Raw genomic sequence first — 288358 nt, forward strand, 5'->3', positions numbered from 1 at the left:
TTTTACTAAAATCAGCTTCTACTAAATACCCTGTTTCCCATCTCGTATCTTGCTCATGTGTATCATCTCAGAGCTAATGGGTACATTGTGAGTCAATACAGTAACTGGCCTTGTGAACAAAGTGCAGAGAAAACTAAAGGCAAATATTTAGTTGCACATCTCAGGTTTTATCACACAGGGTGCCCTTGAATTCAAGCACATTTTGCAGTGACAGAATATTAAGCTCTGTGTGAGCTAGACTGAGAACAATGTAAAAGTAGTCCTTTGCACTCAAGACTGCAGCATCTCTATTAATCTATCTTTCTGGAAAAGGTTTGCTAAAGCTAACCTTCTGCTAAATTCCATATTGTGCACCATCATTTTTTCCATCCTTTTTCCTTGGCAATGATTAGTGCACACCTGCTGTTGATCACAAGTTTCTACCCAGGTATTTTGGCTCAGGCTGGGTAAGGAGCAACAGGGGTGACCTGACAAGCTGGAAAGACCCTGGACCACGTGCAGGGGAATGAAAGTGTACTGAAACATGTTTCGAAAGGTGGTTTTGAAATCCCAAAGTGCAAGATAACCAAAGTATGGAACAAAATACCAGAGCTAACTTGAGAACAACTATCTTGTCTCAACTCTGGGCCCAGTTTGAGCTTTCCCTGAGTTGCAGCTGGACTCACATCAGGTGACTCATCCTTTGAGCAAGGATATCTCTCAAGGATAAGATTCCTTACCTGAGACTAAAATACCTTCACTCAAGGTGGAGACATCCTCAGTAAGTGACTGATAGCATGCTGAATTAATACTAAAATATTACTAATTCAACAAACCATTCTAACTCGATTCTAACTCAGGTTTTTTTATGTTTCTGCTATACAGTAACTAGGAAGATGAACCTTGCCATCAAGCTTATTAAATCTTCTCAAATCAATGTTAAAATTTCATAAATTCCATTAAATTTATTGAATTCTATCAAATTATTATTTTACCTTTATAAAACATATTTTTTCTCTCTCTTTTGAGTGAGGTGTATTTCACACATCTGCAAAACCAGGAAACATGATGTGCCTTGCTTTGAACAAATTATGGTTGAGGCAAAAAATCAGTAATGGTTTACATGTTTGCCCAGCTGAAGTAATTCTGACTTTCGCTCCGTTTTTGACATTACTGAAAATTTTAGTGGCTGCATTGGTTTTGCAACTCATCAAATTGCAGAATTAGTCGCAATTTTTTTCTCTAGAGACATATACCTGCACTGTCTTCCATTGCACTGCTCCTCAGACTCAAGATAATATGCAGATTTCCTTCCCTTGGCTACATCTTTATGACATGCATTCTTCAGCATCACATACCAAGTGCAACCAATGTATCTGACAAACATGTGCACTCATTTCACAGAATCATACATTTAGCTGAAGGCAAACGCTTCCCAAGCTGCTTTTGAAGACAGAGGCCTTGAGGCATTGTCTTCTTTTTTTGGAAATGTATGAAAGATGGAAATAGTTATCAGCAAACTTATATTTTTTTAAATAATGGAATATTTTTATATCATAGGATCATGATTATATCATGTGATCTATATATTCTACCAATACTATGTGATATAAAGGTCATGGGACAATTACTTCATAATTTAAATTGGCTGATTGTGCATTCTTAAAATAATTTCCACTGTCTGCAGTAAAATTTATTCTGATCTTTTCTATCTATAAATACTCTTGGTACACAAAAAAGCTGAAAAATACTACAAGGACTACAAGGACAGTGAAACACTCTAGAATTAATTATGCAAATATGAAAAAAATCATTATTCTAGCTACAGTTTGACTCAGTGTGCATTTCTAAAACCCTAAAACTTCAAGAGATCATATCAAGTACAAAGAGAGAGTTGTGATTCTGTTTGAACTCTACCTTTCCCATTGTAGTGTTCATTTTTCTGGTTTGAAATTTCAAGTCCTAATTTTCAAAAATGCTGTTCCCAAGTACTAATGACATATTTCACCTGAGTAGTGAACTGCAAAATCCTTCCAAACACACACATAAATGAAGCAAAATGAAACTACAATGGAATCACAGAAGTGAGGCTTTAACTCTTTTTCTAAATCATTAATTAAATTTTGATAGTTATCATATTTTCTTGTGTTCTGTTCATTTTAAGATCCAGGGTTTTTTTAACACATTACTTCATGTGCATTAGTGTGCATGTGTCATACAACTAAACTGCCATGGAAAGATGCCGTCTTATATAATTTTCTCAGGTTTTAGAAGCCTTACTTAAGGTACTTACAAAAAGAGTACAAGACTATATTAATTCCATTGTCACACCACTGTAACCCTTAGTCTGAGATTCAGCTACTTTGACCACTGTGGCACAGCTGTTCATCCTTGGCTTAGCTTTATCTAAAAAACAATTATTGAGCTGTGACAGAATATAATAAAGCTAATGCCAGGCAATATATGAAACATTAAAAAAACCTAAAAGAGATAGAACTTAAGACGGTCTCTCATGGAGCAAGTAGCAAAATGTAACATAAACAGTATAAAAGAAATAATATGAAAGAAAAAACAAAGCTAATGTGGCAGTTAAGCACAGCTGAGCATCACCACGTTTCAGGGTCAATAAATACTGACACATCCTCACTGACAATTGTCCAGAACAGCAAAGACCCACTAGCTGACTGTGGGTGGAAGCATTTTTCTGTCTTGGGTCCCAGCTGGAACCAGTGCTATCCACTTATTACTTTAAATACTGGCATAAGGTCTTTGGCAGCAATGGTGATTGTAGTTGTTTTTTCTTCCCAGATGAGGATTCTCACATCCTTTTCTTTTGTTCAGCTATAATTATAATGCCCTGGGAAAGATCGGGCTTGGTGAGCAGCTGGTGAAGCTGCTGGTTGTGGAAGACCTAGTCGATGTATTGGCCCTACATTTGCTGATGGCAGGTACCCTACACATCAGCATTGTGCAAAACCCTGAAAACCTGCTGGATTTCTCCAAATATTGGGAGCAGTAGTATCAGTGTCCAAATATTTGGGGCTTACTTTGTTTTCATGATTTCCGTGGTTTTGTTCTCCCGCTTTTAGATGGAGTCTGTGCATTTCCATCTCCACCATGGGGTGCTTTGACCCTCCACACACCTGAGGCTGAACATGAGGATGATGAAGTTGTAACATCTGGAACTGAATGCAGCTGCCTGACTTCTCCATGTTCAAACATCCTGCAGGTCCAGCATGCTTGCGGTCTTGTTGCTCCCCAGAGACATTCTGATGACATTACAAGTTTTTAACCCTCATTTCCACCGATATTAATTGATGAAATCCAAGCAACATCAAAAAGTCCATTTTTACTCTGTGAAACACTGCAGCATCTGCACTCTGACAGGACAATAATGATAAAGTCATAGATGAATGTCATTACATTTGAAATAAGCAAAAGTACCTTCATTTCAGCTGATGGAGATTACAAAGAACCTACCAAAGGTTGCAGTGAAATCTGTCAACAACAAAATCTTTCATTATGTTTCCTGAAGATATTACTCTAGATTAAATAGGAACTTTTGCAAAAATCTATATACTGTCAATATGGGAAATCAAACCACACACACATAAGTACAATCTTTTCTAGATTTCTATTTTATGACAAATGAGCAAAAAAATATTCTCATAAGGAGATTAAGATATGGATTAAGAAATGGATTATCATTGAAGTTAATTTAAAAGTCCAGGCATCTTCAGATAATATTGTAAGGAAAGTTTTCCACCAGTCATAACATTCCAGCTCCTGTATTCACCCCTTCATTCAAAGAGTGTGCTAAGTTCTCCAGTGCAAGGAAAAGGGCAAGTGCAATCCAAATCTATTTGAGATTCCTTCACCCCTGTTAATTTTAAGCAGAAGATACTCTATAGTTACTTACCTTCTGTAAGATAAAGCCCACTTTAAAATTTTTAATGGAGGTATGTTCCACATAACTGTAGTCTACCTAGTCCTATTTTGAGGTCAGAAGACTTGTCCATACATCCCAAATGTGCCTGCCTGTCTGTTCACCACAGAGTAGAGCATGGTCCCAGGATCCACACAACACAGACAGTACATAACCCCAAGAATGCCATTCCCCAGCATTTCCCTCCTTGCTGCGCACTGCCAGACCCACTGAGATGGCAGTCCTGAAACATGCTGTCTCTGCAGAAGGAGACACAGGCTGCTTTGTCCACCTGTTCTGCTGCTGCTGCTGGGCTGGACAGCAGTGATTCTTTCCTGAAAGACTCACGTGTATACTATGATACACATATGAAATTTGTATATAATCATGAACAACAGAAGCTCAAGATATTTCAATTTTAAGGCTTTTCAACTGGGAAAAATATATAATGTACAGAATTTAAAGAAATTTCCAGAAGATATGACACACTGTAGCACTAGTATTCCTATAATTGTGCTAAAACATGACATGAAAGGATTAACTAGCACATCTGAGAGCTCAGCTTTTTCATCATGACCTCTTCTGAAACACTTTTGTACAACCTTTGGATGGGGATGATGAAACCAGATGGTTTTGGCATTTGTTTCTTCTACCTTGTTTGTGAGAAGCCAGGTCCAATGTAGTTGTCTGCTGTTGAATATGCAGAGTTTCCTTTTGTCTATATTTCAGTCTTTTCTTCATTTGCTTGAACTAAAGCCTAAAACATTAAGTCGGGCAAAACTCTCACAGGTGTCAGTAGGAGCTTTGTTACTCTATGTAAATACTTCAGCACAGACTTGAGAATTCTTTGCTGTCATCAAAACAAAGTTCTAAGGACAGCTTAAGTCTTGAAAACCATCCTACTATAATAAACAAAAGAGAATATCTACAGTGCTGGGAAAAAAATTGTGGAGGATGGTATGGTATTCTACAAAACACTTCACCTAAAGTTTTATTATAATATGTTGACATTAATTTTCTTTTTTCCCTTTACCCGTATACTGATCTGGAAAATCATCATTAAATCCAGTAATATCTACAGCAGACTGTTAAGATATCTGCATCTGAACTATGAAACTCCTACAGTGATAAACACAGCTCTATGTAGGCATTGTCACAAATGAAGAAATTCAAGAGGCAGCTTTCCACTCAGACACAACTGTATGTGTCTATGGTCTCACTTGAAAAACCTGCACATTTTATTTCCTATCTTTCCCTCCTTCATAACATCTGTGATTACCACATCATTAGTACAAAATTATGCAACTATTTCATTCTGTGGTTCAACAAAGATTCAGAATAAACTTTCCATTTATTTGCATTGTTTTTTAAAATATACATCACTATTTTATAGCAAGTGGTTCCCATATTATTTGAATAACATCAGTCCTGGAAAGATTGTGTGCTGCTCATATGAGGTCACTTTTAACAGTGGATTAATCAGCTTTCAATTTGCCACATGTCACTCCTCCTCTTTTAGTTCCTATATTTGTTTAATTGTGAAAAGTTTTATGTGTGTAGATATTAAAAATCTATTAGTAATATTTTCCTTTGCCATTTTCCCCCAGTAAAAAGACAAATTCCAAGGCTTATAAAACAAGAACAAAAGCCCTTAGTTAAACATTTAGAAATATTTATAATATTGTAACTGAATTCAGGAATTGTTTATAGCTATTTCTTGCTTTGGTAATCAAGGACTCTAATTACAAATTTAATATCAAAAGAGTAACTGAAAGAGAGGTTTAGGTGGTTGTGGTGCATTTTTACCATCAGGAAGGCTGTCATAGTTTTTTGGGCTTCAGGTTTTATTAGCAAAAGGAGTCCCTAGTGCTCTGATTTCATTGATTAGACATTTTTACAAGATAATATTTTTATTTGAAAATGATTGATCATTTCATTATCTTACTTTCACTGGTGTTTATAAATGAAACACAAAAGTTCACTTAAATTAATGACTGTTGCTTTCATTAGGACTCCTATTTTAACTTATTTCCTTATGATCAGCACAAAGCAAATACCAGCCATGTTTTGGAGTGAAACAAAATTAATGAGACATTAGGATCTGATCAAGAAAGATTCCACACATACATCTCTTTTCCTAATCTGGAAAGCCAAGCATGTAAAATGTTTTCTATTAATAGAATTGCCCCTTTCCCAGGAGATCACAGCTGCCAGCATGGGAAGGCAAACAGCACCAGAGTGCCCAGGGATCACAGTGAGAGACAGACTGGGTTTCAGCTGAAGGCAATACAAAGAGGAGGAGCAGGAAGAGCCCAGGATTCCTGACCATCAGAACAGTGTCCTTCAGGCTCTCTCCATGATTTCCCATTGCTCTGGGATAAGAAGTAAAGACATAGCAGTAATGAGATTCAAGTGTGCCCAGAGCCTTCCCTTCACTGTGATTACATTTTCCTAGCCACCTCATTTTACCTGCCTCAGGTCTGCACAGAGGGATACAGCAGAAGTATCAAAGCATTTTTTCCCAGCAGGATACTTTTCTGGCAACAGTACAAAAAAGCCCAAACACTTCAAATCAGTAAAAATGTTGCTATATATATGTACAGGAAGAGATTTGTGAAGAAAACAGGACAATATATTGAGAAGTGCTCTAAGGTGGCACCATTTAATTAATCTACCGCTGATTTTTTTTTAAATGTCTTATAATTTCCCCCACTAAAAGGAGAACACAGATGAAATAGTGATATTAATTCCTAGCAGCACCCTAAAGCTTGCTCTCAAATCTTTATTCTCATTTTAAAATCCTAAGTTGTTTTCTCTGGTGTACATCAGCTGAGCACTAGCTGGATCAAGTCTAGATATCTCAATTTAGCAGGAATTTATGTAGTAGAATAACTTATAGGACGTGATAATTAATAATAACATTATTTTTAAATTCCACTTGGAAGACAAGGAGACCAGAATAGTGATGACCTACAGTGTTCTGATAGCTTTTACCTTTCTTTCCATCTAAAAAAACAGAGGTAGAACAGACATCACAAGATAGTTTGACTATCAAATAAAACCTTGAAAACCCCTGAAAAACTACCGGTCCACAAATATCTACAACTTCAACTATCCCTTATCCCCAGCTTTTTTGCAAAAAAAACCCAGGCTTTGTGATGTACCCTTAAAAGTTACTATTTTAATGCTCTGAAAATAAATGAGCCATAGGACTGGATGGTGAAGTAGAGATTGCACCTCCTTCTTCTATGCTGTGCTGTGTTTACAAATATATACCATATACTCACTGCTCATGCTGTACCAGATAAAATGAATAATGATCATGTACCAAGACAACAGTTTAGAGGACATCAGAACCTCCAGCATGACTTGTCACAAGATCAGGAGTGTTTTTTAGAGTGAGATTGTTACTCTTCACACAGTGCCCTTTAAAGGGATTAGCCATCATTCCAGGTGCTCTTTTTGGTTAGCCAGGACTGTTGCTAACAACTGAGAGATTTAGTATCAACTATTTCAGGATTGTAATGCCTGAGCATGGGGGATTTAAGGCAATCTTGGCATCAATATAAGTATGGCAACACCCGCACTAATAACTAATGCTCCTAATAATTCCCCATTAGCCTTTCCATGAATTTGAAGGAGGTCAGCTATGAGAATTTTAAGTGAAATTTGACACAAAATTTAGAAGAAACACTTTGTACAAACTGTAACCCTGAGAAATTGGTCTTACCTAATTTCAGAAGTTACAGTCTATAGGCATGTATACCTCTAGTAGGTATGGACAACTACCTGCCTTTATAGGCTGTTCCTGGTCGATCAGAACGGAAACCATAGTGCAAATGGAAGCATGTGAGGCATACATGAAACATTTGCACATGTTGATGCACAGTGATTCTTAATTCTTGAAAACAAAGCCAAGTTTATTACATATTTGTACTGCTGAAATCGTGTGAAAAATATTCAGCTCCCCATGAAGGTATGTGGGCTTAACTCCTAGTGTGTTAAACACCATGCACATGTACAATGGCACATAGTGTCCAAAACAAGGTTCATAATCTAGAAGCCTGGTCCATGATGAGCTGCAATGAAGTCCTAGAGGAATGAAGAAAAGATAAAAAGTTAGAAAAATAAGAGAACAGCTAAGCACTTCTGAATAGACAGTGCAGTGTCTGTACTAAGTGATGGCATCACTGTGAAATGTCATTTGATTGCACACAAACAGAGATTTTCCTAGTCATTAAATGCAGCTTTTTTCTGTCCACTCACTTTTTGACCATGTTCTTTCAGGGAAAACTTGCATTCTGAGACTCTTACAGAGCTTTCTGCCTATTTCTCCACTAAAGACATGTTTCCTATTCCTTGAAGAATTCATTGAGTGTCATGATGGTAGGAGCAAATTTATACATGAACTTTGATCAAAATTTTGGAATGTAATTGCTTTTCTCCTGAAGATGTTCACTGAAAGGTACAGTATAATTTATTTTAAAAGCAAAAACAGAGATCCATGGAAAAGTAGAGGGGTTTTTTACAATTCTATGTATTTTCATCACTTAAGATATTGTAATAAGGCTCCTTCTTCAGAAAAATTAAGAAAGTCCAATTATTTTCTGTAGTGCAAATCATCTTCTGGAGTGCTGACCACTTCAACTCTCTACTGATCTCAGCATCCTTTTAGCTACCAGTGCCTGGTCTTCACCATGGAAACAACTCCCTTGTTTGCTCAGCACAGTGTTCATCCCCTCTCCTTATCCAGATTTCTCAGGTATCTAAGTGCAAAATGGAGTTGAAGAAATTCTATCCTTGAAAAATGGACTCAGAAAATCTCCTTTGGAAGATAAATCCTTTCAAATAAATAATAATGTTTTTAAAAATCCCCAAAAATCAATGACTGAGTTTTGCACACCCCAAGCTGGAAGCCAGAGGTGAACTCCACTGATCAGCATCTCATCCTAGCACACTGCTCAGTGTCTCAGGTTTAATATTACAGACTGTGTGTGCAGCTACTGCATGAAATGAAACATGTGCCCTCTCAGTTTACCTTTCACAAAGGCTGGACAGACAAGTTACTGCTCTGCTCCATCCACCCTACAAAACAGACACGATTCTTTGGTTTGTTACCATATTCTGTTCTGCAGAAAGTGTCTGATTTAGCAATCAATTTCAAATTAAAATAAGTTGATTAAATCAAGTATAAATAAAATTGCAAAACTGGAACAAAAATTACAAAGCCTTTTCTTAAAATTTTCTCTCTTATCTCAAGGGGGCTGTACATGTTACTGGCTCAATAGTCAGGTGAGATTTAGTATTCTTTACTGGTAAACCCTGGAGTGATACAATTACACCTAATTTGTACTAAATTACAGAAAAGACAGCATTAATTTAATCCTGTGTCATGATTTTTATTCTTTAATAACTGCTTTACAGGAAAATGGTTTTACAGACCTTGGAAAGCAAAGTTGCTCATTTAGCAACCACAAAACTAGATTTTGAAAATTTTCTTGCAGGATGAAAACAGCTGGGGGAAGGAAGCTTAAACCTCTTCCTCCAAGCATGGCTCCATCAGAGTCCTGGCAATCCATCAATTGCACAGCACTGCTGGGCCACAAGGGCAGCCAGAAAGCAGGAAAAGTATTAATTTACCCTACAATCTGATGAAAAAAGAATTATTGGCAAGCTGATGAACATGAAAAACCAGCTGTAAGAATATTTCCACTTGTAAACAGGAAATATTTCCTTTCCCCTCAAATAAAATGGGGATTTGACAAAAAGTAATTTTCCCTCTATAAATCTGGTCACATGTCACATGGCAGTCATGGTATTCAGAAAGGTGGAGAACTAAACTCTGTGTCACTCGGAGCCAATACAAAGTTCTGGAAAAGTACCCAGCTAGGATGTTATTATACCAGGGTGTGGGGGGGTTTTTGTGGGGTTTTTTGGTGGCTTTTTTTTGTTTGTGTTGGATTTTGAAGGTTTTTTGGTTGGGGGTTGTTGCTTGTCTGTTGGGTTTTTTTAAGTGGGGATAATACTACTTCAGTAGCTGATGTCTTTTAGAAAACAGTAAACCTCTATGCTCCTGGCCCTACCAGACCACTACCAAGACAAATTAGGGTTTAGTGACATAGGCATAAATACCCCCAGGCTTCAATTTTTTTACTTTACCCAGCGCAGAGGAACTCGCTTAAGGAAAAGAGAACTGACTAAATTTGCACTAAAAGAGTGAGGTTGTGGAGGGTCAGGTCTTTGAGGACTTAATCACAGATTTCCAGGATGAAGAAATACTGAAGCTTTACTCCTTTTACTTTCCTTTAGTATATTGCAGCAGTGGCAGATCACTTACCTAACAGTGGTTTTTCCACCAAGAGGCCATGTTCCAATTCAGGTTTTAAAAAGTTCTTGTTCCTTTTTCATGCCCCATTATTACACTAATCTTCTTTAATGTATTCAGCGACCATATATTTAGGACCATCATTAAGAGTACTAGTCCATGAAGAGATTTCTATTCAGTGCATAGATCATAAGAAAATGAAACGTCAGAGGTAATTTTTCAAGCAAGCCAAGGTCTTTGATAATACAGCCAAACAACGCTCTATATACACTGGAATAATCTTTTCATTATCTTTGTATGAAGGACACTGACATCTTCTCATTTTTCTCAATGGCATGAATACTGACACCAAAAAATTCTGAAAGCTGTCTTTCATATATTCTTCCTTTGATGAAGCATGTCCTTTGAAGCTCTGTTCTGTGAGTGCTTTTGGCTTGTGCTCAATTTGGCATAATTTAAAAACGTGTTATATTTATATATGCAAACAATCCCACTCAAAGTCAATGAGCCAACTGAAATGTCCTCTGCACTTGGGATCAAACCCCTGATTTGGAAGAATGGAGGTCATTTTCCCTTTCTTGAGAGGTGCATTTGTGAATGTGAGGTCAGAAGCAGTGCCCAAAACATTTAAAATTATTACACGTCATTTTCTGAAGATTCTGTACCACAGATAATAACTGTATATTAATAAATTAATTTTTATTTTCTTGTTTTTACTTCTGGAAATAACTTGTTATGTAGCTCTTTTTTTCACAACTAAACATTTAGATGTTCAGGTGATCTGAAAGGAATTTTCGATTTGTGCCCACATCTCCTGTCTTGCATTTGCATCTGGCCGCGCTGATTTCAAAAAACCTCTCTAAATCTTAGAAGACTTCCCAGAATGTCATTTCCTTTAGCTTTTGAGGAAGGTTTTATAAAATAATGAAATGTCTCTCTTTTTTTTTTCTTTTAATTGAATTTTTCTTACATCCTGACATTTTTAGCAGGGAGAACAGAATAGTTTAATTTGGCCTTTACCCTAGAAATGGTTCAGGTTTTGTTTCATTATTGTCATAATTTCAAGCATTCCTCAAGATGTGCATCTTCCAGCCAGGGAGAATCTGAATATCAGTCCAAACAGGTAATAGTCCAAAAGCTATATTTTTAAGAACATTTGTTTTACTATAAAAATTTTAAAATGGAGCTGAAAATTATGTCACATCAATTATCTTTTTCCTTGCAGGTCATTTTTGAAATAAAGAAGAACAGAGCATGATTCAAGTAAAGCAAGCAAAAAAAAAAAACTATAAATAAATTTCACTTTATAAGTTTGTTACAATATTGTCTTTAAAAGCAGTAAGAATTCTTCTCAGCTGATCCATTTCCATAACCATCTGCTTCCTCCTAACAGCTTTTGTAGTGCAACAGTAATGAAGGAAAAACATTGATGCTCATAGATGAATTGGATATGGAGGATTCTTTTTATGCAAAAAGGTATTCAATAACAAAGAAATACACTCACTGTTAGACAGTTTGGAGATTTAATGCATGTATTATCTATATTGCCTATACATGTCTATATGTATTAACTGTAATTTTCAGAGTCACTGCATCTTTCAGATTTATTTTTAATATGCAGTGTTGTGTACTTTTTTTGGTACAGTACTGTATATTCTGTACACTTAATTATCAGACACTCTTACTGCAAAGGCTCATCTTGATTATTTTAATTACCATAGGACCAATTTGGCAATAATTGAACCATTTGGGATTTGACCACAGGTCCCAAGGGGCACCTTAGTTCCTTAGGATCCAAACTTGCTCCCTATCTTAGAGGTGGTTAGTTTGCAAAAGGAGATACACGACATAAGTAGTCATTCCCAACTGAAAATCACCTGAGGTTTCCCAACCTCTGGTGTACTATTACATTGGCAATTTTGCACTAACTAACCACAAAACTTGAGATTTGTGCACTATTTAAAATATTCTCCTATAGTGTGATACACAGATGAAGAGCAAGTCATATCAAGAGGCTGCACGGAAAAAAGGAAAACATTTTTCCAGGAACATGAAAAAAGCACCAGACACAGAAGATCTATTTTTTCATAAGAGTTTTATGATAAGAGTTCATTTCTTTTTTGTGTGATCAAAGACAGAAACCCAGAGAGACCAGTGCAGAGCTTTTACTCTCTCATGGAAACTGAAGGAATGACTCAACCATACTGCTTTCTGGGAAAGAAGCCTCTCTGGCCTCAATTTGTGTGGATTCTACTGAGGAGTAGATTGCATCCTTGTAGGAGTTTCTTCTGAAAATCCCTGGAGGGGGAATTAATGTTAACCACTCCATTCTCTTTCTGTAAGATAGGGTAGCAAGTTTCTTGGGAACTAATATTTTAAATCTCCTATACAAATGAAAGCCAAAGTATACAATTTTATGGGTTTTTAAAAATATTACTGGGCACATCTACAGAGTAGACACAGCTTGGTTTCTTTACACCTCCATCAAAAACACTCACATGAAAGATATTTGGAATTCCATACCTGCTGTACAAAAGCAATTGTTTTAAAACAGCTTGAAGGAGATTATTTGCTGTATGGATTTTTGTCATTCTTCAAAGCATGATAGAGCCCAGAACTGTGGTCATGATGCATTTAATAGAAATCTGTTAATAATAAATATGGACGGATTATTCATTTGGTCATAGTATAATTCATACTTAGCTTTTTAAACAAACCCTTCATGCAAGTTAATTATTTTCATTCCCATTAAGCAATAGTGTAAAGATTTTCATATCCCAGCATGGGGAGCATATGAACAAAAAAAAAAAAGTGTTCTACTGAATGCACGTTGCCTACATCAATTTAGACCAGGCATGTGTTGGGGATTGTGGCAGGAATATTTTGCATTTTATTCAAAAGGATGTCAGAGGATCATGCAACTGAAAAGCTGCTGAAGAGGAGCTATGGAGAAGAAAATTATTTCAAACTTGTGATATGTTTCTTAGTGGGGTTTTTTTTCAGTAGCCATTTCTTGTACATAAAAGGATAATCAGAAAGACATGGGCACTGCCTAGCACAGCACGCATCAGCATGGCAGTACCACTCACTATAAAATATTTCAAAGCCTGATGTGGACCTTTGCCTGAGCAGACTTTATGCACAAAATAATATGATCCACATTGGAAGGCTTGGTGCTCAAACTAAATATTAACATTTTCTTTGTTTCCCTTTGGGATAAATAGCTTTCATCTCTTAAACACACCAACTCTTTACACAATTTACATAAATGGGAGAAGAGCAGTCTGGATTATAGCCTCTGCAGTAGTTTTGCCACCTGGCTCAGTTCCAGGCAGGCTTAGATATCACTATTCAATGTAATTATGCACTCAGATAAAGTCAATTTTTTTTACCCTGATAAAAAATCTGGCAGCAAGAAAATTAAGAGTATCATTCCACATAATACTGCTTCTAATACATCCATTCTGCAAGACTGAAATGGGATTTAGACAACATCCAAGCACTGGCTTGTTCCTCTGGACATGGGTAAATGTCTTATGGTGCTGGTGGAAGGAAGAACCTCACTTACCACAACCAGCCTCAGTGATGTTTTCAAGGACCAAGAACTGCAGTCAGATGCTGTGGCAAGTTGCAGTGTTAGAGATCCCTCTCACACAACTCAAGCAATGATACAAACCCCAGCCTTTTGCTAACATTTTTAGTAAAGAACTGCCAAGGTACATAGATACTTGAGAATATAGCATGAGTTTGTGCTTATATTGACAGACCTACTTACTCAAAGTCATCTTGCAGTGTTCCCCTGAAAGCATATATACACCTGATATTTGCCAAATGCTCCAGTCACAGGACATCACAATGAGCTTTGTTACCCATTATCAATCACTGATTCCTTATTAAAACATGCTGTTTGGTAATTTAAGTAAGACACATTCATTGTCAGAGAACTCAGTGGCCATTATTGGAGAGCCAAACATCTCAGAAGATTTCATCATTTTCTCAATGATAATCCATTGGTTTAGCCATCCAGCTAAACATCAGCAGCCTGTTCCTACCAATGAGGTTCCTTAACTGAAATGGAAATGTAAGTTCCTGAACAAAACAATATTCCCACAGACAAAAAAAAGGGAAACACTTATTTCTTTTTCACCCACATTTTTTTTTCTTTCAAGTAACTAATGATTTGTTAAACTTTTTGTTGTTGTTGTTATAAAGAAATTAATTCAAAAGTGGAATAAAAGAGCTATTCTAAATTACTAAAAAAGATCTTTGAAAATGGCGTGGCATCACAAACAAGTATTGTACATTTCATAATTTGATGCAGTTGAAGTGAATATGATGGAACAACCTTTTATTTTTTCCAATAAAAAAGGCCAGAGTGGGAAATAAAATGATGACCTGACTGACCAGAAAGAATTGGAAGAACAAGAATCAAGATGGGGCCTACTTTGGTGTGAACTCCCATTTGCTAATTTAAAGCATTTACAACTTGGTATTTAAGCAATGATGAAAGCAGTTGAGCTTTAACTGAGTACCATAACATTAACATTAATTTACTAAAGCTGAAATCTTACATTACTTAATGTTCTTTTCTAATTTCAAGTGTGTATTTCAGTTCTTCAGGACTGTAAGATTTCTTACTTTATTTTTTTCTTTCAATTCAAAGAGGTCAAGTATCTAGAGAAATATCTCTGTGAAAAGACATCTCTATTTCTGGCAAAACACAAAACCAGAAGCAATAAAGCTTTTTCTTTGTTCACAATCTCAACAGCCATCAATTTCTGATTACTATTTAAACATCTCTGTAGGTCTATACTTCTTCTGAACAGCCTCTGCTGAGACCAAACTTTTAGGAGCCTTTATAAATAGTGTAGCTGTGCAATTATATTTCATTTCCAATAAAAATCCAACCACCTTCAACTGACTCCCTGGACATATGGTATAGATATCAGTTATAAAAATAATATGCCCCACTACAATGTCTGGAATGGATAGTATGATGCTGGAATGAATGGCTAAGTGGGAATAAATTATTTAGTAGCCAGTGTAAAAAAATCAAAAGGCTGTGATTCATTCCTGTCATGGGAATGTGAAGAATATTTTCGAACAAAGAACTCATTGGGGCAACAGCAAATGGAAATTACATGTCAAATCTGCATGCCTCTTTCTGATGGTAGCCTTTGAGTCCAGGGACTTTGTCTTTGCATTAGCATTAAAGAAAAAGATATATTTAGCCTTAAGAATAAGCAACCATAATCCCTCTGTATTATCCAGTGTTGTAGACTAAAGTACTGCATCAAACATGCAGTTAACAGCTTATTTCCCCTATAACTTTCCAGGTTCCAACAAGACTATAAATTCCTTATAATCCCTTGCTTGTCATAGATAAGTTTTACATAAGGAAATTATAATGGTCTATAATAGGCAAGTCTTTAGGACTGAGGAAACTGGGAATAAGAAAGTAAACTTCCACAACATAGAAACCAAAACAGAATTGGAGCAAGCAGCAGGTGTGATCATCCAGGGTGCCAGTAACGCTAAAGCAAAGAGCAGTCAGGAAAGGACCCTTGGAAAATAACACTCTTGTATTTAAAATTACACAGGTGGGATTTTTTCTAATTAAATAGCAACTTTCCCACTGAGAACACACCTCCTTTGTGCTGTTCAGTTTTTAATAGCTGCACATTTAAAATCTCCAAAGTCAAAAATATCTCTGTTTAAATTAAGAAAGTAATCCATTTGTGTAAGATTATTTATCCTAGGTCATGGCTCTACCTCTTGTTTTCTTTTTTTTTTTTTTTTTTTTTTTGTAGTTTTGGGGCATTTTGTTGTTGGTGTTGGTTTGGGTTGCGATTTTTATTTGTTTTGGAGGGGTTGGGTTGGTTGGTTGGTTGGTTGGTTGGTTGAGTTTTGTTATGTGATGGAGATTTTTTTGGTATTATTAGTGGTTGTTGGGAAAATCCCAACAACCATTGATATGGTTTTCTTTCGTTTTGGATTTTTAAAATAATCTTACTCTGTGAAATTTGTAGCAACAATTTGAATAAGAATTCTCTACCTGTCAGTTTTCCCTTGAATCTTTCCCCTTTGTAAAACACTTCATCTCAGTATTTCAGTGAGGCAGGTCAAATTCAGAGCTCCTTCTTCTGAAAGTTACCTTTGTTGTGCCTCAGCCAGTTACACTTTGCAGCTGTCTTTCCAGCTGCCTGCCTTTCACTCATTGGGTGCTGGAATAACTAGGTGCAAAGGGAGCCCAGAGCACTCACCTCCAGAAACAACATTTCAATAGAATCTAGGAGAAATTGCAAAGCTGTTAGGTGTACAAAAAGAAAATTTGAAAATGTTTCTTAAAAGGAATTGTCAGAGGATTTCTGAAAAACCATTAGTGACTTCTGACATCTCAAATGCAAACTTCCTTACAAAAGGCAGCATATTTTGAAAATACAAGCCTCTGGGGATTAGTCCTCTTAATACCACTGCTGTGCAGAAGCTAGAGGGTTGTAAGGTCTAAAACATTACTGAATACAGTAACACATGAAGAAGAATTATTTTATATAAATTTATTATCATAACAACTTCCAGGAAGAAAGGTCTTAAACATGGAACAAAACACCAAGATTGAGATTTCCCTACACAGATATATTTTTCAAAACTAAAAAGTGAGTCTCTTGTATACTGTAGAAGAGGTCCAGCTCTTATAAACAAACCAAATATCAAGCTGGAACAGTTTAAAATTACAAACAGCTAATCCACAAGTAGACAAGCTAAAAAAGACTTGCAAACATTTGCTCTTCCTCAGGAAAGACTGAGGAATAAGTACAGCAATACATACCTGTGCTACAAGAAAATTTCCCATTTTAAAGATGACTTCTGATGTACTAATCCCTTAAACACCTGACTTTAAAACAGCATGAGAATCTTTTCAGAGAAGCTGATGTTCCCTGAGCTGGTCCCCCTCCCATATAGGTCTAGAAATTTCACTTTTTGAGAATTTTATAGCGCCTGTAGTTTCTAATTCTTAAAGGTTAATTAGAAAATACTAGCACTTTGGTAGCATTTTCCATTCTGATTTTTAATCTTCAACTGGTGCACATAAACACTAGAAAATAGCTCTCTCCTTTGAACTGCTTTGAAGCATGTTAAGAGAAAATTCTTCACCCAGGGAGTGGTTGAGCACTGGAATAGGCTCCCCAGGACAGTGGTGCAAGCACCAGCCTGGCAGAGCTCAAGGAGCATTTGGACAACACTCCTAGGCACATGGTGTGATTTTTATGGCATCGTGAGCAGATCCAGGAGTTGGACTCAGTGAGTCAGGTGGGTCCCTTCCAACCCAGAATATTCTGTGAAGCGATCAAGACCATCAAATTTGCTGCTTCCTGAATTACTTGTAGCACTAATTCTTCTTCAAAGTAGGTGTTCTACTTGTAATTACTACACCGAACTTTTCAAAAATGGTTCTACAACATTTTGTTGATACATTCAGTGAACTTAGGCATGTAACTGGGATTTGTTATGTCATAAATCTACGTGTGGGTCCATGCTCTTTAAAACCTACTTTTAAAGGAAAAAATGGCAATAGTTGAAAGATACACCCAAAATGAAACCAAAATGAATTTGAGAAATCCCTTTTCTTTTTAATTCTTTAGAACTCCAGCCTTTGAACCACTATTCAGAAGGGCCAAGCTGGCCAACAAGTAGACAAAGCAAGCACACAGCCAGTGAATTATTTCTAAGGACAGGTTGAACATTGCCCCTTCTTCTCAACTAATCATTGCCTAACTGCATGTGAACATCACCTCTATCCACAACTGACACCCTATTCAGCATCAAACAAAATTTATAGTACATATTGGCAGAGTTGGATCAGTTCACCAAGCCTGATTTCCTAACAAGGAAAAGCATTTAGTTGAAGATATTCACAAATAGACAGATGGTCTTGCAACCTCTGCCAAGTCAATGGGTCTTACTATTAATAAATCAAGTACAGAAGTGATGAAAATTAATTTACCTACTGATAATTTCTATCTCTTTTAAAGGTGAAATCTCAGCCAGTGCTAATAAACCTACTTAAACCAGAGATTGTGTGTTTGATGGGAGGTTCCAAAAAGTGAAGACAAGTGCTGCATTTCAAAAATTCCCTGTGTAATGAAGGCCCAGTGTAATTCAAAAGGACATCAAATTAAATACATGAAGCAGTGGCATTTTTAACCAATGTCCATATGGCACAGTTTTGAAGTGTGGTCTGTATTAGAAGAACTTGCAATGAAGATACCTGTGCAGAGTAGATCAAGAAAAATGGATGTACAAAACTCTCCAGTGTTTATGCTAAGCACAGTTGCTGTAAGCACAATCCGTTTGACCCCCCAGGCAGGTTTCCCACGGCAAGGACAGATTTCAGCTGCTGTTCCTCACAAAATCTGCTGTGCAGATGGCCGCTCATGGCTCTGGCAGCTGCTGGATAGAGCAGAGGAAGAACTGTGCTGGTTGTACATAGGGAGATGTCAAGCTCAGTCTTGACCAGCCCTTCTCAGCACCATCTTTATGATCTAAAATTTCAAGGGGTCAATAACAGAGGAACATAATATGTAGATGTTGCACAACAAAAAGGTGTATGAGCAAGTCAGTTTATAGGAGCAACAGTAGATCTGCAGTTCCCTCAGTGGCTGTAGAAGAAAACTGGAAGATGAAATCTGGCAGCTTGAAAATCAGAAGACTAGGCCAAATTTCCTTTGGGTACTTCAGTATTTTACCACCAGAATCCCTGTCAAACTACCAGGGCAGCATGTGATTCCATGGTGATAGTATAGTTTTCACTTCTCTTTTCTGCAGAAATAATTTTGTCCTGTTCTGAATTTCATTTTTTAAAATAAATTTTAAAGGCCAGAGAAATGGTTATGCACCATAGTATTGACTGAGGAGTTGAAAAACTTATGATCTTCCCATCTATTTTAAGTGAGATAATTTTCTGCTGTAGATGTTGAAACACCGGTATTTCCAAGCACTACTTCTACATCTTTAAGTTTAAAAATGCTATAAATAGGAAGAAAGGCTTTGGTAGGTTTGATATCAGCTGAAGAAGAAAAGATGGCTGACTTTCTTTAACAATAGTCACAGCAGATGAAAAAAATATTTGCAAAAGATTAAAAAATAAGGGTTTCAAAATGTAAAAAGCTAATACTATTTTCCAGTTTATATACCTCCAGAGCTTGTTCTATGTGCGTCTAAAGAATGGTGTCAGAAACGGGGTTAGTGATTGGACTTGTTGATCTCAGAAATCTTTTCCAAATGATTCTATTCTATGATTCAAGAATAGCAGCAGCCAGAGTGGAGGTAACACTATCCTCTCTGGCTACAGGCTCTCTTTCCTTCCATCTCTCCCAACTTCTCTGTCAGACAGTGGCTTAGTTCCCAGTGCCACCTTTTCCCGCTTAATATCTCCTCCCTTTCTTCATTCCTCTTTCCCAACAGAGCAAAGTCTAAGCTGGGTCCTGCCTTAACGGAGGAAACTAACAGTGTTGGATCAATCCTTAGACAAAACTGGATCATACTGAAGTTTCCCCTGAAATCCCAGAATTAGGACAGTAATATCCAGCAACAGTTTTAGTAAATGAGGAGAGAACTTTTAAATAACTTTGTCTGTACCATAGCTGAAGAACTGCGGATGGTTGTCAAAACAGATTTATTTCCTTATATATACAATATGGACTACCTCTCAGGTACCTTTTTTTTCTCTTAAGTTACAAGCTTTTCCCGTCTGACCAAAATTGATTGTATAGTTACAAATTAAAAAAAAAAAAAAACCTACAAAAAAAGGACAAAAAATCCTCAAACAGACAAACAACAAAAACAAATTAAAAGAAAAAAAAAAAAAAAATGAACAAAAAAAGAACAAAGACAAAAACAAAACAACTAACTAACCAATCAACCAACAAACACCCCAAACAAAAAATTTCTAAATTATGTTTACCTAATATTCTACCATAACATCCTCTCAGCCTAATTAATTACTTTCATTCACTTGCATAAACTCTTATTTGTATTTGTGTTTTGCAGTGTTAAACATTCAGTTAATCCTGCTGATGCAAATGAAATTATGCCAGTAAGGGCTGCCTAGTGACGCATATCTCAGTATCTATGCCCGCAACACACAGAAAAATGGCCTGGGAAAATGTGTACCTTATCATAAGGCAAGGTCCCCAGTACAGCTGCTCAGCAATGTGCAGAATGAAATCCGAATTTAAGAACACTATTAAAAGCAGAGACTAAGAAGTCAGCCTTTTATACTTCAAGTTCATTAATGGAGAGAAAGGCATCATGTCAAGGAAGTAGAGTTGTGACACTTTTATAGAGAGTAATATGAAACAAAACCTCATCACAAACTTGTGAACAATTCTTTCTCTCTAAACTAAGCCCAAGGGACCCTTTGAAAACCACGCAGTCATTCCCTGCAGCCATGATGAATCACAGAATATTTGGGGTTAAAAGGGATCTCTGGAGATAATCTCTTCCAAACCACTGCCAAGGGAGGGTCTCCTACAGCAGCTGACACAGGAACATGTCTGGCTGGGTTTTGAATGTTTCAAGAGAGGGAGACTCCATGACCTCCCCAGGCAGCCTGCCCCAGTGCTTGGCCACTTTCAATGTAGAGAGGTTCTTCTCTGTGCTGAGGAGGAACTTCTTGTTGTTTTGCTTATGACCATTTCTTCTCGTCCAGTATCTGGGCACTACTGAGAAGTCTGGCACCATCCTCTTGGCACTCACCTTTGAGATATTTATATGCATTGATAAGATCCCCTCTCAGTCTTCTCTTCTCTAGACTAAACAGGTCCAGCTCTCTCAGTCTCTCCTCGTTAAGAGAGATGCTCCAGACCCCTCATCATCTTTGTGCCCCTTTGCTGGACACTCTCCAGGAGCTCCTTGTCTCTCTGGCACTGAGGAGCCCAGAGCTGGACACAGCACTCCAGATGTGGCCTCACCAGGGCCCAGGAGAGGGGGAGGATCAGCTGCCTTGACCTGCTGGCCACACTCTTCCCAGTGCAGCCCAGGATCCCGCTGGGCCTCCTGGCCACAAGGGCACGCTGCTGGCTCATTGTCACCTTGTGATCCACCAAGACTCCCAGGTCCTTCTCTGCAGAGCTGCTCCTCAGTGGGGCAGCCCCAGCCTGTGCTGGTACTTGGGGTTATTCCTCCCCAGCTGCAGGACCCTGCACTTGCCCTTGCTGAGCCTCATCAGGGTTCTCTCTGTCCAACTCTCCAGCCCACCAAGGCCCAGCCCAAAGGCAGCAAAGACTTCAGGTGTATCAGCCACTCCCCAGTTTGGATCATCAGTATGAAATCAACCTTGGCTAAAAGTGAAAAAAATCAGAGAAATCTGAGAAACCTGTATGTGCATACATGGACACAAACAACATTGTAAATATATAGATCTTGCCAGTAAAAGATGGTCAAGTGATACATTGTTTCCAGTTAGCATTTGCAAGAAGGTAGATATTGATGTGATTAAATCATGTTTAAATATAGAATTCATTTAACCTAGTTCTCACAACTGAAAACTGATAATCACAAAGCAAAATGCATACTCATGAGCATATCTAAAAAATGGGTATGCAAATTAAGATCTGATGCTCATAGCTGGATAAACCAAATATTACCTTTCAATCATACTGGTTTTTCAAGCACAGCCCAGAGTTATCACTAATAGGTAATCTAACAACAGCGCTTGTAGTTGGTAATTTAATACACACTTACTCATCCTGCTGAGACAGATGAGTGAAGAACATGTTTGTGAGCAGAGAAGGCTCAAGAAATATCAGACCTCTGAACCAAATATCTCATTCAGAGTCTGGTAGCAAAGCAAAAGTCCACGATCACAGAGATTAGAGCTATAATGCCCTATTCGCTCATTCCAGCTAATTCCTCTGAAAACTCAGTATCCTTGCTAGCACCTTGCACCATTACCTCTCACTACTTTTATTGTTCAGGTTTTCTCTTCACCTTTGAGGTCAGAAGCACACTGAAGAGAAATTACTTGGAACAGTGGAAACTATTTGTACTTTATCTGTAAAAAGCTATCTGCTTTCCCTTATAATCATAATCTCAGTTTATCAGAAAATTTGTAAGGAAAGCACAGGTGATTGACTCAGAATATTTTCATTTTTTAAAATGATTACTATTGTTTACTTTTTGAGCTGAACAAAAAAAAAAATCAAAGTTCTTTTGAGTGAACTCGACTTGTTCCTTGCTGATGCTTTCTCACCTTTAAACTAGTAATTTGAAGAAAAAAGATAAGGAGTATCTCCAGACACTCCTTTCTGTAAGTTGTTCAGATCTGTGGTTTATCTATTTAATTTTATTTTCATTTATAAATAACTTACCCTGCATATAAATAATAGGAAAAGAAGATGGTCAGTTACATCAGACAAAATGTACTTCAAAATTAAGGAGCCTAGCAACCTAAAATACTAAAATAACATATCTGTTATTCAGCCAATGCAGATACATTAAAATTATAGAAAACTAAACTGAATGTACAGGCCGTTATGGCAGGTATCACAATATTAATAATTCCCCGGTGGGAAATTTCTAGCTTTGTTCTGAGCCAATCCCCATAGGAACAAAATTCAATTCTCAGACAAAACAGAAGACTAAATTCTAAGCCTAATTTTGCTTTTCAAAGAGTCTTCTGCAAAGTCAACATAATTCTTGAAATGCTTTAAGAATGCAGATGCTTCACTTTTGAGAGAGAGTTAGAACTGGTACCTGGGAGTACAATGAAGAAACACCACTCCGTGAGCTGAAAGAGAGGCTCAATGAGCTCACAAACAAACAGCTGAATACATGTTACTCATTGCATCTGAAACACATTAAATTTTCACATTAATAACCACAAGTATTTGTCTCCAACAAGAGTTGCTTGTTACCTCTCTCCAATGAAAGCAATGATTCGAAGGAATGAAAGCTGGTATTCTCTAGGGGGCTCTTTTGTGGAACAGAAGTCAAGTTTTGTTGCACCTAAATTCTTCAAGTACAACACGAATTTCAGATGTGTCAATAGTCAGATGTGTGGAAGATGAACCAATCTTTGCAACAGACAACTTTTCTGACTGTATTTGGAAGCAAAAGCAGGGACAGGAGAGCAAACGATTATTCCTGGATATAGGAACAGAGACAATTCCACCCTAAAAAAGGAACTGCCTTTGAGAAGTGAACAGGAATACTAGCTGCAAGCAGTACTTTTTTCTCTCTATGTACCCAGCATAGTGGTCTCCCTACTAACTCACAGTGATTGCAGAACTGTGCATGCTAATAGTAAGGCAGGAAAAGTCCTGCTCATTCTATTTTTCACAGAATTTCTAGGTTGGAAGAGACCTTTAAGATCATTGAGTCCAACCCATCTTCTAACACCTCAACTAGATCATGGCACCAAGTGCCAGATCCAGTCTTTTTTTAAACGCATCGAGGGATGGTGACTCCACCACCTCCCTGGGTAGATGATTCCAGTATTTGATCACTCTTTCTGTGGAAAACTTCCTCCTTAATTCTAGCCTGCATCTCCCTTGGCGCAGTTTGAGACTGTGTCCTCTTGTTCTGTCTGTTGCTGCCCGGAGAAAGAGACCGACGCCCAGCTCACCACAGCCACCCTTCAGGAAGCTGAAGAGAATGATAAGGTCACCTCTGAGTCTCCTTTTCTCCAGGCTGAACAACCCCAGCTCCCTCAGTTGTTCTTCATACGGCTTGTGTTCCAAGCCCCTCACCAGCCTCGTTGCTCTTCTTTGGACACGCTCAAGCATCTCAACATCCTTCCTAAACTGAAGGGCCCAGAATTGGACACAATACTCAAGGTGTGGCCTCACCAGTGCCGAGTACAGGGGAAGAATGACCTCCCTGCTCCTGCTGGCCACACTATTCCTGACACTGTCCAGGATGCCACTGGCCTGTATGGCCACCTGGGCACACTACTGGCTTGTGTTCAGCTGCCTGTCAACCAGCACCCCCAGGTCCCTTTCCACCTGAGCACTGTCCAGCCACACCATCCCCAGCCTGTAACATTACAGGGGGTTATTGTGGCCAAAGTGCAGGACTCGGCACTTGGACTTATTGAGCTTCATCCCATTGGTTTCTGCCCATCCATCCAACCGTTCCAAATCCCTCTGCAAAGCCTCTGTCCCCCTAATAGATCGACACATGCTCCCAGCTTAGTGTCATCTGCAAATTTGCTAATGAAAGACTCTAAACGCTCATCCATGTCATCGGTAAAAATATTAAACAGAACTGGCCCCAGCACAGACCCCTGAGGGACACCACTGGTGACTGGTCGCCAGCTGGATCAGCACCATTCACCAGCACTCTCTGGGCCCAGCCATGCAGCCAGTTCCTAACCCAGCACAGAGTGCTCCTGTCCAAGCCACGGGCTGCCAGCTTGTCTAGGAGTGTGCTGTGGGAGACAGTGTCAAAGGCCTTGCTGAAATCCAAATAAACAACATCTACAGCCTGTCCTGCACCCACTAGGCGGGTTACCTGGTCATAAAAGGTCACCAGGTTGGTTAAACATGACCTACCCCTCCTAAACCCATGCTGACTGGGTCTGATACCCTGGCCATCCTGTAAATTCTTTGTGATGGCACTTTATATAAACTGTTCCATTATTTTGCCAGGTACTGAGGTCAGGCTGACTGGTCTATAATTACCAGGATCTTCCTTTGCACCCTTTTTGTGAATGGGTATCACATTGGCCACCTTCCAGTCATCTGGAACCTCCAGTCATCCTTCCAGTCATCCTTACCTCACCAGGACTGTTGGTAGATGATGGAGAGTGGCTTTGCAAGCTCATTTGCCAGCTCTGTCATTACCCTGGGGTGGATCTCGTCTGGTCCCATAGATTTATGAACATCCAAGCATTTCAGTAGTTCTTTGACTGCCTCCTCTTGGATAATGGGGGGACCATTCTGCTCCCTGACACCATCTACCAGCCCAGGCGGGCAGGTGTCTTGAGGACACGTCATCTTCTCACTAAAAACTGAGGCAAAGTAGGCATTAAGCACTTCTGCCTTCTCCTTGTCTCCAGACACTAAGTTCCCTCCCTTGTCCAATAAAGAAAAAAGGCTGGTCTTACCCTTCCTTTTAGCATTAATGTATTTGTAAAAACATTTTTTATTATCCTTTATAGAAGTCGCCATTCTAAATTCAAACTGAGCTTTGGCCTCCCTAATTTTTTTTCTGCATACTCTAGCAACCTTCTTGAATACTTCCTTAGAGACCTGACCCTCCTTCCAATGCCGATACATCCTCTTTTTATTCCTAAGTTCCTCCAAAACCTCCCTGCTCAGCCAGGCTGGACGTTGGCTGATCAGCCCCGTTGGCTGATCTTTTGGCACACAGAGACAGTCTGTTCCTGTGCCCTCAAGATCTCTGTTTTGAGGCATGCCCAGCTTTCCTGAACTCCTTTGTTTTTAAGGGCTGCTTCCCAAGGGACTCTCTGAATAAGTCTCCTAAACAGGCCAAAGTCTGCCCTCTGGAAGTCTAATGCAAGGGTCTTACTGGTGCTCCTCCTGACTTCATCAAATATTGAGAACTCTATTATTTCATGATCACTCTCCCCCAAGCGACCTCTAACCACCACATCTCCCACCAGCCCATCTCTATTTGCAAACAGCAGATCTAACATAGTCCCTTCCATGGTGGGTTCACCCACCAGCTGCGACAAAAAGTTGTCCTCCATACATTCTAGGAATTTCCTGGACTGACTCTTTACTGCTGTATTAAGTTCCCAGCAGAGTCTGGTAGGTTGAAGTCACCCACAAGAACAAGGGCTGATGATCTTGAAACATTATCTAGCTGCTTATAGAATAAGTCATCTACCTCTTCTTCCTGGTTGGGTGGATGATAACAGACTCCCAGTAGGGTGTCAGCCTTGTTGGCCTTCCCCTTAATTCTTACCCATAGACATTCAACTCCATCTTCCTTAGTTTCAATTTCTACAGCATTGAAAGTCTGCTTAATATAAAGGGCCACCCCTCCACCTCTTCTTCCTTTCCTGTCTCTTCTGAAGAGCTTGTATCCATCCAGTGCAGTACTCCAGCTATGTGAGTCATCCCACCATGTTTCCGTGATGGCAACTACATCATAGCACTGCAGTTGCACCATGACCTCCAGTTCTTCTTGTTTGTTGCCCAAGCTGTGCACATTGGTATACATGCACCTCAGCTGGGCTACTGACTTCACCCCTAACTTAGCCTTGCAACCCTTGGGTCTGCTTACAGATAGCTCAGCTGCTTCCCCTTCCCCCTTCAAACCTAGTTTAAAGCCCTCTCAGTGAGGTCTGCCAGTTCATGAGCTAAAAACCTTTTGCCCTTAACTGAGAGATGTACCCCATCTGGTTCCAGCAGAGCAGATGCTGTAAAAATTTCCCCATGATCAAAGAATCCAAAATTATGCCGATGACACCAACCCTTAAGCCACTTGTTGATGATGCAGATTTTTGGACAAGTACTGCCTCACAGATATGGTTTCAGTGCCAGAGGAAGCTCCTGTTCTGCTCCCAGCCACCCATCCAAAAGCCAAAGTTGCCCTCACTCACTTCTGAGCCAGCTGCTCTGGGAGCTCCCCTTGGCACCAAAGCCATCACTTCTCACTGCTCCATGGACAGCAATACAGCACCTGGGAGAAGGGAAGTCAGTCTGGGATATCAGCTATCTCAGCAAGAGCAGGAGGCCCTCCACATCTTGGGAGTGTTCCTTAAGCCATGCTAAAGGACAGAGGAAAATTTAGAGGGGGCATTAAAAGCACAGGGACAACAAACTCACAGATGAGTTCTGTCCTACGCCAGGCCCTCCTGCTCCCTCCCTTGTACCAGCAGCATGGTAGGAGCAAAGTCGTTTGCAAAAAAAAAAACAACAAAACAAAACAAAACAAAAGCAAACCAGCAAAACACAGACCAAATAAATGAGCTTTCACTGAACCAGAGTGGCAGTATGGAGGCTCAGATAGTATAACAAGACCAGCCTGACACTTTTTCCCTGCTTTCCAGTTTACACTCTGTTTCCTAGACAACTGCACTGTGGCCTTCACACTTTCTACCTCCATGCACAACCCCCTCTTCAACATAAAGAAGCCAAAATGTTCATAAGGAGGTGTGCCATCTGCAGTGCTGGTTTCTGCAACATCTATGTTTAGTTTGGCAGTCTCACACCTATCCATTCCTTGCTAGCTGCAAACCAAGTGGATTTGACAAAATACAACTAGATCTCAGCAGCACAAATGAATACAGAGGAAAACAGAGGACTCACTACTGGCTTGTACAATTTTTGTTCCTAACATTCCTCCCATATCATGTTGTGTCGTCAAATAAAGTAGATAATAGAAAAGCTTTTGATCGCTGTAATTACTTTTTTATATACCTTTGACTCATAGAACATTGTTTTTAAAATCAAGACAATTTGAGAGAGAAATGTTTATAAATTTCTCTATGTATAACTCAACCAACTAAAATGCTTCTTGCACTGGCTCTAGGGGGCATGAAAACAATTTCTTCAGCTTTAACCTTCAAGGCATTGTTTAGTATGTGAAGGCATTTTAAGAAAATAAAAATTTTTCCAGGCAAAAGCATTACAGACTGAAGTTGCCATGAATGAAAGTTACTCCACATCATAAGAGGCTGTGAGACTAATCTTTGTTTTAGAAAAAAATGAGGAGAAACCACACTTGTGCATACTTTGTGGCTTCCTTGGAAAGTTTTGGTGCTAAATCCTGAGTCCTGCTGACCTAAACTGGTCTGTCACAGAGATAAATGTTCATGACTCAGCTTCCATATTTCAAAAAAGAACAAGGTTTTACTCAGTGACTTTTAAGTAGTTTAGGAAATGAACCTAGACACAGAACAAAAAGTTTGGATGATTACTTAAAATTTGACACAACCATACTGTCTGGAAAAACAGGACCCAAATCCCAGTGCAGATTGCTATAACAAAAATTCTTTTTTTCCCTATCTTTTCTCAGATGCAACTTAAAAATTTCTACTTTCTCCTATTCCACCTTACCTAGACCAGTAGGATTTATGTAATTTTTATCTCCATTTTAATATCCTCTTTCTCCCTTCAGAAACCCTGTCCTCCAGATAGAATACAGAAGTGCATCATAACTTCTTTTACCTGTATTTATCTTTTACTGTTTTATCAGCCCAGCTCAATTTTTGCTCAATGTGAACATAAAGTTCAACAACAACAAAGAAAATTCTGGTTTCTTCAGACCTTGTATTACCTTTTGAAATTTAGTGATCCCTGAAATCCTTTAGTCAAAAGGAGGCTATTTTAAAACAGCACCATCAGCAGTAACTAAATTAATCTCAGAACATGATTTAAACTGTGCAGTCATTAATGCCATTTCCTAGACACTACAGATGATGAATAGGACTTTTCTGAGGTTTGATGACCAAAATAGGACCAAGACCCAATTTATTAAGGCTCTATGCCTCCTGTTCTTACCTGTATAACATAAAAACATTCAGAACAATACAAAGGCACAGAAAACGGTTTAGAAACTTTCAGAACTACCTTCAGTAAATAAATGTAATACCATAAAAACAGGAGTATTCATAATAGGTAATTGAGGAACAGCTATGAACCTCCCACTCAACATATGCACAAGCAGACACTAATTATTATAGAAAAGCTGCAAGTGGTAAGAAGACCAAAGTGTTTACAAATTTTTTTTCAAGGACTGACCCTTGCAAAGAATCATCCTATGAACAGGTATTAGAGCACCACAAGAGCTGATCTTCCAAATCTCAAAAAACTGTCATTTTCATAATTTTTTATGATTTATGATTTATTTATGATATTAGTGGCTTATTTATATTACTGGCTCAAATAAATAACTGCTGGAAAATCTACCATCTCAAGTGCAATTTTCCATTGATATCTAATTATTTTGCTTTTTAAAAGCACATTTTATTTCTGCCTTGTCTTTGTTCATAAGCACATTTAAACTCCAGCATTCCCAACAAAACACCGCATCATTTTTGTATCTTCATGAATACTTTGTATTCAGCTTTGTCATCATTACAGTCTTCTGTAATGCTTCTGTAACACTAATATTTTCACCAAAAGCCTACAAAAAAAACCTCCCAGTTACTACACATGAAGATCAGCTTTTGTTCACTGAAGAAGATTAAAGCCCTTTTTGAAACCCCTGAAAACCTTCATGCCATTAGATCTGTCATCAGCATACAAATTATTTTTCTCATTTTTACAGTACAATGCCTTGCAAAGAAGAGCATTCAAGGCAAAGGAAAGAGAAGAGAAAAAGAAAATAATGTGAAGCAGCCAAAGTATAGTAAAGTTGCACCAGAAATCTCTCTATGCTAGCAGGTATTAGGGGCAGGGGGGGCAGGTTTAAGCCTCATGTTTGGCTCAGCAATCAAATACATTTCATCAGTGTGAGGTGAATGCCTTAAGGTTTTCACACGTTTCAGGGCTGCTGGCCCCAGGAAATTTCAGTTTCTGCATGAAAAACCTTTGGTCAGCTCAAAACACATTTGTGCTAATGAAGAGAAACTATCAGCTTTGCATTAGATTTATTTGAATTATTTCAAACTGTCCCTTTCTAGGGACCTAAAATGATCAATTCTGATGTATGCAAATCTACTCTACAGGCTCACAAGGCTCACCTCACTCTTTGTGCCTCTAACAAGAATTTTGTGACTTCACAGGTAATTGCATACATGGAAAGTTTTCACACATTTGAAAACACTGGCCAGGTAAGTCATAGCCAAAAATCAAGGAAAATAAGACAATTCTTGTTTTAATGATGTGAAACTTATGATGGAAAAAATACTATGCAAAGTAGAACTCTCTTCTGACATGCCATGTTTCGGCGCTAAAGCTGCACAAATACACACAGGTAGTTCCAGGGTTCTGAGTCATGAGTGTCTAAAAATGAAAGTCAATTCACTGTCCTTTGCAACAACCTTTTGTTCTCCCCAGTTGTCATGAACTCCTGTGTGTATCGAGTGACAGGGGAATAAAACACCTGACATCTTGATCAAAAGTGCTTTGTCTAATAAACACCATCTCTTTGATCTGTGACAGCTGTAGACTTAATAGGTATCCAGCCTTCATCCAGGGTTTATCAACAAGGTTGCACAAAATAGATTCCTCCTGAGTAGTGCAAAGACTCCTGAATGTTCCCTGTATTCTGTGGGATGCTACCTCCTACTTTCAGGTTATTGTTTTTAAGCACATTTTTCAAAAGCACATGCAGGTGCTAAAAAGCTTAGTTCACACTGCCTAATGTTTTCTCTGACACAAATATTTTCCCCAGAGAAACGTATCTCCTACTTCCACCCAAGACAGCCCCTTATATTTACCTCAAATGTATCATCAGAATTACCAGAAGCTTTGTTCTCAACGTAGTTATTGCCTCATTAATGCTCAGAGGACTGACATTTGCAAGCAGCCTGAGAAAAGTGCTGAAATTTTCTTTTGGAAAACTCAGAGACGCATTCTCATTGTGTGTAGAAATGTCTTCTACCATTACAGAAAACAGTTCAGTCTCTTTAACATGGTTTTCATGGTTTGTTTTTACAAGCTGTGTGCAAATACGCTGTTCAACTCAGTGAGATGGGAAATCCTTTTATGACAGGAATTAAAGATTGAAAATTAGATTTGTAAATATACCAAGGATTTTAAAAGTTACTATCAAGAACAACTGTATGTTCTTCGTATATTCTGTCCAAAATTCTGGAATAAACAATGACCCTGCTGTAACTCAGACTCTGGAGGATACCTGGAGCGAGGGCAATGTTAAACTTAGAAATCTAAGCTGCGTTTCATAGAATCATAGAATGTTCTGGGTTGGAATAGGCTTTAAAGATCATCTATTTCCAACCCCCTTTCCATGGGCAGGGACATCTCCCTCTAGACCAGGTTGCTCAGAGCCCCATTCAGCCCGGCCTTGAACACTGCCAGGGATGGGGCATCCACAGGTTCTCTGGGAAAGCTGTGCCAGTGTCTCACTACCCTCACAGTAAAGAATTTCTTCCTAATATGTAATATAGGCCTACCTTTTTTAGTTGAAAGCCATTGTGCCTAGGCCTGTCACTGCCTGCCCGTATTAAAAGCCTCTTTCCGGCTTTTTTTATAGGCCACCTTAGGTACAGAAAGACTGCTAGCAGTCTCCCCAGAGTCTTTGTTTTTTCTCTGATTACATGACTCATGCTTCCTCAGGTAATACAGTGGTGTTGCAAACATATATATGCTACAGCATGTATGTATAGCTATATCTCTGCAATCCCTGTCTCATTGCTCACAGCAGATACTTGTTGCATATAACTCCGGTCCAAGAATATATGTAGAACTCACACAATTCAGTCTTGGAAGAGAAACAAATTTAAAATTAAATGTCGTGCTATTTGTTAGAAATTAAAACCCCAAATTATGATACTTCATGTGAAACACAGAGCTTGCTTTTTGTCCCAAAGTATCAATTCCTAAGGTCATTACATCACTACAGAAAGAAAAGGAACAACAAAAAACCCAGCTGAAACACTTGAACAGTTGAAGTTATATCAGCTAATATATCTGACCTTCTTAAAAAAACCCTAAACTAAGTACAAATATTATGCAATATAATTTGCATAATACTCGCCTTTTTCAGATAGCAATTCCAGAAAAAGCAGTTGTTTTGATACTTACAGAGCCAAACCAAACCCCTACCTGTGAAATCTTCATGAGACAATTTTTCATCATGTGCTTTTCCCATATATGAAAAATTACTGATTTATGACACAAAATATTAAATAGAAGAAAGCAAGTATACGTATCTGATATTGATGATTTTCAGGGGCAGGTAGTGTTTTTGTTTAATTAGCAGAACTTCAGCTCTGCCAACAGCTTCTATATTACTGCAGAAGCACCAGAGCAGTAGTGCAGCGGAACACATGATATGATGGATTAGTGATACTTGAGGTTAATGGAATTGACCATGTTCAGCTGCAGAGTTGAATAACAAGGCCTGGTAAAGTCTGCTAAGGTAAGCAAATCCATAAGATTTATCCGCTTTCCTCCTTCCTGACCACCAAAGCAATAACCTCTCAGATAAAATTGTTATTTTGTATTTGGAAAGATTCCACCTGAAAAAAAGAGCCTTTATCAGTTACATAGACAGAAAGCCATATTGTGCTGTTAGGGTGTGCCTTCATCTGTTATGATAATTATATTTAATACAGGATTATACTTTCTCCTTCTGTGTACTACCATTAAAAACTAATATTGTCCCATTTATACTGCTTTTTTTCTTTTCTTCTTCAGGTCCCTTAGTAGAAAGCTTTGCTCAGGTGAGGCTCTCCTGCCAAAAGAGAGGTTGCTCTCTGCTTATGCACAGTGTCAGTAGGCAAACACATGCTTTCAGCAAATTGTACAGCATTTGGATAAATCCAGGAAAATTCATTTGTCACCCCCTAAATCAAACATTCTTTCTATAATTTACAGTTTACTCCAAATTACAGCAATTCAACCAAAAGAGGAATTTGCCTTAGTACTTCTGAGTTTTTTGGTAGACATAATTAGTGCCACATCATTTAATAGCTTGAGTTAACGCACTCCAGGTCGTTTTTGCTTGTCCGTTTAATGTGATAATAAGCAAATATCTGGTAAGAAGCAACTGAATAATCTGGTGTTTCCTACCCTGTAGAAGAGAAGGCTCAGGAAGGACCTTGTTGCCCTCTACAACTGCCTGAAAGGAGGGTGTAGCCAGGTGGGGGCTCTTCTCCTGAGGCAAGACAAAAGGAAATAGTCTCAAGTTGCACCACCGGAAGTTTAGATTAGATATTTGGAAAAATATCTTCACAGGAAGTGCTGTCAAGCATAGCACAGAGAAGTGGTGGTGTCACTCTCCCTGGAAGTGTTTAAAAAACATGTGGATGTGCCACATGGGGACATGGTTTGGTGGTGACACAAGGGTGATATAGTTGGACTTGACGATCTTAGAGGCATTTTCCAACCTTAAGGATTCTATGATTCAATGAAAACAAGAAGCATCATGAAATAAGAGTCTAATAGTTAGTCAGACTATTTTTCTTGAGCAGTAGTGACCCTTACTATGAAGTACGACACACAGAAGAACACAGCAGACTATTCCCAGGAACAGTTATGAGGTCCAAGAAAAATCTGAAGCCAAATTTAAAGATGAGGAGAGCAGCATTTTTGTCTGCTGTGCCTTGACCACCGCCACAGTGAGGATGAGCCACATAGTGCACTACATCAAGGTCCTGCAGCTGCCTAGCCTCAGTCAGCAGAGGTACATGCCTTTCCTGAGAGCAGCAGCAATGAGTAAAATACTCAGGAAAAAAAAAATCTCCACACAGCATCAGAATGAGTCAGCATGAAGCAGTGTTCTAATTTTCTGCCCTGTCCATCCAATCCATACTGCTGGTGTTTCTCTGGGAAGGGTGTTCCACCCTAGGAGCTGAGTCATGGTTGCTCTTCACAAACTTCCCACTCAGCTCAACATCTTCAAGCAACCTCAGTACAAAACTGGTCTTCTAAATTTCAGTGCGCTTTCTGGGGAAAAAAAAAATATCCCAAAGAGAATTGGGCAGACTACAGATGAAAGGACTACACTACATACATCTGGATCCCTGTGCCCTACAAATGCAGGTCAATTGTGGACAAATTAGACCCCTCAAAGTGCTTTTAACTGGGCTTTAGTTTTGTTGAGACACCACTGAGACATTCAGGCTGCAGGTTAAGAAGGCAACAGGTATAGAAACCCCTAATTGCCATGCTGTTGACTGAACTTGTCTTGACAAAGGTTTATTAGCTCAAATATAGACTAATTTGAGAATAATTTTTAAATTACTGGCCAATTTAGACAGATAAGTGTGGCTGCTGCATCAGTGCTATGAGGAGCCAGAACTAAAAGCACCTGTCTCAGCCTGTGCAGGCAGATCCAAACATGGTATTTCTGGTCACCTTTCTTCACTTGAGAACAGTGCATGCATTAACAGCACAAGGGCATTTGTGGCAAAGTCAGCTCTGGTTCAACAAATGAGTTTTGGCTCATCTAAAGCTAATTCTTGCAGAGCCTCTTCATATGAGCCAGGTTGTGGGAAAGCAGAAAGCAGTGGAGACCGTGTCCAACACGGACATGGAGGTAGCAGAACTCCAGAAATCCAGCCCTAGGACAGCATGCTAAGCAGTTCCACAGGAGAAAGAACAGCCAGCTTTGACTTGGAGCCTTAACACCCTGCTAAAGCCCCACGTGGTATAAACAACATTTCTGCGCCGTTTCTCACTATCTTCTCTAATAATAACATTATCCAAGCAGTAAACTACAATTATTCTGCAGTATGGGGCCCCTAAACAACTCAACGGGGAAAAAAACAAATCTCCCCATCCCTTACACAAGAACACACAGTTTTTTCTGTTCCTGACCTCTGCTTTGTAATTTCACATCATGAAAGACTGGAGAGGAATGGATGCCCTGGGTTAGGTATGATTTGCCTCTAATACAGTACTTAAAAATCTCTTATAGGAAGAGTGTATGTTAGCTTATTAATATCACAGCCTTTTCACTTTAAATTGTGTCTCTAGTGCCTCTGCTGAAATGTATCGTATTTATGGGCACTAAAGCTTATATTAGTTACTTTATCCAAATTTACTGCAAAATGAAGTTGAGTTAGAACTTCAATTTAACCTGAAGCTGCACACAAAATCCCTTGTACTTGCCTGAACTTAAGATTGCTTAGAATTTTATTGCTGTAAGATTTTATTGACTTTGAAGTGCAAACATAACTGTGGGCAAAGGGAAATAATATAGATTTTAATATAATTTCTACTGAAAGAAGTGTTAAAGTAATAACTCTGAGCAAATTTAGTATTTGGTAGACTGACAACTCCAGAGATAAGATTACACAAAAAATTCCACTCTCTGGAGGGGAGGCAAATGTACTTCTGGGGTTTGTTTGTTTGTCTTCTCTTAATCATAACATCAAAGTCATATTTTTCATTGGTGGTGCCTACAGTAAGACTTTACATCCATATTTGGGGTGTGCAAAAATGATCAGGAACAAATGTGTTGCTGCCACTTGGTGACTTCTCACTGATCTGCTGCTGTTAATGTCCAAATCTTCAGTCCTACACATCTTCAGTAGGAGTTCATGCTGTTTTAAGCAAATGTGTTTGTGTTTCTTACTCAAAACAGGAGGACCAACACCTTACACCTTACACCAACAGCGTACCAACTCTGCCATGATTTCTATTACTGCTCTAAAATATGGCTGCAAGAAACAAATAGCTTCCTCCTCCAAAACAGAGGAAGTTCTGGTAAACTTGAATGCCCCAGGTGCAAGTTTCAAGGGCCTATTTCACCAGGCAAGCTCCGAGAAATAAAATAAATCCTGGTGACAGAAACACAGGTCAGTGCATGCACACTGAATATAACATTATTAGCCAGACACTGTTACCTGTGTTTTACCTGTTTTCCATCCTTTTGTGTTTATCATTTTCATAATATAGTATCATTCACTTCTTATGTCTGTTCCCATGTCAATTCTCACCACCTTCCTCTTTCATTTTCTTTTCCACTACATTTTTTCTCCTAAATACACTTTTTATATCCTCCTCCTCCCTAAGGCAGTCCATTTCTCTTCAGCTCCTACTGAGGAAATCTTGTACTCACCTTTTTTCTGTAAGCAGGCAGTTAAAATTGTCCTACCCCAAAGTTATGAAGAGAAATCCCACAGCAGACAATACAAGCTGGTTGTGGTCAAACTCTGCTGAGTCACTGGCAGGAATGTGCAATTCAGACAAAATTAATCTAAATCTGTGAGGACCATGCTATCCTCCCAATCTCCAGGCCAGGGAGAATTAGCTTAAAAATTCAGTAAATACAAAGGTACACCTGTAGTCTTAGAACCATAGAATTATAAAATAGTTGGGTTAGAAGGGAATTAAAAATTACTTAGTTCCAACCCCCTTCCAAGGACATAGACACCTTCCACTAGACCTGGTTACTCAAAGCTCCATCCAGACAGGCCTTGAACACTTCCATGGATGGGGTATCCACCACTCCTCTGAGCAACCTGTTTCACCACCCTCAAAGCAAAGAATTTCTTCCTAATATCTAATCTGAACCTACCCTATTTTAGTTTAAACATATTTTCCCTTGTCCTTTGACTACATGCCCATGTCTCTCTTTGTCTCTCCTACAGGCTTCCTTTAGGTACTGGAAATCTCTGGTTAGGTCATCCTGAAGACTTATCTTTTCCTGGTTGAACAAACCCAATCCTTTCCTCATAGGAGAGGTTCTCTATTCCTCTAATCAACTTTGTGGCCTCCTCTGGATGTGTTCCAGCAGGTCCATGTGTCCTTCCTTTGCTGTGACCCCAGAGCTGAAGCAGCACTGCAGGTGGGGTCTCAGCAGAGCAGAGCAGAGGGGCAGAATCCCCTCCCTGCCCTGCTGCCCACACCGCTCTGGATGCAGCCCAGGACACGTGTGGCTCTCTGGGCTGGGAGTGCCCATGGCTGGGTCATGTCCAGCCTCTCACCCACCAGCACCCCCAAGCCCTTCTGGGCAGGGCCACTCTTGATCTGCCCATCCCCAGCCTGGATTGATACCAGGGTTTGCCCTGACCCAGATGCAGCACCAGCACTTGGTCTTGAGGTTCTCATGAGCCACTTCTCCAGCTTGTCCAGGTCCTTCTGGATGGCACCCCATCCTTCAGGTGTGTCAACAGCACCACTCGGCTTGGGGTCATCTGCAAATCTGCTGAGGGTGTACTTGACTCCTCTATGCCATTTAAGAAGATATTAAATAACACTTCCCCCAGTACAAACCTCTGATGGTCACCATTTTTCACTGATGTCCATTGGGACTGAGCAGCTGACCACTACCCACTCGATCCAACTAATTCCTTATCCACCAAACACCCCTCCCATTGAATTCTTCTCTCCAGCTTAGAAGGGTGTTGTGAGGGACTGTGTCAAAAGCGTTACAGAAGTCCAGATAAATTACATCCACAGCCCTCCCCTTTTCCACTGATGTGGAAAAGTCACTCGATCACAGAAGGGCATTGGGTTGGTCAGAGAGGACTTGCCCTTGGTGAAGCTAAGCTGGATGTCCTGAATCACCTCTCTGTCCTCCATGTGCCTTAGTGCGGCTTCCAGGATAATCTGTTCCATCATCTTCCCAGGCACAAAAGTGAGGCTGACAGGTTGGCAGGTCCCAGAGTCTTCCTTTCTACCCTTTCCTAAGACTGGTACCATGTTTTCCTTTTTCTAGTCACCTGGGACTTTGCCTGACTGCCATCACTATCTTCCTCAAGTGCCAGTTGAAGCTAACACAGAATATTTCTGAAAGCCTGAGAAAACCTTCTGAATTTCTACCTACCGGTTCAGTCTTCCAAGATTTAGTGCCAGCAGAATTCTCTAATGCCACTGAGTTTTATTTAGTTGCAGCCTATGACTAATTTGCATGTTCTATATGTTTGTAAAGGTAATGCAGTATATTAACAATGGCCTAAGAAATACACATTGAAGATAACTCTGTTTAAGGAAAAAAAAAAAAAGCTTTTGAATCTGGTAAATAGAATAGGAAAATGCCTAACGTGGTGGTCAATTAGGAGCAGCATCCTGGAATCCTTGACAATAAAAAGATTTTAAAAATAAAGTATACAAATAGAACAACCTCTGATATGGTCTGCTAGGTCTAAGTGTTTTGTACTACTCTAATGTTATTTCAAAATAGTGAAGAAGTGACTCATCACACTAAAACAAATAAGTTTCTAAAGCAAAGCTAGTTTCTGTCATTATTTTTCTATTTACAAACTGATTTTGCATAAAGTGCAAATAAAAATAATGCCACTCATTGGCTGTGAGCAATAAGACATTAAAGACTTCATTATGTCTTTGGTGCTTAACTCCCACTTATATGCTCATATATTAAAACAAGAGCCTTGAACTCCAGAGATCATGATGTCATGAAAAACAGTCGACATCCCCATCTCAAATTAAGGTAAATATCTTCCTTGCTGTTTTACAAATGGGCCAAGCCAGCTTTCCTGGTTTTTGTTGAGATGCTCATGGCTGGGCATATGTGATGTCTCCAAACTTATTCAGGGTTCATCTGTCTCCAGCTGTGCAAATTTATGTTAAAAATGTGACAAAATTATTCTGTTCTTCATTTTTCAATCTCAGGGCAGATTTCGTGACGAAATTCAAACATTACAAGATTGGATTACTCCTTCCACAACTAATTTGCCAGCTGTAGGTGTCAAGGCAGAAAGTCTTTTCAAATTCTGCCTTTCCCCAGATTAGTCTTCCCTTTACAAGAAATCAAAAAAAACCATGACCTCATCTCTCCTAAGAGGTCCTCACCTCCTTCTGGTTTTGCTCCTGACATAACCTCATTGTGAAGGTTCAGATATTTCTCCTTCCTCATGACAGAGTACCTGCAAGACTCTTCCAGTCTGTGGAAATACATATCCTCTTCTTATTATGGGTCCATCCAATCTCTAACCCAAACACTGGCCAGTACTCTGCTCTAGACCATGAACAATCCTGTTTCTTCTCCACGCCCAGTAACATTGTGATCCACTGAGTTTCACCATTTTATCTTGCTTGAGAGAATTTGTCCCCCAAACACACTCCACAGAAAGAGACTGTCACATTTTGAGATCTTAGCAGTGTGTATAGATATCCAACAAGAGAGATGAAGAAAAGGGAGCTGAATTCCTCTCAGGCATGTTCACTGACAGCACAAGAGGCAGCGGACAAAAAAGGAAACATGAAATTTTGTTTGAGCACAAGATGTGAGCATGGTCAAAGAGGCTGCCCAGCAGTCTGTGGAGCCCTCATCTGTGGATGTACTCAAGAACCAACTGGACATGAGTCTAGGCAATCTGCTGCAGCTGATTGTCTTTAGCAGGAGGGTAAGCTATGTGACCTCAAGAGAATATTCTAACCTGGACAGTTCTGTGAAATCTCATTTTCAGCTGTGTGAGCTTGTTCAAATGCTCTCCCTTAATAATGAGACCCTCTAGATTTCCATTTCACAAGCCCCAAGCAAAACATGACACACAAGGGCTGACTGAACCACCTGTCACAAGGCAGATCAGCATTTTCCAGCTCTAGAGCTTCATCCATCTTTGTGCTGGTTCTTGTGTTGGTTCTGCACAGCCTGATTTTGGTACCCGGTGTGGAGGGGGGGCAGAGAGGCAGCTTCTCTGAGAAACTGCCAGAAGCTTCCACCATGTCCAGCAGAGTCAATCCCAGATGGCTCTGAGGATGGACATGCTGCTGGTCAAGGCTGGGCCAGAGATGATGGCAACATTTCTATGATAACATATTTAAGAAAGCAAAACAAAAGTAGTGGTGCAGTTGTAATTTCAGTCAGAGAAGAGGAGGAGATGAGAACATGTAATGGAAACTTGAAGACACCAAGGCCAGTGGAGAAGGAGGGGCAAGGGGTGCTCCAGGCACTGGAGCTGAGATTCCCCTGCAGGCTCTGGTGAGACCATGGTGAAGCAGCTGTGCCCCTGCAGCCCTTGGGGATCCACGGGGATGCAGAGATCCACCTGCAGCCTGTGGGGGAGGTGCCCACACCAGAGCAGGTGGATGCCTGGAGGAGGCTGTGGTCCAGTGGGAGACTCTATGGAGAGAGGGGGCCCTGCTTCCAGGCTGGAGCAGCCTGTCCTTGGAGGAGTGTAGCCCGTGGAAGTGACCCTTGCCACAGCAGTTTTGGGAGGACTTCTGCCCATAGGAGGGACTCGGGTTGCAGCAGTTTTGACAGGACTGCTGCTTGTGAGGTTGGAACCCGCTGGAGAAGTTCACAGAGAGCTGTGTCCTGTGGGAGGAACCCCACGGTGCAGCAGGGGAAGGACTCCTCTCCCTGAGCAGTGGAAGAAAACCTCAGGTGAGGAACTGACCAAACTTCCATGTCCTGTCTCTCTGCACTGCTGGTGGGAAGGAGGGAGGGTTTGGGGGAAGAAAAACTGGTTTTAAGGGCTTTTTTTTATTTCTCATTATCTTCTGATTTAGTTAGTAATAAACTCACTTTGTATCTCTTAACTTGAGCCTGTTTTGCCCTTGGAGTGTTTTCTCCAGTCCTTATCTCAACTCATGAAGCCTTTGTTAAATTTTCCTCTCCCTCTGTCCAGCTGCGGCAATCTGGCCAGTGACAAACTGCAACACTACTCCACCCTGCTCAGTTACATTCTTGCCATTTCTATTTCACGGCAGTTTTTTTCATCAGTACTCCTAAACCATCCATAAAGTTTGATAAAACTCAGTCCTGATACAGAAACTGTGTGGAATCTCTCTTCAGCCAGGCCGAAAAGGGCTTGTTCACTCTCTTCATTACTGCCTGTTACTTGGATGCTAGCATTTCACATCTGACCACACCACCACCCAGCCTCCCCAGGAGCCTCTGTGCTGCAGCCTTCCAAAAGACCAGCTCCTCTCATTCAGCCGTGTGTTTGACACTGTGCTTGCAGAATCTCAAGAAAGAGCCTGAGATAAATGTGTTGATTTCTTCACAAGTACTTCTGGAGGGGGAGGATGAAAAGGAACTTCTATGGAGCAGAACAATTCTGCTTGCAGAGCTCCCGGATCGATTCTCAGGAGAGAGACAATAATGCATCAAAATGCTTCAACAAATGAGTACAGCTAGCAGCAAAAACCTAGATGAGGACTCTTGGGATCCAGGGCCTACCCACACATGAGGCATTACAGTATCATGAAATAAAATGATTAAATAGCTTTAAAGCCAGATAGGAGAATATGGAACTCACCACTTCCTTCACCCACAGCTGTTGGACAAAACAATCTGCATCTTTTATTGCTCACCAGAGTGCTTGATAGCCAGCATACAAGGATTTCATTTATATATTTAAGAACTGAAAACCACAAGTGCTTGTGAAACAGCAGGCACTTTTTACAGATGTAGTAAACCAAAAAGCTACACCTGGTAGTGTAAAGTGTGGGAAAATACAGGGCAGAGCATTTCAACAGCTGAATTAGGTGAAAAGCTGTTTGTGCATGTAGTTTATGTCTGTAAGCTTCCTTGCATACCTGCCCAATGTTTAAAGTTGGGTTGGTGAAGTATCAGGGTGAAGGTACAGTTTTTAAGTCTCTATTCCCTTGAAAGCTCTGTTAGTTAGTCAGCAGTCATTCCTGCAATCCAGATGTATGAGAATTATGAGTTTTTCTCAGTATCCTATAAAAAAATCTGTAAGATATCTTTGTTATTTTAGTTTTAAAAAATCAAATTGTAACAATTAATAAATAGATTATTTGCCATTAAAATAAAGACTACTTGGTTTAAAATATTTTTGAAATTACTCATGGTGTATTTTTGAAATGCCGCCATGCAACAAAATAACAAGGTGTACACTTTCTCTGCTCAGAATTTACCTATCAGCAATTTCCATTTTTTCAAGGCAGTAAGTTATTGGGCATTTGTCTATATTGTATGACTGATTCAACTGTTTCCTGAATAACTAAGGAAATATTCTAAGTTTAAACCACAACCACCGTCTATTGGACAGGGCCCACAATGTTCTGCTACTTTCCCTGACTAAGACTAAATATTGTGCTGGTGTAAATATTAGAAAAACCAATGTATCTCCTGGGTCAAATTTTCGCGTCACCAAAACATTTTCTGTCTGTTTTTAAATGCTGCTTTAATAATCACTTTTGCTGGTTAAAATTCCAGTGGGAGGGGTTGACAACCTGCAGTCACAGTAAACATGACTAATTTTTTGTCATCATTTTAAGCAGTATCTCTTTATTAGCACTACACTCCATTATAGAATTGGATGTTTTTGAGAGATTAATCTAACAACTGAAAACTTTCATACTACCTGAACCAATATGCACATTCAGCGAATTGTTTTGTCAATGAGTATTTATTGTGAACTTTTTGGGCTTTTCACAGGTTTAGAAGTGACAGCCTGACTTCAGAATTGGCTTGTATTTTATAAAATGCAGGTTAAGAAGTCTTAAAAAAGAGAGAAATACAGCATTAAACCTTAGGTCAAGTAATACGCTTCTTTTAAGCATTTTCCCTTCTTCAAAAAGGGAATGAAAAGTCAACTGCTTGCACAACTCCAGCCCAGGTAAACTTTTTTGCCACCTACCAAGATCTGCTGCTTACTTCAGAAATGACACACACCTTGATCTGGGTTGTGATTTTATTCCCTATAATCAGATTCTAAGAGGCATGTTCTAGTTACATTTATGTTTTGCTGGTGGAATTTTCTGGTTTGCAGCAAATCCTTCTAATCCTTTTCACTTCATTTTAGACTAGAACTGATCACCCATTCTGTGTAAATTTGAAAATTAACTCCTTCATAATCAGTATTTTCAAGCATGCCATATATACCAGTTGATGCAGTAGTACACGCAGCCTAACAAACAGCCCGGCCTGGCCACTATGAGGAGCAGAGGATGGAACATTTGTAAGCACTCCTTATGAATATCCAATTATATTCTTAAGGGGGTTGTCGCCATTCAATTTGACTTCATTTTCCCAAGCATCAGCAAAATATGTTATGAACAAGCTATTGAACCTTATGAAATGTTTTTACAGAAGTAGTCAAATCTGACTACCTGGTGATTAGTCAGATTGTTAATCATAGTTAGCAGTAAGATGGAAATTGTGTTAGTAATTATTTATTTTTTGAAGTGGCAGCATTGAAGCAAGACAAGTAAATGAGTCTGAAGAGCCTTCAAAATGTGTATCTTAGTTACTAAGGTGCTGCTTCTGCTAAATGAAGATGTGGCATGTTCAGTGTTCTAACACCGTGAGCTGCAATTTGGGAGTATTACTAGAGTTTGAAATGGTATAAAAACTAAGGAAAAAAAGTAAAGCATACTAAACAGTATTGAGTATTAATTTCAAACTGGTATCTGTGTTAATATAATGTAAAGAAGTAATTTTATCATTGCTGAATCATCAGAGGAAAGACCATATCTGTTACAATTTGCAGCTATGAGCTGTGATTCAGCTTAGGACTTCGGCCTTTATTCCAGATTCCCTGGCAGAACATGTCTGAACACCTGACTTTCCCTCCTCCAAATCCTCTAAGGCTTAGAATCATCAAATCATAGAATGGTTTGGGTTGGAAGGGACCTTAAAACCATCTAGACCCAATCCCTCTGCCAAGGGTTGACACCTTCCACTACATCAGGGTGCTCAGAGTCCCATCTGAAATAGTCTCAGTAATTTAGGAAAAATACACTGGAAAAAGCCGATGAGTTATTTGTGTATGCAAAGATCCTGAGGAGAAAGTAGACAGGAATGACCTGCTGTCCTAGAGTGACGTTATGATGCTTGTATCCCCAGTCATCTATTCTGTTTATGAGGCGGGGAGAAGAAGGAGCAAGAGTTTATTATCTGCTGCACTCTCCCCCACAGTCTGCTGGAACACAGAACTCTGCTGTTGTTGTCTGGGCATGGAAAAGGCAGAACATAGCGCTGCTTTTGCTTTTTAGTTAGTTAGTTTAGCTAGCTGAGGCAGTCCAAGCTTTCCCTGGACTGCTTTTCTTTCCCTTTTCTTGGAACCATTTGAACCTGCTCTCTCGGGACCGGGAGAGACACCGAGAGCTCACACTTCGTGCCCTACTGGGGCCTACTCTGGGCAGCAGCCTTTCCCAGTGCTGGAAGGATTAATAATAGAGCGAGGACCCACAGGAGAGACTTTCTGAATTTGTCATCTCTTCAGAGTGGCAAATGAGTTTTGTCATCTGGTATTGTTCATTTTGTGTGCTGGGGAATGCCTTTCCTGTTAAATAAACAGGTTCTTTTCCACTTCTCTCCGAGGAAATTTTTCCGAACTGGTTGGGGGGGGTGTGGGTTGGCTTTCTGGGGGGCCCATTTTGGAGGTTTTCTCCCAAATTTGCCCTAAACCAGGACAGCTGCATGGCATGTTCTTCTCCGGAATGGTGGAACACCTTCTCAGTGAAGGCAGAGTGGGCAGAACACGCCCTGCCCATCTGCCAGCTGTGCTGCAAGCAGTCGCTTCCCTGGCAAGGAGTGGAGCTCTCTCTGGCAGCCCTGCCCACGAGGGCTGCTGGGACAGGCACCCCACGCTCCCTCTGCACCTCCTGGGACACAACCATGGCTGAGGTCTCAAGCACACAGCCTGATCCCAGCACTTGCTCACAAATGAGGCAAAATTTTCCACCACTTCACTGCAGGGAGGGTGGGAGGCCACGGCCTCACTGCTGGCAAGGCAAAGAGCACTGCGAGAACACAAGACCATGCCTACAGGTTATCTAACCTGAAAACATCCCTGCAAGCTATTCCAGTTGTATTTTTCATGAGACAAACAACTCAACTATTAAATAGAAGTAAGTTACAGCTTGGATAAACTTAGTTCCTAGAGCTGAAAAAGATTTAAGAGATTGCAAAGACAGCATATGAGTTATTAACACTTCATTTAGGCCAGGGGCCTAAAAATGGTCATCATTGATACACCAAAGCTAATGTTTTGAAGATGGAAGCAGCAGAATTAGTCGTCTCATTTAATTCTTATCGGAAGCAGGAAGTTTTTCTTCACCTTAATCATTGTCTTTTCTGAAAAGTAAATTGATGCCTAGAATATGAGAGAATCCAAGATCCCTCCTCAGGAGAATTTCAGAAACTGTACTTTACTGCTTTGGCGTCAGGCTAATTGCTATATTTGGTTTCTGTTCTTTCCCTAGAGACTGAAGTTAAAAATTTCACCGTCAAATTGAAAAAGGGCTATAGCTTGCTGCAGTCCTAATCCATATTCTTCCAGTGAAAATTTAATCCTATGTCTAAGGGTTTAATATATAATGATCATATGTAATCGTTTTTCTGCTGTTTCAAGCTGAAATTTCTCCACTTTGAGTACTAGATTGTTGCTGGCTGCAGATGGGCACTTTTTTGGCATTGTGCTCACTGACAATGGTTGTCATATAAACAGTTATGATAATGATGATTGTTTTCAATTATAGTCCAAGCCTCAGAGAAATATATTCCAAGATCACAAGCCAAACACCTAGAAACAAATCTAACTTGTTTCCTAATTCATATGAAAATGAAGACATGCACTATACAGAGACATTACTCAGAAAGTTAATCACAACTTCTTGCGCTGTTATTAGCTGAAAGCACGTTCATCATTCTTGACAGGGTCTCAGCCACCATCACGCATTAACATAAACTGCAGTTAGCACTCCACCACATGAGGTAACGGGGGTGGAGGTGCTCTGACAATGATGCAGGCAGGCCTGCCTCAGCCAGGATGACAGACCTGACCTGTGAGACACTGCACGAGGAGCTGGGTGGCTTGGCCACAGAGCAGAGTAGCCTTTAGGCCAGGGCTGGACTACAGCAGTAGGACCCGCCTCCCTCTGAAACTCCAGGGATTGCCATTTGGCACTGCACAAGGGATTCTGCAGAAGGGTGGAAGGGCAGTACTGCTTGCTGCCAGGACGTGTTTCTGTACACCAGGCCATCATGGCAGGTGGGGTCAAAGCTAGCAAAGGTGACCAGATCTGCACAGATTTTATACTGAGCTAGAAGCTTGGGGTGTCTGCAGGTTAACTAGGCAACAAATCCAAATTCAGTCAAAAGCTGCCAGGTTCCGGTAATTGTGGTTCACAACTGAATGGCACCATCAGCACACTGAGTCTCCTCCCTTGCAAGTACCAAATGTAACCAGATAAACCTCTTAATTATGAGATGATGATGGTGGATGATTGAGGAAATGACATACACATAACATACAAAGAGTAGCAATTATTCTGGTAAACCTCCCTATGCCAAGGTAAAATGCAGGAAACAATGAACTAAGTTCTCCCACAACTTCTCCTGACAGATGCTGGCAGCAGGGGACAGGGGAAGTTTTGCATTTAGAACTGTAAGAGCCCAAACAGTCTCTGATACTAATGCCAAAGGAGGAGAGAAAGATGAGCCTTCCTTTACAAACAGAGAGAAGGTTTCAAGAGAGATTACTCCAAAGAGATCAGTAAAAAATGCTCATATTTTTAAAAGCATCTGGTAATCTAGTAAGATTGTCAAAAGCTTGTAGGCGTCGTTGAACAGCTAATCCCCTCTGAAAAACAAAAATCTGATTTAATAGTTGAATCATCCCTTAGTGAGTAAAGTTAGTTTCAACTTTAAAGGTGGAAGATCAGTACTTAAAAGGAAAAATCTGAAAATAGAAATCAGCATTTTCCTCCCACTTTGACCTGCAAGGTACAAAAGACAAAGGCACATAGAAAGGAGGAGCTTTACCCTGCAAGTAACTACACAAATAATTGAAAGTGAGCCTCTTGTTTGTAAATAGTTGTTGTAACTATGACCATTTTGGCTTAAAAATTTTAGCAACAATTGTGTAGTATCCTCATGACATGTCTTTGATGAAAAAACAGAAAAAATTGAGATACTGTACATGGTAATCTTAAATCATCCAGGTACGGCCACAAATTAACTAGAATTAATTGCTCATCTACCTCTGGTGAGTTTCTTTGTGTTATGACAGCTAAAACTGTAACAGAAGGAACTCAAGAAATTAATTTCTTGGTAACAGAAATAAAGAAAACTTGGTGATAAAAACGAAAACTCACATCTTCAGACAGAAATATATCCTGATTTCTCTAACAATTCAAATACAATTTAAGTGTTACAATCAAAGTTTTTTTTTCTCTGAGACAATCAATTCAAATGGGAATTATTTTTCTCTCATGAAGGAATATTTCTGTTTACAGTCTTACAGCTTTCTAAATCCTTCTGTTCATAAGGTTGAACATACAGTCTAAAAAGAGCAATAGAAAGGGATAAAGTTACAGATTTGCAGTATTAAAGGAAGCAGTTCCTGATACTGAATTATGGTGCTGAATTAACAGATGCTTCCCTTTAATATACATTAGTAAGTTCCTTCAGACTGCTGACTTTATGACATGTCTTTGTGAACCAACAGCAAGGTAAAGGGTACCAAAAAATGGTACTACCTAGGGCAGCATATACCATGTTAGGAATCATAGAAATGTTAGCTTAATGATAGAAGCCTTAATTAACTTTTTATAATTAAAAAAAATCAAAAAAGCATAGTTTAGGAGCAACAGGAGAAACTTTTTTTATTATTTTGTCTCAAGTTATTTTCACCTTTCATTAGACTCATCCATACAAGACCAAAGGCTAGAGTTCTTTCATAATTTTGAAATATAAATTTGACATAGAAAATATTTTTTCTGCTTATTCAGAAGCCTTGTAAAAATTCTTGTAGCTGGGCAACTATTTCTGTATCCACGGTTTCCATAAGGGCGTGAAAACCTTGTTCTCCCAGTAATTCCTGCTGTGCCTTTAACTTCTCATAGATGAACTGCTGCAGTGACACAGTGTGTACTGGGTCCTTCAGTGCAAGCTGTGGAAAACATGTAAAATAAAAATATATAACAATACAAAAAAATACTTTATGACTTACACATTTTGATTATAACCTTAGCTCAAGAAAAAAATCTACTTTTATTTTCTTTGTACTTACTTGAGAAACAAGAGGAAACACTTGTGCAGTCATTGCAAGATCAAATTAATTATTACCAAGGCAGATATCAGTTTTAAACTATTTGAAACAGTGTCAAATCACGAGTCTTACACTTTGCTCTAAGGTTTAATGCTTTTACAAGATAAAATAATTTCAAAGCTACTTTATCAGTTACTGCTGAACGGGGTTCCTGTAACTCCTAAAAATCAGTTCTTACCAAGGACTTTATAGTGTCGGAATGCACTTTGGTCAGTTTTATTTTATTAGTAAGAAAACAAAACACCGAAAAAGTCAAACTTGTTTAGATAATATAACAAACAAAATAAACTGTCCATGTGTGGCATAAATAATAACCATAAAGAATAGCCACACTTCAGTACTGATACCTGTAGACCTCAAAAATCTAGCTGGATTATACAATTTTCTTTTGGGCAGGGAAAGACAGGATATTTGTTACTATTTGCCCACATTAGCTGCCTTTTAATAGCAAAAATAGGTAAAAGAAGAAGCTAGATTGACAGAGGATGTATTGCTAATTTTAGTGTCAGCAGACACGTGGGCAGGCTCAGGGCATTGACAGTCATGCCACATTTGTCCCTCAGTCCACCCGACTGGACAGAAGGGGATGGGGCATGGGGACACCTGGTGCTTGCTGTGTCATAAAGAAGTAGGATATTGAAATCAATGGCAATTAATGCAGACCTGTGATCTGTTCATCTTAGTGTCAAATCCAAACAACACTGCTGTTTATGCTGGAAGGTAAACTACATAAACTATTTTGCTGTTTCAAGGTAAGACTTGATAATTTTATTACCTATTATTACCATAACACTCTTTAGAAAGGGGAAGTAAGTGCAGTAACAGTTTGGTACTCTGTAGGAGGATTTTTTTTTCAGTAAATGTAATTTGAACCTGTAGATTATAACAGACTTTTCTAACGAAATTTCTAAATCACAACGAATCTAATCAATATTTGCTGAAGTTAGTAGCATTTTCTTCCTGCCTTGCCAGGCAAAGAATCTACCAGTTTCTGAATGATTTGCATTTGTTCACCTAAAACTGTAATTTGGGACATATAATGCATTTATAGTTAGTTTTTCTAAGTTCATAGCTCTGAACAGTCATGTATAAAATTACTCCAGGAAAGTTTGCACAGAAAAACAGGTATTTAAATACAAGTGTTCTCAATCTTGTGACCCTGACCAAAACCACTCAATCATATTCTCCACAACTGGGACAGGAGAGAAAATATAATGAAAAGCTTATGGGCTGAGGTAAGATCAGGTAAGATCACTCATCAGTTTCTCTCACATGAGCAAAACAGATCTGACTCCGAGAAATTATTTTACCACCAACCAGATCAGGGTAGAGTAATGAGAAATGAAACAATCTTAAAACAACTTTCTTCTTCCTGGGCTCAACTTTAACCCTAAATTCTCTACCTCCTCTGGAGCAGCTTGAGGGACAAGGGAATGGGGATTGCAGTCATTTTATCACATGCTGTCTGTGGTGATCCTTCCTCCTCACACTCTCACCCCGCTCCATCATGGGGTCCCACCCACAGGAAGACAGTACTCCATGAACTTCTCCCATGAGTACATCCATGGGCTGCAGTCCTTCACTAGCTCTTCCATGCAGATCCCTTTTTTTCCATACGGTGCAGTCCTTCAGTAACAGGCTGTTCCAGTTTGGGTTCCTCTCTCTATATGGCCACAGGTGACAGGAGCCAACTCCAGTGTGGGCTTCCCATGGAGTCAGACTCCTTCAGGCATCCACCTGCTACAACATGGGCTGCAGGTGGATCTCTGCATCCCCAGGGACCTCCATGGGCTGCCAGGGCATAGTTGCCTCACCATGTCTGCACCAGGGGTTGCAGGGGAACCTCAGCTCTGGCATCTGAAGCACCTTCTCCCCTTCCTTTCTCTATGACCTCAGTGTCTGCAGATTTGTTGCTCTCACATATCTCACTGCTCCCTGGCTCACCACTCAAAGCAGTACCACTTGAAGCCAGTAGAGACTTCTGTAGTATGAGTAATGCTTGCTGCTACCATCTGTAAGTCAAATGCGACTTAAGAGCCTTCAGACTTAATTAAGGAGTTAATACACTAACTTGTTTTCATTCAGATAGTCACATCAAAAGTATTTCAAGTACATAAAAGAGTCTCCTGCAACAAGAAGTTGGTTTTCTTTTGCTATACTTTTTTGTTACTGGTATTCAGAACTAACAAAACAAATGAAATAGTTTGATATAATGAGTTTGTCAACAATATTCGACAGACAGCTGCAGTCTTCACTGACTAAGCAAACAAAATCCTAAGTTTGGAAGAATGGTAAGCATAGTTGGAGAAGGACTATACACTAAGTATGTATGCTGAGTTCCTAGGTGTGTGGCCATAGCTGTTTTATTGAAATGTGACTGATTCTGATAAGACAAAACAAATCTATTTTCCAGTTAAAAAAAAACACTAATAAATTCCAACAGCTTAATCAAAACAGCTACAGAGAGGAAAGAAAAATTTGGCAAGTAATTGATTACTGAAATGTGCTTTATGATGCTAGGTGAAAACATGGTTTTGACTACTTTTTTAATCTTGTTACTTTACAAATTGATCTTGACACTGCCTGGACTGAAGAAACCAATCTCCCACCTCACTGGCTGTAAACATGGGCTTGAAGCAGATAAACAATTCAGAGGTTTTGCTGATTCCCTTTAGGTTGTTCTTGCTTTTCTTATCAAATTATGTATTTATTCTCTCTTTTACTTTACCAGTGATACCAGCTACTATAGTTTTCCAAGTTTCATGTGAGTGTGCGCACTGGTGCTCCTACAGAGAGGAAGAAACTTCCACCACACAGAGGTAGGAATGGGCCCAGGTAATGTTTTGTTTTTAATCCAGTTTCTAAAATCAAATGCTACCTGTGCTTTCAAAGCCATGATTAACAATTCTGATTATTATCTGACACTTCTGCTTCTAGTGACCTGCCCAAAGGACCTGTACAATTTTGAAGTAAATAGCCAAGTGTTGTGTCTCAATTTCTGCACCATCTGCAATGCTATATATCACACTATTTCAGTTGGGATTCAGAATGAATTTATAGCAAACATTCATAACAACTGCAGTTCACTTGCTTTCACAGCTGCAAGAAATTACATTAAAAAGAGTAAGAATACAGTGTATACTAAAATTAGCTGAAAAAATGACAATGTGGAAGGCTTAAGTCAGAAATATATCAGGAAAAATGAACTAAATATAAGAATGAGAAGACTAAAATAGGCAGCTATTCTTACAAAGAAGGCTTGAAAGGAGAAAAACAAAGAATAATGCTTAGTAATCTAGAAAACAGCAACCATGGAAATAGTTAAATTTAGACTATGAGATTCAAAACAAAAATGAAGCTTTGACGTTCATGTATGTTAATTTATTCTCTGTAAACTTTACAAGAAAACAAAGGCTGAAAATGTGTTTAAGCTTAACATTAAAGAGAAGATGAGGAACAAAGCTCAAGCAATTCCTTAGGGAAAAAAGGAAAGTGATACGCAAAGGGAGATATATGTAAGGGAAGATAGATGCAAGGGAAGTAAATCAAGACCTTTGATGTGGTGCTTTTAGTTTGGTGAAGCTCCTCCTTATCCAAGCACATTTGTCATTATTCAAATGACAAATTATGTCATATTGCACGTGACCCCAGAACAGTTTCCTCACTGTAACTGTGTACATCAGCAGCATATTGTTATGTTGTGTAATCTAATGATACAGCATAATTTAATGTGCCCTGCTTTTCATTTTGACATATCCACACTGAAGGTAGTCCTTCACAAATCTAACAAGTCTAAATTCCTCAACACATATCCAAACTATTGAAGTTAACCTGCAACAGAAAACTTGAGGTCTGACACAATGTTATTAAAACTTTAGCCAGACAGCAATATAGTCTAAGTATACTCAAAATTAAGAACATAAAAGCATTGTAGATGAAAATTAACTTTTGCTTTTTAAATCTGATTAACAAACAAAATGTGTCTCTCTCCTCCCTGTTGATCTATAGATATATCGATCACTATTGATAACAATAATGATATACATATATATATCTATATTGAGAGATTATATAAAACCACAAAGAATAAATATCACTGTGCAACAAACAGCTAGAATTTAAGCTCACAAGCAAGAAGGAAATTTAACAAAGTCTAGAGATGCTTTTAAGAGTAATAATTATAGAACTGTGTAGTGCATTTTTAAGGACCACAGAAAATGATATTTCTGCATTTTGTTTAAATCTGAAATTGCAAGACACTAGGAATTTCTCTTAAGGCATTTCTAATAGAAGAAGAATATGGAAAGGTTCACATTTTTTTAAAAAAGACATATATTGTACTGCTTTTACATGTAAAAGAAAAGTTACAGAAGTATACACTGGCTTCTTTGTAAGAGTTCTTCACACTAGAAAAAATTCTATGCAGGCACATTAATTCTTTTAAATATGAGAGATTTGGCCTGACATGAGTTTTCAATAAAGTTTAGCTCTCTTCTTTTTTCAGTAAATTCCTTCTATATTGTGTTAGTATTGTAATATCCAGATTTTGTGGACAGATGATGTTTATTTGGATAACAGTTACCAAGATGCAAAAGGCAAGCAGAAACCTAAGTGTGGTGGCTGCAAGGTTTGGCAGTAAATTTCCTTTTTTTTATTCAAAACATGAATTTTCCAAGAACAACAGATCAATCAAACCTAAGAAGAATTTAGTGTGACAGAAGTGAAGCACATAATCAGGTCTATGACTGAATAACAGATCTAAAATTTACCATTTTTTTCCTTTTGTCTTGTTCTGTAGGAGGTTCCTCATCTTCTGTAGCTTTGGGCTCTTCAAAATGAGACATTAACATGCAGCTAAAAATGGGAACAAGAACAGTTTTAACATACATTATCATTAAAAATTATTTTAAAGCACTTTTGAAAACACAGAACAGATAGAGGAGTTTGCTGAAAGTCAGGCAATCTAATCACAAGTAATTTTTTCCCCAAGAACAGTGAATCTAATGTAGCCTGGAATGCATGTTGTCTGTCACCTCCATCCATGTAACAATCTCAGCTATCCTTCATGGTTTTGCTTAAGTTGTGGGTTAAAATGCATTTGTGCACATAGAAAACAAACCACACGGCTTTAAAAAATACAGAAAACCTACTGTTCCTTACAAAAAAATTCCGCTCCTTTTCAAGAAAATGCCATACAAGCCATTTATACAAAGTCAAAGTGGCTAAACATATACAGATTGCAAAGATGTCTCGTGGCATTCATGTTTTTCTGTGAGATCTTTGACAAAAGGACCCAAAAACTAGTAAGGACAGTGCTATTCTACAATAAAATCTGCAAGACATTGAACAAAGGTTTTTAACTCGTTTTTTACCTGCCTCAACTGGCAGGTACCCATATGTAAAAATAACAGCCATATTTTAACTTTTATTTTTGAAGTATAAAACCAGAAAATATGAAAAAAAAATATCCAGTTTAAAAGTCAGAGATTTTCCTGCCTGCTGAAATGGTTTGAATGGACTTTATAAAGACATTAATGAAAGCTATTCTATAGAAAACATGCCTTTCATTAACTTTACATGCTCTATGCTGAAACAATAGACAAATAGTCCACCACCTTATCAAATCTTTTCCTGGAATTTCTGCCTTAAAAATCAAAACTACTTAAAAAACACTCAGGTAATGACAACATGTCACCATGTATCAGGTATGATTTAAGACACAAAGGACACATAATTCACATATTACAAAGCACCATGACAAATGCAGATTATTGTTCATTTTCAGTCCTGCATTATTGTGCATTTTTAATTGCTGCATCCCACTAGCATGTGAAATACTCCATCAACTTAGATGAAGAACCCTTTTTAATGTTACCAACATGAAAAAAAAGGCTGTGATTTTATGTGTTTTCTATGACTTTTTATGAAAATGTTAAGACTTTTCTGTTTACATATTTAGTTCTAGTAACGTGTTTAGAGCTGTATGAAACACTTGCTAAACAGCATGGCAAGCAGGGTCAAATACTAACACAGAAGCCATTTTTAATAAAGGGATTAGTTATTTCAAAATAATACATCAAATTGCATATCTCCTCTGCTCACAAATGGCTGCTTGCATCCCAGTTTATTAAAGGAAAAGGAGACAAAACTGTCAATGTCAACATACAAGACTGAATTAACTTTTTCAGACCATCATAAGTTTTAGGTACCACAGAATTCCAAAAAAAGGAGAGGAGAGAATAAAAGAAGAGATAGTGATAAAATTAGGAAAAATCTGAGTATTGGTGAAACAAGTCTAGAGTAGGGGAATGCTCCCCTTTCCAGAAAATTTGAGGTTTGTAAAGTTCTCTCATAATTATCCCTACAATGTGAAATATGAACTCTAGGAAACCCAGCTAAGTGCAATCCCTTTGAATTGTAAGACAGTGTAAACATTTCCATAACCTGATTAAAATCCAATATAAATCTAAAAAATGACAAGGCTTTTACCACTTCCAAAGTCCCACTGCTCTAACTACAACAGTTTCTTTATAATTCCAGTTTAAATGTATTCATTTAAAGTGGTTAAGTCACTTAAGCCATTGCCATTGTTTAACCTTTATAACCTTCCCTGTACATGTTTACCCCACTCTTCAGCCTTCAGTGGCTAAAGTTCTATAGCATTTCAGCTCTGATCTTCCCGTGTTAAACATACACATAATTTTATTTCCTGCACTACAATAATTAGCTAATATGATAATCAGTGGACATCACATTATCTTTTTTCTGAACCAGTTCGGGCTTAAGCCATTCTTCTTTAGTCTGGAGAGCCACAATAGTGCACATGATTTCAGATGACTGCTCTCGCTTTACTTCCAAATGATGTCAAAATGTATTATGCAAAAGTCAAAATCTTTCAAACAGCTCTTTCAGAACCTGCCAACATAAATATGTCCTTGGTTCAGTGTGACTATATTTTATGAAGTAAAAACAATGCCCAGACTTCAGAAAAGTAGTGACAAGTTCTAAAAGCCTTCAGGCTTAAAATATGAAATGAACTAGGATAAAGTTGAGAACTATTTTCAACAAGTACTGGCAAAGCAACATGTTTAGAAATAGAAGGGCTCTGAAATGTTTTCTCTAACAGTAAACAAAACAGTGCCAGACATTGTGCATATTCCCAGACTTTGGACTTACATCTTCTTTACTAAGAGTTTGGTGGAAGTACTTTGGCAAGAAATTCTTAGGCATAGTTCAGGCTCAGTGTGAGTGTGGACTGCTCTGAACACATAATTGTGTGCATACCACCTGTTTTAAGTGGAGAAGAACTTAATAGATGGCGTTCTGGCTGTTCTGTGCCACCTAGTTTCAGTGGCAGTAAACACCCTCTCAAGCAGTAAATTAATTAGTTCAGATAGAATCTGTTCAATCACCATGTAATGATCAGAAAGAAAATGCTTGATTCTTAGCATCAGAGCATCAGTAAATTCTGTTATTACAACTCTCCATTCTAAAAGTAAGTAATTATTACAGAGATAGGGAACCATCAGAAGATGAATGAGTGTGGTGCTGAGGGGCAGAAGACTCTGGACACCTCCAACATCCACGTTCCTGCCACGAGCAAGCTCCAACTCCTAGCTCAGGAAACTTTTGAGATATATTCTGTAGCACATGTTACATGGAACATCTGAAGAACTCTTCTTGTGGGATATGCTTTTAAATTCTCTAGGCTGTGAAATACTGTACACTAGGTGAACTCACATGAGGTTCATGTCACATTCAAAGAAACTCTGAACTACCTCTGAGGAAAGGTGGTCCCTCCCTATCAATACACATGATTGTTGTATTGAAATTTTAGATGTAACATTCAAGTAAGCAAAAAGCAAATCTAAGCATATGAATGTTTTAAGACATCATTTAGTGATAATTTAATGAACAATGTAAAATTATACTCTCATTTTAAGACCTCTTTCCCCATTGCAAATATTTTAAGACCAAAAGCTTTGTGTCTTCCTGAAACACTCACTCTTGAGGAAAATAGATCTCTAACAAGCATGTCTTAACTGCCTACAGATTTTTCAAATGAAAATCCTTCATATAAAACAATACTGCTACTATTAAACCCTGTTTAAATTAGATTTTCCGCTTACTCTTTGTATGTTCCTGTTTCAGAATCTTCAGTCATAACATCGTTCAGTCCTTCCACTGAAATGTTGATGATACCACAAAATTTATCTTGGATAACACTGTAAAAGAACAAAATTTATTTTGGATAACATTGGAAAAGAACAGGAAAGTGACTTAGCTAAAGGAACTGCACAGGAAATTTGCTCAGTTGTAGAGTACATTTACAGAGAGGTATTTTCCTTGCTTACTGCTTAGCTGAGCATGCTATCAAGCAGCTAATTCAGTGTATTTTTTTATTACAAAAAGGCTTCAAAATATAAAAGAAACATTATTTTTAAATATAACAGAACTTAGTGTGCCACTGAAAACCTAAAAGTAATTGCAAACGAACAGAAGAAACACATTAGCAATATCCTTGACATTAGGAGTTAAGAAACTGAGTGGGAAGGGCATGCTCCTGCCCTTCCCACTCAGTGAAGAGAGTAGTGGCTTCTATGCCCAGCACATTTACAACTTTTCTAGCATCACTATTCAATACATAAACCTACACAACCCCTTGAGCAATGGCTGCTTGTAAAGAAGGTACACTTCCCTACTTACCTGTATTTTTTCACCCTCCTAGGTAGCCAGCTCCCCAGAGTGGGTGGAAAAACCCTGCAACCAATTCTGCAAGAATGTGACCTTCCTGACTGTACAGAGAGAGGGTGACAGGATTTAGCTGTTCAAACACAGACACCTTCTGCCATAAAGCTATTTAAGACTAATGCAAAAGGCTGGTAGATATCACTTGGGAATTAAAAGGCACGAGTACCTTTACTCAGCATCACCTGAGGGCTTGACTAGATAGGCCCACAATGCCCAAAATTACACTGAACACATTTACATTTGCCCCTGCCTTGACAAAGGATCTGCTGGTAGGATAAGGGCGTAGGAACACCATCTCCCCATGACAGATAAAGTAGGGGACACCAGCTCCTAGTTAATGGAGAGCAGCCAGCTGCTGCTTCTGCTCCATTTCCTGCTACTGTGGATCTAATGCCAGAGACATGCTATTGCAGAACACGGGTTCTCAGACTCCTACTCCATGAACTGCGACAGCGTGACGACAAACTACAAGTGAAAAAATGTTCATCTCAGGAATACATGCAGCAAAGAAAGAGAAAGGATCTAACTGTGATCATAAACTACAACCCTTTTCCTGGGACTGCTGCTGACTGATGCACCTTTGCTCCCAGTTTGGAACTTCAGGCTTAATTCTCCCAAAAAGATGCTGCTGATGCTGCTCTCTAAGAGGCAGAGGCAGAAGCAGACACATTCCATTTATTTACAGGCACTGAACATGAACATATATTGTACTTCAATTGTTTTAACACAGACAAATCTATTTCCTAATATTCTTTCATTTCCTTTTCTTATTTGGGGTGAAGACTGAAGACATGGATGAACTGTAGCCCCTTACACAATAGCAACTGCTTTTGAAAAATTTCTTATCAGACACACAACAAAATTTTACACATATGACAAATAGTTAAATAGCAACAGATACCTTGGAAAAAATGCTTATCAAGTTAGAATACTAAGCATAGAAAGTATTTCTTTTATGCTTGTTTTGATAAAACTGTAATCTCATTCATGATCCTTTCTTTCAAAGGGATTAGTTTTTGTTCCCTTTTTAAAATTCAGCTACTGTTGTATGCCAGAATCTGAAGGGTATTTTGTATCATCAGTCTTGAAACTCTTGAATTCCACAAAATGAAAACTGACATGATTTCTACTGCCTGATTGCCAGCTATGTATTTTAAAAGACATTTATTCCTTTGCCAAAAGTCTTCCCCATCACATTCAGAACAGCAAAACATTACATGTTGTGAGGCTGAATCTCTGTTAGGTTCTGCAGACAGCAAGCAAACAACCTACTGACCTCACAGCACAGCTGAGAAAGTCAACAGTGCCTCAGTCACTTGCACAATGAGCCCTCCGAGACAGAGCAGGTTTCTTCACCAAGTCAAAGGTCCTGCCTAGCACACCTCCATTAAGACTCTGTTGCCTCATCCTTGTTTTTGAAACACATCTCTAAGAAAATGCCCAAAACAGTTAAGATTTTCCAACATGAGTAAGGTTGGTATTTCCCAACAAGCTGCCCTCAGATTCATGTCAATAGTAGATAAGGAGTATTCAATGGAGAAAAATGTGAGCACTTTGAGCCCTGGAGAAGTAAACTATGCTCTGTTCATACACACTATTTAATTAATAATACAGGATGCTTTCCAATAGCTGTATTATTTCTTCCTTCCAAGTTGCATGAATCCCAGAATGGATTGGGTTGAAAGTGAGGTCACCTAGCTCTGACTCTGCTGCCATAGGCAGGTCACCTTCCAATGGACCAGGCTGGTCAAAGCCCCATCCAGCCTGGCCTTAAACACTTTCAGGGAGGGAGCATCCACAGCTTCTCTGGGCAACTCAGTGCCACATCACCCTCACAGTAAAGAATTTCTTCCTAAAATCTAATCAAAACCTACTCACTTTTAAGCCATTCCCCCTTGTCCTACCACTACAGTTTCTGATGAACAGTCCCTCTCTGGCTTCCCTGCAGGCCCTTTCAGAGACTGGAAGGTTGATGTCAGGTCTTCACACAACATGCTCTTCTCCAGGCTGAACCACCACAACTTTCTCAGCCTGTCTTCATAGGAGAAGTGTTCCACTCCTCTCATCAACCTTGTGGTCCCTGGACTTGCTCCTGGAGTATCATGTCCTTCTTACATTAAGGGTCCCAGAGCAGGATGCAGCACTCCAGTTGGGGTCTCATCAGCACAAAGCAGCAAAAATATTGCTCTTGATAGTTACCACAAAAGCTCATAAGGAAATCACTAATTTCTTGGAAAGAATATTCCTATTTTATGACATAATGAGAAATTGTATTTCACTTCTTTAGTGGAGGATTCATAAGAGTGTTTTTTGGTTTTTTAAGGAAAAAAAAGAATGTAGAGCACCTTTCAAAATGTAATTTGCCCGCAGCTTTCAGTAAATATAATACCTTTTGTTTTCTCTGCTTTCTTCTCCCCTTTAAATGGGACATACAGTTTCTTACTACCAAAGACCCACTGAAATATTTACCAAGTATGGAGTCATTAAACAGTGTGACTATTTCTAGAACACAAGACACATGCTGGTGAAAAATAAAGATACCACAGACTCACACTTTAAAAAAAGAAACCTCAAAGTTCAGTGGCCATATAAAATGCATCAGGCCTTATTTTCATGCCATGCCATTCAAAGTAATACCTTTTCAAAGAGACTAAAATTAGCCTGCTTATTTAAAGAAATAATTAGAAAATTCATGAGTGGATTCAAAGAAGACAAATACTGCATTCAGATGAATTATCAGAACAGAACAGTTACTATGTTTCATACTAAAATCTTAAACCTGGAGGAAGGCACCATTTAAGCAGTTCCCCCATTGAATTGCAAACAATCCAGATTAGCAATGAAACAAACAAAACCATCAGGCTATAAGTGGTTTTATATCTACCCAGTCTTCCTAAATTATTTGCACAAAAAGTGTTTTGGTATGCAGCAAAAGCAAAAGGCCCACAATTGGCATTGAAAACACTTCATAATCCAGTTTCAAAGATATAAGCACTACTTTTTTTTTTTTTTAATTACAGAACGGATATTTTATGCTGCCTGTTAATAAAATTCACCTTACCAATAGAAAAGAAAATTTAGCATTCAGGGCAGCTTCCATAAGAACAATCTCAAAACTTCTATTTTGAAGTTTGCATAAGTTTTTAAATAAAAGAATAAAAGCTTTGCAAAGGACAGAACAGACCCCATCTGTTCTGAAAATAAGACATAGTTTGTTTGGTTTTTTCATTCTGTTTGTAATTTCTAATGCACATAGCTATCTATACAACTTATTATCCTGAGGTTTTATGTGAAAATTCCTAATTTTTACTTCACTTACATAGCCAACTACTGGAGACAAAACTATCATCATGTTAAAATATGTCCTGACACATTTTTAGTGGTGCTTAAATAAAATGGACCCCATATCTACTTTGCATATCCCTCGGAGAAGGAGAAAAAAATCTGTATGAGAAAAAATACTTTTTCAGAGATAAAAGAAGATAAAACATTTTCTGCTGTTCTACATTCACCAGAATGATGCAAACACCAAGAAGAGTTTGATTTCATATCTTTACTAGTTTACATATTGAGTAAGCTTAATTAATTCTTTTTTCTTATCTCATTAGCCAACGAAAGAGGTGGAGTGGGACAAGCAGAGATTACTCTGCACATACTGTAAGTGACATAAATAATTGTTACACACACCCTCCCCACCCCCTTAGGAGCTGCACAGTTCTAGGGAGCTCCTAAAGCAGTGAAGTAGCAGCTAAGACAGTATTTTCAGGGGAGTCCTATGACTGACCATAAACTTCATCTTCATGAAGCACCACTTTGCTTCATGAGGGCAGATTTCACTAAGGCTTCTACTTATTCCCTAGTGATTTTAATTGACATATGAACCACATGTGTACATTAAAGGGTTGGCTTCCTCAAGTGAAGATTTAAATACAAAAGATACTGGCTGCTAAAGAAAGGCATTTCCCTCACAACTGCATAATAAATCTCTCAGTGCCTTGTTAGTTTAATCCCTGTGTCGGCAAGCTGGTAATTCGAGGATGTCTCCACTCCAAAGGATGGCTTTCAATGGCTCCAACTCTCTGCTGCACAAACAGCTGTGACATCAGTTTCCTTTCATGTTCCCCCACTACAGATGGTGAGAGGCATACCTGGCAAACAACTCCCACAGCAGCTTGTCAGCGAAAAAGATGCACCTACAGAAAGAAGCTCTCATGCCTTTCTGTAAAGAGCAGCTGTGGAAATCAGAGCCTAAAATAACAGAGCTGCTCCCTGCCAGATTTGAGAATTGAGAATTAGGTTTATTCAGTTTTTAACCTTTGTGCACTACCAAAACTTCTCCGTAAAAAAGGCACAGCAGCATTTCTAGCAAGAGAAACTTAACCAGTTTCTACTGCATTTGAAGTCCACTATTTCTGAAGGTGTCCACATAAAATTAAAAATTTAAAAATAGAGCACATAAAATTGCAGAACCTACTACATGCAATCATTGAATATGCAGTTGTTACTAAATGAAAACAAAATTAATATTTATCAGAACAAATTATGTAGGAGAGACAGAAGGTAACAAAAATGAGTTGAAGAGAGAGACTGCAGTGGATTAGCCTCTGGAGAAAGGTGCATAAATTACAGCCAGTGTTTTTCCCTTCTTAAAAGCATTTGCCCATTATGTTTAACATCTGATCTTAAGTTAGAAAATTATTTTAAAAAATAGTTTCTACTCAAGCAATACTAAAGAGTTTAAACTTCTGTCCAAGAAGCTGAATTGCATCTTCCCTAGAAGTATTTGATCTATGATACAATAAATTACAGACAAATACAGTATTATTTCATTACACTAATAACAAACAATAATGAAGTCATACTTGCACTTTCACACCCACTCAGTGCAGTCAAGATTTATATATGTCTTGGTAGCAGAAAATATATTTTTTTTCCCTGCTGGAAAAGAACTGCAGATGGACAAACAAGATGACCAGGACCTGCACAGTCCAGAGTTACACCAGCAGGAAAGAGAGGGGAGAGAACAAGAACGCTGAGGGCAGCCCTGGCTCAGCTGGAGAATGCAACAGGCTCTGTGCTGGAGCCTGGAACAGCTCTATGCTTCTATGCACAATTTAAATCAACACCATGGAGGAAAGTCTATCAAAGCATTGTTCCCCACTTTTCCTTGAGGAAAATGGTCTAGCTGTAAACTGTGCAACTTATAAACATGGTTGAAATCTCTAGGGCACAGGCCTGTACAAGAAAAACAGCATCTACAAAACTAAGTAGGTTTTACAACATTGGACTATTTGGCATATAGTTTTATGACATTTAATTCTAGAATAAAGTTTAAATTATTGAAGTAACAGAAAAAAAAAATCGCAGAAATTCAGGTTGAAAATAAAGCTACAGCATACTAGACATGCCCTGACAACAACAGAACACCAACATTTGAAATAGAAATAAAAAGTTATATGCAAACTATAAAAGAAAATACCCCTATTTTGAAGATGAAGCTTTAACTAAGAACACATGTCTTGACCTAACACCTCCAAATACAAACCAAATATGTAAATATTTTCAGCCATTAATTTAGCATTATGTACTCACAGTATAGTGTACTTCTTCAATTTGTACCTCTTATCTAGCTAAAAAGTCCCTAAAAATATTACTACATAGATGACATAGATGATGATCTTTTATTGACGATAATTAACCAACTCTATTACTTTAGACATAATAAATTTACATTTTGGTAAATTTCAAGAGCATTTTGTTTTTCTTAACTCCAATTTGGGGTATTTCATAACATGATACAGATACACACTAATAAAAATCACTTTAATATATACATTATACAGACTGAACACACAAATCTCTATATTACAATATGCTATAGGTATAAATAGAATCTGTGTAGTTTGAAAGTTTTCTCTTACTCAAGAGTTTGAACATGCTAACTGTAAATGTGCTTTTTTCCCCCTGTGCTTTATTTAATAGAGGAAGAGTAGAAATTCTATTACAATAAACACATGAAACACTCTTTTCTGATCCCCAAGATTTCTTGGCTTCGTGATCCTACTAAGAACTGATGTTTTGCTTGGTGCACAATAGCTATGGAATTTCTATAGGAACTTACATCATTAAGTACGGCAAAATAAATTAAAGTGTACTTTATACTATATGTATACTTGAGCATAGGTGAACAATTTCTACAAACAGGGACTGAGGTTAATAAATTTTATCCATGTTAGATTGAAATGACATATAATGAAATAATCAATAAATTTCAAAACATTCAGTAAGCAAATGCTGATGCAGAAACCAAATTGTGCCATTTTCCACAGTTCTATTAAGCATGGTGGAGGTATTTTTACAGAATCAAGTTCTTGATTTCTTGACCTTTCATATCACAGTTAACTCCAAATCAAATGAGATAAATTACAATGATGAATGTTCGAACAAGATGACCTGTGCCTGACTTTCTGATACTGTTCGCTTGAGCAGCCTTATTTGGTCCAGTTCTGAATGTTCCACTGATTTCCGAGTTAGAGACTGCACTGAGTCAGTTATGTTGTATCTCCCAGGCTGATAAAAGCCATAATATTCTATACTCTTTTCCCCTGAGTTTTCCAGCACCTTTAGTTTTTGCCTAAACTGAATAATTTTACAGGTTAAGAACAGGATAACAGCACAAGCCAGAATGAAAAAGGCTAGTAAAATATCAAAAGCTTGATTCAGCTTTTCAACCTGTTGTGTACAAATCAGGGTTGTTTTTAATGATACGGGAGCAGGATCTGTTGTAAACAACAATTCTTCTTCTACATTTCCATTAGTAGGTATCATTTTTGCTGGAATTTGCACTGGTAATGTTGATAACACTGTAGCTGCCTGTGATGGCACTTCAACAGCATATTCCTGATAAGGCAATGGGGTAGAAGATGTAGCTGCAGTTCCCTCCCAGAAACCAATATACTTAGTTTCTGCAGTGACAAACTGCTCCAATGTGTTGTGCCTGTTCCCTTTATGCCAGGCCATCAGCAGAGTGGTAGCGCTGTGATGCACCCTGACAGATCCCAGACTTGGGGCAGAGCCCGGGCTGTCAGTGGGGCCAATGCAGTCTGAAAACCAAGCCCATTTAATATAATGCAAAGGTCTACCACGCATACTCTGAGGATGCTGACAGTGGATTTTTGCAGAAACAGAAGATGATGCTAGCCAATTAAGTAATGCAAGCATTTTGCAGCTGCAGTTCCAAGGATTAGAATGTACCTGCAGATGAGTTAAAGATACTAAGGGCTTGAGCACTTCAGGTTGTAACTCTGTGATATTATTAAATGCTAAATTGAGTACTCTAAGTGACCGCCCCATTTCTTCAAAGGTACCATTGCCAATACTGCCTATTCTATTTCTGTCTAGCTGTAGATACATTAAATTGGTCAATAAGGTAAAAGTGCTGGAATTTATAGTTTCTAAATCATTATAACTTAAGATTAGCTGGCTAAGGTTGTTTAATCCAAAAAATCCATTTACAGCAACACATTTTAGCTTGACATTTTTCAAAAACAGATATTTAAGCTTATTAAGTCCCTTAAATGCAAAAGGCTGAATTGATCCAATGGGATTGTGAGACAAAGAAAGTCTTTCAAGATTTTTGAGCCTTCCAATGGCATTTGATGGCACAAGTGGTAAGTTGTTACCTTCAAGAAACAAATATGTAAGATTTTCAAGATGATGAAATGCTGCATCTGATATCCGTGAAATCTTATTATTTGCTAGGTTTAGTGTTTGGAGACTTATCATTCCCCAGAAAGTCCCACTTCCAAGGACACTGAGACGATTTCTTTGAAGTGTTAAATATCTAACAGAAAGAAGATCACTAAATAATCCTCTGGGAAGAAAAGCTATTTGATTATTCTGAAGGTATAAACAATGAAGATTGGAAAGGCCTTCAAAGATTCCTGGATCCAAGCGTTTAATATGATTGCTATTTAGATGCAAGTAGCACAGTTTGGGGAGTTCCACAAAAGCTTTTGGGTGCACATACAAAATACTGGAATTATCCATGTAGAGTGCAGCAAGCTTCAGAAAGCCTCTTAGATCATTTGGAGTGACATGTGATATATTATTCCCACTGAGGTAAACAAGAATTGTTGTTTTAGGAAGGTTCCAAGGGATGCTCGAAAGCCCTGCATTACGACAGCTAACTTGTCTCCCTGTGCAGAGCTGACAAGCAGATGGACAGCCAAAAGCCTCCTTCTGGAGCAGCAACCAAAGAAAACAATTAAATATATACAGGAATGCTCCTGGGCAGGGTGAAGAACTTTGTAGAACACACATATCCCTGTCTTTGGCCTTCTTAGTCCTCTCTGACTTCACTAGTAGAGATAAAAAGAAGTATATAAATATTATTAATTCAAATATATTTATTATATATATTAATCATTAATAATTATTTGAATCTATGTGTACAGTCTTAAAAATATTAGCATTACTCTCAAAATTGGTATTTTACATATTATTCTTTCATGCCAAAGAAGGAGTTTAGAACTCCAACTTACTAACTGGACTTCACTGCAAAAGATTTTTCAAAGTAAATGCACAGTTTCATAAATATACTGCTAATGTAGCCAGAAAATATTCAATTGGCTGTAGCATAAAAGTATCTAAGCTGCCAAAATAACAGCTTCTCTTAATTTAAAAATACTATATATTCTCTACTTCTTATAGTTAACCATCACTAAGAAATGTTTCAAAAGCATTCAAGTAGAAATGCCAACTGTAAACAAGTTACATTTTACTGGCAGATCACTTACAATTTGAATTTTACTTTTATAAAGCTGAGTTACATTTAAAAGAAATAGAACCATTTCCTTACCCCAAATCTGAAGCTCATTATTTCCGTTATTTTGCCGTTTGCAATCTGCTAGATTATGTTATAAACTGGCCAACTACACTCATCTGGGAAACCTTGGTAAAGGCAGTATTGCTGCGTACTACAGCACTCACATTTTTGCCCCAGGGTTTGCAACAGTTTGCTCAGGAAACTAAAAAAGAAGTGCCTGAAGTCAGGTTGCCATGGATACAGGAAACCCTGGGACAGGAAGCCATTTTATCTGTGCTTCAGAAGTATTGTTAGAAAGGAAATCTCAATGATTTGTTTCTAGAAAAGAAAGAACTATCTTAGTCTGTAACTGCTGGGTTTTGTTGTTTTGGGATTTTTTTTTGTTCTTTTTCTGTCTTGCCTTTTTTTTTTTTAATCCGCTGATTTAACTAGGAGAGCTTAAAAGAGTATTATCTTAGACCTAACTTTCAGAATAAAACACAATTTGTAAGAGCACTATTGCACAACCTGTAACTCCCTTATCTTTCACCCAGAACCTGAAATGCTTTATTAAATTGGTAGCAACACTTACACTGTTCCCTGTCTACAGAGCCAAACTGCTGCCACATGCACACATATTCCAGTGGTCTGGACAAGAGGGAAAAGAAACACACTGTGGAGGGAAGAGCCCAGTGTCTCCTGCCCTCTGACACAGCACAATCTGCCAGCAATACCAGAGAAACCTATGAAATCCTAGGATATGAGACCCACATGATGCGGCACTATTTCCAACCTGACCCAAACACTTTGTTAAGTCTCACTTTAGGCCACCCTTTTAAAACCAAATTTATCCACAGAGGACTATGAGATGGTTTCCGGTTCTGAGAGCCACACCTTTCATGCACAGCTTTCATTTCCTGCAGTGTCCCCTGTGCAGAAAAAGACTACATGTGCTACAAATATCCCTCTGCTTAAGGACTGGAGATTACACCCTCAGTTTATCCATCACAGGCAAGAAGTACTTGCAAAGTTCAGGCACATCATCAAAGGGGGAAAGGGAGATTAAGCCTACAAATAGCAACATAACTAAAACTCCATGACTTTACTGCAACGAGACCTTATGCTCAGCAAAAGAATAATGACAAAGCCCATCAGTAGCCACAGCCAAAAAAGACGCACAATAGCAGGAGAATCAAGTCCCTTCAGCTACAATGATCTCACACAGGAAGCGTGACTTCACATAAGGGGTGAAATGTAACCCAAATGTCTTTGTCTATATAATCCAATCTGAAATGCAGGACACACATGAGAAAGGGAAGCAGAATAGACAAGGACATGCTTTTGAAGAAGCCTTCTTCCAAATACAGAGTCTAAAATAAGAAATAAAATAAGTAAAATTGGTCCATGGGCCATTTTAGACAAAGCCTGTATCAGTTACAACCCAGAATTAGAATTGCATTTGTTTCTTTTTTTCTGAGACCAATAGAGCAATAGCAAAGCTAATTCTTCTTTAGATTTGAATATTTATTTTCACACTTACATTTTTTTACAGTATTTAACATAATTGTTGACATTATGAGAAAAGTAAAATAAAATGTCATGTCATTTACTTAAACGGAAAACACCATATAGTCCACAGGAACTATGGTGAAGCATCCTGGATGTGGGGGACAGAACAGTAAGAGTAAAGGAAAAAGATTATCAATAGAGTCAGATGAGGGGAAAATCAGAGACACGCAAAAAGTGGAAAGTGACTTCAAACAGGAAATTATGTTCTACCTAGACTTCACTGCCTGTAGTCCCTTTATATGGAAACCTATATGTGTAAAAAAAGCCCAGACAAAAAAAATTATTCTTCCAAGGTGTGATGTATGAAACAACCCTTTATAGCTACAAAAAGTAAGTAAAATTAAAAAAAAATTTAAAAGGCAAATATTCATAGAGCTCTCTTTTAGAAAATGTCAGAAGCAACACGTTTTGAAACACTAATGCAATTAATGAAGCTCTGTGGTATATCAGACAGCATGAAAATTTAGAGGAACCACTAGAGCAGTGACCAGATAAAAGAAAACTGATGACCAGTAACTAATTGGCCAAATGTCTCTGTGGTCTTGCACTGAAAGTACCTTATTAGTATTCACAACATTTTTGCTTGAACCCTAGCTCTGCTGTGGTTCTCACCACCCTAACAACTCTGATAGTTGAATCCCATGCCCAAAACAGGAAAAAAAAAAATTAATCCAGTTCATGGCTTCTTCCATTCTGCACTAGGAAATCTAGAGAAGTCCTGCTTTACACTTTGTCAATACTGCACCCGAAGGCCTGCAGATCTGATTGCAATCTATTTTAGAGCTATTATTTCATTAATACTACATATTGTTAAAGTATCTGAAAGCAGTATCTGTTAAGAACGAGATGCAAAATTATGTGCCACATAACTGATACCATTTTGGGGGAAACCATAAAAAAGGCTAGGTGGGATACATACATAACTTGGATCAGCATTTGTCAAAGTGGCTCATACTTAGAAATAAAATCCATTACTTTTTGAAAACTGTACGAAAAAACCCAGGAAACACTAACAAGCTTAGGCTGCTCTCATATTTCATTCACTGCAAATTTTCTTCTGCAGAGAGAGTGCTACTAGGTTGTACCTGAATAGAGCTTCACATGGTAACAGAGGAAATTATTTTTGAACCCACAAGCGAATTCCATCTTTTTATACTAATATTGATGAAGTTACTAATGCTATTGGCTTTTTAACATTAAAATCTACTTCAACTATGACTCCTCGTTAATAAAAGCATGAAGCCTGAGTAACAGCAATTTGTCAAATTGGGCATAAAATGACAGGTCAAATAACTGAAAGAACATACAAGCACTTCACCCATGTTACATTAAAGCCAATATAAGGAATATTAGGTGGCACAAACTAGTCAGCCAAATTCCACTTACATACAGCAGAAAACAAGCAAGAAGTTCAAAAACAGGGTCTAAAGTAAATTTTTGAGAAGGTATTTCATTCTCATAATTACTACAAAATTCTGTTAAAGCCCACAAACGAGGACAAACAACTTTTAGCACTGTAATTATTCTTTTAAGCTTATTAGAGTGAAACTATTTATTGCCATCCCATTATGTATTTAGCAACCATCTGCTCTTGCAGTGCTTCCTTCCTTATACTTTTATTCTCCACTATTAGGCTACTGTACAAGTTTATTTTTTCAAATCCCTACTTCCTTCTGCCCACATCATCTTTAGATATGACCCCAAATCAAAGCAATTCAGAAACTAAACTACTGCTTAGATAGCACAGACATCAACATTTAATTAACATCCAGTAGGCAGGTGAACTGTTGACACCTTATTAAAACTTTTCTGTTTTTCTCATTATCTAGTTTACCGAAACATTTCTGATTGTTGCAAATATTGCAGATTCCTTCTAGGATTTGATGTTTCTGTTTCAGTAAGAATCCTGACTTACTGCTGCATTTACTGAAAATTTCTCTCTTCCACAGCATAAAAACAACAAAATTATTTTTCCCATTGAGGATATGAAAATAAGTTTCCATTCCATAAACCTGATTTGACCTTAGACTCCAGTAAAATAATATGACAGAAAGCTCTCATGAAACTAAAAGCTCACTTTGAGAAATTAGTTTATTCTCTATATTCAGAAATCTAAGTCTTCTGTGGAGCAACCACTAGGTTTGTGAACAAAACAGTAATATAAAAAAGGTTGGCCATGAATGTAACACACAGATGTGAAATGCTGATAATAACACTACAGCTTTAGCCTTTACTTTTCACTGCAATATTTAGCAATTCTGTTCAAACTATAAAAGCATTAATGTACTCAATATGAATGCAATTCAAACAAAAGGTCCAAATAACTCAAAGTAATTTCCCAAATTTCAACTTCTAGAAATTTAATCAAAACTAAATTAAATTCCAAAACCACACTCTGCCTGCTAGTTTAGGAGACAAGATGGGCATACACTTGGCATTAACAACTGATAGTTCCAAATATTCAACAGAGAAAACTTCAACAGTTCCTAACAACTACTACAGAGAATACTCACACACAAAATAAAAAAGCTATTTCTTAAAAATACAAGCTTTCTTTATACTTGGGCATTTTTTTAATATCAAAACCTGATGTTTTGTTTTAAACACTCACTTTCTCATTAAATTCTTTGAATATGAAACATTATTTTTCAAGACAGTACTTATTTGCAGAAGGTCTTGTAGTGACATGGGTTGTGGCATTTATCACTTCTGGTATCTTATCATAATAGTCTGGCACTGTTAAAGAAAGTCACTGAAAAATCTCAGCTACTCTCTGGCAGTCTCAAATTTCACAGAGTATAGCACAGAGAGATAAGCAGATATACCAAAACGGCTCAAACACACACAGGTGCAAAAACAGCTGTAAATCTATGTTTTGGGTTTGGGATTTTTTTTTTTACTTTTGTTACAATCTTGGATATTTACACATTTTTAGTAATATGCTATACTTCAGTTACTACTTAAGTATCTAATTTGCAAACATGTAAACCATACATTGCAAAGAATTTGAAGGAAGCTAGTTAATCTGCTATCTTTTGCTTTTATATAATTAAAATCTTAAATTTTAGGGTAAATTGTAATTAGATTAGTTTTCCGAAAGACTTCTGAAATATTTTATATAGGCCATAAAACAAAACCAAGATAGCAGCAGCAATCAAACCCTTATGACTGTAGGTTTTTTTTGCAGCAGTTTAGATGCAATTAATGATATAATTTCTTGCTATCACTTGGTACATTTTTCCTTGAAATCAAGGCTTAAGGGTCTTGGGGGAAAAGATAATATGCTCCTGACCAGTCCATCCTAGCTATCAAGTGTAGGAGAAAAATGGATGGAGACTGAACAAGGAAAGTTTAATGAGTGCATCCTTTTGCCAGTGCCATAATGTGACATGCAATTAAGAAATTGGCAGTGCTCTGTGTAACCTTCCGAATTATGCAGATTCTGATAGGCAGACTAAGACCAAAGCCACATTTTTCACTCTTATCATTAAAATTGCACCATTACCTGTCAGGCAAGCTAAATAAATCCAAGGCCAAACACTGATGACAACTGCAAAATCATATTTTAAAGAGCTCCTTTAAATGCTAATAGTCTATTAGAGGCGTGGGTGAGCATTCCTTTAACTAGAGAGATTAAAAAAATGGAGGGGAAGATAAAATAGCTTCAGAGTATCATCCCTATAAAGAAAGAAGGATTTACAAGTAATTATGTAAGAAATTCTGACTTTATAAATGAGGACATAACTATCATGAGGAGAGCATGACACTTTATAAGGCACTTTCTTGCCATTTAACTAACACTACATATAGACAACTTTTTGAGAGGAAAATTAAAATTTCGAAGTAATTTTAACAAATGACAGAGGCAAAACCCTATAATAATCTAATGAAGATTTATAATTGCATACTGCAAGTGCTTACACTCACAAAATGCCAATTACCTAACTGGCAGAACTCATACTGGCTGACATATCAGACTTGATACACAATAAGAAAAAGCAGACATTCATTTACATAATGACTGGAAACCTGGGGAACCTCTTAACCCCTTCCCCACATAAACATACTTAACTCAAAGGGGTAAAATGAAAACTACTCATGTACCAGAAACCAAAATGAAGATAGATAAATTAAAATACGTCATATTTTAAGCTCAGTAAAGTCTCCTCTACTTCAGAATGGTACCACTCTGCACAGGTAGTTTCACCAAAAATGAGCCTATCCTCAAGGACCACAATTTGTGGCCTGTTTTGGAAAGCACTGACTGAGTAAAAGTAAACATGGCAGTCTCCCATTCAAGAGTGACAAACATGGAAATAACACTCACCTGCAGAAGGGGAGTGCTTAGCTTTCAACATGGTGTCAAATGCTACCCGTAGGTACAGTCAGGCACCATCCCAAACAAGGCTGATCACTGACACTATATTCCTCCCAAAATATGTTTCTATTTTCTTATTAGAAATGTTCCCATCATTCTTTAGCATCTTTCAGTGTTGTGTTCCACTAAAATACACACAACTGTAGGAATAAAAAAGATATCTACTTTGCTAAATAAATCATTAAAAGCTTTTAATATCTCTAAAGAAGGACTTTCCAAAACACTCTAATACTGACATTATACTGCAGAAAGCAAGCTAGTTATTTCCAGATAGATAGATATGGGTAAGAGAAGGGGCCTAGTACTATTTTAGCCACTTTGGCATCAGGAACTACAAAGGATGCTGAAGAGCTCAAAATGCAGAACCCTAGATAGTGGTGGAGGCCCACACATTTTCCACAACAAATAAGAGGCAGAATGCTGCTACTGACCATATTCACTAGTCACTACTTTAGGGATTAAGGGCACATCTAATAAAACTCAACTCAGCCTTGAAGAGTACTCTTGCAGCTGTATGTTTATGAACAAGCCATTAAAGTAGTAGACAAGCACAAATGACTAAATACAACAGTAGGAAAATCATAACACTCGTGAATTTACTCATCAAGGTTGCTGTCACACCTCATGTCTCACACTCTAGCTTAAATACCAATTTCCTCCAAAAACCTTCAAGTCCTTGCGTGTTTTTCAAAAAGCCATTCCTTTTAGAGCTACTGTGTGTTTATCCACACTTTTCTCATGTACTTAACATGGAGACACTCACTCCACAAGTGCATCCTTACTGCCTGAATGTTATTGGTCCCCACTGTTATATACAGCAGTTTAAACACAGAAGTCTTCAACCTATTTTATGAAACAGTAAGATTTTTTTAATAAATTAATGAAAATGCACAAATGGATGAGTGATAAGCAGGCAGTAAGAACACAAAATACAGAAAATATTGCCAATACATGTATCTGTCGAACACCAAAAAACATGTTAACATTAACTGCATAGGAAAAGCAGACAATTATGTAGCATTTAATTTGGGCAAACCCCTAAGTAATACCAGGAAATTACTGTTCCATGAAAAGGTGCTGCAACACACTAATCAGGAAAGTAGCAGTTATTGTTCTTTTTTTAATATGAAAGATGTTAGGGTTAGGTTCTAACCCTAACACAATGTGCAGCTGTGGGAAGATAAACAGGATGCTAGATTGAAGGACATGCATACATGATTAAAATGCAGCACTACTGTTGATACAAAAAGCATGCCATTACGTCTATCTCTGGATGGTACTGCCTATATGAGAAAACTAGTGTGGCTAACAATTTGTCACTTCATAATCTCCTTAGTCAAACTAGTCAGCCTAAGAGCCACTGTGAACAACTGCTCTGCACTGAATCCTGTCTTATCTGCTCTAAAATCCTTCACTCATGACATTGTCAAAGGTCTTGTACTTGAAACAGAAAACGATTCGTGTCAAACTAGTTTTAAATTAATAATGCTAGAACCTATCTTTTACCTTTCCCTAAAATGCAGAAAGTCCAGGGTTCCACATATTTGTAATGACAAACCTGATCACTAACTAGAGAAACAATTAAAATCCATGAAGTAATACTACAGAGTTTACACAGAGAATAAAAATGGTCACTGTTTAAAACTTTCCCCAACATTTTATCCATAAAAAAACTCTGAGGGAAGAATGAGAATACATGTTATCTTCATTTTCCTCCCACTGTTATTGTCTACTACCTCCTTCTCCTCTCTAAAATAAATTAGTGCTTCAGCTATAGGCTAGAGAAAACAAATGGCAAAAGGAAAAAAATTCTCAGAAAGTGTTAGACCCAGCACAGATGCCTGTTCTCCTTTCAGGAAAACCTTGAAAATCTGAGCTTGCTACTGGTACCAATCCTGACCACCACAGAGCAGCAAGCTGAGGAAGAATCTCACTCTCACCTTGGCCTTCAAGACAGCCCATGAGCCATTCACAGAAGACAAAATGCTGTTCTGCCTCTGCAGTTGAGAAATCCTGAACTTACCTTGGATATCCAAAGTAAAATCTAATCAAGAAACTGGCTAGTGAGGCATTTCAAAGGAAAAATTACTATACCTTTTCTTGAAAACACATTAATCCAAACATTTTGTTTAAACACTGTATTCCATTTACAACCTTTTTTTTTCAACTGTGCAGATAGACTTGCACAAGAAGCCTGCAGATACAGGATGCTGCAAGTATCTGTAGTATAATCCCTGAGATACAGCAAAACCAGAGTGACTCACATTGTTTCTAGTAAAAGAAACAATCAATTGACAGAATCCATTTCACACACTCAGTCTGAAGCTAAGTTTGGCAGTCTATCAATTGTATAAGTGAAATTTTCATAGCCTTGACATAAATTTGTCCACTAAAGAGAGACTCTTTATTTGAAAAGCAGCTTACTTAAATGATATGGGTAACTGAAAAATAAAGCTGTCATTTGCAGAAGGTTTTATTAAGTTAAGGACTGCCAGAAATAATTGGCTTTTACACCAGGAAATCTGGAGCAGCTGAACATAGTTCAAAATAACATGGTTATCTAAAGGAATTTATTTATTTCCTTCCTCTCTTTAACAGAAACTTCACAGGAAGACAGATGTAGTTCAGCACATTAAATTTTAGCTAACACCTCCTTAAAAACATTTCAAATATACTTATAAACAACATAATACCATTACAGTTACTGGGGAAAAGCCTCCCAAAGCAGCTGCTTGGTTCACCTTTAGCTAGATGGTTAGCCTATCTATCTGACAAAAAAAAGAGGAAAAATTTCTATGCATATAAAAAGCAATGAAGCCTCTAAATTACACATAAGTGTTCCCTGATTTTTTTTTAGATAGTGACTACATAGACTACAGCTTTGACAGATACTACATACCCTACAGATACTAACGTAGCTTTTAGGATTTAGGAGCAACATCTAAATTCTCAACAGACAATACAGCAGACAAGACTGTTCAGGAAACCCAGCAGACTAAATGTAAACTCATGCAGTCTCGTCTTCCTGTATGTCAAACAGATAAAAATAATCTGAAGGTAACTACAGACTGAACTCTCACCTAAACATGTTATACATGACATAGTATTGACAACTTAGAAGTCAGTGTATTCAGCATTTTCATTTAAAACTTTCATTTTCTATGTATATCCAGCAATGATGATGGCTACTGAAAGGATAATAGTAAAATCTCCTTGCTATAAAACCTGTAGTGTTTCACAGAAACAACACAGTCTTCCATAGCAACTCTTTCTTACACTTAATGTCATAAAGGAGAAAACCAGAATGAAAGTTCAGATCACCTATAACAGGAAAGAAAACTGAACACTGTTCCCTGTCAGGGACACCATAATAGTAACATGTCAACTAAAGCGACTACTTAATCACAGATGAGAGAAGCAGATAGTTCTAAGTTAATACGAGAACCAACAATAAAATCTGCAGTACTGGTTCCTCACTTTAACTAAATGACATTTCCTATGAAATGGAAGAAAGGTTACTGTAATGCTTATGAAGCCAAATAAGACGTTAATATAACTTCTTATTGGAATTTCTATGTTTGTAAAATTTCTCTTGGGGGAGAAAAACAAGCAAATAAAACTATTCATATTGGAATATTTAGCTGTAGAATTGTGAAATACTTTAAAAACAATTCCAAGTGCCTTTGAAGTATTCTTATTTAAGATATTATACATTTGCTTACCTATTCAATGATGGCAGAAGAGAAAGCAATGCCAAAGCAGAAAGTTTTCTTCTTTCTGGCTGAGTGATGTTATCCATCCGATCAACCCACATTTCAATCATGTTACCAAGAATTTGGTCCAACTGCATTGGGAAACATAATGTTCTTTTTCAGTTATAAGTGTATCAGTGTGTTTAGAAAATAACTTATTTTAATTTTTCTAGCAAATGAATACATTATTTAGTCTTTGAAAGACACTACACAGTTGTATACCTGACAGAAGTAACAAGCAACATGTATTTTTGAATTTTCTATGACAATGCTTCTAGGCCCTGAACCCTACATACCATTAGCTGTAACCTAGATGCTTGAAATGTATTTCATTTATGGAGAGGGAACTAATTCAGGACACCAAATTATTCCGTTTTTCCCTAACAGTCTCATAGAAACAAAGCACATGGACTTATTCTGTTTTATCTACACAGTGACAGATTAGAAGACTTGTTATCTGTTTGAAAACTGTATTATACCCCAGAAAAGCAAATTTCACTGAAAGACATAATAAAACACCTGTAGCAAAAGACCCTCAGTAACTTCAGCAGTGAAACTGAAGCACACTGAATTTGATACTCTAGAAACACAGAGGAGAATCGTTAGACCATCCTCCAGGCGGCAAGACCCATCAAGATGGCACAGGGAAACAAATTCTCACCCTACAATTGCATGTGAACTAAGTGGGTTTACATAGCTAATTGTGGGATGCAGCAGGAAGAGAATTTACAGACTCTATAAAAATTTTAATGGGATGTTTTAAGTAATTATGGGAATATGCAAAAGTTGTTACATGGTGCTCAGAGAAAGGAGAGAAGGAGGGAGAAGAGCCCCTTTTCAAGATTAACTGGGCAGGAATAAGCATGGATAATAAAGGGAAAAGTTTATCCAGGTCAAAAGAAAGCAAGAATTCCCTATGTAGTACAGCTGAAATACCAAGACACAAAAAACCCAAAAGGACAAAAAAGGACAACAAACCTTACCTCCTGACCCAATTCACATGCCATCTGGCTCAAAAGTAATGAAAAAAACCTTGCATTTTGTAGTAGAACTCTACCCATGATCCCCAGATAAGTAGACATCACCACTGGGTACCTCTGAAATGAAAATAAACCAAAACAAAAGGTGCTTAGTGTAAGTAAAAGAAAAATATTTAACACACACAGCAACAGTACCTGGAAAATACTTGTACGCATCCCTTATGTCTTTCACTAAATTTTAAATTATAAATTGCAATTTAAGAGCCTCTAGGAACAGAAGACTGAGTGAGCAATCTTTACCAGAGTTTTCAGTTCTTACAATATGAAAACTACGGCAATTTCAAAGTCTATTTCATCCAAACAGCCAAGACAACTTGCAAGGTGATTTTACTTTAAATTTTAAAACCTGTATCTTAAGGAACTAACAGTTTATTGTACTGTTAAAATATTACCTTTGAAGTTGATGCTGGTTCCAAGTTACTGCTTACAATTTCAGTAAAATTAAGAAAACTTAGTATCTCTGAAGTTTTTACTTTTTTCAGATAGAAACTATAATACATTTGCCAAAAACTAATCTGCAGGTGTCTCAAAATTAACTGGATAGAATAATAAGTTCACTAGTTTATTATCTTTGGTTATTTTAAAAGAAGCTATGGATTTTTTAATATTAAATTCAGCACATAACAATATAACTGTATTTTGTAAAATAGCCTACTTGAAAAACAAAATGCCAACATTTACCTGAAAATTCTAACCCAGAGTAATACATTCTGAATAGGATATAACGAACTTATTAGTCATAAATCAGAAGACATTTTAAAAATCCACTCTCTATCTTTGTGCTTTGAACAGCAAAAAGTACTTTGCTATATAGTATTACTTGGCTTAAATTTGGAAATCTTATTTTACTCAAACTGGAGCTACTTATTGATATTTTAAGGTCTTCAACTGAGAAAAAAGCAAAGATTTTGTTCAAAGAAGTCAAAAAGCTTGAAGAATTCCACCCACTGATTCCTGCTAGAAATGGAAAGGTTCAACACAGTTAAAGCATATTTGATTTTACTAATTTGTTGAATACAAAGAGAGCACATGGAGAAGTTTTGACATGTAAGCCAGCAAAATTTTAAAGACTATCTCACACAAATCATTCTCACACCCTTCAGCTCTTCATATTAGATATGCCAGTTAGGAAAAGAAGGTCAAGTTGATCTTCTCCTGGTTCAGTTTGTCTTTCTCTCATCCAGGTACAATTAAAAAGGAATAGTATGTGTCTTAAAAAAAAACCAACAAAAAACTCCATCACCGACTAAGGGTTACACTAGGCCTAATGTTAGAGCTCTTAAAAATGTTAATAGTGAAGGAACAGTGCGACAGTAGAATTACATTTGTGCTATTTTATTAAAACAAACAGTACGTTACAAAACAAGTGCTGGACAGCTTGTTTTTTCTTGTGCTACTGTGTTACCTTTAAAGATTTTTAAACTAGATATGAAAAATCTATCAGATACTCTTAAAACAAGAGAAAATTGAACATCAATATGAAAAAACTGGAGATAATGGAAGGTACTTTCATTTTCCAAAGGAAAAGTAGAGAGCAGTTAAAGAAACTCTTACCTCCCCTTCTATAATCCCCCTGAATACTGATGGCAGAAGGGGTTGAAACATTTGAGGACCCAACACAGGGTTGACTTTTAGGACATTTTCTACAACCTTAAGAACAAAAGCAAATTGAGCCATTAGCAAAGTACATTCATAAACCTTCAACAAAGCTTTAAACCCATGTGAACTGGTGTACACATATAAAGTGCTCAGAGGATGCTTACCATTAGATACCAGCAAATCCCAGATTGCTGAAACCATATTCTAGTAAAATATTCTGCAAACCTGATTTGCATAAATGCACCTGGTGAAAGTTGACAAGCCAATGAAACCCACCTAGCCAAGTACCTCACAAGCCTCCCCCATGTCCCAGGCAAAGTTGATGGGGTGGTTTGGAAAAAGGGACCTTTTTATGGTTCCAGGAAAAGCAGTAGATTGAGATGGTTGGTAGAGTGAAGTACCAGCAGTTCAGGGCATATTTCCACAGCTGTCATGTCAGTTTTTGAGAACCTGCTGATTAGGACCTACCAGCTCCTTGCAGGTGTGCTCTCAGAGGTGCTATTCTGGGCATCTTGCTCTGGTTCCCAATGTTTAAACACTTTACCCTTTGTCTTTCAGCTCCTTTTCCCCCCATATGCTGTTCCCTGAAGTAATTTGTTTTCCTGCCTTCTTCCATTTTTCTTTTGCCCAGATGTTTGCGCTCCAGCCTTGTACCAGAGAGATGGGAAGAGGCTGTGAGAATAATGTGCTGAGGGCTCCTCACTCCTACTTCCAGGTATAGAAAGTGATGGCACATGCATGAACACACTGATGTGTTTTTAAAGCACATAAAGGTATCATAAATGCACCACACCTAAACACTCTTAGTCTCCATTTACTTCCACTTCAGAGGAATTTCAACAAGGACCAACTCTTCTGTGCTCTTGACCAAATTTTCCAAAATATTTTTTTCTCCATGTTGAACCTCGTTCCCAATAGATTCATTTAATACTCTATTTTTTGCACTAAGAAAAGTGTTAAGCAGTTGACCTTTCTCAATGCCTCTCAATTTTGTAGACCTTTAATATGCAGAGGTATAAAAGAGGCTTATTATATACAGAGGTAAACATAACTTTTCCCCCCACTCATCTTTCTGGGTACTGGAAGTTTTGGCCATCTCCTTTGTTCCTTGCACAGTCTTTTTAAACCTTTTATTGTCTGTGTCAAGATAATTAGAAAATCAAGTCACATCAAGCCTCAGCAATCTTGCAACAAATAGTCTTATCAGTCCAAATTAGTATTTTTCAACCTTATTAATTTAATTACTGTTCTAATGTCTATTTACAATCCAGTCAAAGCTGTTTGTATGAAACTATTTCAGAGAACACCCCTGGGTGTTTCTGTTCCCAATGCTTATCTAGATTTTGGGGGTTTTTTGTTTCATAAGTCAGCACAGTGAAGCCTGACAAAACTTTTGCTTTTCCTAAAAATATTTACAAGGATGATAGCTCAGTTATCCCTCTGGAATCAAGAGGGCATTCCTAGGAAAGTGTTCCAAGTATACCAGACAAATCTTGCAGGAAGGCCACACTGGGACCCAAGTGAATAAATTATTCTGTACTAGCAGTGTAATTCTATTTTAGAAATCTGATTAAAAGCTGCTGCATAAAACATTCACTCAACTACAGACTTTAAATAATATCACTGAATAGACCAGAATTGACATTTTAAATTTCAGACCTAGAGGCCGTATGCTCTTCACAGAAGTAACTACAAACAGGGGATATTCTGAACTTCACCAGTTGTTTTCTGTCCTGGATTCTGGAACTAGCTGTGAATCCATTAAAGGGACAGTTGAGATCCAATTTATATCCCCCATCACATTTACAATTAATTGAATTCAAGTCCAACTTTTTATAAACAACACAGAGCCCCATGTTAGTGCAACTACTGGAAATCTTAATAGTAGTACACTACAGCTACTAGTCAGTTACCTTGCAATGTATATTCCAACTTTATTTCCCAAAATTCTTTAAAAGACACATTCAAATCATTGTTATTATTATTTCCAAAGCTTATGAGTTCCTCAACATCATTTTAAGGCTGTGTGAAAATATAAATTTCTGGTTCTTTGGAAAACCTTTAGCAATGTTATTTAAGCAGTTATGGCCATTACAACAGCAACTTATGCCAAAGGCAAACAAAGACTGTCTGAACTCTGTGTCTGGTACAAATGGAAGTATGGTACACAAAGGAATTTCATGGAGACCACATACATACAACATTCAATAAAGATAGGAGAAGTTTGCTTTATACTCACTAGGTTTGCTCTATTCTCACTTCAAGTAAATAGTTAAACCACCACTGATGGTTTAACTCCAATGTCAAATTCTGCTAAATACATTGGTTTCTTCTACATGTTCTAAATTCTACTTGAAAACATTACATGCACAGAGCCGAGCCTCTGAATATTATTTTTATTATACTCCACCTTTAAAACTTGAACTTGACCTTCAATTGTTATGTCCTTCAAAAGCTCACAAAATGACCGACATAAGTCAGCAGCATACATCTGAAATAAAATGAAAAGAAGGTATTATGCAATGCATTTTATATATTGGTATATATTTCAAAACTCAATTCCTTAGGGGTTTACATATGCCTAAAGACCCAGTTTCTCTTCAAAGATCGTATCTGCTAAAATGTTCATCATTCTAAACTAATTAAAATTTAATCTAAGCATTTTGTTGCATTTTTAACATTGCAGGACATTTAAACAATCTCAAAGAATTTTCTAATTAAGAAGGTGTGACAACAAGGCATAATATCTTGTTCAACTCCTGCTAGCATGTATATTCATAATTTTAATCTGGTAGGATAATAATAGTAAATATCATTACCCAACATAGGGCCATTCAGATATCAAACTACTAAATCAATCCACAAAGCATTAATTCTAAATAATAATATTTCTCAAATCTGAGTGTCCACCATGCACTATAAAGAGCTAACATTAAAACAGTATGTTTGTATACACATATATGAATAAGAGTATAAATATTTGTCTGTATGGCATCCTCCAAGATGAGAGAAAAAACAGTTTGCCAGTAAAGAACTGAGGCAGTAATATGGATCTTATTATATTGTAACATACCTGCAAAAATTCAGGTGAAGATAAGAAAATATAAGCATTGATGATCTTAAAGCAATTTTTGAGATTTTCTGAACTCAGCTCTGGAAAAAACAGAAATCACAATTCAGAACCTGGTCACAAAACTGAAGTACAACCAAGATGATTTCCTTCTAAAAGTCTTCTCCTCTTGCAGCTTGTAGTACCAGATGCCAACAAATGGAAAAAAGATCTTAGATCCAGTGCCAATCAGGCTCGCTCTCTCTACAAGGACAATTACAGATGTGGAATGACAGCTCTCATGCTCAAATGGAAGCACAAGAAATCCTACAACCTCAAAAGCCAATGATAACTAAAAACAAAACCAAACAAAAGTCAGGTATGGATGTAATACTGGGTTAAGAAGATAATAAAGACAGAATAAATGAAACATGTACTTTAGAGACTTGCAATTACAGATAAATGGTCTCTCTCACACTGAGTCAGTAAATGCTGAGCAAAAAGAACGAAATAAAGATTGCAGTTCTGATCTTCTGACCCAGATGCCATATCAAATGGCACTGAGCTGACACACACTGAGCTGTAGGGCATAGCTTGAGTATTTCAGTAAAGAGAGCATATCTGCCTAAGAGATAGATACACACACAGAGGAAGATATACAGCAGCAGCTTGAAGAGAGAAAAAAAGATATATCGTCAGGCACTACCTGTAAGACTGTTTAAGGGGAGGGAAAAAATAATCACTCTGGAACATGTATAAGCAGAACTCACAGTAAAATGAAAAGTTTCAAAGTTTCACGTGGATGTTGATACTAGTGCAGAAAGTCACATTGTGTAAAAACAAGGCAAAAGACCTCAAAGGGATAAATTTCCTTAAAACCAGTTTGGGAGACAAACTATTCTTGGTAAAAGAATTGGACCTCAGTTCCATCACCTTTAAAATGTCTAATAAAACCATCATGGATAAGCAACAGGAAAATATTTTTACATGAATTTTAAATAAAATTCCTTTACCAGATGGAACAAGCATCTGGCTAAGACTTCATGCATCTCCCATGGCTTAGATGAAAGCAGTCGTATGGAAGTTGGCTTACACCTAGTGGTATTTTTATATATAAAAACTTCTACTAAAAACAGCTATCACCATGACTGTGGCTGCTTTTCCATTATAACATCTGTATAGTTCTGGGAAGGTTCAGCAGATTTTCTTTTTTACCCCCCCATTAATGTTCTTCCATTGGATATGGCCATAAGACAGCTTTGCGTTCCTGCGTATGTTCGTAAGTCAGTACTCAGGTCGTATCCTGTAATAATTTATTATGAATATTTTTGTGTCTTGACTTGAAAAGAGATCACCTATCAATCCAATATGCTCATCAAAAGATTCAAAGATGTCTGTGAGTTTAGTTTTAGTAGCATTTTACTAGAGTTTACACATTGAGTTCTCCCTAGAGGTCTGCATTTGTGTTTTTCTCTTTACTGGATAGAATAATATTTAAAGCTTCAGACACTGAAGCAAGAAGATAAATTCTAAATAAATGGTCATATAAACATGAAGTACTACTAAGTTTTCCATAACTTCCCATGCTGTGATTCTGTGATAACCAATAAAAGGTAATAAGATGTGTGTAGCAAAAATTGTACTTCAGGTCAAAATGAAAACAGGTATGACGGAGGCAATGGAAATGACAGAACCTCCATCACTCAAACACAGCTCAATGTTTAGCAAACTTTTCTGGAAACATCTCATGTTGAACAAACTGCATTTAGAAGCTAATTATACATCAATTCTCTTGCCAGGATTTCATTAATCAAACATATTTTTTTAAATTAACTAATGTGCTCCTTTGAGTTTTGTTTGGATCAGAGGAGTTACACCAGTTCCAGTAACTTGGTTTTTGCCAGTCCCTTTATAAATACAGTACATGCACATTAAACTTGATGCTTTTCGGAACAGGTATGTCTAGATTGTGACCATATTTCCAACCTGAAATTTTATTAGATTCAACTGTCCTTTTAAGCTGCCTCATTGCAGAAACACTTCCATCCTCAGACAATTAATGCATTTCTCCATTCCACATTATTCAAAACACTGCAAGAGATGTATTAAAGAGATTGTGCAATCCCTTCACAGGACAATTACATTTCAACAGAGTTTAAACAGTAGCACCAGTGCTGAACTGAAAACCAAGTATGAAAATTATGCTGTGAATAATTATTGTACATCAGTGACAGCACCATAATCTTTGAAGGTCAGTCACTTTTGCAAGTGAAACCAAGCCCTCATATATAAAATGCAACATTCTGCTCCTGAAGGCATATCTTGACTTGTATAACTCCTCTGACATACACTTCCAACAACAGTAGTATCCTGAAATGGGTACAAAAAGATATTTTCATAATGACAATTATATCTGGAAGTGAACAACTATGTATTATTTTTAGATTAGTTAAAAAAGGAAAATCAAAAGCATATATAAATATGTCACATATGAATTCTTCTTCCTCTGCCCTCCGGTCTTCTACTTCATCCATGTTCACCTCTGACATATTTTCTGAATGACTTACACGCTTATATAGAAGCTAAACACACCAGCAAAATTCTTACACTACCTGTATAATACAGTAATTCCATTCAGTAAAAATAAATTCAGAAAACAAAGGACAGGAGGTTAATATTCCTTACATTGTATTTTCAAGAACTAGTTTTCTGGAGCATCTTGTTGCTAGTTCTCCACCCTACCCCACAAGACATAGCATGGTAGTTACCTAGTCAGAACTTCCCTTCACCTCATCTGTCCTTTGACTTTTACTTTGATGACTTCAGACTGAATTGAAAACCAGTCTTGGAGTGATTATCTCTTTTTTTGCCTTATCTCAGATACTTAAGGCAAACAAGACTTTGCAATTTTGACTTCTCACCTTGTTCTGACAGCTACATCACCATGCTAAGAAGGACAGAAGAGCCTGACAAAGTGCTGGAAGTTGCAGCCGAATGCTGCTACTGGTGTACTAGAAAAATTCTGCTACAGGTTTAACACTGAAAAGTTATTTAATTAACTAGCACTGTTGATCATCAGTGATCAATGTTTTCTTTTGCAAGATGCTGCACCTTAAACTGTACTGTTGCACTTTATTTAAGCGAAGAATCTCTTTTTCAAGTGTCCTGAATGAAGTAGCTCCCTGATGGGTAGCAGATGGCAGTATTGTACTGGTTTTCTAACTACCATGTTTTAAAATAAGGTTAGCACTAATCCAAAATTCCAGCTCTATTTAAGCATCACAATACCATGGCTGTGTCATGTGGAGGCTGTCTAGTCAGATTCTCCTGATGTAAACAGAATTTGTAGGCAAAGAGCATATCAGAATGGTTTCCACTATCTGGAAAAGTATGCATCATTTGTAGCCATCAAAATTTTTGACAAACATGACACTCAGAAACAGTTTTTCAGAAGAATGCTCAGGAAGTGAAGTAGTACAGAAGCTTACAGGGTGGTTACACATCAGCTACTGTGTTTCACTCCCAACCCTGATAAAAAAAAAAGTTTGACATAAGCATGTTTGAAGGCTCATCCTAAGGAAACCCTACCCAGCTTAACTGTACTACTTACTGTACACCAACATCATGCAGCTTCCATTATTCAGAATAAATAATTTCTCCTGAGAATGTATTTTTTTCCCAAAGGAGAGCATCACTATTCTCCAGGATCCATTCATAAAACAAGGAAAACATTATAAGTGTAGAATATTCCAGAGTACCTCCGTCTTTTCTTAAGAGTATGCCAGTGTTTCCATTTCTACTCAACTCTACTCTGAAAAGTATCACATGAGGACTGGGGGGAAAATCTCAGTAGCAAACAAATAAGCCACAAATACTGAGTACTTCTGAATTTCAGTCAAGCGGATTAGCAGTGTGACAAACCATGAAAATCACAGCCATTCATGCAGTGCAGGCTTCCTGCAGCAGACACCACCTTTGAGTGACACAGAACAAGAAGGCAGAAGGAGAGGCTGTAGTTATGGATGACCACAACAGTCATCAGGACTCAGCAGCCACTGAATTTTAGCAGTAGCTGTGGAGTACTTAACCATAAAACCACTACTAGTAAACAGAGCAGTTTTGTCATTAGAGATCTCGCATACAAGGGGAAATAACAGAAGTCATCATCATCCACCTACCTGTCATGACATAAGTTTCTACTGACCAGTAGAAATAGAATAAAATAATAAGTCCTGAAAACAATTATCAATTAAAAAGTGAACTTCTGTAATTCTGTGAACACATTTCTCTGAAAAAATGAACCCATTTTCTGTATTAGGGTTGACACCTCAAAAGCACAGCTAAAGATCTAAACACAAACATACTAACATAAAATTAAACCACAGAATTCTTATACTGCCTTTAATTATGAAGCAAAAGTACTTGAAATATCAGTATTTCCTAAGCATTGAATCCTACTTCTCATTACTAAGTTTATATTTTGCCAACAAACTGCTGTTTTTCATTTCAGTGCTTGACCCAAGTGTGTATAGACATATTTAGGTAGTTTGAAAACATCTTACATTGTTATTAACTGGATAAGGGAAAAGCTAATAACTTTATTCTGATTGCAAGCAGAACAGGCAAGTATTCCAGATAATCAATATCAATAACACTTGGCACATTTGGTGCTCAATTTCAGAAACTTCTTAAAATAACCCCTGAAATGATAAGCTTTCTCTGAAATTTGTCTTATCTCTCATGTACAGCCGCTCCAATTTATTTAAAAAAGAAGGGTAAGAGATAAGTATTAAAAAATATGAGATCATAAGTCAGACAATAAAAGCCTATTCCTCAATTTTTGTTACAATTCTGCAAGCTCCCTTAGTACTTGCAACCACACAAGCATTGCTTAGTGCATGAACAACAAGTAGCAGGAAAAAGCCCTGACATTAGTGAAAGACTTACCAAGAAGGGCAGACATATTCTGAAATATTCTCAGGAGTTCTGGTGTAAGACATGGACTATTCTCCAATGTCACTAACCTAACAACAGATCAAGCAAAATATTTAACATGATGTTTGAGCAACATTAAGCAATCATTTTGACAGATGTAAATATTTTAACTTTGAGTAACCATCTATGTTATCAACAATGTGTAACAATTATCCTAGAGCATACTTCAAGCAGAGCAATACTCCTCACAACACACTCATCAGTATAGGCACAGGTCTTACTAAGGTAGGAAAACAAAGAACAACATGATACTGTCTTTTTATAAAGACAACATAAACACTGAAATGCAACACTGAGAATGTCTAAGTAGCCAGCCAAGGAACTTGGAGCAGGTGGGTAGAGAGGGAGATTTACAGCGCAAGGACAACACATGCTGTGTTCTAAACTTCAAAGGAGAAGCTATGACAGACCAGCTTACACGCTTACATTTCTTTTATGTCTGAAATGAGGCATTAACTTATGTTGTTTATAACAATTTAAAATTCCTGAGATTTGAAAACAGTAGTTATAAACTAAGCTTGCATTTAAAGCCCCAACAACAAATTCAATTTTCTCCTAGACCTTAGCCATGGGATTACCACATTTAAATAACATGTCTGGTTATGTGAAATATCTTAGTTGTTTTCCTGCTCTTGGTTCAAGAAGCCCTCAGAGTCCTAACTGTCCCTGCCAGCTACCCAGATTTCTCTGATGCTCTGAGACATCTTAGAATATCATTCTTCTGCACAGACATCAGAAGAGCAACCTCAAGATCAGTATCATTAAGAAGATATGAAAGTTCTGAACTGATACAGGTAAAAGGCCCCAGTTCTATTTTTTGAGACGCTCTTGCATTTTACTTGCTGCCACCAGCATTATAAATCTCAGTTTTGCTGCGTATATAGAACGGAACATTTGTAGGTTAAGTATTTGTAACTGAAATGCTCATTTATATTTTAGATCAAAGGAATTGCTCAGGAATTTCAAGACAAACCCTATGTATTCCTATTCTTCAGAATTTGGTCCCCTCTTATATTCTCCCCTCTTACAGCATCAGCTGCACCAGAAACAAATAAATCAGGCTCATGGCAAACTGAGCACCGTGTCACTTTAGTCACCAGACAGTCTGAGATACAGAAAGTAACTTCTACATTTTATTCTTGTAATTATGACATCTCTTCCCGCAGCCAGCTCTGATCCACTGGCTCACTGTTCTCCCTAAGTCAAGCACACCAAACTGTTAAATTAGCACACAGTGTGAGTCTAGTGTGAGTGAGTCTTACACACAGTGAGTCTAGACTTTTTGTCCTGTTACAGAATGGTATCTTCAGTATCAACTGCCTGAAAATGAATAATAGACAACTAAAAATAGCGGAGTATATAAATTTCCTAACCTCCTCTCTTCTGAGAAAAGGTATGAGATAAGTGACATCAAGGTAAGGTAACAAGAACATATCAAATTTAATATTCAAAGCTTTTTACAACCTTTTTTTCTTCTGGGGATACAAAAATAAAGAAAACATTCTTACCACAGCTCTAAACCATCTTCCAGAAGATATACATGTGGAGGCTGAGAAACATCTGTACTTAGTTGGATAACTGGAAGCAGAAAAGGGTAGAGATTTTTGCTGTCTGCTCCCAGTCCCTAAAAAATAAGTAAGAAATGTAAAATATGTCAAAAGCCTTAAATCAAGAATTTCAAAAACAGCATGGAAAAGATCTACACTGCTGTTACATCCACATGTAAACATGCATTCAAGAAATCAAAGGTTGAACTTGCTTCCACTTCATACAACAATAAAATAGCCCAACATTCCTAAGCTTTCTCTCAACATGTCTTGAGAACTTTTTTTTTTTTAAACAATCCAGTTACCAATAGCCTGCAAGAAGAAAAGATAAAGAACATACATTCCTAAAAACATTCACTGATCATTCTCTTTCTTGGAGAGGCCACAAGTTTAACAAATACCACATGACTAAAAGCTGAATGTTTTACAGGTCAAGAAAAAAAAATTACTCTTTGGTTCTTATAATTTACAAAATCATTTTACATATTCTAATATTCAGGAGAAGGGTTTATTTTTATAGCTACCCAAAGATTCACAGGCCAATGACAGTGATTCAGTTTTTAAATGATCCATGAGACTTGAGCAATAAAGAGTAAACTGGGAACAACTGCCAATTACTGAACAGCATTACAGAGTATTGTAATATTACTACTCAAGAGAGCTGAGGCTAGTGGAATGCTGAGTTTGCATAATTCCTGTATTTTGATAATGGAAAAGTTAAAAATATTTGGTATTTTTAAGTTGCAGCTTCTTTGTGTATTTATCTACTTACTTAAACAAACATGCCTTAAAAGAAAAAGATTTTTCTGCAAATCTGTCCTATATTTTTGTGACTACCTACACCAAGAGATACACCTTTTGTAAAAAAAAAAACCCTCATATTTTAGTCTCCACAGGGGACTAAAGAAGTATTTCCACAGTTTGTTTATGGTAAAAATCTATTTCCTCTTCCTTTAACGTTACACCACTTTGGAAAGAACCTTTATTTCTCCTTTCATAATAATATTTGTTATTTCCCTTTCATTTTCTCTCCACTGTTAACCTCTGCAATACCATCCTTTGAAGTAATGAATTCCCACAAGTTCAAGACTGCATATTAAGTCTGTTCCTGTACAGACACTGTCATAGGAACACTTCTCTTGGTCTCTGCTAATCCTACTACGTTTTCTTTGAGACACAGCAGGGGCTGGAGAAGGTAGTGTGGCATATAGTCTGTATTAAAGAAGTAGCCAATAGCACAGATTCTGTTGGCAATATAACTACGTGCTGTTTTATCATCAAGAAAGAACTGTAGCAAGTACTGACAATGTTTATGTGACTCAGATTCCTTACCTGGACAAGATGGATTAGGGTGGTTAGAATGGCACATCGTAGCATATTGTGCTCCTCACTCTGCTTCCACAGCAGTGGTAAATACTGAACCAAACATCCCACATATGGTCGTATCTGAAGTTCAGAACACAAATTGGTTTCTTAATAAGTGAAACAAGACTAATAACTTATCCCAAGCATAGCTTCTGAAAAATACAGGAGCTGATTTTGTGTCAGTAAAAACACAGAGTTTGCTTAAATCTTTTTTTAACACTCTGTGGCTAAAGTAACTTCTGACTGCAGAGTAGTTTCAAGCAAACATATTACTTATGGTGATATTTCTGCACAGCAAGCAAGCTTATGTAGAAAATAGGACACAAAAATACATAAAGCTTGATACACAGAGGTATTTTCATATTAGCATATTCTTAACTTAGACAGGATTCCTAAACAGCATTCTTTAAAACCAGAAACAGTCCCAGTAAAAAAAACCACCAACAAAACAAACAACAAAAACCACAAACAAACAACTCAATAACCTCTGGAGTCACTGAGCATAAGTTAGACTGTCTAACTTTGAGAGATTTGTCCTAGCTTGTATTATTTTCTATTATGGTCTTCAATACTAAAAGGTTAATCTATTTGTCTTTGAAAGTATTTAATTAGGAATTAACCTAAACATATTCAAGGGTTCTTTCTCAACTTGTTTTTAATGCTACTTCTCTAAACTGCAGGGAAATCTGCTGTCATGTTGACTTTTTCTTCAAGGGACAATTATGAAAGCTTCATCCAGCTCTCAGACAGGATTACTTACAGAAAGAGGAGATAAACTCAAAGACATGCATTATATCTGTCCTTAATACAGTAATGCTGAAAAAAAAATCCCAAACCAAACCCACCACAACAAAACCTGAGACAAAAGGAGCCAACTATTCATTGCTTAATTCTGCAAAACCATCTTCTAATTCTTCATGTAAAAGCTGAAGCACATAATTTAACAATAAAGTACTGAGAATTCATAATGTGAATTTGAAACCTGTCATGTAGTTAAGGAGAGTGCTGTAGAGGCAATGCTGACCCATATCAGTATCAACAAGAAATTACAAATTTAACTTTACACTCCCTACAAGTGCAAAGCATTTTTCCCCAAAAATGCTTTTTTTAATATCTAAGATGGGTTAAAATATTTGCTTAGATATAAGACAATTCGAATAAATCACAAATAAAAGAATAAAATTGCAAGAAATGCCACAAGATGTAAAACTCCTTCAATACTCTCAAAGCTGATTCAATACAAAAAATACATTACTTGCATAACTTGAGGAAAGTAAGTTAACATTTTACACAAAAGATGAATGAGAATTGAGAAGAGGATCAAGTAATGCCAACAGTGTGCGCATCTCTGACAACAACAACAACCAGTCTATTAATTGATGACATTTTCCTTCCACAACACGTCCTCCTCCACATTCTTAGGACAAAGTTTAAACTGAAACATATATTAAAAAATACCTGCATATTGACTCTTTCAATCACACAGGACAGAACATGAAGAACATGCATTTTGGTGTCACATTGTGTTACTTCCTGAAGTAGCTGAAAGAGCAGTGTAAACATGGACTCCAGGTACTAAAAGGAAAATAAAGAACCACAGATTAGACCATCAAAAATATAACTGGTCACATGAACTGTTAATTTTCACATATGCTTAAAACTCTAAGACATAAACTTTGAAAACACAAAGTGTGCAAAATATTACTCTTTCACTCGCAAAAAAGTACACTACCCAATCCCTGACTAAGCAAGGTAAAAAAATTCACATCTACCACTACATACCAGTTCAAACATGATCAGTTTGAACATATACCATTTTCATGTTTTGATAAGTGTAAATGTGATTTCACAGGTAAAATAGGCTGTCTCTCCAGAAGGAGCACTTTATTAGAGTCAAACCAAAAGTAGTCTTCCAGCTTTTGGGCCAGTAAATAAAAGTTAAATATTGAACCAAAAAAGACATCTTAGAAAATTCCAGTGTTTACAGTCTAGAGGCACTCTGCATTTTGGTTTGCTTGTTCTCAAGAGAGTTGAGATTAACATGGAAGTCAAAATGAAATGAGGAAACACATCTGCTAAATTAGAGTGACCAAAATAAAACTTTGGCATACTTATCTCTTTCCACTGTTTACTAACTGACAACAGTAATGACCATGGTAAAGAACACAAACACAGGAGAACTAGAAAGTGGTGCCTTTTAAAGGCACTACTGTAACCACACACTTGTATTTAATATTTTTAAGAAGCAGCAGGTTGGAAAGTACTGCGTGAAACAAGTCTGTAGAAGAGCCACAGTTGTGTAGATGTATTTCTTAGATAAAATTTCAATATATTCTTATCATAAAGGAACTTACTATCTGGCAACACTTGGTATATAAAGCACTAAACACACTGCTATAAAGTCATAATAGCATAATACTAAAATGTACCTACACATTAGCAATTTTAACAGCAACAGTATGAGTATATATTTGGTCTGTGAAGACTGAACACACAATACAAACATGCACGCACATCAATTATGAAACAACGCAGTTCAAAATGGAATTGGAAAATATATTTTCCTGCTTTTCTCTATGTATTTATCTACTCTTCAGAATATGTAAATGCTCTTACCGGTAAGAACTGGTCAGTTCTGAACTCAAAGTCATCTACAGGTAAACAAACATTAAGGAAAAATAATACAGACTGAAGACAGATACCAAGACTCAAATGAGCAAATATTTCATGGATACTCAAAAAATATGATGTGAAGAATTTGGTAGTAAGTTTAAAATTGATTGTTTTCCAGTAATTCAGAATTAAGAACTAATCAAACAGCTTTGCAAATAAGGATATTTAACTTCAGCGTCGTAGCTGTCTCAATACGAACCTGAAAGACAAAAGTCAAGAAGCATCATGCATACGTCCATTAAAATTTTGATTATCCACAGAGTACCTGACAATATCAAATCACTTGATGTTTTGGAAATTGAATCACTCTCTGTGTTCTATCATCCTCTAAGAAATGTAGTCAGTTCATTTTCATTCACTTTCATTTGAGTATCCTTTTCATTTTATTTGTCATTGCTAAAGTGGTAGAAATTGAAAAAACTACTCAGGCAAAACCTTCAAGAACAAGAAGATATCTACTTAGACTGTGATAAAAACTTTTGCAATAGAGGAGAAATTTTACTTGGAATTATCTCACAGTTTGCTGTCAACCAAGAAGCACAGAATCTAATAAACTCAACAAGTTAGACTGTTCTTCCTGTAGATGCTTAGAAATGCCTTAGAAAGCATTAAATAAAAACCGCAAACACAAATACACTCTGCTCTGCTAAAGCTGTCTTTGGGAATCACAGAAATTGTTATTATGACTGGCAATTGCTACTTTATATGTATTTACCAAACTAGCAAAGTTTATTTATTGGTTGCTTTTTTTTTGTGGGCTGGTAGCCCAGTTTGTTTAAAAACAAAAACAAAATAAACAGTAGCAAAACCAGCATCTCAACTTCATCTCACCTGCTGGTAAACTGAAGTTGTAGCTTAAAACTACAGATTTGTACTTAATAGTTTAGCAATGCCATTTATCGTATCCTGTCAGCAAGTAGCTTTAATGCCTAAATAACCATAGAATCACAGAATCATTATGGATGTAAAAAACCTTTAAGATCATCAAGTCCAACCACCAAACCAGCACCATCATCACTAAACCATGCTCCCAACTGCCATATCCACACATTATTGAACATTTCCAGGTGACTCCACCTGTTCCAATGCTTGACAACTCTTTCAGTGAAGAAATTTTTCCTTATGTCCAACCTGAACCTCACTTGGTGCAGCTCAAGGCAAATTCTTCTTGCTCTGTCACCAGTTGCCTGGGAGAAGAGACCAACACACCTGGCCACAAGGTCCTTTTCAGGGAGTGATAAGGTCATTCCCGAGCCTCCTTTTCTCCAGGATAAACACCCCCAGCTCTCTCAAGCACTCCTCACAGGACTTGTGCTCCAAACTCTGCCCCAGCTCTGTTGCCCTTTTCTGGACTCACTCCAGCATCTCAATGTCCCTTCTGAACTGAGAGGCCCAGAGCTGGACACAGCACTGGAGGTGTGGCCTCAGCAGTGCCCAGCACAGGGGGACAATCCCTGCCCTGGCCCTGCTGGCCACACCATTGCTGATCCAGGCCAGGATGCCATTGGCCTTCTTGGCCACCTGGGCACACCCTGGCTCATGTTCAGCTGCTGTCACCAGCACCCCCAGGTCCTTTCCAGCCACTCTGCCCCAGCCTGTGGAGCTGCCTGGGGTTGTTGTGACCCAAGGGCAGGACCCAGCACTGGGCCTTGTTGAACCTCTCACCACTGGCCTCAGCCATGATCCAGCCTGTCCAGATCCCTCTGCAGAGCCCCCCTGCTCTCCAGCAGATCAACACTCCCGCCCAGCTTGGTGTGATCTGCAAACTCCCTTGATCAATGCTGTATACTAAAGGGACTAGTTAAAAAATAACTCAGTTCTATCTACATTAGTTTATAAACCACTGTAAGACATTTCATAATTTTATTCCTATAAAATCAGATTGTTACTCTTGGAATTCATTTTCCCACCAAAGTCATCACTTATTGAACATTTAGGCCTCATTTAATGTATTTGATGTTACTGTTCAGTATCTCCACAATTAAACATCACCACATCTTCCCAATGGTTTATCTTTTGCAAGACACAACAGACTTTAAAGGCATGATGTCAGGAAATTCTCTATCAAGTGTACACAAAGTGAGGTATTTCTGTTTCATCTGTGATTACAACAAATGCGTAGTCCAAAAGATTAGCTATTTATGCTTACCACTAAGTCACGGTCTTGAAGTAAGCTACGAATTGCTTCATATAAAACAGGTCTCAAGTCTGATTTGAATTTTACAGAAATCCACTGTCCAATCAGCCATATTACTCGTCGGCGTATTGGTTTATACCTTTAAAAGTAGGACGAAAAAAATTGCACTTGTTAACTCATTACACTAGTTGTTATAGAGTACTTTGATGAAAAAGAAATCCAAGAATCATGATGAAAATGTTACTGCCCAAAACAATTAAATGACTTAGTTGTTCAATATCAACTTCAGTGCAAAAACTGAAGTTTCCATTAAAATTCTTCACAAAAAGGCTCAGGAAAAACCAGCTTAGTCTGAAAAAGATAATTTTCATCCTAAATGACTGAATCTTGAATGTCTCCCTAGGGATGCAGGTCATTCTACATGCAGCACACCAATTAAAAAAATAAAAATAAATGTTACACTTATTACTGCAGTCATGGTATCTACTGCTTTCACTACAGTTCCCAGCAATTCCCTTGATATTCTGTTTATGCTCAAAAATTTTAAGTCAGATACAATTTAAAAATGCAAACTTAAGGACTGCACTACAGCAACTGTCAGAGTAGTTCACTTCACCAGTCTAAAACTATTCTAAGAACAGACATTACCTAATCTTGCACTAGTGCCACAACAAGGGCACAAATCAAACAGCTTTAGAGTTGATGGGAAGAACAAACCAGAACAATGATTAAGAAAAGCATTTCACAGAGCTACTATTTTTCTCCACTGATCAAATAACTCATAACTACATGTTTAACTTCCAGATGTATAAAGTTAAGAAAGACGAACCATATTTAGAGAATTTTAACTAATATATTGTTATCATAAACGTGTTTTTCACTTGAAGAAGTACTCCCTTGTAAGCCATTAAGAAGACATTTAAACTGAAGTTATTGCGGTTTCTCTACCTTTAATAAGTGTGTTTTATTAAACATTCCCATAACTATAAGACTATAAACAAAGAACATCTTCAGAGAACATAAAAGTTGTGGAAATGGCATATATAAAGTAATTCATTGGACTGGAACACATCTAATGCGGAATAACAGTCCAGTGTTGCTTTGTGTTTACTGAGTGGCAGTGAAGCATAAATAACACATACTGAAGCATGTCTTACACAAAACACTGCCTTATTAATGCATCTTTTGTTTTATTCAAGAAGCTGTGATGATACAACTTTTTTTACTCTTAGAAGGCACCTAATCTTGTAAACATCAGAGTATTTAATATTTTATTGAGATTTTTATATATATGTATTTTTTAATATAGACCACTATCACATAAAGAAAAGTTTTAAATTACATTATCTAAGTACATAACAGTGTGCTGATAGCAAAGATTTTCAAGTCTGGTCATATCTACTATATGTTCAATACACATATCCTACCTCCACGTCTCCATATTATTTCTCTCTCTCTCCATGGTAGAGAAAATACAGCATGTTTTTGAGATTTTTTGGGGTAGGTGCGTGTTTCGGTTTTGTCTGGGTTGAGTTTTGTTTGGGTTTTTTTGGAAGTTTTTTGTGGGTTTGTTTTTTAATACTGAAGTTTCTCATAGGTGCTCATTTTTGAGGTCCCACTTTTTCTACGTTCACTATTTCCGGGAAAAGCTTTGCTTTATTTTTTAGGTTTTTTTCAGAAGATTAGCTTTTACAAAAAGAGCACACAATGACTGAGTATAGGTCCACCACTAAGCCTGGTGGACCTAAAGCTCACATAGGAAAACTGATCATATTCCAAAATAAGGCAATCTCTGCTGCATTAGTCATAGGACAGTACCTTTAAGCAGTCTGACTGTATGAGGTTGTCCAAGTCAAAAGTACTTTACTTTCTCTCTCATGAGGAAATGCTGCTTTACAAATGAGCAATTGCAACAAAAAAATTTATTCAGTAACATACTTTCATGTTATGGAAAAGTTTCTCATAAATCAGTACAAAACTAAGCATCATTCCAAGTGATAAATCTCCTGGTGCACTATTTCTAAAAATCTTTTAGAACTTTTTTTTTTAATTCTATATTTCTTCTATTACTGTGGTCATGGTTGATGGGCTTACTATCAAGATGTAATGAAACATTTAGAGAAAACAAAACATTACAAACTCCATGCTCACTGCTGACAGCACATAGGTTTGTGTTTCCAAGCATCAACCAGTTCCGAACAAGCACACAAGTAACCATGGGACATTCTGTGGGACAGCAGAGGATGCCCTCCAACGCACCCTATCTGAATGCATATGTATTCCCAAAGCTGCTGTTGAAGCAGTACTCCATTCAAGCCACAAACATTGCCTTCCCTTATTGCCATGGTGGTCTCCTATGATGAAGGCAGTAAAAGCAGTTAAAGTAAACAGGGTTTCAAAATTCCAGACAACTTCTACTGTAAGCTTTTGTCCCCACAGGAACTAACTTCATCCTGGGATATCACAAATGCCAACCAAATGGTTAAATCAGCTGTCTTCCTGACTGTAATACAACTGTATCAACAACAAAAAACGTATCAGTTTTACTTATGCTATATGGGTGAATAGCATAAAAATGCCATAGCCAGCATGGGCTTCTAAGATCATGGCAGCTTTATCTGGAGACTGTTGCTGTAGGAACACAACAGAAAATGAACAGAAAATCTCACACAAGATCTCCCATTTTTTCCTGCTCTTCTGACATTTAGCCTAATCAGTAGAGTACTTGGCAACTTGAAAATAGTAAGTAAATCTAAGTAAAAAATACCAGTCTAATGAGAAGAATAAAAGCATTAGGAGACAGCAAGTAAACAACTGTGGCAATCATTCTTTGACACCAACATAAGGTTATGCATCAGAAAATAAGTAATTAATTTTTCCAAAGTTTACTGTAGTAGAAAAAAGCATTTTAAGTTCCACTCTACAGGAAACTGAACTCTCTTTGTAAATAGAGCATTTAGAAATAAAAGAGCTGACTAGAGACCCATTATGGAAAATAATTTACAATTTATAGCAGCTCCTAAGGGTATAAGGAAACAAATTAGTTTATGTTTCACATAAAAATTGCCACTGGTAAAATGAATTGCAAATGTAGAAGAAAAACATAGTAACAGTCTTCAAAGGACATTCGGGTCAGTGCTGATGACTGTGTTGAGAAAAATAGGACATACTTATTTAGAGTCAACGGCTGATTTGAACTTGTCTGATAAGGATTAGCATGCACAATAGTGGTCACTGTCCTTCCCCTGGGGAGTGAGCTTGAGGGAAAGGGAGGAACAGCGTCTTCCAGATAGTTACAAAGAGCGACAGCTCAGTCTGTACTGAGATGCCAAAAATGATCTTTCAAAATACCCCATGATATCTATCCACTGAACAATAGGAGGTACTCCTGTGAAGGACATCCAAGTGAGGGTGACCTTTGTGAGAAAGGAAATACCACAGCAGATGGATTTTATAAAACTCTTCATGCAGAAGAAGGTGCAATCATCCACACTTTACAACACAACCCAAACCATTATTTCCCCCCTTTATTGCAGCAAAATTAACTGATCAGAATTACAGAGGGCTTGTATTTAAACTTAAAGAGAAGAACAAATCACTATCTTGGCTAAACTACCATTTTACAGGGGTGATTTCCACAGACTTCAGTTGAACTCCACTGCCTAGAGGTCTCTGGAGGCCTCAATATCATTTCTCAAACAAGCAAAGGTGGTTATCCTGAGAAGCTTTAGTCAACTCTAATGTATGCAAGAAGACAGACAATGTACTTCTACAGAATCCTGAAGTATTCACCACACAGTAATTTAAACAAGAAGTGTCAATAACACTCAGTTCTGTGACTGCTATCAGTTATCTGTAAGCACTTCATACCTCTCCTCATTTAGTGGATATGTTTCAAGTTGAGTATTTTGCAGCTTGGCAATTTTTAGGCATTATATCTTATCAAGCGATTGTATCAATCGCTTATATTTAAATGATGAAGGCATAACAAATCAAAGTGTTTACCTGTCATGAGAAACCTGTAGTTCTGCTAATAGTTGATTTTTAAACCATTGATCAAAATCCACGCTATCAAATAGTTCATAAGCAGCCAGTCCAACCGCATTATACACTGGGGAAAAACGATAGTTATGCTTATTGTTTACTTCAATGTTAACTTTTTAATATTGAATAATCAGATTAATATTCAAACCACATTTTCATAACCCAAACATAATAAAGAAAACAAAACTAAAGCATATCTTCTAAAGAAAGTTTTATCAGATCATGATGAAAGGAACTCTGGTGCAAATTATTAGTAAAATAAAGACACTACAGAAGAAAGATTAGATTATCAAGAAAAAAAATAGAAGTCAAAAGAACAATGAGGATCTTATTCTATCATCAAGCACAGTTCCATAAGAAACAATTATTTTCTTTTGCCATAAAATCTCCTCACTTGTAAAATGGACAGAGTATTTTCTTCAGAAAATACTGAAGGTCATTTACTTGGCAGAGCAGAAAGAACAGGACAGTATAGGAGATGGCTTATTTCAGAAAAAAAGCCAAAAAGAAGTGCATTTTTACATAAACATTTTCAAAAGTGAAGACCAACATCAATGAAAGGAGAATTAGGACTTAGGTCCCACTTTCCAAATGGCTTTAAAAAAATCTTGCAAATTCTTCATGCAATTTTCAAGAAGTAAAACACATATACAAAAGTGGCTCTGTTACTTCAAAGATAAAGTAAAACTTAATTTACCAGCATCTTTAATCAGTATAGCATTGGTATTTTCCACGTTGGTAGATCCTACAAGCCAAAGTTAAAATAAATGAAGTGTCACTAAAACAAAGAATACAAGCAACTTTGCACTTAAATGCTTTAAGAAAGGAAGACATGCATTAGGACTGCTTTCACTGCTTTTATTCAATTTACAAGTTCAGTCATTTCAGTTTTGATACTTTGTTCAGTGACTATATCAAAATCAAATTTCTGCTTTCACACTCTATTTTTGACTTACTTTGTTGGAGACAAACATTTTTAATATTAACATACACATAAGTCAGAAGCAAGTATTTTAAATGAAAATACTCAAAACCTGCAAATTGCAGACAACTGTCAAGCACATAGTACTACATCCAAAAGAGTCCTAGACCTAGTTCGCTGATTTTTCATATATGTGTGCCTAAAAACGAATATTTTCTGAAGCCGTCCCAAAACCTGTGCACAAAGTACTTTATGAACAGATTTTGTGAAGTCAGTAACCGCTCTCAGAAAATGATTATTTATTTTATTTTAATATAATGTAATGATCCTTTCTGATAAGCTCAAATACAAAATACTGTAGCTCAACTAAGACAGCTGGGGGGGAAACAAACTGAGCTGAACTGACAGGGGAAAAAAAAGCCACTCCCACTTATTATCTTTCCTGGCCATTATAAAACTTAGTTTGGGGGCAAAGAATCATAAGGTAAAACAAAGAAAATATTAATCACTCCTCAACCTATGAATAATTCAGTCTTCATACAAAAAAACCTCTAAATTTTTAAAGCAGATTCTTCAGATTTGGAAAGTCATCTAGACTCTACAAAATGACAGCATAACTTAAACTTTCTCTTTTAAATTTTTTTCATCCTCCAAGACTTTGGCAGAGACACAGCATGAACTGCCTTGTAACATTTGAACGGGAAGTTCCCAACTATTAACAACCCAAAGAATTCATTAAGCTTGGGAGTGGATCACTCCTAAGAAAGCCTGAAACCTCATAAAGTTAGAAATGTCACAACATTTGTGAATTATCTAGAATAGTTGCAATAAAAACCAAAGACCCTTTGGGACTTCCTCCTCCTAGATACACAGTGCATTCAGTTATGGTGGGTTTAGAAATAATTTTGGAATATTAACTTATTATGTACTTTCAAAAATACAGAGAGAACGCACTATATAAAATTAGATGTTACAAGGTCAAATTGTTTAATAGTTGGCAAGAGTGTGTTATGAATGTAAACAATTCTACATTTTATACTTCCCTTATTTTTTTCAATAACTTACCTTGTAGACTGTGAACCATTTCCAAAAGAACTGGGGTAAGAGTCTGATTATATTCATGAAAAATATCAATAAAAAGGACTTCCATGCATGGCTGAAAAATTAAAAGATCTGGTTAGAATCTATCAAAATAAAGGCAAGTAAAATACATTTTATGCTAAAATTTTAAGTGCTGAATACCTCACACTGAAAATCACAATTTAGAACACAAGAGTAGCAAAATTAATACTGTAAGAAATACCACTTTCTTTCTACTATACTTTGTGCTTAACTCTAGCAAGAGTTTGATGGCTGCATCTGTATCAACCAGTTCTGTGGCAGAAGAACAGTGAATCTGTGGAGTGAAATAGTTGGTGCTGTGCCACCAGTGACCACACTGCAGGTATGTCACAGCTTGCTGGTGTATTGGCTTAGTGGCTCTAGGCCAGGGACCTGGTCTGAACACCATTTTACAACCAGAATATTATGCGCACCACGCTAGGTTTTTTAGTTTTAAAATAAAAGTAATCCAGCAAATAAGTCTTGAGATCTCTCTGCAGAGCAAACCACAGGAGTTACAATTGGGAGATACACTACGACAGCATATTTCTGATCTGAACACTAAATTAACTAATAAAATAATTAATTAATTAATATAATTAATAAAGATGCACCTGGAACTTCCTTCACTCATCGTATCTACTAACAAAGTCATAAGTGATTAAATTAATTATCATTTTAAAAAAGAGACAACTTCTACTGGCTTTAACCAGATGCTACATAATTCAAATGGTGAAGCAAACTCCTTTTCCCTCCCTCCTACAATATGAAGTGCATAGATTTCCATGTATTTCAGCAAGTTTGAATACTGAAAAAAGAACAAAGTTAAATTTTACTAAATCTGAAGAAGCAAAAGGATTTTTTTTCCAAATATTATCTGTCTTGGTTACAAAACTATCGAGAATTGCATTCAGGAATGTTTAATGGGTTTCTTTCATATTGAACACTTACTCTGAGACTGTACTTCCAAGAATCTCCTCCAGTCTCTTCTACAGCTATTATTCCACAAAGACAAGAACAAAAGCATTATTTCAACTATGGTTCAAATAAAGTCTAGTGTTAGGTTAAGAGGGTATCATAGACTATCAAGAAAACTTTTATTACAAAAAGAACGTCTAGAAAGAATATTTGCCCAAGAAAACTGCAGGAAATAAAACAGCCAATATTGCAGTAGACGATTTGTAGAGACAATGTGGATATGAAGCACTTAGGCAAATATCTAATTACACTACTATCAACTATATAGCATGTTTCTTACTGAAGCTTTCTGGATCCTCTTCCCACATAGTCAATTCTTCCTTTGTCAGCAGGAAATAGTGAGTGACTAATCTCCTACATATTTCCATTAGTGTTGGGTATGTGAAAAAAGCAGTCTTTATCTTATGTGCTTCAAGAGTTTCAGGGCTGCTGTCTGAAATAAAACATGAAGATTTCAGATTACAATTAAGTGGCTTAATGATCAAAGACTAGTCTAGTAAAATTAGAAAAATCAATCCATAAGAAATTCTTATCCTCTGAGAAAAACAGAAAAAAACTTACTTTCATGGCAGACTTTAACTGACTTTCAGCTGGTAAGACAGGTTTTTAAGCAAGTAATCGATTCTGACACATACCAGTACGTATATAAAACTTTTTTCAAATTCATAGAGAATGCTAGTTGTTATCTAGTCACTGCCACTAATGTAAAAAGTTGAGGTTTTTTTTTAATTCACACATACTGCAATGTATGAAGTTTCAAAATGAAACAGTCCTACAAAGCAAAACATATGAACTCCTTTATATTGAACTGCATCTCCAATCCACTGTATTTCACTGTACTAGTATTAGTTAATTACAGAAATACACCATTCTATCAAACATATCTCATGGGAAAGATGCAACAAACTAGTTGATGATAATAAACCAAACTCCATACCTCAGTACTTTTTAAAATTCGTTCAATAGAAACTAGAACAATCAAAAAAGAAAAGATATTTGTGCTCCTTCTGCATTTAAAATTCCTTTGGAATGTCATTATCTATATACCTTAATACTTAAAAGTTAAAATAACAATTCTCAATATAGAGATAGAACCATACATATTTCAATATTTCAATTAATAAAGGAGTTTAACTGTTGAGAATAGCTAGCAAAATGTTTCTCAAGACATGAAAAACTATTTTAGTAGTGACAATACCTTCAATATTTTTGGATGGTTTGTATGCATAATTTTTTACGATCATCTTAATGAGATTCATGCATTGTACAATAAACTGCTCAAATACAACTCCTTCACCAGCTTCTGTGAAAACGTAGCTTACAGAGAACTCCAGTGATCTCTGAATCAAAGCAGTGAATGAGCAAGGATGTTGATCCAGGAAGTCCAAAAGCTTAAAAAGAGGAAGTAGAAACAGAAAAATCAAAACATTTTTGGTGAAGTCTTATTAAATGCTTTAGTACTAGTTATCAAAAACAGGTGCCAATTTATATAAAACTATAGAAAACTGAACATGGACAGGTAATTGAGATCAGTATCAATTGTTAATGAAGCATTATTTAATGGCAAAATTCTTGATTTTGGTTTGAAACTATTTTTTTTTAAAGTATGAGGAAGAACACCAATTTTCAAATGGACCAGCTTACTAGTAATAAATAAAATATATCAGCCATACTTGAAACAGTGAGTATTTCAGCAGATAATTCATCCCTACTGGAATCAGTGTAAGCAAAAGCAGTATGAGGGCTATATAACTCCCCCCCCAACATAACTAATGCAGTACACAAGCACTTGCTTCCTCAATTTAGCTTTTCCAATTAGTGATCTAAAATACACTGGTGGATTCCTTTAATCTCCTTTAGTACTGCAAAAATGTCTAAACCTATATTCTTGCATGTGCATTTCTATAGGTGGTAGATTAATCAGGTCTGTGAAAAAAGATTCACATTTGCAATCTAAGTACTATGACAAAGACCAAAAATAATGTGTCAGAGCATTTTCAGCTCAATTTTGGTGAAGCTGATAGGTGCTTTTTACTTCTGATAACTAGGCTGAATATTTAAAATACACCCATGGCCTCTAGATAGAATCTGAAAACAATGAGAACTCTGTAGGTTTTGTAACTTAAAAAAAAATAACAAAACCAAAAGAACAAGACCAAGTGTCTATGTTAACATTACTTTCAATACAATATGCATTTAACACTTGCACAGAATCAGCTGACAAGTCCAAGAGGGCAAGAGAGTATGTTGGTCATTTTCTTTTGATTATTTAGTGTGGCCAGTAATTCCACAGAACTAACAAAGCCATAGAAACAGTGACCTAACTACCTATAAAAGGTATGATGAAAAGCCTATCTCTTCTTTATTCCTTAATACCAGTACCATTGTTTAACCAATGCTTCCCAAACTCTTCTTTAAACAAATCCTAGCTAAATAATTTACTTATGAAATGCACCTAATTTTGTTTGAGCTAAGAAAATGTACTCTTCACTGCTGCAACTTACAACATCATGAGTAAACAGACACCCTTTTCTTCAAAAATACATCTCCTAACAAAGAAGTCTTAAGTTACAGTACCTTCCACTTCTTTGAAAGGTCTGAAACAGATTCACTTTAAGACACCTAAGTGTCTGGATGGGGACTGCTCCTCCAGAAGTATAAACTATGAAGTGACCAAAAGGAGATTTTACTTACCACTTTAGTGAACAGAATTATGGTCTTTTCTAGACGATCTCTGCATATGCTTTCTGCTCTTACACTTCTACCTGGTAAATCAGACATTTCACCACTATCATTTTTTAGACTTTGACTTTCTTTCTGGATAGCTAGGTTTGAAATAATTAACACTGGAGAAGAACTTATTTTTACTGTAGTTAAGAGATTAAGTTAAGCCTGAAAAAAGTTCTAGGGCAAAATAAATTCCAAATCAAATTCAAGGTAATGACTGAGAATAGAAAAATCTTAAACTGTTTCTCTCAACTGTACTGAAATTCACTGCAGTTGATCAGGCTATAAAAATTGTGACATTACTACAGAAAATTCAATTATAAAAGGCAGTTAAAATAATGCAAGCAAATGCTAGTACAGACAGAAAATAATTATGCATTGAAAATATAAAGATGTCCTTTTAATAAAACCGCACACTATTATGTGCTTTTCTAGAAACTCCACCTTAAAGAATAATTTATTGTGGGCATTAGAAAACATTCTGAATTAGGAAAAAAAACCAGACAAAACTTTTATTAAAAGGAAGAAAAACCAGAAAGGGCCATATTGAAAGCATACAGGCAGAAACACAACATAAGAAAAGCAAACACTACTCCTATAAGGTAGTTGTACCTGCTTTTGCAAAACAATCTAGTGATTAGAAATGTGGAAATGGGAAGGTTCAGCTCAGTTCTTGTCTTAGGACACAGAAACCCTAAAGTCCTCATAATCTAGGGGACTACAATAAATTCCAAACCTCAGTATGGGATGGCCTTCAATCCCTTCTATTCAAACTCTGCACCTTACCAAAAATGAAATAAGAGCCAGAAGAAGCCTGACTGTAGCATAGCCAAAGTGGCAATTGGAGGCAATTTCCACCTCTTCTAAAAATGAGGCTTAAAGCCCCAGTCAGCCCTCTTACCAAAGTACAGGCTCCTGAACCCAGGAACTTCACCAAAATATCAAAATTACATATAACTTATTTAAAAAAATTTCTTCCTATTCACTTTAGACATCTATTCTCATAAAAAGTGTTGTTGAAATATGACACAAATAGAATTTTGATGTTATTTTAGACCAGTGATACAAAAAGACACTTTTACTGAATTCTTCTTTAATAGTTCCAGCAGCATGTAAAGAAATAGTGTCAACTTCTACAAAAAATACCTTGCACCTAAATGATTATTGATGATGCAGTAGGCCATATATTTTCATCCATTTTCTAACATTTAACAACGAATACAAAGAAAAATGCTCAGATACTTACTACACTCCAGAAACTGTTTCAGCCGTTCAAATACAGCATGTAGAAAACCCTGAAAAACAAACGTGTCTTTAAAGGTGAAGCTTATTCTGCACTGTATTATGAGAACGAAATTATGTCAGACTAAAGTTAGTTCATATATGTTACCAGCTCAGAAATGATCACATAACTTTGAACTGAACTCTTCGATTACTTTGAACAATTTCTTCAAGAAATTAACAATTAACTAGGAAGCAGACTGCACAGATGATCCAAACTGACCTTATCAGTACCACTTAAAGGCATTGCAACTCTAGTAGAAGGAAGGATAGGTAACTAGAGACACGTCCTTTAAAATATGCTTATCAAGTACTACCCTGTTCTCAACTTCCTAGTGTAGGCCGTAGGTTGTAGGTACTCAATTCCTCCACAGGCAGCACTGGAGGTTAAGGAAGGTGCTTGGGTCTCTTTGTCTGACCCTACCCTCTCCATGGGCTGCAGACCACAGGCTTTTATCTCTCTCAAATGTAGGAGATAGGACAAGCATGGCATCAAATTCATCATTTAACAAAATGGTTTTAACTGGGGGGAGGAGAGCACATGTAAGGCATCTTTCAGTAAGTAACAAGTGTGACCACCATGTGGTGTGTAAATTGGAAAGGATGTCTTTTCTTTTTTTAAACATGATGCCATTAGAATCCATCTAAGATTTGAGAGCCCTTGGCTGAGGACAACTTCGAGAGAATGTTGCTTGATCTTCCTCTGCATAATACAAATGTGTGCCTCTCAATGATTTTCAGACATAGCTCTAATAACACCTGAAATCATAAAAAAAGTTTTCTAATTTAGAACTAGAAACACTTACCATCACCTCTGCATTCCAGTGAGGTTCTACAAAGCCATGGACCGTTAGTTTCCGAAGCACTAGGAAAAAAAAATTACTTGTGTAGCTATTTCTTAGCTCTTGCTTCAACAGATTTCAGAATACAATTACAATTCCACTTGCCATGCCTTTCTTTCAACTCAACACTTTAAAAAATACACATAATTTTAGGTTCTGGATGCCTCATCCATATCTAACATTCACCTTGTTGAAACTACTTCAAAATATATCTTGTGTGAAATAATGAAGAGAACTTTTAAGAATTACTCCATCAGAAAGAATTCTGCCAAAACTCTTAAGTGTTTAACTCCTGAAAGATCCTGCAGTAGTAGGAAAAGGGCCAAGTACAGTGAGGTAAGGCCCATAAGCCCCTTGTGAATTCTCTCAGGTTTATCACTGTCTGTAACCCAGCAAAAGCTGCACACTGCATCTTTGGAAACAACTCAGGACATGTACTATTTACATTGCAAGAATTGCATACAAAAATCCCAACTGTTAAAAGCAGCAAAGTAGTCAGGATATGCATTTACTCCACTCATAAGCCCTTGAGCATCAACCTAAGACAAACTAACTGCTAAGGCTAGCTTTTCACTGGACACAGGATGAACTTAATGGAATTAAACTTGTAGCTCAGCTTCCTCAATTAAGTGCTAAAGACATGCAAGCCTAAATTACAACACATGTAAGAAAACATCCTGTTATGCCACCCACCTTCCAACCTCCTAGACATTGACTTCTTACAACATGCACAGCGGAGTGCACAGTTTCTCACATACTGAGAAACAAAACCACTCTCTTCCCCTTCTGCATGAGCAATAGTCCTCCTGCCTTGCTAACAGTACAGGTAAAACAAACCAAAAATACAGTTATTCCCAATGGGAATGGCTTTGTTAGAGAATGGGAACTATTTATCAAAGAACTTCTACACATTCCCTGTGAAGTAAGTTATTTGATTCCTTACACTTAACACCATTCTAATATTATTACCTTTCAATGACAACAAGGTCCTTTCTAGGGAATTTGCAGCTGCAGTTTCATCCCCTGTACAAATCTGTTGTAGGAATGTATCTGTATGGTGATTCCACAAGGAACATGCAAAGCTATAAATACTTGATGTAAGCTGCAAAAGGAAGGTGAAGAATGTATTTTGTTTCCTGAATTTTGCTATACCATAATAAATCCCCAAATTTTAAAGGCTGGTTTAGACTATTAAAATATTTAATCCAGCTTCCTGTATGTATCACGGACCACAATGTTTAATTTGCTTCTTTGTAATGAGTCATACTAACCCTAAGACATTTTCCAGAAAAATACCTTGTCTTGATTTGAAGATATTATGATTCTCATTGGTGTCCCTGACTACTCGGGTCTATGAATCTCACCTTAAAGAAAACTATTTAGGGCTCCTTTCTTACCTGATTTTCAGTAAATACAGCTGGTGCATAATATGGTATGACACTTCAAAAAATTATCAGATTTCCTCATCACCTCTTCTCCCACAAAGACAAGGACAAGCTGTCCATCTTACAGTTAAATTAATGTCTGAATCATCTTACTCTGAGACACACTTAGCAGTTACAGGTGCAATATAGTATTGAACAATGCCTACACCAAAACTAACTTTGTTGATAGCTGCAAATACTCATTTTTTTAAAAACACAGAATGACAAATAGTTTCTAATCAGGTAGAACTGAACAAATCTCTTAACTTAATTCACATTACAGTTCACACACAGTGCTTAACTGATAAAGATTTCTGAATTACAAACAGAAGATGAAGATTTTCTCACTCAGTTATGGCAGCAATGGATGGCTTCATAATTACATAAATCTGCATTTAGTCTGTTACACCTTATATCAATGGAGTCAAAAGCACGTGACATGTTTATTTAGTTGCTTTGAATGAGTAAAGGTTAGTAAAGGTCCTATTTACAAGTCAGTCTTGAATGCCTCAGACTCCTGATGGCTAAAATTTCATCTTATTGATTACATAGACAGAAATTTCTACATAGATAAGTAGGTAAACATCCATAAACAGTCTTCATTTTCAGTACTCACTTTTTCCTTTAAAATGAAAGAATAAACTAAAATTTCAAAAATTCCAGAGTAACATGTTTGGAAAAAATGTTTAAGTCACTAAATTCAGTTAGCTGGTACTACATTGTTGCCCAACTCCAAATGGGTTTGGAGATCATGGCCTACAGCCAAAATTACGTCTGTTTTCTAATCAGTGGATTTTTCCAGTGGAGAATGTAAGCTGAATGACTTGAGATTTGGCATTTGCATTCACATCTTGCCTTTTAATTAACCTGAAGAGATGCCCTGGAAAAATCTCAAACACATTCCTGCTGGTGGTAAAAACTAAAATATGGTAGTATATAAGTCTAAATCTTGGTATTTCTTAAAGACTATACTGACTTAAAAATTCAGAACACGCTTCCAAAAAAACTCCATAAATTCCTAGAAAAGTAAGATCTTGTACATCATAAGGTTGATATGCAGATACTGTTCTACAGATGAAGCTCGGCATCTTTACACAAATTAAGATAATGCTCAAGCTGTATGCAAAATTAATAAAGATCTCAAACATCTCACCCAGAAAATTACTTCCAGTTATTCCATAGTACACAGATACCCACAACATAAGAGCACTTCTGTTCCAAGGGCAGATATTTAAGTTCACAGATATGCCATTAATGCCCTGCCAGCTAAACTCAGGAAGAAGCAAGCATGTACAATACACAGTTTGCATGCTGTACAATACTGCATCACATTACTTACATCATAGAAAAGCTTCCTATCTGCAGCAAGCCGTTTGGATGCCAGGGTCTTCGTAACATGGTAAAACGTAAGTAGCACCCTGTGTTGCTGAAGATCATCCTGCACCTTCACAGCCTCTACAAGAGTGGGTATAAGTTCTGGCCATTGTCTTGGGCAGTCCACTCTGGCAACTTTAGCAATCAGTACAGAGATCTGAGTTGCTATCTGCAAAAAAAACCACAGACACCACTAAGTCAAAGGGCATTCAGGAAATTAATAACAACAAGATCCACAGTCAAATTAAACTTGAACCAAAAAAAACCTAGAATGGATTGATAAGACTTTTTGTGCTTTTTCTCAAGCTGTTTTTAGGTTTGCTGAATGCAAATTTATGTGGAGAAAAAGTTTATGTTTGTAGCAAGTATTACATAAAATACTACACTTAATACCTTGCTTAAATTTTACATGAACACCAGTAACTGTATTTATCCTAGAAATCACATAAATGAAGAAACAAATATCTGGGAACCACTTCTTACTTAGTGATCTTCTCTATCACTTTCTATGAACATACACTGCTGAATACATATTACTCATAGTTCGGCTCTACCTGACTTTTAGATAGAGCCATTCCTAGCCCCAGGAACACAGATGTGTAAGCTAAGCCCCATCCCAGTAACTGGAACTGAGACTCTCTCTCTTGCTCCAGATCTTCAGAACCTCAGGCCAGGAGCACCTGCACTACTCATACCATCTGACTTTGCTTGCTAGGCCCAAATTCCACTGGCACCAGTCTTGCCAGCAGCTGGAACCTGGTCCTTGGAGCACACATGCATGATGAACAGAGTGAGATTACACAGTAAGACAAGTCAGTGATGCAATCGGAACACAGGACAGGCAGTGGTCATCAGGCACAGGATTTGTTCAGATACAGGTACAGACCATCCATGTCTACACATGACTGGCCCTTCTTATGCCCTCTTTCTGTCTATTCCACACTTGGCTGCTGTGCAACTCCCTTCCCCTAACATTCCTTAGCATATTTTGCATGGTCACCCAAAACCCTACCTCAAATATCCAAAAATTTCACATTCTTGTTTTCCCTGTTCTTATCCCATTCTAATTGAAAAGGTCCTTGACTGGATTAGTGAAGTAGACACTCTCTCCCTCAGCACACTAGAACAACCACACTTCCAGCCTGGGGAAGAAGCCACCTTCTTAGGCTACCAGAAGGAATCCAAGCAATTTACAGGCCTAAGAAAGATAGAGCAATGCCCTTCTTCACTGGTGCCTGAGCTGTTTCATCTGGAGTCTGACAACCCCACCAAGTTTTCCACAATACTTATTCCTACCATGCTACTTAGTGAGAAGAATTGTTTCAGGAAAATGATGTCAACGTTCACAATGAAGAGCTGGGAGCCCTACTTATTACAATATCAAATTACGTCAGTTGACATAACAGGGAAAGCAAATAAATTCTTCTCCCTGTGTGACACAAGAAGGAACTTCCCAGGAAAGCCAAAAGCTAGTGCTTTTATCTTGAGCACTAGCTTTTTAAATGGGGAGAAAGAAGAAAAAGAACTTGCTGTCATACATTTGAAGAAGTACTCTGTTCCACTGTTCCCTCCATATGCTAAATATCTTCAGAGGGCATGGCAATTACGCTTTCAGCAGATGGTATGTTCTCTTTTTCTCCTACACCTCCCCTGGAAGTCAAGTTGTATCATCACAGTTCCATACTATGCCTATTTCTCACTTTTTTGGTGTTGTTTTTCTTTCTATACAAGAGTCATAATTTTTTCTGCTTTCAGTGATGCAAAAAGCATAGGCAGATAGCAACTGTGTTATGAACTGTCTGTGACTGGAAAACTGCAGTTATCAGGAACACAGGATATCAAAACTCAGACATATCAAGCAGGCTGGGAACTAAACTAAAGATTCCTTGGAAAGGACACCTCAGGATACCTACAAGACAGATTGGGGAACAAGGGGAAAGAAAGGGATATGGACTCTGTAAACATATTTCCATATCGCACATAACTGTTTGGGCAATTATTTAGACTGCTGAGATAAAAACAAATAAAAATGTCCACATCTTAAAAAATGACATCCCAAAAAATGTCACAAGGACAAAACATGAAGCCACTAGTCTTTGGAACATTTTTAACTGACATTTTAATCTCAACTGCAACTATAGTCAGAGAACTCCAGAACTGTTCATCAGCAGTGGCATTCTTAACTATGAAAAATGCTATGCTATCATCTTAGCAGGCAAACTGATGAAATACTAATGAATGTATGTAAAAAAAGATTGATTTTTGGTTTGCAAAAAATATATTTAATATTAGAGTTTCCTAGTTAATTTACCTATTAATATGTGCAAAAACCCATACAAACTTCAAAATTAAATATTTGATAAATTACATTACACCTAGTAGAAGCATAAATGACACATGCTATGGTTCAGTTTGACATACTTCATAGTTTTTAGTTAAAATACAAGAAACAAGTAATATTTGTCATATTGTTTACATTGAAACTATACTTGCAGAACAAATTTTAAAACACTTTATAGTTTTTTTTTAAATTGTATTTGCAATGAAAATTTTTAGGTCTAGTCAAAACTATCATTTCACAATGGGCTTCTACAAAGACTAAATTACCCTAATTTTGATAAAATGCTCTAAATCCTAGAAGTTACATTAATCCTGTCAAGAAATCCCAATAAGTTAAAACTGAACCGTCTGCAGAACTGAAGTTTATTCACAATGCCTTTTCTTTTGAATCTTAACCTTATGCCTATCATTTCTGTATTTCCTTGACAAAGTTTTTTAAGAGCCAGCTCAAAATATTAGCAAATACTTCCTTGCAGAATCTTATACTTGCATGATGAAGTTATCAAAAATAAGATTGATTCATCTAGTATGGGCATATTCTGTGCCCCTAACATTAGTTCTGTACTCAATATAATAATAAATTCTTATTCTAATCAAAATCACAGCTTACAATTAGTCACTTTATGTAAGAAAAGACACTATCACACTGAAGCTTTATTAAGCTTATTTAAATTCACTAAAATGCTGTAACTAGACATGTGACAGCGATACTGCTTAGGTGGGTTTATACAGCAGCAACCTCAACAGCTCACTCCTGCTCTGCCTCTGCCACACTTCCTTGCATGGCCACACTTGGAGTCAGGTAAGAGAACAGACACAGCTGAAAAAAACAAAAATCACTCAGGGAAAGGTTATTTTTCAGCTACATCCATTCCCTGAACAATTTCACCAAATGGTTGCATAAGCAGCAAGGGACAACAAACTGCCACTGCAACCCCAAAAGAAACAAACCACAGAGACAAAATGTTGTTTCCAACCAAAGTGGTTCTATAATTCAATGAGTTATGACCTATGGTAAAAGATCTCAGTTCAAGGTCTGTCTGCAAAGCACTATGTAAAATGCAACTTCATTATTATAATTAAACACTTTGTGAAGAAAGAAAACAAGATATCTATCAACACAAGCATTTCTTGCAAGAGTAATAAACAATCAGCACTAACCTGATTCACTGGCTCATTAAAGTTGGTGATAAGTCCAGCACGCAATGTAGTTTTTTCTTCTTCAGAAAGAGCACTGCCAGGATATATTTATTAAAATATTATTTATTTTCAATTTAAAAACTACTATCAATTCATTTGTAACTATCAAAAAACTATCAAAACTAATAAAATAACATGCTTTGTTCTTCCACTATCTCAAATATCCTTAAAAAGAGAGGGAATCATAAAAAAAAATACTTATAAGGCATTTTAGTCTCACGATCTGAGACCCGAAGTGACCTTTTTAAAGATAAATGTCAAAAGAGTTGACAGAGTGAGATACACAGATATATAATGAAAAAACACAAAACTGTACAAAATACAAATGGACTGCTCATAGACATTGGCATATAGTTATTACTGACAGAATAGAGGATTTGAACATGAATTTGGCCATGTATACTAAAGGACAGTTGCCAAAAACATCCAGAATAAGGCAATCACCACATCAGATGACAGCTTTTTTTGTAAAAGCAGTAACTCTTTTCTATTATAAATCCTTTCCTATAATAAAGCAATATATTTACACTTAAAAGTACAGATCTGTTAAAAATTATAGCTTTGTGTGAAAAGTATGTTGATATATTCTCCATAAAGTGCATGGGAAAATAGTGAGCAGGGAAAAAAATCTAATCCATAAAGGTTAATTTTTATTCAAGTGCCTCATTGTGGTGTCTCAATACTTAATTTTAAGTGACCTCTACCAGTTTCAGACCACAAGTAACAGTATGATATCGCTCCTGTATTACTTCAGATTTTATATCATTGATGCAATTTACTATAATTTCCAAGCAGGAAACACAACACACTGCTCTAAAAAAGGTTTTGTTGGTATTTATAGATTATACTATTGGGGAAAAAGAAAACCCAAACCAAACTAAACAAAAAATCCCAACAAATTTTCATCTACTGATAGCATCTGGAAAACTGTTTCTCCTTCATAAAAAGCCTGGAAGTTATCATGCAAGGTTGTTCAAATGAAAGTTTCACCTAACATTGCAATGAGTTAGAAGCATGCAAACATCACATCTCAGTGAGGGCTAGAGGCTGGAAATTAAGATTAAACACAGCAACACAACCACTTCCTCTTGTCTGACAGCAGGCACAGATATTAACCAACTAGTTTTATATATTGAGGTTTAAAATTATATATCAAGCTCCCTAAAGCATAGGTTTTACTCTAATCTAGACAAATACTAAATATTAATCTCAAAATAATAAGAAAATAGAGGCAGGAATTGCCATAAGAACAAACATTGACAAAAATATTCTAGTTTTCACTTTGTCTTCACCTCAACAAAAACACGAGTACTCACTATTTCCTAGACCAAAGATTTGTCATTTGAAGTATAGTACAAAAGGGGGTCAATTCATTGTTTCACTGGTGACTCAGAACTGTACACTAAGTCTTATTTCCAAGGTAATTATAGCATTCAGGAGCCACAATTTTATTTTTTATATTTTAAATCAAGACATAGGCTTTAAGATATTTTCCACCAAAAATTAAATTATCCCTAAAAATATTTTGGCTAAAATTTACAGAGATTTCTGCAACAGTAAAAGTGTTTCTGCATGTAACTATTTTACTTATTAATCTAAAGCCATGAGATGATGTTCCCCAACAATAAATTTTTGAGGGTTTTTCTTTTATAATATGAAAATACAGTATATAATTTCCACACATCCAGGCATCCTCCAAGTGGTTTCTAAAACTTAAAAGCTCTTATTAATAAAATTTTCAAATCTATACTCAATTAAATGTAGATTGCATAATACCTCACTTTCAGAGACAATAGAAAGCATGTAAAACCTGGTTTGTAAAGAAAAAAAATACCCCATTTTACTATATTACTGCATTTTGTTTCTGGGCTCACAAGATCCCTGGCATTAAATTCTTTTTCATAATTATAATTATATTAAATTTATCATATACACAGTCTAAGAGCATCAAGAATTCAGTTCATTACTTACTGTAAATAAAAACGCTGTAATTAAGCTTTTGCTATTGCAGACAAAACAAAGGAAAGAAAAGAAACAGATTCATGAGGATCAACGCCTTAAAGACACCAGCTTGTGATAAGCAAAACTGGAAAACAGTAATGAAAAAATCTAAGAAATCAATGTCGATGCAAGTGTCACCTAGCAGCACTGTGTGACAGAGTTCCTAAGGGTTTGCCGGACCGTGGGTGGAGGAACTCAGCGTTCAAACAACACAAGAGTGACATCTGCCGGAGAACAGGGACACCCTCAGCCCCTGAAGCAGACACAGACTGGCACCACTGCCCTCAGCCTCCCTTAATGCCTTGCAAGAAAGCCAATTCCACAATTCAATCTGTAAAAGTTACAGGCAGGCGAGAAGTTAGGAAGAACGTGTCTCACTCAGTCAATTATTTCCCTTCAGCATTGAATTATGTGCCCAAAATTTAAAACAACTTTATCTACACATGAACTTCTAAGTACTATCTGCCATGCTGTAGTCTTTCACAATTTGCAAATTCCACATTACTTTGATCTATCTCTGTGTTTGTGGTATGGAGAAATATACATCCAAATACTTCAAAAATTATTTTGGAGCTTTTTTTAAAAAAGCCTGGTATTTCACATCTGGATTTCTGGCTTATGAGAAGTCATCACACGAGTGAAAATACATATTTGAAAAGTATTGTTAAAGTATTGTACCATGTTGCTAACATAGTACTCAAATAAGAGAACCAAGGCCACAAGAGACACGATACAAAAGTAATTGTCTGTAAAATCAAAAACATGTTCAACTCTTGAAATCAAGACAAAGCATTTCTGAAGAAAATAAAACCACATACAAAATCATCCTGTGAGACCAGCTTTTGAGGAGGCTGACAACAAATTTCAAAAGAAGAAGCCAAATAGTGCCTGAAAAGAGGCTATGACAACTCTAGGCTCTTCGCCAGAGCTATATGAAAAGCTGCCTGAAAAAGGAGGGAGGAAGTTCACAGGCTCATCTTCTAAATCACTCTCACTGGAAAATGCAGTTTCAAGCCTGATCTGTACATCAAAACATGCTTTGATGTACTACTATGGATGGAGAGCAGACAGTTGCTGAAGTGAGACACAAGACAAAAGACACGAATTTTGCAAAGACAACAAAAATACAGCATCTACAATGAGCCTTCAAAAAATCACAGTATTCAAAGTATGATTGGTTCACAAAATAATCAACTGAAAATTTAGTTTAAATCAGGATTTCTCAAAATTACCTCAACATATTCTAAGAGAAATGTGATCTGGTTGAGGGCTGACAAAATGTCACATCTAACATATTTAGAAAAAAAAACAGTCGGACACAGATTAAAAATTTAGTATGCACTACTCCATTGAATCCTTAACAGCAGCCAACAATTTTTAAAATTTATTTTATCATTTAATTGCACTAAATTAGTGGCAGAAAAGTTAGAAATGGGGAAAAATAGGGTTGCATTGGAAATTTAATATATATTTAACTCATGTAATCTTTAATAGCCAAGAAAAATTTATTTTAAAAACTGCATTTAATTTAAAACTACAGGGAAACTACATTAAAATATTTCTATTTAATTTTTACCTCAAACAGTAAAATTCTAGTTTTTAGTTCTGCAAGAAATAAACTACACTTTTTTTACCAGAAATGCTACTAGTGGCTAAAAATACTAACTAATTGAAACAATGTTTAACTTCTTCCAATAGTTCTTGCGAAGTACCAGTCTTTTAAGCAGAATCCTGTTAACCAGAAATGTCAAAGATATATGCTGTCTTTAATGAAAAACATGAGATTTTACTTTTACATAAAAAAGAATGCAAATGCCTGCAGATGTTTTGCAATTATATACTAATTCACACATACAAATACTCTAGTGCTCTATGCCATAATGAAGGAGTACTACACTACTTAAAATGTGCTGTGGATACAGAATTTTATAATTTTTCACTCCTTTGGTAGATCTTTGGAAAGGCTTACAATGCAAGGCAAAATACATTGAACTATCTCAAACAATGAACAATGAAAATCATAGTTTGCATCATAATACTAACTTAGATTTGTGGTCCAGAAAAACTGTACTTAGAATTCCATCTAATACCCTACATCTGACAGTGACAGTCCCATCTATTACAAGCACTTGAGACTGAACACTTGCAAGACTTTGAGTTTGGAATTGAAACTCTGTGAAATCACACCTGTTTTTAAAGGAAAAAAAAATAAGCACACAAAAGACTGGGAAGTATATAATTCTACAGGTTTCATATTAAAATGGCACTTTTTGTAAATTTTAAGTAAATTACATGGTGCTCATGAAAAGTGCTTTTATTTCTCATCTTCTTTGGAGAACTCTTTGTCATGCATTATCAGAACCCACATAACAAAACAATGAAAAAAGAAGACCAGAACTTTTTAGTATGGTAACTACTGCCTCCTTCCCATGTACACATTCAATACAAATCAACTTAAACAAAATGAAATGTCTCTCTCACTGTCCAAGAGATTACCTTTCACTTCTGTCACTATCAGTAAACCCAGGTGTTAATGCTGCAACACATACTGCATCACTTCAAAACCCATTACCTATGAAACAGCCTTCTAACTCAGCTCTCAAAAGTAAATCATGAACGGACTCATAAGAAGCAATATAAAGACAAAATGTTTTATCAGCAAGTCCTGAAGTTTGAAGCATGTTGTCAGTTCCACCACAAATTCTAAAGTAACTTCTACCAACTAAGGATCTGCTGGTTTTCCAGCCTGGCAGCCATAACAAAGCCAACTTTAGGATGGTTAAGTGGAAGAACTCAAAACTTACTGTGGTGCAACCCGTCTCCAGTAGCGATCAATTCCATTTTTAAAGTATAGCACAGCTAACCATCTTACATTCACATCCAGGCTGTGATTTGTAAAGATATTCTGTAAAAAAAAAAAAAAAAGATCTAAAAATTGCTCAAGATACCACAAGCAAGACAGAAATGGCATGCTATGGTATATGTAGAAATACACACACCACTGTGATATGGGTGAACATAAACAAAAAGCCTTAATCATCATTCGACAGGGAAGTGAAAACACTGTGCTAAACATGAATTTTTAGAGATTAAAAGATGTTTATCACTGTTATCACACAGCCCAAATTTTGACTTATTAAAAAAAACCCCAACATATAAAGCAAATGTATTGCTAATCTTGTCTGGCAGAGAAGGAAATATAACGGTAGTAATTACTATAATCAGACAATTTTTACATTCTTTAATGACACAGCTCTCTGAAGTTTGTGCCCCTGCAGAATACAGGGTAATTCCTTATTCCAGTCAGAATCCAGTCTTCAGATTATTTATTCATTATGTCGTTTATTCATATGCCAAGAACCATCCTGCCTACCCATACTGTTTGTAAAATAGTGACCTCGTAGGTCTGCAATTCTCAAATTCAACTATGCTTAGGAAATCAGGAAATTAGTTTCTACCAATAAGAAGCTATATATCTGTAGATACACACTTATATATCTATCTATACATATATACATGCTTTTATATATCTGTCTACATACAGACAAACACAGGAGTTATTTTTTATGGTAATGGTGTAAAATTAACCAATCAAGAGAAACTAAAATAGAGGTAGGCTATTGAATCTCAGTACGGGTACTACTCTGAACAGCAGCTCTCCTCCTGTTTTCTACTGCATCAGATGGATCCTTCTCAAGGGGTGAGACATTATTACTCCCACCTTCAGAGAGCAAGCATGTGTGAAGCATGTGTTCTTACTACACAGTACACTGCAGAAAGTGCACCACTTGTATTCCTTGCTTTTAGAAGTCCAGTAAGAAGGGAGCTGAAAAATGCAGGAATTCTGGTCAAAAGTATCTGCTACTTTTGGGCACCATGCCTGCAAACACAGGCATAAACAAACCTTTCAAATAACTCAGCACAGCAGAAACCTGGGACCTCATTCTCACTATTAATTCAAAACCTTTCTCTCAAAATCTACTTTTATTAATAGTAACATCTTTCTAGAGGTAACGGCCAACCCAAAAAAACCAAACACACACCAATCACTAGAAAGTAAACAGATTTACATGCCAACAATGATATCAACTTCAAAACTAGCAATTGTAGAAAAATCTCAGAAAGGTGGTAACCCACCAAAAATACCACACAACATGAAAATGATCCGTATGTAATATGCTCTCCTTTCCCAAGGCTCATTTAGGAAGACAGACTGAATCTCTAAAAGACTTGACCTTTCTCAAATGCAATTTAAGTATATTAAAATACTAACAGCTAACTTCAAACACCACTTCCATAATGTAAAAATAACATTTCAAAATAAATGAAACATGGAAAACCCAAACTACTCATACTGAATATTCCTCTCCTTGCTAAAATATTTAGCAGAAGCAAAGCTTCCACAGATAAACACCTTGAAACTAGACCAGACCTAGATAAAAAATGAAAAAAAAAAGACCAAAGAATCTACACAAAAACAAGTAGAACTTCTCATTACACTCTTTATCTTCATATGAACTTCCTAAAACACAAAGTACTTAATATAACACAGTAATGCTGTCATAGACAGAACAGGAATGAAGCCAATATACAAACTGATATAACCTGCACAGAGGTTCTTTTCAAAACCATCCAATTCTGAATCAAAAGAGAGATATGTAATACCTTCAAAAGAGAAACACAGAAAAGTAATGATAGTAACTCCACTAGGTACTAAAAACGGTAGGATCAAGGATGCATGTCTCATGATCTTCTTTATGATTTTATCTACTCTGTGCCAGAAGCAAGTGTATCTCACAGTAAGCAATTATATTACTTGCCACAACCCACAGATATCAGCTGTCTTACCCACTCTCCATTTACATTAATTCGTTTCCCTGAACCCTCTTCTGCTCCACCAAGAAGGTGCCAACTATTTTCTCTCCCAGACAGCACACCTGTCGTGATCAAGTTAAACAAAGAAGCAGACACTTCACTTGTTTAGTTTGGAAGACAATATTGATATTTCACTCTTAAAGAAAGGCTGATGTGGCCCCAACAAATCCACCTAATCATATTAAAAAAATTATCAGCATTTGAATATTATGTACCAGCATATACATCTTTAATAAGCATCTAAACACCTGAATTTCTAGTCCTTACATTTAAAATTAACTCATATCTGTTCCCGTTACCTGTGAGTGCTCAATTTGTCTACACCCTGAGGTGTAAGGTCTCAAAGCAAACATCCACAGGAAAAAAACATCATCATTTCTGCTGTTTTCTATCAAGATCATTTACCATCACAGCTACACTTTTGCAAAGGCAGTGCATAAAAGGAAATTTGACAGCTCAAAGTATCTTCTTCTACTCCTTTCCCTAAATCCTCAGGCTTGCCTTCAACTTTCCAAACAAATGAGAGGGTTTATAGAGAACAGAACACATCACCCAACAAATCTGAGCCATTTAATCTATGCACTGAGGACAGATGTTTGTAGAAAAAACATTTTACCTCTGTTTTTAAGACTATTATAAACATATCCAGAGATATTGGAGAATAACAAGAGTGTTAATTTTCAGGTGTCTTTGCTGAAACAGCTTCATTTCCTTTTTGACTCTGTTGTCATAATTTTTACCATATTGATGCGTCTATTTCACCAATGGTCATAGTACTTCTAGAATTATTCACCTTCCCCATTCCAGGACCTTACTACCATAGCCAGGTCAGTTAATCACCCTGGGAGTCTCCCTCCACTAACAAAAAGGAAAGTAATTCTGGAGAGGTATCACACAATTCAATAGAAAGCATGAGGGAACTTCTATTAAAATGCTCATAAAGCATCATCTCCCCAAAAAAGAAAAGGTCCTTATTGCCTTGATATATAAAATGTCCCCTGCCTCTTGAGGCAGTAAAGGCAATTCCTTTGAGAAGGGCCCTCTTGGCCTTTTACCGTCCACAATTCACAACAGGCAAAAGATTTAGCACTACTGCCCACTCATACTGCTAGAGGCTGGATTTCCACCTTCTGAATACCTGGGAAAAGAGTTTACTTTAGGATACAGTGATGACAATGCCTAGCATTGTCATATTCCACCTACCATATCCTTCAGCATAAGGATTCTACTGTCTGGACCATGACAACTCAGGGCTTCCCTCAGGCAGAGGTCATGGCTCAACCATGTTCTAGAGACCAGTACTCAAAATTATTCAGTTTGCTTAGTAGCACTTTTCCACTGTATCTTACCAACAAGACTGAATAAAAACCTGGCTGTGTCTCCCACTGCTTCAGTTGCTCCTCAGCTGGCTTCAACACTGCAGTATCTTGGCTAGTAGCTTGCGTCAAGACTTGCAAAACAACAGTGCTAGCACTGTTGAGATCCATGAAAATCTGAAAACATTTTAAAAGGAGAAAAAACACTTAATGAGAAAAAGATAGCAAATATAGACAGGTATTTTCCATTCTTATTATCCAAACATCCCACACTCATTTTTCATTACACTACACAGTGTAAAGAGAGAATGACACCCACTCACAGGTAGTTGAGGTACAGGAATAGAACTATTTGCTTTCAGAAATCTCTCAGCAGAAGGAGCAAGCATTAAATCGATCATTACAAGCACATTTGCTAGATCTGAGGAACTGCAGGAAATATTTCGATTGTAAAACAGTTACCTCTCTTGTGAAGCACAGCAGCTAAAAGCAAAACTGCAACTAGAGATAATTACTCAGCTGTAAGCAGAGCAAACCATGGGCTTGTCTGAAAAACACAATGATGCAGATTATTAACATTTTTGCATTTTACTTTTTCTTCAAGAAAAAAAATGACACATTCATATAGTCACATTCTATAATTCAAATCCATCCAAACAATTCATATTAATTGAAAAAGAAAGCATTAAGTCTCACAATTAGCCTTACATGATACAGAATTTTCCTCAATGTATTTGGTTTCCTTCTTATTTAGCATACAAATGCTAACCAGCTGAACTACGAATGCATATTGCCAAATTTCCAGTTTATATACATGCTTTTGTACTCTATGAAGGCAAAACAAAACACTGCACTCCAGATGACAGAAATTACACCTATAATGACCACAGAAACAATGTTACAAGAAAAAGGCACATATATGAAAGAAACTATGAAGTCTGTTTTCTGCTTATAAAAAAAGACAGTTTAAAGCCTATGTTAACTTTTAATAACACAGACACAGTGAATATTCATATACTTAGGTTTTCTAAATAAACAACAAAGAACAGTTTCTCTCCAAAGAGAAGAGAGAAGGAGGTTCAGGCGGGGCATCAGGAGGAATTTCTTCATGGAAAGGACTGCTAAACATCAGAATGGGCTGCCCAGAGAAGCTGTGGAGCTGTCATTCCTGGAAGTGGTCAGGAAAAGACTGGATGTGGCACTTAGTGCAGTGGTGTAGCTGACACAGCAGCGATTCATCAAAGGCTGGACTCAGTCTTGGAGGTCTTTTCCAATATCTTGATTAGAAATCACATCTGTGATTTGCTTTTGTTTAATGGGAAAAAAAAGGTTTATTTTTCTACCTTCAGGAAAAAGATCAAGATTAAAATTGTTACAGTAATAGTAAGAAAGTGGAAGATGTGAAATTTATTCTGACACAGGTTTAAAAATTTTGATTTTTTTTTTTAGAAAAATCACCTTAACAACAAAACTGGCCACAATACTGGAGGCCTTTTATACCAGTAATAGCATTGCACAATTGAAAAAAAGAAGTATTACACCCCTAAAAAAAAAGTTCTTCGTCTCCAAATCTCCAAACATCCTCTAAAAAAGCTGACTAAAATCTGAAGGTCCTAAGGTTAAAAAAAGTCTACATTTAAAGCCATGAAACACAAAATCACATCTCTCCTCACAGCAATAATTAAACAGGTGACTCCATCTCTGTTTTATACTTTCCATGTGAAGAACCTTCCGATCTTTCTGCTTTAACCAGTTGTACACAAGGTAGCAGAAGGGGGGGTACTACGGGGTTGTCTTCTGTGACAAGGTGCAAGAAACTTCCCACATGTCTGACAGAGGCAGTGCCAGATGGCCCCAAGACACACCTGCCACTGGCCAAGGCTGAACCCACCAGCAACAGTGGTAGCGCCTCTAGAATAACATGCCTAAGAGAGAAGAAAAACCTGAAGGCTTTGGCTTCCACTGGAAATTTATATACTCCATCTAGAACACTTCTCATTAGAAGACATACTTAAGTTAGTAAAATGCAAGCACAAAAAACAGGTGACTTTTTTCCAGTTTCTTATTTCAAAACAATTAGCTGACAGTTCTAAAAATAACAACAAAAGACGACAACAAAAATCAAAGTGAAATATTTGCTTCTTTTTTAATAATGTTTCTCACTCTTGAAAAGGTTTGTACTTCAATGTAAAAACTGGAGCAGCTACTGTTTGAGGTACTGCCCACAAAAAACCTCAAGAAAAATCAAACTAAGCTTAGTGGGTCAGAACAAAAACTTATTTAACCCAATGCTCTTTCTCTGTCAAAACCACAGCAAATACCCAGCTCAGGACATTTCCACATAATGCTGGCTCGTCATCCAGAAAACTCTGGTTCAAGGATTTTCTATTAAGAGACAGGGACTCTAACAGCCCTCATGATTTAGTCTCCAATGAATTTGTACAGCTGCTTTTTGATCCTATGTAAAGAACATTGGATGAGGCCTTCACAAGCCAAATAGCAAAACTGAATTAGAAAATAATAATCTCCCTGAAGATGGGTCAACTACAAATAATATTTATAAAGACTGTAAAATATTTAATGAAGTGGTATATTCTGTATGATTTGGATAGCAAAAACTTAACTGGAAAAACATCCAATAAATGTGTGGCAAATACAAATGGCAGACATGCAAAAAAGCTGTCTATTGCTACTGCTTTTTAAAAATTCCTCTGAACAGCTTCTGTTTTCTTCTAGTAAGTCACCAGTTTTACTTGCATTAATTTCTAATTAAAAGAAAAACAGAAAGAAAATAAAAAGAAATTTAAAAATCTCAACAAAATATTTTGAATCAATCCTTACTGTACAAAACTCCAATCTGCAGTTTAAACTAGCTACAAATTAGTTAAGCTAAAACAAAGAGCTACAGTGACCAAAATAAATAGTATAACCCTCTGCTTCTCCCTGAACCCCTCAAATACCCAAAGATGGAAGGATGGATCAAGTTTTCCAATAATTTTCACACCACATAGCTGACAGGCATAAAAAAAGCAGACAGAACAGCAAGCAGCTTTTATGTCACACTCTTGACAAAATGTGATGTAAACTTAGAACAAGCTTACCAACTGTGACTGAGCCATAACTGCCCACCAAAAGGCAAAAGGCAGGGGTGGAATCCCGGGGGCACACACAACAAAAAAACCCAAACAAGCCACAAAGTCAAGCCATCTAAGCACACTGTTCCACAAACTCCAGAGGACATTACAGGAGCAAGGAGGAATATGTGACTTCAAACATGTCAAGCCATTCAGGTTCAGGTCCTAGCATGTAATTTCAACTCTGACAAAGTCCTTACCTTCCCTTCTCACTGACAGAATTTCTATGGGGAGCTTAGTCTCTGCATGCCCCCTTGTAAAGACAATTGACTCAGGGAGGGCACCAGCTCCTATCTTAGTGGGATCTGCTCAAAACACAGTTTTAATTACTGCCATGTACAGATGCACTTGTGAAAGTTATTCCTGCAGACAGACACAGCTGCACCTTGGGAGTTTAAACCCAAATCTCTCCAATCTTAGATTCTTGTGATACCCTCACACTGTCCTAATTTTTTTTTTTTTAATTGATGAATCAGGACTCTTCAGACCCTAATCTACACAGAGGATATACAGATGCTCTTAACCCCACAGAACTGCAAAGGCTGTGAATATTGGGTATTCACAGTATGGGATAGATTAGGTATTCTAATTGTATGAGATAGAGACAATCCTCACCTCTTACATAACCGACTTCACCTGTTGCATGGGAAAGGCAAAAGGGACATAGGTTACCCCACAGATTGGTTCAATCACAGGGACAAGGACTTTCTCCATAGTTCATGAGACTTCTACAGCTTTACTCACTACTGAGCTATATCTACAAGACTGCCCTAGAGATGGAACTCAGTAGGTGAGTATTAAATAGCTATTGTCTTTTGAGTACTTTCAGAGACATGAGGCACCTATAGAAATTTTGGCAATCTGTCAACCTTAAAAGCAACACATTTTTAGAAGGAAGGCAAAGTCTGCATCTGTGTCACAACAGCTAGAATTTCCAGGTCTGATTACTGAGTAGGGGTGTCATTTCCCTTTTTTATTTACTAATATCAGTCTGTGTCTTCACAATAAACACTGAGCAGTATCAGGAATGTTCACTGCCTTCCCCTGCTTTTGTGGTCCACACCCATTGCTGTAACAACCAAATTGCACACAAACATTTTGGAGGAAGGAAAAGAATTCCCTTTCACTAGAAAGTATTCGATGTCTTAAATGTTCTAGTTTTATACTAGCCATGCCAGTTTAATGTTTTTCCTTAACAGTCAATGTTTCTGATACTAACAAAAAGGTATCTAGGTGCCTTCCCCTTCACATTAAAAAGCATCCTAATTTAAAATCACATGAGCTATGAAAAGAAATTGGTGACTACTAAACATCTGAAGGGGTACAAAACAAAGGATTTCATCACTAAACACCTCCCTACTTCACTTTTTCTGAGAGAATGCAGTGTAACAACTCACTCATATCCAGATAATTAATTCTGTGTATTTTTGTTCTCTTTTGTTAAGAATTCAATTAATTCTTTCCAGCAGTAAGAAGGTGCAAGTATAAATTCAGTTAAGATTTTATGAAATCAGAAGAAGACAAAGCCATAAACACATTGCACAAAATATCTCTGATCATAGTGCAAATACGTTCTGGGCTACTTCAAGAGCACCAGTGGCTCTGGGGATGTTGTGATCCTTTTTTACCCAGTTTCTGAGATGGCTCCTAGGACCCCATTTCCAGCTTGGTCCTCACAGTTCTCCCTCTCTTCAATTCAAGGAGCAAACTGGAGAGATGCCAGAGCTACTAGGATAGTCTGTGGTCTAAAGCAAATTATCTGTGAGGAGGTAAAGTTTCATGTTGTTTAAGACAGCGGAACTTAAGGAAGACTTTGCAGACACCTAAAACTAATTTCCTGAAGAGTCCTTACAAAGAGGAATTGCTGCTTCTTATCAGCAGATTATACAATTAAGAAACAACTATAAAGCTACACCCTGCAGCTCAGAAGTAGAAAATTGGGACTGTCATTTACAGCACATTTGTTTCAAGGAAAACAAGAAAAACAAAGTTTCCATGCTGAAAAGCCACAAGAACGTCTGAAATAAGTAACACAAATACTGGCATTCAGTCGTAGAGGTAAGATACATTAGCAAGGATACTGTCACCTTCAGCAAAAGTTGGTAGTTACACTGATTTTTCTCCAGCCTTCCACGAACTCCTCCACAAATCTCTTTTCTAGCACTGCAGTATCTGCATCAACCATGCTCATAGTCCTACTGAGGAGTGCACCCAAAAGAACTAAAACTATCCTGGTTATTGAAGGTACTGCTTAAACTCACTAATAACTACAGCAATCACCAAAACCAACACTGACTAATGTTAAGCATTACTAAAATTTTTCAGAACTTACATATTAATTTTTCTTTATGTAATTGAACCAAGCTATCTAAAGTTTGCCCAATTTAAGCCACAGTAAAGAAGACAAAATGTCTGAGCAGCAAAGAGTTAGAGGTGTTTTTTCCCATAATGCTAGTGACAGAAACACAGGAGTAGAATTTCCAAAATTTCATTTTTACAAAAATTTAACATTGAAACTAAAACCTAGGTCTGAAAAAAGCATGCAGAAGACACAAAGGATACAAGAACTAAGAACAGCAAGGACCACAGTAATAAAGGACAGCAACAAGCAAGGCTAACAACAATGTTAAGGAAAGTCAATCAGATTATATTAAAAATACTGAGGAGAAGAATGAACTTTGATATTAAACAGTAACCACCAAAGTGACCAAAAATTCCCACCAGAAAGAACAGGGAGTAAAGAAATGAGTGAGACAATTCCAAGGATTAACTCAAAAAATTACTCTGTCACAGTGTTTAGCACTGATGACACAGGAAAAGACAAATGGACACAGATATAATGTAAGAATACTTTTAACATTTAATAGTAACTTTCTATGATAACCAATACTACAAGTTCAATCTCATTCCTTTAACTTCTTCCTAATTTACCTAATTTAATGGATTTTCAGAGACCTGACATATCACTTAAACTAGTGCCAAACAGCTGAGATGGAAATGCCTGTTTCATTCAGTCTTCATGTTCTGAAACGGGTTTAAACCCTTACATTTTAACTACAGTTAAATCCCACTTTTGATGACACAGTTTCAAAAGGTTATATGTAAAGCACGGGTGACAAACCCATCATTTATACACACGATAATAAATGTCCCTGATGAGAACAGTACAGTGAAGAATGAGAGAAGAAAAACAGAGAGCAGTGACAAATTTGGTGTCGCCACGAAGTTTGAAGAAATCAAACTCCATAAGGAACATGCTTTTTGCAAAAACTCAGGTATATCTTATATATATATAAATTTGAATTCAGCAGCACTTTACTGATGTGCTGTGTGAGCTGATTTAAAAGCCATATCAAATATGTTACAGATATGACTTCATGTATGAGACATGGGAAGCAAGGCACATGGAACTGTAAGTGGGAAGCAGCAACACTATTGCATTTAGGGTCTTGTTCTTGTATTTTACACACAGTACTGTCTTCCACGGTAACAAATTGGAGAAATAACTCACCACTGCTGCACTGAGCCTGCCTCTGATTAAAGGAAAACCGCTCGGCAGAAAAATTGCTGTTCTTCAGCCTGCAGGAAGAAAACAACCACCTGGAATAAAGGCAAGTACGCGCCCATTCCCGCAAAAAACAAGTTCTCTCAGGTTAACGCCTCATCTTCCTCCCATGCCTTCCATTAATTCCAGCCTGACTAAAAACTGTTTCAAGGAGAAAGCGGGAAACTGTTCCCTGAAATTAGGTAACAGTTACTAACTTCCTGCTCCGAGCAGGCCCTTTGCCGCGGCCAGCAATAATAGGTAAGGGAGGCCTGGCTGCCCTAATCCCGGGGGCGGTGCCCTGGAGCCGGTACCGTGGCGGGCACTCCACGCCGAAGCCGCGCCGGCTAACGGGGGCACAGCCGGCGGAGCAGCAGCCGAAGCGAGTGCGTAGGAGCAGCGCCGCCCGCAGCGACGCAGCCCCGGGGCTCCGCGCCCCGAGCGCTGCCCCGCTGGCAGCCGCCGGCGCCGTTCCCCCTCTCCCGTCCCCTCCCGGCCTCGCACGAACCGGGACCAGCGAGCGCCGCGCCGGCACCACCGCCTCCCCGGCGCGCGGCCCTGACGTCACGTCCCCGCGACGCCAGAGCGCCGCCCGCGCCGCTCCGCCGGCAAAGTGGGGCGGGGGCGGGGCCTGAGGCGGAGGGGGCGCGGCCTTGGGCGGAGGGGGCGGGGGCTGGGGCGGAGAGGGCGGGGGGGGGGGCGGGGGCGGCGGGGGCGGGGCTCCCGGAGCGCGCTGCCCGCCGACGTCAGGCGGCGGCTGCGCGCGCGCAGGGCGGTTTGGCGCGCGGGGCGCGCGTTCCTGCCGCTGGATGAGCCTGGGGAGTTCTGCTGCGCTTCCCCAATACGTTCCTGGGGCGGGGCGTCACGGCGGACGTGCGTGGTGTTCATGTCAGAACATAACGCTAAAAAAATGTATCTATGAGAAAGTAAAGCAAAGAATACAGAAAGGATTAAAAAAACGAGTGTACTTCATTGGCGTGGCACCGGCTGGGAATGACTGCACCGGCACTGTGACCCTGGGCCACGAGCGGACGGGCGCTTTGTGCAGAGTCGGGGGTTAACGGGCCGCGTTATCTTATAGGCAGAAATTGATGCGCAAATCCTTCCTTCCTTTCCTTCCTTTCCTTCCTCCCTTCTTTCCTTTTTTCTATTTTTTAATTCCTCTAACCCTTTCTTCCTCTCTCTCTCCCCACTCTTTCATTCATCTCCCATTTTCTCTTTTCCTTTCCACCCTGCCGCTTTATCAAAAAACCCACCGCCGTCTGCTTACGGACTAGGTCGGGCTACTAAACACAATCATTTTTAGGCCGTGTTTCATTTAGTAATAAACCTCGGAAAGCTTCTGTGGACCCGATGACTTCCGTCGCCCCTGTTGTCGACTGTCACTTAGGCCTCACGGCTGCTCCCATCTCCCGAAGGGCGGGACGGACCCGCCCTTCCCGGGAGGATCGAGCGCGCTCGCGGTCCGCCAGCCCGCCAGGGGGCGCTGCCCCGCCCGCCGGCCGCACGCGGGGCCGCTCGCCGGCTGCGGTGCCGCGCGGCACGTGTGGAGCGGGGCCGGAGGGCGCCCAGCGGAGCTGCCGCCATGCCCAAGGGGAGGGCCGGGAAGCGGCCGGAGCGCCGGGAGGGCCGCGCCGGCGGTGAGTGTGGAGCGGGCGGGCGGGCGAGATCCCGGGAGCCGAGGCCGGGCCGGCGCTCGCACCCGAGCCGGGGCTGGCGGGGAGCCGGCGGATCGCGGCTGCCCACGGTAACACAGCGGTCTCTTCCCCAGGCATCCTGTTCAACACCGGGGCCGGGCAGCACATCCTGAAGAACCCCCTCGTGGTGAACAGCATCATCGACAAGGTGGGGGCGGCGGCGGGCCCAGGAGCCGGGGCTGGCAGGACGGGCCGAGGCAGCGTGCCGCGGCTCTAGTGCCGCCGTGCACCCGTCGGAGTGCCTGGTGGCCTTGGCCTTCGTCTGTCTCTTAACGTGGGTGCTCGCTGGTTATCCACGCGTGGCCAGCGATGCGGCATGAACCAGCGCCAGGACATTCCTGTTTTCCCCGTTTCCCGCTCCTTCCTTTCTAAACGACTCTCGCGCTCCCTGGAATACCCAGTTCCAACTTTTTACTGTGCGAAAAGCGCTTACTTTCACTCTAAAGTCAAATGATTGCCCGAAATTGGTGCTGTGGAAGCACTCAAAATGCCGTTTGTCCTTAGGCTGCCCTGCGCCGCACAGATGTCATTCTGGAAGTGGGCCCGGGAACTGGAAACCTGACAGTAAAGATGCTGGAGAAAGTAAAAAAAGTAAGTGCAAATTCTCTCACTTCCCAGGCTCTGACTGTGCTGTAGCTTTGACTACAGCAAACAGAAGGGTCTTCACAGGCATGATGAACATAAGTAGAATTATTCCATTGATGTTTTTCTTAACATATGAATAATCCCAATGGGTTTTTAGCTGATCACATAAATTTTGTGTGGTTTTATCCATTGCTGTTATCCATTTATGTGGTAAAGTTTGCTTGTATTTGGAGAGGGCGGAAGGTGCATAGCCGAATGGGGACTTTGAAAGGATTCTTTTAACCCACAGCAACAGATACAGGGTTGGGGTTTTTATGATTAAATTCCAGTTAGGAGATGCATGGAGTTGCAAATATATACTTTTTTTTTTCAGGTTATTGCATGTGAAATTGACCCTAGACTTGTTGGCGAGCTTCAGAAGAGAGTCCAGGGCACGTAGGTATCAATTATGGAAACAGGGAGCACTTAAAGTAGCAGAGCTACTTTGGTACAAATTTTGGCAACAGTGCTTTTCTGAGGATAACCACAATGTATCTTTTCCCCCAGGTGTCTAGCAAACAAACTTGAAATCAAGGTTGGAGATGTCTTGAAAACAGATTTACCATTCTTTGATGCATGTGTGGCTAACCTGCCTTACCAGGTATGGGACGAACAACATAGCATACAACATACATTAAAAATTTTATTTTTAAATGCTGATTTCCCAGAAATTATACTAATATTATTAATTCTTTTTTTCTCAGATTTCTTCACCTTTTGTTTTCAAGTTATTGCTTCATAGACCTTTTTTCAGGTATGTGGAAGAACAGAGCTCTGTATTACTTGGGAGGAAGAAAAATAGTTTTAAAAATGTTTTCAAATCCATTATTTTTTTAGTTCCTAAGATAAAAGTTTGATGGATCAGAGCTGCACTAAAGTTTTTCTGTAATACATAGTCTGACAGTGCCTGGAAATTAAGTTTATGTTGATGTATTGAGCATGAGGAGAAAATTTAAACTTGGCAACAGTGAGTGCCCAGCAGATAAAAACAGGAGTTACATCTCCTTAGTATTATAACTATTCCAGGGATAAGTAGGGCATCATAGCATTTTCCTATCTAACTTAGGCTGGAAAGGGTAGAATCAATGCCAAGTCACTTTCTTGTTGTCTGATCTAAAAATGTAACTGCTCTGTCTGTGTGTCAGACATCAGTATGCCAGCAACTTTTGATTTCTCTCAAAGGAGCATTGGTAACGTTATCAGTCAATTTTGGAAAGCTTGGATTTGAAGGACTCAGCAGAGAGTTACTCTAAATTATTTATTACAGTCAGGCAACTCTGACACTAGACTGTCTCTTTGATCCTGATCCATTTAGCAGTATAAATAATCAAATTATGTAATAGCTTTAAGGAGACTTGGATGGCTTCACCAGGTTCAAGATGGGTTTTGGATTTTTTTTTCAACACACTAATCAAGGCAGAGTTGTTTATTATGAACGTTTACTCTTCTAAGTGCTGAGGCCAACTGTGTATTTTCCAAGTGTGTCATATGGCTTCTGACATAAAAATTGAATACTGAGAATCGATTTTCTCATTTCTGTTACTCTCAGGTGTGCAATCCTTATGTTTCAAAGGGAGTTTGCACTTCGTTTGGTTGCCAAACCAGGAAGCAAACTGTACTGCAGACTCTCTATTAACACTCAGCTATTGGCTCGAGTGGACCATCTGATGAAGGTACGTCACTCTGCCTTTAGGTAACTCAGCTATCAAACACAGAAGAAGAGTGTTGCAAGGGATGTGAGGAGTTTGTTGCTTATTCACGCAGCTGCTTTGCTGCTCTTATCTAACAGGTTGGAAGGAACAACTTCAGGCCTCCTCCCAAAGTCGAATCCAGTGTTGTCAGAATAGAGCCAAAGAACCCACCACCACCTATCAACTTCCAGGTGAGCAGTGTATACTCAGTGTAACATGTTAGTGATAATTTCATATTTCTTCCCACTTACTACTCAATTCCATGTGCTGATTTTAGTACAAACTACCAGCTGTTCATTGGTGTTTCCAAAATGCTTATTTTTCTGTTTATCAGGCTTGTGTTATGACATTAACAGAACATGCCACCATCATGGGGGCAGCTTTGTGTACAGTATCTCTCATAAGACCAAGGTCAGTTGGAGAACTGCTAGTAATAATGTCCCTTTCATCATGGTTTATGTCTCCCAGAGATGTTTCTGGCTGATAATTATGCACGTTTTGATCAATGGAATATATGAGATTTATCTTCAGATGAGTATGTAATGTCAGAAGACAAATGTTACAGAAGAGCGTTCTTAATTTATAAAACACTTCAAGACCATTTCAGCCTTGGCCAAGGTTAGCCAGATTTTTTTTCAAGTATCTGCCTTCTCTGCTCATAATAGCACCTAGGCATGAAAAAGTACAATTCAAAGGGTTTTGGGGGTGAAATATTTTCTCCTCCATTTGTATTGCTTTGTCCAAGATACAACTGGTTTTGTGTTGTTTAGGACGACATTTTTCATGAAGGATATTCCTTTGTGTTCAGTATTGTTCTGAAATTGATATTCCTTTGTGTTCAATATTGTTCAATCAGTAGTGACTGTTCTTGTTTGTAGTAGCTGTATGTTACTTTCTAAAATTCTGAAATTTTCAATTTCAGGAGTGGGACGGTCTGGTAAGGATAGCCTTTGTTAGGAAAAACAAGACACTGTCTGCAGCATTTAAGTAAGTAACTTCTATCAGAGAACCTGTTAACCATTTCTTTTGTGCAATTGCATAGCAGTGTTACATAGTCAGTGATAAACCATGGAGGAAGATTTATACTGATGTCACAAGCTTTTTCTTTTAGAAGAAAACTAGGCAGCTTTTTATAAAGAACAGTTCTGCGTAATAGTTACAGTTTTCTATAGAAGACATTAACAACCAATTGAGTGAACAATGGTCACAGTTCAGTTTTCATGCTAAACATGTATTTCTTTCAGATCAAGTGCTGTAGAGCAGTTGCTGGATCATAATTACCGAGTTCATTGTTCCTTACATAATACAGTAAGTTCCTTACTAATCTCTTCTACTTCTGTGTTCTGTGGCCTACATACTGACTTTTATAAGAGTAAAAAATTAACATTGAAAAGCTTAATGTATCAAAGTTTTTCCAAAAGAGTTTGAAGGTTGAAGGAACTTGCCTCTTTTCTGAGAGAAAAGTCTAAAAGGGTAATTAAATCACAGTAAAAAAGCTTAAAATCAAGTATATTGTCCATATATGTATGTCTAAAGGTCTTTTACTAATTTAATAAAACATTTGTCTGCTTTTCAGTACTGTTGTGACTCATATATAATGAATGAACTGAGATACAAAAATTCAGATTCAACAGAATAATACAATAATCCATAATAGAAAAAGTATAACTTACATTTTTTCACTTGAAACAAGAACTGTTCTAAGAACAGGAAATAATTAGGTTATTTAAATTAACCTTTTCCTGTGTTTTGAGTAGAAAATCATTTCTATCCCATTTTTCATTGACAGGAAATTCCTGAAAACTTCAAAATTGCAGAGAAAATACAGACAGTCCTAAAAGATACAGGTTACTCTGAAAAAAGAGCCCGTTCAATGGATATAGATGATTTCATTCGGTATTCTTTTTTTTGTCTCTTTATGCCTTCCTTTTTAGCTTCTTGAAATTCTATCTTCATCTGTAGCTGCGTAGCACAGATTAGTATTGGGTTGCACAGGAATAGTAGGGTTTCCCTCTTAGTACCAGACACTCCTTGCTTCCAGTCCTGAACATGAGCAAACACTTAAGGCCTACTTATATATTTCAAATGCTGTTTATAATATTAAGAGCAACTAGGTAAGGATCCCTGTTTCAGGTGTTTGTGTACCCTTCTGTGTCTCCTTTAAAAATGGCCATAGTGTAAATTGGTTATTAAAATTTCTCTAGAGCCGTACATGGCCTTTCTCTGCCTTGAGGATTAGGCCATAGTCTATAGCATAATTTAAAATATGATTAACTGCTGTATTCTGCTCTTACCTCGGTTGGCATCATGAATCCTGATGTAATTCAAGACAAAAGTTCCTAGCTGTTTTTCATTTGGAGAGCTAAGGCACGTAATGCTCTCTGAAGAAACATAGTGAACCTGGTAGGATCCAACATAAGTAACTTCCTTGAGAATAAACCTACATCTCTAAAATGGCAAATTTGCTACTAACTTCTAGTTTCAGATTTGTTAGAATTCTTTTTTTGCAGTTGATCATTGGTGGCTGCTTTCATGCTATTTTCTTTGCACATCTTAAAAATGCCTCAAGCTGAAGTTTAAATTGCTAGAATTGTAATACACATATTTCAATCTTTCAGATTGCTACATGGCTTCAACTCAGAAGGCATCCATTTTTCATAGATACTCCTAGAAGAATGAAAGATGCTGTATTTTTTCACCGAAGTTTTACCCAAGCCAGAGTGAGTGCAATGGGACAAGCTCCTCATCAAAGCAATGAACAGAATACAGTGGGTATGCTTGGACTCAAAATGTTAGCTATGATTTTATCACAGACAATAGGCAAGGAGCTGCTGCTCCGTCTTATAAAAGCAGCAAATTCTTTCAGAACTGAAGCGAGGTGCTGGACTGCCTCATGACTGTGTTTTCCTATATAGATCCAAAACATGGATTGATAAAAATTGAAATCTGTGTTCTCCAGTGATGGACTTCACCTCAGTATATTCATGTACAATACTCAACAGTACAACCCACAATGGGTCTGGACAAAAAAAAAAAGTTGTAGCAATTCCTATTTTGGTATCAATCATTTGTATGTTTGTTTTAAAGGGTATTTAAACAGTTCCTTTTGATTTGAGATGGCTGTCTCTTTCATCCTTCTGGTAACTACCAAGCCTGTTAAAAATCTGCTTCTCTTACAGAATCCCAGTGAGTGTTTCTCAGAAAACAAAAGAATTTACCTTGTGGGCTTGATATCATTTACATTATTGCCTTTATCCTCTCCTCCACTGTAGGAATTGGAAAAAAAAACTACCAGTGGGCCAGGGCTCATAAAAACAGACAGCAGGGTGGATTTTTTGTTAACTAAATTCAAGTAACTATTTTTTACGGTAACTCCTTCACTGTTAATGTGGGAAAAAGTTTTAGCACAGATCATAGCTTTCAGTGAGATTTAGAGCAATGCATACAAATTAGCAAAACCTCCTCTAAGAAAAACTTCTATTTATAGACATCATTAAATCATTAAGGTTGGAAAAGATGTCCTGACTCCAGCTAGCAGCCCCATTGACATCCCATTGGTTTTTAAAAGTAATTGATTCAGAAGCATGTATAGAAATCATGCTGAAGCATTGACTTAAACCGAATTGCACATTTATTTCACAATTTAATAATTCAGTAATTCTAGTGCTGCTTCACTTCACAGTGAAGTGAACCAAATGATGAGTTAGGTAGATAGCCACAAAGAATATGGTTGGACTGATACAGAAGGAACAAGTGCAGAAGATATGTGTCACACTCCTTAGTGCTTTTGTTTTACTGCAGAAGAATAGAATATAAGCTTGTTTGAATCCTGTTCAAGTAATTTCAGTCTGTTGTGGCAATGGGCTGCAGAAATTCAATTGCCACAACCAGCCCTATCAATTTTTCTTTATTCTAAATATGCTTCATTATCAGGTGTAGATCTAACTTAGGCTCTGGCACAAAGACTGGCAGTAGACAGTTTCAGCTAGCATGTGCTACTTGACAGGACACATGTAATTTACAGACCTTTGTAAAAAGATGCTGAAAGCTGACTGTCCTTTCTGTCCTTGTGGCACCCACAGTAAGCCGGCTGGCTGTGGTTCTAGGCTTGCATGGACAGATACATGGAAGCTACTGTTACTCCTGTGGGATGCCTCAGTCTTCAGAAGTTCTTAGAAAGTAAGAATTGTCTAGAGCAGCTTGAGAGAAAACCTCTGATACTATATGATAGCCTGCACTATCACCTGCTAACAGAACCTATTGCCTTCTATGTAGGAATCCATAAAGTTAGAGGGTTTCAGGTTTGTGTGAAAACAGACAGGCCTCAGTGCAGCAGAGTTATGGATATTGCTGATGCATCTTGTTAAGCTGTAGCGAAGACGTGAGGAATAGAACAATAGAGCTATGTATTAGCGATTCGGAATAACTTTCTAAGTTGCAAAAAGCTTCTATAGCAAGGTTGAAATTATGAATAGGGTTTTATGCTTTGTCTTCTTATAAATGAACAAGCAAGTATTGTTTTAACCCCAGCTACATGTGTTTATGTTGATTGGATAGAATCACTGTCAATATGCTTTCTCTCTGTGTAATTGGCTAGGATGAGTATTTGGTGACTTGTAACCCTTTCGGGTTTCCCTGCGTCCCTGTTTCTTCTGTCCGGCTCCCACAAGTTCCTCCGTGGAAAAATGAACTTTTGCCATGTTGGGAAAGGTGCTCGGAGTTTTCGTTGCGTTACGGGAATGTGATTAATGCTGAAATGTGTTCAGGGGAGTGTGTAAACTGTGCTAGCGGGGGAAAAGGGAGTTTGCAGAGGTTTTGTGATAAGAAAATTATGGATTCTGAAGGTGCACAAGCAGAAACAGTTGAAATGAGTTTAGGATCTGATTTGTCTGTTCGGGGGGCTGGGGGTGAACTTGCCTCTGCTTCCCTTCCTTTAAGGGATACGTCCTCGACTGGTTCAAGAGGACAGGTTGCTTTGCAATTCTAAGAATCCTTTTTTGGTAAATTGTCCTAATCTCCCTGGGTTTGTTGAATGCTCAGATACAGAGTCTTTTGTTGTGAATAGAGATTCTTTTCCTGATGGCAAAGCAGAAAGAGACACTGAGGTGTTGGGTGTTGGTCCTGAGGCTGGTGAAACTAAAATTGCTCGGTCCAGAACTTATATAGAAGAGTTGGCTTTATTTTGAAATCAGAGGCCTTTTCAAAAATGTAACTGATCTACTTACAAATTGAAACCCTTCCCAAAGCATAAGAGAAATTCTCAGATGTAATTCATTTAATAGCTTAATTTATTAAACACATTATGTAAAATCTACATTGTTTCAGTTTTCATGTTTACACACAAGAGGATTTTTTATTTTTAACCATGATGCGACAAGAGCTTCCCATAGCCTACCTTTCTATGGGAGATACAAACATTAAACACTACAAGAAGTTCTGGCTCATTTAACTCTCTTTTCATTGCCTTCCCTTTATTCCCCCCCTCCAGGCCTGGCACAAACAAACAGGCTTGTATTCCAAAAGTAGTTTTTAAACATCCCCAAGGGAAAGTCTGCTGATACAAACTCCTGGAAGGAGGGAGAACTCCTAGAGAGATCTACAGTTCTTACATGAAAGGTCAATCTTTTTTGCATACTGACTTGCAAAAATAACTTGAGTGCCACCACCTAAAAAGTGCTGATACACATGGCGCCATTTGTGAGAATTCAGGTATTTGTGGGATTTCTATTAGCGCTAGGTAGAGGTATTGTGCAAAATCCTCAAATGATGCAATTTCACCCCACTTTTCAGCTGCTGGCACTGTACAAAGGGAAAAATAGGTATTAACTACGTCTTAAAGCAACAGAACTACTCAAGCTACCTGCAAACTACGGTTAATGTACATGTAACTTTGTCATGCATCAAAATCCAAGTTTTTAAAACAGTATGTGAAAGGCCAGTATGGACGTATTTATCCCCAAAGTTTGATAGTTAACTTATCCATACATAGCATTATCACACCATACCACATATCATATTATCTGCATTATCCTAAGATACAACTCTCCTCAGTACTTAAAACATTACCCTTTAATATACATCAACTAAATTATATTTTTGTGGGTTTTTGTTGATTTGTTGGTTTTTTTGGTTTTTTTAAATTGTTACAGATGAAATGTTAAAATTATATAACCATTCTTAATGGTATTCAAATAAATCAAGATTCCAGATTTTCACACGAAAAATGGAACGTCCAGCTGTTCATCTACTCTTAACAGCCTGCAGTTCCTCTTAAAATGATATGGCACATCCTGTGAAATGAAACTATCCACCAAAAAATAAGTCTTCTTGAAACACACACACACTAAAGTAATTTATATTGACAAATAAGGAATGTATTTTTAAGGCTGTGCTTCAGAAAGAGGATATTTAGGGTTAAGTAGCCTTCATCAAGGCACAGAATGGGAAAAGTTAAGCACAGCTGTTTGTGGAAGAGAAGTTACGTTAAACCACTAGTGAGGTGTGCATGCACGCCACAATTTTAAACTGCACAGCTGGTCTTTGTCATAAAATTGAACATGGTCAAAAGGAAGTGCTGTGACTTTTTAATGGCCACAGTTTTACTTTATTAAAAATATGGCAAGTATTTCCAAATATTTCACTATTTGAATAAATGAAATAGTTAAACAAAGTGCTTCACAGATCTGAACCTGCAGGTTGTGCTGTCTGGTCTAGAAGCATTTTGTAGACATCAGGAGCATTTCACATAAAACTGAAAATGTCATTCAGGTGAATAAGAAACAGGAGATTTCCACAAACATTGCTAACATTTTTACGTTTTCAAGTAGTTGAGTTCTCTCGGTCACTAGGTTTTGTAACAAATGTGTGCTACAGCAGTACAGATTCCTTTAGCAGCAGAGGCCCTTTTCAAAGGGCGCGTGGTCTTTTCGGGTTGATCTGCTTACTGGCCTGTTCCTCTTCTTGTAGAGCTGCCCGGAAAGATTTCACTTTGTCTTTAAGGAAAAAACAGAAGGATGAGAACTGATGTGCCTGCGCTCAACAGATCTTGAAACTAAGCCCTGATCCTCCACAGCCCAGCTCTAACAAACAACAAAGAACATTCCTCCACAAAAATAGCTGACACTACAAACTACCAGGGGATTGAGCTAAGCCTACATTCAAAACCATACAAACAAGTTGCTTAGCAACTCAATGTCTTCTTGGACACTACCCCTGTATCTAGGCAGGATAGGTTTGTAAACAGCGCAATTGTATTCCCAGCATGTGAACTGTTCATCCATTCTCCTTCTATCTTAGAGAGTCTAGGGAGATACATACTACCTCTATCCTATTCCTTCCAGCACCTTCCAAACCACTTGTAGGGACATACAAAATCATATTTAGAGTGCAGTCTGCCATTTCTAGTACATTGAAAAACCCAGAGTAGTAAATTCTAGTCTCTTCTGTTTTCTTATGAATGTGAAAAACATTTGTGAATAAGTTTTGGAACTTACTCACTGTAAATAGTTAAATGCACTGTTCACTAGTTTCATTGTAATTCAGTAAAAGTGGGAGAAATTTAAGGAAGGAAGTGTAGCATCCTTGTTTTTCTATTCCTATCCCTTCTATTCCCCAGTAATATGCCCAAGAATGGGAAGAAGGAAACCAAAATGATGGCAGTAATATGTCAGTTGCACAGTGACAGAAGTAAAGGCTGAACAATTCAGTGACCATTACATGCCATGAGCACAACATAGACGATACCAAGACAGCATTTTTGACTTTATACATGTTTTCTCTTGTAAAACTACAGAACTACAGTTATATTAAGCTGGTTGTAAAGATGAAAGATCTCTTAGCATTTTACCTCCAGTAGGCTTTTCAAAAACAGTATCAGCTAAGTTTTTGAAGAACAGGTAGTCATCTAAACTGCATTTTTTCACTGCTGGTGTCTCAAAAGCCATCATCCATAAAAAACAAAAGGGAACTCTAACTCCTAGCAAAAGTGTAACTAGCATGCACAGGAGGCAAGCAGACCACATCTGATCTGCTTGTATTCCAAGCAGATACTCAGACTGTGTAAAAAGTGAGATTTTAACTTACAGTTTTTTACCACAGATCAAGAAAACTGTTCTATCAGCCCCCCAACCCACCCTTTTGCCAGTATAGCAGTATATCGCCTGGAGTCTAAACTGTTAACAAAAAATTAAAAGGAAAATTAATCTCCAGGATATAACCAACTGACAAGCTCACTTTAGAAGACAAGTGGAAGAGTTAATTTTGGGCACTAAGAATTAGCTGCAGTTTGTTTTTCAACAAACACAGGCTGACAAAATTTAAACAAAGGCTGTTGAAAAAAAAAACTAAACTAACAACTAAAATACTCAGAGGCTTGACAGCACTCTTAAGCCGTTTTAAAAATGACAGCAGGCTTCCTGCTACACTACACAACAGCAGAGACTGGGAATTCCTACAGCTTTTTCTTCATCGCATGGCCTTCTATTCTTTTTCATACAGTTGGTTTGGATTTTCTTATCTTCCTTTAGTGTTTTTGAAAAAAAGAAAAGTTGCAAGACTGAGTTTGTACTTCCTGGAGGTAAAGCATAGACTCCTTCTTTACATTAGGATGAACTGATCATAGATGTGAACTTGTTCTTAGACTGCAGAATAAATGCTCCTTCCACTGAAGGTCACCATAAGCAGGGAAAAAAGACCCTAGAATATAACCACTTTTTTTTCCTCCTTGTTTTTACTGCAAGTCTCCATAGCATATGCTAATAATGTACAGAGAAATGATTAAAAGCAACTTACCTCTAAGTTCAGTCAGAATATCAATTTTTTGCTCTAGAATTGCTTCAAGTTGGGTAGCATAAGAATCCACATCATAGTCTACTTCTTCTGTCATCTCAAGAAGTAGTTTTTCAACTTCCAACCATCTAATGGATTCCTAGATAAAAGTTTAAAAATACAACAAAATATATCAGCAACATGTCAAGACAAAGAGCTGATTAAGACTTTTTCGCACAATGAGCAGACATTGTACTGCCTAGTCACCTCAATAAACCAGATTTCAATCCAAAAAGGAAACCTTATTCCTAATGCAGCAAAACTGCATTTTTTCTACGTTATTTTTTAATTTCAGTGGTCACATCATCACAGGCAAACCCCAGCTATCCAGTTCTCTTCAAATTCAGAACATTAGATGGTTGTAAAGATGAGAAATTTAGGGAACAGAACTTTGTCATGTTTGTCTCCCCTTAGACAAGAGTTAAACTTTGAAGTCAGGCTCTAAGTTTGGGCTGCTTACCACTATATAGTCACAGAGTCATTATTACATTCAAGGAGCCAAGATAATTCTGCCCTCTTTTGAGAGAAGCTGTGTAAAAGGAAACCTACTTTAAACTCACTATTATATGATCTAAATCCATATACAGGAATACAATAAAGATTGGTTAAAGAAGCTTATCTTTGCACTCTGAGCATTACAAAAAATAAGAGGGGGGGGGAAAAAGCTTGCAGCAAAGAAAAGTGCAGCCAGGAGTTTAAATGGTACAGAACCATGCAAAATTGTGATCAGAAGAACTGAGCCCATTGGAAATGCTTTGGTTTAAAAAAAAGAAAGCAGCTGACAGTTCTAGACATACTAGAAAGCTTGGTTTGACATATTAAGATGAAGTCCTTCCCTCTATGCTCTATAGCCCAAGCAAAACTGAAAATGTATCCAAACCCCTTGCCTGTTTTTTGGCTTTCAGGAGAGATGGAGCTTACGCTGCGGTAAGATTCATCTCACCTAACATAACCTTGTACATTGAAGAAAAAGACTCCCGAACACATAGAGCACTGTAAGTTGCATTGGTGTATTTTAGGCATTTTTGTTAGGAAAGGATGTTGTGTATCAGCTGCTTTCAGGAGAACACTGACAGAAGATGACTAGTACAGCTGTTGGATCAGTGCAGTCCAACTACACACACAGCATAAACTAACAAGCCATGCTGAGAACCAAGGGACTTTAGGCTTGGACACATTTCCTTCCAGAGACTGCCAGAAGGAGCAGTAATCTCCAGCAGAAGGCCAGATGGACACACAGAGGCAATTACATCTTAAACTAATGCAGCTTGACCCTCCAGAAGCCGCATTAGGACATAGCCTCAGCATACGGCATATGACTTCCACACTTCCGTATGTTTTACTTCAGGCCTAACGTTCCATAATAACTAGACCTCTACATCCGCTGTAAGATGTTTTATTTAGCATTTTGCTTTATTGTGAATGTTCCACTAAGCTAGATACCTAGGCTGAGGAGATAATTTGTATTCCCTACAGGTTTGATGTTCTGCTGTTCTCTAGGAACAGATGTGCCAAACAGACAGCTTGCCTAAAGGCTTTAAGGTTATGAACAGAAGCAATCCACATTTCCTTCTGAAAACAAGTAACTTATTGCCACAATATTGTGAGTGTAAAAGGTTCCATAGCACTGACCAGTACTACATGGGAAGTATTGCTTCTAAAGGCCCTGACTAACAGCAAGTGAAATCTTTATGTACCTGTAACATGGAATCAAATAGGCAGTTTGAAATACATGTCTCTCTTCTGGATCTCAGAGTCATGTCACAAAAGAATACTCAGATTCAGACATAATACTTGGAGGGAGACGACCAAACAGAAATGGCACCGACAGAGAGATAACTATTAATTACCAGCCCAGCAAAGGAAAATTTTACTAAATTTCTGGAATGACACAGAAATCATGGGGACAAAGACTAGGACAGAATCTGTTCCTGTTTGTTTGATACAATCAGCTTAACATAATAAATCAGTTTAGGAATCTTTGGCAGACAGAATGACTGCAGATCAGATGCTCCTCCATCTTCAAGAGTATTCACTTTCATTGAGAAAACCTGGATTCCTGAATTATGATAAAACAAAGTGGAGGTCCATCTTTTACCTGGAACACAGTCCTGTGGTCTTCTACTACTTGCTCTTCCATTTCTACCATTTGTGACACAGCTTCATGGAAACTAAACAACTGTGGAGAAACTTCTTCTTCCTAAAAACAGCAGTTAGCCTTGTTAGCCTGGAAAGAACTGTGGCTACAGAAAAATGTTGAATGTGATCCATTTCATCACAGAACATGGAAAAAAATACACAGAAGGCAAAACTTGTCACAAATAGAATTAACTAGAATAGAATACTTCTAAGAAGCATTAAGAAAATCTCCAGGAATGAACAGAAGGGGCAATAAATTCAAAATATTTACCGAGTTAAATTTAATTAATATTCACCAAAAATTTCCAGTCACTAATCCTAGCAAATACCAGTAATCAGAATATTCCACATAAAAATAACAAGTTAAAATGATGGGAATAGGAAGTCTCAAGGGAAGAATTATAATTTCTAACAGATTTTAATGCCCACAGAAAACTTTGGGTTTCTGTCAGGGCTTTTTGTTGTGCATGCTGCATCACACAGGAAAAAACTTTCAAAATAAGAAAACAGCAATTACATTCAACACATTCCAGGAAATCAAAACTAAATTAAACCTTTGGGGAAAAAAGTCAAATAAATGTGAAGCGAGAAATCTAAAATGAACCTAGTGACTGATAAATTAGAAGAATGCACACATGGATTTATAAACTGAAGCCTTCTAAAGAAGGCTTCTTTAGAAATGAATAGTCAGCAATAGAAAAGTACTGTAGGCTGTAATTAATGTTTAGCAAGACAGTGTACTTCCCTACACAATGTCTTTGAAATAGTTTTTAAAATGTTAAGTAAGGCTTAAATTCATTCAACATGAGCTATGAACAAGTGATATGATAGGATATCTGGTTGGAAGAACATCCAGTAGGAAGCTCTAGGAATCATTACTATGTTCTTATAAAACAGAGTCCTGGAAAAAAAGTAATTTACTAAAGTAAGATATACCACAGATAGTACAAAGAGATGACTGAGAAAACTGAGAGTCTTGTGAGAAATGTTAGGATTGTAAGGATTTTTCCTTTCTATTTTTCATGGGCATTTTCACAAATAGAGTTTTAATCCCTTTTGAAATTTAAGGACCAGGACTAAAGCTGATAATCAGCAATGAGGGAGAATGCCCATCAGAAGACATCTCTCAGCTCCCTACTCTTCCAGCCCAGGGAGACATACTGGGAACATCATGTGGCTATCTTCCCAAATAGTTTACTGCGGTTTCACCCTAGGAAAACCAGTATGGGTAGCCAGATTTCCACATGCAGGGAAAGGCAAACTCAATTGAAATGAGGTTTGCATGCAGGGAAAATAATGCTCAAAACCAGAAAGGGTTAAATAAAACAGATGAGTTTTAGGATACTTCCAACTGCCTAAAAAATGTGATGCTATAGTGGAAAAAATGCATGACAGACATTAAAAGCCCTAGGCAGCAAGGAAGATAAAAAAACCATTCAAGAAACATTTTTTTGTAAGGAAATTAGTGTAATACCATAAACAGAAAAGCTGAAGAGTTATGCTGTATGTATTTAAGATCTTACTAACAGGCTATTATTGATCTGGATTTGTTCTGCCCACTGTATGCATCATCTCTTTCCATATAATTCTGTAAACCACTCACATTTTGTTCACAAAGCAGTTTGAGATCATCTCTCTGAGGAGAGCTTCCCACACCCCACTGTGTCTCCAAGTCATCCATCTGATTGGGAGTATGGTGTATAATGGAACGGATATCTCCTGCAGCACTAGGATCAACTGTCAGCTCCTTCACCCTATGGGCAGAAAATGTTTCATTTGAAAATTAGTAACCTCCTGTGCAAAAGAGTCACAACCAAAAATAAAGCTCTACAGGTTTATGCACAATCAATTCATTTAATAAGGAAGATGGTGATGTCAGCTTCACAAATTTAATGTACTTTCAGTGACAAAAAAATGTTAGTCCACTTCCTAAAAGGCATGAACACTTGCATTTTTACTACTTGCATGTGGATTAAAGTAAATCTAGCAAGAAGTATTTTCGGATTGAAATCTTACTACTTGTTAACAGTTAGGAGGGCAAAAATTTCAAACCCCTCAACATTAACTCAATGGGTGATATTTCAAAGAGAAGGACATTTAGCACCCTAGACCTGACAATATTTCTTTTTCTGCATATACAGCCGCACTTTAAAAAAGTTAGTCAATCAGCTCTGCACTAGCTGTTATAAGCAAATGAACCAAGAAATTCTGAAGAAAATAATAACTTGCAACCAAACATTTCAGAGAATAAATAGACCCTTTCACTGATTTCAAAAGTGAAAATATTTTAATAAAATGGTAGGCTCTCACAGCATGTATGTAGTTTAAAGACTGACCATGATTCTGTCAAAAAAAAGCCTATTTAAAAGCAAATTTATAAAAGATGCATGAAAGTCTGAGAGCAAGTTTTAGAACATATTCTCAATTTCTTTGATGGGAAAAATGTTCTTTCAACTAGCATATATTTACTACAATAGAAAATATTTTTCATTTATCTTCAGAGTGCTGAAAAGCTTTAATAACATACATATATATATTTAAGAGAATTTTCCCTTTCAGTGATATTCAAATTACCCTAAAGACAGAATTGTTAGATTTGGTCCATTAAATGTACAAAGGTGGCATCACCATTTCTATTTTTTTAAATGTATGAAGGGAACTAGCAAGCCTGGATACAGAATGTGGATGTTTAAGGAGGGTAAACAAAATACTGGGAAGATGATTGCATATCATGCAGAACCATCACCTGCCAAACCAAAATTAAAACAAAATATGTGTGACTCAAGGCAAGGGGACTAATGAAAGGTTGGTCTGTAAAATTACATAGCCAAAAAGAAAACTTAAAAATAAAGTTCCATGTATAGAATGAAGTCGACCTGGTGTTTGAAGGAGAAAAGTCGTCATACTCATAGGAAGGAGAGAGATCAGAGCGACTGCCACTACCCTGTGAGAAGGGAATGTCCGAAGGACTAATTCCAAATTCCTTTACTCTGCAGCAGCAACATACAGTGGCAAATTAAAAGAAAATGTTCTCATAAACACAGTTAAAATGACAACTCTTTGTTTAGCATACTTCTTTAATTGTTTAACTACAAAATCATTTTTATAACACAAGTGTTTCAACATCTTTAAACTCTCTGCAAACAGTTCAGATCAATAGCAAAACTGAACAAAACCAGTTCTGCTAATTTGCAGGAGACTATAACAGCAGTGTTTTGAGAAGAGTAATTCCAGATTTCATTTTGTATGGATAATATGATTTGGTCTACATTCAATATTCCACTAAATTACTCCTTTTAAAATATCAAGATACAAAAGCATAAATTCTATTTCACCTCCTGTTGTCACTGTCCACACACTAGTATCCAGCACCTAAAACTAACTACAATGAAAATCATGTATTTTTAGGAAAAAAAAAATCTATACAAAACACATGAAGCGACATTACAGTGACAGGTAAATACTCCATAACAACATACAATTTTAACACTTAGAGGAAGAAACAGTTTCAGTACAACTATTTAGTACACTAGAAAGAGGTGCTTGTTTTGTTTTGTAGTGACTTTTTACAGAGTTACTTCAGTAACGTAAGTTGTATAAGGGATAAAAGTTCCAACAAGTCTTGAATGTGCAAGATCCTGCATCATGTTACTGTAAGCAGAGGAGTAAATGCCTCATTCTCTTCAGGGAGGAAATGACACAGACTGGTCCAAGCCAGGCAGGTTTACTACCAGCTCCATTAACCCAGACACAAGGACATTTGGAGATTGAGGGAAGCAGGCAGTAAGCCTCTCTAGCATGCCTTTGTGCCTTGACAAGCAGAAGCAGTTATGGTTCTGCCTGACCTCACACTGGGGCAAACAGATCCCCAGATGGTGGCCACCTCTTCTGGCAAAGCCAGGGCTTCTGATGGCCCAGAGGCTGTCTGCCACCTTTGTAGCAAAGCATGGGGCATCTCTGAGTCACAGCTCTGGCTGCAGGGACACACAGGACCTGACTGCACCATCTCCACAGACTTTAAACACAGGAGAACTGCAGCAGGTGAGGGCTCCTTTCACACTCACTGGAGAGAGTTGAACACTTTCTTACAGCAGTACAGGTCTCAAGTGATGCATCTGCCTCTGGAGGTGCTAATTTCTCTACAGCGATCATAAAGCCTGTTGGATTTTCTGCCTTTTTAAGCCTTCACTTAGGGTTCTCAGATATTTGCTTGAATTTGGGAAGCATGAAATTTTATGTGTATATATAATACAGACTGGCAACTGCACACAATTCCACAAAAGGGGTGGGAAAAAAATCACATCACAGAAGGGTATTTAGCCAACACTCCAGGGAATCTTCATGAACACCAACTATCCCTAATGCAAGAGATGGTCCTTTCAAAGGGCAAAACTAATAGTAGCATGTCCTACATACCTTGCAATCCGCATTATCCATCTCTGGATAATGGCACAGATGCAGTTTTAGTAGATTCTTTTGTAATGATTGTACAAAGTGACAATTTAAATTGAATATGAGCCTGGATCAGTAATTTGGTTTTAATTTTATTAAGAAACGCAACTACCACTGAATTATTCAAGTAGCTAAAATAATCATACATCATGGAACAACACTATTTCAAATGTCAGTCATCAACAGCCAGTACAGCTTTAAGAAACAATGTTTTTCATACCTATTTGCGTATCTCAATGTATTTAGAGTGTTTTCACACGATGCCATCCCTGGAGAGATCGTAGCAATCTGGAGAAAACAAGCCACACATCAGCAAATCACTTTATACAGATGAAAAAGTAGATAAATTTAAATGTATACATTTTTTAATCTCCAGTTTCATTTCTGATCTTCTATAAAAAATGTCTGCTATATACAGCTATCCTTATACAATGACATCTCAGGGACAGAGATGTCTAGTCAAAGCTTCAATTTAATTTTTTAACCCTACAAGGAACATCAAGAATTCATAGAAATTCAATTTTCCCAACCATCTTGGTAACATAATGTGCAAATGTGAAATTGTACCTTAAAAAACACACTCCTCAAAAAAGGAAATATGCAATTCAGTAGACTAAGTCTAATAAAACCTACAAACAATTGCCACATTTTTAATGTATTCTTTGAGCCTCTCCTCTGTTCAAGGAGATTCTATGCTGATTTTAGCCACATCAGAAAATGAACTTGATAGTAGTAAAGATAAGCTTAACTATTTTCCTAAGTAGAGATATATTTTTTCTCAATTAGAAATTATCTGTAAACATACTTGATGGCAAATCTTCCATGAGACCAATCTAAAGGTCTTTCTTTTTCCAGTTAAATTAACTACTCTGAAGATAGCACCATCTTTCCCAAATCAGCAAAAATTAAAACTGTGATTAGGAAAAGTGGGATCATTATTTCTCCCCAGTTTCTCTCAGTAGCCCAATTTTTGTACCCGTTCTCTTCCCTAAGCAGTCATAAAGGCTCTACCCAGAACAAACACCTCTATGATCCTACACACTAACATTTTTGTGGCATCATAGACTCAGAAGACTGACACTGATGGTGATTAAATAATCCCCATCTTCTCTTTCATCCTGCTGCTGACATTCCTGTATAAAAGCAGAGGTAGTCATCCCAAGAAGAATTTCTCCTCCTGGGGAGAAAAGAAAACTATGTGGTGGAAGTGATCATTTAGATCTAAGTTTAAACCTCTAACACTGGTATACATCAATTACTAAGGAAACAACAAGCTTATATTGGAGATCACACAGCTGCATGTATCTTGTTCTGTGTGCTAATTAACAAAAATCTAATAATGTGAAAAATGCATACATCTCTTCCACCAGTTTAATGTTCAGAGCATGCCACAGACAGTGATGTTTAGGTTGATGGTATTTGGCTTCCCAAGTCATCGTTACACATGATACAGCCTAGGGACAGATGAACTATCCTGACAACTGGAAGTGCTGAATAAATTCCTTGTTTTCCTTTTCTTTGTCTGTGTGGCTTTTGCTTTACCTATTTACTACCACTGCTGTAACACTAGGAGACTACTCCAACACTTTAAAGAGCATAAGGTACAGCTGCTCTAAGGAAGTGCCATTGTAGATGCTTTGGTCTGTGTGAATACCCTGCTCAGGACACATGAACTTAGGCACAAGTCTTGGTGTATGACCTCTCCTCAGGCCCCAACAAACCCAGTCCAGGCAGGACAGGAGGACTCAGACCTCTCTGTTGTTCACTTTCTTGTTCCTAATTCCAAACGAGGATGAAAGAAGCTGCACTACTGTCATGGTTTGATGCTGGCGCAATGCCAGTGCCCCATGAAAATACCTTCTTCCTGGTTTCTGCTGTGAGATGTGACCAGAAATAAGCAAAGCAGGCTTCTACTTAGAAATAAAGGATTTATTAACTACACTACAACTACATGTAAAAAGAAACACACACAGTGAAAATGAAAACCTTACAAAAACATTTCCTCTTCCCCCCACCAAATTTTTCCAGTACAATACATCTATCCCCCAAATCACCAACTCTCAAGTCCATCACCATCCTTCAGACAATCAATCCTCAGTTCATCAAGAGGAGAGGAGTCCTTCTTGTGCCATAGTGAGCTCTTCCTTTCATGTCCAGTGCTCTCACCACTGAACACGGACCAGAGCTGCTTCTAGGGTCGTCTTTTAAGGATGCTTTGTCCCATTCCAAAAAGGGCACAGTCTCTCCTTTGGGACACCTGTCCCTCCCAAATTTTGTCACTCCCTGGGGCCAAGGGGTCTCAACACTGAACTGTCTTGGTTCTGAGCCATCGCCTCCCCCCTGGATGCAGTCTCTGTATCACAAGGAAACATGGTTCTGTCCATGGCTATACAAAAAGAGTCCGGCAAAAAGCCACTCCATCATCTCTTCCAGCCTAAAACTCTTCTCTGTTCTTCCAACATCCCTCTCACTTGCCCAGACCTCCATCACTTGCCCATTTCCTTCTTCATCCTCCACTCCATCTCCCCTCCAGGAAAGGTCAATGCTCTGCAAAGTTTTCATTGTGCAAAAAGGGGTTAAAAGCTCCTACAAGCAGCCAGACACCTTCTCATTGCACCCTTCTCCGCAGGCCGGGCTGTGCGGCCCCACACAGGATATCCAATTTCAAGATAACAGTCCCAAGCACCGGCTCTCTCTGTCTGTCTTCCGGGGAGGTGGGGGGCTGCCCAATGGCTCCCTGCATCTCTCTCTCTCTTCTACCATCCTCAGGGTCAGGCCTGCCTCCCATCTCTATCCAAGGCCCCAGCCTACCTCCCAGCCGCATGGCTTTTCCTCTCCCCCCGCCCAGCCAGCAGCTGGGCTGGGGGGAGAGACCTGAACTCTTCCTGCTGGAAACTCAAAAAACGACTTCTCCTGCCAGTGCTCTGCTTTTTAACCCCTGTGTTCTCAGAGGCGCATCCAATGCCCCAGTGGCCAAACCAGGTGCCAATATGAAAATCTGAGCACCTATTGGTGACCACAGCATATCCCAGAAAACCTACTTCCTCTCAAACCATATCAACTACTTATGGACAGGAGCATCTTTAAGATCTGTAATAATCATTCTTTCTATTCTGAACCAATTGGCTTACACTGCTTGTAAGCCATTGCAATGCAATCAATGGCTCATCTGGGACATGGAAGTCTGCAGATTCCTACTCCCACCCTGGAGGGCTGAAGGGTCTGACCACTTCAGCTGTGACTGCAGCACATGAAGGATGCAACATGTCCAGGAGCACTGGTTAAAAAATGAGACTATTTTATGTAGTCACACTGCAACTTTCAAATGACAATCTATTATCCTACCATGCAACTCTTCAAAAACTTTAAATGGTTTCTCAAACTACTTCAACAAGAACAGTAAACCTGCAATGACTGATAAAATTTAAAAAAATACTTATGCTGATTGTAAGTCTCTGGATTTCTTTTGAAGGAAGCAAATCCTAGTCATAACTGTCCACATTATGAAGTTTCAAAACTTTATGAGCTTTCAAAATATTTTTCTGAACAAATTTGAAAAAACAAAGAGTTTCCAAATGATAGTTTAATATTATATACAGAGAGAATACTCCATCCCTAAAGATGTAACTTTTATAACTGCAACATATCCATTAATAATAAAAGGAAAAATCACATAAAAATGAAGTGTAGAAATAGCCAATGAGTTTTATTCATATATCCTCCTTACAGATTCGTATATCAGAAAGCAAATGGAAAACATAGAGCAGACATTTTACTATTTCAGGGATCCTTCAGTAAGTTAAAAACCACAAGATTTTACTACATCATTTTATATGCATTCCATATTGAAAAGCACCACGTAGTTAAAAACGTCTCATTCAAACAGCACATCTGAACAGTGGACAAAATCCCTCTTGTTGAAAAAGTTCTTAGTAATAACCCTCCATTGCTGGCTGGGGTTAAACCATGACAGTATCTTAAGATGAAACTCTGCTGATTACATTCTTAATTAAAAAATTCATGTAAACAAACACTAAAACCAGTATGTCACAAGTGGTCCTACTGTTAAAAAATAGCAGAAGAATGAATTTGAAGGCAGCATCTTATCCTCAAAGAGGCTTCTTAAGCTTAATTGTGAACTGTAGTTATGTGAGTGAGAAAATAATAAAAAAAAATTGTTCAAGCATATTTCCACTTTCAGAGGGGATTATTTTTATCATTAAAGAACTTCCATGAAATATTCACAAACATTAATTATTTGATGTGCAGAGAGTAACTTCCAACAGGAGGTTAACTATTTGATGTGCAGGGAGTAGCTTCCAACAAGCTAATTTTTCAAACCTCCTTCAGCAGTGTGGATATACCTGCTAGAATTGCACCATCTAACTATCTAATCCTGCATGGGATTCATGAAGTTACAGAGTCATACAATGATTTGAGCTGGAAGAGACCTCTAAAGGTCATTTAGTTCAACCCCCATGTAGTGAGCAGGGACATCTTCAGCTTGGTCAGGTATGTCTCAGTGGGAAAGCAAACTATCCTGTTGTTTCATTAGAGAACTGAAGGAAAAAACGTTAATAAAAACATTATTTTACCACAGTTTTTGTATTGGAACCATACCTAACAGCTAAAGGGAAGACTAAGCTGTCCTAAGACCATGGTTTACACATTGTGGCCTGCAGACTTCTCTGGTCTATAGACTAATTAATTCAAAGGAGCCTGTGAGAAGTAACCAACACAAATAAGCCTGTAATCAGTATGTACTGCAGAGAGTTCACATTCTCATAAAGAGAAATGTTACAGATGCACAAATAAAAGAACTGGACGTCAGGACTTTTATCTGTCCTTTCACTCATCTGTCAGAAGAATTCTGTTTTTCTGGCACAAATGCACATTTACAGCTATTCAACAATTATTTACATAAGTATACATACTTTTATATTTATAATAGTTAATAATTTATAATAGTTAAAATAATTTTGATTAATGTTATATTTTGTATATTTATATATTCTTATATATATTTTATGTATTTACAACAGCTATTCATCCCATCTATCCCAACAACTTCCCTTCCAACAGCATGAAGCATATTCTGATAAGCTTGATACCAACTTTTAGTTACCAACTTTGTCATTTAAAAACCACAACTCATCACTATTTCCAGTCTACACCCTCTTTTCCAGAATTCTGCAAAAAAAAAAACAAGACTCTTTTATAATTAAGACACTGCTAAAACAAACAAACTTCTCAAGGTAGAAGTGTTTCTAGCTGCCAGCCTAGCTAGAAAACTAGAACCAGCAATAAGAAAGGTCAATAAAAAAGTGGGAAGGGAACAAGTTATCTAAAATCACAGAATCATATGGGCTGGAAAAGACTTCTAAAATAATTTAGTCCCACCATTAACCCAACGAAGCCCATGAGCATGTCCCTAACTACCACATCTATGCACCTTTTAAAGATCTCTGAGGATTGAGACTAGACCACTTTCCCTAAGCAGCCGGTTCGAATGCTTGACAGCTCCTTTGGTGAAGAAATTTCTCCTGATATTCAATTTAAACCATTGAGAAATGTCTCTTTTGAAACCTCCCTTCACATATAACGTCAATTAGTAAATAAATATAAGTCCAACACACTACCAGTACCATGCAACCAGTTTTAAACATAAAAGCCTAAATTCGAAGTGTCTTTTCTCTTTGTAATTGTTAGAACAGTTAACCAAATCAACTTACCATACAGGTACGTGAGTTTTCTCCAATGAATGAATCTCTTAGCACCTGAGTAAGTTTACTTGCTCTGAAGGGTGTATGAGGTTTATTTCGGCCTAAGGCTCTAATGCACTCCTAAAAGAACAAAGAAATTCTTTATCATGGGTTAAATAAAGGTAATAAAAACGCAATTCAGAATCAGAAAATACATGCCTTACATCTGATGCACTCCCCCAAAAATATCATTAAAATGTGCTTAAAGCTTGAATTCAATAAGCATTGGGGTTCCACTTCTCATTAAGCTCAGTACAGAGGAAAGAATTTTTAAAGGATTAGAAGCCTAAAAACTGTCTCAATGTCACCCAAATTGTTTACACCCATGGTATCCAACAATAAAACTAAACAGTGTTGATGTGAAATGTTCAGGGTAACAATTATTCCTGATTATCAGCTACAAAAGCCTGAATGAGCTACAACCTCTGCCAGCAGCAACAGTGTGGGCAGGGATATGGGTTAACTGCATCAGTTAAAAGCAGTGGCTTTGACTCTGATTTTACCACTGTCTTTCTTTACAGCTTAGAAGAAAACAAACTTTCTGAAAGTTCCACAGGTCACAAACCAAGTAGGCATAGCTCTCTACTGGAAGCAAGCTCTCTACTTAGCACTGGAAGACACCTGGAAATATTAGGTCACTCCCTGTTTTAAAATACTCTTTATGTGAAGAAACAGGGATAAGATCTTCTCTTCCATACCCAGAAGCAAGGGGCTACACTAATATTTGCAACTGACGGGGTTCCAGTGAGCAATACTGTATAGATGTAAATATTACAAAATTACTACAGAAGATACAGCAGCAACTAAGTACAACAGTGACACCAAGACACCATCACTCTAACCATCACTTTTATCCACTCAGCACTCTAATACTGTCTAGTAAGTTATTCCTATGCAAAGAACTTTTAATTTCAAATTTTTGTACTGTCATAATCATAATATTTTGACTGTTAATTTCAGACTCTGCATTTTCCTTAACTGTTAATTCCAGATTCTGCATTTTCCTTTCCATCTCTTCAGATGCAAGGCTTCCTTGGTGCACTTTTAAAGTATCTATATTCAGAACTTCTACAGTCAACCAAACTTCAAATGTATTTCAAATTAGAGCTTTGCTTTTAGCTGCTCTAATAGATGGAATAGCCTTTGTGTTACATGAATAATTCTACAGAAATTCAACTAATCCTCCAGCTGCAGACATATCCTATATTGAATTACTGATATGGCAATCACCAAGTTTTTAATTTTAATTTACCATAATGATTTTTAGTTTCCTTACTCCTGAAAAATTAGAATTGGATTATCTCCTTACTAGTAAAAGATTATAGAAGGACACCACCAGTTTCTAAATTTGTAACAGAGTTTTAATCTATGTTTAGTTTTCATTACATCTCTGAAAAACAGGTAACAAAATGACAACACTACTCCCATGTAGAGATATTAAAGAAATAAATTCCTGTGCCAAAATCCCGAACAGGTTAAGACAGGACTGATATCCAGATGGAAAGAGCAAATCTTGGATTATCAACAAAGACCACTTTGTCAGAATGTATTAGTTTAACTGGAACTTGAAAATAACTTCATGGCTTCTAAATAAAAATGGTAAAGGTTGTGTAATGTTTGTGGGATAGATGAAAAATGGCAAACATGTAATTGAGAATGTTTCTGATTTTGTATCACCTTTTAGACTCCTGCAAGATATACATTTATTTTTATTTCCCCCTTCCCCAAATAATTTTGATGAAAATCACTACTACAGCAACAGCAGCAGAACTTTTTGCTATAATTAAAAAGACAAGTTATATAAAAATTAACCAAATATGTTGTATGAGCACTATCCAGTACAAAATAAATAAACTGGAAAAAAAAAACCCTCAAACTAAACCCCCCAAACAAAATAGCTTTATTCAGTTACATTTGGAAATGAGTAGTAGCATCAACCCAATGGTGCCAGCATTGCTTACTTTGACATTAAAGCAGAATAGGCCAAAGTTTTGGAACTGCTGCTTGCAGCTCTTCCACATGCCACAGAATTTTGTAATGATACATTATACATCACAATTTTATGCTGCGTTGTGAGATGTATTTAGTCAAATACCAATTTAGTCTCCTCCCAAGTTTATATTGGGAATAAAAAGGCAACCACACAGATCTTGGGGTTCAGATTTTATATATAAAACCAGTGTTGGTGCTGAGAGTAGTAAACCTAAGCAAAATTGACCAAAACCAGAGACAAATTCTAAGACATTCAAAAACTACCATTTCTCCAGTTTGAAATAAAAAAATTACTTCCCCTATTTAGACTGAGCCTCTTTTAATCACTATAAAACATTAAAAAAAAGGCAGATGAATATTTAAGTAGTAATTCTTTATATTCAGTATTTCCTCCGTTTATACATATTGGATGTATGAAAATCTGTAAAGTGACCGTATCAGACGATTTGCTATGAAGAAGTGTTGACAAAAATGGATTTTACTTTTCAAGGTTTATTTCTGGACATGCTGCTGTTGTTTTGCTTTAGTCGATATATTAATAGCAGCAAATATGTTGTCAGTGTAGTATTATTTTTTATTTAAATAATGAAATAGCGAGATCAGTAATAGTACTTCCTGTTAGTATTTCATATTCTGAGTACCAAAGTAAATCATTTGCCTTCCCATTTTAGGTATGTATCAGAAATGTCTACAAATTCAACCACTGGGGACTTTTAGTGAACTTGTTTTTTTGTGGGGTATTTTCTTTGTTTAGGGGTTTGGTTTTGTTTTTCAGTTGGTTGGTTGGCTGGTTTTGCTGGGGTGTTTTGATTTTATTTTACAAAAACTACATTTAAGTTGATAGCACAAAGTTTCTACATTGTTTCTACTTGGGACTTACTAAGTGTTCCTTCATGCATGCAGAGGAAAAATTAATAAATTGGTTTATACCTGTCATATCAAAAGACAATGTAGACAAGCAAAGCCTGCAAAAACACTAATTTTACTTGTCATTGCTATTATATGTAGGCTTCCACCTACTCCAACGCAATAGAAACATATCAGTTACCTTGAGTGCTAAAAGGCTCTTGTTAATTTCTGCACCTTCCAGTCGTGTCTGCCTATCTGCACTCGAAGTATCTGCTCCTCTTTCATTGCCAGCCAAATCAATCAGAGAAAATTTACCATGCAATTTCCCTTTCCTTCTGAGAATAATCTGAAACACTGCGTGGCTTCGAGATGAGTGTGCATTTGCAGATGTCTGGCCAGATGTCCTTTAAACAAGAGACAAGCAGAGAAAGACATTAACCAGTAGAGGACCATACATGTTAAACACTAACCTCACAATGATGGGTTTTCAGGGCACATTCCTGTATTTTCTTAGATGCTGACAGAATGTCTAGTACTCTTGTGGACACTAGACATAGAACACTAATATCTGGATATACATAGTACAATTATGCCTCTTCTTCCATCTCTTTAAATGGAAATGGAAGATTAGCAACATTTTGCCTCCCTTTTAAAATCAGATCTTCACATATTTCGGATTATCAGAGAGCTTACATAAAAAATGCTGGCATTTTTATCTGATCATGCAGCAGTCCATGCTCAAGGCTAATTTTAAAAACAATGAAGCTGAAATCTTAAAAAAAAAATTGTGCTTAACCTCTGCCAGTATGCATCAAGGCCTTTTACAGATGAAGAACCTGGCAGCATTCCAGTTTTTAAATTATGTGAATTTAAGTCAGTAAGCTGCTTACATAATGCATGCAATTCACATCCTCTTGAACAATCAGTTATTTTTCTCTATGAAAATACAGAAAAATATGAGAAATTCCAAACATCTCTATTTAAAACATAGGTAGATTCTTTACTTGCAGACAACATCATCAAAAACTCACTTGAATATGGAAAGGCATCACTAGAAATATACCTCAAAAAATCTTGTTCTGATTTTTTAATGGACTATGAAAAACTGGTGCAAGCTATAGAAGATACCTGCAGCTGTTGCCTACTTCAATAAGCTTAAGAACATCTTCAACACATTTGACTTCCCGCTCCTGTAATCCCACCACCTGGACTTGCTGTTTACCATCTTCCAAGACTCTTAATTTTGTCTTCCTGTTCAACAAGTCAAAAACCTTAGGAAAGGAGGAAAACACAACAGTTAAAAGAGGAGCTTTAAAAAAAATCTTGTTTTGAATTCCATTTCAAATAATGCAAAACATTCCATAGAAATACATGATTGGAAGGGAAATGTAAAAATCCTTTGAAATACAGCTTTTAATACAAAGAGGGGAACATTCTTTAATGTGACAAGCTCAAAATTTTGTCAAAATTTTGAGAAACTCCTTCTTTCTCATAAAAGGATCAGGTAATTACCTTACCACTGTAGATCTCAAAAAACGTTGCATACACTTGAAGTTCTAATTTCTTATAGTTTGGCTTCTTTAGCATTAAAAAGACATCTCGAGCTGTGAATACATTTCCAGAATAAAAAGAAATCTCATCATGTGTTTTCATTTAGTGAATATTCATTCATGTGTAACAGTCTATTTTACAGGACCTCATATTTTGCAAGAATGACAAATAGAGTCAGTCAACCAAGCCTAAAACAACACAATCTAAACTGCCACATTACACTGGAAGATGCAGAAGACCCCAAAATGATAAAGTTAAATAATCTGTTAGTGCATTTTTGTTAAGTAGTCTATATTTACATTACTGTGTAAAGGAAACATATCTAGGGACAACTTTTGATGTTACCAAAGCTCCACTGCAATGCAAAGTAAGTAAAGTGTTATACTTGTATGACAAAGAGTAGAAAATGTATTGATCTCAACTGGTCTGCCCAAAGCCAACTGATCAGTGAAGTCTCACCTGCTAGTGCATATATGCCTTTAGAACAATCTTGGTTCTTTCCTGAAAAGTCGCCACCCATAGTCTAAATTAAAAAAAAAAAGCAAAGAAAAAAAGAAAAGCACCATAAAAGTCACATAATTGTAGTTGACATATTTCTTATTTATTAGAACTCATCTAAGTGTGTAATGTATAAAAAAGAGTATTGCTGACTTGTAGAAGAACTACTTACATGGGTTTTCCCACTGCCTGTTTGTCCATATGCAAAACAAGTGGCCATTCCCCTTTCAAATATGGTCTCCACTAATGGTCGAGCTGTAAACCTTAAATGCAAAAAAACCTGTACTTAAAAAACTGGAGTATTTAAGATGCCACTACCCCAAGGAAAATTAAAATGCTAAGGCCAGAAGTGACAAAATTGATCCTATACTTTGACAGGTCAAAGGACATTTATACATTAATTTTTGAAGTAATACCAGCTCTAAGGTATTTAAATTTTCCAAACCATCACATGCTACAAGGTCTCTCTCATTTGAGGTCTCTCTCATTTGTTTCACAACAATATTATCCTTCTTTAAACCCTAAAACAATGATTTCCTTGTTTCAATGATCCAACACGCCACAGTTCACTAAACAGTCTGAGCTCCCTCAACATGACAGAATATGAAGATATTGAAGTGCTACAGGAATTTTGTCAATAGTAAATGTCTGCTGTCATTTTTTTTCCTCCCCAAATCAACTTCCAAGATTAAATTTGAAAGACAAGAGGTCAAAACAACACTGCACATCTCAATTTTTGAGAATGTGCACACATTAAGAAAGGGGTCAAGATAATGAATACCCAAGCTCTTAAGAATGAAAACATCTACTTATCTGTGAGGTACTATTTGCTGTATCAAAATTATTATCTGAAGTATCATTTCTTTTTTTAGATAATTAATTTTAAGAAACACAGAGCTATTGTTCCTACTTCAGCTGCTTATCACTATTACTTAATTCTAAACTCCAAAAGCAAAGGGTAAATAATGGAGAGTTACATATGGAGATGATTCTCTCTGCAAAACTCTTTCTAAACTGTCTCCAGTTGTTTACATATAAATAACCTGATAGTGACCAATAAAGGAAAAAAATGAATTACAGAAACACTGAGATGCTACAACCTTCCTTCATTCTGCTTTCAAACACAAGATCACTTACAAAAACAATATGGGCAAGACCGAGCCACTCAGCAGCAACCCAGGGTTATATAAAGAATCTACATCTAGCTAAATCATGAATTTTCATCAAGAATACACCAAATGATTCCTTAACAGCCTTAGTTTTTCTTTCTTTGCTTTTTCTGAGTATACATCTTCTGTCTTCTCAAGAGGATATTCCCATATTTTGATGTTTGTTCTCTCTATACATAAAAATTGAAAAATTCACAAAGTCTAGCCTCCTTAGAAGCACACTCCATTACTTCTGTTTGACTGAACTTGAAACTCTTTATTTTGCTGATTTATTAAAAAGGGACTTAAATGTATCTATTTTAAAGTAAGAAAAAATGCAAACATATCTTAAAACGTTTTCATAAAGGATTACACAACTCCAAATGAGACTATGTTAAAAGAGTCCAATTTTACTTTTACTAGAACTTTTATTTGCAACCTTAGTCTTTCAGAAACCTGAACTGGTTCTCCTTTAAAACTCATATGGCATATCCATTCCAACTAGTGAGTGTTTTTTAATATTAACAAAGATTTCAACTCTGTGCTCTGGTTTGTTGATTAAAAATACTTAAAATACAGGCTAAGCAAAATAATAGTAGCAATAATGGTAACAATAATGGCAGTAGAAGTAATAATAATAGAGTATGTACTTTTCTACCTTGGACTGAACATTTTTTCAGCATAGATATACAGTAAATTTAGCATATTGGAGAAAACTGGAGCATCTTAACACAGTATTTTTTTCTCAGTATGACCCTGAGGCTCTGATGAGAGCACATGATGACACCTATCTTGCTCTTATTTCTGTTATTATGGAAGACCTCAAAACAGATTGTCCTTCAAATAATGATGATTATTGTGCCATATAAGGGAGAAGGAGAAAGACTAGAGATCTACTGTTTCAGTTTGAATACAATAATCTTAAAATATATTCCTATATTGCCATTAATATATTACATAACTAAAAAAACTCTGAAAAAACTCAGTACAAAACACAACAACATTGTATACCAAAATATACCACCCCTCACATTAAACACCATGTTCACACAGAGAAATAAAGGAAGGAGGGAGATTAGAAGAATGGATTGTCAAGCAAGATAATTACTTCATGCATCATCAACCAGCTGGCTCTCCCACAGCTCTTCAGTGTCAAGGAAAGGAAAGATGCTTCCAGCAGACAACCAGCAAAGACTGAAATCTCCAAGACAGCTTTGCTGTTCACAACTCTTTTGTTAGTATTAGTTTCATAAGATTTTCCTTTTGCCCCCTTCTCTAATTATAACAAGCATAAGACAGAAGTTTTTATTTTCACAACCTTTTAAGAATTCTTTTGCTGTCCACTATCAATCAGGGCATGATCCTAACTTTGACTTCCTAGTTGTGGATTAAAAACAAGAAGAAAGATATTTCTCTGTCAATACTTTTTAAGACTATGGGAAGCACTTCCCAAGCATAAGAAAGATTGTATCTTCACCAAATTCCTTTTTAATATCAACATTTTCTGCAAAAAGTTTCAAAGTTATTTAGATGCATACTAAGATTCTGACTAATATTATGTCAGTGTCTAACCTTGCCCACTACTGTATGTACTTTATTCAGTGACTTGTTGAAGGGAAATAGCTACTTCTAAACATGCTTTTAAAAGTGCTGCGTGAATTATTCCATACCAACAGTGGAACTGAAACAGAAGAGCAAAGAACAAAATGGAGATCCAAATATCTTTGGCCTATAAGAGAGGATATGTGTCTTTGCCGCTGGTTGTTTTTAAGTTAGAAGGATTTGGCATTTACAGCATGATAACATAGCTTTATACACTTCCACATTACATCAGCCAGATTGCTTCCAGAAGATATGTAAGCTCAGGCATCTTGGCAATACTGCAATATACACTCTCTCACTTTATTTGTACTCTTTTCTCACCCTCTACTGATTTCTTTCCATCTCTTAATTATCCTATATTCAGACTGCAAGCTCTTTGGTGCTAGGGCTCTCTTCCTCCAGGTTCCCTAATGACCAAAAGCCATGACTCAGGTTTCTCAGGTGCTGCACACACACTAATAATAAGACAATAACCTGGAAGCAAATGGAGAACTGATTACATGGCTCAAGTAATCAGCAGCTGAGGAGGCAGGCGATATTTGCTAGAGCCTGGAATGCAGCAGGGCTTGGAGGAAGACTGGGAGTAGGACTGAGGTCAACAGAGGAAATGACATTGCAGGTGAAAAATTAGGGATAAAGAGTTAAAACAAAAGTAAACAGGTACAAGAATGGAGGTAGCAATATACCATCTGGTAACACAGAGAATAGGAATAAAGTCTAAGACCAATGTAAGTGTAACAGTTATTAGTATGGAAAAAACATGAGAAAAAAGATTCACCAAAAAAAAGCATATACACATACCTGTAAACCATTTCATTAGGAGCCGTGTCATCAAAGGCATAATCAAAACGAAAAGTTTGGTTTTCTAGGTACCTTGTTAAATCCACCTTTTGTTTTGGTTCATGTACCATCACAACATCTTTACTAGGAATTGTTATTACATCAAGGTCTTTCATTAAAGTTTCTATAAAATAAGTGAAATATAAATTTAACTAACAACACATCATTATTTTTTACATTTTCCCATTGTTTACACTCTCAAAACATCTCAGATAACACAGCTCCTCCAAGTAACAACACTGCAATGGATTTGGGCTTCTGATACCTAGATAGCAATCTGCTAAGCAAGAGATTTCAATTTGGAAGTCTAATCATCCTATCCTACCAATTGCTAGAAATTAAAGAGAAGTACAAAGCTCTTTAGACTAAAGACTATGATCATTAATTACAGCACTATCATTGTAACTTGTTATGCCTTATATAACACCTTTCTTGGACTTGAGGTCTTATTCCTCAGTAATTATATAGTCTTCTACAGCTCACTGCCATATCCTTTGAGTTTTTATAAATATCTTCTCTAGTGCAGAAATTAGATGGTAGTACTATACTGCTTCAAACTTGAAAACACAAAGAAATTAACCTCCTTATGATAATACATTTTGTTTTAAAATTTTATCTTGATATTTTCTTTAAATTTTGCTTTCATTCCTCAGAGACATTATAATTTGTGCATTCCTCCTGGAACCTATAGTACATATCTTTAATATATAATTCCTCCAAAATAAAATCCTTTCAAAATATTATCTTGTTAGCAGAATAAGCTGAAAATTATAATGATCCTTCCTATCACTGTGACTTCAACAGTGAGATCCTAGATTATAATTACTATACAGCACTGCAATTTACTGCTAATTGTTGTATGGTATATGAGTCAGCAAAATAGAGAACCCAGTGATCCATAGTATGCACAAAAATAAAGACCCTTTGTGTATACAGTCAGGATTCACTAATGTGTCCTACTTGCATTTCTTTGTAAAATTTCTTAAGGCATGCAGTTTAAGAATTTGACATGAATTTATACAACCAGATAGAAACCTTTTCATGAATTAACATCCTAATCAAACAGTACGATGGTTACCATTGCATTACATTACACACCAATGGAAATGCACATTCCAGCCAATGTATAATGAATTTTTCAACTGCACTGCAATAAAATGAAATGCAATTATTCTGCAGCAATCACAGATAATAAGTAAGGAACAGTGACAAAAATAAATGTATGATGGACAATTCTTTGCAGTAAAAACCTTTTAGTTTAACTAGTCAGAAGAGGATTTTTCTTAAAAAATTGTTTGGAGTAAGACGTATACTTCCTCCCATCTATTTGGTATGAGAAGCTGCATTCTTTGCTGATGAAAATTAGGAGTAATGTCTCTGAAACCCATCATACATTTCACAATTATAAATATGTGTCACTGAACTAAAATGTCAAAATGTCACTCTGAACACCTACTTCCTGTGAAGTCGATCCAGAGAACAATTGATGCTGAGAATACCTAATGTTTTTGGTGCTAATTCTGCATTTTTGAGATGACAAAACAAATTAATTTTTTTTTTCTAATCATATGATTGCAGTCTAGCATCTTTAATTCTTTTATGCTTTTCTATGATTTTATGAGAAATACTGCTTCTTGTGAACTGAGTGTTTTCAGGAGATTGTATCATGTGGGTACTAGATTATCATCCCCTTCACAGATTATTTAGTTAACAACTTTTTTACTACTGTTTATTCTTAAAAATGCAAAACAGCTTTAAGTATCAATCTCATTTTTACTTAGACATTCATATTTCTACAAACACCTCAGATTTACTTTTTAATAGCTCCCAACCACTAATATGAAAGATATGCAACTTCCACAAAATCAAACCCTACTTCTGAATCCCAGCTCATGTCCCATAACAACCTGTTTTCATTTACTGTGATTTCACTTTGTCCACCTCCAGCACAGGTAGAAAGTCACATTTTTCCCAACAGTAAAAGTAAAAATTAAAAAAAAAAATAGAAGCAGCAACATGAAAGGGAAAATAAGTCAAAAAAACCTAACTATATACTGGTATCAACATATGTATGGGAAAGGGAGCACCTTTCCTCCATTTTCCTCTGGGTATGCTTCAGATAATCCTAAATGTGTACTTCTGACAGTACAAAAACAATAAATAGCATCCCATGTTGCATCAGCATCAGAGTGGTGCTCTTTTGAGTCCTTCATCTGAACAGAATATAAGAGAAAGAGAAGGAAAAAAACATCTTGCAGCACTGGATTCACACAGGCTACAATCCAGTAGGCATTTGTGTTCTAAATTCCCACTGAAAGTAAAAAAGCTTCCTAGGAAGTCAAAATTTCAATTTAACTAGAATTGAAAGCTGAACAGTTTTTTGTTGTTTGGTTTTGTTGGTTTTTTTTTAATACAGACTCTAGTCTGATGAGCAGGCAGTAAGAAAAGTAGCTCAAACACTCATCACATAAAATAAAAAGTCATTAAGGAGTTCTTTTAGTACGTAACCATTTTTAGTGGCATTTGATATGCTCTAGAGTAACTTTGCCAGCCCTGAGCAACAACTCCAGGAGATACAAGTCTTCTGTTTACCTGCAGTCCACTAGCCCTGTGAGGATGCCTTGGACAAGTACAGGCACCAACCGTGTCATAAGATACCTCCTTGATGTCTAATTCAAGATCACTTGGAAGCACAAAAATGTATATACAAAAACATGTATGAAAGTTTTCAGTGTGTAACTCTCTGCTCATGAGATCACTTGAAGGATACTTCAAAATAACAGTGATCCTAATACAACATAATAGTGAAGAGATTACAGCAGAATTAACTTCCAGATCAACTAAATACATCCTAGATGACCTTGGCAAAAAATCGCATCTTCCTGTGCCTCACCTCCTACTACATAAAATTGTGGCAGGTAAACTACTTTTCTCCCCAGGTTACGACAAGTCGATGAATTTTCTAGGTTCATCACACGTACTGTCTAATACAAAAGCTTCACCTCTTCACCTAGTATTTCTAGAGTTGTTTAACACAAATAATGTTACTATCAGAAGCAGCTTTTCCGATAAACAAATGAACAAAATCTTCAACAATCATACCTTTTTTATTGAGTGGTCGTTTTCGTACACAAACACAAATCCTGTGCTCATCAATCTGCAAAGGAAAGTCTTTCAGTGAACTATATCCCAATTCCAGTTACCAAATATTTAACTTTATTTGACTTAAACAAAGTGAAATTTCCAAGACAGTGAGTCATCTGAACATGTAAAAACCCCTTGTGCCTGCACAGTAGCCAAGAACCCAAAAGGGAGAACCATATGTTAACAAAACTCCCGACAGACAGTGATCGAATCCAATAGATCAACAGGTACTATTGGACTAGGAAAGCAAATCTAGCTTTAACAGGGTAAATATGCTACTGACAGAAATTGTCACATTCTCTGATTTCCAAAGAATCTGAGTTTTGATCATTTAAGGATTCCACTCCTCTGACTTGGCTGCAAACCAAAATCCCATCACCTTCAAAGATCAAATAATAATCATTATGTTGAAGACAGCTCTTCAAATAAATTTCATAGTTTTGTGCATACATCCCTTAGCATCCCAGGAAAATTTACCATACAAAGGCTGAGTGACTACTTAGTACATATTGGCATTATTTAATAGTAAAAATATATTTAATAACAGTTTAGTAAAGTACGACTTCCAAAATCTACTCATTTCAGTATCAACAAATTACCGGAAAAATAAACCCATGTTATATTAAATACTAATATATATTAAAATAGCTATTTTTTGCATTAACAGACAGAAGTATGCATGGAAAAAAAATGAAAACACACAGCAAAACCACAGAAGGGTAACACATTTCCATGCTGCTGGCATACTTACAGGATCAGCAGTTGTCAGTGGTCTATAATCCAAACTTCCCCTGAAATCTCTTATCATGCACATAATTTCATAATTTGGGTTTGTAGCATCAACATCCTAGGAAAAAGTAAGCAACAGAATTTCTACTATACTTTTTGTTTCAAGAAAAGGCCTTAATTAATTAACTATGATCTTTTTTTTTTCTGCAAAACACCAGAAATGTCTCTTGCAAGTTTAATACAAGTTTAATGCCTTTTTCCACTCTGATGTAGCTAATTAACTGACCCTAAAGGAAACAATTATATGCTTCCCATGTCACTTTGATTGAGGACTCATTAATAGTCTACTCAAGAAAGAGAAATTACTCCTGCCTTTGCCAGCACCTTCACACTGAAGAAACATATAGTCAACATATAGAGTTAATTTTCTCCATAGAAAAATGTGATATGCAGCTCTGTTTTGGATTTGTGCTGGAAACAAGGTTGATAATACATGGATATTTTAGCTACTCCTGAGCAGCACTTACACAGCAAAGTCATTTTTTGGTCCTCACCCCACCCCACAAGCAAGGCAGTAAACACAACCAGGACAGCTGACCCCATGACACAGGCACAGAAGATAACCCATCCTTAAACCTGGAGCAATCAATACCAGAGTGAATGGACACGTAAGAGGCCATGCATGGAACACCAATAAGCTGAGCCTGAGCCTACCCTGTTTTCTGCAGAACTGATGAAACTTCCCATCACTTCTCCCTATAAATACCTGTTTTACAACACTTCAGGACATGCTGCTGATGCCAAATATAGCCAGTTCCGGTGCTCAGGCCCTACTAAGTTTCGCATGGCTACCCTCACACGATATAAAATTTCTGAATCACAGCTGGTTGTGGACACAGTGTAGGCACTCTCAGAAAGCACTGGATTTGGGTTAACTAAACTGAAAGAGAGCCAGATCATTCTTTGCACTTGTGACACAGCCAATCCTCACCTCAGAAAAAACTGTGTCCTGGTCATCAGAAGCTGATTGTACCTTGATGTCATTGACTCTCACTACACTGAACTAAAAACTGCTGACAGTAAGTCTTTACAAAATGTTTCTTTATAAAATTCAGAAAAGAGCATTGTTTATCATGGAGAAAGGATTTACCAAATATTCTTCAAGCCCTATTTAAAGGTCTTGCATACTAGCAGTGTTTGGTGAATTATTGCTGCGTTTCACAACAACCTCCTCACACAAAAGTTTAAGACTCAGATGCAAGAGGAGTGTCCACAGGAGCAATAAAAATGAAAATTTTACAAGTAACATAACCCCTTCAAAGTATTTTAATATATAAAGCCAGAAATGGTCATTCCTCACACATAAAGACATTATAATGTTTTGTGTAAATGGATGTAAACTATAAAACACAAATTTAACATAGGTGATTTTAGGTCAACTTTAGGGAAACATCATTAAACCATGAAAAGTAAATTGTATGAATGATTTACTTGATGGTGGTAATTCTCATGTCAGAAGCAGACTGGTAGTATCCCTTTAGAGACTAACACATACACAGCTGCCAATAAGATTACACTCCTAGTTTTGCTAAAGCTTTTACACCATTGTGACAGAAAATCATTTAATATTAAGAAATTTTTCTCAAAGGATCAGCAACTTCATTCATTTCACACAAGTTTTTAACAACTGGCTACCAAGCTGCTTGCATGATGAAATTACAAATGTACAGACTAGTTTAAAGAAAGAAACATTACAAGTCACTGTTAAAACTTGAGCCTCAAATAGATCTATAAAGCATCAAAGATTACAATGAACAATTTATCATAATGTTGCATTACCTCCTGTAGAATAACAGACCTCTCTAAAAGTCAAAAAGTTGGTTATTGTCAAAAATACATTTTCCCTAAGAAATAGCTATGATCAGTAGTTGTTCTCTAAAGAACATGCAGCAAGGCAGCAATTGAAAGCAATGATTTCTGTAGGAAAAAAAAAGGGGAAAACCATCTAAAGTAGTAGTTATGAGAACAATCCTATGAAACAACAAAATATTTGTCAAATCTTGACAAATTTGACACTTAATTTCAAGATTATCACAGTTCATAAAAATTATTAAAGACAGAAAAAAAGCATAATTTTGCAGATTTCTTTTGCTGATGTATGATTTTCAGTTGAGCTAAAAATACTAACCTGAGCTCTCTTTTCTCTAAGTTCCTGCTGCTGTAACCTTCTTTTTTCACGTTTCTCTTGCAATTTTTCAACCTCTTTTACACAGTTAGATTTTCTACGTGCTTAAAGAAAAAGATGCAATTTAAAAATACTTTCCATATTTACACTGTAAACTTCAATTAAATTAATGTATCAATAATTAGAATGCATCAACTATGAACTATATTTTCAAGCAAATCTGATTAGTTAAGAATCATTATGGCATTTAAATTTCTATAATGCATAAAATTTATTAGAAAAATGCCATGGGAATAGGACAACAATCACACAAACAAAAATATATGACCTTGAAAAAATATTTGGACAGATACATGTGATCTCTTGGTTTGAATTAAAAGTAAGCCCAGACAAATTTTTAAAAAATGGAAAAAAAAAGTGATAAAAAATACCACCATGGTTAAAAGAAAATAAAGGAAAAACAAATTCCAAATACTTGTACAATTATGACGAAAATGAACATATGTTTAGCCACAGCTTTCTGAGAAGCTCCTCAAGGAAGCTCACAGACAACTGAACATGTAGACCATTTGTCATTTATGGATAACAACATAATCCAAGAGAATGTACATGTAATGCCCAGAATGAACGAGTCCTTGATACATGGTTTACATACAAGGGGGTCCAAATTCCTTTTTTGCAGCTTGAACTGGAGATATATCTGAAACACTACCATTCTGTTGAGAGGAGGAAGACTGCTCGGGAAGCTGAGTAGGTCGTGCACGTGCAGAACCAACCACTGCAAAGGAAAGGCAAAAAGCTCATCTGGACATGGAGGAGTAACCTTTCTACCCATTTCTGAAATGCTTTGTTAAGATGAGATAAAATGAGGCCCCTTTCTAACACAACAATTTACTGTGGATGAGAAGGAGCCATACTCATGGAAAGTCTATTAATAAAAACATCTGGTATGCAGACTTTTTTATCCTAGCGCTGTACAACATGATTATTAAGTAACAATGCTGCATGTGTATATTTTTAAATACTGCAGAATTAGTACAACTTACTATATGCACAGAATGAATAATTTACTTGGAGATACACAGTCCTAAAGCATAAAGTGCTTCAATTTTATTAATATTGTAATTATACCCAAAAAACTAGTAAGAAAAGAAGCCCTGCTGTTTCACGTTCTCTAGATTGTACAAAATGCCCCAACTCCATTAAGCCTATGATCACTGGAGGAGCAAAGCAAAGAAGTTAAGGCCAGTGAAGTGCAGCACAATCTGTAAGTGGAAGAAACAAGCCTTTTTGCCTCTATACCGGTAGGGATATAGATACAATCAATATGCCTAACTTATGCATTGATTCTATATGTGCTAAGAATGCCAGCTTCTGAAAATACTGTGATGTCTTTTTCCAGTGAATGCAGTGGGAGTGATGAGCATGTAAGCATGTGTGATAGAGCTGAATGCTTTAAATTGTATTTCAAATAGTTGCTTCGACCAACTCTGCTTCAGCTGGCCCATTTCCTGCACACACTTAAAACAGAGTGTGTCAGAAGAGTACTACAGTGAAGGTATCAGCTTTGATCAGTAGCCAGAGATGAGACTCCAAGCAAAGGCCAGCGCACTGTACAACAAGGAAACAACTACAGAAACAAGTTTTGAACAGGACAGACAAGACACATACCATCATTCCACATGTCAGAGGAGATCTAGCTTATAGTATAAATTGACTAGATAAAATAAGACAGTGTGCTGAGAAAAGCTAAATTACAAGGCCAAAAAGAAAAATATTTAGGCCAACAGTAAATGGTAAGAGGCAAGGTACACATTAAAATACAAGTTACAGGGTTATTTCATACTAAACAGGTAATTTACTACAAATGAAAAAATGTATGGATGTGAGGATACTCCATCAATAAGACACCTCATATTTAAACCAGACTATATAGGAAAAAAACCCAAAACACTCTTGTATTTTCAATCTGCTTAATACCCCCAGAGCCAAACGGCAGAAGGGCAAAAGTGGTCCACATCAGAAGAGTCTGATTACTTGCAAGCCTACTTGTTTTCCAAGTTTAAACAGATGGACTGGAATCTAGTCTGAAGAAATGTTAGTAGATTAATGTTTGGAAGAAGATTCATCATCGTCATCATCATCATCACCATCATCAGTACAAGTCAGTTAAGTTCAATGCAGGGGAGAAAATGAAAAAATAAGAAGTAACTATTCTTCCACAAGCTATAGATGCATTGATCTGTATTCATCCAATACAGACTTTTCACCTATTCTATTGCAGTAATTCAGCAATTTTTTTCACATTTTTTCACTACTAACTGTAGAGTGATAAAAAAATCTATAGAACTTAAGTAATCTTATATTCTTATGACTGTTCACACACAGACTGTTACAAAACAACAGGCTGTTAACAAAAATAGTTTAAAATTTGAAAATTTTAAGAATTCAAAGCACACTACTTAGCATAAACTGAAACATTCAAGTAAGCTGAGGACACTTCTATATCAAAAGTCCATGCATGATTTACTATTGCATAATTGATTATCTTCAAATTTCTGCCCCATCACTTAATTCAGCTTAACTTTCATAATTATATATTGCTTAAACTTGCATATAAATATTATTTGTATAGTATGAATTCCTAAGTATACACAGGAATAATTTTAGGAATTATATACCATATCTTTTACATGTCACAGGCCTACATACCAAATAAGAAATGCAAAACTATTAAGGAATACTAGATAAACAGGAGGTTAAAATGTTACCATGTTTTTAACTTCATTGAAATGGAAAGAGATAACTTTTACCTCTATTATCTCTGGCAGGAGGGTCATTCTTATTAGGTAACACAGTTCGTCGACTCTATAAAGAAAGAAGTCTCTCTTATTTGATCACCATATTATTGAAAGCATAAACTGCAGCCCCACCTCTGCTTCTCTCAGTGAATAAAAATAACACAGCATCAACAAAAGAGATTTGATTGCAAATCCCAGCAGGAAAAGTGAAGGGATGGAGGCTGATTGAACTGTCTGTAATGTTTCAGGAAACTCCAAAACCTTTTCTTTATCCCTCATTAAGACATTTAGTTACACAAATATTAGTTCCCGACTCCCTCTCCCTCAAACCGGTCCTAAAAAAATTTAGAAATCCCTATTACAGGAAAAAGAAAAGAACACTGTTACAAAATAGCACCACAGACACAGAAGCTAAAAAATCTAGTATAACATCATGTATAGAGCTACTGTAAAGTTACCAAGAACTTATTACATAGATATTACCAACCTTCACAATTTTGTTTACTTTGGCTGATGAAGCAGGTGGTGGTAGTGTCTCTGGGCTAGGCTCAATATCTTCATCAGGTGCAAGATCTGGGTTAAGCGAAAATATGCTCTCTAAATCAATCTGTGAAAAAGAGCATAAAACACATTAATGACATTTGACATAAATCCTCTCTTTATCTCCTGTTATGTTTGACAGTAAACAATAATTATATTAAGTGTTTTTACCCCACAGTTTGTTCATGCTAAGATCTGAGTTATTTTCTGTTCACTAAAAATAGATTAATCTTTGGTCTTTGTATTATTTGAAAACACTTCATTCAGTAAAAGGATGAATTAAAAATGACCAACAGATAGTCTAATTTTGTAAAGTGATCAAACTAAAAGAGAAATAGCTAGTATTACTCTGGTAATTTGACAATTACTGCAAAATATGTAAGACATTCTGTAACATAAAAAGGAGATCTCAGTTATCTTAAATTTCCCAGACAGTGCACAAGAAATAAATTGCAAAGGCCCAAAAAAATCAAACCATAGCTGAAACTATATTAAATTTATCATGGGTTTGTTTTTTGGTTTTTTTTGAAGTATTACTGACTGTCACTGAAACTGCTGTAAAACGTAAGGGAAGAGGGGCAGGATTGTAAAAATATGATTTTGTAAAAATGTTTATGAGCTTTGTTCTCTATGGACTTCTATTTCTCTTTGCTGAAGCTTTCAAAGACCTCAGTGCTGTATAGATTCTGTGTGTCATCAGCTGATGAAATCTCCAGGACTTTCTCATGGCTTTTTTTTCCCCCTGTGTTTTCACAAAATCAGCAAAGTGTAAAGGGCCATTATTTCTGATATGCTTCTTCAAACTTAAACTGGCTAACATGGTCCAAAATTTAAAGGAAGATGCGGTAGGAAAGTGTTACACAAAAAGACATAGTTTCATAAGGAAGGCAAGGCTGGAAAATTGCTGCCAAGAATAAGTGAATAAGCAAACAAACTGGCAGTTAAATTCCTCAAGAATATAAAGACAAGCAAATTTCTAGTTTAGCTCTCCTACTAGTTTCCTGTCTGAATTGTGTGTCATTCTCCCTCTTAAAAATTTGATTTTTCTACTTGTAAAAACTGGATAACAAAGTCAGCCTTTGTACTCTGGTTCAAAATCAATAGATGAAAACAACTGCCTAAAAGCTATGACACAGAGCTCAGGAATTCAAATTTACAACAGAAAACAATGTGCTCAACACTTTCTGCACAAAACAGTCTGTAAGCAAAGAATCATGAAGTAAATTAAAATTTATGTCTTATTTTTGTTTCCAGCGCAAATTCCAAGTAATATTCACACAGATTACATATTTTTTTAAAGTTCTAAATAAATAAGCTTACCTCTTTCCCTTTAGTATCCCCATTTTCAATCCATTCAACAGTTACACTTTCATTATCTTCATTTAGAGATGTTACCATGGCTTGGTGAATTCGGCCTAGAAAGCAAATACAAGGTGATCATTTATTAACTAGTGGAAAGAATTTCCAGAACATATTTTCATTCCTGTACTTAGTCATATAGAGAGAGGTAGGAAGAAGCTGGTTGAAAAAAAATGAGGTGATAAATAGAAGTGTGTGAAGTGGCTCAGACCTGATCCACCAGTAGAGGCTGTAATGGGACAGTCAACATCCAAGTGAAAAGCACAATCAACAGAAAATCCAGTGGTAAGTAAACAGAACCTCTCAGGAAAGCCACACCACTTAGACTCTCTGTCCTCCAGAACAGAATACTCCAATACCAGAAGATTCCCACAGGCACTAAAGGCCCCTGAGGTGCACTTCACAAAGGCTCGTTTGTCCCCCTTTCTAGACTGATACAACATCAGACATTTCAAAACTGAAATTAATCCCTTCGAAATTGTGTTCTGATACTCATTTTTGATAGGCAACAATTAGGTGGTAGTCCAACTAAAATTAAGCTGCCTGGAACAACACAAACCATTATTTTAGAAACAGCTACTTACACAGACTGCTGATGCTTAAGATGCTTTTGCATTGACTTCTCCAGAGCAAGACCCAAAGGAAGCAAGCCCCCACAAAGTAAGATAAAACCAGTAAACCTTCGGTAGGAATAAGGATTTTTCTTCAAAATATATAGTACACTGCAATTTTTTATGGCCTCTTTCCTGTGCACAGTACAGAAGAGCAACTGGAAGAGCAGGACAGCTATGCACAGACACAAAAGGATCAAGACCCAAGTGTCACATTGATTTCACATCCATGCTTTGCCCTCAAGGTACCAAGAACTGAGGTTTCTAAAGAACATGAATCCAAAGCAACTGCTCCTCGCACACCCTCCTGTAATGATATCCATACTATTAAGAAGTAATCCTTCGCTCCGCCCGCCACGAGCCACCCCTAGGACTACGTGCAGCTCCCAAAGCATGAGTGATCGACCTGGAGCAGTTGTGCATATGCTGCTGCTGCTGGGCACCTGCTCAGGGTAAAACGCAGCAAAATCAGCACATATGCTTCAGTCTGGCCTTTCTCTGCCTTGCACTTTTTCTTCTTTTCTAAAGCTATTTGCCCCAGAAATCCCCTTTAGTTTTCTGTTCCATTGATTGTTTCAACTTTTTGTTTTAGCCACTTCAGTCACAATTTGACAGTTTTCCAAAACAAAAAAACAAAGGGTTTTTACAGTCTAAGCCTTCTAGGGCCTGCAGAGGGACAAAATGAAAGAAAAACCTTGAATGATATCCCAAATTATCTCAGCTAACAGTGAGAGTAACAAATGTATACCTTTAATATTTCTTCTATTACAAAGGCTGCCTAAATATTCACATCTAGTTAAGATTTAGTAAGAAGGGAGAATACAGGCAAGCATCACAGAAGGTAACAGCAAATCCCTGTACTGTCTCACAGTGTGTGGAGGAACAGACTAGCTCCAGCTCAGGAGAGGTGTAGTGCTCAGGAACTTGCAGAGCAGTCAGCAGCCCTGGGCAGCATCACCTTCATCTCTGCAGCACTCGCCTCACTGGCAGCACACATTACACATGCATTTACAACCTCCACTCTTCTCCTGGCCCAAAGCACAACAGTTGCTCCCGCACTAAAGCAAGTTAAATAGTTTTTTTACATTCTAAATAAAAAGCCCCCCCTTTTTGCTTCACTTAGTTTCTGTCCTCTGGCATTCTCCTGTTTTTATTTCTCTGGCCCATGCTTTTTCTGAACAAACCCTTCCATCTGGGCTTCCTGAGCACCATTCTCACCATCCTGAATACACCTCTCCATTAATATTTCAGCATTTAATAACCTTGAGGGCCTTAATTTTGTGCAAAAACACTGTTGTAGAGCTGTTTCAATGAGCTGTCTGATCCTTCAGCAAAGTAGCAACAGAAGCTGCAATCTTCCTGTACTAATGCCACTCCAGCCTCTTCTGCAAAGAGTGTGCTGAGACCAGGCTGCAAGGACACAAAAACTCTGGGAAGTGGGAATTAAAGCTTATGTTGGTATAATCTTCTGCTGCTTTTTTAAGGCCTGGACCAGCTGTCAATTCAGAATCAAGAGAAAAACTGTTGTAATAAGTCAGCCAAGACTCCATTTTCTTCATGCAGGAAAAGTCCCATCTTTATTGTGTAGGTCATATTTTATAGGATTATCAGAAAGCACTGTGTCAGCTCTTATTGGCTGACAATACACTCACACTTAGTTCATTGGTCAGTACATGGTATTTTGAATATCTATCAAACTTCTGTATTTTTAATTAGTTTACATATTTTTTCTACTGATTCTCATGAGACAGATCCCTTATTATCACAGGTGCCCTTGTTTTTCACCCACAAATAGTTTGTTGTGTTAATGAACTCTCATTCCCAAGATTGCTTTGCCTGGAAACTTGCAAGCTATTGTTAGCTGAAGCAGCAGGCCTAATCCATATTTTAAAAGACCTTTCTTTTATAACATCTTTTACCTGTCTGCAACAAAATACAATGTATGAAAAATATCTGTTTAGTAAAACATATTTGATACAATATTCCAATAATACTTAGTACGTTACCAAATTTTTTAAATTTTGAAGAAAACCACTATTCACAGCTGAAACCTGTGACACTGTCACCAACTTTTCATCTGCAAATAGTCACAGAGCCACCATGTAAGTCCTACTATGTGTTTCTGTGCTCTGTTACTTTGACAGAGAACAAGTAATATTTAAAAAAGGTTCCATGTTTGTCATAACGAGTGAGAAGAGATCAAAGCAGGCTGATGAATGAACAGAAAATACCCCACACTCTAACAAACACAGTAAGCCAGCATGTCGTAACAAAAGAATCACAGTAAATCCTCCATCTCTCTGCCAGATTTCATCCCTTCCCCAGCCAAGAAAGTCACGGCTGAAAAAAACCCATAAAAACCCACATATTAACAAAAGTAAAAGTTATGTCCACCTTCCAACTACTCTGGGCTTAAACAGAAAATGTCCACTACAGTATTTAAACTGGCAATGTACTCATACAACTTGTCCCTAAAAATTCTTTGGGTTACTAAAAGTTTACATGTTATTGAAGCACCAGATAAAGCATTTACATTTTTACAATTGCCTCTTGCTCTCTGGAAACAGTATTCCATTATATTTTTCTAGTACACAGCTGAATACAGCAGCTGGGGAATTCAGGAATGCCAGCAACCAATTAGGCCGGCATAAACCTCGTCTAGCATATAAAGCAAGACCAAGCTACAAATGCTAAAACGTAGGAGCCAATTGGCAGAGAGTGTTTCAATGCAACAACCCTAATTTCTGGTGCACTCTCAAGAGCTGGTATCAAAATTTGGCATATAAGCATGTCCATGTAAACATAAACCAGCACTATAAGCTGAATAAGTAACAAGTAATTCAAGAAGATGTATCTTAAAACCAAGACAAGTAAAGATGATACAACAACTCTTCACTTGGCATTTCCTTAACTTCTAGTGCCTCTCCTCACATGACTAGAATTCAGATCACAAGCAACTTTCTGTTCCTGAGAAGTTGTTCCATTTCTGTAGGGCTCCCTGTCAGAGTAACAAGCCTGTCTGAGTTTTTGTTTGGACAACATTCTCAGGCACATGCTATGACTCTTGTCGTATGTCCCTTGTCAGGGCCAGGAGTTGGGACTAGATAATCCTGACAGGTCCCTTATAACTCAGCATACTATATGATTCTACGAGTCTCAAAACTAATGGAGAAGTTATTTGAAAAGACAATTATTTGGGTAAGTATGTTTTGTCATACAGCACATGACATCTGGCTAATCTCTAGCAACCAGAAAATACTGCTGCCAATACAGCAGTAGAACAGAAAAACATGTGATGCCAACACTTTACAATTACCTTAAATACACAGACATTACAATATTCTCACTCCAATCAAGAGAAAAACATAAATTCCCCATTCCCTTCCTTCCTAGCCACCTGATAAACATTTGACAAACAGAAGGAAGCAAGCATACTTATCTGATCTGCAGACATACAATATAAATCTTCTCTATTGGAAAAGTTCTTATGGCAGCTAATGGTGCACAAAAAGGTTCAGGAAGAGAAGTGAAAGCAAATAACCCGAGCTAAATCAAACATTTTAATTAACCCTTAGCCTAGCTAGCAGTGCCGACTCATTGCAAATACCAAGTGTACTTAGATTCTTACCTCTAAGGAAAGAAAACATTTTCTACCTACCAAGCTTCTCCAAACGACCACAATTTTGAAGCAGAGATCAATCAGAGTAATAAACCCACGGCCCTTTCATCTTCCCACTATTTTTCAGAAACCTAAGTTATCAGTTTGAAATATGGGTTGGTGTCTAAATTACAGTTTGGACTACAGCAGTGGATGACATGTGACAAACTCCTCTGTATTTTCCCAAGAAATAGAGCTGGACTACAGCTCTATTTCCCCACCCACCCACATAAATGAAGAGTGTCTGCCCCGAAAAACGCTGTACTCACACATCTCACGCACAAGTTTTATGAAATCTTAGAAAGAGCTTTGAGCTGTAATAATTAAAAATTACAGGCTGTGGATTGGGCTACGGAGAAGCGAGGTTCCTAATTTCAACTATGATCCTCTCATTCCACCCCAAAAAACAGTAGGAAGACCGTGCCCTGCAGAGTTACAGTATGACCATCATATAGTTTAAGTCTTGGCAGCCCAAACACAGGAAACTATTTTTAGCAGGACCCGGCTGTAGCAATGTTAACAGACCCCACCTTGACTCGGGGCTCGGTCACCTTACATCGCTTGTACTTGCCACATCTTCAGGAGCACTAATGTGTTATATTAGCTCTGGCAGTGGGATATCAGCCCACATAGCTTTTTTAAGTGCATTAACAGTTAGGTGAATGTAAAAATATACTACAATTTCACACCTACTACAGTCTTGCTGAGGATGACCACTGCAACAGAAGCTACTCATGCCTTAAAAGATTATAATACACATTTGTGAAATTACTGTGATTTTCCTATTCATGTTCCTGAGTGACTAATGTGAATATTACCTTATCTAGAAATACCTGGACATGACCGACCTTCACTCTCTGTCAACTGATAATCAAAAATTAAAATTGTAAAAAGCAAAATTTTCTTTATTTTCTTTTAAGTAATATAAACTCCAAGTTAAATATATATTAAAAAAAAAAAGTTTAGGAGAAGCATGAGGCTACAGATACAGAAGTAGCACATACCAGACAGAATTACTGCAGTCCAGAAAATTATCTTCTGTGCTACAAGTTCCAGCTCCTGGCAACACTGGTGGAAGAGCTTTCCTGCTCTCACAGAGCTCAGAGAGGCGAAAAAAATTCACCAAATAATGCCTGTAGCAAACTTTAAGGAAAGAGTCCCAAGGAAAAAGAGAATTCCTGGCTTGGCGTCTCCATCAGTGTCAACTATGGGGACGTCCCCATTCACACAAATCATCATTTATCATAGACCTCCCCGCACTATACAGACAGCCCTGCTGCTCATCCCTCAAGGAAAAACCAGTAGTTACTGCTGACTGATGCTACTTGCTACACAACACCAAATGTATTTGATTTCATTTTGTTTCAAAGTTCCATTTATCCACAAATCAGTGGATATCATATTTTGTATTCATTATATCTACTACTTTTACACCACTTTTGTTTTCTTAAATCATACAAATTTATTTCAGCTTTGCCAGCCTTCCCCATTGTCTTGTCTGTTACCTTAGTTACAGTGTTATCACAGCACTGAATGGACATTAAACATGCACAGCCCCTACAATATTTCTAAAGCATTATATATATACTATTTTAGTATTTAAGAACTTCAATACTAAAAATAAGATATAATTTAATTAAACACATATCTTAATATTTATTTTTGTGAATCATCCCTACCTGCTACCAACTCATTTTGTTCTATTATCTAAATTATCATAGCAATACTCAAGTCCTTCATACGTATGTTACAACCACATCTTATCATCTCTGTAAACATCTACAATGTAAGAGACAGGGGTTTTGAGAACAGAAAGTAATCTTACCCAAATCAAGTTTCCCACTTCTGCCTGTATGTTCCAGCTTTGAATTAAAAACTAACTTAATCTTTGTCCCTACATAAAAATCTATCAAACTCAGAAATATCCCAAGCTAGGTATGTAGGTAATTTCTGCACAAGTATCAATCAAATATAGTGCTTTACAAAAACAGAGTTCACAGATAATTAGGAGGGGAGAAATAAATAACACACAGACATGTGACTGAGCTATGTATAACATTTAGCTTCAAAATACAAATAGTACATTTAATGTTCCTCATACAGCAAACAGGACATAAGTGACTTTTTGGTTTTCCATCCATCCAACACTAAGCCACTCCACTCTGAACCACTAAATCACAACTGTGTTCAGCCTAGCAGAGCTTGTTAGCTATCCATACTGAAGCACCTCCTTTAAAAAAGTTATCAAGAGCTGCATCCCCACATTGTTGTCATGGTTTTTGCTTCTCTAATAATTTTTTATCTCCAGTCTTGTCATGTTGTGATTTGGTGGGTTTTTCTGCTGACGTTTCATTTTGCAGGCTCATCTCTAAAGTTTCCCTTTACATTTAAAACAAGCTTTCTGTGGTTTCCTCAGTTAGAGCAACACTTTGTTTTTTATTTCCCTTCAAGGCAGGTCCAGTTTCTTTTGGGGGTAGGGTGTTAATATCCTTTTAAGCAGATTTCAAAGGGCATTATTTTACATCAAAAATCTCTGCTTAAAATATCTTGTCTTTATTTGCTTTAGAAGCTTCAACTGCCAGTGAAATCAATGGCAGTAATACCACTGGCTTCACAAAAGGTTTTCAATAGCATCTGACCACAGTGGCATTGGGAAGCTTACACTACATACTGCCTCTGGAGGTGCTAGTGTCAGAGAGAAACATGTTACTAAGGCAGCTGAATTCATAACAAAGTGTCCCATTATTATGCCAACAGATGCACTGATACCTTGATACTTACCATCAAGGTATGTCAGCTGTATCATGCCAGTCATCCTATCCTTTTTAAAAGTAGGTGAGCTCTCAGCCTGCTAATTTACCCACAGAAAAAAATATTTGGAAGGAAGTGCCTTCAAGTCATATCTAATACATGCTGTTTTAAGTCCCCCAGAAAATTTTCAATAAACTGAAAAAAATTCACTTTGAAATGTTTGCAAACTAGCACTTTGATGTCAATATACACAAACTTTTTTAAAGATTTCATGTGTTCACAGTCATTTAGTACTCTATGCTCTCTTTTATGGCTTATACAAACAGACCTGTAAAAGCACTATCTCTACCTGTTTCAGTCTTTTAAGAGTATCTGGTTTTCCAACACCATCAGCCAAGAAATTAAATACTCCAGAGAAGCTCCAGATCCCTTTCTATGGGAGCACTCATTCCCAAATAACAGCAATTCTGAAATGGCACTTACTTTCCTCTTGGCACTTCACCCTGCCCACGCTTCCTTTGTGACTAGAGAGAATGTGAAGGTTTTACACCTATCATTTACATTTTATGGTCTCTTAATCTGTAGCAATAGGGTGTTCAGTTTGTGCCACTTTTACCCCAGTTGTTTTGCTCTACACCTCTGTCATAGATGAGTAATGCAATGGTTGATTCTCACAAAGGGCAAGTATTAAGTATATGCTAAGAGAAGTTTTGTAGATGTATAGTTATGTTTCCCCCCCCCTTGCATTGTTATCACAGGATGGCCTGGGTAGTCGGGGCATTTGGGAGGGTTGGCTTGTTACTATAGTAAAACCTGGCCTCAAGATGTAAGAAAGTGATCTCCGCCACTGGAAGCGAAGAAGGAGTCAACTGACAAGACTTTGGGAGGGGCTAAAGGGTTAAAGGGCGGAACATCCATTGTGCAGATGAGCACATGGTGATAGAATCCTACAGTGCTCCCTGCACTCTATCATCTTCTTTATTCACTCTTCTGTTGTATTTTTTGTATTTTTGATATGGTCAAACACCTCTTAATGTTCTGACACAACATACATCTCCAGATACATTGATAATCACACTCTAGTGAAGTAATGAAGCTTCCCAAAAGCAGCGTTACTTTCTGTGTTATGACCAGGAATTAATAACTTTAATGTATGGGAAAAACTAGCCATCCAGTCCCAAAACTGATCCCAGGAGTTGTGTTGTTAGTTAAAAATTACTAGGTAAACTATCACCACCTGTCTTAAGCACCTTACCTTTCTTGTGTTAAACTTCATCTGAATCATTTTTCATAGTCTCCTAAACAGTTTATTAAATTCAGAGAAACTTACGGCTTGCCTTCACAAAATGGTCAATACTGGCAGCGCTGCATAAAGCCTCTCCTATCCTGATGCTCTAGCAGGGACAAACTCAGGTCACCACACACTCAGCTCCAGGATTCAACATCATGCTAACCTGCTTCATCTCTATCACGCTAGTTTGGGACACAGAGACTAGAAGCACTTCAGTATCTGTCCTCCACTGTTTGCTACTAATTTTAGTCAAGGCACTGTACATTCCTGTATGAATGATTCTAATTGATTTGTAATTTTTCCATTTACTTTAGTGCAAGATCAAGCAGAATGAGCTGTAATCTCCTCTGAAACTGATACTAATGCAATCACCAGTTGCTCCATGGCCTAAAATCTTTTTATTCACTTATGCTGGTTTTGTTGCTGGGGTACCACAACAGTATTTTTCTTTGTGGAGAGGGGAAGGAACTCGGACAAGGACCTAGCATTTGCTGTCAAAGTAGATTGTGTCATGGTCTTACTGAAGCATGGCATAACCCATGACCAACATCTTCATTCTCAAGCATCAGACAGAACAAGGATATAAGAGAAAATGTCCTGAAAACCACTCCTGCGCCTTTCTTTCAGACCACACTGTGGAGAGAAAACCTAAGACAACTGGTATGGCATTGGTTCATGTTCACAGCTGCCTGAACCAGTATCTTGCATGGCATATTGCTTGGATGTACAGCACTTCAGTGCTCAGCTCAGGTCCCTCAGCTGTGCTTGTAGCACACTACTGCACCAGGCATAGAGAGGTCTGCAGCACAAAGCTGTGGTGCTTGGGATCAGCCATTCGTACTGTGTGTTTTGAACGGGACTGGTCTAGCACCACAGCCTGAATATCCTTTGCCAGCATGCATCATGCACTTCTCTTGCATATACCCTCCAGTTACATTTCATCCAAAAGGAATTTTGTGTCAACTAAAGCACAGCAAAGGGAAGTAAATATGATCAAAAGATATGTGTCCAAAGTCCATTTACTATATGAACTGAATCCTTGTTACAGATGCACCCATGGTCCCAAATGGTATCTATATGGATACACACAGAGTATCAAGACCTCATAATTCACCTTGACTTACACAAAAATAAGAAAACTGCATTGCAACCTCCAACAATCATGCCTTCAAGAACATGAATAGGTGCATGTGCTGCATGTCCATGCACATGCACAATATGAAAGTGTGATGCTTACTAAAATAAAAGACTGTCCAAGGAGTGACAGACAAAATGATGCAATTCAGGCCTCTCCTCAAGAATCAGACACAGGAGTTCAGGTTTTCTCTAGGAGGCAGGTCATCGGGTTCATTCCAGATGGGAGGCTGGAAGTGAACTAGTACACGTGCATTGAGAATTATCATGGTACCAGGACACGAGACTAAAATGAGGTGCAAGATAAACTCAGCCAGAACAGTGCAAATTGTGATATATTTTAAGCCTCTGTATAAGGAGATTGCATGCGAACAAGGAATGAAGTAGGGCATCCAGAAAGAGAAATATGTTTTCTTTTATTATATAGGCCTTTCACAACACTAGCTACAAACTTACAGAACATCTTGAGTCTGGTCTTTAGTAACACTACATTACATCGAATTTGCCATCTGATCCTTTGACAAGACAACTTTTTGGGTCATTAGATGACTCCAAAAGAGTCATCCCAAATATACGGGAATACAGGAAAAAGTGGCAGATGAGCTTCAGCACTGTTGGGGTTTAAGATTTCTTCCTTTCGTATTCTTTCTCTAAAGGAATTTTCCCCCATTTTTGTTGCTAGTACTAACGATCAGTACTTAAGAAGTAACTACTTTTTCTCCGAGGAACAGAGATGCAGCGAAAATTGGGCTTGGGAAAAGGGACTAGGCACAGCTTCTAGGTGCCTTGCTCTCTTGGCCTCATAAGGGGACAGTCAAGCTGCTGCTTGGGGCGGGAACTCGCTGCTGCTGCCGAAGCCCAGCCCTGCCCTGCTTCTTGGGCTGTGGGTGAGCCTTTGCATGTGAGAGCAGTCACTGAACTGGGACATTATTGGCACCCTGCCTCACTGGAAAAAAAGGATCCTTCACCATCTGCTGGGGCACCTCAGGGGAAATCCCAGGATCCCCAAGCCCCTCTCCCTGCCCTGTTCCAGAGTCAGGCTGCCTCTTTCCTGTTCCCCTGCCACTGCTCCCAGTTTTTCACTACACCGTAGCCACATACCCCTTGCCTGCTGGGATGCCCTGTGATTCCAGCTGCAACTATGGAGTTTCTGCTGGGTGAGCCCAGGGTGAGCCCACCCTGCATTCCAGTCACTGCTCCAAGATTACTGCTGCAGCTCCTTTCACTATCCGGATGGGCACTGGGATAGGCTGCCACTGGGGGTTTGTAAAGGAAGCCCCTTGCCATCCCTTCCGCTGCCTGTGTCCACCATTACAGCGTGAGGGAGCCAGCTGGAGGCGCCGCACAGCGCCCCCTGCAGCCGCGGGGGAGTCCGGGAGCCAGCAGCGCCCCTGCCGACTGGGATCAGAATTGCACCGAAGGGGAAGTGCTTAAAGAGCGCAAAGAGACTTTATTGGGTTTCCTGCTTTTGTTTGTTGTTGCTGCCGTTTTTGTTGTTTCTTTGCCTTGTTATACATACACACACTAGTAAAGAACTGTTATTCCTTTTCTCGTCTCTTTGCCTGAAAGCTCCTTCCTTTCAAAGTTATAATAATTTGGCGGGAAGGGGGTCATATTTTCCATTCCAAGGGAGGCTCCTGCTTTCCTTAGCAGACACTTGTCTTTCAATCAAAGACAAATGTTAAAGGAATGATAACACATCCAGAGAAATCTTAATTACAGCTTTATAATGCTGAACCTGGAAGTAGAAGTTACAGCCCTAGAGATCCTTTAGTTGACACAGCTCTCTCAAAACATCATTGCCTAAACATGCACCTGCAATGACAAAAAAAGCTGTTGAAACTTAAAAGCAAGTATCCTTTTCAAAATACAAATAAGACTTTGGTACACCCACATCTCAAGTACAATGGCACACCACAAAAAATATGCAGTGGAATTAGAGGAGGTTAAGGAAAGGACAACTAAGAAAAAAAAGAGAAAGAGGCTATTAAGCAGGTAAAGACTGCTCACTTTTAAGGAGAACACTGAGGGTGGACTTGGTTATGCTTTACAATCATAAAGGACAAAATAAGCGAAAACTATTATTGACCAAATCTGCAACACTAAAGCTGGGAGTGGTCTCTTAAGACATAGGTTACAGATAGATGAAAGTGGTAGTGTATTTCAGTATGCAGAAAACAGGGAACTTCTTGATCTTGTGTCTGCAAGAGTCAAGCAGTATAAGTCTGGTCAAAAACGTATTCAATAAATCCACAGACAACTGGTCTATAAATTGCTAGAACTAGGGAAAGTTGTACTTCTAACATCCTAGATAGAATTCTGCATAGTGGGGCAAGACAAAGACTTTGGAAAGAGACAAAGCTGATGTGCTTCGCTAAATAGCCCCTAGATGAACCACGCATCTGATTCACTAGTGTACTTCATATAGAAGTAGTGAGCTTACTGCAAGTGCCATAAGTAGTAAGGAGACTGAAGAACCTCCCCAAAAAGCAAAAATACTTCAGAAGAGTTAAAAAAACCCGCGCTTTCTCCAATTTCAGCAAGTCTTATAAGGAGAAAAGGGAAAAGTTTTCATTCACCGTTCATAAAGAAAAATTTGGTTACATATTCACACAGCAATATCCCTTTTAAAGTGTAAAAAATCCCCAAAATGAAACAATTATAATTACCAATTTTCAAAACTCCTGCGAAGTTTTCCAGCACCTTCTAGTCCCTCCCATGGCCCATACCAATTATTTAAGAAAGATTAAGCAGCGATGCAAACTTTATTCAAATAAGAACAAGACATCAATGTATAACAGGACTATATTTGCTGTCCTCTAGCAAATTTTTCTTTTACTGATGCTGCATAAGTGAAGGTTTCCATTCAATTCCTGATAACAACATTTCTACCTGTCCATTGAGTTCATAACTTGTAAACACTTTGCAGGAATAGTTCAGTATCTTATATGCTTGTGGGTTTTTTAATAGTTTTGTAAAACTGAACATAATTTGACATATTTTTGTGCATTTAGTCTCCTTTGGAGACCACTGAACAATTTTGCAGGCAGCTTCTATAAACTTCTAAAACTGCTTCTTAAAGTTACTCTCAGAATACCTCTTCATATATTTTTGCAGATCGAGGCCCTCTGCATTCAGTATAAATTTCATTACATTTCTGAGCGTAAGCAAACTTAGATTCAGTTCAGGTATGTCCTGGTATGGCACTGACTCGGATAGTTATCTTTCTTCCTAGCAGCCAGTATACTGCTGTGTTTTTGACATAGAGAATAATGTTGATAAGATACTCGTGCTTTAGTTGTTACTCATTAGTGCTTACCTCAAATGAAGGACATATTAATGTCCCATGCCAGTGAGTAGGTGACAGGAGCCTGGGAAGAAGCATAACCAGGAATGTTAACCTGAACTAGCTAAAGGCATACTCTTTATTTATACAATAGCATGTAGGGATAGGACTAGGGTAACAGTCTTTGACTGATAGAGAGTAGGTTTAGACTGGATATTCAGAAAAAATTCTTCACTGGGAGGCTGGTGAGGCACTGGAAATGGCTGTTGAGAAAAGCTGTGAATGGCCTATCCCGGGAAGTTTTCAAGCCCAAACTGGATAGGGCTCTGAGCAACCAGGTCTAGTGAAAGACCCATGGCAGGAGTAATGAGATGGTGGTAGTGGATAATTTTTTGGGTCCTTTTCAACCCAAATAATTCTATGATCCTGTCACTCCATACCTAGACCAGTATATAAACTGCTGTGAGTTGGCTGGGAGGGTCCAATTCGCTCCACAGGGACAGGCTGCATACTGGTCAGCAGGTGGTGAGACCTTGTTCTGCACATCACTTGTCTTTTCTGGCATTTTGTTTCTCTTCTATTGTTCTCCCTTTTCATTATAATTATCTTATTAATTTTACCACTACTACTATTATTATTATTATTCAATCATCAAACTGCTCTTTTTTCAACCTACAGGTTTTAACTTTTTTTTTGTTCTCTAACTCTCCTCCCGATCCCACCAAGGGTAGAGGTGTGTGGACTGAGCAAACAGCTCAGTCAAACAGTGGTACTTAGCTGCTGGCTGGTATTAAACCTAGACAGTCTTTCAAACAGCATTTGGGTTTAGTGGTTGTTGAAATTTGTTTAGTTACAGGATTTAACATTGTGGTGGATTAAAATAGTTTGGTGAATATCATCTGCAAAAGATTCATGTGACTTGGCAAGTCTTCTCCCTCTCTTTCCTCCTTTTTCATTTTGTTTATTATTTGAAGAAATGGCCAAGAACTTCTTCTGAAGGTTTTCTCTACTTTCTCTAAAGCTAACCATACCTGCCTAAAAGCAACAGCTTCCTGTATCATACAGAAAATTTTTAACAGCATCTTCTACAAAAATTTTTAAAATGGTACCCTTTGCTTTTCATGACCCATCCCATCACAGTCTGTTGTTTGTTGGAGCTTTTTTTTCCCCTTTACTTCACAAAATTATATTTAGTAAGAATATACACCATTACTTAATTCATTACAGAGCTGCCAACTGTTGCCCCGGTTCAAAAGTGAGAAGAGTTCATTCTCATGCAAGTTTAAAGCTTGTATTTTAGCTTAACAAGGTTTTAAAAGTTCAAACCAACAAGAAAACATTAAGAAGTATTTTAATTCTTCTGTATTTGATGAAAGCTTATCTAACTTAAAAATCCTCTGGTCATGATTAAAATATTGACATTATTCATCACCATCTGAATTCCTATTGTACCAAAATGCCAAAATTTACATAAAAGTTCAAATAATAAAAATACAGAAGTACAAGAAAACATAACCCAAAGTGGAATTTTGAGTATTCAAAAACCTAAGTGTTTACGTGCTTTTCAAGCTGAATTTATTTCCACTGCCCTCTTCCTACAGCCAGAGATTCTCATTAGCACATCACTATGCATTCCTGCATCTCTATAAATTAAATACTTCTATAGATCAGTTGAGCAAACATTTCTACAGATCAGCTGGAAATACTCCTCAAACTCCCTATGTAGTTTAGCCACAGAATAGAAGTAACACATTTTAGTGACTGCAAAATGTGCAGCCATGTGCCACAAGATTTCTACAGCCAAACTCTGCAAGGGCACAAGTATGTGCCACACCACACTTCTAAAGAGAAAGTTTTAGACAAAGCCCACTGTGCATCTCCCTCCACCCACACATCCAGTGTGCTTGTCCACTGAAGGCAATTCCTAAATACACAATTCTATTATTAAAAGACAAAAATTACACTTCTGGTATCTGGGATTACACAAATCTAGAAGTGCCTGATGAGAGCCAAGAGCACATCAAACCTAGAAAACTTGGCACAGTTTCAGTGAGATTTCTGATAACTTGAAGCAGATAACACTCCACTAGGTGAACAGAATTACCACATACTCCTAAAAATGAAAACAAAGTCAAAAGACTTTTTGTTATCTACAAGTCACTTTGTTACTGATTGGGATTGTCCAATTAGTTTTACGGGGTGCTGATGTTACATCAGTGGCAGAAAATGCAGCAGACAGTCCCCTTTAGAAGCCTGAGAAACATAAAAGCAGCTTATGCCTGATGGAACAAGAACTGCCACTACATAAAAACTAAGCTACTCTGAAGGCATGTTTATTTGAATAAAATAAAAAAATCTACTACCACATTCAAGCCTTAAAGCAACAAAATCCCTCATCCATCTTTCAAGAGTCAAAATACAGTATCAGATCCAGTGCTCCTAAACAAGATCCAATTAAAAAAAAGGCAAAAGGAAAAAATTGATCAAGTGGCTTACTTAAATTTAATTGATAACTCACATTTTTGAAAACCATCATTAAAAGTTTTGGTTAGACACAGTTTTACAGAGTTGTCTTTAAGAGCCATTACCTACTCCTTTTAAGCAATTCTAAAATTAACTTGAGTTCCTAGCAACAAGAAACAAGTGAATTTAGACAGTAATAGTAGAGTTATCAGAAGTCTTCTAAGCATATGCTGTTCATGTAAATGGTTCAGTGCACTACACATATTAAAAAAAGCACACAAGCATAGTCTGATAAGTTCATACTCTTATCAAGGAAAGGTAAATCTAATGCATTTTTACACACAGAATTATTGCCTTTTGTCTAACAAATGCAAATACTAGTTTTATATATTTAGCAATAACCAAATTCAAATGCAGCAAAATTGGCTTTGCAGAACATTTTTTTAATGCAGAAATGGTAATGCCATCTTTTTAACACCCGCCTGAGAACTACTACCCGCAGCACGGAGAAGGGTGGCACAAGAGACCAACATCAAGACCCCTGTTCTACCTCCACAGGGGGCTCCACGTCAGGAAAGCATTTAACAATGGTAGATGAATTCACTGACTTCCAGCAAATCAATGGTATGTGAATGTTCTAAGGTCAAAATTGACCTTATCATTATTCCCTTTCGGGATATGAACAAAGCATGTTTCCAGGTTATCAGACACAGGCAACACTGTCTCATGGCTAAACACTTAATACAGAATTCAAAGGATCTCTTTACATAAGTCAAAGGTGTAGGAAAATCATGACAATCACCCATCTATACACATATTTGGAACACAGCAGAAAATACAAACTGTTTCATTCTTCAAATGAAAATTTCAAAATATTGTACCCAGAAGCAATATAAACACTACAAACGTTTTTAGGAAAGGAACTCCAGCAGGAAAAGAAAACAGCACATGTGTCCATACATACACAGTATGAATGGGTTTGAGGATATAGCAGTATTAGACAACCTCTATTCAAATGACATATCTAAATCACAGTTTTAATTCCCTGCCCCCCATCTTCATTTCCCTACAAGACATCTAACTAAAATCTAACCCCAGCACAGCAGTCAGCGAAAAGCAGTCTCAGGTTAAACATCCTAGTAGTCAAAACTAACTGTAGCCAACATAATTATGAAAAATGTCTAACAGTCTTACATAAGTAGGGAAACATCTGCCCAAACACAAGAAAAATTGCTCCAAACACTATAGCTAGGAATATCTGGTTTTATGTCTATATTCAGTCCATTACAGAGAGAAATTTAAATAAAACCCCAAATACCAAGTCACAGTAAAACCTAAAGCTTTGGAATGTACAACTACAAGCAAATGTTTTAAAAGGTTGTTAGAAGGATCTTCAAAAACATAAAAAAACATAAAAAGACATGAGTTTTAAATCTGGAAAACACACACAAGATTTCAAGCAATGAAAAAGAACTGTTCATGTATCTGAAAGTTTTTTTGTGTCTTTGAAATAGGTGAAGAGATATAAGAGAGAATGTATCACAGCTACACAAAAATCTTATATCCTAGATCTGGGAATACACACTGAAAGCATATACACCTTTAAACAGTTTTATCTATGCTATAGACACATAATAAGAAATTGACTATTAAAATCCAATATCTTCTTAAAAATTTCTCAATTTTAAATCACAGACACCACCATGCCTGACCATGTATTATATTTTGTATATATTCTCACTAGTGGACAAGGTAAAGACTGCTTAGTAGTTCTTACTATGAACTTCTACATCTTACTTCTCGTATCACATTAGAAATTTAACTTAATTCTGAAGTTAACGTAAACCTTTAATGCATCAAAAGTAACCAAATTCTTTTCCTCTATGGAATACACATACAGTGAATAATTATAGGGAACACACTTTAGTGGTCACCATGGGTTGACCACTGCATTCTCCTCCTGATCCCAAATCCTGACATACATTATGGTGAGGAAGACAAGATACCCCAACAAAATGTAAGACAGGAAGAAAAGCTGGGAAAAAAATCCCACTTTATGATATAAGCAGTCAATGTTTATAAACAAAGAGCCAAAATAGCAACAGAGCAATGAAGTTAATTTACTCCATTCTGTTACTTATTCCTCAAACACAAAAAAAAAACCACCAAAAAACAAAACAAACAAACAAACAAACAAACAAAAAAAAAGCAGCACACTTCACAGGTCAACACAATAAATAAATATGCTACAGATTTTGTCTCCAAGAAAAAAAGCTCACCTGGTAAATACTTCACTCTTTTCTCTACCTTGTTCCACAGTAAGTGGATTTATGAAAAAAAACTCAAAAGGGTAGTTTGTTTCCTAGAGTAAACAGAAAGAGACACGTCTGCAATGACATTACTCTTCAGTCAAGCATGATTTCTTCCCCATGACTTATTGTCTTGTCCCACCTTAACAAGAGGAAAAGTGATACTTGGTGCCATTGCAGCACAGAGAAGTCTTCCATCCATAAAGCCATAAGCAGGAAAGATGAGCAACACTAGGCTCAGGCAACAGGCCATCAGAGAGCATGGGAGCACAGAACAATAACTTTACCTATTAAATAAAGAACAGATTCCTCCACAACATGATTACTGGGGGAAAAACATGCAATACAAGCTGTGTGACCCTAGCTCCCACATACAGCTCTAAAGACATTCGTGCCAGAAAAAATGCTGTATTAAACACTTACAGAACAAAGGTGAGAAGTTTCTCTGAAGACTAGGACTCAGCTCTTGTTATTCATCTTGCAAGAAAGCTATTTCCACAAAATACAGAAGGCCTACATAAATATCTGAGAATCTGTGAGTTACAATAAAAATTCATGGCTTAATGAAAGCTGAAGACATAAAAAGTGACTCCAAAAAGGAGACAGAAAATTTAACACGTCCTCCTTGTCAATTTTTCTGAGGGAAAAATCTCAAGAAACTTTGGATGTAACAATGAGAACCTACACCAGATAAGCCTAAATGTTGGACCCAATAGCTGGACCAGCAACAGCAGACTTGAAACCATGGGTGTATTCCGGCTATTATGGAACTACAAAGACACATTGTATCTGTACATATTACATAGGGATTAGGTAATTCAGTCAAATGATTTAAATGTGGTAACAAATACCTTAATCATAGGGAACAAATAGATGTATGTATGTCACCAAAGGAAAGAGTAAAAACACATTACCATTTAAATCTATCCTCAAGAGCTTGTAAAATAGGGTGACTACCCAAACCTGAACAGAAATTTTATAGCATCATTAAACCTTCTCTCCTGCTATAAAATCATTCTTGTTGCTGGGAGTTGTACACGAAGGTACAAGATTACCCAGAACACAGAGGATGCTACCGAACTCCCAACTCTGAGAAACAAGAATTTCACAGAAGCTGGATTTTAAAGAAACAAAGTATAGCCCCAACTGTTGCTAAAATGTAGCTCCACTTGTGTCTGAAGGTGATAACAATTACCAAGGTGTTTTAGAAGACTAAGCAGCGAGAAGCTCCCAGTAGGTTTTTAGACTGAATGCATCATCCCCTCCCAGGACCATTCCAGCTGTTCCAGACACAAATGAAGAAAATTCTTAAGTAGGCAATTAGCAACATCATAGCCATGGGCAAGATTTCTTCCTACCTCACATCAGTAAGGTTATTTAAACTACAAACTCAGGAAAAAGAAAAAGCATTTATAGTTCCTGGTGTAGTTTTTTTAGTTTTTATTATAAACAAGATATTCCTACCATCCTTCTTAAAATTCTGCTATGCTTCTAGATTCAATCTCCTCTGGTAACAATCTTCATGTCATAACTGTACCTAGTCCTTTCCTCTTTTAACAATTTCAAGTTTTCCTCTTCAAACACTGACAGCTCTCCTATTCTTGTATTATGAAAAACATGGGCATAAATTCATGATCTTCCTTTTTTACACCATTTGATGGTTAATCCTTAAAAATTCAGCATTTTTCCTTTCCTGAAAGTTCAGTAAAATCTTAAGTCAGTCTCCTAATTACAATAGTGTCCCTTCTCCTCATGCCTGTATGTTATTTCTGACACAGGGAAGTGAGAATTGTATTTGCCTCTCCCTCTCTTCCATCCCACTTTCAAAATGAGCAAATATATAATTAATTTCTCTGCCTTTCTAGGTAGTATTTCAGATATGCAAAGAAAAAACAGGAACAGTCTGAGGAGGAAATGGTCAGAAAAAGAAAAAAAAATCATCTACCTACTAAAGGGATGCAGAGCAAGTGATTTATCTTGTTTCAGCAAAAGACTGCATTTATGGAGAAAAATAAATGTGAAAGACTATTTCTACAAATACTTACACAGGTCTTTGTCACCATTAATGGCATAGTGCACCGGAAGTGTAGATACAGGTGTAAGTTTACACATAAAGCAGCAAGCTATTATTATTTGTGTAAAGGGAATTCATGAACAGAAAAATGCCTATCTTTAGACCTCAACAAGGGACACCTTCTGGATGGGATCAATACTGTGAGGCTGGCAGGTACCTTCTGGTTTCCTACTAACTGCCCTAAGTTTCCATGTCAAAAGGCACATTTTTCAAATGTGGAAATACAGTCCATTCTTAGCAATTTGGAAACTAAAACAAAGTAGTTATTTCCCATATCCAAGACAGACTAGTCATATTTCAAGCAATGTGCATAAATAAAACCAAGCAGTAAATTTCAGTATCAGAAGTTTTTATAAAAACCTGAACTAGGTGACCACTTAGTACCTCTTTATGATACATGAACATAACTAGTTATTCCACTGGAGCAACTAGTATTTACTAGATAGTAACTGGAAATACTATCTACAGCTGTAGGTAACAGTTATAAAGATTTTTACCCACTGAGGAAAAAAAAACCAGCAAGCAGCTCTGCACATCAGCTCTTGAAAATGTAGGGGTTTATCCAAACTGGTTTTCATGTGCTTTTGGCCACGACTTCTAACAATGCCCTTCTTTTGTACAACATTCATTTTCTATTCAGTTCTACAATAAATCTCTCACTTCAGGCTAATTAGAACTTGTCAAAATGACAGAATATGTGACTTATTTTTTCCAGAATGTTCTGGTCTCACTTGTAACAATCACGTTTCACCAAAAAAAATGCATTTCTTTTAGCTTTCCTTTCTCCTTAAGGAAAAATAGTCCTCTGGAATCAATAAAACTCTGTATTCAGCAAAGAATGTTTAAGATTACTGGCAGATAGATGAAAAAACCCACACACTTTTTCACTGACACCACTAACTAAGTAAAACTATTCTTCTCTGGATTCAGCAAATAAAGAGGTAAGTAAGAAAAACTTAAAGAATTACTGTCTCTACCTCTCAAAACAATTTTTAGTTTTTAGAATGGACTCACTACAGACAAGAAAATATGTAAAAAGAAAAGCCCATACAAACACATTCCTCTCTCCAAAAGTTTCCTAAACAGTTTAAATGGTTTCCAGCCAACAGCAGCTGATATGACAGACAGCCCTGATTCTTCCTAGAATACAGCTCTGGGAAGAGCAGATCCAGAAGATCACATGTAAAGACTCCCTTGTCATCTTGACTATGACTATGTATATTTGCTACATACTGATACTGCTGGGGTCACAGATCCCCCCGTAAGCTATTGGAACACACCAACTGTGCAGAAAACTAGCACATCCAAAAGTTTTCTACTGGGTTTAGTTAATCAAATAATCAATTAACGCATTAAATAATCAGAAGAAAAAATCAATAGACACACTGGATGGGGGAGAGTCTGTAGGAATAATTCAGCTGACAGAGGGACAAGTAGCAAGACCCTCACCTTGTCATCAGCAACAAGACCAATTTCCACTGCTGTGGAGCCACAGCTGAGGTTAGAAACTGCCTTCTATAAGGCAATGCAATCTAGTGCTGGCTGTCCTTCCATATATCCCTCAAAATGCTTTTTTCCACATACCTAGGACAGTTTCTCCTACAGTTTAATGGGAAGAGAATGACACTTAGCTGCAGCAGCCTGAGCCAGAACAGGACATCTCTTCCAGTCCCAAAGAAAAAAAAAGGACACATCACAATAACTAGGACCTGCTACTTAATTATGACACTGCAGTCTTGGTCACACATGGACCAATTTAACACAAATTCTCAAAACCCTACAGTTTGAGCAACTGCTGTGAAGACATCCTCCTAGTCCATATTACTGATGAGTAATATACTTAATGTGCTGCATCACCTTTTTCAGTGATACAGCAAAATACATCAACCATTAATAGTAATGAAAATAAATATTATTTTATTTGAGAGTTACCAAAATCACTTCTGATATTAAAAAGTGTGTACAACCCTACAGAGCAGAAAACAAGAGCAGCAAAGCATTTTCATGCCTAATTTCCAAAGGCATAATTTCCAAAACCAAACGGTAATGTTTTTTACTTCACACAGACATCAGAAGAAGTTTTACAAGATGCTACTGTGAGGTTTTCTGAAATCCCAGACAGAGATGCACAGGAGTTACAAAAATAATTGCCAGACTGATCAGATTTATCACGTGGCAAACAGGGCATTTGGCACAAATTGAGAGGTTGGGTATAATCCAGTGTCCAGACAACACCAACCATTATTTTATTGTAGGGCTGAATTGCAGCATGGAACACAAGACAAGCTGCATAAGGCTTGTTGGCTCCTTTTTTCCTGCCTCATGACAGAACCATGCTAGCTTTAGAGCCTTGGACCTCCACATCTCTTTTCCCTTAGAAACATCTGCTTACTCTTTAGCAAGCTTCTAGATCCCAGAGGGAAAAAAAAAAACCAAACCAAAAATCAAAAACACACAGCAACAACAAAACCTTTCCAGAAAATCCCAGCAGAACCCCACCCCAGTTTAGCAGGTTTCATAGATCTCAGAGAGGCTGCAAACAGATTACATATTCCCAACTCAAATCCAAGAGCTGAAGTCATGAGTGACCTGCCATTGATTCAGTCAATTTCCCATGTCAGTTGTCTCCTAATGGACAGAACCACTGAATTGTTGATATTGGAAGGGACTTCTGCAGATCATCTAATCCAACGCTTCTGCCAAAGCAGGGTCACCTAGAGCCGGTTACACAAGAACACATCCTGGTGGGCTTTGAATATCTCCCGAGACAAATATGAAGAGCTAGCACCCCAAACCTGTCACACACGCCTCCTTGATTCACATGTATTTTCAGATAGCATCACACATCCTCCCACCAGGAGAAGCTGGGCAAGACGAGAAACACTGGATCCCCAACGGAGAAATTACAACTCACGGGCATAAATAGCAAGTACTCTTCCTACATTTTAATCACAAAGAGCATCTGAAGTAATAACATCATGCTTTCTGCCAAGTGATGGAAATGTCCAAAGGCATTCCTGTCAGGGCATTACCGTTGTGTCATTTTTGAGAGCACCGGAGCAGACAAGTTACCTCTTCCAACGAAAGGCCTTCCCTCCGTCCCTCCGTCCCTCCCTCCCTCTCTCCATCACCTCACCCCCTCCCCGAAGGCCCTCCTTCCTCCCTGCCAAAAGCTCCTCGGCTCCCCTCCCACCGACCCACGTCCGAAACCCCACCCCGCCCCCCCACCCCAGGCCACCCCGCTCGTCTCGGTGCCCGCCCCACCCGCGGGTCCCCGCCGGGCCCCCCCGGCCCCGCCCGTGCTCCCCTGACAACCGCAGCGCGCGCCGGGCGTGGCCCCGCCCCGGCCCCGCGCACACAATGGGCCCCGGCGCGCGCGGCCCGCCCGCCCCCCGCCCCGCGCGCGCGGCACCGCCCGGCCGGGATGCGGGGAACGAGGGGGGTGGAGGGGCTGGAGGGTGGGGGGGGTGGGGGGGGGAGGGTGTCCGCGGCCGCCGCCCCCCGCGGCCCGCTTACCATCGCTGCGCTTGATCTCCACGTAGATCCCTATCTGGATCTTGCCGAAGTTGGCCGCTGCCATCGCTTCATGGGGCGCACGGGGAGATCGGAGGCGTCGCCGGCCGGCCACACCGCGGAGAGGGAGGAGAGGCCGTGCACGGCAGAGGCAGCGGCGGTTCTGGGCGGGCGCGACGGGCGGCCGGGGAGGAGGAGGCGGGGAGCGGAGAAAAGGCGCCGGCCGGATACAACAGGCGCTGTGGGCGCTGCTGCGCCTGCGCGGCCTCCGCGGCGTCACGGTGGCACCGGCTCGCGGGAGGGGGCGGGGCGCCGCCCCTGGCCCCGCCCCTCGCCGCGGGCGCGCGCAGGGAGCTCGGGCACCCCGCGAGGCGCCGGGCGGGGCCGGGACCGCAGTGCTGGCTGCGCCTCGGGGCGCTGCTCCGGCCTGCCTCACGCCGCGCGAACACGGACACCACGCACACAGCGCACACACACTCCCCTGCAGCAGCAGATGGTGGCCGAGCTGCTCTGGAGCCTTAACGTAATAGCTTTATCTACCTGCTGCCTGTTCATGCGGCTCCCATGTGTACAGCAGAGCAGCTTAGGAGCAGGCGTCCTGATCCATAGCCTGCTAGTGGCTCTTGTGTCCCAGGAAGGCACATGGTGTGGTTCCTGGGGATGTGCAGGGCTAACAGTTGGACTAGATAATCCTTGTGGATCTCTTCCAACTCAGAATATTTCATTAATCTTTGAAGGTCACACCGTCAACTGTATCCATGCATCTTGGGAGCCTACAGGGAAGCCGGAGAGGGGCTCTTTGTCAGGAACTGTAGTGATAGGACAAGGAATAATGGGTACAAATTTAAAGAGGGGAAATTTAGATTAGATGTTAGAGAGAAATTCTGTGAGTGGTGAGACACTGGAATGGTTACCCAGGGAGGCTGTAGGTGATGCCCCCACCCAGGCAGTGATCAAGGCCATATTGACTCAGGCTTTGAGCAGCCTGGTATTGTGAGATGTGTCTCTGCCCTGTGGAAGAGGGTTTGGAACCAAATGTTCTTTAAGGGCCATTCCAATCCTTTAACATTCTATGATTCTATGACCTTTGCTTCATGTCCTGTGTCTTTATACTGCTTAAATAAAAATAAAACACGATTCATGTTCCACATTTCCCTATTGTGACTTCATCCCAGGCAGGCCACTGTGTTACACATTGCCCTCGGGTTTCTCCTCCAAGGGTGGTTCCTGACATGATTAATTCCCCACTGGTTTAAAATCGTCCTTCCTGCACAGCTTCTGGCGACCTTGAGCAGCATCACAATAAACTCCCTAATTACTTGCCAAGCAAAAGCTAGTCTAATAAAAATAATCCCCCAATCCACACATCAACTGGTTATATGGAATGACAGCTGACACCGTGCCACACCACTGAGGGCTGTGCACTCCCAGCCAGCCTGTCACTCTTGCCTCACCTCCCTGCCTTCACTGTCAGTTTTGTACTGAAATCAATGTGATATCTGGAAAGTCAGAGTAAGGAAGCGGGGCTCCCAATTCCTACAACCTTTGTACATGTAGAGTAACAGCTGGGATGGTACAGCTTTCCCCCACCACCCTACAGTCTCAGAAATACTCATTAGGCCTTGATGAACAGCACCTGAGCTAAGCTGCTCTTGAGCTTATCAGAAACACTCTCTGCTCTCAGGAACTTACCTTGTCTAATGAGCTCCTGTGTTTCAATCAATAAGCTTGGAAACTCATTTTTATTGCCTGAAAAACAACCCAGTCAAACAACATTTTTGTCATTGAACCTTCAAGGAAAGTTACTGGCCTGAATTTTGGCCAGGATGGAGAATTGGTATCTCTAAAGTCCATTCTCCTGTGACCCTGTGCACAGCGATTGTGAGACCCTTGGTGCTCACCTGAACGGCTTTATTTATGATTAGCTTGTTTTAACCCTACCTGATGTTTTCATATAATGTGAAAATAAAAACATTCAGGTTCTCAGGTCAGATGCAGAGTAATGGAAAAGTGACTCATTTAAAATAGTTAAATAAGAAACAAGATATTATTTTTCATATTATGTGCTCTGTGTACTGCATAAATGTTAGCATATGAGCAGTAAACTATATATGCTTTTCTGGAAAGTTATTTGACTCCTGTTGTGGCAGAAAGAGATGACTGCTTTTACAAACCAATCATGCCATTGAGAAAACAGAAGTGTATCCTAGAAAAATATATACAAGCTTAAGTGTTTACAAAATCAGCTTCTACTCTAAATTAAAATAGGTATTTTTTGTTTTTGTCATGAAATACACATAAAAGCATTTGTAGAGCAAGTCAGCAAAGCCCAGAAAACTTCTTGTTTGTGCATGGAAAATGAACAGTGCGAATAGTAAATAAATACAAGATATTTAAAATATATGACCAAGCATGATAAGTTTTCTTAAGAAATTAAAGATTCCTAACTGGTTGGGGTTTTGTAAGAATGTATTCTTTTTATTTTCTTAAAGAAAAGCTTGCAAAACTTACTCTTGAATACTGGGTCTTACCGACTATTCTAAATATATATCTCTTCAAAATTTTCATTAATATATATTCAATGCAATTTTAAAGAGAAGAATAAAGTTTTGAGTTCCAAAATCTAGTCACACATTTTTAATTGAGGTACAGAAAAATTTTATTATATAGAATATAGCATTTTATTGCCTCAACATAAAATTACTCAGATCATTTTTTTAGAAAGCATATTCATGGCTTCTAAAATAATGTTTACAGAATTCCAAGAGCTGTATGTGTCTGCTTTTTATGCATTAAGAGCATCAGGGCATATTGCTCTTGCCAATACAGAAAAATAGAACAATAACTGAAGCTTTGGCATTCAGTTCAATACTCTGACTGCTGTTGGATTAGTCATCCAAAATACTGGGCAATGGTCATGCACCAGTTATGTTTCAATGGTTAGCAAGAATTCTTCAGTCTTTAGCAAACACTAACATCTGCTTGCATTTCATACAGACACAATCATATCAATTAAAAATTTCAATTTACTATATTTCAATATAAAACTGGAGTTATTAATATGAGTCTACATGCTTCATAACTTAGAAGTAATTTATTATTAAATATTTTAACTATTTCACAGCATTAGTGAAAAAATAGGATTAATCACCATACACATTTATAATCATACTGATATGAAATTACTTCTTTTTAAAGCTCAAATCCGAAAATACGTTTCTGTTTCCATTAATGCATCTGGTATCAAATGTGTAAGCAGGGCAGCCAACAGTCAGGTTAAAGTAACGTGTGGTCACTTGCAAGATTAAAAAAGTAAGCCAACATATCTATTATAAAGAAACAAATTTTTAAAGGAGATATTATACAACTATATTTTCTCAGGTCATAATGAGAACCTATTATCAAAAAAAGAAAATGTAAATTTAATAATAATAGATGATTTTTTTCACTTAAGGGTAAGAAAATATGCAAGAAGAGTCTGAACTAGTTTGACATCCCCATTTCCTGCTTAGACTGATAGAGTCATCTTGTCCACTTCAGTACCTTGGTGAAAACAGTTCAGCTGAGCTGTCTCTCAGATCCCTCCCTGTTCTTCTTTTCTTTCAAGCATCTCTTCATCTGTATTGTATCACTGTTTAAAGCTACCCCCTGATGGACACAGCACTCTCTGAGTAATTGCACTATTCAAGAGTGTCAGTAATAAAAAGAGAACTGCCTTACTTGAAGATAAAACACTATAATGCATTTCCAACTGCATTACTCTATATAAAAATCTGATTTTGATGTAACTACCTCTGAATAATGAGCTATTGTAACATTAATAATTTTTCATAGCTGCCTTATCTGAGAGTCAAAATGTTTTCAACTGGACATTCAAATTTTAATAACTAACCTTTTATCTTCCAGACATGCATTCTAGATTCCATTGATTTAAATGTCTACAAATCTGCTTGTAATCAACAAGTTAGCAGACGACTTATTTGAATAGCAATTCTTTGGGGATTATAATTAACTACTTGTATATTAGAAACAACATGGATGATTAGATTTTCAGATTTAAACAAATATGTCTAAGCATAATAGCTTTCTTGCTCTGTATAGAGAATGTAGGTGCTGAAACCCTTGCTGTGAAGCTCAAACATGCTTGTCATGTGTCTAGTTTAATAGAGCTGTCAGTGAGCTACCCAGGATCACTGATCTCTTCTCTTGCAGGCACCACACTCCACATGTGCAAAGCCCAACACTCCTCAAGTTTAAATACACTTCTACTGGTTTCAATGGTCAGTCAAAAGTGTAGAGAAGAGTAATCACTGAGCAAAGCTGTCCCCAAACCTAATGCAACTATAGAAATAAAATTGTTATTTCTCTTACTACATTATTGTTCCAGATTGAGCTGCACTCTAAAGAGCTTCAGCATGCATAAAATCAGAGTATTGCTGGGTAGATAAAGGAGTCAAGAAGTGAAAAGAGTGTGAATGTATTTCAATCCTTTCAAACCAGGAGACATGAGAGAAGCAAAGTGCTTTTGAGAAAAGCACTCCTCCCTCTCTCACTATGCCCTTCACTCCAACTCTGCATTTCTAGTAATGGCGGCAACATCTTTTGCTCTTCTCTGTATTTATAGCTACTTCTGCACTTGGTGGGATTAGTTATAATATGTATTTAAGGTGAAAATGGCATTCAAGAAAAACTACACTACTTCAAAAATGACCTAGGGTGACGTTATGATGCTTGTATCCCCATTCATGTGTTCTCTTTATGCTGGATATTATGTTCTGTGCCTTTAAGACTGGCTCTGAAGAGTGAAAGTTTTGTTTGGGTTTCTCTTATCAGCCTAGTGGGACACAGAGATGGGCAGTACTTAGTGCTGCTTCTGCTTTATTGCTTTTGCTTTTTGCTTTGCTCTCTCTCTCGCTCTTGCTTCTGCTTTGCTTCTGCTTGCTTTTGCTTCTGCTCATTAGCTAGTTTAGCTAAACAGTCCAAATTTCTTCCTGGACTGTTTCTCCTTTCCTTTTTTCGACCATCTCAAACCTGCTCTGCACTGGGACCTGGAAACACCAAGCGTTTGCACCTTGTGGCCTGCAGCAGCTGCCCCAGCGCCAGAGGGACTGACAACAGAGCAACCACCCCCCCCGGAGAGACATTCTGAATTTGTCATCTTTTTCAGAGTGGTGTCATCCGGTATTGTTCATTTTGTGTGCTGGGGAGTGCTGTGCCTGTTAAATAAACAGGTTCTTGCCACTTCTCTCCGAGGAATTCTTCCTGAACTGGTTGTGGGGAGGGGCCATGTGGGTTTGCTTTCTGGAGGGGCCCTCGGTTGGAAAATCTCTACCAAATTTGCCCTAAACCAGGACAAAAAGTCACAGAATAATAGGGGAAGCACTGAAGAATAAGAAAGCTGCGTGTGCTTATTGCAGTAGACAGTAATGTGGTCATTATAGCTCTGGTATATACATTACTTATATTCTTACTCATTCCATATGCTGCTGTTGAGTGTCTGGCCCAGGGCAGCTATCTATTTAAGGTCATGTTTCATTATGCTTCCCTATTGATTGTATTAAAGACAGGCAGAATTCCTAATAGATAGCAAACTGCTTTGAAGAAAAACTGAGGAGAAGATGAATCTTTGTCCAAGTTTCTTGCTGCCTACAGGTTAGCCCAGAACTGTGGATATTTATATTTAACCTTCATCCTCCTCTTTCTTCTTCCATTTCTCTCTTTCATTCCTCTCCAAGTCTTCATGGAAAATCTCAAAAGGATTATGGTAAAACGGTGTTCCAGTCCGGCAACGGCAATTTGACTGAGTGATAAACACACATTTCTTACACACTTCTACTACCCAATTTCACTTTTCTGTCAGAAGGAAATCTCCGGGGACATATTACCTGTGAAAATAACTTTAGCATGTATGCATCTATTTTAGACCTTAATCTAATATTTTCACCCCATCTTTGCACCGTCACCAGTAAGGCTTCTGCAACAAATCATGTAGAACTATTACACCTTGTGTAAACTGGGAGGTTTCTTTACTTGTCCTTAAAGGTTATTCTGTAGCTGTCCATAGGTTTCTGCACTAGTAGCACACAATGTTAGCAAAACAGGTATTCATACATAAGGTATTTTTGTCTCAACACACATCTCTTTACCACATTATTATGTTGAAATTTGAATTAATGTAGATTGTCAATGTGCTTGTTTTGTGGTTTCACCCCTTTTTGATGTCCTTTCATACGTTCAGTGTAACATTTGTGCAGCTAGCTAGAACTGCGTGGCATCATACTGTGTCAACATCCAAACAGACACTAGGCTTGGTAATACACCTAGAGGACACAGAGCTCTGTCCTGAAAATGCCTGTTCCTCAACATACAAGTGAAAAAAAATGCAAAAAGAGCTATTTGTAGTTCCTCAATCATACAGTAGCCAGGGCCTAAATTCAAACTAAAAGGATATTTTTTCTAAAGGAAGACAGGCGATGGATTTGGTTACACAAATCCTGGAAGACAGAAACATTGAAATGAGTATGATGGCGCAGCAAGGTGTGTTCCAAGGTTTCTTCCAAGCATTAGCATAGACCTCTGATAGTAGATATCCTTCTACTAGTACCTGGATTGTGCAACTGGAGCCCACTTGTGATGAATAATCTTATGAAGTAAAAATCGTGAAAAAACATTTTTAAAAGTCAAAGTAATTAAAACAGTGCTTTTCATGCATACCCTCCTACAAAACTGTCAGGTGCCTTTTTGATCCATGTGTTTTTTCAAAAAACAAACTTTCATCAAGTCTTCTAAAAAAGAAAAAAAAATAGAAATTTTTTTATAAAAAACACTACATAAAATTATTTTCTTAAAATGCATTTTTTGTCTAATAATTTTACAGATTCATTGGAAAATTTTATAAAATTGTTTGCAAATTGATTCATACATGTTTTTGTCTTCATTAATGTCAGAGAAAAAATAAATTTGAAAATATTTATCAACTTCTTTACCATTGCAAATCTCACTGCATTTGCTATTTATTCATCTTGGAAATTAGAGAGAATTGATACATGCAGACTATTCTGATCAATTGTGCATTAGAAAAATTAAGTTATGTCTGTATCAAAATGAAGAATTTTAGAAGTATTGTAACAAATGTTTTTTGTTTTTAGGGTGCTGTTATAATTTATAAGTACAGCTAGGAGAATGTTTTTGTCTTTAAAGTTAAAAAATAATCTTAGACATTGTAACTACTTACTGTAACAACGACAATAGCTGAAAGCTATTAATACCCTACCTTTTTTTTAAAACAACCCCTATGTTATTTTTGTATATTAAAGGATTATGGTCAAATTTTGTTCCTTTTTCCTGGGTTTCAGCAATGGTGAAAGTTTTAAAATTGAAAAGCCCTACTATCTTCCAGTCCCGAGGCAAGTGTCTTATCACTTCTTACTTTGCCAAAGCAATGAGAATGAAATGTTATGATTTGAAGCATGCATTGCAGTAACTTCCCAGTCAAAGCAGATGTTTACCTCAGTACAGTTGCAGCCGACCTGCTACTCTGAGATCATTTGAAATCAAGAATTCCTTTAGATTCAGTGTGCAGGAGGGCAACTCACAGCCGCTTTATGGCAGTGAAATCCTACCAATTTTTAAGAAATAAACTGTACCAGAATGGATTCTGTGGCACAGACATCTTCAGGATCAAAATATAAATGGGGAGAAGCTGCACTTTTGTGTGGAAGGACTCCAGCAGGCATCATTGCCGTGTTCGGGCAAGTCCTTTTCTTCTGGAGGAGGTGGCAGGAGGTCTCCATCTCTTTAAAGCTGGAGGCATAAAATCTGTCATATTGACAGAGGCACCTTTGAAGAAGATCCAGTGGCTGGCTGAAAGGCCTGGCATGGCTACGGTCACAGACAGCTGCAGGTGGCACAGGAGAGCAGTTATTTGAAAATAGCAGCATGCCTCAATACACTCTGAATATAGTGTAAAGTTTTTCACCTAATACTCATAACTGAGTTCCAGTGTTTCCAAGCTCACTACATAAAATGCATGAAGGAAGAAACACTTAAAATATTTTTGGGTCCACCCAGTGAAATATATTTAAATATATTTAAGCTTTTTATGCCAGTACTAAGTAGTATACAGACAGTGAAAATATACTGGGGAGAAAACTGCTTTTTATCTTTAGCTCTGAAGGTGGGTAGGAAATATTTTGGAGTTGTGCTCTTCTGTCAGCTTAAAGAAATATATTTGTATTAGGTTCTGGTTACTAAATTTCTGAGACATACTTGTAAGTGCTATAAAGTGCCAGCTGAGTCACAGAGTTTACCCTAAGAAAGATCCTTTCTTATTTTTCTTATTTCCTCTGGCAAAGGTATACCTGATTTTCTTCGTTTTAGTGCAACATTGCCATCCAGGCAAATGGCAGAAAAGCTTCTGAAAGACACGCAAGTTTCATTTTATCTTCTTTGGACTTTCTAAGAATGAGATACCCTCAAAAGCTCATAGACAGGACATTTTTTTCAAAGTTTCATTTTAAAAGAGACTTTTTTCCTTCTTCTTAACATGCTTTTAAAAATATATACTGGGCATATAGAAGAAAGTTACAATTCTCAAAAATTAATATATCAGCAAGACTAAATGTCATAATTGACATTATAAAATCACAAATGAGAAGTAAAATATTAAAATATAGTGTAGTGGTAGTAGTGCCTTGAAAATTCCCATATTATATACAATAATGACACTTAATACAACCTGGTGTCAAGCTGCTCTTGCAGAAACAGAGGTCAGTCCAGGCTGGTTGTATTGTTGAAGAATAGCATGGGGTACATTATGGATAAAAAAATCCTTTCTGTTAAGTGTAGTTAAACCCTGGATCAGATTATATGAATTGTTTGTCATAATTCTCCAGTGAAGGTGATTCAAGAAGAGATTAAGTATCTCTTAGAGATGGTATATACCTCTGAGCAGGAGGATGGGCTAGATGACCTTTTTCAGATTCTTGCTACCTTACATTTCTGTTGTAATCATGACAAATCCTTTTTCTCCTGCTTAAACCTTCTCCCCCACCTGGATTAACAGATTTCATGTGAACTTCATAGCTGTTATAATTTTGGCAACAAGTTTAATGCTGTGTTTTCAACCACCACCAAAATTATTTACCTGGTGGCCTGAGCATGTAGCTAAAGAATTTGAAGAAAGAATCCCTGCCTTTTAATATGCTGACAGAAGAGGTGGAGGAGGGTTTTTTCTATATAATTATATACAAAACCATCTAAATGCCCTTCAGTGGCATTAAAATTACTTAGTAATTACTGAGGTTGTTAGAGTTACTAGCATTTTTCATTTCTAATTCTGAGGTTATAACCTCCTCTAAGGAAATCAGAAACAGACAAAACCAGGCTAATCCAGACAAGTCCAGGATATGCAATACATGCACACCTCTGTCAGAAACTTCCCAGACAAGTTGTTTTATGTTGCTCAGATGTCAACAGCCATCAATACAAAGCAAATAGAAAAATAACAAGACCTAGTTACAATGAGAACAAAATCCCTGTCCTGTAACTTTCCTGTCTTCATAACTTACAAATTTTTGTATTAATCTCCTTCTGAAGCAAAAAAGAAGTTTAGATAAACAGGTGGTTTTCACACAAATTGTTCATCCTTGGAGTAAAATAAATTAGTAAAATATCCCAACATATTGAGAAACACTGAAATGGGGGACGTATAGGTTTTTTATTCTATGGGACTCACAAAGTTGCCACAGATTTTGGAGAATGGTGTTTAATTCATGGTGGCTAATTGATGGAAACTGTAACTTTTCCACCTCAGCTGTGATCTCTTATTTTAATTAAAAATCTTTGAAGAATTTGATTTTATTTCTCTTATGGAGACAAGTGTGCGTACTAAACACTTTACAAATTATGTATTGTAATTAGAGGCTCAATTTATGTGCCCCAGAGATAAAAGATCATCTCATAACTTCATTCTGTGACTATCTTATAGATTGTCATATATTTATTAAACCAGCTTTCCAAGATTTTCCAGTGTTCACCGAAAAAGACCAAATAGAATGACTCTGGGTGATGATGGTGCTTGACAAACTCATGGTGAACAATGTAACGATTTTTTTGCATGAAGTTTTACTGTGTTCACAGAAATCTCTTTAATTTGTCATAATCCTTAACAGTGACCTGTCACTACCCACACGAGTGTAAAGTATTCACATCAGAATAATTGGTAAAGAGAACTTGCATCACTGCGAAACACCTGCTACTCTGGAAGACTGATAATAATTGTGTAAGACTGTGGGAAAGACTTGCTTCGAATAAGCAACAAAATGGCATATTGAAAGAAGTTGTGTCAAGAAGATGGCTCAGTGAGACCTTATCCAGGCAGCTGCCACATAGATAAGTCTAAATATTGTTGCTGTGTAGAAAAAGAGTTCACCCTAGGCCTGGCAAAAATATGTTAGTAATACATTATTGGGATTAAGATATCCTCTATACATTAATTTTTACTTAGACCAATGGCATTTAGACACCCTAGCTAGTGTTAGAACACCAGCAATGTGCAGAGGTATGGCCCCCCCAAACCATCAATATTCAAAGGCCATCAATATTTAGGAGACCTCCATGAAGGCAAACACAAAACCATTAACCTTACTGTCATCTCTGCTGTCCTCTTTCTGCTACAAAAGCTTGTCTTTCCAACCTAAACTGGTATGTAAGAAGGCAAAGCTAACTATTGAATTTTTTTCTGTGGTCCATATTTGATTCTTAGTATCCCAGGAAACTGGAGTCATGAGGAGTCCTCCAATCCAAATACACTGAGGAAGAAAAAATTACAAGGACATGCAGAAGGCCAGCATTTCCCATATTCCCTGTTCTATGAGTGCTTCTATGAGGGTTTGTTCTGAGGGCTGAACAACCACAGCAATTAATCTAACAGCTGATATGTTTTTTGGTGTGAAATTGGTGCTACATATGAAGCTGTCTGTTAAAGATCAGTCAGCCTAGTGACAAAATAACCTACTATTGCTGGACAATCAATAATAAATATGGTACAGTGCAGTATTGCTTGCTGAGATAAATATTCACAGATCATAGTCCAATGCTTTACTAAGTAATCTCACTAGTCCAAGTGGACAAATATAGTACCTGTATTGGCTCAAGGATGTTGGTTATTACCTGAGAGCTTTTCCACATTTTTATCTCTTCTTTTGCCAATTACAAAGCTCAGCAGTTTGCATTATGCTATTATATCACCTAGGTAAGACAAGATTCTTCCTTTTATTGAAACTGTCAACATTTCAAAGATTTCTCTGAAAAATAAATTTTTGTCAGATTGCAATTTCTGACATTCTTTCTTAACCTCTTTGTGGATATAAATCTTCAGTTTGATTTTCATCTGAGCTTTTTCTTTGTGGATTTAATTTTTTGCTCTGCTTCTAGAGTATGTCAAGAGGAATGCATTTCCAAATGATAGCACTTTTCTGTAGAACACAGAACAGAGAACATTTTAACCAGATAGAAAAATCATGTGATTTCTCCCTTGTAAGAAACTCCCTGGTCTTGCCCAAGATATATATAATTCTATGACATGTTGCTCCCCAGCTTTTAGATCTGTACTTAGTATTTTTATAAGATCATATCTATCCAAAGTGTAAACATTTATCAACCCTTACAAAGCCGCTTGTATTGGGCAGGAGAATAAATGTTCTATGGAATACCAATAATAAAGTTATTATTAAAGATTATTGATATGCTTCTAATGGATGAAAACATATGATCAGAAATTCAGCACATGTGAATACTCGTATGTATTCATTGTTTCTTGTCCATCACCTTACAAGGCCCTTGCAGCGTGCAGGGTAGCAGGCTCACCCTCATCCTGAAGTGTTCTGAGGTGCCCTGTCCAGAAGTCAACACAATCCTTTTCTGCAATGCCCACCAGGAGCAACTCTGCATATTCATTGTACCCTCCTTTTAGTCTGTAATTCCTCCACATGCATTTAGAACCTTCTCTCTCCCTGAAAATCCATAACTGAGATGTGGCAAACTGTCCTTGTAATAACTATATAACCTTATCACCTCTCCAGGCAATTTTGCCTTAAATAAGGAAATACAGCCACTTACTAAGCATGCATTGCCCGGGAACCCCATGGGGTGACTAGTGTGCATAGTGTGCATACTGTTGTGGGCCAGCTCAGAGTTTTCCACCTCAGCTACAGAGCTCCCCTTTCCAGCACTTACTGGGCGGCTTTCAATCCCTCTTTGCACAATGGGCTTTTGTAAAGTGAAGCTTGGTCTGGGAAAGCTGCAGCAGAGTGTATTCCTCTCTTTGCAGAATCATACAATATTTGAGTTGTGAGGGATCTTTAAAGGTCAGCTACTCCCTTCAATGGGCAGGGAGATCTTCAATTAGATCAGGTTGCTCAGAGCCTGGTCTAGCCTGAATAAGCCCCAAGGATGGGGTATCTTCCACCTGTCTGAGAAACCTGTTCCAGTGTTTCACAACACTCATGGTAAAAAATTCTTTCCTTATATCTAGTCTGAATCTGCCTGTTTTAAGTACTGGGACAGTTAAGTCTCCCCAGAACCTTCTATTCTCCAGATTGAACAGCCCCAGGTCTCTCAGCTTTTCTTCACAGGAGATGTGCCTCATCCGTCTTGTCATCCTCATAGTCCTCCTCTGTAATTACTGCAACAGGTCCCTATCATTCCTGTGCTGGGAGCCCAGAGCTGATGCAGCACTGCAGGTGGGCTCTCAGCAGAGCAGAGCAGAGGGGCAGAATCCCCTCCCTGCCCTGCTGCCCACACTGCTCTGGATGCAGCCCAGGACACGTGTGGCTCTCTGGGCTGGGAGTGCCCATGGCTGGGGCATATCCAGCCTCTCACCCACCAGCACCCCCAAATCCTTCTGGGCAGGGCTGCTCTTGATCTCCAGTCTGTGTTGATCATCTCCAGTCTGTGTTGATAGTTAGGCTTTCCCCAGCCCAGATGCAGCACTTTGTGCTTGGTCTTACTGGATCTCATGATCCAGTTCACATGGCTCTGCTTCTCAAGCTCTTCCAGGTCACTCTGAATGGCATCCCATTGCATTTTCTGTGATGCAGCTCCAGCTATTGCCCGGACAAGCCCCTTTGAAAATCCCGGTGGTAGTGCTTGTCAAAATCTGTTGAAGTAAATGTAATAAATTCTTTCCTAAAACTCCAATGTCATAATGTTCTTCAGTAATTTCATTTTTAAGACTAGAGCAATGATTTGTATTTCCTGTCATTTCAGAATTTTTCCATCTCAAACCTAGCTCCTCAAAGTGAAAATTGTTTTTGTTAGCTTCAGCTAGGCCACCATCAAAGATGTTTTTTGAAATGGGAGTCTTCCTGGTTAATCACTAACATGATGATGAAAGTGATACATCAGCCACGTACCACATTCAAAATGGAGATGTCTAGTCTCCAGAATCAATAAAAATTTTAAAGTCTGATTTCCTGTATGACTGCATGTTTCTGAAATACCCTAAACTGGTTCCTAAAATATGCATGTGGAGAAACATATTTCTAGTATTTATCATAGATTCTCTTGAATTAGATTGGAAATGGCTCATGGTATAAGTAACCATACATAGAAAACAATGCCAGGTTGGCAGCTGTATGTGGAATTTTCCTGATAATATTTCTGAAACTGGGTCACTTTTATGCAAAGTGCTAAATATTTAAATTCAAACTTAATCCTTGAAGTGTGCTTATTCTGTCTTTTTAAGAACTTGACAGCATTTGCAAGGCAAACTCTAAGGACTACTAAAACTAAAAAAATACCAGAATTAAGGGGAAAAAAAGAAAATAGATCCCTAATATAAAAATAAATGAAATTATGCCAAACTGAATAGCATATTTTTACTCCAGTATAGAGTTACATTCAGTGCATACCAATAGGTTCCTATTTGAAATCAACAGTGAATTCCATGCAATAGAAGAGATGAAGGATGAACTGTTGCTGTTCTTCATTTGCCCAGGTTAAAACACTAACATATTCATAAATAAGCATTCCTTAAGCATCATACTTTTTACACTGGAAGGAATTGTTTAGATTAGTTAGATTAGATTTGACTTCAGAATACTATAAAATCAGAAATCATAGTAATTGAGGGCAATTTATCTCTTAGGTTACATACCATTTTTCTGTCACTAAAAGGCAAGAAACATGGAAGGAAGGTGACAGAGGCTGGAAGAGGAAGAAAAATAATTCTTTTTTAAAGAGGGAGTAAAGCAGAATTGGGGTCCTTGTTCATAAAATCTATTATAGTAATTTTGTTTAGTAGAGAGGTGATAGAGTGATGACTTTACTATTAAAGGCATAAATAGATAAAGGATGTAGAAGAGTTTACAGAATGTATTTCTACACAGTTTTAGAAATAAACAAAAAATCGGCATCTTCAACATATCTATATATCATTAATACTTTAAATTGCAGTATACTGGATTGACCAAAGTGATAACATTTATTGTGGCAATGATAAATTTTGACAAAATGCCACTCATGACTGTGAATGCCAGTTCTCCTTTCATTTGGCAAAAATATTTGGCAGCAGTGTAACTTAGGAAGACACGGCATCTCCCAAGAGATGACTCACAGAACCTTAAGACAATCCACTTACTAGTTAATATTTTAGAAAAGGATTTGAAAGGTTTATCCTTTTTTATAAGAAAAAGCTGTTGAATTTTAAAGCTGAAAAGTAGGGTATGATCTTGGATACATGAAAAGAAATCCTCTTTTATAGATGGAGAAGAAACTGTCATTGCCTTGTAGCTTAAAGTTATTCTGAACATTCTTGTGCCCTAGATTTTTCCTCAACACTCAGTATATGTTTTGAGATTAAAGTTGTTCTTTCTGATAATCAGAAATAATGAATGTATCTGCAGTAACTTCATACAATGCAATTCTATGAGTTTCAAAAATACTTTGGCACTCTAAACACTAAAACTATTAAAAGACATAGGAAAAAATACCATGAAAGCTACAGGCAATAATTCCTCTCTTCCCTTTGCATTTTGCCTGATATCTGGCTACATAGGCTTAGTTTTGTTTACTTCCCTACAAGAATGGAATGTGTATACAAAGCAAAATTATTGGGAATTACTCATTGCTACAAGAGTCTCCATGGGACTTGTTCCAGCAGTGACACCTAGAATCCTGTGCTCTTTCATCAATTTTATGAAATTTTCATAAGGTTTTCAGCTCAGAGTGCCATGGTGGGCGGAGAGCTTTCTGGGCTGGGTGGTTTTGCAGCAGTGTTTCCAGCAGGCACACTGGAGAGCATCCCACTGAGCACCCGGGAGAGCAAACCCCGGCCCTTCAGGGTTTAGCAGTGAATCCGGCTCACAGCCATTCTCTCTGAGACAGAGGGACTGTGTTTGACATCTCCCTCGCTGCAGGGCAAGACTGGCCTCAAGGCAAGTTGTTTCATGAAGACACTTACTCAGAGAGTCCCTCAGGAGATCCACATTTTTGTGATGCTGTGGGGATCATGTTATATAAAATGATCACTGTACCAGAAAGGGTGTATTGACTTTTAATCCATGCAAGCCAGCACTAACTAGTTACTTTATGTATAAATGCTGTCTATTTTACAGGTATTTATGCTCATTAGTACCTGAAATCTATACCTTTTATTTATAGATCTTATTTTTTAAAATGTTTTTAAAAATACAAACAAGCTTGGCCAATGCATTACACATGTAAAAGAAGTCTTATTTGTATACCACTGTCACAACTCACCAGATACAAGCCAAATCCCAGTCACTACTTTTTCAACAAATTTGCATAAAAAATATAATATATTAAGCAAGTGTTTCATTTGTTAAACACAGGAAGTGATTCTTTAAGCAAGTGACAATTATATCACAATAATAAATTGTGACGGTGTTCACAGGGGTTTTCAGGATGAGGGAAGAGACGAGGATCTGACTCCATATTTCAGAAGGCTTGATTTATTATTTTATGATATATATATTACATTACAACTACACTAAAAAGAATAGAAGGAAAAGGTTCATCTCAGAAGGCTAGCTAAGCTAAGAATAGAAAAGGAAAGGAATGATAACAAAAGGAGCTGTCTTGGATTCTGTCCGAGATAGCTCAGCCTTGATTGGCCATTAATTATAAACATCCAAGATGGGCCAATTAAAAACCCACCTGATGCATTCCACAGCAGCAGATAACCATTGTTTACATTTTGTTCCTGGAGCATCTCAGCTTCTCATGAAGAAAAAATCCTAAAGAAGGATTTTAATGAAAAGATGTCTGCAACAATAAATGGATTACACAGAAGTGTTCATTAAAAGAAGAAGTTAATCTCTTCCTAAATTCCTTTTTTCCTGACCTTTGACAGATTTGGAGCAAGTCCTTGGAGTACACATACCATGAACCTTTTAGGAAAGCTTTTGATGCTCTGTGATGCTGAGAACTTTCTTATTGCTTTGGGAACAGCCTAATGATACTAGATATGTGGTGTTCTAACATCCCTGTACATAGGTCATGGGTCTTTGTCTTCTTCATAACAGCAGAGAGGGCATGTCACATCCTTGACAATTTTTGTTGCAGATACACCTTTCAACAGAGATACAATTCTACTGTGGCTAAAGTGGATTTCTAATTGTCTTCTCTGAGCAATGAATTGATGTCAACAGTGGGGACTGTCAATATTGCCTAAATCAAGTACAGCATCAAGATTATTCTTTGCTAAAGAGACATTCAAGGAAGCTGTGATGCTTTCAGAAATTCTAAGAATGCAGGTTTGTGTTCAGTTCTCATCAGTACAAATCCCACTCTGTTGTGTTAGTAGGTTAACACTGTGATCATTACCCATGTGACCAGGTACAGAATCTGACACAAAATCCCTAGAACCATTGTATTGTTATGGTCTGTTGAAGGTCTGGTCTACTGTATGTGAAAGGAGAGTTGGACAGATGCTTGTATGTCTAATATTAAGTGTTTCAAGTTTGGCACTCAAGCCACTGTACAGGTTTTGAGATAAATTGGTCTGTATAAAAGAGTAAATGGTGCAACTTTGGTAAGAGAAAAAAGAGGATTAACCAAAGGTTGTTGGAAGAGGGAAGCAGAAGGTGCAGAAACTGTTTGGATATTTTCTAGCTCTTCTGCAGACAGGATTTCTGCAGTTTGTTGTCTCCAGAAAACTACAACCCAAAAGAGCCCTTGTTGAAGTCTGACATTTTTTTATGGTAAACCAAAAAAAGCATCTTTGATGCTTACAGTGGGAATCAAGATCAGAGTTGATCACACAGCTGCTGACAAGCTCCCCTGAAAACACAGCACAATGAGGTTGCTATAGTCAAGAGGGTATTTTTGCTTCTGTTAGAATGAATTTATTTTGCACAAATAAGGGAAAAAAATCTAAAAGTGGAGCCTGGAAAGTTCCATTTCCAGCTGTCTGCCCTTGGTTAGATATCCCATAATAATAAATAACAATATTTGTGAATAAATAACCATCTCCCCAATATACCATTAATGTACTTTTCAGTAATTATGTCATGTTGAAGTGTAATAAAAAATTTTCTGAGAAGCTTGCTTCTATCACATTCTTTGCTTAGGGTAAATGGGGAAAATTGAACAAGGAACCTATAAAAGCCGTGGGAGAACACTTTGAAAGTTTCCCCATCTCTTAATTTCTAAAGCTCGGTAGATAATTACTCAGTGGACAGGACAATTTCACAGCAAATGAACAAAATACCAATAAAATTATCACTGTGACTGACTTGGATTTTCCTGTGTTACAATAGGACTAATATTCATCAAAACCCAATCTTTTTGTAGGATATGAAGAGAAAACCTAACATTTACCCTTGTCAGAGCTAATCAGAAGTTACACCATGTCAGTCCATAGATTTTGAAATATCCAGGGATAATTGTCTGGAAAAAGATGGACTTGCTGCAAAATTCTGGAGCCATTTAGGGCAAGAGTGCTCTCTTTAGGCCATGCCAGGAACCCATGCAGTAAACGGTAGAAGCCACTGAGTTATTCCAATGCCAATTCCTTGTTTTTATACAAGGAACAGGTTAGTGAAAGAAATTACAGTGACGGACTAATGTCAGGAATGTATCACTTCTGATAATGCATTCATTTTTTGAAAAATGCTACTTTAGCTCTTTCAGCTTTGGAAAACATCATTTGTTAGTCACAAATACCAGTTATAAAACCTTCGAATGTTATGCACAAAAGTAGGACCACACTGTAGCTGCTGAAATACTATTGGGGAAGGAAAGAAGGTGATTTAACTTCTGGGTGCACAAAGTATACAATGGTCATGGTTATGCAGACTGATTTTTGTAACGACTTTTCTGTTTGGTGTGGACTCAGTTAGAATACTTAAACCTGGCAGACATTTTTTAGGCCAAGAATTACAAAAATATGCCTGTGTGCTCATATCTCAGTGGATCTTTGTTGACTAAGAACCTTTTAATTAAAAGGTTTTTCTGCTGTGATTGTGACTTTTTTAGGTGTTCCACTTCTTTCAGTCAGAAGTCTGTAGTATTCTTTAAGCTTTGTTGGAATGAAGCTTGACAGTGTCTGTTTAAATATAACCATATAAACACATAAGTCAGCCTGTTGAAATGATGCTATTTCTTTCAAATTCTTGATAAAAACTTTGTCACAGAATAGAGCTATAGAAAGTGTTTTGGCAGCTGCAGCAGTAACATTTGAAGCATCTTCATAATTAGTGTTATCTACAGCTTATTTACTATTTAGATGCACTGAAATTTGCTGCCAAATTAACAGCTTTTGCTCTCTTGGGACTTTTAAAATAACATGGTCCAGCACACAATTTTATTTCCAGCTTGCCTCAATTCTCTTTTTATTTTTGTAAGTATTTAATGAAGCTGATTATTTGCTTATGTCTTTCAGGCTTTTTTTCCTGGTGTTCTTTTTTTTTTTTTAAATGAGAAATGTGGACAGAACTGGGATTAAATGGAATGGAATAGAAATATAATGGAATGGAATGGAATGGAATGGAATGGAATGGAATGGAATGGAATGGAAAAAATCCACAGCCATGATTAAGCATAAGGGAATGAAGAAGAAATCTACAATGCTTAACCTATATGACTACCATGTTACTGTTGCCTCTCTTGCTCTCTTGGACTGAGCTGTTACCTAGAGCTGAGGCAATCTGCTAGAAGGAGATATTAATGATGCAGGAAACATAATTTATTACCACAGGCACAGTCATAATATTTTTTTGGAAATGAGGATTTAATTTTTGAAGAAGGGGTAGAACATAGCAATACCTTTTTGGTAAATGCCAAGAAATACAAGTGCTGTTTCACAACAAAAGTAAAAGGACTCCAAAACTGACAGACTGGATTTGCAGTAGAGACAGGATTAAGCTAGGAGTTTACCAACTTACTTTTTAGTCCTATGTGGTTAAAAAGATTAAAGTTGTTCTTTCCCAGTTCATTGCTGCATTTTTCCTCTGTCGGCAGTCACAGTGTAAGTGTGCTGCATGGTTCTGTCTGTCCTTTGGTTGAGAGAGAAGAAGTCATTAAAAAGGTTGGTGTTCAGCTTTCCTTTCCCAGTTTGAGCCCTAGCCAGAAGAGGCGCAGTCCTAGTGCCTGGGAGCAGAGAACGTTTCTGTGATTCAGCACTCAGCCATTAGCAGAAATGCTCTCCCTTAACTGAAGTGACCTTTGGGTTGGGGTATCCAGGGGGGAAAGCTTGACCTGCTGGATTATGCCTCCTTGTGGAGGTCCAAACCAGCTGCAGGAGATGTCAGGACAGCACTGTCTATTAGTGTACCTCTCATCCTCCTAATGAAGAGACATTTGAGAGCAGGGCCATACCTTGATTCTGCCTGGTCAGCGCTGGAGTTTGGCAGCTGTAGGATGGATCACATCCATCTTCCTTGAACTGCCATGAGGAGTTGAGTGAGAAGGATGTTCCCCTACATTACACTGCACAGAGCTGATTCCACATAAGAAGCCATAGTGAGATCTGCTGTTGTTTTGCAAATCTCAAAATGTCACACAACAAAATATAACTCTTGTGGAGCCAGTGACTGGAATCAGTCTCCTTTTAATCCTTTGTACTGATACCAAACCTTGGCTTCACTGATGTGTTGTGGAATACCACTTCAGAGGTAGTCCATAAAAATAAAATGTGCACTGCCAGCCCTGGTAGGTTTTCAGATTTTTTAGTGCACTAAGTGGAATATTTTTAAAGTTTTCTGAGGCTTTCTCATGGAGGTTTATTTCTATCTGAGATTTGATAATGTAAGTCTGTGGAGTGCTTGGAGTTTTCTTCTTGCAATTTGATTTTTTTTTTTGGGGGGGTAGAAACAAAGGAATGCTAAATATCTTTCCCCCCTGATAAACAAATCCATTTTTTATGGCATTCGCAGATTGCCATGTCAGAGTGCTAGAACCATTGAGCCATTTAAAAATTTAAAACAAGGTTAAAAACCTGTGAATCTGTGAAGATTCTTCTGTGAATCATCTTCTGTGAAGATTCTTCTGTGAATCCTCTTTTTCAGTGTGCTGTGCTTGATGTCACCAAGCTGCACATGGGTCTTGGCACACCTCAGCTGATAGAAAACTGGTGTGGAAATGCTGGACACAGACCAATGACGGACAGCTGCATTTCAGAAGGGTTTTGTTTCTTGTGCCCTACAGAGCACAGTAGGGGTTAGCAGCTTCCCAGAGCCAGGACCATGGGAATTTCCCAGGGCAGCAAGACAGGACTTCACAGCCAGAGCTGTCTCACTGCTATTGCACTAAGGGTAGAAAATAAATCTCCTTATGTTCCAGCCGGTCTTCAGATACCAGAAGAGCTGGGTGTGGCTGGGTTAAATTTCTCATTATAGCCAGTTTAGCACTGTAAGTCTGGTTGAGCTCAAAAGAAAAAATTGCATGAGCACAGATGCACAAATAATCCAATTTACCAATTTGGTACTACAGGTATGATCACATTCAATATGGATTTGCGCGTCCAGATTGATGAAGAGTGTGGTTTATTGAAGCAACAGGAAAGCAAGTTCAGGACTGCAGGTGATACATGCTGATACACTAATTAGAGAGTGTTAACATGTGGCACAGATGTAACAGAAAATATAGAGGGAGATTTGTTGACACTATGTATACGTATAGAGAAATGCACCTACGGGAACACAGAGGCAAAAAGCAGGCCTAAAAGACCCTCTTCAGGAGTGGAGGAGACACAGCCCACTGACAGATCCCAAGCAGGCAGAGATGTTTTCCTCCTCCAGAGGTGTTTTCTCCCACCAACACATTCTGCTTTCTCCTATTTACACCATAGATTCAGGCCTGTCCCACAGCAATGGAACAACTACATGTTATAGGTGGGATTTGGAGACGCATGACGTGCTTGCTTTACGTGCCACATGTTCTCCCTCAGTTGCATCCTGAGGGGTATGTAAATTAAAATCTAAGCCAGGATTAATGAGCATCTCACTTACTTCCAGAAAGGATTTACATTTGACAAAAAAAGTAGAACAAACACTTTGATCCTACTCCACATTCTGAAGTGGCAATAAAAGCTTTCTCATCAGAGGGTCATTGCACCTATCATTTTCTTATTAATGAACTAGATTTCAAATAAGGCTTGTTTTTCATGGTGAGGGGAGTGTGGCCATTGACTGGTACAGAGGGGCAGGTGAAACAACCGTGCGCTGTGAGACCTCATCTGTGGTCCAGGCATCATTCAGTTGATAGTCCTTGATCAAGCCAGGTGAAAGATCAACAAGGCATCCAGCTCATGTTTTCTCAATCAGACTCATAAATTCTTCTCTGTCCTAGAGTGACACCATACAATTCTGACCCTTTCCTACAATTTCACAACCAAAGAGGGGATGCACGATGAGAGGACAGTAAGGCAGCCCTCTCCCTGATCCTTGGGCATCCTTCCTGGGGATGGGTTGGTATTCACAGAGGATTGCTGTGGCTTTATGTATAGAAAGCACGTGCTTCACATGCCTTATTTGAAAGTAAAATGATGCAGTTGAATGTTAAGTGTGCTATTTGCTCACTTTTACTGGACATTACCACTACTGTCACAGGGAAAGAAGGACTCAGAGGGCCACAACAACACTTTTGTAGCTTTACTGAAAGTAAACTGCACCTTTTTGAAAAATAACTTACTACAGGGATTGTCTGTGATTTCAGAGATTCTGTTATAGGCCATCAGGCCATGGACAAAGCACACTGTGCATCAATAAATCAAGTTTGTTCCTGTTCCCTGTGCCCTCTATTCCCTCCCAAGCCCCTCAGGAGCTCTGCAGTTGATAAGAACTCGTTCTTGTTCTCTCAAAGGCTCTGAAGCCTCAGAGACTTATTCCATAAACCGATAATTCCATAATCCAAGATCTGATTAATAGCAGTGTGTTGGTTTTTGCATGGCCTGGTTTTGGTAGCAGCAGGGTCACAGAGATGGCTTCTGTGAGAACCTGCTAGAAGCTTCCACCATGTCCAGCCGAGCCAGTCCCTGGTGGCTCTGAAGATGGACATGCTGCTGACCAAGGCTAGGGCAATCAGAGACAATGGTAACACCTCTGTGATAACATATTTAAGAAGAAATCAAAACAAAGTGGGTGCACAGGTTTTTTTCCTAGACAGAGAGGAGGAGAAGATGAGAACATGTGAGGGAAACACCTTGAAGACACCAAGGCCAGTGGAGAAGGAGGGGCAGGGGGTGCTCCAGGCACTGGAGCTGAGATTCCCCTGCAGGCCATGGTGAGACCATGGTGAAGCAGCTGTGCCCCTGCAGCCCTTGGGGATCCACGGGGATGCAGAAATCCACCTGCAGCCTGTGGGGGAGGTGCCCACACCAGAGCAGGTGGACGCCTGGAGGAGGCTGTGGTCCAGTGGGAGACTCTATGGAGAGAGGGGGCCCTGCTTCCAGGCTGGAGCAGCCTGTCCTTGGAGGAGTGCAGCCCATGGAAGTGACCCTTGCCACAGCAGTTTTGGGAGGACTTCTGCCCATAGGAGGGACTCGGGTTGCAGCAGTTTTGACAGGACTGCTGCTTGTGAGGTTGGAACCCGCTGGAGAAGTTCACAGAGAGCTGTGTCCTGTGGGAGGAACTCCACGGTGCAGCAGGGGAAGGACTCCTCTCCCTGAGCAGTGGAAGAAAACCTCAGGTGAGGAACTGACCAAACTCCCATGTCCTGTCTCTCTGCACTGCTGGTGGGAAGGAGGGAGGATTTAGGGGAAGAAAAGATGTTTTTAAAGGCTTATTTTACTTCTCATTGTCCTCCTCTGATTTTGTTAGTAATAAACTCACTTTGAACAACTAAGGTGAGCCTGTTTTGCCCTTGGAGTGTTTTCTCCTGGTCCTTATCTCAACTCATGAAGCCTTCATTAAATTTTCCTCTCCTCTGCCCAGCTGCAGCAGAGGATGCCTGGCATTTGGCCAGTGTCAAACCATGACAAGCGGCAGTGGCCAGATAGGGAACAAGTATCCAGGAGTGTACATGTACCTGAATGCATTGGTACATAAAACCTCACTGGCCTGTAGCAAACTGAGGTTTTAGCACCCATATTTAGCAATTCAGTTGCAGAGTTAGTGGCAGAAAACAAGGTATTTGTATGCAACGCTGACTACCCAAGAGATGGGACAACAGCCCTGCAGTGAGCAGAGAACAAAGGAGCGTTGAGCTGGATCCACAGGCACTGCACAATACACTGGCTACGTTTGTACAATTAGCCCATCTGACGTGAGTCACGGCTAATAAAGGGCTGTCTGTAATCCCACGCAGCAGCAGCAGCAGCAAGGCATAGGGGGAGCTGGGGCTCTGCAGGCAGGATTCCTTAAAGAAGAATAATTGGGTCGCTTGGCCTGTGTTTGGTATCTGTGTGGCCAAGCAAAAACTCAGCCAAACACCTGGACACATCATGGGATTGGAAAAAACAGATGTGCGACTAACAGGAAAATCCTGCAAGCCTAGTTTCCTTTTCATTGCTTGTAAAAGTGCCCATCGTTTTCCCAATACACACACTGGTGCAGATAGACCCATATAAACCATTTTTTAAAATTAAACTAATTTTTTAAAAATAAATGAAATGCGCTACTCTCACTGAAGGCCAGGTGTGTGTGGATTAATGTGAGCAAGAAGTTTGTCAGAAAATATTATCTCAGCTTATCAGGATTCAGTCTCTGCCAGCATTTATTATCCTTTCATACATCTATGAGAATGCTTTTTTGTTTTGCTGCATGCTTTGTTCTTTTGTGAATCCTTACAGAGACAGATGTCATTTTGGCTAGCTTGAGAGAAAACCAACAGTACTCTCCTCTCTGCCACTCCTATGACAGCTCAGTGGGTTGCTGCAGAGTGACAGACAGGCCATTGAAAACAGAACAACAGAATTTCAGTTTCAAGTCCAGCACACTGCTGTCAATATCTTGAAGCTCCCTGAAAGGTCTTGAGTATTGGTAGTTTTCCATAACTTGAAAGAGATTAGGAATCACTGATCTGAAAGATTTAAACCCAGCAAAATCTAGAACCTAAGAATTTGTTCTCTTTCTAGGTCCATGTAGAGGTAGCTTGGTTAATTTAAGCTCATGGTCTCTTCTGTAAAGCTAACTTGTGAAGGAGACCATCATTCTTTCAGCATACTGTGTTTTCAGTGACAGCTGAAAAATTTCAGGCTAATGTTTTTTGAGCAATCCTACTTCCAGGAAAGAACTGATTCTATGACTAGGTTTGTACTAATTCTCACAAGGAAATGATAATTTCACTGAACTGTTAATTCAGCCATCATCCCTGTTGCCATTTGCCATTTTTTTAAAGTTGTTTTGATCTGTAGTCATGACTGCTGATATCTAAAAATCCTGAATTCACTTTTGATTCATGCAAAGATTTAAATGAACAAGGAAAGATCTTTCCATCAGAAAAACATGGGCCAAAAAAAAATCATTGAAGTGTATTAGGCTTATCATTCACTTTGCACTTGTCAGCTATACTGGTTTTATAGGAATTTGCTTAAATAAAGGATACATGAGAAAGTTAATTCCTCAAAATGCCCTGTGCTCAGCATCAAGAAAATATCTGTAAGTCTGGACAGGTCAAGCTAGAATTTTTACTGCTCAGTCTTATCAGACATGGATTAGAAAAGGATTTGGAAAGAAGCATTGTTTACATTTAAGCAGGCAGTACATAAGCTTCCCAGATTGTTGCTGTGCCAGGCACACTCTACTCCCATCCCAGGGTGAGCAGAGACCATAGCAGCCCTGGGACAAGACACCCTGACCCTGAGATATCAGTGTTTTGTCGGAACTGCAGACATTTCCAAAATATGTGCATTCTGTATGAGACAAAAAGCAAATTGCCCTCTAGAATAAGATTTCTTCAAGTCATTCACTTCAAAATAAAATGTCCTATTCTGTTTTGATTTGAACTTCTTAATAATATGTATCGCATCCTTCAAATTTATTCTTTTGCTTTGAAAAGAAGCATTGCTGCTTTAAATCTTAATGCTGCTGGGGAAAAATCATTTGTGAATTAGAGTGAAAAATACAGTTGAGTGAGAAAGGAGGTAGGTCACTAATGGATACTTGAAAGCAACTCCACCATTTATAAATTGCCTCTGCTAGGAGAATGCATTATGTGACATGTCTCTTCTGACTATGACAAAAAATCATTCCTTTCTTTTCCTGCTCATCTATGGCTTATGAGTAAAATGGCAATACCCCATTTGTGGACCCACTATTGTATCTTCCAACCTTACCATTCTGTGATTCTATGATTTACAGTGGTAGATCTCTTCAAGAGAAATAAATTAATTATTTTTCTTCTGAACAAGAAAATAAAAGGTGCTTGCTTTTCTATCCATGAGCCAGGGGTCCATGGCGGGGCACTCAAAGCCCCTGACAAGAGTTCTTCAATGCTTAACTGTGTAACCACCCTTTTGGGTTTGGGAGTTGTTCTTGGTGCTGTGTCTGGCATGCAGAGCTACTTTTAGAGGTGGTCACAGTTTTAGTCAGATTCTTCAATTACTACATCTTCACTTGCATCAAACTCCAACTTTAGGCCACTATAACTGATTTTTTACATGTCTGCAATTTTAGTTCATCCAGTGTGAGCCAACTGACTCCCTCACTGTAGAAACTTGGCTTTTTAGACTTTTTTCCCTTGCCATATGCCCCTATGCTGACAATGCTTTAGGGCTCAAAACCTTGTTGTTATAATAAGAACAGTCTTTTCAAGAGAGGGAAATTCTGGCACCCCTCCTGGTGGAGGGGGAGTTCCTTCAGCCGTGTCTGTTTATCTCTTGAAGGGTCAGCTGCCTGGCTGACCAGGACACTGGGAAAGCATGAAGGTATACACTGTGAGATGAAGAGGTGAATTATCACTCCCTGGCTACAGGCATTTTTCTGATGTGTTATGGACATCTCTGACCTCCAGGGCAGAGGGAACTAGCTGATGGAACACCACCAAGGAACATGGGACTTGCCCAACATCACACCAATCCACTGTGCCTTGCCTCAAGACCTGAAAAGTGAAATTTTGTGCCAGATGCAGTTATTGTCATTTGAAGGAGAATCCTGGACTCCTCTACTTGATTTTTCTGGACTTGAACAAGACATGAGAACTATCAAGAGCAAGGTCTCAGGGTAGTTTCTGTATGTCTTTGGCAGGTAAGTGCTATTGCCAGGTATCTTATGTTGGCACACAGAACCATGGGAAATTTGCAAACTGCAAGGCAAGGATCAACAAACTGCAAAAGGCTGGAAACCTGCCCTGATTAAGTCCTTTGGGTTTAAACAAGGGACAAGAGCTCTCTATTTGATTTTGTTTGGTCTTGGGTAAAATGAAGAGCCTCTATTAGATCTTACCTGACCTATTAAAGGCAAGTTCACACTACCCATGTAAGTTCGTGTCAACTGACTTTTTCTGCTATAGTAGATAATATGTGGCCTCCCCAATCCTGAAAACATACCATCTGTAGTCTGGGCTCCACATGGAAAGGGATAGAGCTTATTGACCTAGAAAATATTTGTTTCCTAGCTTTCTAATGGGATGTCATTGTTATCTTCTGACCTTATCTTGTTGCTAATACTTTGTCATGATGACTTTTAATATGCATGTTACTTCAAAATTTCTTTATTATATGTCTCTTGGTGTAGACCAAAAATGGTCAGTTCTGTAATGTTCTTGAAAGAATTAATAATTTTGTGCTGTCAGAAACATCTGTGACCTCTTGGCCCTTAAGACATTACTGGGATCTTTTCCCCCTGCTGTCAGTCTTACCTCCTGAAGGACTCCAGAGGCAGGACATACAGTAGGAAAGCACATAGGTAACATGGATTATAGGAAAGAAGAGAAACAGCTGGTGGATTTGTGAAACTGTACTTTTGAACACAGTCTATTGCAGGAGGTGTAATGTGCTTCACTTGTAAGAAACAAGTTACCAAATGCTTTGTTGATGTAACAAATTTCAGCCGTAGATGTGACTGTTTTAACAAGATTCGATGGCAAGGTACACTCAACTATTTACAGCAGAGAGGGCAGAGTCAGACAAAGCTGTCAGGGAGGCCCATTCCTTGAGCCATGAGCTTCTGACAGGCACCCCTTGCTTTCTAAACTTCTCAGAGAGGAGTTTAGGTGGGGCTGGATCCAATCCTAGCAGCACAGACTTGGTTTATGGAGGATTGTATGTACACAATCGATCCTTTGTGTCACTCAGCTGAGATGTCCAAGTTTAACATGCAGTTAAATTTAGAAGCCATATTAATCTCTTACTGAGAACGTGCTGCTGCAAGGAATTGCTCACCCCTGAGGTGTAACCTGGACAGACATTCCTGTGCAGGAGGAGATCCTGGTGTGCAGCCCAGCTCCCTGCACGACAGCTCCAGAGCTCTGCGCTGCTCACTGTTCATGGCTTACAGTCACAGTAGTGCAGCAGCAAGGTGTGTGGGTCACTGCTCCAAACAGCCCTTGGCTGCCAGGTTTCATCCATGCCCCAGGGTCCAGAGTAAGCTGAGTGCAGCCATCACAGCCCCACTGGTGATTATGGCTTCAGCTGGGGCTGGTGCTGCGGGAGCACACTGCCACATAGGCCAGAGAAAAGGATGGATTTTGTAAAAGGATGCACATGGTGGCTTGAGCAGACCTATTCAGAGGAACAATGTTAATGCCATGAAGGCTCAGAAATCATGCAGTGTGCTGCTGTGCACTGGAAATACAGCTAGTTCCAGGCATAGTCTTCCCTGATCCTGGTAGAAGCTCTGATGTCTGTAGTGATGGTTTCAAGTTGGATTCATGAGATCCTGAGTATTCTGTCCTGGTGACAAGGTTTCTCACCAGCATCAGATAAATCATGCAGCACGTGACAGGCTGTGCTGATGCACACAGTGCTTGGGGGATGCTGAGAGCAGGCAGACAACCCCTGGTTCTGGTGTGTGCCTGGAGACATGCTCTAAACCCACCCTGCAGCGGGTGGATTCTGGATCTGAGGGCTGGTGGCAGGTGGGCAGGAGCACGAGGAAGGACTGGCACTGGGTTTGTAGTGTCACCCACCATCTAGACTCCTCTTTGTGAGGAGGAAGACATCTGGCCCAGGTGAAAAGTAGACACACTATGTCAGAATTCACCTATATGTCTTGTTTCTAACCTTGTGGATGCATTTTTTCTGGAATTTTAGTCTTTATTAGTGTAATTACTATTTGTTCTTACAAGGAAAATATACTCAGATAAACCTTTTTAATTTCTATAATCCCATATTACTTGCCAATTCAAACCCATCCTGCAACTCCAAGCTTGACAAATTAAGTATTTTTGTAGTTTTTTAAAATAAATTCTGCAGGAACTAGTTGCATAAACCATTGGTCATTTTCCCCCTCAGTGAGTGTATTATAAGCCAAAGAATTATAGGGCCAAAGTGATGTTGAATGATACCAATGAAACTCTAGATGTGACAACATTTTCAAAAGTAGAGTAAAAGGTTCAAAGGTTTGAAGGTTGAAACTTTTGAACTTTTCAAAAGCAGAGTAAAAGGTTCAAAGTTTCTCCAAGTTGTTTCCTCTTACAGGCAGGTACGTGCAATCAAAACTGAATTTAGGGGATAAGATCTATTTTTGGTTATGCTGGTGCACAGTCATGGCAAAACAGCGAAAACTGTGAGTGGAAATGGGTGTGTTTCAGAGCCATTTCAATTGGTTTGTACAGACCTCATGTCAAAGCAGATGTCAGACCTCTTTTGCTTTGGCTTTATATTTGGAAAGAGGTGGCTGTTGTTAAGTATGTGCTTGCTTGTGGTGTTCTACACTGAAGCGGAGAGAAGTACTGATTTCAGCTCTCAAAAACTCTTCCATATTTCATTTAGGATGAGCCATTTTTCACAGCTGAAACCTTTCAACATTTGGAAGTATAGATTTATAGACAGTTTAAAGCATTTCTTTATAATTCAAAAAAACATTACAGTGGGAACTTAAATATTTCTGGATCATACAATTTGCTGAGTTTTAGAGCCCAGTTAAGTAATTTGGGTTTCTTTTCTTGATATATGACATAATCATAAGTGTGATTATTAAACTAAATTTGTTGAAGCCAGAAAAAATATTTATTTGGATATATTTATGCCAAATTAATCTCATCTTCAGAGGTTCATTTCTCAAATTTAGTAATTTTTCCTAAAATAAATTTAAAGTATGTTTTAAATGTTACTAATCTAAATGCTCATGAGCAGTACTATAATAAATCAGCTCTCTAACAGGCTGAAGATGCATACTTTAGTGAAGGAATAGATTTAAGCTTTGATTCTCCAACAGACCATGTGGAAAAAAAAATCAGTGCTGATTTGGGTTTGTTTTCATGGCATTCACCCTTGCAGCATCTAAGCACTGCTTTATACCACATGAAACTTCACAAGACTTTTTTTTCTGCACCAACCAAAGCTTTACCACCAAGCTTAGGCAGAACCTAATATCACAGGCAGGCTGTGGTTTTCCATGGGGAGGAGGACAGTACAGGAAAACTGTTGCATGCGCATAAAGGGAAATACTGACTGAAAAAGAGACAGGCAAGCGATCCTGCCTGTGTGCAGGGCAGGAGCTCAGCTGCTCGGCAGCGACTGTGTACTGTGCCCACGTAAATCTGTGCCTGGAAGTGCACAGTGCAGACAGTTCAAATTAAAGGACTCTGAGAAACTATTAAACAAAGGTGCAAGTCTAACTGTGGGTGTCTGGTTGTGTGGGTGACTCAGAGCAGCTGGAAGCAGCCAAGGGCGGGGAGAGTGTGAGGAGGTCTGGGCACACGGAACAACTTGTGAGGGTGGAGAGGGGTCCAGCCAGGCTGGGGTGGCATCCTCTGCACAGGGGACACTGAATGTTTTGTCCATGCTCAGCAATAAGCCAAGGCAGATGGTTTGGGGTTGTACAAACAGTGCGGCAGACATTGTTGTGATGTGAAATGAAACATCTTTACAAAGAAGTCAGGATAGGAATCCAGGAGACAAAAATGCTGAAAAAGTAAAATGCTATTTTGTATTACATAAATGTATGAACTTCTTTGAGATAAAAGTCTTTGCTTCCCTCTATCCAGCTTAAAAGATCCAGTTTAAAACAGACATCCACTGCACTGATAAGAATAATATGATAGTTAAGAAATATCCAGTGTTTCCTGAGATGGGAACCTCTGTTGCTACATTAGAGAGATCTCAGATCTGGATGAGATATAAATACTCATTCTCCGAACCACACATTAGCTGCAGAGCGCCGAAGTGGTGAAGAAGATTCTATAAAAAGTGACTCCATAACTGGCCACTACAGATTTTGTGATAATCCAGATCCCCTCTTTGGAAATGGATGAGATTATGTCCATCCTATTATTCTTCTTTCCGAGCTGCAAGAGCACAGGGCTAATTAAAACTGGCTCTGCAAATTAGCCATTGAATAGCTTCAGGAGATTGAAATCCTAGAAATTAATAGCAATAAGACAAAAAAATAATACCCCAAACCAAACCAAAAGTCAACAGATGCAAGCTAAGGATCTTTCAAAACATTAAAATTAATTTTGCATAAGGCTGAATAGACTTTCACTTCATTCTAGAGGAAATATGTATCAGTACTCCTAATAAAAATATTTATACTTCTTTTTCTTTTCCCTCAAATTAAAAGGTCAAGACTAGCTCTTTCTCTGTGTCCTTTCTGAGGAACATTATCATATCATACTTCTTGATAAGAACACAGTAACTAAAAGTATATTGGTCACAGTGTCTTCAACAATTATTACCTACAACATTTTTTCATTAGAACTCCTTCTATTTCTAGATTATTCTTCATTCCATATTGTAAATTCAGAGATTTTGACTATGTATCAGTAGTAGTTCCAAGGACATCCAAGTGTACTTTATAGGCACTCCATTTATTAAAACAATGATAGTTTATTTTGCTATGTTGTCTCTCTCTAGACCTTTTGGTGTTAAATTTAGAAAATTGAGCCATTTTCTTTCATACTGTGAGCCTGTGTGACACTGAGAAGTCTAACAACTTATGTAGAGTCCTGTTAAAAAAACGTAGAAACTCCACCAGACTCAAGGATGAAATAAATTCGCATAAGTACAGTAGGTGTATTTAAAATTACCAGGTTTCCCCTGCTGCAGAATGTGGAGTAACTATGCAGGTGATAGATGTACCATTTGTACCCACTGAGAAAGACCATTTTCCATTGTCACATTCAGTGACATCCTTATGAATTTGAACAATAGTGATATCACTACTTTGGGCTTTTCTATACTTAAGATTTATTTTATATTACAGGGGGACATGATATTTTCAGCCTTACAGATTAGTGTTCCTGTCAGGCATTGCTAAATTGCTGAAATATGAAAGGAGGAAAATATTCAACTTCATAGCTGGTTCCCTACCCCAGAGTTCAAATCCATCATTTCCATACCATACTGTGCTGGTTTTGTCTATGCTGGAGTTATTTTTCTTCACAATGGGTAGTATATGACTATGTTTTGGAATTGTTCTTGTGGCGGTTTGACCCTGGCTGGAAGCCAGGTGTCCACCAAAGCCACTCTATCACTTCCTTCCTCAAGTGGACAGGGTACAGAAACTATAAAGTCTCATGAGTTGAGAAAAGGACAGGGAGAGGTCACTCACTGATCACTCTCGTGGAAAACAGACCTAACTTGGTTAATTTAATTGAATTTATTACCGATTAACTCAGAGTAGGATAATGTGAAGAGAAATAAATCTTAAAAACAACTTCCCCCACGTTGCAGACAGGTAGAGATATTACAAAAATGAGGTCTTATAAAATAAGACCCTGCTACTTTAGCTCAGCGAGCAGTAGCTTGTAAGTTCCCATAAGAAAAAATCAGAGGAATGAAAAGTCCATAAACACAGCAGCTTATTCTTGGAGACAAAAGTAAGTTTGCACCTGCATAAACAATGAATCTGCCATGAGAATCAGTAAAGAAAATATGTAAACAATCAAAAAATTGAGAGATTTGGTGGAAAGGTAAAATACCCATTATTAACCAATTAATTGAACAGCAAGAACACTACTAGCCAGTTGGAACTTAACATGAAGTCTGTGAAAAATGTGTAACAAAGACTTATGTGAATAAAGAAGGGGCTTTCCTGCATGAAGAAACTGAGTCCCATCTGCCTATTATAGCAACAGCCCCATCCTTTCCTGGGAGTGCACGGGAAGCTGGGAGGTGACACAGCAGGGACAGTTGAGCACAAGGATATCCCATACCATATGGTATCATTCTCAGCATATAGAGCTGGGGGAGGAAAAAGAAGAAGCAGACACTCAGAGGGATGCTGTTGGTCTTCCCTAGTCTTCCATACATGTGATGGGGCCCTGCTTTCCCAGCAAAGGCTGGACTGCCCAAGAAAAGTGCTGAATTTATTTCCTGTTTTACTTTACTTGTGTGCATGGCTTTTGCTTCACCTAAAGAGTCCTTATCTCAATACACAAGTTTTCTAGTTTCTACTCTTCTGATTCTTTTCCCCTTCCCACTAGGGGGACTATATGTAGTGTTTGGTTTCTGGCTGGGGTTAAATCACAACACATCCCCTAACAAATATGCACTATTTAATCAACTTTGCTCTCCACATGAGCTGCACAGGTAGGACATACTGTAATCCTCATTCTACAGGTAAATAAAATGCTAGCAAATAAATAAATTACCCCTCCAATGAAGCTGAGGAATGAAAAAAATCACAATTAAGAGCCTGTTCTCAGTGGCCTACCCATTTTGGGCTGCTCTCTTGTGATCTGCCCATGAAGGCAAACTGGCTTTCCTGCCCATGGTTCTGGGCCATGCCAGCCAAGACACTTACACTCTGGGTTGGAAGAGATGTGTGATATCCGTGTCCAGACCAGGTGCAGATGGGAAGGACCAATTGAGATAGCAGGGTGGCAGTAGGGATGGCTGAACCTGCTCCAGGAGCCCTTTAGGAGGGTCTATGCTGGCCCATGACAGAAGCACTGCAGGGGCTCTTTTAGCAGCTAATAACTGCTGTGATGAACATGTTTTGCGGTACTTCTGAATCCAGAACCATACCATGTAACTCATCCTTCAGAACCCTCCCATACACAGGCATTTGGACACCATAACAGTACATGACTGACACTCTCAAGATTATTTAAACAACTAAAACCATAGGAGTTTAAAAGCCCCACCAAACTGATCCTTGACAATTTTGGCTCATCAGAAGATGGAAAGCTCATGCATTTTTGTGGCACAATCTCCCAAAGGCATCCTTGGCATGAGTGGGTGGCTGCATTGCTATTAGTCTGCCTGGGCAGGGGCAACTGCTGAATGCTGTGGAGTTTAGATTTATTAGATTATTGATATATACAGATTATATATTATATAGAATATATATATTAATCTTAATATATATATTAATCTTAATAGATTATGGATATATGCTCTTATATGGATATTAGAGCATGCGGGATTTAAGGAGGCTCAGATTAAAACTTTGTTAACAGGTTAAAAACTGTGCATGTTTCATACAATAGAATAATAAATGAAAGACATTTGTTGTGGTTTTCCATTACATACAAAAGCAATAGGCTTCCTTTAGTGGATTAGTAAGAGCAACTAAACTTGCACGGCATTGATGTGCTAGGGTAGAAATGTTTGCAAACTATGAAATGGGACTGTTTAAACATCAAATGTACTTACAAGATACTAATGAAGTTATGTTATGCATTAAACTGATCAGTGTTGTCAGACAGTCATTCCCCCGTCTGGTGATCTTATAATGGGAGCCTTGCGAGCAAAGCGATAAACAGGAGGATTGGCTGCAGGAAGTGCAGAGTACTTATGACTAATACATGTGTATGCAAATCCCACCACTGGGAATAAAGGCAACATCTGAACACACTTAGTTAGAACTGTTTTGCTCCCGAGATGTACCTGAAAGTTCCCATTCACTTAATTTCTGTTGTACAACATAGAGAAATTGCTTCGCTAGGCTCATATGATCCTTTTATGTTGTTAGAAGTAGGATAAGGTACAACCACCAGGCATTTGGCCATCTGCAAGTTGGGTTACCTACTGTGTGAAGGCTGTGTCTAGAGTTGGTGAGGACAGATGGGCTTTTCCAGAGGGTCGTTTTCTGCCTGAGGGTTAGGTGGAAATTGTTGCAGAGGAAGGAATTTTAGCAGTGTCTCTCTGTCCCCAGTGATTAGGGAGGATCTTTCCTGATGAGCTTAGACTAGATGCATACTTCCCAGTGGCCTAGGTTAGATAGAACAATATTTAGCTTTGATCTTGTGTTGCTTATTGCACATGCACTGTTTCCTACAATAACTTCAATGGCTTATATATGACAGCTTAGGAGGAGGAAGCTAATGATCAACAGATATTTGACTGTTCTATCTTTATCTCTAGCTCAGTTTAGAGGAAGTTAATGATCAACAGATATTTAACTGTCTTATCTTTATCTCTAGCTAAACTGTACTGTACTTTACATCCAAACTGAACAAGAAGAGCAATTATAAATAATAATATCATGCTGAACAGATGCAAGCCTTTCATACATAATGTGAGCTCTAGCTGAAATTTATTCAGTTTCCTAAATGCATACCATAACTTCTAGCTGGATTTTCTTTCAAATTAATAAAAGCAAGTAAAAGAATCTCAAATACATTCTATAAAATCTGGTCAATGGTACGAAGAAATACAGCTGTAGACAAACATTCTACCTGGTACTTTTGGATTTCAGAATCGATAATTATTGTCATGTGCCCCAGAGCTGAAGGTTGCAGGAAAAGGACAGTCCTTATCATTTTAAAGAGAGTTTTGCCAAGACTCATATGTAAATTTGTGGATTTGGTCCCAGCAACTTTCAGAAACTTGAGCTACAGACAAAATTGCTGCAGCTCTCCAGGTGGTGGCACCATAACCCTGCTTTTCTCTAAGGCAAAATAGTGCCCTCAGAAAGCTCGGGAAAGCAAACATTTTGTTTCATAATATTTGTTCTCTACTTAAATAAGCAGTTACACTTAATTTGAAGACTCACACTTAAATCACTAGTAAAAGACAAAGAAAAAACCCTTCTAATAACTGTTAACTATGGTGCTTCATTTCTTTTCTTCTAGCTTTTTAAAATATTCTGTCATTCTATGCATAAAGACTGTTTAATATTTCATGCACTATTTGCTCATGTTAAAAATGAAGTGACAAAGAATAGAGGCAAAGGTCTCCTACTTGCAAGCAACAGTGGATAAATATATTTGTTTGTAGTATGGGACTGCTGTTCCACTAGAAGGAACACTTGACATTTTGGTGAGTGTCTCCAGGGAAAATAGATACTAACTTCAGAACATAATTTTAATTATACTAAGGAGATTAAATTATTCAAAAGCATCCCACTGGTAAGGTGCAGCATTTCCTGAAACAGTTTAGTGGAAAATGCCATATTAATCAGTTCAGTATTTCACGCGAATGGCTTAATAACGGGAAGAAATGCAAATCACTGTAGTATGACCAAAAAAAAAAAAAAAAGAAGAGAAGAGGCAGAATGTTCATGTAAAGGGAGTAGGATCGTGTTTCAACTTCCTCTTCCAAAATTTTCACAGAGGGGAATAACAGTGGGGAGAAGGCTGTACTGATTTTATTCTTGTTGCTGTGCTGGTACCCACAGTGGCTCTGGTACTGTGCTCAGTCGGGCAAAACCAAGATGTACCTGAGAGGCTCAGAACCCCACAAGCTCTGCCCATGGCTTCTGACTGACTAAAAGCAGCATAAATAGAATCCACTGTTCACATGCTGGCATTTATGCTGGTGGGATTAGAACTCTGTTTAATGGAGAAGACAGATTCACTTCCAAGCACCTCCAGACCCATTTTGGTTTGTCTGCCCTTGCTGCTGAAGCACAAGACCACATGGATTCAGCTGGAGTAGTTTTCCTCTCTTCAGAAAGATAAAAGCCAGACATTTGGGTACAACATTTTTAAAATTAACAAAGAAATGAACATGAGTATGAGTTATGGCTGTGTTCACTGCACTCCTGCAGTTCACACACAGATCTGGCCATTTTTGTCTTCTATGTGCCTTCCATAGGCATTTTTGATAGCTCTGTTAATGACACATATTACCCATTTGTTTTCCATATTCCTGTGCCTTAACATTTTATTATCTTGTCCTTTCTCATCATGCTCCTTTTTTCCCATCTTTATCTCCAGACCACCAGAAAAGAGTTTGCACAGCTGGTTCAATGCCACCAACACGAAATGAAATGTCAGTCAAGCTGTTAACCTTATAAAATATCAGAGTGGAGCTGCAATTTTTCTGAAGCAGCAGCACACAAAGGTCTCCCCACACAGAATGTCCTTAGTAGCAATGTCCTTGCTGGTACAAGTGACCCATGTGTGGGTGAGAACATTCAGCTAAGAGAAGCAAGGAGTCACACTAAAACTTTTGGCCACATCGCTTTGTCTGCTCTTCTTCAAGAGAGGGGAGGGAGTGCAGTCATGGGGCTTTTTGAGGGATGATATTGATAGAGATGACAAATACAGAAAAACAGAAGGGTGCTGGAGGTTCTCTCTCAACTTACTGCCACTGAGATACAACCAAATTGTGCTATCAGCAGTTTGCTAATGTACACATTCTGAGACAATGCCAAAAGTTCATAAAGTGGTAAGTAAATGGCAACATGGATTTGCCAAGAATGTCAGACCAGTCTAAGTTCCTTCAATGACAGTGTAAACAGCTTTGTGGCAAAGGGATAGAGATGTAATATCTCTACTTTATGAGTTTACTTGCACTGTCCCTGTGGCATGCTCATAGGCAGACTAGTGCAGTGCTGTGCAAGGGAAACTACCAAAACTCGTGACACACAGAGAAAACCAACCACAGCAATCACTGGTTCACCTCCAGCCTGGTCACACAAATTGAGGGGCATTAGTATATATATTCAGTCTTGTGTTGTCTACCATTGAATGAAGACTTTGTTGAAAAATAAGAGAGGATGGCTGATATATTTTCATATAAGTCTAAGCTGGGAAGGATTGAAAATATTTTAGATAACAGGGGTGGCATTCAAAAGGATCTCAAGGAAAATGAGATCTAGATAAGTTTAAATGGACTGAAATAAATAGGCTGTGATTCAATGAGGATAAATGAAAATTTCTACACATTGAAAAAATGAACTGCCGTGTTGTGGGGAGGCAGGGGAACGAAACAGGTGGCAGTACCACAGATAAGAATCATCAGCTTTTAACAGGCCAAAACACAAACACAGATGTATCAGGATGCTGTAGAGCACTTGAAGCAATCCCTCCTTTCTGCCAAAGCCTCAGTTGGACTTCCACTTCTACATGATTCACATAAAGATATAGATTGAGAGAAGTATTTCTTAGTCTGCAAAACCAAATGCAAAAGCAGAAGCAATACAGAGATTTTACACTACTAGGACTCCCAGAGTCCCAGAAATGTGTTGTAGAATATTACTGCATGCTCTCAAATATTTGAAATCATTAAGGCTGACTTGAGAAGAAATGGAGGCAAAAGTGTTGGAGATTTTCAGGCAAGATTAATGGAGGTAGATGTGTATGGCTTGTTTAGGTAATGATTACAAAAAAAAACCTGTGAAAAATATGGTCTTTGGGGAATGTTACACATATGTAAATAGGGGAATGGTGGTGACAATCAGAACTGGAAGCTGAGCTAATAGTAGAAAGACCCCTGCACTTGTGAACATGCAATATTTTTCAGCAGAGTCCAGCAGGATGTACTAGAAGCCCAGTGTACACAAGTCTGTTACTGCCACCCTTCTGTGCCTCAGTAGGGAACAATCCATTTTCATGGTTAGTGAGAAAGATAATACTCATATACAACTTTCTCTAGCTTTTAAGATGCTATGAAAAAAAAAACCACAAAAAAACCCCCAAAAAACCAAAAAACTCCAACCAAACAAAAACCAGCCCCAACCCAACCCAAACCTGTTTGTTTCTTTTATAATAATGTAATTTACAAATTCTGTAATACCCAGTAAGTTTTTCACTTGTTAGTCTGAATTGATACATGCATCTTTAAATAGATATAAACAACCTAATTTCTCTGGTTTAGTCCCCCCTCCTTTCTCATAATTTCTGGCATTTCTAGTTCCTTGTTGAAAAAGAGTGGAGGGCTCCTTTTTGAAGGGAGGAGCATGCACACAAACACCACCAGTTAGAAGGCAAACTGTGCCCATAGTGTGTAGAAGCTGATGAGACATGTTACTGCTATCAGTATTAGACAATTGCTCTCATTTCAGAGTTAGTGCAGTGGTGGCTGAGTCACCAGTGTGTCATCCAAAACATCATTCCAGATGCCTCTTTGGAGGCGAAGACTTGGTCACTTCGATCAAAAGCAGAATAGCTTTGGTGTCTCTGAACCCTAGTAGGGATTGAGTCAAACTGAGATGGGCCAGGAGGGTCTTGCACTGCACGCTCAGAGGTGCGCAGCCACTGATACCTTTCTATCTGTTTTCTTTCTGTTTCCTCCTGATTTTCTCTTGGGTTCTGCAGCTGGGAGTGTTGGAAGCTACTCCCTCCTTTGCCACTTGCTAGCACCCAGTGCACCAAAATACTTGGTTGTGATTTGCTGTTGAGATTTAGCCCTTTTATACATGTGGGATATCATCTTATTTTCTAGAGTTTAATTTGTGAGGATAATACCTAGTTTGGTCTGGTTTCTACTCTCTTTATAACTTCAATTACTGTTGGCTTTAGGGCTGTAGCTACTTCTTCAGTGGCAGAGAAATATAAGAAAGATGTTGTGAAAGGACATTCCAGAATTGGAGAAGTCAGTGTTTTGCCTTTTTCTTCCTTTTCTCTTCCTTAATACTGCCCATCAAACCTTTTCTTCAAACATTCTCACAGTGTCCAGAAAAGAAGCCCTCACTTTTATCCTTAAAAAATTATAAAAAGAACAAAAATCAATTTCCTGCCAGTCGTGAGCTGTTGCAGATTTCTCTGGCACTGAGTGTTGTCTGAGTTGAGCAGTGCTGGCACTGGGTGTCCCCTGGATGGTTCCTTTGTGAAACTTTGGCTCCAACCACAACCAGAGTTGCTACTTCTTTGTGCAGCTTTACAGCCTGAAGACTCAGTGTACCTCAAGGATTATATATCTTATCCTTCAGCTTATTTTCTGGGCATTTGAAAACACATGGTTTCATTTCTTTTTTTATTTCAGCCACTTCTAATGTGCTCAAATGTGCATTGAGATTATGAACCCTTAAGAGCACTAAAAATCTATTTTATGGTAACAGAATTTTTTCTTAAGCTTTTCAACTAAAACTCTGTACATCTCCCTAGTCTTGACATTTAGCATTCCAGTTTACTCTAATTATTCCTGTGACTACCAATAGGCAGCTACACAGTTGCCACCAATGGTGCTTGGCTGCCACTGTTTTTTCTTTTTTATAAAATTCAAAAACTCACATGACGAAAAGTAGTCAATCTTGCTTTTGAAAGTGTTGACAGTCAGAGGTTTAGCCACTGCAGCTACTTTGGAATGAGTATGTCTACCTCCTGTCACTTCAAACAATGACCTAAACTCTCCTGCCAGTTTTCTTTGGAAAACTCCCCAGATTTTTCCAAGCTGACATCTCCTTAGGAGAGAACAGGCTTACCTCTGTGCTCTTTTTCATGAATCTCAGCTGAATAAAATCTATGAAGGTACTGAAGACAGAATATTGACAGAACTGATGAGAAACGAAAGCAAAATAAGATCTGAGAGAGATTGTTTTACACAGCTCAGTCTCTCACTTTAGTATAATCTTGCAACACTGCATTTGATGTAAAACTACTACGGGATCACACCATGAAACCTGAAGATTTCACCTGGCCTCTGCAGGCAGACATCATCAGAACTAGAGATAAATGTGTAAAAAAAAAACTTTTTAGTGCTGGATCTGATTTATCATTATAGCTTTTGTGGATTCAGCTGCCATTAAGGATTGCAGGGAAGACAGCAAACAAGATGGAGAGGAAGTCGGGGGGGACAAAGAAAAAGAGAGTGACAGAGAAACATATGAAGTAGAAAAAATGCCATGACTATGTAGATTCCAACAATATCCTGTTGGTCCTTTTCCAGTCTTCTCAGCAATTGCAGTCTTGTTGAGATGGTGGTTGTAGACAGTATCCATCAAGTGGTGAGGGAAAACGTCTGCCATACATCATGTCCATGGGGTTTATTATGCCCCCTGTATCTCCCCTGAATGAGGTAACACTAGATCACTGGACACTTCCCACATCTTTTATATGGCCCTTTTATATCTTCCCTTTTATATCTTCCTAGATGGTGCTGCTGTCTCTGAAGTTAGTGTAGTTGAATCAATCCCACCAGTGAATGTCCCAGCACCTGGAAGGGGAGTTTTCACAGCTGTGTCATCACGTGAGAGAGGATATTAGCATGATAGGAAAGATTTATTTCACCTAGAAGGATTTGCCTCTTGTCAGCCTTTTCCCTTATCTGGAAACCTAGTTTGTAGCCTCAGGGAGGCCCCTCTGTGCGTCACTAGAAAAACACTGCGCCAATTGTTTGAACCACTAGCACCAATAGGCCAGTCTCTCACAACACCAGGGTGGTTACTGCAAGTGCTTGAATGTTTGAGTCATTGATCACCAGCAGTCCAGTCTCTCACAGTATCTGAGGTCTCTTCCAGGCTATCCGACGCTGGGCAAAGAGTATATCCAGTCTCTCTGGCCACGGCACTTCAGATCACCTAGCCTGAGCTTGCCAGTGAACTGGATAAAATGCAAAACCACACAAACTCCCAAGAACAAGCCCAACACTCTCACCTGACAGTAATGTGCCTTTTCTGCAGTGCTACAGGACAGAATATACTGTCTTCAGGTCAGAAACTTCCCCATGGTTTGTTAATTGTGCAGTTACTGAGGGCAGGAGGTGATATTGGAAGTCAAGTAGTAATAAAAATCTCCCTCATGTCAAGGAGAAAATCTTCAAGGACAAGGGCATCTGCCAGGTGGTGCCACTGAAGAGAACACCAAAGTTCATAAGCAGTTATTGCAGACAAGTTTTTTTTAAAAGACAATCGAGAGAAACAGCACAAGAAAGCTGATCCAGGCAGAGCGGCCTGTGTGATTTTTTTCTTTTTTAATACTCCATTTTAATGTTTATGAAGTTAAGGCTTAAACAAGCACTACTGGTGTTGTCAGTAATACTGTAACATTTGCTTTGAATTCCTTTGTTGCTCAGGGAACATCTCAGATCTTCAGGACATTTAGCCTCACCATTTCCTTTGCAAATCACTGCTGCAGAATGGTGCAACCACACCAATTTTACTAGGAATGAAATGCTGAGAAAATGAAATTTCTCCAGTGCTGTTTCCAGGTATTCTGCAATGCAATATTTTCATTAATTTGGTTCAGCAAAAATCCAAGCGCTACAAAAACATGGTATTCCTGTAGGATTAAATAACAAAGATCAGCAGTGAGATTCAAAAATACAGTATTTGTACTTTTGTGGATTCTAGTGCAACTATTCTGTTGTGTCAACAGAATATTTTTCAGACTGTAACAATTATCAAGAATATCAGAATATAACAATATTATCAGGAAAGATACCAGGAGATAAATGTAAGAGACAAAAAACCACTGAAGCCTTCAGTAACTTCACAAGCTGGTGTTTGAATTAAAATTAAATTCTCTGCACTATATGAAATGCCTTTGGTCAAGATATTTCTTGCTATAAATATTTTATGTTGGATAGTAATGACCAGCTTTATTTTTAAGGCATCTGCAGTGACCTCTGAGGCAGACAGTGGAAGGAAGCTGATTGCACTGATTGAAATGCTGTTGCTGAATTCCAGATGAAGGACACAGACATCTCATGCAGCTGTCTCTGGCTAATCCAGCAACTAGAAATAATGCTATGTAAATGTACCTTATTTTACCCAATGAGAATTTAATTCCATATGTTTATTTTTCAACTGTTAAAGAGCTCAAGGGAGAAGAAAATGAGAGAGGAATTTTCTTCCTCATGGGTGAATTTTCTTCCTCATGGGTGAGAACTGGAAGTCATTCTAATAAACTTTACCAGGGGCCTCACAGCAGTGTAATAGTTATGGACAAAAGTATTCCTAAGTCACAGTGGTTCTGCAATGAGACTGAGTCATTTGGAGACAGATACTTGACTTCCTTCTTGTCTTATTGAAACAGAGGTTCCTTTAGGTATTGCACTGCTGTTCAAAATTTGATTTGGAAGGCACTGGGAAACAAAGGTGGTGAGGGACAATGTAAATCCTTCAGGCAGCTAAATGTGTGTAGCAAAGGAAATAGCAGAGCTAAGCTACAGTGGTTTGCAAATCCATTTGAATTTTTCCAATGTCATCTATGGAATAAGACTTTTGCCCTTCCACACACCATGATTAAGCATCTTGGTAGTAGAAAAATCAGTGCTTATTTGTGAGTATGATTTTGTGTGATTTTGATGCTGCATGAAAGCTTGCATAACATTAGGCTTATTTTAAAATAGTCATGTTTTCAAATGAAGTGTAAGTTACTGTATGAGAGAATCACTGTAATAACTTGTCATAGTCTCTAGTCTGTAAAACTCAGAGCTTGAATTGAGATAAATATACACAATGAAATTTGGCCAGCATACAACTAATTAAGCCAATTAGATACTGTCTCCCTGATCATTATTCTGTTAATTGGCCTATAGTAATGGCTTTTATGTAACAGAGGAAGCAATTTTGAAGCAATAAATCTGTTATAAGTCAGTTGAATGCTCAGGTGTACACTCAATCCATATATGTCTTTTCAATGCTGTGGATCGTGAGTTTCCATAGAAACTCTATAAACATTCAAGAATTAAATTTGGAACAATATGTTAGTAAATTACTTTCTTGCTTTACAAAATGTTTATGTGATAATATTTGTTATTATAATGTCTGTTGGCAAAATTTAGGTTACTAAATATTTGTATTTTCTGATTTTTTCCTGTTTTTCCAATCTTATTCCACTGTGAGACACTTTCTACTACCCTATAATTCTTCTTCAGCTGAATTTTTATCTCAAATACATTATTATCATTTTGCAATTTCCTTGTTGACTGAACAGAAGGAGAAAATACAGGAAAGTTGTAATTAGGAGTAAAACAAACTCTACTATGGCCTACTTTTTCCTGCTAAATTCTTTCTAGGTCACCACCTCTTTTCATTAAACAACACACAAGGGCTGCCATCCATAGAACAGAAAATTAGTGGAAAACAGTTTCCAAGACATATATTTTCTCCCTTATGCCACTGCCAATGTCAGCAACAAATTTGCCTGGAAATGCAGCTTCTTTTCTCTGTAAATGAGCAGGTATTTTGCTTTGAATTCAGCAAGATCCATTGCCTAGCTCTACTTTTTCTGTGTCTCCTATTCCAAATTATTACTCTGAGCAAGGGACTACTAAGAAAGCAGAACCATGTGTTCCCCATCACTGGGGAACCTCCCGCTTTAATAAGGGTCTTTCTGGAATGTCAAAGACCAAGCCTCCCAGTGTCTGAGCATTTCAGAAACACCTCTTGGTCTGAGATTAGTCTTAGTCCCTTTCATGGCAAGCCTGGATGTCTTCATCATCAGCTTTAACTCTTCAGACACTGATTCTGTAGCCACATATTCACATCATCTTGCATATTAGGTGTTCTTTGCATCAGTGATCTCTTCACAAGTTGTTGAATAACAAGTGACACATCTGACTCACTTGACAGTTCCTTTTACAGCTGTGCAAATTTTGGGGAATGTGAGGAAGAGCACTAGCTGATGACAAAGACAGTAAGGAGGAAAAGGGCACTGTAAGGCAACAGAAAAATCTTGAGCACATGAACCATTAATTTATAACTCAGCAGCTCAGTAGAAGACCTTCCAAATTGTCAATGTGTTGACATTTTCAGGCTGAATATCCATAAAACCACTCTTTAATATATAAATATGGTATTCAAAATTGTTGAATATCCATCCAACAATTTTGAATATCCATGATGTGGAAAATATATTACAGAAGCTGAAAGAATGAGGGCACTTTCTGCCAAAGAGTGAATTCGAATAATGTAGACTACAATATTCCTTGTTGAAGTTGTCAAATTATGTACAGTTAATTAAACTATGCCAATGAGTGAGGGCCACAGAAAGTTTCAAATATGACCAGTGAAAACATCAGTCTTCAAATGACTCAAACAGAAAGCAGTGGCAAAAATGGTAGACACTGCTACATGGCCATGTTGGACCATGGAGGATCCCTCAGGACATGAGGGCTCTGGCCCTGGCAGATCCAGTCTACAATTCTTCCAGCAGGAGCAAGAACATGAAGAGTGTAGGTAGTGGTACAACAAATGCATTTATAAAGGCCTTTTCAAAGTATGAGTGCAGCACCTGCATGCAGCACTATGTGTTTAAAAATGGACAAGCATGAAGTGTACAATGTCAGCAGAAAGCAAGCTTTACAAAGTGCTTGTTCAGTGCTTCAGTCTCCCTGCCACTCGCTGACACCTTACTGAAAGAGTACACCCTGCCTAGCATTGTGAAGATTCTAGCCTTTTATTCAGCTCTAGCCCTCATTCTGTCCTTCCTGCCTCTGACTAAGGTCTGTATCCACCACCTCACAGAGAAACACCTCATCCCCTGCCTTTATCTCTCTAACCTTTCTGATGTTGCTGAGTATGCTCCACACCTGAAGCTCTTGCTGACCTTCCTTGCTGTGCTGCTGTCTTCTCTTGGGTCTATTCATCCTCCCTAACACCAGTTCAAAATTTCTTTTAGGCAATTCCCCCCTTTTCTCCTTTGAAGAACAGTTCTTGGTCCCTGTCTACTCTATGACATTTCCTTCGATGATATCCTCTGCCTAATATGCTTGAACTACTACATTTAACTTTCAAAAACCAAGTAACTATTTTAAACTACTCTGTCATCCATAAGTAAACTCCTTTGATCAAATAAAATATTTCTCTCTTCTTTTCTTCAGATATCTGATGATTAGCTTAAAATTAACTTGGTCAAAACTGAGCTCCTTTCAATGATTTGCCAACTTCCATGCTTTTCTTAAGTGCCAATCACACCAGTACTGGTCAGTATTATTGTTTTCTGTTATGGTTCATAGCTTAACTACAATTTTAACACTTTATCGCTTTCTCTGCATACCTACCTTCAGCTGTGTTTATCCTCCCAGCATTTTCTAGACTGTAGTTCTGCCTATTTGCTCTTGTTATTCAACAGTTTCAGTCAGATCATTACCTGCATGGTTCTTGGATATATTACCCTTCTTCTGACCTTTCCCAAACTTGTGGCATAATACTTCAGCACTCAAAGAACAGATGAACTCATTTCTCTCAGCTGCGGTGAATCTTTTTGTTATCCACCATCATATGAAAGTTCCTTTTTGAAAGCTCCTTTTTTTACATCTGCCTCATATTCATTGTGTTAGTAATGATGTCTCTGAAAATCCAGTTTCCCAATAATACTCAAATACTGTTACTTTCTTGCTCCCGACTGTCCTTGCACTCAAACTGCTGCCATAAATTAAAGAGGAAAGCATAGCAGATACATGGATTAAGATCTAGTTCAGTCAAATAAAATCCAGAAAAAAGAACAAAATAACAAAATCACCTGCAATGGCTGCATGGGGTTATATGGTATATTTATTTTATTTACCTAGGAATATAAGGTTTATTTATTTTAGAGGTTTCAAAATATTCAGAGTGATGAGTTTGCAGCCAAGGTTTTATTACTTCCTTTTAAAGGCCATGTATTCTACTACTCTCTGATGTGCCCTTACATGTTTAACTTGCAAACATTTCACAACACACCCAACTGTGTGACCATCTTTGATAAAATTAATTTTATTGAAAGTGGGTTTTGTGTTAAAACAGGGTGACACAATTTGTGCCTGTTAAAACTGTGATAATAATAAAGTGATAAGGGCTGAGGATGAAATGCTGCTGCTTTAGTTAGGTTTTGGGTTCTATCCCTTCTGTTCCTATACAGTTAAAAGTATGCCAAGAATATTAGGAGTGTTTTCTGAATAAACGCATTCACATAAATAAGGATTCTCATTGTCAGGAATACAATCTCTTCTAGTTTCTAATAGACTGAAGCAACAAGCAGGAAAAATAAATAGGGAAAGAGAACACCTTCTTTGAAGGTTTTTTACCCTTAAGGTAAGAAAAGATATGGCAGTTCAAAAAACAAAAAGAGGCTCAGGAGATAAGGGATAGCCAGAGCTCTTCAGTAGTCACACAGCCAGTTTTTGAAAAGGCTAATGATTATACCAGATAAAGGGCTTTTATGGTGCTGTTAGCAGAAAAAAAAAAAAAAGAACATGCTAAACATAGCTATTTTAGTTTATCACATACACTTATAAGAATAAGGAAGCTGTGTTTAAAGGTCATCATGCTATGTGAATCATAGGGGAAGATTTGAAGGAATATCACCATGGATTTGGGTGAAACTGCTCTTTGAAATGTTATCTCAGACCCTTTCTCCTCACATGCTTTTTATCACACTCACATATCCTCCTTCCTCTGAGACTGTCATATTTACCAATTTCTCACAAGCAGAGGCTGTATCCCTCTTCATATCTGCACAGTCCTTAATACAAAGGAGGCCTAATTAAGGTGCATGGTTACTGCAAAAACTATCATCACGCCTGTTCTGCATTTCTGTGCCCTTTGCTTTGCTTGCAAAGTTTAGGAAGAAATAAAAACATCGACAGTCAGAGCACTGAGATCTTTAAACCCCTGGCTATATATCGCTCGTGCATGGTGAACGGGGCAGAAACTGACAGAAAGGTTGTGTCTGGATATACACGATGAACAGGAACAAGGCTCTTTAGTAACTCAAACAGGTTTAACACTTGTATCTTGACCATGCATCTAAACCTTCATATTGGCACCATTGCACCCTGTTGTGTTTTAGGAACAGTGCTACCTAGTTTAGTGCTCCCACTGAGACTCTCCAAACCATGTGCCATTTGCTCACTCCCCTTTCCTCCGCTTCTCTCTCTTTGGAGAGCTGGAGATGAGAATTGGAGGCACCAAAAACAAAGATCATGGTTTGGGATAAAATCAGTTTACTGGAAATGGCACTGGACACTGGACACCACACACTATGAACCAGACAGGTGCACACCTGTGCTGCACACACCGCGTGCTGTTCCCAGCACACCTGTGCCATACTCTGACTGTCTGCCCTCCCGGCAGCACCTGTCTCAAAGGACAACACTGCATGACTACCTTCAATCAGGCATTTCATGATGTTAAACCTCTTGACTTCACAAATCTAAATAATATTCCCTTTGTCTATGATTTCCTTTTTATCTAAGAGGCTGGAAAAAAATTCTGTGAAGTACACCATGGCCACTGACACTTACCTCCACTGTGTCTTGGACCACAAGCTTTCAGCAGAGAGCTCCTGGCACTCTACAGACCAAACAGATTTTGTTTTGAGCTGATGACTGCTACCTTAAGGGGATGACTGGCTGCTGGGAACATGTGCTTGGTCCGTGAGCTGATCCATGGTAGCCCAGTCTCATTTCCTTCTATTTTACAGTGCTTCTGCTTCCATTTCATCTCAGCAGGCTGACAAGGTTTTCCTGAGCCAAATGAGCCAGAAGAGGAAAATTGTGACTTCTGACAGTATGTATTGTATAAAAAACTAAACAGATTTCCTGGGGTGAAGTAGGTGGTCTTTGTAACCTAGGGCTTTCTCCCCAGTCAATAATGTGATGCTTGTAATGGTGTAAGTGGCTCAGAAACAGAAAATGATTGAAGTTAATGAATAAATGAATTGAATTATATGGTCAGGGAGCCAGAACATAGGAGTTAATCTAGACAATCACAACACTAGATCAAACAACTCATGGTTTGGCACATTAACATCATCCCAGTCAAGAATGCAAGAAGAACCCTGGGACATCGGACAGTCGGCTCCATTCCTCCCTCAGTTCCTAGATGGTGCACTGGCACTATATTGAGGATAAAAATCTGAACAGAACAGGATCCTTCACTAGATATTTTCAAGCAATTTAGGAGAAGCAACTGGTATTTCTTTCCCAATATAAAATATACACTACTTCATCAAGTCAACATATGGCAGGGGAGTATGGCTACATACCTCAACAAATAATTGTTTAAGACAGAAAGTAAAAATATTTTAAATAGTAAGAAAATGATAATGTGGTCAGGTGCTACTAGAGAACTATTACATCACTATGAGAGTATGTATTGTTTTCTTTTACATTACTAATGTGGAGGAAAGAACACGTAGTCTGTAGAGAGAAAAGGAGAATATGTATTTCAAAGGATAGGAAATTCTAAATGTTTGAAGGGAGTAATCCCATTACAGACCTGTATTCTGTAGGTGAGTGCTACTATTAAGTAAAGGGGGAAAACGTAGAGCTAACTATACTCGCATAGAAGTTATGCAGGAAAGGCTGGGATGAGGATAAATCAGATGGGCTTATCAGATGGACTGAGTGGCTTACTGAAAGGTCTCTCTTCTCCTTCAACTGCCTCACGGTTTGTGAAATTTTTTTTATGTATTGTGCTGCTTTTGTACTTACAGAAATGCACTCTTCCTTGTAGCTTGCCCTTACCAAATGTGCTTGTTTTGTGGAAGTCTCTTTAATGGAAGACAGACACAGTTTCAACCCTCTAAGGTCATGCTGCTTTTCTCAAAGGTTATGGACACATGCCCAAGTTAGGCCAGTTCTTTTCACCTAGTTATGTTATTGCCTTTCAAGAAAGACTTGTAATGGGCAACATGTTCCTACAGAATTGACATATATTATTAAAAAATAATAGTCTGCAAGAAATTTAATTTTATAGATAATTTATGAAGTATAATCTATCTCTGCTTAGAGATAGGTTAGAAAAAACTTGGTCTTTCTCACATTTACAACAAGTGGCTTGTAGTAAACACATTAATACTAACGAGTCACCAATTAACAGCTTCACAGAATATACCTGGCTTTTCTGAAAGCTACAAAAACAGAGACTGATGGGCAAACTGAGATTAAAGCCCTCAGCAAGAACAAAAACTATTCTAAAGAAAAATTTGAGTGTCTGGAGCCACTCAATACTGCTGGCTCCTGGGTACTGCTCAGGAGCAGCCGTACCAGCATGGGTCATGTTCTTGGGGAAGTGGCCTCCTAAGTGATGGCCTTTGCCAAGAATATTAATGATTAAGAGCATTTCCTGTTTGTTTAGTTTTGGGTTGTTGGTTTGTTTGATTTTACTTTACTTTGGTTGGCTACTTTTTTAGTTTTTGGTTTGTTCTTTTAATTATCTTTCTTCCATTTCTTTATTCATTTCCGTATGTTCTTATGCCCTCCCCCAAGTGTTCAAGTGGGAAATAGAAATTCCTGGTCCAATATCAAGTAACATAAGTAATCTAATAACAAAGATATAAGTAATTGCTAGAATTTAATAATGATTTATGAAGGCTTTTATATCTCACACTTAAGAAAGTCCTAATGAATTCATATCTAGAATCTCTTGTAATGTGTCACAATCTGCTGTGATAGGATGTGGTTAGGGAAGTGGTCTTTCAGGATTTCAGATTTTAATTGATCTGCAAGGCTAGATATAATCCCTCTTAGCAATTCCAGTAAATATGCAAACTAAAATATATAGATAGAGAAGATTTCTCTGGATTTAGACTCTAGATCACGCCAAAGGGAATTTCTTCATTTTGTCCTAGTTTATATTTCTAAGCAATATTCTCCTGAAGCCCAAAAATGAGTACACTGAATCTATCCAGAGTGGTGGTCAAAAATACAGATAATTTCTAAGTTCTTTTGCTATAGATATAGCTATATAGATATAGATATATAGATTGATAGATAGAGATAGAGATAGAGATAGATATAAATACATAAAATAACATAGTATACACATATACTAGTTTAACACCAGCTTTGAAAAACAATTTTCATAAGGACATGGGTATTTCAGAAACAAGTAGGTTTTTACAAGTCTCTGGATTTTTCACATAATGGAATTTTACGGGGTAATTATGCTGGAATCAGGATTATGCCTGATTTATTTAATGTTTCTCTTGGTCAGCTGTAGGTAAGTCTAGCATTACAACTATCTGAAATCTGCGGTAGGCAAAATAAGAAGTCATTAAACTGTGTCCAGGACAGACACAAAAAGACGTGTCTCACCCTGAGCTGCCCTTATATGCAAGCATAGAAGTATCAGATAGGAGCAAGAGGATTAACCAAACTGGCAGTGTGGCATTGCTGGGGCTGGTTGCATTCCTCTGAGAAGAGCATCAGGCATCTGGATAATTCTGTTGGTCCAGCAAAGGCCTAGAAGAAATGCTGTAAAGAACAAACTTCAGGAGCTTGAGCTATTTACCCTACTAAAATCAATAATGAAAATTATTTTGTCAATGGGTGCCTACAGGGGAGAAAATATAAAACATTATAGGTCTCTTATGTTTTCCAGTTAAAAGATACAGTTACCTTGAAACCAACGGAATTCAAATTACTTTCAGATTTTAATACTTAACAGCAGAGTGGGATGGCTACAAATTTTTGCTTCTCTGCATTTTATAGCATCACAGAATATTCTGGGTTGGAAGAGACCTGTGAGGATCACCAAAGTTCGACTGCTGACCCTGCACAGGACAGCCCCATAAATTACACCATTTGACTGAGAGTGTTGTCTGGATGCTTCTTGAACTGTGTCAGACCTGGTGCTGTGACCACCTTATTGGGGATCCTGTTCCAGCCTTCCCAACCACCCTCTGGGTGAAAGTCCTTTTCCTGATATCCAACCTAAACCTCCTCTGGCACAACTTCAGGTCATTCCCTCAGTCCTGTCTCTGCTCACCAGAGAGAAAATGTCTGTGCCTGCCCCTCCTCTTCCCCTCATGAGGAAGCTGTAACAGCAATGGGGTCTCCTCTTCTCCAAGCTGAGCAAACCAAGAGGTTCTGAGGAGGTATTTGACCAAGGGCTGCCCACATACCTCTGGAGTTTGGGGAAAGGTCATCCAGAGGCCTTGGGAAGGGTGAATGGACCGGGCCTAGGTGCTGAGGAGAGAGCCATGAGCCTGCTGAATCTGAATCCCTCCAGCCCTGAAAAAGGTCCATTACTAAACTATGATCTGAAATTTGAAAGCTGCACAATACAAAAAGTTTCTTATTTGAACAACTCTGTATGAAGATGTTTTATATTTAGCAAAATAGTTCAATATTCTGTGAGGAATTTTCTCAAACTGGGCTCGTCTTGCTGCATAGTAGGTCACAAATCTTATTCCAATAAAAGTTGGTATGTGTTTTTACTCAAATTGATACCTTGAGAAGGCTGACCTTGAACAGATGGTAGACAGAATTGAAGAATAAGGTAGGTATTTATTAAAAGGCCTCAGTGGATACACCTTGGGCAGTACAAGAGCCCAGCCAGGGGTACACCCAAGATGAACCCAGAATGGTCAAAAAAGGCAGGACCTGTCACAAGGTCTCTCACTTTTATAAGTTCTGGTCAATTTGCATATTGGAGTTAATTTTCCAATGATACCTCTAGATTATGAAGTCCCATCCTTCTTGTTTTTCTCTCTTCAGTCCACTGCTGTTTATGCTCTTGGGCCTGGAACTTGTATTGATTGTCCTTGTTCCCAAGCTGGGAAAGGAATTGTTTTGTCTCATTACTCTTTGAAGAGAGCTTACCGACACTTAATATGAAGCTCAGAACTGCACATGAAAGCAGCACAGAATCTGAAAAGTACAGAAGCTAAAACTTAAGGCATCAAAGGAAAATTGAAGCTGAATATTGTAGACAGTGTTATCTATTATTTTTTGTCATAATTACTATTGGTATTGTTATAGTTGTTATTCTATTATTTTTTTATCGTTTGTTAAATGCTCACAACATGTTCCACACTGTACAAGATGCAGTAGTCAACACCTGCCCCTGTGTGCATATAATTTCAGCTTCTGATCTGGCAATTTAAAATGCATGGCTGGAATCCACATTAAAGTTAATAGTGCTCCACTTGAACACAGTAGCCTGCCTGAGCATTATAAACTGCAGGGCTGGGGCTGTGAGGATTTTCATGTGGATATAAGATTCCCCTTAGTGTCTTAATCAAAGCTTATGGCTGATACAGACAGTGGTTTCCATACCTTGGAAGAATACTAGAGCTGTCCTGAAACGAGGTGTGCAGCTTTATGGATTTGTACTTGTTTCATGTATTTTGAAAGGAAATCTTTCTCTGACCCAGATTTCACGTGAAGCAGAGGCTCCTTCAACCCAGCAGCCTGCTATTGGAATGACTGTTAGCTTTCCATGGACAGGGACTCTGGAAATCACCTGTGGCTCTGGGGCAAAGCTGGAGTTGCTGCCGGGAGGACTGGACACATCCAGCGGCCATCAGTGGGGATAGGGAGGCCAGCAGCACCTGCTGCAAGGATGGAGCCTGGCTCCTCTATGGGGACACCTACACTGCTCCAGGTTTCCTCACGGGAGCTGTTAGGGACACCAAATCTGTTTCAGGGCCAGCAGAAGGATCAAGATGGGACATTTTGAGGGAAGCTATCTGGTTCAGTTAAGCATTTTTGGTGGAAATTGTGTTCGTCAGTACACATCTGATATATCCTTGGATCTTCAGTCATTTTAATTACAAGTCTGTCTGAGTCTGAATTTACTTGTGTGCTTAAAATTGAAAAATACCTGAATGAAAAAGAAGAACATAGCCAGTGGAAATTAATTCCCTGTTGCAATTCTGTTTCACTATTAAAGAAGAAACTGATGCAGTTGACCATGAGGAAGACTGTGGGAGTGATTTGCACACAAGGCATTTGAGGAGGTCACTGCTCCCACACAGCACCATGAATCTGAACTGTGTGCAGCATCTACCTCCCAACATGTACTGCTATATTTAGAAGAGTCTAGAAAATACTATTGAGTATAGGATGTTGATCGGAAACTGTAATTTTCATCAGTGTATTATCTTCCCCCTCTTTACACTGATTCTTCAGGAGAAAACAGCCAGCTAAATTCTAGCGGAGATTAGTAAAAATAGCAGCAACCCAACTGGAAATAATTTCACTGTTGACTGCATTGCCATGTATACAACAGATTTCATTCCAGATTCAGAAAAGAGCAACAGTATCATGGCTATGCTGTCTTTGACCTCTGCCAGCTGCAGCTAGTCAGCATAATCCAGAAATATTTTTTTTCCTCTCTGAAATAGTGAGTGGCTATTTTAACTTTCAGATTACATATGAATTTTCAGAAACTTAGTGGAACTGAGACAATTAATAGGGTAATCTTACCTCCAATGCCTCCCTTCTCTTGCTTCAATTTCCATCTTGGACCAGCAAATATCCTTCAAAGTTGTTGTGCCTCTTCAGTTAGACTTAAAGATCATGAAAGTTACAGCTGGAGAAGAGTATGCTGACCTCTTAAATGTCAGGTTAGTACAGCACAGGGTCAGGTGCTGCCCTCAATTACACCAGTACAGATCTGGAGAAATTTTGTTTTCTTCAATGACGGTAATCCTGTTAACTGAAAGTCAAGAACTTCCCATTTCCCATTTGTACCACTTCCTCAACTCCAGTTCAGAAATTATTTCTATCAAAAAGGATTTGGGGATATTCTGTATAGCAGAAGGTTTATGAATGTCAGTGGTATAATTGCCTGCATGATGTGTGATGCTAGTCAGGTAGTCCGTTTAGAAAGAGCTTGTTTATCCACTGTGGGCACCACAAGCATGATCAATCTGAGACACCTTGAATTTATGGGGTGTAGAGATTTCAGGGAAAGAGAGCACCAGGTATTAATTTCTTCCTGAAAATCTCAACTGTCCTGATCCAACATAGTTCTTGATGTCCCATGCTAAGGTCATGTTCTGTTCAAGGAAATATTTTCATCAGAATGCTGATTAAGAACATGCTTTAGCTCTTGCTTATCTTCACCTCATGCCTCTTGATGTCCTCCCTGTTCTGTGTTTTTCCCTTCTAGTCTCAGCCCTTCTCCCTGTATCATTCTTCTCCCTGTTCTCCTAATTTACTCAGTCCCTTTCTTCATTTCTTTCTCTCTCATTTCTCTGCACACTAAAGAAAACCCATGTCTTATACATGTTTTCAGATTTTGGAGAGGAGAAATTTAGTTTAGATTATTGTGTAATTACTTCACCTCTTCTGAAATAATAGCTTGAAAAAAATTACTTTAATTTCTGTAATTATTTCCTGGACTAATGCTAGCACAAAATTTGAGTAATTGGATTATGCTTGTCAACCAAAAAGCTATAACACTGGATGTTTCTTTAACAGTTTCTGTTTATATTTGGATAATTACCATTTTCTTCACACTTACCTCACTTCTGCTGTAAGGTGTTTTTTGAGTAAAATTTCTGTGGAAACTTTGTTTGAGTGTGCAGAGCTGCAGGACTCTCTCTGAATGCTTGATACCTGTGCAAGACCACTAGTGGTATTCTTATAAGGTGAATTCCTTCTTCATGGGAGCTGCCTCCCTTGCAGCCACAACCAGTAACAAAAATTCAGCTGTGTGTCAGTGCCATAAAAAACAATGAAGATACAGCTATAATTAATGTCTGTAGTCTTCAGCAGAGCTGGTCCTCAACGGGAAGAGTAGAAAGTTATCTCCATCCCTAATAAACCAGCATTAAACACTAAGCTGCTGGAGTATCACTCTGTGGTTTTGGTGATAGTTTGTGACCCACAAAAATAAAGACATGTGTTTCTGAGACTTTTTCTCAAAAGAAAAGCTCTACCCTCAATCTATAAATACCTCTTGTCCATATATTGTCCTTCCGCATGTTATATTTTATGCATTTGCAATTTCTCCTTGGGGAAATAACAAAAATCTGTTCATTTGAGCAGGAGACAAGAGTCAATATTTCTCAGAGGTGCAAAGTCTATGCTTTTCTAGCTCAAAACAAGTCACCCCAGACTAAGCACTAAAATATCCAGATAAAGCCCAGAACTTCTTGGTCTCTATATTTTATGCTGGTTCAGCTGTGTTTTTCCTAAAGTTAACACTAATATGTTTTAATACTCCAATTTATCTCCAGTTTTGCTAATCTAAAACAGGGACATTCAGTGTTATGTCAAAAACTCTCCTGAAGCCTGGTCCATGGCAAGCTGAACATGAGCCAGCAGTGCCCTGGCAGCCAGGAGGGCCAAGTGTGTCCTGGGGGCATCAGGGACAGCATCACCAGCCAGGCAAGGGAGGGGATTGTCCTGCTCTGCTCTGCACTGGGGCAGCCTCACCTCGAGTGCTGGGGGCACTTTTGGTCACAGCTATGTAAGAAGGACAAAAATCTGTTTAAAAAGTGTCCAAAGGAGGGCATGAAGATGGTGAAGGGCCTTGAGGTGAAGCCTTACAAGGAACCTCCGGTCTATTCAACCTGGGGAAGAGGAGATTGAAGGGAGACCTCATTGCAGTGGATATGTTCCTTGCAAGTGAAATAGAAGGAGCTCTCTTCTCTGCCACGACCAGTGACAAAACCCAGGGAAACAGCATGAAGCTATGCCAGGGAAGGTGTGTGATGGCTGCTAGGAAAATGTTCTTCTCCCAGAGAATGGCTGGGCATTGGAACAGACTCCCCAGGGAAGTGGTCACCACACCAGCCCGACAGAGTTCAAGGAGTGTTTGAACAATGCTCCTAGGAAAATTGTGTGATTTCTGGGATGATGCTGTATAGTGCCAGGAGCTGGACTTATTGATCCTCACGGATCCTTTTCAACTCGAGATATTCTATAAAGCTCCCTTTCAGCTTCTGACTTTTTGCTCAGGGACAGAGATACTGAAGTGGGGGTGCCTGTGCAGGAGAGACTCACTGGAGGAATAGCAGGACATTATTTGGTTCCTCTGACCTTTCTGAAATGGTTGTAAACAGATCACACAAGGAGCAACAGTTATCAGAGTATACAAACTGTAGAATTACAGTCAGAAAAAGGACCCACCCTAAAATTTAAGGAGCACAGTAGTGTGTTTTTCTCCAAATAAAAAGATTGTATTCTGGCAAGGACTTTGCAGAAATGAATGCGACTGACAGTTGGTTAGTGTTTTCCTTCTGCATCGTGATTCCAGGCACATCCTTGAGAGTGACAGGGCTTTTCACAATGTCTAGGTGGTAGACACAGCTGAAATATGCATAACACGTCAGGCGAAACAACAAATTTGGTTTAAAGATCATGTTGTTTTTTAAAAAAAAGATATCCTAGAAGTCTTTTAAGACTAGTGCTTCCATTAGCATTCCCATTTAAGTCAGTGAGACAATTCCTAAAAATTATGGAAACTAATTAGGTTTGTACAGTATTTTATTAATTAAAGGGAATATCTCTATCCATTTGAAAAGTACTCTGAACTTACTGAGAAATTTAGTACCTTAGAACAACAGTCCTCTCGGAACTTCTCGCATGTCTCTTGCCTAAAAAGCAACTGTTTTGTTGACTCTGTACATATTTATGTATAGAGCGTTCCATTTTAAACATGAAAGTGTGACAGGACTTTTTTTTTTTTAGTTCTTGTTTGCTTTGAGCTAACTGAACGTACACTAGCTTGCTATTAAAAATCAGATGTTCATTTAGAGAAAGTAGTTCTTTAAGTAAGAAAAAGACTTTGAAATAAGTGAGAGACAAAGCCTTCTACATCTTTGGTCTCATCCACTATTTGGTTTAAGTGTTCAATAATTCTGTGGAGCCATTTGTGCACCAGTTTATTTTTCAGTTTATATGTCTGAAAGATATGATCTGATTTACCAATAGATGACTTTTTGTTTTTCTTCCCTGTAAATTAAGGAGCCCTTGAGTGTCATTCCTGGACACACACACACAAAAAAAAAACAAAAACAAACAAAAAAAAACAAACAAACAAACAAAAAAAACCACAAACAAACAAAAAAAAAACCAAACCCACAACAACAACAACAAAAAAACCAACCACACCCCCAAAGAAAAACAAACAAACAAACCCCCCAAAACAAAACAAAACAAATTATCTTCGTGCTCAGGCAATTACCACAACTATGCTATGAAACAACTCAGTTAGAATGTTTTAGACTAATCAGCCTTGGGAGAAATATTAAGATAACACTGCTTTACACAAAAGAACAAATTGTTTTAAAATAAACATTGTGATATCTCCACTGATCTGCTTCTGCTTAGAAGACAGTCAAAATCCAACAAAGCACCAGAATAAAATCACTGCAATACAGTGGCATGGTATGCATCCAGAAGATGGTGGTCTGGACAATGCAAGGTAAAAGGATTAACAAAGTGGATGCTTATTGAATACTCTGCTGTCTGGAGATTTACCAGATGAGTTGTTCCTTAATATTTCTCAAAGGTTTTTTCATCTCTTGTCAGCTACTTTTCACTCCCATCTCTGAAATCAATACCAGTGCTCCTGATTCCTCTACCAATCACCCCAGGGCCCTGAAGTCTCTTCTGATTGCCCTCAGACTTCTCTCTGTTATTTCTTGCTGCCCGTTTAAACAACCAATAACAGATAGTAATCAGAAGGCCTTCCTAGACTGGAAGGTTTTTCAGTAATGTCCCTTACCCCAGCTCGTGGGGGACAGTAGACTTTCTTTTGAGTTGAGTCTGGCCTCCATTCCCCTTATAAGAGAAATTCTTATTACAACTACCCTTCTTTTCTTTTTAACAAAGGGGCCTTGATGCAGGGTACAGGTAGTGTTGTTTCTTGGTGCAGGGTATAGCTGGTACTGTTTTGGGACACCCTGCTGTCTCAGGGCTGCAGCAGAATTCGCTGTAGATACTGGGAGCGAAGTGAGACTGGGTGCTCGCTCACATGGGTAATTTGGAGTAAGGGGAGCTCCTGTATTTTTTATGCTTCTTCCTAGAGTTTTAGAGGAACCTTGCTTTAGCAGATGGAGTGACCACAACCTCAACTCCTTCTGTGCCTGCATAGCAGGAGGCCAGCAGGAGTAATGATGCTGGGATGATGCACTGACACCAGTGGGAGCATTCAGAGGAGACACAGCCTGAACCACAGGGTACAGCCCTCCCAACAGTCCATTGTAATGGGCTGTCACAGCACTGAATTGTCTTGAATCTGCACCTGCTCCTCAAAACAACAACCCTGGACTTATTCCTATAGTATATAAATATGGAGTAACTCCATGCCTCTCAGTGGAGTTATTCCTCACTCACACTTCTTCCATAAAACAGTTTGACTCAGATAAATGGATGGAAAAGCCACAAGATTGTAAATAGGTTGTCAAAACTCCATCATTCCATAAGGGAAGTGGCCTTCTTCTTAACTACGAAATGCTATGGTTGATTAGCTCTAATTTGATTCCATTCTTAAGTGTCTTCTGTGGAAAACAGAATTTGGGTGGAAAAAAGTGAGAGTGAAGGAGATTTTGTTCTGTGTGGAAATTCTGTCTGTTATGGATTCTGTGCTTTATTTTTCATTTCATAAGGACAAACTCACCTGAGAAGTGACATTTGTAGAGTTAGCCCACCCCAGGATGTTAAATTTTTTGAAATGCAGAATAAAAACCATAAAACATTAAGCAGGAAGATATAATGGACCCCAAAGAGATTTTCCCATTTAGTCTATGTGAAATAATTAATCTTTTTCCTAGGCAATCTACATTTTCCATTGTTTTCAAACAAGCAGGAAACCGTGTCTCTAGTTTTGCTGTATTATTATCATCATCAGGCTGAAACAATCTTCAAAATCCTCAGCAATATGCCAGTGAAAAATATATTATTCTCATATGCATCACACTGTTTTTATGGCAGATGACTGATGTCAGAATTGAGACACATTGCTTTTTGAGTGACATAATTCAGATTCTGAGTATTTATTACAAAGAGTTTCATAAGCCCCTTACGGTCTAGGGTGTGGGAGTACAGCGAACTTTTCAGGAGACTATGAAAAATTCAGCTGAGAACTGGTTCACAGCTAGGAATTGAGTACTCAGGAAATGTTGAAACAGCCAGCCTGCTGCTGGATGTGAAGGAACCCAGTCATGAGCAAGGCCCTTCCTATTCCCTGAAGCCTTGATTTCCCTTCCTTGGAGATCATCAGAATCACCCAAACCCTTCAAGATGGGGGAGAGAATCCCAAGCTGTTTAAATTATGGAAAATTCCTGCTGAATTTTCTCGTGCACACTCTCACGCAGCCACAGATCATTTTCTCAGTATCTACCATTCCAGCCCATGAGTAGGAGGAGCTGTGAACCAATATAACACAAATGCCCTTTCATTCCTAGGCATGTGGGCAGCCTCAGTGGCATAAATGGGATGAAGTACATAATATCTGGGAGTCCTACATGTGTAAAGGACTGCAGCAAGAGAGAGAAAGAGGCATTTTTTCCCACCAAGAATGTCCCAAATTTTAGAAATATCCAAAATACAACTTACCTTATCTCAGTCCATTGGGATTTGTTGTGCAAATATATTTGCACACAGCTCATATAATTACAATAAAATTTGGAGCCAACTGTGTTGCTGTATGTAATTAATTGCTGACTTCCTAACAGGCATTTATTTTCTTTCCATGAAAATTTTGAACTTGAGATCTACATTGCCCACTAAGACAAAGTATATTGGAATATTAATGAAAAATTCACAGACACATTGTTAACTTGGCAGCATTATCTCTTCTGGATAAAAGCCAGTAAAGCATAACTCTATGTCTCAGTTTAGAAGCACAAGCACAAGCTACAAAGACTGGCTTTTTATGGATAAAAACTTTCTACAATGATGGCACATAGACTTGTAAATATGGGAAGCTATTTGGGCCTAAGATGTGGGACTGTAATTACGTGTAGTGACTCTTCCCAGGAGAAGGAAAGAGAAAGTCTCACACAATTTAACATTTTATTTTAGCGTGGAGCTTTCCTACGGTCTTCCTAGCATCTTCAAGGACAGTATAGCCTTTCCAGCAAAAAAAATTGCATTTTTCATATTTGTTGCTCTCTGTATAAAGATATGCTTATAATAAGGGCCAAATTCTGTTTTTGTGTAGCAACATCAACGCAGAATAACCCAGCGTAGAGATGTAATTTAATATTGAAAGCTGGCTCAGTTGGACTTGTTGCAGACGTGGTAAATGGTAACATTGTAAGGAATTTGGCCTGCAAAATATGTGTTATGCAAGTGCCTCTGTATCTCTTTGCCTTGTTTCTGGGAGGGAGAGGTGCCTGGGATAACCTAACTAGACTAGATTTATCCCTGTGGCCTCCCCTCAGTGTGACAGGGCTCTGAATAAGGCTCTGGAAGTGATGCTGTTCTGCATCCCTACCCACCACCACAAGCGTCAGCAGACTCCCTTGCTTCAGTAGCTGCAGGAGGACTAGCAAGCATGAAAAGGATGGGTGGCAGAAGACACTTTGGATGGATCCCTTTGGACAAGAGAACACATAACTGCTTCTGCAAATGTGATCTCGGAAGTATTCTGCAAAATGTCTCCGCTTCCCAAGAAACCAAAAATGAAAAATTGCTAGTTTGCCTATTGAAGGCTGTTTTGGTAGTTAAGAAAAATTTGCTGCTTTATCTATAATATGTTATGTTATTCTTAGAAAAGGTAGCTCACTATTTTATGAATTGTTTAGTAAAAACTTTTAGTCAAATGTGCTTAATCTGTGGTCAGAGTAACTGTTTGCATACGGCAGTACTGAAGTGACAATGAGATCTGTGGGTTAGAGGTGAAAACACCAGCCCATTCCAGGACAGGAAAGGTTTGCACTGCTAAATGCACTTAGAGAATGTAGGTGAAAGCATGTCAAAGGAAGCACTGCCTTTTTTCCTTTGTAGTGAGGAGATAACAAGTGTAAGAAACCACCTGCACATTTGCTTTCTGGTTGTGAGTCCACCAGGGACAGCCTCCTTACCATACAGCCTGGAGAGAACCACAAGAGCTGCTCAGCTGCATGAGCCCCTGCATTTCAGGAAAAACTATTTCATGGTTTTCCCTCTGGCCTCCAGTGTTTCTCTTTAGCCAAGGGAAACTTCCCCAGCCAGGGCATCATTATGGGAGGAGAGGGGTCCTGACTGACAGTGCTGTGCTCCGCTGCAGCACACTGCACACACTCCTGCACTGTCTGCAGGGATGGCAGCCCTCTGCTAATTAAGGAACTGTGCCAGTTAGCTGCATCTGGTCTCTGAGTCAGAGCCGATTACAGACTGTGTTTCAGAGCCTAGTTCCCAGTGCGCATCATTTGCTGTAGAAGTGGCTTTCTGTTTGATCCCTTCTGTCTCACCTTGACTGGCCTCAGATGCACAAGTGGACAGAAGAACAAGCAATGAAGCAGCTTCTTTCTCCATTGCTACTGATTTATACCTGGCTTCTTTGAGACATTTGTGCTTCCACCTCCCTCACATAGGCTCTGACCTGTCCCAGGCACACAGTGTCATTGAAAGGCTGACTACGTTTTTTTATATCACTACCACAATCAAGGCAAACAACTTGCTTGTTATTTAAAATGTGTAGAAGACTGATCTCTAAGTTGCATGAGTGGCAGAGGACCTTGTTCCTATGCATCTGCAAAATAAATTGGATTAAATTTATTTTATTTCCTGCAGGTGTTCAGCAGTATTTTTGCCAAGTAGTAGCTCAGTGGTAAAGAAATACCTTCTGGGGAGTGGAATAATGAAATAACATTGTTGCTAGTGTTATCTCATCAGGCTAAGTAGTTCTAGTGATGATGCTAGATAATACTCTGTGATGAAATGATGCCAATGATATTGAGACTTCCTGCAATTGAGACTTCCTTTCCTTCTCAGATCTTGGTCTTGGTGGAGGGAAAGAATAGATTTAGGAAGTTAAAAGTATGTAAATACAGTATTGTTAAAAGTATGTAAATGTACATACAGTATGTACAGTTCACATATCATTGTGAACTGATACATAACCTATTTCTAAATGTTTTATACAAAGAAAAACTCATGCTGAAATTCCTGGCATGTGATATGGTTTAGACAAATCCTTAGGCATTCAGGCTTTTAAAGTCCATATGGAACTTATGTGAGCACTGGGATTCACAAAGGTCTTTTTTCAGTAAGGATGTGTCAGAGAAACAATTTTTGTTCCTAGAAAACCCATCCGATCTCCTTATGTTCAAGCCAATGTGCAAGTCTTGTAATTTGGAGCTCAGAAACACATTTAGAGGTTATGGCTGATACCTTGATTGAGCTTTTGATCCACCATCATAAATATAGGCTTCGCTCCCATAAAACTTGATATCTTCTTGATTGTATTTTCTTTCTCAGGTGAGACCAAGCAGCTGAGACTACAGCTGCCTTTTTCACTGTTCCCATCCAGCCAGTTTGCACTGAGTCTGTCTCCCACAAGGCGATTTATTCCCAGTTGGACTGCAGAAGGCTTCCAGAGACAAAATCCCTTCAGGCAGGCTGACAGCTTGGTGGCTGAAGGCCTGCTAAGTGCTGTGGTGGCTAAACCACAGAGATGGTGTCCAGGCACCAGCTTTTCAGCAGGGCCCTGGGAATGGGATCAGAATTGGAAGGATGCATGCTGGCAGGGTGGGGCTAAGGTTAGAGGAGGAAACAGTTTGGGAAACTCTATCAGGATCCCAACTTTAGCCTGAGTGAAAGGCAGCAGGCTGCCAGCTGTGAGAGTCAGTGGTCTTCCTCAGGCTAAACCATTCAGGAATATGAAATTTCCTCTTAACTGCAGCAAATTCCTTCCTCTGGTGCCGTAAGGGAGTGAATGTGACGTCTCTCTCAAGCAAGGACCTGTGATCCTCTGAAGATAATTTCAGTTCACTGCAGGCATTTATTTTAACCAGGCTCACACTGGTCTGTCTCTGAAGAGGGAGGATCTTACACAGGCTATTAGGGATTTCAGGATTCTTCAGAGATGTGAATAGTTACACAGATTTCATTTACACTGATAAATCATGCATCCAGTACTTATCTGACAGACCAGCAGCGCATGAACTGCATCAGAGAATCTCTTCCTAGACCTGGGATGATTTTGTCGAGTTATAGGTGAGGCAGTGTGGCAAAGTTATTGCAGCTACAACACTCACTGCTTTGCTCTAGGACTGGACAATCCCACCTCCAGTGCTGTCAGTCAGCAGCCTTTAAATATACAAAGTGGTCTTAGAAAAAAGACTTAAAAAAATATAATTCTACCCCAAATCAATTTCCCTGGAGTGAATTGAATAATGCTTTTTTGATACACTAAGCCATTAAAAAATTAAGCTTCTTTCTTTATCATCAAAGCAAGGCAACCGCACTTTATCTGAAGAATGTGAATGCATAAAGCTGCAGTTTCTTTTTCAACAGCCCTCAGCAAGTGGCCATTTAGTTTTAATTGCCATTCACAGTGTAGTCAATTAAGAATGGCATTAGCAGGCCATGAACTATTTGTAAATCATTAAAAGGTATGACAGATAGTTGTAGTTTTGCCTGAGGTTTTGATTCACATCTTTGTGTGAAAATATAACCAGCTGGAACACTATCCAAGCAATACAAGAATAATATCAAGCTAACAGTTATAAACAAAATAAATGTACTTATGTATATAAGAAGTGCAAAACTTTATGAAATGCTTATTTATCTTTGGAAAGGGACATGTTGCTACACTGACAGAGCCAAGTGACAGTACTGACATTTGACCTGAGAAATGCTTCCAAGCTTCCTTGAACTGGAGATAACTTGTAGGAAAACACTGTATGGTCTGGCACTTCAGGTTACTTGTCCAGACAAAACAGGTACTCCTTTTCTGATGGAAGAATATTTTTTTCCAAGACAGGAATATGAGATGAATTGTGGAATTCCAATGGAAACTTTCTCCAATACTTGGAGGGAGCAGTTCAGAAGTCACTCTTATCAATCCAGCTATTTCCAATCATTATTGACACTTGCAGCAGCAGCTTCAGTAAAGTACATTCATGTAGTATTTTTTTTCTCAGAAAAAAACGACACTCTGCATGGCTGTTTTGTGATTATAGTTTAAAGACAATACATGCTTTAGTTGTGTCTCTTTACATGAATGGAATTCTTGGTGCTGTTTTTCAGCCTGACATTAAGGTCTTATATGCCATTGAAGTCACCATATTTACAATACCAGAAAAGGGAGGTAACAAAGTGGGCAGGTAGAAAAGGGCACAGACCTGAATGCAGTTTATTTCAGGATGTGGAGGAATGTGCATGTGACGTAGAAGCCTGCAGTGCGATCACTTTTGTGGTCCTGCACAAGTGTTAACCATGCCCTTTTCCACAGTAAACTCAATCCACTCTCCCTTGATGGGAGGTGGCAGGGCTAAGCAAGAGGAGGTTCTGCCTGAAAGACAAAAATCTTTTCACAGGGACCCAACTTAGGCAAATCAACTTGGACAAAAACAATGCAGAAATGTCTCTCATCCTATGTTTGAAAGGCAGCCTTACCCACTGAATTTTATGAAACTTGACAGATTTCAGTAATTCTGAGTCTTAGGCAAAACTCATGTTTTCTTAATACATTGCTAATGAAAACAGACTCTTTATTCCTACAAGGAAAGTGTTTAATTTCATCCCTCTCTATTCTTAAGAGAGAACAAGATGATTTTTTTTTTATCATGAGCATATACTTTCTCAACCCAGAGTTTTGCAGTTTCATATGTGTGTCCTTGTTATTTCACCTGATTGCTTTCTCCCTGGGAGCTTCACTTGCGAGAGGGCGTATGGAGACCCAGAGGGCAGGCTCCAGGTGCTTGTGAGGGAAGCTGATCTGATGGATGGACTTGTCCCCTTCACTAAGTGATGCATTCAGCTTATTTTCCAAAGGATTTTTATTATCTATCTAACGGATAGATCTGAAATTCAGTGTTACAGAAGAAAATACACTGTGGTCTTGTTCTGCAGTACATAAGTCACCAGTGGACTTGTAATTTACTGGCTTTGTGCAGGTCATTATTTTTGTCATTAAATGACAAATCATTTTCAAACAGGCTCTCAGTAGAGAGCTTGACTCTTGTCAATCTAAGGTGAAACCCATGGGTGTTTCCTAAATCTGAAGTTAAATTTATTATATTTCTACTCTCTTTGGTGCAAGAATTCTTTGCACTGATGCCCTGGCCCTGGCTGTTACAACACCAACTGTATGGGTCCTGGGTTTTTCCATCCCTACTGCTGCATAGGTCTTTAAAAAGTAATTAGCTATAGAATTAGCTGACAACTTCATGAATTGCAACTATTAGCAGCTTTTTCACAGCTGACATTAATGCAATATTCACATGATAATCAACAATAGGACTAAAATGATGAAACAGGTATGGAATAATCCCCACACAATGCGTGCTGCAGTCCCGTCAAGCAGCCTCACTTTGTAAACTGCTTTGTCAGATTAATGAACATATCAATCCAGAATCCAATTCAGGAGTTCACCTGGAAGCACCAGGTGAAGTTGTGCCACAAGTGCAATTAACAGAGGTTTTGGTATCAACTTCACGATGGTCAGGACTTCCTGCCTGGTCTCAGGTGGAACTTTTTACTGATTTACCTCAAGTGAGAAACTGGTGCTGAGCAGAGCCAGGAGATCCCCACTGCCTGGTCTGCCTGCAGGTTTCCTCATCCTGCCTAGAGAAAACTGCTGTGCTTCTGCCCATTTCCAAACCCAAGTGACAGACTGTTGCTGCATACTTTTGTGTATCTGTGGGCCCTTTTCTGCTTAGTGATGATACTGAAAATGTTACAAAGTGTGGGCATGAGATTACCTGCTCAGAATAGAGTGACTGGATGTTTGTGAAGGATAAGCTTAGGTTTTATGCTTCATATAATTGAAAAGTTTATTGTACAGCTTATAAAAATAATGTCCAATGATTTTCAAGTGGAACATTTATTGATTAAAATGTTTGCAATATGACAGGATTTATTTTCTCTTGGGTTATGATCTCACTGTTCCTGCCTAAGTAAGGATTTGCCGTGTCTGGAGGCATTTCCATCCATATTTTTTCTTTTGTGCACTTTCCATTTGAAAGCCCATTCACCTTTCATGGCAAAGGATCCAAAAGAATATGGCATTCACCCTTGATTTCTAAGGACAACACACAAATTAAACAGTTGTAGGGCTGCCACACAGAAAACTGGATTTCTCTTACTATGCTAGCATCTCTCCTGATCCAGCAGAAAACATAGTTGTGGTTTTTCCCTTAATTTCATTCATTTTCATCTGAGCTTCTGGACACCCAGAAATGTGCCTCTGATGAGCCACAGGTGTGCAGTGGCACTGACCTTAAAACCACTGGGCTTGTTCTACATACCTGATTGCAATATTCTGTCTGTCCCTCTCTGATTCTGTCACATTTACTATCTAATTTCCTTCCCCACTGTAGCATATATCAGCAGCATATTCAGGGGGTCTGGAACAATTAAACATTTTTAGAAGCTCTTCACAATATGAGTGTGTGTTCTAGGCATACAGCATGAAAAAGGCTAATGGATTTAAACACTTACAATGAGAAATCCAAAATAGTCGCACACCTGGTTAACAGAATCTTCTTCCCAGAATGTGCATATTGTTTCAATCAGAAATAATACATTGAAATCCCAGGCCTTTGCCACTAGGTGGTACACACATTATGTTTCTCAGTTGTAGACGCTCCTGTTTGCAGATAAGGTTTGCTCTGAATGCACTCATGACAATTGACGTAAATGCTGAAGTCTCCGGGTTCTCCCTGGTGAAGAATTTTGATATGCTTGTTAAACCTCTGACATAATTGTTCAATTCTTAGTTATCGGATCATCACTCCAGCAGTTTAACAAGTGGTTTTCTCCTTGATTGGCTGTGGTTATATGTCAAACTAGGACATACTCGTTCTGCTTCCAGAGGAGGTGGTACCACCTACTACCTCTATCACCACCCCTAGCATCTTATTTCTGCGTGCTGCCTGCCTAGCCATGTGCAGGGAACAGGTCCCAAATGGCACACTGCACAACCATATGGTTGCAGGTCCCAACACCAGGGACATGGTAAAGACCATCTTCTAGCAAGGAGGAAGGTGACATTCCTTCTGGTGACAGCAACTTGTACTGAATTCAAGTAACTTAGGAGTGTGAACAGTGAGATTAAATATGGTTCAAATCTCAGAGGATCCCACCTTCATTAACTATTTTCATTAAGGCCTCAATTCAACAAAATTCTTAAGAACATAACTCATTTTTAGTATCTGAACTGTACCATCGACTTCAATCAAGCTGCTAATGTGCTTAAAATGAGTGAGTGTTAAAGCAATGGAGGGATGAAACCATACAACCTATCGCAGCTACCCCAGAAATCAACTGCAAACTGTTCATTGATTGGTTAAACCAGGCAGAGCTGTGCTGCCAGTCTGCACTGGAATCACAGCATCCTAGAAGTTCTCTCTGGCCACAGCCCCCTGGATAAAACTGAGAGCGCATGTTCATCTCCTTCTGCTGTTACCTTCTCATGCTGGCACCTGCAGTGGTGCTGCATGGGTGGCTGGGGGCCTTACCCCAGCCACTTCAGTGACTCAGGCGCTGAGATGAAGCATGCTGACCCTGAGCTTAAGAGTTAGTTTCCGTACCTTGTCCCAAATCCTTCATGCCAGCAAGACTTCTCTAAAATCATCATGAGTTTTCAGCTCTGAAAACATTTAGGGTTGAGCCCATGTCAGTGCTCAGAGGTTTTCATTCCCCTGCTGTAATTTTAGTAGAGATTGCTTATTTAATATATTTTCAAAGTAAGTATGAAATCTGGTAAGTAACATGTCAGAAATAAATATTAAAGCAAAACTTATTTGTATCCCTGCAGAATACACAGAGCTATTGAAAATTGTAATAGTCCTGAATTTCTAGCAGGAGGGCTGAGTAGTATGTTTCAGGAGAAGGTGTACTGTGAGATCAAGTCACTCACCCGCACTCACACTTGGTGTGTGGAACCGTCATCACAAGCATCAGCAATGACACCTGCTCCTCAAGTGGGAACAGTTACTGAAACACATCTTTTATGCTATTGTGTGAAAGGATTTATGTTTTGATTATAAGCCTGACTTTGACCTCAGTTGATTTGATATAAAGCCAAACTCAGGTAATGGCCGAGGAATCTTTAGCCCAATATTCAATATCAGATATTATCATACCCAGCTATATTTTCAAGGGAGAAAAATAATCATGTCCTATAATACAGAAGTTAGGCAGGCAGTTCTCCTGCCTGGCCTTCTACCTGGTATGTACAAACCTCTTTTCTCCCTGGACTTCTCTGAGTAGATGGAAGAGAACTTTAAGGCAACCAAGGTCTTCCCTCTTTGGGAAAATTTTGACTAAAAATGAATGAAGGTGAGATTCAATGTCACTATTCTTATGCTTCAAGTTTGGGTCAATATTTTTTCACCTGATGGCCAAATATAACTGGTACCTTGTATTTTTGGAAATCTTTTGCTAATATTATGTTCCAGAAGAAATTTATTTCCCCCTCTATCTCCAGCTTTTCCTTCTGTCTGCCTGTAGTGGGGTTTGGGCTACAACAATTGGTAATTCTATCCTTATTCTGAAGTGGGAGGCTGTGTACCCTATCGGGTTTTATGAACACTGCAGAGCAAAAGAGCACCCAAGAGTGCAAAGAATGGAGATGCTGGTCCACACGTACCTGGCTGTGAGCTGCCATGTGCTGTTCAGGGAAATCTATCACAGAGCTGAACTTGGGCTTTAAATCTCTTTAGATAACATGCTGACCTCTTCTGTAGCTGCAGTGGAGGTCCTGACAGCAAGACTTCATTCTTACCTCTCACTCATGAAAATTTGCTACTACCTGTTCTGTGAAAATAAAATTAATTAGGAAACAATGCTATTATAAACCTTCCATTTCTGTTAATCTAAAATGAGATGCTAATGGAATACAAAAGTGTGCTGTGAGAACTATACATATACAGATATGGATGTTTTATATATTTTTGCAAAAATTCATAGATATTATAGGATGCAAAGATCTGCGTGATCTGCTCCATTGCTAACAGTTCCTTAAGTATTATAGTTAAAATTGTCAGATGTGTTCTAGAGTATAATTTATATATAGAAATACAATATGATGGTGCTTAATTCAATGTTATTCAATGATATATTCTATGCCAAAGCTTTACAACATATTAAGCCAAAGACATTTACTGAGAATTGACTTCAATCCTTATGAGGTTGAATGTAGCTTTGGTGGGATTAATGGTTTAAAGTTAATTGTTTTTGCTAATGTTTTATTTGAAATGTCCTGCTCAGCAAATGTAATGTGACATTTTGCTCACTAGGGATGTTGAGCCAAATTCACTGCTGACATAGGCAGATGTAACCTCATTGACTTAATTGGAAGCTGCACCTACTTACGTCAGTGAATTTGGTGTCTTGCCCTTCTGCAGAGGAGGTGAAAATGTAAAGGTTGGTGCTTAGAAACCTGGAGGCAGAGCACAGAGGACAAAAGAAAGAGGAAATACCAGTGTGTGAAATGAGTTGGCTGGTTACTTTAGAAAAGTAACTAGTAAAAGCAGCCAAAGCTGACTTTGCCCTCTCTAGGAAGAACTGTGTGTTAAATCTTGTTGAGTAAATGGTGAGGAAATAATCTGAGGTTTTAATAATCACTTGAAAGAAACAAACATATAATTGTTTCTAGAGCAAAGAATAACCATTGCCCTTTTGTAAGGAAGAAACTTGCTCATTAGAAAGAAAATAGAGTCAGTGAAAAAATGCTGATGACCTGGAGAAGGAAGGAGTGATTCACATTTATAAGTGCATATTAGCCCCGAAAGGCCGTAAGAGATAATGGCAAAGTGGAAGACAATTAAGGAGGTGCCTGGCCACTTGTCTCTACAAGACAAAGACAGTGTCCCCAGGAGGTGCCAGGTGGTTTCTTCTCAGCCACTGGAGCAGGAGTTCCCTTGTGCAGAATGGAGCTACAGGCCTGATTGTTTCCAGTGGAAAATTTGCTATTACATGTGTAGGACTCAGACTCTTGAAGATGGACTTGATTTGTATTTTTTCATGTTACATTTTATTTCCTTCAGGGGACTTTGAGGCCTCTCATTACAACATTATAACTTAATTCAGGAAAGGAAATCTGAAGGGTGGATCCATAGCCACTCTAAGTCCTTACTATAGGCACAGTGAGGGGAAGACAGAGATAATCCTTTGAACAGAAACAGATTGATCATATAAATTTCATTTGATGATGGAGACCATATCTTGCCATGCAAAATCTACTTACCAAAGCTGTGGATGTGGTCAGATTGTAGCTGGTACGCCTCACCTCAAGTCCTGTATGGGGTTTTGGGCACCTCAATGTAAAAAGGACATACAACTATTAAAGAATGTCCAAAGAAGAGCCAAAAAACGGTGAAAAGGTGAAGCTGTATGCGGAGTGGCTGAGGTCACTTCAGCCTGGAGAAAGGGAGACATCATCACAGTTGACAACTTCCTCATGAGAGGAACAGGAGGGACAGGCACTGATCACTCTGGACCCCAAAGAAATGGCATGAAACTGAGTCAGGGGAGGTTCAGGCTGGATATCAGGAAAAGGTTCTTCACTCAGAGGGTGGTTAGGCACTGGAACAGGCTCCCTAGGGAAGTGGTCACAGCACAGTGATCCTTTAGCCTTGGTTTTCCTAAGCTAGTTTATTTTAAACATCACGGAGAGCATCAGCAAACCCCATGGGTCTCCAGCAAAAAGATGAGGATTGTCCTGCAAGAACTAGAACACTGTGCTGCATGCAGTCTGTGGCTATGTTGTTTCTTGATCCTGACTCCACTCCCAGCCCAACCACAGGCTGGCAAAGCTGGTCTTGGAAGTAGTGCTGTTGGAAGCACTGATGTCAACTGGTCTGAAGTTTATAACTTGCCACAGAATGTCTGAAATGTTTCCTAAAATTTTGACAACTCACAGCAGGTGAAAAGCTCAGGTAGAAAAGGTGTAAAACCCCTTGAGAATGCAGAAACTGAAATAAATCCCACAAAGTCTATTGAAAAAAAAAAAAAGTTGTGGGCATTTGGGAGAGATTAATCAAAGAATTATTGTACCTACCCCTGATTCTTGAAAGGACATTCACAATGTTTGAAAAAATGTGTATTCTCATCCTCAGCCCACCACCTCACCCTTCCCTGTGGGAAGAAAATGAAAGGATGGAGAGTCACCATGCAATAGAGGTGAGGCTCGCCCTGCCATGTGCAGAGCATGCTCCTGGGGAAGTTAATACTCCAAGCTTTTTAACCCGTGTTTGAATTCCTGATACATGGGGCACTGCACACAATTCAGGAACTAGATACTGACTTCAGTCCAGGAACGCTATTGCCAGCACAATTGGCTCTGAATGTAATTTCAAAGCTTGCTAACTGGCTTTGTTTTCAGTCCACAAGCAATCCTGCTGATAATTAGGGCACTGTGCTCAAAAGTTATATATAAAAATGTATTTTCTTTAAAAGATTAGACAATCTATTTAGCTGAAATCCACGTTAGCCGAGAATCCTCTTCCAGTAGTTCATATAGCTAGGAAGAAAAGGGGAAGTGTCAGATTATATAAAAATAATTAGATTTTGAAGCATTTTCTGAATGGGAAGTAATTTTTTTATGCAATAAGAAACAACCTAATGCAATGTCTTGCCCTTCAGCCTTGGTCATGCTGACATTCATATATCATCATTGCAACCCTTTCAAATGCCTTATGCGTCAAGAGTTCTGCAGTTAGAATGCACAGATTCTTTTTATTGGGTGACTCCTCTGCTTACATTTTCAAAATCCTCTGAGCTTTTCTCCAACACAAATGCCTTTCCATAAAATAGGCAACAAGATAAGATGTTCTGATGTAGTTTTCTCCAGTCAGAAATACCAATTCCTGGTTTATATAAAACATAGATATTTTATAGGTTGTTAAAGTACTGAAAATTTTATGAACAGAGGAAATCTGCAAATAAATTATTCTTCTGAACTATCCAGGAAGTGTATATTACTGGTCAGATTCTTATCTCAGACATGGTGAACAGGAACAATCAAATTTAGGTGTTAGATGACTAGTAATGTACTCAATACAGAGGAAACTCTATTTGAGCATGAAAACAGCAAGTTACTTGAACTAAACAATAATGTTTTACTATTAGATTTGAATTCTAGTGATCTGCACGTAGAGGATGAAGGTGAAGTAGTGAATATTTTTTACACTCATTTTTAATATGTATCAAAGCACTATATTATGATTATTATGTTAATATTCCAGTAAGACATAACAGAAATTACCAGAATAGAAGGAGAGACTGTTAGTCATGTAACCTTATAATTGTATAAAGCTGTGCAAAGAACTGAGTGACATTCTCCTAAGAGCTCAATAGAAAAGTTTTGTTATTTGCTCAAGAAGTAGAGGTTTTCCTTTATTTGCAATTTACCTGAGTTTTGTCAATGTTTCCAGATGTATTTTGGTGAAAGTCAAGGTAAGTCCAGCCATCAAAAAAACTGTTTACAAACTAAGCCTAGAGACGTGTATGACTGAAGAAGAGATGTATAGCAGTGAAGATCAGAGATGCAGGAGAAGTTGGCAAGAGAGAAAAGAGAGTATTTTTGCACAGTAAAAAATGCCTGTTAGTTATCTTACAGCTACCTCACAGAGATGCGCATTTTTTTAGAAACTCACTTTATGATTTTAGAATCAGGTTTAAATATCTTGCTCATGAAGGAAGCTTCTAAAATAGGTTTAGCATCTCCTGGACCACCTCTCACCACTATAAGTCTTGGCAAGGGAGACAGAAAAGAGATGAAAAGTGAAGGACTGTTTATCATCCCAGACTAGCAATTTATGTAGGAAGTTCTTTCCATCCCTTTTATCCACAAATATCCCCCCCATTCAATGCAACCAACACCGTTTTTGATTTGCCAAGACCGCTGACATCCCATGAGGCCAGCTCTGCATCTCCCCTCCTCCTCGCTGGCAGGTGCTGGGTCAGGCAGATGTTCTCCTCTGCCAGCTGCTGTCAGGGCTCAGAGCCTGGGCAACCTCCCCTCATTGGCACAGCACTGCAAATGGCAGGGGGTTTCTGAAAATGGACTGAATATTTATAACATCTGTACTTTCTAAGAGGTTCCTTTGGGTGTGCTAGCTAAAGGGAGGCCACATGCATTGTGGTGTGAGAGAGACTGTCACAGTGATATCTATCTGTGAGCCTTCATTTCAGAAGGTAGAAGTGCAATCTTGCAAGATAGGCATGGAAACAGTGCATTATTTATTAATTAATTAGTGGCATGTTATTTATTAGAATTTGGTTCTGTCATTCTTTGTTCACAATCTTTAACTTAGACTGTAGATTTTGGTTTAGTAATTTCACAGCATCAACAAAATGCTGAGTTTTTGAATTTTGGAAATTACTGTGTTAGAAATTGTGTCTTCCGTGCAGAGAGAAATTTGGGGTGCACAACCACATTGTATTGAGGCCTAAAACTGGAATATGCAGTCACACCAATGCCCAAAATAGATAATAAAACCCCATAATATCCCACACTGAATTAGAGGACAGGACCATGGTCAGTGAAAACAATAGAGCAGATCCTAGAAGCAACAGTAAGAGGCATCCATACTCTGATTTACTAATTAGCTCTGCCCTGCCATGTTGATGGTTTTATGTTTCTTTTGCAGGTTTTCAGATGTTGCCGCCTTAAGGTTTTCTACTACACTCCTTATATAGGACAGGCCCTTGGCCCTGTGACACAACACAGCATGGCCTGAGGGCCTGGAGTGACAGTGAAAATGTTCTTTATACAATAACCAGACGTAACAAATCACTGTACATAACGTGTGTTCATGTGTGCACGGTGGCCAAAAAGATTTCTGCTTTTTGTACAATTTTCATATATTTGTAGCTCTGTAAACAACTATTATATTATTATATATAGTTACATATCTCCCTAATTAACTCTGGTATGTTTCCTATCCTTTCTCTTAGATTTTAGAACAATAAGCTGACCTTCTAAACACATTCCTCAAATATTGTATAGTCTTATTGACAGGAAGAGGACCTACAAGAACATTTTTTCCCCAACCAGTCTGAGAAGCCATAACAGAAAGTGGAGCAAAGAAGCCCTTAGACCAACTCCTAGGGTTTGACCCATGGCTGGGTTACTGGGGCAACTGAATCTCCTATTGGATCTACCTGTTAGATATGTTAATTAATCAACCTTATAAAATTGTGGAAATCAGGTGCTGGGTATGCCTCATCACCACCAGAACACCTGAAAACTTCCAAAAAAGATCTGCTTTTTGCTTTACTCTTTCAACACTATTGCAAGGTTTGTGGGTTTTTCCCTTTTGATTATACACAACAGCACAACAGAGCAAACATTCTTCTAGACCACCAGCACCTTGTCCTCTCAGCCCCACAGGTACATTTAAAGCCAACTTCAGAATGTTTTGCTAAGAGTAAGCTCAAGTTCTGCTTTCCAGGATCCAAGAGCTGCCTCTGCTCACCAGGGTTTGCTCTGCAAATCTCCAGTGAAAAGTCTCTGTGGCTGTTAGCATAGCTGCAATCCCAGCTTTAGGCTAGCCTGTGAAGTCACATCCACAGCCCACATTCACAGTCCACATCCAAATCCCTGTTTAGGGGATTACAGTCAAGGCCATAACAGGACAGGGAATAAGGAAGAGTGGAAAATTGGATTGGAATTGCCCCAAATGGTTTTTTCTGGTGTTCCAGAGACATTTTAATCATTATTTTGCAGTCAAATCCCTTTGCTTCAGTAATCCCATTTTTGGTGATCCCTTGGCATTCCCATTCTCTTCAAGATACGGGATTCCAAAAAAAAGGCAAATGTCTGCTTCAGTCTTTTTAACAAGCTACCAGCCATCTGTTGGAGTGATTAACTTCTGGAGTGCTATAATTTGCATGCATTTTTAATTGTTTTGAGGCTTGGATGTAATTTGTTTCCAGACTTTTTTTTTTTACTATTCACTTCCCAAGCAGTGAACAACAGTAGTGGTGGTGATGTATTGGGAATATCAGTACCGTAAATACTGTTTATCAATTTATAAAAGCAATGAAATACTTAAAGTTACATCTGCCTCAGCCCTCAACATTTAAGTGGTGTAGGATGGCCATCTGTGTCCTGGGGTACATCAGGCACAGCATCACCAGCCAGAAAAGGGAGAGGATTGTCCTGCCCTGCTCTGCTCTGGGGCAGTTTCAGCACAGGTTCTGGGAGCAGTTTTGGGCGCCACAGTATAAAAAGGACATAAAGCTATTAGAAAGTGTCCAAAGGAGTACATGAGGATGGTGAAGGGCCTTGACATGAGGCTGTATGAGAAGTGTCTGAGGTCACTTGGTCTGTTCAGCCTGTGGAGGAGACTGTGGGGAGACCTCAGTGAGCTCTTCAACATCCTCCTGAGGGGAAGCAGAGGGGCAGGCACCAATTTCTTTACTCTCATGACCAGTGGCAGGACTTGAAGAAATAGCCTGAATGACCAGCAGAGGTTTAGGCTGGATATCAAGAAAAAAGCTTTTTGTCCAGAGGGTGGCTGGATACTGGCGCAGGATGCCCGGGGAAGTGGTCATAGCACCAAGCCTGACAGAGTTCAAGAAGCATATGGACAGTGCTTCCAGGCATAGGTGTGACTCCTGGGGTGTCCTACACAGGGACAGGAGTTGGATTTTGATGATCCTTGTGAGTCCTTTTCCAACTCAGTGTATTCTGTAATTCTATGGTTCTATGATTTGATGAATTGCTGTTCTCTGGTGCTTAACATCTATTTTTGTGCAAAGAATTAATTTAGAATGTCTGACTAGATTATTTAACTTAATATTCATTACAAATAATTTGTTTACTAAAGTTTTACTAGTATTTCATATGTTTAAAAGAATATTTCAGAGCATAATCAGAAAAAAAGAAAACATTATGTGGTTTAAAACAATAAAGCAGCCTAATCTCAGTCAGATGCTGCTATTCATAAAGTTCTAACACTGTTCATGGGAGTAGTAATAAATCACAATGGAAACTGTTTGCTGGATTTGTATCCTGAGATTCATCATGTAAAAGCACATCTGTGCTGCATGAGAGAAAATAGCAGGTACAGAAAGATGTACAAAGTTGTAAAACCACTAAGATGGAAACTCTACATGGGCTTTTTGTATTAACACAAAGCCTTTGGGTCAAAAAGGGCCAGGGTAATTAAGATTTTAATTTTTATCCCAGTCATTTGGATTATTACTTAATAATGTAGGCTGCAGTTTGTAGTTTAGCTGTGCTGCTGAAGTTTTAGAATCATTGGGCAGAATATCTCAGGTTTTCTTCTCATGCATGAACGGGGAGAATTAGGTTACAAGAAGCTCACTCAGTTTGGTTTCATTTTTGCAGACTAAAGAACAGAAAATTGATCTAATTTTGTATGTACCAGGCTTGGCAGGATCTGTGTATCACTTTATTATATCTCTATCTGTGGAGAACTGATTCTTATTTAGAGTAGACAGCTTTTCAGGTTTTTTCCCCTCTTTATTTCTAGAGGATTATTAGAGCCTTTAATGGGTACTCCATGCATTTTCAAAATTACATCTATTCAGTGCTTCTCTAGTATACAGTAGAACACACTATTTCAATCAGAAGTGACATAAAATATTCATCCAGTCCAACTGTCCAACCACTTCAGGGTTGACCAAAAGCTACAGCATATTATTAAGGGCATTGTTCAAATGCCTCTTAAACACTGACAAGCTGGGAGCATCAACCTCTTCAGGAAATTGTTGCAGTGTTTGACTACTCTCTTGAAATACTTCCTAAACCTCTCATGGCACAGCTCTGAACCATTCCTGTGTGTCTCATCACTGGATAGAGAGGAGATCAGTGTCTCCCTCTTCATCTCTCCTCCCCAAGAAGCTGCAGAGAGTAATGATGTCACTCCTTACCCTTCTTCTCTCCAGATTAGACAAGACCACGGTCCTCAGACACTTCCCATAGAAATTCCTTCCAGCCTTCTCACCAGTTTTGGTCCCCTCCTCTGGATGTTTTCATCTCACTACAATCCTTGAACTTCAGGTGAACACAGGACTATACACTGGAGCGGCATCAATTTAGTGCAAAGGGAGGCTGGAGGGGCAACACACCTTGCAAGGCTTGGTCCCTCATTTTAAGGGATGCAGAAAAAGAGTGAGAAATATTGATCCCCATCCCCATATCATGATAAATGCTGAAAGTTAAATTCTGACAGCAGCTGCCAGTGGCTGTGGGTTTTACTCTTTTCTCTTCCTCTTCTGACTTTTACTCTGGGTGCAGAAAAAGCAGCTGTCAGTACAGGCACCAAGTGTCTCTGGGCACCACCACATGTACAAGAAATGCTGTACAGGTGATTTGTGACTCAAGAAGATGCTGATGAACAGAAGACTTGGTGATTCATGCCAAATGTGAGGGCCAGTAGCCATTGCAGGCTGGAGCACACCGGAGTGCTGTGTTGGTAAGGGTAAGATGTGCAGCCCTTGGCTGGAGAGAGGGCCTGCATGAACCTAATTCTATCATAGTTCTGAGGAAAAGCTGAAGTAATTTCTGCGCCTGCAGTGTATTACCTCTTCAGAGAGCCCCTTGGAGGTGACTCAGTCCTGCCTTTGCATCAGAGGTTATTGTTTGAAGTAATGGCATATCTGTATAAAGGAAAGCAAAGATATGGCCAAGGTCACTCTATCCAAACCTACTTAATAACAATCTAATTGAGAGTGAGCACTTTCTATAGCATCAATTTGCCCAACCTTTTATCCAAGGACAGTATTGGGTACTTTTAGTTCTTCCTGCATTTACAAGGCCTGTGATCTGTCATTGTGACTGTGAGAAAATACTTGAACAGGAAAGAACATGAGTTCATAGAGTCATTGATACGTCCTGACATGGAAGGGACCCACAAGTATCATCATTGCTCAACACCTGGCCCTGCACAGGACAGCCCTGAAAATCACAGCATGTGCCTGAGAGCATTGTCCAAAGCCTTGAACTCCCCACACCCTGGGGAGCCTGTTCCAGTGCTCAACCATCCTCTGGGTGAAAAACCTTTTCCTGATGTTCAACCTAAACCCCCCTGACACAACTTGAGGCCATTCCCTCAGTCCTGTCATTGCTCACTACACAGCAGAGATAAGTGTTTGCCTCATGAGGAAGTTGTGCCTACAATGGTGTCTCCCCTCAGTCTCCTCCAGGCTGAACAGACCAAGTGACCTCAGCCATTCCTCATCCTGCTTCCTGTCAGGCCCTTCACCCCTCCATGCCCTCACTGGACACTCGCCAGTACTGTCCTTCTTACACTGGAGCACCCAGAAGTGCCCCCAGCACTCGAGGTGAGGCTGCCCCAGTGCAGAGCAGAGCAGGACAATCCCCTCCCTTGCCTGGCTGGTGATGCTGTCCCTGATGCCCCACAGGACATGGGTGGCTCTCCTGGCTGCCAGGGCACTGCTGGCTCATGTTCAGCTTGCCATCACCTTGCCCAGGGCTCATTTTCCTGGCACTGCTCTCCAGCCTCTCATTCCCCAGTCTGTCTGTACATTCAGTGCTGCCCCACATCAGGGGCATAACGTGGCACCTTCCCTTACTCTTGAACTTCATATGGTTGGTGACTGCCCAGCCCTCTCTGCAGGGCCTCCCAGCCAGAGCCAACAGCTCCTCCCAGCTTTCTATCGTCTGTGAACATCGTATCCCTCCCAGTCCTGCACCCAAGCATTTCTGAAGATGCTGAAGAGCACAGATCCTAAGGTGGAGCCCATGGAACGCCCCTTGTGACAAGGCACTGCTCTGATGTCACCCCATTCACTGCAACCCCTTGTGCCTGACCCACGAACCAGCTGCTCTCCCATCACATGATGTGCTCGCTTATCCAGCTGTGTGATGGACATCTTGTCCAGCAGGACACTGTGAGAGACAGTACTGAAAGTTTTACTGAAATCCAGAGGGATTACATAACTGCCTTCCCTTGATCACCTAGGTGGGTTATTTTGTCATGGATTATTTTTCCATAAGAGGAAATTAGGTTTGACAAGGAGGACTTCCTCTCATGAAGCTGTGCTGGCTGTGACCAACGACTTTGTTGCTCTTCAGGTGTTTTTTCAACAGCTCCCAGTTGAAAATTTTACCAGTCACTGAAGTGAGGTTGACAGGCCTGTATTTTCCAATGAATGCACTTAGCAAAGGCAGTGAGATACCTGAGTATCAAACTCATGTTTTCAGTCACTGCATGGAGCAGGTGCAGTCTGCCCAACAGATTGTCAGTGCAACTTCAGGAAACTGATTACTGTCCGTGCACATCTAGTGCCATAGGACTGAAGCCATAGGGGATAGCCATGCGGAACGAACACAGCAGGACAAAGTAATCCATGGCCCAGGGTCTGGAACAGAGGGCAGTGAGTTTCTAGGGCAGCCCAGCAAATCCCAAGCCAAAAGACTGATCTTGTGTAATAGAAGAATGCTTCTGTAGCAGTGTGTCCTGAATAGTGTTCCTGCATCCATCTCTCAGGAAGATACTTTTGTACCTGTTCCAGGCAGACAAAGAGACACAGAAGACCCTGCCTGTGCACACCAATCTCACCATTGGGAAGATATCTGAGTGTCATATCCCAGAGACCACTGTCTTGCCAGATCTGCTTATGACCAATCAATGCTAACACGTTTTGTCCATCCATCCAAGCCCTGGTCTGTTACAGCCCATCCCAGATTGTATCCCAGCTCTCAGCAGCTCTAGATGGATGCCGATGTCAGACAGTGGAGATGTTGCATGGTCAAGCTAGAAATGGTACTTGGCAGGAAAGTGCACTTAGGAACAACTGAGCGGCTGGGAAAAAAGACAAGTTCTGACACTAAGTTTCAAGCCTGAGCAACGATTGCAAGATCAGGCTCTCAACAGGCAAAGTGAGGCCTTGAGGAGACTGGAAAAACCAGGTGTAGTGCAGCACAATTATTGTAGCTCATAATCAAACTTAGTTGCACGGGAACTGCAAGCATTAATTCCTTTTGTTTCAGAGGAGGCTGTGTTTCTTCACTGCTCTGACCCTTGCTGCTCAGCCAGAGAGACTTTGAGACCCACATCTTCCCAGATTCCCCTTGGGAGATATTATTCTGCAGGGATCAGCAGGGGAGGCCATTTCTCACAGCCCCTTGCCCTATTCCACATTCCATTTACCTCCTTCAGTTCATTTTTTAAGACCTGCTGACATCACATTTTACCTCCTATCAGCCTATAGCAAGGTAGTAACTGTGAACTGGGTTCAGTCAGGAACCCAGCGCCCTTCCTCCCCAGTTTGCACATGCTCTGTGAAATGACTCCTCTAATTCCTGTTCTCGCACTGAGTTGGGTCCCACGTCTATATAATTCCCCTCCAGAATAATGTGCTTGTTCTGCCTGTTCCTCTGAGCAAAGATTTGTGCATGCAGGAGGGAAGGGCCGGAGCTCTGTTTCATGCGACTTCCACAGAGGTAGTTCTAATGACAGCTCCTCAGCTGTGCAAGAGTAGGGAAGAGATAATTTGTAAGAGAAATCCCTCTTTAAAGATGTCAAATCTCTGAAGAAATCTCTGAAATTCTTTAAAGGTTTAATTTTAATATCTGCATTTACCAAATCTTGGTTTCAGTTAGGGAATCCAGGGATATTTTCTAATTACTTCCCTAGCTTTAAAAAGAAAAGTTCAGGGATAGCCATGCAATTAACTGTTAACTTAGATGTGTTTGTATAGCAACAAAAACCTGCTAGGGAAAAAAGTTAAATTTCTACCTGAAGTGGAGTGTTTGTATAGACGACTTATTCAAATGTGCATATAAATTGTTTTGACATGTTTTGCAGGAAGGAATAGAGGTACATCACTATTGAAATAGCTGTGCGTACCACAAATCTATTCACATGTAATTGGATTGCCTCACATGTCTCAGACAAAAAAAAAAGGCTGACTGTCGTGGGTTTACAGGAAGCAGGTTTTCTGGGAATGGAGTGGCCAGAGGCCAATAGGTGTTCAGATTTTAAATTGACACCAGGCTTGGCCACTGAGGGTGGGTGCGCCTCTGAGAACACAGGGGTTAGAAGCAGAGCACTCCCTTGGGCTCTCTCTTTGATTTCCGGCCAGCAAAGAGGCAAGGCCTCCCCTGCCCGGCTTCGAGCTGGGCGGGGGAGGGGAAACCTGCGGCCCGGCAGAGGTAGGCCTGACCCCTCAGGATGGAAGGGTGGTGGGGGCACCAGGAGGCGTTGGGCAGCCCCCCCCAGGAGAGACAGAGGGAGAGAGGCCCCGAGAAGATTTGGGCAGCCCTCCCCCCCCCCCAGCCAGAGGAAGAGAGAGAGAAAGCTGGTACGGGCCTGTGGCCTTGAAGTGATATCGGCTGTGGAGAAGGAGGGGGAAGGGGGGAGTGCAGCAGGGAAGGAGCCTGGCCAAGTGCAGGAGTTTGTTAACCCCTTTCTGGACAATGAAGACCTCACAGAGCATTTGGACCTTTCCCGGAGGGGAGATGGAGTGGATGATAAAGAGAAATGAGCAAGTGAATGACAGTCGGAGCAGTGAGTGAGGCTGGGAGAGTAAAGAAGAGGCCGGAAAGAGATGATGGAGTAGCTGGTTGCTGGACTCTTTTTGGTACAGCCATGGACAGAACCATGCTTCCTCACGACACAGAGGCTGCATGCAGGGGGGAGGCGATGGCTCAGAACTGAGAGGGTTCAGTTTTGGAGACCCCCCGGCCCCAGGGGGTAGACAAGTATGGGGGGGACAAGAGGTCCCGAGAGTGAAAGAAAACTGTGCTTTTTTTTGGAACTGGTCAAAGCACCCTTAAAAGGATAACCCTTGAAGCAGCTCTGTTCCATGTCCAGTGGTGAGAGCGCTGGGCATGCAAGGAAGAGGTCACCATGGCCGCAAGAAGGACTCCTCTCCTCTTGATGGACTGGAATTGAGTATTTGCAGGGTGATGGATGGAGAGTTGAAATTTGGAAGATGTATTGGAAATGTGGTGGGGGGGGAGGAGGAAATGCTTTTTGTGGAGTTTTCATTTTCCAGGTGTGTGTGTGTGTGTGGTTTGTTTTCCTTTTGTAGTTTAGTTAATAAACTTTTTTTTCTAAGGTAGAGGCCTGCTTTGCTTATTTCCTGGTCACATCTCACAGCAAACACCAGGGAAGTATATTTTCATGGGGCACTGGTATTGTGCCAGTGTCAAACCATGACACTGACAAAAAACGAGCCTTAAGTGATGGAACAGATTTACACTGAATTTGATTTCTCCACATTCAGTAGTGCTGAATTCAACACGCTACACAAAAGAAACTCCCAGCTATTACAGGCAGCAAGAGCAATGTGTTTCAACAGGAATTGCTTTTCCAGCAATGCCCTGCTTTCCTCTGTCCAGGCCACTCTACAGTGCAGGAGCAAGGGGGACTGTTCCCATTTAGGCCAAACAAAGTGTAAATCTCCTAAAAACTGCTCTGCTTTGCACTGAAATTGTTTCAGAGTCAAAGTTTTGTGTAGCTGACATCTCCCATCCACCACCATGACAGCTGTGGGGACCTTCAGCGTGTTGAAGGGTTTATCCCCTGTGATTCAGGGGAGCACACAATGCATGCCTGGAGGCTAGAAACCTTCACCTCCTGACTATGCATTCTCACTGTGGTCAAGTGCACTTCTGGCTACAATTTTTAGTTACCAGTGACTATCTCTACCTTGCTACATAAAGGCTATTCTGATATTTTAATCTACTTGTTTGTATTTCCTTCACTCTGCCTCCACAGACCTGGGATCTGGCACAAGTGTAGGAAGAGCTGCCTTGTTCAGTCAGACTCAAGGTTCATCTCATTTCGGACTCCATCATTAATTATGGTTGATATCGGGTTTTCAAGAGAGGCAACAGGAACCTTTTACCTATGGGATCTGTATTTGAGACAGGAGAGCCTGCTCACTGGCAGTCAGGCTTGGAAGGCATAGTTTAAAAACATATTTGTCACCAGTAGCTTCAGCCACTCTGAGTAGTCTAATGTCGCAACACATATGTTACCAAATCTCACTTTGAACTGTATTTCTTGATTCTACATTTTGTCTCCATCACTGACACCGGAGTCTGAAAGCATTGGCCTTACTGTTTTCTCCATTTCTCCGTTCCTGCATTTACCAGGACTGGTAGGAGCTGAAAACGTACTGGGTTTTCAGAACAGATCCAAAGCCAGCAAGTGCCTCTGTGTGTCTGTGTAAGAAATTCAGCTCCAGATAAAAAAAAAAGAGCAAATGCCATGCGCATCACTGTGGACTGTCAATGACTCACCACACTGCTCAGAGCAAAATAAATGCAAGAACAGTCCTTGTTCCCTTCTGCTGCCAGGTCTGTACCTTTGCCCATGGGGAGAAGCCTAGTTAACTGCTGACTCCAACTCTTAGTTGAGGCAAACCACTGTGAACCCTTTGCTAGGCAAATGGAAAAACCTATCCAGATACCTAGCTGCTTGTTTGTATTTGCAGGAACAGGAGGAAGGCTTGTGCTCCTTGCCTTTCCAGTCTTACTTCCAAGCAGGGAGGAGAGGGAGCATAGAAAGCAATTACATGTGTTCAGCTGAAGCATATAATTTACTCATCTTCTGATTCAGTGCTACAGGCTTGTTGTGCAGTTTCCTCCCCCTCTCCATTAATTGAGGGCTAAAACCAGAACTGCTATTTCAATGGGCAAATCACTGACTTGCTCACATGTGACAAGAGCCTGCCTTTCCCTGCTTTCATTTTTCCCTGCCAGAGCTCCTGCTGCAGCACACACCCTTGGGACATCTTGTTGGAGCTGCACCTGCTCAGGTGCCTAAGGACCGTGCCGCACCTATTATTATTTCATAACTTGCAGTGAAAGTTGTGAAATATCCCTCTGAAAGTACATGCATGGCATGCCACATAGAAAATCAAATTGCTGAAAGAGTTTCTGCTGCGAGTGGCACAGTGAGCCTGGGTATTCCCACCCAAGCAGAAGGAAAGGTACCATCCTTTGCAGCCACAGCTTGGGACAAGGCCAGACATTTTTGCTTGATCTATGTATCTCAAAGCACTCTAAGCATCAGGTCCTGCTGGAAAAGTTAATTAACTTGGGCTTTGACTGACCTACTGGCCTCAACAGTGCCATCAGTTGTGGTTAAGGTCTCCCATAGTGAGACCCTCCACTCCTTCTCTCTTTTACAAAGCCAAAACAGTTGCACCTTTTTGCATCACAGACAAGAAAAATAACAACAAGCCTGGTGTGGTTCAGAGCTCAAAGTGACTGTTGTGTAAGATTTCCCATGGCTGCCCCTTCATCCTCACTGGGCTGCTCCCAGCTGCCCCATAGCTCCTTCCAGAAAGAAGGATGAGCACACAGGGAAAACATTGTCATCGCTTTGGTCACAGGGGGTATTTAGACAGCATGGTAAATGTTTTAAGACTGGAAAGATGGAGTATTTCAGTACAGAGAGAGTGAGAGTGAGAAACGCTTTCATGGGCTGCCAAGCGCTGAATCACAGCTGTGGATGTACCTCCTAGAAGCTGCTGGAGATGTCCTGTGAGCAGCCTGTGAGCACCCAATGCATGTGCACAAACACATCTGCACATGCAGACCTCTCACATGCACACAGCCCCTCCATATCTGCTTGATGTGTCTTGAGCTGGCAGCATGGGAAGAGAGAAGGGATAGCTGTACTTTATAGCAAAGTCCAGAAAACAGGGTTTCTCTGTAGGAGCACCACAGAACATCATCTCCCAAAGAAAGTAAGGTCCTCGTTGCACAATGTGAAAAGGAATTTGGAAAAAGACAGTTGTGCAATCTTCTCAGCGCACCTACCAAGTGTTTTCACTGGGAGAACTGCTCCCTGTGGGTTTGCCCAAATGTCATTTCTCCCTCAGTCTTGTAGTGTGCAGTGCAACATCAGCCACTCTTCAAGCCCCAAAAGGTCCCATTTCAGGGCTCATTCACTGTCTTTGGTTTGACAGGTGCCATGGAAAGGTAAGCTGCTATAGTAACAGTAAGGATAGTAGAGAGTAATTTTGCATTCCTTCGGAGGAATTTTAAAGTTAGTCACAATCTGAGGCAGTTAGCAACTGACTGTTAGAAGTGAAGTCACAAGAAGACATTAGGCTGAGAAAAGGCTAGAAATGGCTTAGCAAAGTCACAGAGACACCTCTCCCCCAAGTACAAGCGGAAAAAACAAACAGAGTCACAATGCTGGTTACATTGCCTGATGTGTGACCAAAAGATGCTCAGTGATTCTGCTGGTGTCTGAGGCAGAGGAGGCTATGCAGACCAAGATCCTGCTTGGTATAGTCACAAGACTGGATTAAATGTCTTTTTTTTTTTTTTTTTTTAGTTAGGGACTTTACTGTATTTAAAACAATTATCACAGATAAGTGAAAAGCTGATAAGTGAGCTCAGGCTGCACTCTGCTCTGCAATAACTGAGCTGTGGATAATTACAAGATTACCCTGGGGGGGCTGCTCCTTTACTCAGATGGATTTGAAAGCCAAAGCTTTGTGACATGGTGTGATGACTTTTTTAGGGACACAGTCAACCCTGTCTTTCTATCATCTGTAGTTTGGTCATATGGGGCTGTTAGCTGGAAGAAGGGGGCACAGCAAGAACACTGTCAAGTGTTACTTGCAGCTAACTTTCTGCTAGATTAGGTTTTTGAGGTATCTCTTATAAAGATGGCTATAAATAAAACAACAATTTATTCATACTGAAAGAACACACGTGAAGATAATTAAAATCTCCTGAGAGGGAGCCTGAGACTATGATAAAAGGGAATAAAAATCAAGAAATATCCAACAACGATGTCTCAAACATCTCAGTCAAAAACACTAGATGAAAGAATTTCATCAGTTTCATCAGTCACCATCAGCTGTTACTAACAGTAAAACACTTCCCTCTTCTTCTGTCCTACAGAAAAGTTCAATCCATTCTTCTCTCAGACGCCTTCTGCTGAGATCGATGGCGTGCCTGGAATCCTGAGATTCCAGAGGTTTACTGCCCGGCGGTTTTGAGCTGAGCCGCGCACCGGAGCCGGCGGCAGCAACAGCTGCCCGGGAGCACGGCCGGCTCCGAGCCCGGGGCATCTCCTCAGCTCCCGGTGCGGCTGCAGCACTGCTCCCAGCCCCGCTGCCAGCCCCGCTGCCCGCCCCGCTGCCCGCCCCGCTGCCAGCCCCGCTCCCAGCCCCGCTGCCCGTCCCGCTCCCAGCCCCGCTGCCAGCCCCGCTCCCAGCCCCGCTGCCCGCCCCTCTCCCAGCCCCGCTCCCAGCCCCGCTGCCAGCCCCGCTGCCCGCCCCCTCTCCCAGCCCCGCTCCCAGCCCCGCTGCCAGCCCCGCTGCCCGTCCCGCTCCCAGCCCCTCTCCCAGCCCCGCTGCCCGCCCCGCTCCCAGCCCCGCTGCCAGCCCCGCTGCCCGCCCCTCTCCCAGGCCCGCTCCCAGCCCCGCTGCCAGCCCCGCTGCCCGCCCCTCTCCCAGCCCCGCTCCCAGCCCCGCTCCCAGCCCCGCTGCCCGTCCCGCTCCCAGCCCCTCTCCCAGCCCTGCTGCCCGCCCCGCTCCCAGCCCCGCTGCCAGCCCCGCTGCCCGCCCCGCGGCAGCCGCGCCGGCGGGATCGTGCGCCCGCGGGGTGCCCAGCAGCAGCGCGGCTCCACGGGAGGGCACTCTGGTTCCACGCAAACCGAGCCGCGGGAGCATCTGTCTTTCTTTTATAAAGGCAGTTTAGCGGTGACAGGTAATTTGGCACATTTCTCGCTGAGATGTGCCAAATGATTTGGCAGATATTTCGCATACGTCTGAAAATAGGAGCACCTGCTGCTGGCTGGGGATGAGGGGGATTTCATTAGTTGTTAATTACAGGCCCTGTAACAAAACTCTCACACTGGGTGTGCCAGCCAGGCCCTGCAAAGAGAGACCCATCTGCCCAAAGATGTATAGAGGCACTCACTTAAAAAAAACTTTCCTCCCAAGTGCCAGCATCTTTTCAGCCATCTTGGACAATTCCATCACCTTGTAATGATGAGGAGTGTGATTGATCTGGTTTGTCAGTCACACCGCATGACTGCATTTGTATGACTGGCAGATAAAGGTAGATCTGATGTTCCGGGGGTAGAGAAACTTGTGAAACCTCTACATCCTGCTCCAGGAATATAATTTTCCTTTTTATGGTCTCCTAAAGGGTCTGCTGAAGTCTAAGCTGGCAACAGAGAAGAATCACCAACAGAAACTTTATTAAAATACGTGCAGAGAGAATACAAAGGAATTTATGACAGAACATAATTGTGAGTATACCAGACTTCTGAAACTAATTGATTGCCCAGAATTCATCTCAGGCAAAATTTTCAGACTAGGAAAAGAATTAGAGAGCTTTCAGAGATTGAAATAGGTAACAATAATGTGAAATATATGTAAAATACTAATGAAAATTATGCATTGAAATGTCTTTTTACATGTCCCTTTTCCTGATGAAGTAATTTTTGGTTTCAAATACTAATTAAAAATAGGACTTAATGCAGACAAGTCGAGTCTATGTGTGAATAAGCATTTTGGCAACTGTAATCACATAAATTGGCAGAAAACTGTACTGATGTCAGTCCAAACACTGTGCAGAATATGAATGCAATAGCAGTTGACAAAGTTAGGCAGGTTTTTCTCCTTTCTTCCTGTCTTCAAATCTACAGGGCAGACAGATGGCCAAAGCTGGATTGTTTTTAACTAACTGAACTTCAGCACTTCCCGCTTTGAGTCATAGGTCCTGTATTAGGATCCCATTAACTTCACAAATGGCTTGGAGGAGCATTTGATTTTCTCATAATTGCTATCAGCCCCACCTTCAGTAAAGTCTAATGTTTTTATTTAATTATAAATATTTATTAAAAACCAAACCAAAGCTAAGAATGAGCTGTACAAAACACCAGGGAAAAGGAGAGCAGGAAAACAAGACCTATGCTCATGTATGAGGTTACAGGATGGAGAGGGTCCCTGGGTGCAGCAGTCTTGGCAGGGTCCAGACCCTGCAGGACCAAGCTGGGTGTTATTTATGCTCATAGCTCAAACAGGATCACTTCCAGTAGAATTCCTCATATTTTCACGCCACATCTGTTCTTTATAAATTGCATGCTGACCCAGAATGTCTTCTGAGAATATCTACAGAAGAAAATTTTTAAAAATTAAGATTTTCATCAAAGCAAGCAAGCATGCAAGATCAAATGAAGCATCTTTGCTCATTTCAAATATTTTCCTATCCACTGGCAATGATGAAGTCCTGTTCCAGCAAAGACTCAGGCTCATATTTCCACCTCGGCCCAGCACAATGAGCACTTTGAATACTGGTGAAGGGCTACCCTGGACATCTCTGTCTGTTCTGAGTGTCTCTTGGGGTGCTAGAGCCGACCCCAGGAGTGCCCTGACAGTCCTGGGCACTGGGCATCTTTTGGGAATTGGCTGGATGAGGGATGGGATGCGATGGGATGGGATGCGATGGGATGGGATGGGATGGGATGGGATGGGATGGGATGGGATGGGCAGGCACTGGAGGATTGGCAGTGCCCTGCTGGCCCTGACAGTGCCTCTTTATTTTTCTTGGGTGGTTCCCCCTCTCTGTTCTCCTTTTTATCCAGGGAGCACTGAAATCTGGGCCTATAAATCTTTCAAATCATATAGTGGCAAGCCTGATGGAATTTCAGGCTGTAACAATTTTAAATAATAAATATTACTAATTAGAAACACTGCAATTATGTTTAATCATTTAAAAAGTTAAAAATCAGGGATTAGATGCTGTCTATGTGGAAAGACACATTTATTTCAATAATTTTACAAGATTTAGAGTTTATGTAGTCTCAGACCAAGAAAATGCCTTGAGCCAGCCACTGAAGAGATTAAGAGTGGCCCCGGGCACAGGAGTTAGATCCCCAGTCTGTCCAGACAAACTCTTGGTGCAAAAGGGGTTCTTGGAGGAGTACATCAAATGAAGTTCACTTTAGTTCAATAATAGGCTTCTAAGAAGATGCCAACTAGGTATATCCATCATTCTTGGGTTCACTAGCTTATTTAAGGTAACAGATTAAAAAAAGTAGTCTGCAGGCAAAAAAAAATTCCTCTTGCTCTAGTTTATTCATATCCCAGTTGGGGTTTTGAGGAGACAGAACTAATTTCCAAAGGCCAGAGCAACAAAACTTGAATTTCTTGTCCAGTTTTGTCTTGGATGCAACTTGGCAATTACTCTTCATGCTCTGCTTGTCCTGTAGGTTAGGTAGGTAAGGCAAGGTAGGTATCCAGCACTTGTACACAGCATATGGCAAGAAAACACAGAAGTGTGACTTCCTGGTAGTTTGCGATGAGTATATATATACATCAGTTACTAATACATTTGATTGCTCTTTGAAAATAGTCTGTATATTTTGTTTATTTTTTATTTCCCGTTTTCATGATGAGCAGAAATTGATACATTTGTGAGGAATCTGACTTGCAGAGCTTTAATTTTTTCAAATATTAATTTTTAAATAATTGTTTTCACTCCACTTTGGAAACAATGAATAAATGAAAATTAGATCTTTTTAATTATAGCATCTGAACAGGACTTGAGATTTTGACCTTGAGACAGTCACAAGGACTGGGTTACCTGCAACATTTTACTCATTCCCTTTGCATTCTCTCTCAAGCAGGATTGTACATTTTCTTACTATTTTTCTTCTTGATAAAATCTCTAGACTGTTACCAAAATAGCTAGAGAATACTGCCTCCTGAAGTTGCATAACTATTTGAATTTCTTTTTTCTCAGGATAAATTGTGAAAAGTGACATTGAATTAATCAATTATTGAGAACATCATTAAACAATAATGAGGACAAAGTGGTACAAAATGCATTCATTCTCACGAATTCTTCATGATTGTAACCAGAATAGCTAATGGCAAAACATGTTACTTTTTACAATAAAAATGTAATAATGGCAGAAGACATTGTAACTTGAATTGATTGTTGTGCTAAACTTATAAATCAAAAAGCTTTATTTGAATAACAGACTTGTTTTTTTAGTAAACAAGTATGATATGAAAACTACTGTAGAGGTACCAGAAAGATACTGATCTGGTCATATTGCTGTAGTATAGCAGTTTCCTTTTTTGAGAGAGAGGGTGAATTAACAGTTGTTAAAGAAATATGAATCTGGTCCAATATTTAGTAATTTTAGCACTTTACAATCTTGTGAAATCTGAAACAAGAGTAAGTCTGAATGGGAAAGAAAATCTCTAATGATGGATGCTAATAAATAAAACACCCAGCCATGGGAATTGGTCCAAGGAAATGCTCACTTTGTCCATCCCTTCAGGAACTGTTTTCCTACCTCTCCTGAGGAAGAAATGGTTGTGATCACTAACACCCTCCTTCCACTCTTGTGGCATCCCCAGTCAGAGAAGCTCCTGGCAGCAGCCTTCAAGCTGTTTCATTCCTGCCTTAGCACAGCACAGCTTCAGGCACAGCTCTGCCTGATGGTGCAGCACCGTGTCAGACAGCTCTGCTTGTCCCTATGTGCCCTGGAGCACCTGAGCAGGGACTAAAGCATCACAGAAGGACACTGCTGGGAGCTGCCTGGTTTCCTCATGGGACAGCCACTAAGGACACTTCTCACTGGAGTTAAAGCACAATCATGTTATCCTGATGCCTGTGTGCATGCATGTTATGTCCAGCCTCAGAGCTGGCTTGCAATTGTGACCATGACCCAACAGCATGTTCCAAAGAGTCTCTGCTTGGGACAGTAACTCACAGCTCTTCATTGCTATTGTCATGTTTTATTGCAGGAGTGAGGAAAACACCTCTGTGATGAGGAAGGGGCCACATGGAGACAGAAGCAACTGATACTTGCCTGTTGGTATTGGGAGAGAGGTGCTAGAATCATAATGAATATAGAGACAAAATCCCAAAATCCCATACTTCCATCACAATTTATTATCCACCACAATCTTAAACCCACCCACGGGGGCACAAGGGGGTTTAACAGCAATTAGTCCATGAAGAGAAAAGGACTTAAAATTGTTGTCGGCATCTCATTCTAAGAGTTTGGAAAATATGAAGCACTTCTCACCCCAAACCATACAAGTGGAATTCATACACGTGTGCATGTATATATGTGCTTTACAACTAGAACTGGAAGGTGATAACCACTTTATGGCAAAGGTAACGATTCTCTTGTCATTGCTAAGTGGAAAGACAATCTGCCTGATGGTAAAAACCAAGTTATTTCTGCTTTTAATGCTGTTGTGAGTAAAATCCTTAATGTTCAGCCTTTTAAAATGAAGCAGGGAGCTCAGCTGTTAAAGATGGCTTAATGATAAAAGAGAGTTGCAAACTGTCTCACAGTTACCCTTGCAGAGCTCCCATAGTGCCACTCTGGTAATGATCATTTTTTAGAGAGCTGGCCACCTCTAGCATTTGGCTGTGCTGCAGAAATGCCAGTTGTAATTAAACAAGTTAAAAATACTTTTTCACAACTTATTCAGGGTGACAAACACTTCCTGTTCTGCAAATATGTGAAAACTAAAGCAGCTCTTCTCCCTGAAACATTGTTTCAAAATACTGTTTTCATTTTAATGAATAGGAAGAACTTAGCAGAATTTTCTTCAAATCTTTTCCATGCATTTCCACCAAAAAGGCTGCCCTTGTTGTCCAAGTCCTGCAGCAGGGGCTCACTCTGCTGAGCCACTGCCGCCTGCTTACAGAGCCCACTCCTGCTCTCAACTTGGCATCCTTGTGAGCCAGTTGGTCCACAAAAACAAGTTTTCCTAATTAGCCATCTCTCTTGACAGGTAGAGGTCAGCTCTGTTGTGAAAATGGTGCTAGACTAGGAAGGCCCAAATAATAGGACTAAAACAGTAAAGTAATGGTGAAAGAGAGGAATTCACCCATCACAGGCCAGGCTGTGAGTAAAGCCTGATTTCCCCAGTGTGCGTTCTGTCACAGAAGTACAAGCAGCTGCACCAGGCCTGCTCAGCAGCAGGGTGGGCACACGTGCAGTGAAGGAACCCTCACTCTGCCTTCAGTCACAAATAAAAAGTACACATCGGTCCTATGAAAACAGGGCTCGCAATGGGCTGCCTCAGACTGCTGGCAAGGTGCCCCCAAGACATTGATCTGTCCAAGATGACCAGGCAGAGAAAATCAGATTTGACTGATCATGAAACCCTAACCTTGCTGCTTCATGTGAAAATTGATTTTGTGGCTCTCAACACAGCTTTCTGAGGGCAGTGTTTATTGTGTACCTCTTAAGCACACTTCTATGGCACTGATGTGTAAATGGCCGAGAGACAGGCATAACATTCCTGATAGACCTGCTGGATTCATGCATTGTATGACAATATCATGACCATAAAGGCTGTTCTTTTTCTGTTCCACTACACATATTTCAATTGTTATTTTGTCCTTATTCTCTCTTCATTCACCACCCTGCAGTAAATTTTCTCTGTCAATGAAGTTCTTGTGTGTTGTGGTGCGCGTTTTTGATTGCAATTTGGTCCTAGTAGTCAGTTTAATAACCCCCTCCAATTTTGCATTGTCATAACATATTTTATTACCCATGGGTTGTTCCTTTCCTCCCTGTGTTGTTGGTTTTGCCCTAGTTGTCCATCTCCCCAAAGACCTGCCCTTTTGTTCCGGTTCCTCCTCCCACTGAATGTCAATCCCTCCCCAAGCCTGCCCCTTTCTCTAGAAACTTCCCTATCAATTTTGTATCCTTTGAAACCCCACTGGTTTGTTTAACTTATTCTCCTGCCCTGTATTCCCCTGTTGGTTTAGACATTGTATTTGCTGCTTTGTGTTCCACCCCCAGTTTCTCCCAACTGGTTTAAGACTGTATCCTCCTCTGGGACTGCCCCCGTTTATAAGTTGATGAATGCTTTTGATTCAATGTCTTTCTGTCCCTGACCATCGAGGGAGTAAACATCTTTGGAAAACATACAGAAGACCTCTCCCTGTTCCTTGTCCCTACCCTTGGCGCAGTCCTGTCCCCAGCGCAGCCCACCTGTGCCATAGAGCAGATGTGCCCTGCAGCCTCACCCCGGATTCGATGGCTTTCTGGGGTGGCCCAGTCTCGCTGACGGTGTCAGGAGCTGGTCAGGCTGAATGAATCCAGCACCGCAGCACTGCCCCATGAAAAACTTGTTGGGTTGGTTAATCCAGGCAGCTCACACTGTGCTGCTGTCCAAGTCCCATAGCTCTTGTGGCCAAAAGCTGGCAGGACATGCCAGCATGACAGTGGTCCTGCAATGACAACGCCTGTCCTGGATCAATGAAGGCTGCAGGCTTCCATCACACGGAGAATCATCCTGACCCCACTCTTATCTTGTTGAGATGAAGCAGAAGCCCTACCCTAAGAGACTCTAGTCCTTCAAGACATCCCCTTAGATAAATACCTTGTACCTTAGCAGTTAATTAATTTTAGAATGACCTGTTAAAGAGTATACAATATTTTCACATTACAGCTAAATATCATCTCCTGTAAAAACAAAGGTCTTTAAGCAAATAAAAACCTTGCAAAAATAGCACTTGAAAAAGTACATTTTTTTAACTTCCAGTTATAATTATTTTTGAAGCCCTGGAAAGTAGTTCATGTGTTGTATAAATACCCATCAAATATCATAGTTATTGTTCACATCACAAAAGGTAGTATGTTCTCTTCTGTTCTTTAGCAACATCAAAATAGCAAAGTCCATCCCTTCAGATGCTGATGGCAGTGTGTCACCCTGCAGGACAATGGGAGTTGAAAAGAGAAGAGGAGAAATACGTGTCACATCAGGGTTCTCCGAACCCCTTATGTCATGCTGCCTCTTTCAGTGTTGCGACACACAGTTCAAAACAAAATGGTTTCATAACTATATGGTTATGGTTTCATAACAAAGGGACATTTATGATGAATTGCTGCCATAATGTGTTACCATAAGGTTTGCCAGGATTGGTGTGCTGTCAG

General features: G+C 38.7%; 4 protein-coding genes across 9 annotated transcripts; 1 reads left to right on the forward strand and 3 right to left on the reverse strand.

The window, feature by feature from the left end:
* Positions 1-47303: 47303 nt before the first annotated feature.
* Positions 47304-127885, reverse strand: IPO11 (importin 11). 3 transcript variants are annotated; one of them, XM_030968149.1, is made up of 32 exons: positions 127870-127885; positions 126507-126574; positions 120324-120408; positions 119895-120038; positions 116475-116575; positions 111631-111703; positions 108095-108298; positions 106301-106433; positions 105296-105354; positions 104455-104503; positions 103176-103246; positions 101680-101872; positions 100762-100914; positions 100455-100498; positions 99468-99558; positions 98178-98225; positions 97442-97547; positions 93449-93575; positions 91465-91498; positions 91243-91283; positions 90085-90201; positions 88594-88707; positions 87223-87338; positions 85667-85743; positions 80744-80823; positions 80081-80161; positions 77626-77721; positions 76015-76128; positions 75002-75123; positions 55905-56000; positions 52545-52629; positions 47304-47616 (listed from the first exon to the last, which is right to left on the reverse strand). In XM_030968149.1, exons 4-32 carry the CDS (start codon positions 120030-120032, stop codon positions 47452-47454), a joined length of 2928 nt encoding a protein of 975 aa, XP_030824009.1. In that variant the 5' UTR covers positions 120033-120038; positions 120324-120408; positions 126507-126574; positions 127870-127885; the 3' UTR covers positions 47304-47451. The 3 variants fall into 3 exon arrangements, with proteins under 3 accessions (XP_030824009.1, XP_030824007.1, XP_030824008.1); XM_030968147.1 differs by lacking the exon at positions 127870-127885 and adding an exon at positions 127048-127147; XM_030968148.1 differs by lacking the exon at positions 127870-127885 and adding an exon at positions 126854-127025.
* LRRC70 (leucine rich repeat containing 70) lies at positions 62309-66701 on the reverse strand. The gene is made up of 2 exons (XM_030968150.1): positions 65387-66701; positions 62309-64886 (listed from the first exon to the last, which is right to left on the reverse strand). The coding sequence occupies exon 2, from the start codon at positions 64846-64848 to the stop codon at positions 62950-62952; it is 1899 nt and encodes a 632-aa protein (XP_030824010.1). The 5' UTR covers positions 64849-64886; positions 65387-66701; the 3' UTR covers positions 62309-62949.
* Positions 127886-128052: 167 nt separating the features above from the next.
* On the forward strand, positions 128053-134948 carry DIMT1 (DIMT1 rRNA methyltransferase and ribosome maturation factor). The gene is made up of 12 exons (XM_030969256.1): positions 128053-128179; positions 128311-128384; positions 128741-128827; positions 129195-129256; positions 129368-129461; positions 129565-129614; positions 130410-130533; positions 130650-130742; positions 131474-131538; positions 131796-131859; positions 132341-132447; positions 133170-134948. The coding sequence occupies exons 1-12, from the start codon at positions 128125-128127 to the stop codon at positions 133210-133212; spliced, it is 918 nt and encodes a 305-aa protein (XP_030825116.1). The 5' UTR covers positions 128053-128124; the 3' UTR covers positions 133213-134948.
* An 873-nt stretch (positions 134949-135821) lies between these two features.
* Positions 135822-194310, reverse strand: KIF2A (kinesin family member 2A). Of its 4 annotated transcripts, none has more exons than XM_030969507.1 (21): positions 194062-194310; positions 170930-171024; positions 169557-169676; positions 169082-169136; positions 166981-167046; positions 166272-166372; positions 164106-164201; positions 163313-163367; positions 160172-160334; positions 156793-156883; positions 156582-156645; positions 156084-156175; positions 155700-155842; positions 154771-154975; positions 151701-151811; positions 146189-146256; positions 144393-144506; positions 143120-143270; positions 141476-141577; positions 139342-139477; positions 135822-137543 (listed from the first exon to the last, which is right to left on the reverse strand). In XM_030969507.1, the coding sequence occupies exons 1-21, from the start codon at positions 194123-194125 to the stop codon at positions 137458-137460; spliced, it is 2178 nt and encodes a 725-aa protein (XP_030825367.1). In that variant the 5' UTR covers positions 194126-194310; the 3' UTR covers positions 135822-137457. The 4 variants fall into 4 exon arrangements, with proteins under 4 accessions (XP_030825367.1, XP_030825366.1, XP_030825369.1 ...); XM_030969506.1 differs by having other exon boundaries at positions 166924-167046; XM_030969509.1 differs by lacking the exon at positions 144393-144506 and having other exon boundaries at positions 194062-194125.
* Between the last annotated feature and the right edge of the window lie 94048 nt (positions 194311-288358).

This window comes from Camarhynchus parvulus, chromosome Z (genome assembly GCF_901933205.1).
Source record: "Camarhynchus parvulus chromosome Z, STF_HiC, whole genome shotgun sequence".
In the NCBI taxonomy this organism is placed as follows: domain Eukaryota; kingdom Metazoa; phylum Chordata; class Aves; order Passeriformes; family Thraupidae; genus Camarhynchus; species Camarhynchus parvulus.

Coding starts and splice junctions, on each gene's coding strand:
- LRRC70 (XM_030968150.1), bottom strand. CDS start 64,848: ATGTGTGTTCTACAAAGTTCTTCACCCTGCCCAGGAGCATTCCTGTAT.
- IPO11 (XM_030968149.1), bottom strand. CDS start 120,032: ATGGATCTCAACAGTGCTAGCACTGTTGTTTTGCAAGTCTTGACGCAA. Junction 80,824..85,666: donor GAATATGTCTGCCCTTCTTG/GTAAGTCTTTCA, acceptor TGTTTTTTCCAG/AGCTGAGTTCAGAAAATCTC. Junction 76,129..77,625: donor GGGGGATTATAGAAGGGGAG/GTAAGAGTTTCT, acceptor TTTTCATTTCAG/AGGTACCCAGTGGTGATGTC.
- DIMT1 (XM_030969256.1), top strand. CDS start 128,125: ATGCCCAAGGGGAGGGCCGGGAAGCGGCCGGAGCGCCGGGAGGGCCGC. Junction 129,257..129,367: donor CAGAAGAGAGTCCAGGGCAC/GTAGGTATCAAT, acceptor CTTTTCCCCCAG/GTGTCTAGCAAACAAACTTG. Junction 130,534..130,649: donor GAGTGGACCATCTGATGAAG/GTACGTCACTCT, acceptor CTTATCTAACAG/GTTGGAAGGAACAACTTCAG.
- KIF2A (XM_030969506.1), bottom strand. CDS start 194,125: ATGGCAGCGGCCAACTTCGGCAAGATCCAGATAGGGATCTACGTGGAG. Junction 166,373..166,923: donor AAAGGAATTTGGACCCCCTT/GTATGTAAACCA, acceptor TTTTTCTTTAAG/CACGTAGAAAATCTAACTGT. Junction 146,257..151,700: donor AAAACTCACGTACCTGTATG/GTAAGTTGATTT, acceptor TGTTTTCTCCAG/ATTGCTACGATCTCTCCAGG.